Source organism: Columba livia, chromosome 9 (genome assembly GCF_036013475.1).
Source record: "Columba livia isolate bColLiv1 breed racing homer chromosome 9, bColLiv1.pat.W.v2, whole genome shotgun sequence".
NCBI classification, from domain to species: domain Eukaryota; kingdom Metazoa; phylum Chordata; class Aves; order Columbiformes; family Columbidae; genus Columba; species Columba livia.
Window position 1 is genome coordinate 26,748,731 of NC_088610.1, and position 249,425 is coordinate 26,998,155.

The following is a 249,425-nucleotide window of genomic DNA, read 5'->3' on the forward strand; positions in this document are numbered from 1 at the left end:
TCGCGCCCCCCCCCAAAACCAACCACACACACACACATAAAAACAAACACAAAAAAATCCCAAATTCCAAAATGCAGTCTCTGAGGAGCTGAGGGAAAAAGGTTGCATTTAAATATAAAAATTAATGTAAATATCATCAAATACCATCCTTATTAGATTATGTTTTCTTGCTCTGCATAATGTGACTTGTCCCCAGGTACGAGCATTTGAGGGGACACTATCAGCCAGATTCTCATACGCAGTAAAGTTTTTTCATTCTATTCTGGCAGCGTAAAGAAACTTGAAGAATATTTATTTCAACTTTAAAACATCGACAACTGAGGAAGCTTTGATGCAGATGTGAATAAAGCCCTTTGCTTTTTATATAACTGTGATAGTGTCAGTGATTGCATTTACAGGTGAGCCAGCCCACGCATGTCTGTATTATTCAACAAATGCGATTACAAAGGAAAACAAGAACTTTGCCTGGGAAAACACTGCATGCAAAAATCTCAGCACTTTGATCTTCTGCACATATCTCGCTAGCCATCAGGTACTCCACAGGACACAGATAACTCATCTCAAGGCTGCTGTCTTACCAGCAGTGGTTCACCCATTCTTTGCCCTGTCTGCTCACCTTTCATATAATAAGAGAAATAAATGGCAGACCTTTTTTTTCATAACTCTGCTCTCTTTGCTCATTTTCCTGCTCTTTTCCTTGGAAGTGCAGAGTGAACATACTGAACTGAGCACATCCTGACAAAGAGATGGGATTATGTGCTTTTCCTTTACTATGTCTGTGGATGAGACACCCTAGCACAATTCACCAGACACTTCAGATAAGAATAGGCTGAGAAGCGAGAGAAGGAGATAAATGAAATGAAGAATAGAAGCTGGAGTATTACATTTCTGCTAGCATTAACATACTCCCAGTGAAATCTGACTGGATTTCACAGGGTAAAACCCTTGAGCCACAGCAGTTTAGGATTTGACATTTCTGAAGTATGTATCTATTTTCCTTTAACTAATATAGTTTTTCTTTTTTAAACAACTAGACTCATTCTCAAACATGTAAATGGTGTTGTTTATGTTAAAAGTCAACCAGTACTTTTCTGCATTAATTTGCCAGATAAATTCTGGCTCCATTTCAAAATTAATATTTTAGCAATAGCTTGGGATAACTGGTTCATCCAGCTTTGAAGAAAAAATTAGACAAAACCACATTGTTTTGCTCATGTTGAAAAATTATTTTAATTTTCCACCACAATAATTTAGGCTTTGAAAGAACGATTCCAATTCGGTATAGGAATATAACTTTTTATAAAGAAAATGCTTCTCATTTTTCTTCCAGAAAACTACTTCTGCCTGACTAGCATGTATTTGATTTTAAAAGAAAAACTCTAAGAACTTGAACATAATAAAAAAACTGATATATAAATTCTTGGACAACTCCATTTTTATTCAGCAAGAATGGGCTTTGCCCACACACAAACTTAATTATACAGTGAAAGAAGCTATAATAAATTACTTTTTCTGTTCTCTTATCTGGTGATAGAAGAGACCTGCAGCCTGCTCCTGAGCACTGTGTCACCCTGGGAGACACAATGACATGGCAGGGAAAGGGCCAGGAGCCGGGGAAAGACATCGGGGCATATATTGGTAGTCATAAGATGAAATTCTAGTATTCTGAATATGTGACACCAGATACAGGAGAAGAACTGGGTACTCAGCGTTGCAACTGAAGCCAAGGGAAGTTGTTCCCTACAATGCTAGGGAACAGGTGTTTTCAGTTCTGTGTTCTTTTAACTGATGTTAAAAATAATATACACTTTCGATCGTAATGTTTCCACACATCAATTTCCCATTTGCATAACCAGAGTAATAGTGGAATCTCCTGTCTTTGGAAAGAAAATCCTACAGAGTTTGTATCAAATGCAGATGCTAGGGCAGGGGTGTCAAACTCATTCTCACCAGGGGCCACATCAACCTCACAGTTGCCTTCAAAGGGCCAAATGTAATTTTTGGACTGTATAAATGTAGGGGTAGTTACATTTATACAGTCCTAAAATTAACCACAAGGCTGATGTGGCCAGCGGTAAAAATGAGTTTGACACTCCTGTGCTAGGGTAAAGAGTGCCACAAAAAATGATTAGGACTTGAACATCCTATGTTGAGAACAGATATTCTGTAGAAAAAACAGATACCATATACATTCAGCTGAGTTCACCACTAGTTCTAATGGAATCCATTACTGTGTGAAGTACATTTAGTCAAAACGTGTCTGAAAGCAAAACCTAAACAGACCATGTTGGGAACTAGAGAAAGTCATTAGTCTTTGGCAGCCTTATTGTGCAAAATATTTTACACACATGGATAGTGGTTTTTATATCTAACAAGAAGATTCCATAGAAATTATGACTGGTTAATGTTTCACATCAATCTGATCTCAGAAGAGCTTCAATGACCGTTTCAGTCCTACCATGATAAGATGGAAAGTATAATACCTACACAACTTCAAAATCTAGATAAGCTTAAGGAGATTTAGCCCTAGATTTACGACACAATTTAGGACATAGGAAAAAAAAACAGTTCTTCAAAATTTCTGATGAGTTGTCCCCTGTTTAATGTAGAAAATGCCCTGGAACTCACTGAAACCTTGGCAGACGTCTTCCTAGGAAAGTCATGCTTGCTCTTGTTCACTGCCTTCTTTCTGAAATCAGTATTCCATCCCAGAAATTAACAATCTTTCATGGTCTAAGTACTAAGCCACTGAGTAAAAGAGAACAACATAGCACCACATATCTTTAAGAGAAAGGCCTAAAATTCCTTTGGTTCATGAAGAAGCGAGAGTATTCGGAGCTGCGAAAATTAAATGAAGTGCAGGCGTCTCTGTCATGCTGAACAAAGCACACAGAAATAAGAAGAAAGATAATGGTAATATGTATGTGGCATTCCCTACTGGTTAGCTTAAATATCTTCTTTCCTGTGTGTATGTGACAAGAAGAGAGACAATATAGACAAGAAGGAATTTCCACAGAATGATGCTGCAAAGCAGAAAATGCATCTAGTGATGACAGAGATGACAATCCTCAGGCACCTGAAGGCAACCCACCCTGTCTGTGAGGATGTTCATTTTAAACATTGCCTGTCCTTCATCTAGACTTCTAACAGCTCTGTTACCCCCAAAGCAGAAGGCATGCAACTGCATCAGAGCTGTTGCAGTTCTGATCCCTCTCATAGTCCGAGCATTTCTCTTCACCCACATAAACCCAGTTGCCTTCTTTGGAAACTGGGTCTTTCCTATTGTATGTACAAAAACTTGTCAGCTTGTGGCTTACAAATTCATCAGCCAGTTTCCTTGAAACCCAACCACATCATAGGAGTCTTAAAAATACTCCATGCTAGACGCCAGAGAACCCACACAAAAGAAAGCTCTTAATGTACATCTTTACTCTGGCATAGACCTCAGTCAGGGCTTTTTTAACGTGACAGGCAGTCAGCTACAATGCACAAATCCAGAAGAAATGAGGCTCCCTCAATCACAGCTCAAAAAAAGAAAAAATCCTCTTCAGCATTGATATGAATCTTCAGCTTTTGAACCTGCAGCAGAACCTTCAGTAGGACTCATAATTTTGCAGGGTTCTTGGTGGCCACAGCGATTGAAACCTGAGCTGTGCAAATCATATAGATGGGCTGCTACTCACATGCAGACTACTCCATCCTCAGAGCCAACGACTGCTCATGCCCATGACACCAGGATTGCAGTGTCAGCCCCTAATTCTAACTGTCTGGGAAGCTAGCGAGTTCCTTTAAAGGTTTTAAACTCAAGTAATAACTAATTATGAAATAATTCAATTTAAAGGAGAAGATATTTCCACTTGAGGAAGAAATTCAAAATATTAATTCCCAGATGATGTTATCTGCATAATTTCAATGCATTCAACAGAACTACAGCATTTTAAAATAAGACAAATGCTAGACTCAAAATGCAGCCCTTTACTTTGATCAACTACCTGGCAAGCACTTCATTCATGCTCAATTTATACAGGGTAAAAAATCCTTGCCGTTCTCCAGTATTAGCCGAAGCTTTACCCTCTTAATTATTTAAGGTAGTAAAATGAGGTGGTCACTGACCTGGTTGAATAATGAGAAAGGCAGTCACTGAGCTTTAGATTATACTTCAAGCAAGGTAAATTGACAGGTTTTTTGTGAAGATACAGCTCCAGTAATTTATTCAACACTGCCACCTGTATTTCTCATAAAGAAAATGCGTTTCTTCACACTAAAACATGAAACAGTAGTGAGAGATAGGTAAAGCCTAATCTTTTGCTTAAATTTGCATCAGGAAGCATAAAGCATCATATTTTACCAACAGTGCTAACTTTCCGATTGGAGATTCTTACCTTCTCCTTTGCAATACTGCAACTTCTGCACACTTCAGCCTTTTTGGAAGGATTGTCATTAGAAGCAATGACTATATTAAACAATTCACCTCAAAATCACTCTCAGAAGATAAAAGCAAAACCTCCAAGAGTAGTTGGATAGACAGAAACTATAGTTGAAGTATGAAGGAACTATAGTTGAAGTATGTAAGCCCCACGTACAAGTCCTTTGGTGCACTTTACTATAGATTTTTATTACAGAAATTATTTTTTTCTCAGAATTCTTGTTCACAAATAGGTAGAACAAATTAGGTTTCTAAAAAAGTTGTAATTTCTACTGCATCTGTAACTCAACCGCATCTTGTTAATGCAAGTGTGATTTTTCACCAAGAGGAGGAGGCTGTGTGCCATACAGACTGTCAGTGTGAAAAGTATGAGTTTACAGCTGTAGAAAATCATTACAGAGAAGGCAGCTGCTGTATAGGGCATTTTCTGTTATGCATAAGAATGATCAGCCAAAACAAAACCCAACTGCCATTTATTCAAATATCTGACTCCTAAATGATGCAAAGTTACAGGTAAACCTACTTTCAATTATCAGCCAGAGGCCACAGGCAAATTGAGAGTGACTCTAGGGTTTGATGGTTACTTCAGCTGGAAATACACCCTAAGAAATGTTTAATTTTTTACATAAACTCTTAACAAGATGATGGGGAAGGACTGAGAACTGAGATTATTTCCAGAACATTCTCTGCATCAGACATTAGAAAGGACATTGTCAGGAGAAGCTGCAGATCCACACTCAATTCCCCACTCCAAAGTAGTCAAAGGCAGGACTGTTGCCATCTGTTTTCCAGATGCGCTCCTGTATACGGGATGGGAATTGCACCACCCTTATGAAGAGCCTCTGGATACGGATATGAGGTTGCTGGTGAATCCTGCCCTGTCTCAGCTATGGACTCTGGCAGTGGCATCAAGTAATTACACATCTATCCAGCAGAAGAAAATTTATAGGGGCTTCACCATCAAAAACATCACTGCTGAGACAGCTGGTCAGTCAAGAGCTGGCTAGAGATTTTTGTGAATGCTAGTGACATCTAAATACTGGCATCTACAAGATGATTTAGTACCTCTATGTTCCTGCAAATCAACCCTAAAGAGACTTTTCCCATCCCGAATATGGGAAAATTCACATCTTATTATGAGGAAAAACTTCCTTACTTTGAGGATGCCAGCGCATTGGAACAGGCTGCCCACAGAGGTTGTGGAGTCTCCTTCTCTGGGGACATTCAAACCCTCCCGAACATGAACCCTGTGCTATCTGCTCCGGTGAATCTGCTTTAGCAGGTGAGTTGGACTAGATGATCTCCAGAGGTCCCTTCCAACCCCAAGCAGTCTGTGATTCTGTGATCCTAGGCTTTCAAAAAGAAAAGATTAATCGTTCATCCATAACATTCTTTATCTTCCTGGCAAACTCTTGCTGGGTACAAAATATACCTAATCATGTCAATCCGTTTTCTTCTATTGTTGACATTAAATATCATATACCTCCAGGTTGGAAAAGTTTCCTCATTTTTGATATTGGGATAGTTTCAGGCAACTGAAGTAACCTCCAGACAGTTGGGTGAAATTGCCAAGGGAAGGATGCGAGAGTAAAAGTGCCATTTTGCACACAATTCATCATTACTCTTTGCTCTCCAGAAACTTAGCCCTTCTACAGCCTACCCTTGAATTTTATCTTTTGTTCCTTCAGAGAGAAATGAGTCAGAAAGTTTAATAGTTTGGCAGCAAATCTTTGAAAGACACTGACCTTAGGAAAAAAAAAACAAGGCACTATCAGAATAGACAATATTCTGCTTATTGCAAAACCACTCTTGAAAAGCTGCTGTAAGATAATTCAGAATTATGTCATTTAAAATACAGCCACTCTCTAATCATCCTCTTCAGTTTAAATCTTATAAGATCAGCACTCCTGAAAATGAACTGGTAAATCTGCATTTCTGCATCATTACTTCTGGTAGGCTTTATATGTGTGTGTATATATATATATATATATATATATATATAAAATTAAAAAAAAAAAAAAAAAGAAAGAAAAAAAAAGCACAGAGACATTTATCTATAATTTTGCTGTCAAAGTTAGCAGGGTTTTGGTAATTGTGCAAAGCCATCTGGCAAGAAATTCACCCATCCTAGTTCACAGATCACTGAAAGTACAATGGCTCTAAAGAGCATTCTCTGACTCGCAAACTGTTGTCAGGACCAACCAGCAAATAGGTCAGCACTGAGCTCCTGCTGTGGAACACCCAACTAGCTTCCCATCTGCCCTTAGCAAAAGAATAGCAGGATTCTGTCAAAAAGGCATCAAGACAATTGTCACCTGAAGGTAAAAAAATTGGTATATAAAGTATCCTATGGGGAAGGGCAGTCCCCTAATATTCTTACAGAGATTTAATCTTAGGTACAGGTGTTAAATAAATTGCTACCTTGCTTTGGTACACCAAGCACCTCTATGTAACTTTCCTGAGAAGAAAGTAAAGGAATTTCCTTACACATTGCTGGGTTTGGATTCTGCTGTCCCACTCCTTCTTAGATTCTGGAAAGTGTCAAGTCTCAACCTGAGTACTTATTCGTAACATAGCAACAACTTGACTACTTTGTCAGATACAGCATGCTCATTGGCTACATTCCTAAATTTAAAAAAAAAAAATAAAAAGTAGACTGGAAGCAGGAATAATATCAACTTACACTCAGCATGCTAACTTGAACCACCTTAAACATATTTCTATTAATACTCCCTTGAAGTCAATTATTCTCATTTTTCTATGAATGCTGCTATAAAAAGTGTAATCCCATATGAAAAGCATAACTTTGTGCCCCTGTTTTATTTATAGTTCAGTACAGAATGCTTTGATTTGAAAGTTACATGAAATAACTCCTTGCAACACACTGATAAAAAAAGTGTAAGAATGCCTTGGAACAGAAATCTGGTCACAGACAGTATAAAACACCCATTGAGGTTTCCCTGCCTCCTCGGGGAAAATGCTTTTCCTGACGCGGATATCCAGGCTTGGCAGCTATAGTGCAGAAATACCCCAGTAGTTGAAGGAAAGGTTTCTGCTAACACATGTAGTCTAGGTAAGTTAAAAACTTGCCTTCTGTTCCTCCATCTATAGGATATCACACCGACGCAGAAGAAAGTGAGTGCCAGACGCAATGTCATCAAGCATTCACTCACCTGTGCCGCGTAGGCTCGGGGGGCACAGGGTGAGCCCGGGAGCTGGAGTAACAGAGCTCCCACCCTCTGTGGTGACAGCACTGGAGAACCTCCGCGTGCCTACTGGGAGAGTGACAAAGCACAGGCAGCATGGGAGGCAGGAATCCCACCCCTTGCCGGCACCGCAGTGACATGCACTAAAGTATTGGGCAAATGCACTGAAAAGGGTGTGTTGGGTTCTGGGCCAGACCAACCTTTTGAATCACGCATCAACAGATATTCTACTCTGCAAACTAAGAATATGGATTGTGTTCTTTTTTTTTTTTTGTACGTTTCAAACTTCCAGAATTTTGTCATTTAACTAATTTGATTTCAAAGAACAACTAGAACAACTAGAGAGCACGTGTTCAATAAGGGCAGTATTTCGCTGCGGTGTTGCAAACTGCTTTCCTCCAAGGTGACCAGGAAACCCTCGCAGTTCTCTTTGAACCACTGCGGCCTCTTCCTAAGCCAGGCACTGCCCAGTTGTACAGTTTGCCCTTGAAGACAGGATCAAGTAATAAAGCTAAATGTGATCCCATTTCATAAAACCTCAAATAGCTGGCATAGAATTAATCTTGCAAAAATGAGGCAGGTGATAAGTCAGATAAGAGCCAACCCTCTTTACTCTTACTTAGGACACTCAGGCCTCAGCTGGAGCCCTGGAAATCTCTGAAAGGGCTCCTTGCTGAGCTGTGATGGACTATATCTGAAAGAATAATATTAAGCCACAAGATAGGCAAACCTTGATGGATTTATTCCATTAGTCTGCAGAAAAGAGGGACATTAATGAAATGAAATGAAGAAATTCTAGCTTAAATCACTGAGCCAATTTTATTTTGGCTGTAACAAAGTTAGATGCCAATAGATCTACAAGTAGAATAAATTTGTCCTCTGAGATTGATATTTTGATTGTGTGGTTTAAATATTTTATTATCTACCTAATAAGTTAGTTTTCTATTACACTACCTTTTTGGGGTAAAGTAAGGAGACTAATCTCCATTCTTGTGGTCAAAGCCATTATCTCCAAAGCATTTATTCAGATGGTACATTTCACTTTAAATTTGATTCTAGCTTAAACTGTGTTGTTTTCTAATTACATTTCTGGTGGAGCTTTCACCCTTGTATCTGTATGAGCTGAGTTATTCACAGCTAGAATTTTATTGCACCTAAATTACCAAGTTTGGAACGTTGCTTCACATGTGATTAATTTGAGTAATTGTCAAGAGTCTGCCAAATAGCCCGTGTTCACTGAGATGAGGCTTTATAAATTAGACAGGCAGTGGGTCTACCAGGAGAGCTTGTGCAGTAGATAAAGACTCTGCAATAGCCAGTGGTGTTTTCATGTGTAATTATAAAATGCATTGTTCTCCAATTAAGGAAATTAATTAAAATCAAGCAGATGGTAATAAAGGCATATTGCAATATAATTTTCTCTACCACATGCATTACTCTCAGGTGCTATCAGTGTACAGTATTGGTTTAACACTGTAAATTTAGCTCCAGGATACATTATCCTGACTGTTTCTTAATATATTCTTCTCACTCATTTTTCAATGTGCTTTTCATCTAACTGTACAATTAGTCCTGTGCCACACATGAAAGGCAGTGGCTACAAAGCAAAGAATTTATTATGGGATATTTTTCCTCTTTTCCACAATAGTTCTGGCCAAAGAAAAAAGCTAGATTAGCAAATATCTCATCAATGAAAACTGCAAATTGATTTCGTTGTTCTGTGTGGTGTGGTGTCATTGATTGTGTAATACAATGAGAATGATCCTCATGTTATCACTTGGAAACCGAAAGTGTTGCTCAGTTTATCGGACAGTTAACATTCTCTGTAAAAATGTTTGACGCAGAAATTGCACCATTTGTTATTTCCTTTCTAAACAGCTCAGAGTTCCCAAGGGAAGGTAGATAATAGACCAGGAAGCCTCTGGAATGAAAAACACCTGACAAAAACTAAAAATCAAACACTCAAAACAACCTGTCCACATTTCCTTCATTTATCAACAAACGTTTAAGAAAACAGAGACACTTGGACAACTCGGGATCAGTTTTCCTAGTTGTAAGGGCTGAAATTTCAAAAAACACAAGTCACCATAGCTAGAGTAGCCCTTTCACCTCCAGTAATTCAAAAGGGCTTTCTTACGTTACGCTCCTTAACACAGTAAAGGCATACATGCATGCTCCATGTGTTTCTACAATGGAGGTGATTCAGAATTCTCATGAATTCTTCAGATTTTAATGCAAACAGATGCAAAAACATGGTTTCAAGCCATTTTTGATCCATTCCAGTTGTTTCCCTGTTCAAGGCTCTAAAAACACTCCATTTTTAAATGTCAGGTATCTAACACTTAGTAGCAGGAAAGCAATGTGTTTACGGCTAACACCCCCCCCCAACCAACCAACCAACCAAACAAAAAAATCAGCCCTAATAGCTGATTTTTAAAGCATCCCCTTGCCATGCTAAGGCATGAAAACAGGCTGAAAAGAGGAATACACAGCTTCACAGGGGAGATCTGCTGTGAGCTTCCCCTCTAGCCAAGAATTCCAAGTGTATCTCCCAAGTGCAGAGCTAACCTCAGGCTGCATTTCACGGTGACTCTTCAGGCATTGCTGAGGGTACATGTCAGTCATTCGCTCCTTCCACAAGAGACACTGGCCTGTGCTTATTAGGGGGAAATCCCCTGTAAAGATCTGCTCCAGGTTTTACCATTCCCACACTTGACAGGGGGCTACAAACACTCCAAGCCCCCTGAAAGAAGCCATTCTGTCTTGCTCTGGTTTTGATTTGTTATGTCTAAGAAACCATTGATACCTTTCATCACAATTCACCTTCCTCATCAACAACATCACCTTGTATTTTCTGTGTCACCTGGGGCCAATACTCCTGCATAGTATCTATATTCTTACAATACACCCTCATGGGTCAATGCTCCTGCCTTAACCCAGATCAGTGGCTTAAAGAACCTCAACAAGGTGGCAGTTTGAAGGAAATCTTATAAATAAATATTTTTTCCCAACAAAGATACTACTTTGGTGTTGTATAAATAAGCACATACGTATTTTGAGTATTACAACCCTGAATTGTTCTTAACTAACATATTCTAAGTGCAAATAGAGGAATCAGCAAGAAACATATTGAGGAAAAACTGAAGTCTTTCCAAATGTCAAAAGGTTCATCTTCCTTCACCTATTTGTCTGGTAAATTGTGCTGCTTCAGAGGCAAGCAATTAGCATTGTCACACCTTATATAAATCTGTCATTATCTACTTGGAACGCTCAACATATGTGCTGTTAATATAATACGTTTAAATTTTGGAAAACAATTTTTCATTTTAACTGGTTAAACAGTAATAATGCTCTCCTCAAGGAATAAAAAAAAATAAACAGGCTTTCCTTTTAGCTTTCTCATTCATTAATGACTAATTCAAATATATCCTATATGTTTTATATCCCTTTACAGATTTTCTATAGATATTTAAATGGACATGAGAAAATCATATTTATACACTTTTCAGTTAGAAATACTGCTGACCCTCACTCCACTTTTTGGTACCATTTTCTAATGGCTTTAAGGAAGCAAAATCCAGTGTATAAGCTGCAAGTGCCAGATGTACTTCACCTGCTAGAACAGTCTAGAAGAATTAACATCAGGAAGAAAATCACGAACAATGAACATAGATCAGTTTCCATGCAGAACAATTAAGGAACAGTTGATTTTTAAAAAGATAAGGGGCTATCCCCCTCTAGCTTGAGTATTCCTTATGCACTAAAACTGACTGTTTAACACAGTGCAAAGGAAAGGCTCTCCAGAGGTCAGAAGTTGGGTGCTTTCAGCCTCTGGGTAAACAGGATATTCAGTAGAACAGAAAGGAAAGAAAAGGATTTCACTGTCTCACAATCGCAATGCAGTTAAGTAGCAGTACAGGTAGTAAAAGAGACATTCAAGTCCCTACAGTCTGAGGTTAGTCCAGAAAAAGAGCTTTGTGAAGAGTGGAGATTGTCACACATAAAATATACGCCAAGTAGCTCACTACAGAGTTTGCCTTGTTATTTGCTGCTGAATATTATTGTTGTGGCATATTGAAAAATGTCTTCTCTATGGTACCCTAGGGAGTATATCACCTAGTCTTATTGCAATCAAATGAGCTTTCAGACCTCTACCAAGGTCTTCCAGATTATTAGAGGAAACAAAATGGGTTATAAGCATTTTAATTCAGTCTTACTCTTTTACAGCTTTCTATCTGCCATCTGTTAACCAAACCACCGATCTTAAACGCTGCCATAGATTCAAGGTAACTTTCTACTGCACCCAGATGTCTCCTTTGAAAAGATGTTACCAATTAAGTTGCTACCAGTTCTACATTAACACATTATAGGCTGAAGACTTTTTCACATTACTTACTACTGCATCGTTACTGTCCACATAGGGATGTGTATGGGTGTGTTTAATTTTACATATACAAACACACACAGCAATGTATGACCATATCTATCAAAAAATATGATTCATGGTCAAAGTTCAGCATGATTAAAACCTTTATTATGCTCTTAGCTCATGTGCCTCTGAGCTATCTTGTTATTTTTTCAATATTAAACACAGTAACAGGCTAATCTTCATCCTGACTGTGATTAAAACTTGCAGCTGCAACACATTTTGATACACAGAAAGACTTCACATTTCATGACTCTGAGTTTGAAATCCCCCACAGGTCTCTGCAGAGGAAAAATCATTTTAGCTGAGACAAAAATTAAATGAGGTTGTCAACCTCTTTTGCACTTCTTTAAGTAAAACAACAAGGAAGTATGCCTTGCAATCAAAAATGAAAAGAACAATATTGAATGAGAAAATGGTTTTCAACTGGATGGTGAGAATAATTCAGCCAGTGTCACGTTGGTGTTTTCAGACTTTCACAGGCAGAAAGGATCTTGCTGACTGAAGATGAGTCTAATTATTTCAGATGGCTGCTAGAGCCACCAGACTCCCCTAGCATAAGCACACAAAAACACCTCATGAAGGAGCCAACACAGTGGAGTTAACCTCCTTTCTACCGGGTCAGAACAAAACAACAATTGGCACTTTTTAAAAATAGATTTTCTTTCAAAAACTAACCCTGAGGATCTCCTGAGGAGAGGCTTCAACACGGCATGAAAACAGTTGCACTTGGAAGTCCACTTCCAGAACTGTATGCTCATTGCTGGAGCCACCGCCTCTCATCTTCGTGAACTTTATGCCACTTTGGATGTCATCTTCTATAAGACTCCAGGCAGTAGGCCACATTCACTCCGAATTGCAGATTTAAACCAAATCTCAGTTACAAACATGCCTTCTTACTGTGATTTTAATCTCTGTGGTCTTTAGCAAGCTCACACTTTCTACACAAGAAGCTTTTCTAGGTTACAACTGCGACTTGAGTAATGCTAGAGACGGGTATGCCCGTGCTCCTTGGTTTGCAAGATTCTTTGCACAGCAGTTTTGCACGAGCACCTCTGCAAAACATCATCAATATCTTGGGCTGATGAGGCAACTCCTTTTCCTCATCACTGGGTACACCTACAGGACAACCAGAAACACACTAGTGGTGCTCCCAGCCTGCCGTCTGCTGCCTCCACAACCCATCACGGGTCCCTCCACAGGCGGTGCCGCTTCCCTGTGCAGCCCGGGCACCGCCAGCTAAGGCAGCTCCTCGCTGTGCTCCTGTGAGCAGAGCTGATATGCTTACCCTTCTTTCATGTTGTCCTGAGATTTGGCTGACAAGAAAGGGCTGGAGGCTCCCACTGATGCTAATACAGCTACTAATGCCTTACAAAGTTTATTTTTGCATCTTCAGAATTAAACAAACCAACATCTGAGGCAATTTCTAATTGATGTCTTCTTAAAACCTACTATCCATGAAATCCTGGGCCTTCCTCAATAGAAAATCATGCTTCGTTGGGCAGAATATCTATTCCTACTAAGCAATATTTTCGGGAGAATATCTGTTCCTACTAAGCAATATTTTCAAACAGGGTGAAAGCAGTTTTATTGTATTTCATTTTCTCATTACACTGAATTAAAAGCAGAATAGCACTGAAATGTTTCCAATGTCCTTCTATTGCCATCTGGTGCTCATATCATGGAACCACATGTATTTATTATTCGTTTAAACATGCAGTTCTCAATCCAAGCTCCCACGTGTCTGTAGAGCCATGGACAATTTCTCGGAGGACTGTAAAATGTAACTACAAACTACATTCACTCTCAGCACACTTACATTTTCCTATTCAGTGGTCCACTCATCTGGGAAAACGTCACAGGTCAAAACATCAAAGAACACTGATAATCACTATATACATATCCATATGCATATATATAGTGACATACATATACAGCGTCAGTATATGTGTAGAAAGTTACTATATATCTAAGATTCACCTGCAACCTAAAGACAAAAAACAAGAATGCAACTTCTATGCAACCAGAAAACAAGGTGTAACACAGATTATTTCTTCTACTTCCCTCAGCACACATCGCAACCTCCCCCCTGTATTCCAATAACATTAATCCAGCAACAAAAATCATTAAATTATCTTAAATACAATGAGATATTTTGGCATGTATTTCAGATATCTTCCGAGTTCTAAATATATGAAATCTGTATTTTCTAAGGTCTTTCTACTACCTTGAAAACTTAACGTAAAATTAAAAAAGACATTTATGATTCTGATTCAAGCTATTGATGTACGAAGTTGAAACACTGAGCTGGTTTGGGAGAGCTATTTTAAACTCATCAATTTTGTAAACAGTCACGTTGTATTTCTCAAGTGTAATGTTTTAGGGATGGCTCCAAAATCAGAGGTGTTTAATGAATCTGTCGACTTAAAAAACCCCTATGGATTAGTGCAGACTACGTTCAATAAATTGAATGCTCTTATAATTAAGTTGCATCCCAAATTTCAACCATTTTTTTCCCTGGCATTCAATCCATGCTTCACTTGTCCTTAGGAAGCATGCTAGAATAAGGACCAGGGAGTATTTTATTGCATTATTATTTACTCTGCCATTTTTCCTTGTCGCTACATTAGCAGGAATGGAAGGGACAACAGAAGTCCTTGAATCACATCTCCGTCAGCTACCAGGTGATGAGATTCTGCCCATGCGGAAACAGCTTTGTCTGTGAACTCTCCCTTCATATTTGTTGGTTTGCAAATTCAGTCTGACTTAGGAATCCTTAACCTATGGCATCCAAGCTGTCTGTCCTTGGTAAGCAGTTCCTTTCAGTGTGCTAATACCCTCTCCACTTACTTTCAATGCCCTTATTTGGACAAATAACAAGACTTTCCTGAAAAAGAACATTTTCACATTTTCACCTCTTCCCCAGAACATAACACTTCATTTAAAAAAAAAAAACAAATATTCTGAAACATTATGTTTTAATGATATGGTTCAGTTTTGGTCCGGTCTAAAACAATACAAGTTGCTTTCACAGGTTTTTTCAACCATTTCTTTACACGCTTAATGTATCTGAAGATTTCCCCCAGATTTGCTCTAGAGTAGAAAATACATTATTCTAGATCACTAGCTATCACAGTAAAGGTAACAATAGCACCTGATCTACCACCAGTGTCTCTAGAAAATCTGAATTTCACTGCTCCCATTAAATTTCAAACTTAAGTCGCTGTACACTCTTCACTATTACTCAGACGACATTTATAGCATCTCTCCTGCATCCGGTTCTCAAAATGTTCTATTTCATTTCTTTCTAGCCCTTGTTTATTTTGTTGGAATTCTTTTAACGACCCATAGGACATCAGTCAGTTTGTTTCATCTGTTTGTCTCCAGAGCCAAACTCTTGCCACACATGAAAAAATGGTTCTCTAAAGCCTTAGAGCTTATTTCAACTTTAAAAGACATTAGTTCACTGAGGAATTCTTCTAAGGCTGCCCTAGCTATTAGCCAGTTCTTTATTTATGAGCCTTTGATTTCTTCAGAACATGCTTTACTTTATTAACAAAACAGATTACTTCTGGACAGATCCAAAATTCTCAGCGGAGTTACTAAAAATGTTTCCTAGACTCCAGTGGGTTTTACATCAAATTATTGATAATTATTGTTATGCATGTGTTTGGTCTCCAGAGACTGCAATTTAAAATTCTGCTACATATTAAATATTATAGATTCAGAAGGCATTAGGCAGGCTAAATGCTGCTCCCTCCTTCTTCCGGGTGAACCTCAAATTTAATTCTGTCGTTTTCCCAATGGAGATAACTGCATGTCGCTTACACTAGACCATATCTAGGTACGCTCCCTTAGAGCAGTCACCAGCACCTACTTGATACATAAGCAGAGAGATTTTACATCTAAAGTTTCTAGTAAGATAAGATGACTCTAAGTACCCTGCAGCTCCCAGAATCATTCACAAGACCTGCTGGTCCTATCAGCAGAACATTGCCTGCTTTCCATACCAGCTAAAACATGATAACATGATAAATAGCTTTCACCCACATCAGTGAAGCTCTTTGAAACTCTGGGATAGACGAAATACAATGTCAAGTCTTTCTTAGTAATCTCTGCTGAAACTCCTAGACTCTGTATGAAATGCTTTGTTGGAACATGTATAAAATGCTCCTTGCAGCAGCGGAAAGAGCTCAGGTATCCCTTTGTGGAGTCCTAACCACAGCACATGAGCTGGAAGGAAGGAAGCAACCCCTTTCTGTAGCTAGTCCTGCCCATTTTCATCCCACCAAAACTTAGGCTTTCTTCTGAACTGCACAAGTTAGGGGGACTAATAATCCGCAATTTGCTGTTGCCAAAAGAAGCCAGGCTAACCTAGAGTCTTGGTGTAAACGGTCACTCTGCTGAATGCTCCATGACAAGAGAATGGGTTTAGATTCAAGCCTAAACAATAAAATACACAAAGCAGAAGAAACAAAATGGCTTTAACATTGCCACAAGAAGCAGCATACTTGGGAATAAAAAATTCCAGGCATCCTGCCTGCTGAATGTGTAATTTCTCTCTTACATTCTATGTGAAATATATATGTGAAATATAGCCACTTTACAAGCACCTAGGTCACAAAGAAATTTTTCTGTCCTATATCTCTGGTTGGAATGTAAGAAGTCAAAAATACATGATGGTGAGAGATGATTCAAAGCGTTCTGGAAGGACCCTAGAGTGAACTTCTTAATCAGAGTGCCAAGGAAATCTCTTTATTATACTAGTCATCGTAGAAACATAGAACAGTTGGAGTTGGAATGGACCTTCAAAGGTCATCTAGTCCAACCCCCACCATGAACAGGGACATCTTCAACCAGATCAGGTTGCTCAGAGCCCCGTCCAGCCTGGCCTTGGATATTTCCAGGGACAGGGCATCCACCACCTCTCTGGGCAACCTATTCTTGTGCTTCACCACCCTCACTGTAAAAAAGTTCTTCCTTATATCTAATCTGAATCTCCCCTCTTTTAGTTTAAAACCACTGCCCCCTTGTCATATTGTAACCCTGCCCAGATCCCTCTGGATGGTATCCTGTCCCTCAGGTCTGTCAGCTGCACCACTCAGCTTGGTGTCATCTGCAAGCTTGATGAGGGGGCGGTCGATCCCACTGTCTCTGTCACTGATTAAGATATCGAACAATACTGGTCCCATTACGGACCCCTGAGGGACACCACTTGTCACCGATCTCCATTTGGACCTTGAGCCATAGACCACTACCCTCTGGAAGTGAACATCCAGCCAATTCCTCATTCACTGAACAGCCCATCCATCAAATCCATATCTCTCCAATTTAGAGAGAAGGATGTTGCGGGAGATTGTGTCAAAGGCTTTAGAGAAGTGCAGATTGAAGACATCCATCACCGTGACTTGGGCATCCAGCATCATTTCTCCTTTTGAGACTTTTTGCTTATTTTACTGTGAAGTCCTAAGTTCTTTGGTTGGTCAATGTTTTGTTTGTTTGGGGTTTTTTGTTTGCTTGTTAACTTCATTGTTCTTTACATTTTCAGCCAAGCTTTTAAAAATTAACACTAGATGGTGCTTTCTGATGTGAAAACCCTAGGCTCCTTTTCCTGTAAGACATTCTCCTGCTACAGCACTGGGACAAAATACAAGGGAATATTTGCAATTATGGCAGCCTTTGAAGAACCATGACATCAGATTCCCAACACTTGCTTTTTTTCTGAGAAGAACAAACTCACTGCAGAGTCATTAAAGTGCAAACTGTAGAATAAAATTTAAGTTCCCTAATGCTACTTTTTTCAATGTATGAAACTCCAGTGTTACAAAGTTAATACTTTTTTGCATATTAAGTGCATCAAAATACCAATTGTATGGTATGCGTTAAGATATTTGTTTCTACAGATATAAATATTTAAGGGTTTTATTTAACTAAGTATAGATCTTCTGTTTATATATAAAGTACTCAATATTAGTAAATAAAAATAAACTTTCTTCGTGGCAAGTGATAGTAAATTCTGATACTACATAAGAAATAAGAGGGGAAAATGCTATTATTCTAAATTAAAGGCTAAATTGTCTCCATTATCTGTCTTTAAACATATATTTAAAACAAAGCAAACCAAACAAATAAACAAACCTTAAACTAGTAGACTACAACAGAGATAGGCTGCATAAGTATTCAGTAAAGCACACATATACTGGATTTTTTGAACAAATAGCAAGCAAAGCATGACCAAACTGATTGCTGTAGCAGCCAAGACGCTTCAGCCAGTGCAGTACAACCTCAGGAGGCTGTGAGGAGTCCTTCCTGATGCAATAAATTCCAACCACAACTAGGTTGTCACTTCTGAGAACAACTTACAAGACAACACCAAACACGGAAGTGATGGAGAACGGCTAAGGGAACATTGCCGGGTGAAATGACATCTTTCCCTACCAGCTGAGATGGACTGGGGTCTTCGCAATTTAACTGCCCTGCCTTAAAATGAACAAGGTGTGCAAGAATATAAAATAATCCCTACTAAATGATATTCCCACTATTAACTAGGTCAGTTGTGGTTTTATGCTAAGAATTTGTAACTGTAAAAGCTATCACATCTGAAAACATACGCCAACCTCAGGCTGAGAATTTGGGATCTTTTACAGAAGAGATACATGGAGTTTGCTTCCTATGGCTTTGAGCCATACTTTCCCGTATTCATACTTTCCATGTTTATCAAACTTGAAAACTAATACAATATTAGCTGTTCTATACATTAAGACAGTCCACTGTGTCCATCCCAGAAAAATAAAAAATGAGGGTTTGAGTTAGTCACTCTTTTCTTCTTTACTGCTCTGCTGAGGCAACAGTTATACCACGTTCATTCCCTGTTCATTAGCACTTCCCCCTTTTCACAGACATACATTGTGCTATCAGACCGCACATTGGACGAACTGATTATTTTGTACATTCAGTTTGTCAATTAAACTATTTTCCATTTTATTGATTTCATTTCTGAGAAGGTGACCACATTTCACAACCCCTACCTTGAAGTAACTGAAAGAAAAAAATGCTATGAAATATGATATTTCAGAAAAGAACATACCATTCATTTGTATAACGGCATAATATTTACGGTTCTCCTTCTTTCCTTTTTTAATGCTGCACAGATACTACAATTTTTGTTAAAAACTTCATTTCTTTTCCCCAGTGCCACTGCAGATGAGGGTGGTGAGATGAGGTTTGTCCTGAGTTCTTTATAGGTATTCCCACAATGTCTCTGTTATGCACTTGAACACATTGCTTGTGGTTCACAAATCTTTGTTTTACTTTGAAACTAAATGATGTACTGAATAGCAGCTGCTATTTCATGCCTATTATGATTTATTACAAAATGAAGTGCTATGTTTGTTGTTTGGAAAACCACAGGTAGTCAACACGGTAGTTTTTCACTTGTTCATATTTGATAGAAAAAGTATAATGCAGGAAAGGGAAGGTACAGAAATAATGTTTTAGCTAACCTGTCACATTTATAAACACAACCTCAGTGCACCTAACATTTTTGTCATTTTCTGCAAACAGGTCAGAGATCTCAGGCACTTAAATTACAGTGCCTGACTTTTCGTTCTCATACAACCATATTACACTGACACGATTTAGCTGTATGTGTTAAGACAAGTACCTGTAGCATTGGAACCTGGAGTCCAGTCCACAACTGCTTTACTTTCATGGCAAGAGTGCAAAATGTGACTGATGCAGCGCTGATTCATTTCCAACTTCCATTTTTGAAGTTCCTCCAGAGAACATCAAATCTAATTCTGTCACAGAGAAAGAAAAATGAAGCACATTACTATGGAAATTAACATATTGCCAAAACCTCATGAGCATGACTCTCAGATAACCTCAGATAGTTTTTACCACATTAGATGAAAATAGTAATGATGGGGAAATGGAAGTAATGAAGTGAATGAAAGAGAAATTTTTTAAACTTATCAATATTTTCTACCTGCTTCAACTCTTGTTGATTTGCCCCTTGTTTTCTTACAACACTTTGGCCCTTTGGATTATAATTATCAGGCCTGTAGGAGATAGTAATTTACTTGTGTTTAGTGTGTGTTTCCATGCTCAGCCTTCTCAAGGATGGGGCTGGTAACCATTTTACTCATGACTGTTGAAAAAGGTCGTAGGTAGGCGCTGGGTAGAGACTCGAACTCTTGTGGGTTACTCTGAGCAGTATTTATTGCAGAAGATTCGCAGGAACAGCAGCGTTGGGTCACCTCCTCAGAGAGTGACAATCATACAGCAGTATAACTAGTCATTATATAGGGTTCTAACAGGTATTATGCAACTAAACAAAATTTATCACTGTCTATCACTGTCGATATCTATCACTGTCGATATCCTCAGGTTCCTTCCGTTCCAGTGGTCTGCGGGTTCCACTTCTTCTTTCTTGGCAAGTACCGAACGAAAGGTCATCAGGTCGCAGGGCTAGCTTCATTTGAAGTTCCACCTGTCTCATTTGTTATCCATAGTTCACAAGTCTAGCACAGAAATCAGCAACCCTAAGAATAGCATTTATCAATGTCTTAACTAAGGGTACAAAGCAAGCATAAGGTAACCACGCTCGTGGTTCTGGGTAAGGACTATACAGGGGACAAGCTGAGACTTTCAGCCTCAGCAGCACAGCTTATAACACTGATAAAACAGAACCCAACAACCACATTGATAACTGTAACTTTAATAGGGAAAGGTTTGCTTAATTCACTTCAGTATTCACTTCAAATTATCATTCGTTTTCTGGTACCAGAAAACATTTGCCGTAAAGAGTGCCTATTTATTGCTACTCTATTTTGTTCAGATGTATAGTGCTCTCAAAAGCTCCTGAATTTTTATACCTGGCTTAATTTACAACACTCTTTGATGCAGAAGAGGCACTTGCTTGGGGTAACATTTGAACCACCACCGAAATTCATTCATAGAATTTACTCAAGAACATGGTACAAAAATAAGCACATCCCCTTTTACTCAATAACAAATACCTGATACACTTGGCAGCTCGGGCAAAGGATACCATTGTCTTGGATGCCACCTCTGTATCACGATGTTGAAACACAGTGAGCGAGATAGTGGCTTGTGTAGGTTATGCACTAAATCCATCAGCAGGTGGGTAGATTGTTCCTAAGAGCCAATGTCCTTTTTTTGGATGTGAGGAAAATGGCATTTTGCTGTAGTCAATAAGAGCTCGCACGGCTTGTGATGCTGCTACGGCTGAAGAATGTCCCTGAATTTTAAATAATGATGTAGAGTGCTCTGCATTACAGGAGCCTCCTTAGCTACACACCGTGACACTGTGAGGTGGATTGTTGAGGACGGTGTGAAGGACTGTCTAGAAAGAAACTATAATTTCACTGTCTCAAGTACTCTTGTAATTCCCCTCACAGTAAGATACCACAAAGCCTTCATTTTGTTTATTTATCTTCAGAACCTACTTGAAATAAATGGGAAAGACAGGGAAGCGAAGTAGAACAGGACTGATCTTAATTTGCTCATGTGCCCAGTAGTCCCTTTGGACATCTCAGATGTACTTCACTCAAGGTCACATTAAAGACCTTTGGTAAAGTAAGAAATCTAAGCTGGGCATGCTGAACCCAGCTTTGCCTTCTAGGAGTCACTCATCTCTCTGAAAGTAAAAGCTACCATAAACTGAGGATTCAAATAATAGCCCAGGTACAACAAGAGGGAAAAGTGGCAACAATGGATTTATACAGAAACATGGGATCACATAGGCTTTCTACCTCAACTTCTTCCACCAAATTGTGTTCATAAAGAATTTACATGGGACAATTTACACAAACAAAAATATACAATACGCCTGTTGAAATCCGTATTAGAAACTTGCTTTGTCATATCAGATGCTTTACTGCAACAAGCAAAGTAAATATCACACAGAATCACAGAATGTCGGGGATTGGAAGGAACCTCGAAAGCTCATCCAGTCCAATCCCCCTGCTGGAGCAGGAACACCCAGATGAGGTTACACAGGAAGGTGTCCAGGTGGGTTGGAATGTCTGCAGAGAAGGAGACTCCACAACCTCCCTGGGCAGCCTGGGCCAGTGTCTGTCACCCTCACTGAGAAGAAGTTTCTTCTCAAATTTAAATAGAAACTCTTGTGTTCCAGTTTATACCCATTACCTCGTATCCTATCACTGGTTGTCACCGAGAAGAGCCTGGCACCATCCTCATGACACTCACCCTTTACATACTTATAAACATTAATGAGGTCACCCCTCAGTCTCCTCTTCTCCAAGCTAAAGAGCCCCAGCTCCTCCACCCTTGCCTCATAAGGGAGATGCTCCACTCCCTTAATCAAATGTATTTAGCTCTGAACACAAAAAATGTCAAAAAGCCTACCTTCAAGCCCATCAAATACAATGCCCCAGATTATGCTTTGTGGTCTATTAATATGGGTCAGACAATACAAAATAATCTAACATTCACGTGTTAAGATAGGTATCTAGGGTGTGTGAAGGAGGTCATCGTTTAGACTGTCTTTTTCCATTGGTTAAAGAGGAGTCTAGAGGACTGAAACTGAACAGATTACTATATTTTGGAGAGCCAAATTGAGGCTGTTGATCATACTGGTGGGGACATTCATATTTTCAGCTTTTTACAAACAGGCAGCACTCTCAAACAAGGCAGAGAGCTTCAACACATTTTCACACACACACACAAAAAAGAAATAACACAGGTTTGTGAAGGAATGGAACAACATATAAATAAATGAATAAAGGCTGCTTTATACAGATATATATTCCACCTATGAAAGGATAACACAAAAATCTGCTATGTCATACTGCCACTGCTATTTCTCTGCTTGTATCGAATATTTATTCTATGGGCATAGTATGAACACTACAACTCATAATTTATTTGGATGTAAATAGATGTCTAGTAAGACAAGACGGTTACTATATCTGCATCAAATATTGTATATATTTATATTCTGGTTTGCACAGCCATAAGCAAACACCAGTCTAAATTTTTTAAGGCAATCTCCTGAGTCATGAACATTCTAAACTTATTAGTATGTACTAAAACTTGAAATTAATTCAAAGCTTGCCTATTTGCATAGCCTTTAAAAATGTTTTCTTATGTGCTCTTTTATATGCAATTCACTTCAATTTGTTCTGAGTGCAGTGCTTCCAGCTCTCACTCATTTTAGATGCCAAAGATTTTATGCGAATAAACGATAAGTGAGAAATGGAAATTAACTTAAACCTGCCTATCAACTACATTATGTTAGAGTTCTTTGTCTCTTCTTGGTTTACTGCTATGGCTGTAAAATATTTTTTGAAAAGAACATGAATGTGCTCAGTTGTTCATGAAACATCCCTTTCAGGCACAGAGATCTGTGCCCTGTGCAGCTATAAGGACAGCACGGAAATAGGTACCTACCAAGAGATTTTTGTTCTGTGTTGGCCCTGCTGCTGTGACCCTGGGGAAGCCAATTAGCCTCAGTATCCCCAACCACATTATATAAAGGTGACGACCCTGAAAGGTACTTCCAGTTCCACAGATGAAAAATTAGTACATCATAAAAAGCACTAGTATACATCACTCCTTCACATTAATCTACCTGTCTGAAAGATCAGTACTCTCTACTGGCAGCATTTTGATGGTGGGTTGCAGAGCATATGGTAATGGGATAATACTACTCGAGTTTTAATCTACAAAGGATTTGATGCTGATTCTTCATAAAACACTGGAGTAAATTCTTTTAAAAGAACAACAATTACAGTGTATAATTTGTTATCATTGATTTAAACAACTTCTTGTCGAAGCAAATTTCATGTAACAGCTCCCACACATCTATCCCTTTTGCAGACATAAGCCATGAGCACTAAGCACAGCTTATACACAGCACTAGTAGGGCTGAAAGAATCCTGCCCAATTCCTTGCAGGCAAGTTTTAATTCATCCTATGGAGCATTTGAGCAATAGCAGGAACACATTTTAACAATGTATGTGTTTGCATGTGGCTCCATGCAAACCTGTTTTAGCTCAGCTCCTTACTCCTAAAAATATGAAGTTATCTCCAGTTTAGTATTTGACTTATCCCTGAAATGATTATGTTTATTTTTGTCCTGAAAACTTAGAGTGGGTTTTTTTGATGAATTCCTTTTAAACTTTGTTCTTTCAGAAACGTAATCTAACAAGAGAGATTTGTACATCTGTATCATGCTTATCTTTTATTTTTCCAGACTCAGTGTTTGACAAGCCGGATCATTCTTATCCAGAGAAAGACTCTGAAAACGCAGACGCTGTCTGGCGCCAGGTGCACCGCAGTTACTGAGTCCCAGAATCACTGGGATGGCACGCAGGACGTGCGGTTATTCTAATGTGATCTCTTGCTGTTCTTGGATTCCAGCTGGAGACATCTAGCAGGCTTGTTTGAGCAATGCTCACACACTGCTTTCTTACTTCAACATCTTTCATTTTCCTGGTCTTTGAAATAAGCTGGAAAAAATCTATCACGTTCAATTATCAACAATTAAGAATATAACCAGGAACTGCCGGTTTATGGCCTGTATTAGAATAAAAAAAGATGTTTCTAGTTTGAATATATTTAATGTCAATTACAGTACAGAACAATTTACCACATCACCAGCAGGTCATCAGGGTATTTTATTGTTCTTATCTCATTGGCACCTTAGCTATTTATTTACAGCAAACACCAAAATATGTTTGTCTAGCAAGAACCGACCAGTTCTTAATTGGAGCCACAGTGCTTTCAAAATCATCAGATACTTACAATCCAGCTTTCTAAAGAGAAGCTGTGAGTAAAATATGTCCCACTGAATGCTTACCCATTCTGTTCATCACCAACCTGCTAGCTCATATCTGTTGAAAATTCAGCCTACCTCAATAGATAGCCTTCCGAATACATTCCAAAAAGTATATGCTTCCATGAAATAAACATCAGAATTCACGCGGGAAGAAAGCTCAAACTTCAGAAAAGCTGGATGTACCTCTGCCATCTGTACTCATGGGTGCACCACACCCATCAGCAGTTTCTCAGGAAGAAAAAAAAACGCTGCTCATCTTTACTAATGTAAAATTCAGTAGAGTAGCCTGCCAAGTGGTGACCTCTGCATCTTCAGACACCAGCTGTCTGCAAAAGTATAAATTGTTCCAGACCAAGTTAACTTTGGTACAAGAGCACTCCAGGTTCTCAGCCTGATCTCACAGTGCTGAGTTCTGGGGTCATTCCCACAAAATGAGTGGCACTTGCAAGACCAGAATGAGGAGCTCACAAGGAATAAAAATAATGAATCTTCCGTATTTTAAATGGAAACTAAAATTGAGGTTAATACACAGGGAGAAACCACTGACCTGCTGCAAAAATGCTTCCACAAAGCAAAGGCTGCTGTTCCATTCAAGACACCTTTCACAGGGTGGCCCTTGCCACTCAGACTTGAGTGTTCTGTTGACTGACAGTGACACAGCTACAGGCAGGGGAAGAGGCAGAAGAAAAACCTCCTCCTGGAGCAAATTTGCTAAAGCCAGAGGCTAATTTGGACTACGGAATTTTTGCAAACATTATTTCCTTCTGTCACAAATAAATTCTTTATTAGCTTCCCTTTGCTTAAAGAAAACAAAAAACAAATTAAGTACAAATAAATTGCAACTTCTGTTATTTTTGGCATGCCTGTGAACTTAGAAAAGCTCAACTGGTAACCCAGGAGACAGACAGCAGACATCTGCTAAATGCATTCAGTTGATATAAGGTAAGTAGTGACAATGTATGCTTCTTACTGCTCCAGACCTCCTCGGGGACCCTTCAGTCCTCACACGCTTCAGGCCTGGAGTCACCACCACGTACAACACAAAGAACCAGTCGTGTAGGGTTTGAGATGCCAACTGCCACACAAAGACCTGGTTTCACACAGGGACTGAACAGCCATCAGAAGGCACACTGATGGGGCTGGAATTTAATGAAAGCCCCCACTCAAAAGGGTCATAGTTTCCTTGCTTGTGGCCAGGGATTTTTGTGAGTTGATTGCTTTGTCAAGAAGACAAATTTGTTACAAATAATTGTTGATTTGTTTGTTTTGGCTTTTTAATAGGAACAGGCTTTTCGTTTGAGAAAGAGAGACTGTGAAGTGTATGCAAAGGTCTGGAAAAATCAGGTTTTGACCCAAGAGTGATTAATGCTATGCAGCTGTTCTCCTGAGCTATTTTCAAATGTGTTCAATAAACCTTAAAGATTTGTTACAGAGTGGTGACAGAATTATTTTGCTTGACTAACTTCACATTTTCATGAACTGTGAAAGTCTAAAATTTGAGAGAAGATAGCTTGTACTGATTTGGATGATTAATAGGCAAGCAAGTTTTAAATGGAGAGCACCACCAGCATTGTAACACGCTAAACATCACCCCTCTGTTACTCACTCATCTCTGTTAGTTATTCCTGCCTCAGGAGGCTTATTTTCCAATGACTGCTGTACAGTGCTCCCTGTCCTCAGGACCTGGGCGTTTCCTGTCTCATAGGTGCAAAATCGGGGTGGGTGGGTTACAGCTATTTATGAAACATGAGAGAAGGTAACAAAAAAAGGTTGAATTAGCACGTTTTCTTGATATTACAATCCTTTTCAGCTTAGTTTAAACCCATCGTCCTGATTTTCAGTCATGTTTCACCCAAAACAATTTCTAGATGTTTTCAATTAATTTATCACACTTGCTTCAGCTGTCTCCTTCTGCTAAGTTAGGTTCTAATTCAAGAGACCATTTAATTGTCTTTAAATTTAAACATGTCCTTAAGCTTTGTCAAAATCTATTTGTCATGGAAGCAACATTAACAGTCCTAATTCAGAAATGGACACAAACCCTTGTTTAAGCTCTTCCCTCACTAGGGATGTCTTCCTGAATCGGTACTTCCGTCTTGTGGTGTGACATTTTCAAGAGCGCTCAAGTAATTTAGCAGACTAAGTGTTGTTCACTTGTGGGTTGGCATTTTTGAAAAATTATGCTGTTGCTGAGTAAGACTGGATTTCAAGATGGGTTTGAAAAGATTTTACTGAACTGCAGTCTTATTCAGTTCATTTATTTCAGCATATAAATACATAGTCCAAACTTTTTATTTAATTTCGGCTCTCACATTTCTATTGGTAACCACCATAAGCCATCTGCTTCCACCTGCTCCGTCCCCTCCTTCCAAAACACACAACTTCAGTTTATCCCTGAAGAATATTGCCTAGCGGGGGATAAAAGAAGCAGCATTTATTTTAAACATTGCTTTAAATCAGTGTCTTGGGACTGGTTTTCTTCCTAACTGTTGAACACCACAGCCTCTCGCTGATAACGTCCTCCGGGTTGTGAAGCAGCCAGCACTGCCCAGCAGCAGCCCCAGGCAGTTCTCAGCAGCTCACTCTGCCAAGTGCTGCCTCCTCTGCTCTGCACTCTGCATCTCTGCCAGTACAATTCAATGGCCCATCCTTTCTTCTTCCTTTCATCCCCCTGTCTGCGATGACCCTGTATATAAGGCTAACAACATCAAATTCTTCTGTATTCTCTTCCAGGTCGGAGTCAATGGCATTGTTGTTCTTCATGTCTATTGCTTTTACTATGTTTTTCCAAACATCTCTCTCTTTTCAGAAGGGAGAGAAATTTACCTTAGTTTTGTGCTGCTTTCCTTGCTTCAGATGCTTGTAGATGTCAGGACACAGGCAGAAAGTTACCTTCTGATTTCACCCCAAATATCTGTCTATTGAGTCTGACACCCCTACCCTGCAAACTCCATGAGGAAAATGCAGCTGGCAAAAGACATGTAGTGAGAGGGAAGCATCAAAACTGCCCCTTGGGCTCTGGAGAGCCCTTTTATCACAAGAAGATTAAACTTTCTCATCTCCAAGCACCTATAAACTTTCCTAATTGAAAAAATGCTGGTCCTGGCACAATTCACTGGTGGCTATGCATGCGGGATGCCTGTGCCTGTCTGATGAGTCTCCTGCACTTACAAGTGCTTATTTTCAAAAGTATCCTTAGTTGCAAGAACATTTGATAACAACATATCTTTGATCTTCAAGTTATCTACCTAATAATTTATAAGCTGGAAGATGTGCCCCCTATTACGCAGAGATCAGAAAATTATTTCATGAGATGTAGCTAACCAAAGAGCAGGAATTCAAATGACAAGATGCAGCTGTCTCAATAAGCTTAGAGCTTGAAAAACAATCATAGAAAGTACAAGAGAACACACGGGTATGTTCAACTCAAAAATTGAGCACAGAGAGGTCCTGCTAACCTCTTCACCCATCCCCAGAAAAGGATGAACAATGCCTCAGCTGGGATTTTTCCCTTAGAGCTCAATTGCTATGTCTGTTTTGCAGCATCCTGTGCAAAAGACCCCTACATACCAAATGCACACAGAAGATGAAATGGTTTGGAAAACAAAGAGAAGCAAAATCTTCCAGATGGTTACTTGATCAAAACCATTCACCATTTTGCAACGGAATTATTCAAAAAATTAAAACAATTTTTAAAGCATTACAATTGAAATAGTTAGATTATCTGTAAAAAAATACTTCTCATTTAAATGTATTCAATTCTATAAATGTAATTAAAAGACCTTTAAATTTTAAAATATCACAATCCTAAATTACATAACTATATTTTTGGACATGAGAAATGTTTTGTTGCCCTTCGCAAACACCTTCTTTCTCATTGGACTGGAATGACTTCAGGCTAGGATGAGTTGCCCTCTAGATGTTCCCATTTCTTTACTGGCCTTTGGAGCGATGAATCTTCAAAGTTAGACAAGATCTCAAGACACATGTACAACATCAATAGGAAGAGAATTAAAATAAAAAAAAAAATGAAGCAAAACTTTTCTCTTACATGATTCTCATTTCTCTAAATAGAAATGCAGTCTTCTTTGTCTATGGGCAAATAGCAAGTTCTTGGCAAAGGATCCAGTTGTATTGCTTGAAAACTTCGTGGTGAAACAACATTTCATCTGGTGATGTAGCAAGGCTCATTCTGAATGCTGAGACTTAGCTCTCATGTGATCCCACCATGAAATAAAAACTCCAAAACCAACGAGCTGAACATTTGGGATAGCAACTTTTCAGCTATCAGAAGCCAGAGTCTCCAGACAACATGACTGACCGCTGAGTGGCAGTGTAAGGAAAACAAACCCAAAATTAAACACTGAAAATCCATGTAGTCTTTCACTGAATCTGTATCATCACAGAAACCACCTGGACATTCAAACAAAATATCCCCATTAGGAGAGAGAGACATTTTGTCAGAGAACACTCACTAGTGAGCAATACTGCATCCTGTCAGCTGTTTACAGCATTTCATGTGTGAAACATTTAGTAAGGATTCTGTGTGTGTATCTCAAATACATATCATGTTTAAGAGAGGATTAGAAAATCCTTGGTCTCCTCTATGAAAATGCAGAGAAAGGTTGTGGTATTTTGTTAGATCACATAGGACTTTGCCATAAAAGCAGAAGGACTATAAATCAATGTCAGTAAGATAGATACTGTTAAAACAAAAAAACACACCAGTGCATTTAATATCAAGTGCATATTCACAAAATAATGAAAATAAACCTTCCTGAGGAAGGTTCTGGAATTGAAGAAAATGAGCAAAATGTATTGTGACCTATACAGCTCTAATAAGAATAATGCCTAACTGATAACCTTGAGTTGCTTCCCAATAACATCGTAAAAAAAACCAACCCAACAAACCAAACCAACCGACAATAAAACCCAAACAAATGAAAGCTTTCTGAAATAGAAAACTCTAGAAATACCTGAAACGCAGAGCAAACTTCAAGGAAAAAGAAAAGGTCAAAAGAAAACTTCCACCAAGCTAATAGCTAAGTAAGTACTTGCAGTAATATTGATTTATGAAAGCCCAAAAGGACGTAATTGGCTACCATTCATAACCTAGTAACAGCTGTCTACCTACCTTCTAAGATGAACTGAAGTCAGAAAGAAAACAAAACCACAGTGGGATGAAAAACTAGGATTTCATATACGACCTCCTGATTCCTCAGCTAGTGCGCTTCCCTCCGCTCAGCAAATACTCTGCTGATTTTAAGAATATGGGATAAACAGCAAAAGAAGAAGCTTCAAGAATTGCACAGGAAAAATGAGAAAGTGTTTCTTACTGGCAAATAATGAATCTGGTAAAAAAAGCAAAATGGAAGAGTGAGGAGGAGAACCTGCACTGCATGCAGAGAGGTAATAACAGATGGCTGGGTGCAAGAGTCCATAGACTAGAAAGATGAAAGCAACACAGAAATCTTTTTCAAGACACAGTACATCTGCACGAAAGATAAATGCTTCCTCCCTTATGCTGCTTTTTAAGATGTGGTTTCATCTTCAACTTAAATCCATCTGAACCCACACTCTCAGCTGTATTCTCCTGCCCTTTTTCTTGTCACCACCAGCAATCACTGGTACATGGCGAGGCAGATCAACTTGCTGATACAGCTGAAAGTTAATTTGTTTTCTTCCTTTTCTGCTGCCTGTGGGGCCAACACAACCACAAGTGCCAACACATGGAAGGCAGCGCACAGTCATCTCCGAGAGAAAAAGATCGCATTGCCCTTCCCTTGTCAGCAGCAGCTACAGGCCTTTAGGGTGATTTACACCAGTAAACCTGGGAAAGATCACAGAATAACCACATTTTTCTAATCTCTTCTGTTACTCCAAATTATAAGAAACCTGAAACACCCAGCTACAAGAGCTATAATGAAGTACCCCACAAGCTGCCCAGCATCAGGAAGCAGTCTTCCAAGACAGGCAGCTCAGTGCATTCACAAACTTTCTGTGCAAAAATGATGAATACATGCTGTATTTCACTCTTTTGAGTTAATTAAGCAACAGACATAACAGGACATGAATCATGATGTAATAATTTATTAATAGGGTGTGGTAAAACATGAACCTAAATAGAGAATATTGATGCAATTAGGGCAAAGTTAGTAACACACAATTACCGCAGCATAACCTTTTAAGTGAAATTGGAAAAGGACACCATAAGAAAAAAAGGAAAAGAAGAAAAACTCAAATATTTGTCAGTCTGCCTGAATGGGCTGTGCTAGGTTATAAGAATTGCTGACAGCTGATACTGTGCACCAACAACAGGTTACTCCTCTCTAGTAGCTGATGAGCTCTTGGACTGTTGCCGCTTTGTATGATCTCTTCAGGTCTTATACTCTAAAATGGATCAATGTGAATAAGGTTTGAACTATTTAACACCAACTCATGATTTCACTCAGGAAAATAAAGCCTGAAGATGAGGCCGCCAACCACAATCCAAGCTGGATTCTTGACTTTACATGTGTGCATAAAGACATGCCAGAATAAATACAGAAATAATATGAAGTATATCAAAACAACTGCCCCATTTCCCACCCCCCTACACTGTAGTCAGGGCCGTAAGATGCTGGACAGAGAAGTTAAATACAGCTGTGGAAAAGGACAGATGAAAATTGTGCCTGGCCTGAGCTGAGGGGTACAGAATGACTTTCGAATTTCCTCTTTGGTTTTGACTTATATCTGACAAAGGTGACCAGACAAGGGATGGATTACACCCAAAACTCTAAAGTGGCTTATGCTGCTGAAGCCATTGCTCAGCCAAATTGTTCCCCTGGTCCAGGACAGACTGTCAAACCCAAACAGTTATCCAGGGAGGCCAAACATCACCAAGAACATCAGAGGGGCATCTGCATGCCCCCAACTCAGCCTTTTGGGTTTGAGGAGCAGCCTCTCACCCCACTGGCACCACCACCCCTGAGGAGAGGCCCGGCCCATCCGACCTCAGGAATATTTGGTGTGTTACTCCTCCCTGGGAAAGCAGTCCTTTCTCCACCTTGAAAGCTACATTTCCCTTCCTGGCACATGTGTTACACTCGCACTGCCCATCTGGTGTCATTTGTGGTGCATCTCAGGGGAACTCCCCACAATTCGGGGTTTGTGTTTTGTTGTTTTTAAGCCACTATCTGGGCTGCCTCCCTCTGTCCCCACACACACCTGAATCAAATCCCACTCTTCCTTCTGCCCTGCCTTTCATATCCACCAGCTTTCCCTCCTCTGGAGAAAACAACAAAAACAAAAAGAAAAAACAAACACACACACACACACAAAACAAAACAAAACAAAACACAAACAAAAACCAACCAACCAAAAAATACCCCACACTCTTCAAGCACAGACAAAACGCATTTGACCCGGCCCATGGCCCTGCGGCCCACAAACACCCTTCCCCTCCCAGTCAGTGCTGCCCTGTGGGCTGTGAGGGGAATGGCGGGTGTTCCCACAGCAGCTGGGGCAGCGCCGGGCGGGCTGTGCCGGCAGGTGGGAGCTGCTGGGCAGACGACCCATTAACTCCCCTTCCTAAATCTGTATCTACACACTGAATCTATACTGCCTTGCTTTCACCTTGCTGCAGTGTTAAACTCTACTGCGATGTGGTCAGTACCACAGAGCCAGCCCCACACTAATACCTCTGAAGATGAGTTGCTGGGAAGTTTCCAGCATGGCTTTCCTCAGTCACGGCCACACCAGAGATGGCTCCAGCAGGCAGGAGACAACGCCGCTGCGGTTTGGCTTCTCCAGGCCATGCTGCTCTGCACCACCGTCCCGGCATCTTTGTCCCCCTGCTGCCTTCAGAAGCCCTGATCTCCTCATCATCTCAGACTTTTTGAACCAAAAGACACACAAAGACATGGCTGCTGTGCAGTTTGACCTGGGCCAGTCTGTGTCGCTCCACCTTAGAGCTACAGACTAGTCCTTGACTCTGTATTTTGTAGCCTAGAAATACACCCAAGGGAAAAGGGCATGAGGGACAGCTCGCATTTGTGATCATGAGCTGCCAACACAACAGACCTGTGAGTAAGGCAAGTACAATCTAAAAACAGGCCTAGATATGGGGTTGCATGGAGCCATCACAGGCCTTCACCCAGAGCCCTGTCAACAGCTGCGGGGGGAACAGGGCCCTCATGCAGAGAGGACGCCTGGACGACATCGCCTGGGAGCAGGAGCTCGGAGGGGCGAAGGGATGCTGGTGCTGTCTGTAAGCACACCACGGGAAAACAACAGACAACAGCAACCACTCTTCGGCCCAGAGACAAAGGGAGCACAGACTGAATATGAATGCACTTTGTAAGCTTTAAAACAGGTAGAGTTTTTAGTTTTTATAGATCAGCATTTTGCTCTATGACACGGAAGCAGAAACCAAAAATTCAGCTGAGACGGTAAATTTATGGGGTTGGTGTCAAGATAGCTGTGGGCTTTACCTAGTGACCTGCCACACTTCAATGATTTTTTGCTATTGTCAAGTGAAAGGAACAATATATAAAACACAGAACTAAGCAGAAACTCAATGGCAGAAAAGAGAGATATAAGTTTTAAGTTTATCCCCAAAGTGCCAAAGAACAGTTTTCTAAAGAGGAAGTAAGGATAATGATGACTTGTGTTTGGTTTTGCATTTCCTGATCTATTTTAGATAGTGGTTCTATCTGACTGGAAAAATATTAAATGATACCATGCGAGTGCTAATGGAGACCGGCAGGGAGCAACCAGGATCTGTCAGAGGCAAGCTTTCCTTGTAACTGCTGTGGAGAGGTGTTCCATCAGCAGCCCACCTCGATCTCCTGCCTCCCACCGCGGTACGCAGCCATACCCAGAGCACTGCTCCTGAGCCCTCCCTCTGGCCGAGCTTATTTTCAATTTGTGCTGTTAACAAAGCATTGGGTGACCCTGCCAAGGTGCTAAAACATATAACCTTCCTGCCTGAACAGATACGTGAGGCTGCCAAGCTGTAAGAACAAGGCATCTCTTGAGAACCTGTGTGCACAGAAGTCAGTCACAGCACTCTACCATTGACTCGTATACAGCGTCATGACTATAAATCCATTAACATAGATCAGCCTCCGTAGGAACAAGAAACTGATGCTTAATGGAAGCGACCCCAGCAGTGCTCTGTAATCTCAAGCACCTCATTATCATGTTCACCAGCCATCCTTGTATCTTTCAAAGTGTTTTTTGTGGCACCAAAGGTTGGTACACCTTTAAGAAAAAGTACTTTCACCTATTAATTCCTTGGAAATAGTGACTGAGCATAAACACCTCCAAATGCAGGAGTGGTCAAGGTACAGGCTTGAACAGGTACAAAAATCTGTGCCAAAACTAGAAAAAGAACTTACCTCATTATATTTTTAGCAAGGGATTATGTTTTCTATATGAAATGTATTACAGCAACCATCCAACCTGCAACACCCTCTACAGATTTGAAAATATGAGATACAAGAAAGATATGACACGAGTACTAATATTAGCTTTCTGCTGTAGTGTTTGTAAACATATTCACAAAATATAATCAAATATAAGTGAATTGACAATGCCTCAACATTTTGGGCAGAAAACACACAAGCAAATTGAAATAAATCAATGCAGTTGACAACCGAAGAGTACACAGTAACAGCAAGATCATAATTGAAATAAAAACTAAATTTGTAAAAACCAAACTGTTAGGAAAACACTGTTTTTAAATTTGCCCATTTAGCCTTAAATAGTCTGCGTGATATTTTTCAGAGATTATCATAACGACTGCACTAAATCATTGGGCCAGCAAGTGACTTTACCATATTTCTAGTTAGTAAAAAAGCTCTTGTCTTTTCTCCACCATTACCTTCTCTCTTTTGGTTCCCTTCCTCAACTATGTACTTTTGTTTCCTAGTCTTCTCCACCACTCCCTCACATACTTCTTTTGAACTTCGTTTCAAGCTGCAAAAGAGGAAGAACTGTTTTCACTTGGGTGAATAATTTGACCTAGTACCCAACGCTTTACTTCAGAAAATGATGGCACCCTCAGCAAATCACACATTGAGCGGATAGCACTGGCTGGCTGAAAGCCCTCAAAGAGGTTATCCACAGGCCAGCATTACTGAAAATATTTCCAGTTGAGTTCAGTGCTGTTTGAAGTTTACTTGGTGATCTGGTTGCAACTATCAAGTCACGGCTTATCAAATTTACAGACTACAGAAGAGCTGATGGGGTGATAGATAATGAGGGAAAACAAGGCAGTTGTACAGAAAAATTCGGATCACTTGAAGAATTAGACCCATTCAAACACAATGCTGATGGAAAGCCAAGCAAAGTTAGGTATCAAAGAACAAGGCATCAGGTTTTGATTATGAGAGGAGGGACTATGCCAGGAAGTAGTAGCTCAAAAACATAAGGGTCACAATAGACATGCAGCTAAAATATGAGTTTTCAAAGCAGTGCCATGGCAAATGAAACAGAGAAGGAACGAAAGCGAGAAGGATAATCTGTTCCTCCTCTCAGTAATTAAGTGGGGGACAAAGCCAGAGACTGAAATTTTTTACCTGGCTATAGACCATTGACTGACAAATCCAGTTTTAAGAGAAGGTAGAACCTGGCACATAGGAAGAAACATGTCCTTCATCAACAGTTAGAAATGTTTCCTTACAATTTAAGATTTAACCGTACAGTTAGATTGCCAAAAGATGATCAAGTTGTGGCTCATTTACAATGCAAATGCATCAGCCTGGGAAGACAATACTGAGTGCTACATCCTTCTATAATTTCATACAGAAAGAACCACCAGCGGCCAGCAGCTCAATATAGATAATTTTAGGTCAAGGAAAAAGACTTAATTCTCAGAAGTAATTGTTGTTGTTATACACAAATGGAACAAGCTATTTTAAATGGTGAATGAGAAACACATTTATTGTTACCTAGCTAAGCATCATAGTCCAACAGAACGGTTTTGACTTGCTAAAGTGAGATGTTGTGACCCTTTTTATGAAACTATTACATTAAATGAGGTAACAGTTTCTTCTGGACTTAAAAAGCTGTGAAAACATCTGATTTCTCTCCCTCTTCTATTCCCATGTGAGTGCTATGCAAAAAAAAACTGTTCTCCAAAAAACCTTCCTTCATCATTTTCCCTCCCTTCACCAGCAAGGGCAAGCAGCACGACTTCTAACAGCTTGCCAAAGAAACACATATTTTCTTTGCATTGCTTAATACGTATTGCAGATAATGATGTTCTGGGACCTCCTTGCTCTGCTTGTGCAGCAGAGACAGAGCAAACATCTGGCATAGGGACCTTGGGAGAGCCACAGGTGGCCAAAAGCAGCTTCACTTGCCTAGAATTTCTTGAATTAGGAACCACTGACTGCTGAAAATCTGCTTTGAGTTTGACAGAGAAACTCAGAGACGCGTGCTGGAGCTGTGTTTCCCATGCATTGCTGAGCAGTTCCTATTAAGGGTGAAATTGGACTTTTGATCCAACTTAGCCTGCCAAGACATGTAAGTTTTGTGTTTTGAAGAACCCATCTCTGCAATTTATAAATTCTGGTTTATTCGCATTCTCCTTACCAGTCCACATCTCTTCTGCTAACAGAAGGAGTAGCACTTCCAGGGAAGCCTGGAGGCAACACTTTTGTACTGATTTCCTGCAGAAGAGGATTAGAGCAAAGGAGGAACCCTAGCTTAACTCATGGAAGGGCTGCTTTCACTATTGCATGGTCTAAAGAACAACCGTAAATCTATAAGTACCTACCAGGTAAACTTCTAGAACAGGTTCTGGAAGCTCCAAGGGGTTAGGAATCACCTCTAGTCACAAGGACCTGTAGGCAGAGGGTTCCCATTCCCAGCGTAGATCAACAGAAAGAGCTTTCAGACAAGAAACACAGTCAGAAGTTGACGACATTGGCCTATGCAGACCAAGGGAAGCCAAGGCCTCAGGCTGTGACTGCTATGGAGAAAAGTGCCTTTAACTGACGGTGTTTGAACCTGTGCACAAACTGGGGAGCTGTGTGACACATAAACTGAAGTCTTTGGATAAGATGGCCGTCAGAACAGAAAATAGAACTGTTGCACTCAAATTGTATGTAAGTTCACAATTAGCCTTCTAACTGGTAAAAACAGAAGGGGAGCAATTCTGCTTTGTCTGCTTTTTCCTCATCTCTCCTGTATTCAAAAGCAAGTTTAAGAAGTCTCTTTTCTTTTTACTCCATTGTAGAAACTCATAACAAGCTCCTATCATGTTTACCCATGAGAGCAGAACATGTGTGGACCTAAGAAAACCTTCAAAAGGGAGCTCTGTGCAAACAGCAGAGAACTGAAATTCTCAGAACTCCTTTATCCTTGCTTTCTTTAAACAGGAAAATCATGAAAGGGAAAGATCTTGATTATATATATGACACCTGGTCTTTTTAGTTACCTTCCATGTAGAAGCGATAGTGTGAATATAAGCATGATTACTGTAGGATATAAACAGGAGTGAATTTACAAAGATAATATCTTTAATGAGAGTAATGCTATACTCTAAAAACCAGGCTGGCTTTCGGGATATGCAGGCTGAAGCTTTGATCCTCAAAGCAAAACACATCTTGAACTAGTGATACGAGTTTAACCTACCAAGTCAATCAATTAGATCATCAAAGAAGTCTGTACCTGCAACTATGAAGCGGGGAGAATATTAAAAAGAAGAAACTGTCTCTTAGAAAGCAGAAACAGAGGAATTGCTGGTGGTTCAGGAATACAAAAAACTATAACAGGACACAGAACTTACACATTTATTGACTCTAAAATTCCTGTGTAGCAGAATCAAGTTTAAGTAGTTCTTAATCTGAATTTAACTTTGAAAACTGCCATTTGTATTTCAGTGGAGAAGAAGAATTTATGTGCCTGACAGTGTCTCTTCCTCTGCATTTCCATCGATTGGTCTCATAAAAGACGTCATTTCTCCATCTGGATTCCTTCGTTATAGCAAGACCACAAAAACATAGGCTCGTGAGTAAGGAAACTCACGAAAGAAATAACAGTTATTTTTATATTTATAAAAGCAAATTGCAAAACCAGAAATCAAACAAAACTTTAAAACGTTAATTAAAAAATCAAAGAAATAAAAAGAGGGCATGACCTAATGTGTCCTTCCTTTTTCCAAGTCAAAAAGCTCCCTGATCCAAAAGGCTAGTATTTCAAAATGCTGGGGAGCACCTCCTCAAGTTCAATGAGGTGCACACATTTAGAAGATAAATGTTCAGGAAATCTTTCTGGAGAGACCAAGTTTTTGAAAAAAAAAAAAAGAAAAAAAATCATTTTAGCTTCAATGCAGAAGACACAATATCCTAGGACGGCTTTCTATTACTGCTGCCCATTTATCAGCCATTATTTGACAACTAAAAACCATTTATTCCCACTTCTCTGGGGGATGGGAACACCAAGTAATGCAAGAATAGAGACTCTCCAGATCTCTATTTTGTAACTCCGATTCAGCAGGAAGCTGGAGGCCGTGGATCTCAGACAGGAGGAAGTTTCTGAATGACAACTACAGATTTATTTATTCCATTTTTATGTCAGAGTGACCATTGACAGTAAAGTTCTGTATAACTTTCCTTAGTGAAGGTGGGTTAAAGATGTGAGAGAAACTGAAGTGTGGTGTTTTAAACCTTCACAAGAAGCTGCACTATTATTGAAAAATCATATTTATTCCAGTCCTTGGCAATACTTCTGTGACAGCTCGAAGAACTTAGATCTAAAACAAATTTTTACTTGCAATACTGTTGATCTTTCTGAGAAGACAAATTAAACTACGGTCACTTAAAGTACCCACAGTGGTTTTCCCATAGCGAGGTGCCAGCAGAAGGGCCAAGAGAAGCCGCATGTAAAAACAAGATGCACAAGACGAAAGGAATGTTAGTTGCAAACTGTAAACTAGCAGCGGTCTCTTGTGTATTTGGGTATATATGCAGAATGAGGCCATCTGGGGGCACTGGACTTAGTAACTGGACAGTTACTAAATTAAAAACAAATGAGATCGGTTCAACAGAAAGTCACTAACACGACGTGTGTTTCAACATGCTTTTGCTTAGGCTCTTGGGGTCATGAACAGTTACATTCAACAGTAAAGATGCTCTCCACGATGTGAATGGTGAGGAATGAAATTACAATGCAGAGAGATCTAAACAAACAAAAAGAAACACTTTCCTTCAGACATGGCATGGCACACACTTCCACTGGATAATATCAAACATTTCACAAGAAATTGTATTTTCATGAAGCTTGCCTTGGGAAACAGTCTGATTCCCAAACACCAGCGAGGTAAAAAACACAGTAACATTAAAAACAATGAATAAATGAACTAGATGTATTTATTTGCATCATGAAAATTTAGTGATGACGAAAAACTGGAAGAACTATGAAGCCATGTTTCAGGGCTTACATCAGTCTTTACTACGGACTAGGAGGCAGCTGGTGGATTAAATTGCACCTATCTACACGAGATCCAGCTCTTCTACCTAAAGGGCAATGTACTGGCTGTTATCAGAGCTCCTGCATTAGACCCACGGGAACTAAACTGGGTCATGGGCAACATTTGTTTCTTGCAGACAAAGCCACTTACACTCTGGTGCAAGTTTTCTGACGGAGCCAAGTATGATGTTGTCCATAGTTCAGTTCTGCTACCCACGACTGGCAATGAGGCTGCTTTTACACAACAACTGCCGTGGAAAGAGAGTCCTTGTTCTGCTGCGCCAGCCACAAATTAAACCAACAAGTTCACAGTTGTTTGGTACCACTGAATATGCAACGGGAGATAGTCTCCACAACATTTTCCTGCAGAAATAGAGCAGCATTGCAGAAGACTACAAAAGTAATTAGAGCGCTAGTTATAAAACAATAGTCCTACAAAGGAACCGGAACCCAGAGAGACACTGGCTATAAAGATGGAAGAAAAATGACTGCTGGTTTGGATGTACACAAGGAAATTACTAAAAAAACAAACCAAAACACACACACAACCAAACCAACAAACAAAAAACACACCGAAAAAACAAACCCAACACTAAACCAACCCACAAACAAACAAAACAAACACCCCCCCCCAAACCAACCAGAAACCAAAACCAACCAAACAGCAAATCATCAAGGTGATACAAGTTTCTGGCTGAACCTGGACTTCCACTTAGATCTTCTGGAGGCCAATTGAATGCTCAAAACATCCTTTCTTTTTTTAGAAGGCTCTTTCCAATGGAGGTTGGTTTATACAATTAGATGGTCGAATTTGGGAAACATTTTAATAGCAGCGGCACCTGATGCCAGGCTATGTTTACCCAGGTAGCTTAATTTGTGAGAGAGTTTGGTTTTGCTTTGCACCATCTCTAAACAAGCCCTGATATAATACTTTGCTCAGGAGGATCCATATCCTATTAATTGACAAGAATGTTATGCAGTTAAAATTTATCTATAAATAAGGTAAAACTCCAGTCCTCAAAATAATGCCACAGGCACCTTGACTATGTTTGAGAAGTCACTTCCAAACGTGTGTATTGAAATTCTGGCCTCGTGCCTTAAAGCTGTTCACATTTCGCTACATGAGATGCAATGCACTTGCCAAACTGATTTTCTTTGTGAAGAGAGAAAAAAAGCTGAAGTATTTTGCCATTAAAAACATTAGTTTCCCAGTTACGTGTGCCAAACTCAACTTTGTGTCTCTTAATAAAGTCTTAAGTGTAATATGAATATTTTATTTGTTAAAAGACTGCATTTTCAAGAGAAGCTTGCAATTTGAATAACCTTATTTAATACCATCTGCTTGTAAAAAATAAATAAATGCAGAGGAAACTGATCCAGGTACACTGAACAGATAGCAACCTCAACTACGCACCTCTATAGTGATGGCTTAAGACTGGTATTTGAAACTGTCAGTAGAATGTGTTGTACAGAAGGGCTGTCAGAAATACCAGCTCATTTCCGTGTTTTGTTTGCTTTTCCTTAGAAGCTTGAAGACACCTACCTTTTGTGCTGCAGCTTACAAAAGCCAGAGAAACAATCTATTAAAATCCACCCCTACTATACTGAAGTTATTACAAACACGAGCTCTACTTTTACACCTACAGTCACCTGGAGAGATTAGAGGCTATATACCTTTGAAATTTTCACAGCTGCACAATTGAAACTAGAAATACCTGATCCGGGCACCCCTTCTAAACAGGATTTGCAGAGACACCTCCAATTGAACTCTTTAAGCTCAACCATTTATTAATGGCCTCAGAGATGCTGACACTGCTGTCGCACTGATGCTTGGCACAGTAAACTACCCCATACTGAGCTCTGTTCTGCCAGTTCCCGGGCTCCTATTTGGCCGGTATTTAAGCTAGTTTGGGTACCCCTATATTACTACAGTCACAGCAGTAACGAGCAGCTGTTCTCTTTGCCTAGAAGTTAATTCATTAAGGTTCTAACAGGACAATATGTGGAACAGGGTGATACTTGATACGACAGCAGAGCGCAGAGGCTGTTGAAGCACGTGCAGCCAGCGGCAGCGCTTTGGGATGTTAAGGCTGTGCAACAAGAGCTTAGTGGGGAAAAAGATGCTGTTGCGTAAACTTTAAACATTAACACTACACACACGGTTGTGATGGAAGCAAGAACAACTTCTCTTTTTTATTTCCCTCCTTATTTGTACTCTAGGGTGGGGCTAAAAAGCCCTTAGGGAAATGCTGTTCTCTAGAACTCATGTGTCCTTTGTTCTCGGCCCCCACCACATACATTCAAATTTGCTCCAGTGTACCCTCAGTAGGGTGTTCCGTTTCAAAACACTTTTGACACTGCCCGCAGAACACACTGCAGCTCTTCTCTGAAGGAACAGTTGCCATCTCAAGAGAAAGACAAAAAAAAGGAGCGGGGGCAGGAATTCAGGCTGCTGAGTGTTGTATGTTTCCCATGGCTCTGTGTCCAGAGACAGCATTTCCCAAGGAGGAAGGAGGTTTTTTGGTGTCTTTCTGAATCAAGCAAACAAAGGATTTCCACTTCATGATCACCAGACATTCTTTTCTGAGATAAACAGGAATGAATGAAAATCCTACATTCCTTCAAGTATACAGAATAAAAAGCACTGTGAGATTTTAAAGGTTTATAAAGTAAAAAGCTTTTGAAACTCACCATCAAGGAGCCAAAAAGTCTAGCTCCCACTTGGAATATTGCTTTCAGCCTCAACTAGATGCATTTTTTCGTTCAACTTTCTCACATTTACCTAACTGCACTTGCCAGCATGTTTTGCCAAATTAGAAAAACTCCTGCAGAAACCATCTGCTTGACATTGCTTACATATAATAAAGTATCGCTCAATACAATGTATTGGAAACGTTTGGAGATCCTTACATGGGAACCAAGAGCAGCAGTGCTGACTCAGGCAGATCTCCCGCTGGTGGCAGTGGGAATTGTACCTGAGTGAGCACTGCTGGATCCCATACAAAGCTTGCTGCGCAGTGATCGCTGCTGACTGACATGAGAACATATGGTTATAGTTTAACAATACCAACTGTAATGGAGATGAGAAGAAAATTTTACAGCAGTTCTGGCTTGTTGCTCTTATAACCATCAGAAACACTCAAATGATTCGTACGTATCTGCTGCTGTAACAGTTTTTCCCAGCTTCAAGTGAACACTGAGAAACTTGCAGTTAGATCCTGCCTCAACAGGAGGAGTTTGAGTCAATCTGTTGAGACAGAAACTTGAACACCAGAAGACTACATACAAAGCCTAAAATAGGACTTCACAATTTCTCTGCAGATAGTATTACGTTACCTCTGGATAAGAATGCAGACATTTCAATACATTTCTCTTGGTCCAATCTGAAGCAGAATTAAAGCCTTCACAGTGCTGACTTTGTCAGCCTAGTGGCAGGGACACGTGTGACAGCTGCTATACCAGAGGACAAGGGCTTCTCAAATCTGACTCCAAATGTAGGTGTTATAATATTACAGCTTTAGCAAGCCTAAAAGCTAAGAGTGGCCTAAAACATCATAGAGGTTATAGCACTCGTGAATTGTGGTCCCAAAAGCAGGACTTCTAGGTGGATAAATCAAGCCCCCTCCCTCTCAAAGGCTGCAGAAGAACCGCAATACTGAGCCAACAATGAAGAAAAGGTACGATGCATGCTTCCACAAGTCTTAACCACAGTTTGAACAGAAGGGATTCTGCACCTTCAGTACTTCCTAGGAAGGGGCCATATTAGAGATCCAAATCCTGAAGAGTAGGTGAAATACTTCCTATGAGAACCCAGTAATTAGCACACACCCATCACAAAGGTTGCAATTTGGCTGCAGCTCCCATGTGCCCTTTTCCTTGAAATACAATGGAGACTTGTGTTTTACTCTCAAGAGTTTCCACTTGCCTTAGTTTACCAGCCACGGGAACACGTTCAGATCACGTCAAGAAAAGCTACACTCCTTTTGCTCAGACACACGGACGCAAAAGCTAAAAACCATCATATTTATTGTCTACGTTTCTTCGTGTGTTGAAAGCCAAAATTGGCTGGAAGATAAAAACAGAGATACAAGAGAGACCTTACTGCAAATCTCAACATAGACCAGCTTTGTAGTAAGCAATTATCCTCTCTGTTAGATATGCCCAAGAGTGGACACTTGGGTAGGTATCTTGCTGCATTTAGGCCTCCAGGATAGAGCACCTGAGAAGTTTCAACTTGATTGGTTGAAAAATGATTGTAAGTTATTGTTTGACCTCTGTTTTGGGCAAAAGCCAATGCATTGCCACCCTATAAATTATTGCTCAAGTCACTCCTGAAGCAGACAGTAAACAATGCATTCCAGTAAAGTCAGCCTTGAGAATCAATGTGAGGAACGTACCACCCAGGCTGGAGTTCAGCAACAGAGACTCTTTTTTTGGTACATTCTATGAGGAGATACTCGGACTACTTGCTTAGCCTCAATGCTTGACTCATTCCTAGCAATGCAGTTGGGCACTCTGCTTGCCCTACAAGCCCTCTTGGAAGAGAATCTCTTTGCAAAGGGATGGTTAACAGGAACACTGAAGTATTGTTAATATTCTCCACGGTACATCCTCCTTACAAGACTTTCACAGACCAAGAAAACTGTATCAAAAAACTTTGACCCCTAAAACAGGCCCCTAATCCCACATGAAGGGGTGTATCTACCATCCGCTGCATCAAAATATGTAATTAGTGAAGAGTAAAAGAATAAAACCATCCTTCCCATAACACAAGCACTCCTGGAAGACAGCTAAGTGTCAGAAAAAATGTCTGGAGGTTAAAATACTTGGTTTAGAGGCATCATCACAGAAGGGGCACTAACTGAAATTCCAATCCAACTGTAAAAGAATTAGATTAATTAACATATAGAAGCATGATTCATTTGTTTCATGATATCGGTTCCCACTTTACTGTCACATTAAAAAGCTGTCAACCTGCGTCAAGTGAAAGAACAGAGAAGACAACACTTAACAGTTGTGTCACTATGGTTATTCAAAGGAACACGAAGCCTAGTTAAACACAGGAAAACACTAATTTCAGGAAATGTTTCCCTAAAATGGACTTCAGAGGTGTAAAAGTAACGTCTACCAGGATTACTGTGCCATTCGTACAGCTGCTTACCTTGCTTATGAAAGATCACTTGACACAGCTATATTTCTCCCTTTGGGTGAGTTATTATACCTTTCTATCTCCTTCTTCCTATGTACCTATTGAGACAAAAGATTGAAATTAGACAAAGCAAGTGGGAAAAGTAAGAAATACAGATCACAGCTGTAATTTCTTCCCCTTTGCAAGACTAAGGTAAGGAATACAGTGTGTAGCTCTTGCCTTAAGGGAGAGCAAGTCCAAAAGCAGGCTGATGCTGAAGCAAGCATCAACTTACGCAGTTAAGCCCAGAGAAGCAAACACTTATTTAATTTTTGACGTCCCCGTGTCACGTTGCCCCTGTTGCTTCCACTATTACTCGTGTTGTTTTATCTTCTGTTTCTCATTTCCGACTGAAACTGTAATTCTGTTCCTTGGGGTGTCTGAGAGAAGCGCAACCATCTGCGGTTTGATGGTTTTGCCTGAATCATCAGTGCACCATGGTTAAATTCCGACTACTTCAAAAGCACGGAGTTTTAAAGTGCAACTTCGCATAAAACTGTTCAGAGGAATCTGGCCAGAACTGTGTTAAAAGCAAGAGCACAGCTACATTGAGAGCGAGCGGACTCAATCAGGAACAGGACACAACACTGTCCGCAATGTCAGTCGCATGTGAACACAAAGCAGCGATTTCAAAGGAGTGATGAACAGAAACATTTGCAAAGCTGCAAGAGGAACCAAACAACTCTGTACACACTGCTATGTTATTTAACACTTCATTGAATGAGACAGGAGTTCTATTTTGGACAGTAGACTTTATTAGAAATTTTCTCCTCATTCATCAGTAAATTCACATTAAAATATGCTGAAGGCAGCTCAGTCTAAACATTTGACAACCTGCCATAACAACAACTTCCAGTTTAAAAACTAGATAACTGATCAGGCAGATAACTTGAAACATGTAAGAAATGCAAATAGAAAGCAGCATCTTAAAAAATGGGATGAGCCTGAAAAATTAATACATTTCAGGTGGAGTTGGGGGAAAAAAACCAAAATCAGTCACCCCGAGATGGGAAACAGATGAGAACTCCACAGACTCTAAACAGATAAATAAACATTATAACCACACATACATTAAAAAGAGAACCAAGTACTTAGAGTTCATACCACATAAAAATTATAAATTTGTTCAAATAAAAAAGTGACAAGCTTTCTAAAATACAAATTTCCTAAATTCTTGGGAAGGTGAACACTTTGTTATAAACTGCAGAACTTTGGAGGGACTAGATTTGGTCTTGAAAACAATGGACTGCATCTCACTGTTACCACATCCAAAAACTGATCTTTCTGACACATATACCAGTTTTCTAACTCTTGTGTTTTTAGATCACACACTTTTCTTCTAGACAATAATCTGATTTTTTAAATACTAGAACTTCTAGATATCACAGGCCTGATTATGTTGAGTGCTGAGCACTCAAAGCTCTCAACAACTCTGGACACCAAAGGCAAGATTTAAATGTTTTGAAAAAGTTACTGTCAAGATTATTCCTTTGCTAAATTATTTTCATCTATTGGGGTGAGGTGCAGGAGAGAAAAGTAAAAACAAAAATCATCACATTATTGAAGAAAGTTCTGTCCTGCATGACAGTGGATCCTGCAGGTCAGATTTTCTACTGGTATTTACCAGAGGCAACAAAGATAAACCAATACGTGAGAGATGAGATGAGATGAGATTAACGGCCTTCAGGACTGTAAACACAACAGGCAACAGATAATACACAAATCTTGATCAAATCAATGTTTTCACATTCTTTAGTAGTCCCCCACAGTGATCTGCTTTCACTGGTTCGGAAAAAAATATATATTAAAAATTAAATAACACTTAAGTGTCCATCACAAAGATTTCTATTTTGCTGTAAACAATTTCCTGCCATTTGCATTGATCTAGTCCAATGTGAGGCCAGAGGGTTCTAGACGACTTATTGGTACTGTAAATAATTTTTCAGAGACAGAGGCAAAGGTAGAACTTCTATGTCATGCAGGCGGTCTCTGCCAAGAGCAAAACGAATTGATCTTCGGCACAAGTCCATTAAAGGCAGGGGTTCCGCTGAAAAAACACAAGAAAATAAAGAGTTAATTTTTCAGCAGCTCCATTAACAGGCAATGTTTTATTTATTAGCATAGATTCTGTATTGTATTAAACAGTCATAAAGATAGTAATGGGAAGATAATCAATAGAAGCAAGACAGAATTCTACACATTTCACCCACAAGTGGCTGCAAAGTTTCAGACTGAGCTTCCTTATCTGAAAGGCTTAAAATAATCCAAACCCCCTTGTCGGGCTTGCCAAGTTGCAGCATAAGAAGTTATTACATTTCCAGATTTCTAACAAGACAAAGAGCTTCTAGTCTGTTTGTAACACAACATTCGTCATGTCATGTTAACATGAACTATACTGGCAACTTCTGACCTTTACATACCAGTTCCTCCTGCGTCTTAGGAACTGGAAATGGTACTTAGGGTAACCAAACTTCTCACCAAATACTGCTTTTCCTGCAACACCCTCTTAGTCTTTCTTTCTAGGAAGTTCACAGGAAGCAAAAAACTAAACAAAACACCCTCAAAAATTTAGAGGAAACTTAACCTTTTCCTTCATGAATCAATTAGGGGAGGAGGATTCCGCAGACTAGAAGGCAGGGTGTGTGTTCTCATACGTATATACACAAACGTCCCCAAAATAGACAAACAATGTCTGTAGATGCTCTTAATTTAACTGTATTAATTTAAACTAAGTATCAGGCAGAAACACCTGGCTGATAGCACTTAAGACTGGAGACACAAACACAGTGATCTGCAGCACCTCAAACCATTGCAGCCCCATATCCCATCCTGGCCTGCAAGACTCACACAGAATTTCAGGAACATCATAAAAGTTCCATCTAATAGTAACATGAACGACCTCTGTGACTGCAGAGTCTGCAATGGAAATCTTTTTGCAGCAGGAACTGGAATAGCTGTAACTGGTTAAAGTCTTTACAGCTTTATCTTCAACCAGATGGATTTGGTTGCACATGTTGGTTGAAAGAGCCTAAAAGACCACAGGAAACTCTTTCTCTCTCTGTGATAAAACAGTGGTAGCCTTTCAAACCTTACTAGTGCTTCCAAATGGAGAAAAAAAAAAGAGTCATATGCCCCTGTCATAGTGATAACCTTTTATAAACCTGACAGATTACCTACAAGTGCTGAACCTTGTACAGCATTCAGTGGTTTTATCAAGAGCTCTTTTATGTGGCACATGCAGCATTAGACAAACTATGCTAATCTACCAATCCTTTAGCTGATAGTATTTTAAAACCTACCTGAAAAAAAAAATCATTACAAAGCACAAAACATTTGATTTAAGGATTGGTTTTATAGGCTATAATTGTCTGCTCTGGTGACACACCACTTACTTAATGGATTTTCCACCATTTATCCCGGCATCACATTTGATTTGTATAGACCACAGTCCACTATGCTGTTTCCCAAAAGTGCCTGGGGAAAAAGCTTAGAAAGCATTCTGTTGTATTCTGAAAGACTAAAAAGCTTATTTAACTTTATAACCACTTCAGTGACTCGGATATGGAGCCTATCTGCTTAGAAATTCCACTTCATCTAAAATTTTGGCTATTAAAAGATTAAAAAATAAGAGCCCTCACATTCCAGTAATAAAGTAACATTTTCTACACATCAGTGATCTCAGTTTTTATTTTTACACACCAGAATTATGAACATTGAATGAACATTATGAATCTTAAGGGATGAAGCTGTAAAATTCATTAACCGGGATTAATAAGTACGAGCAAAAATAGCTAAGGAGTTCCAGGACACAGAACACAGCACATCTCACAAGCCTTACACCATAAACAACAACTTTCTAAGTATCTTCCCAGAATCTCTGAAGTCCCATTAAGAAGATGCAAAATAAAAACTAATAGTGTTTAAAGCCATTGACTGACCATGTGGTCTGTTCTACTCCTAGACAAAGGAATATGTAAAATGTAGCCATCTGTGCAGCCAAGCACAGAGCTAATCCTAAACTTCAAAACACAATTTAAGGAAAGGTTAAAATATTTTTTAGGCTTGAAATGCTAAATTGATGTCTCCTGCCTCACTTCTACAGGGAATTTTCAAATGCTACAGAAAATGCCCCCAGGTGTTCGCAACAGCTGCTAAATTACACATACTGAAGTGTGGGTTTGCAACTTAAAAATGTAACTATAGCCCTTTTATTCTCCTTTCTATCCAACAGCAGTTCAAACCTACAACAAAATCAGAATAGGTTTGTCCTACAATACTAAATGAAAGTTACATTTTCTGGGGTGCTGGCTGTTAAGAACTTGAGGAAAAATTGTAACAACAGCGTTCTAAGTAAAAAATTTTTGCGGCTGGGAATAGCCCTAAATGATCTAAAATGAAATTGAGAAGAACAAATGATCTCAGTTTTCAAAATAGTTTATAGTATAAATGTAAAGCTGCTTAAAATTACAGACCAACAATTTCTGGGCAGTCTGACTCAACAGAACCATTATTAAACATTTGGTATGTATCGCAGTGCAAGCAACCTCCCATCCATCACATCTCACGTTTTTACTACGTATTTTACAAAGGAGGACCACTTGGAAAAAAGTGGTTTAACAACCACGAGTAAGTTTCTGAAAACTGTGCGAGTTCCAGCGGGAGGGAAGAGGCAGCACAAGTGCTGAGTAAGGGCTGTGCGGGGCTCTGGTCCTGCGGAGGTTTTCAGGGAAACTCAGTGAGAAATAAAAGTATCGCAAGCAACACAGTCTTTACAGAGAAAAGTTCAACCAACCTGAGAATATATCACTATTGCACCCCACCTAAAACACACACACAGACTTAATGTATCCAAAACACTCGACGGCACATTCGAATGTTCAAAACAGTATTTCCAAAATGATATTTCTATTTGAGATCATACAAATAGTGCTGAGAATATTCTAATAAAGCAAGAGATGGAAAGATGAATATTCTGAAGCCACGCGGTTAGCTGTAAGTTTGGCTACCGGCAAAGTCTTTTTTTCACAACACTAAATGTTTGCCTTTGAAAAACATTTCAATTCATGGATATTAACTGATTGTCAGAACATCTCACTACTTGATGTACCTAATATGCATTACAAGTGGTGTGTTTTTAGAATAACCCACAACGGAATGGAACTGGAATATTCAAGCCCCCCAGAAGAATATGAGCCAGCCCCTTTGCTGAAGTTCTGTGAAATCCAGTAATGCTCTTGCCATTAGAAAAAGGAGGTATGAATTGCTGAGCTGGAATGCAAAATTCTAAAGAAAACACGCCTCACAAGAATGGTTCTTTGTATTAAATTCCCAACCAGGCTAAGACATTCAAAGCGAGACGCTCCTGGGCGAGGGCACCAGCCCCGCACAGGAAACCAGCGCTTCCTCCCGGCTGCGGCAGAGCTCGGAACGCGCACCCGCGGCTGGCTGGGCAGCGCACGTACTGAGCCCCGACACCTTCCTCGACGGACTTTATGGAACCGTCTTCTCCTTTAAAGTTTAGTATGAAACCTCGTCACGTTACAGAAAACTATTTTTCAGGAAAAAAAAAAAAAGAAAAACCACCGTTAAAAAAATAATACTGCTTAATTTATGTGTCATCTCTTTCTCGGAAAGGCTCCCACGGGTCCCAACAGGGGCTGTGGCAAACTGCCTTTCCCAGCACCCAGTTCCACGCACAACACCCGAGCAGCCGGGAGCTGGGGCTGAGGCCACCAGCAGCTGCTGTTTCACCAAGCGGTACCAAATACCTTAAATAACTATTTAACATCAGAGCTAATAGCTCAACAATAGCTTAAATAGCTATCCAATTAATTAAACAAAAACAGCTATTAGCAGCTATTAATAACACAAAATAGCTGTGTTTACATATCTATACTCGTTCTAATGGTATCACTCATGGTTTAAGGACAAAGGCAAAGAAATGTTTATAACCAGAAACAACTATGTTCTTGTGAGCTTTTCTCCAATAAATATATATCTGTGATAGCAATTCGCACATCATTACCAGCGTAAAAGTTCAATTAGTTTTGGCAACCTGTAGTTATTTAACAGTCTGGCACTCCAACAAGACTGCCTCAGCTTTGTAAACAGGCTTTTATAGTTAAGATACTAAAGTCATTTAGCAGCCAATAACACTACATGTTATTAACTGCAATGTTCCATAAGTCGCATACAAAAGAGCAGCTTTTAGCACACAACAGCTATTTGCCAAATGACAATACTCATTTATTAAAGAAGTTTTTAAAGCTCTAACAGCACATAATGAGCACAGCTTTCACTAATCTATGAAGAACATATTTTTATCACATTTTATAAAATCAAGAGTTCCCTCGGGGGAAAAAAAAAAAAATCAAAGCAAGATTAAAGCTGGTTGAGAAGCAAAGGAAGTTTTTGTAAGAATCATCATCACCATTTTTTTTCTAATTATTTTATAGGCCTACCTAAGACACCAAGTTATCTTATATTTTTGGCCTTCGACTTACTAAAAAGCACTTATATTCAGTGATTCGTGTTACTGTTTCCAACTGCTGTAATGTAGCTTTAAACTGAGATTTAAAGAAAAAATAACAGTGTTCCGAGACAGAGGTGCAATTGCACATCATTAAATAAGCGGATGACATTCCCCAGCCAGAACTTTGCCGCGCTGACAGTGGTGCCAGCAGCAGCGGAACCTTCCTTGTGGCAGAGGAGCGAGGAGAAGCAGCATCGCCCCAGGAACCTCTTGCATGAGTAACACACGTCTGGCGCAGAGAGGGGTCCGGGCAGCCAGGGCAATGCACCATGCCCCTGTTCATGTCCCTGTTGGGCAGGTGGTTTTCTATACACGTTACGTACTTGGTGGCTATTGCCTGGTTCCCTGCTCTACCCACCCCTCCTTGCCCCCAGTAAGTCAGCATCACACAGGTTCCTGCCCTGCACTTCTTTTCACCACTCAATTTTCATCTCATACTTTGCCAACATCAGTGATGATGACTGCCATTAGAGGGCTGATGGCCCAAAAGGCCGTGGCAAGGGATCCAGTACAGACAAGAGATGATGTTCTCCACTGTCCCTGTTCTGGTGGGACATCCATGACTCAGGCAGGAAGGAAAAGCTCTCCCCAGACCTTGTCACCACTCTGCTCCCCAACCCTGCCTGTTCCAATGGACAATCCTCTGTGTTCCCCCTCAGTGGGGGACACTTGAGTGCCCACCACACTCCACACTGCAGCACTCTATTAATCCTTTGTCTTGAAATTTCCCTCTTCCTCCAGGTATTGAAACACCTGCTAAGGGTGGCCTAAGAGTTGCCATTAGGTTGATTTAAGGTATACAGAAATTTGTAACTACCATTTAATTATGACATACAATAAACATACAAATATTTGTAAGCCAGGAGTTTTCCTTTCAACCTTTCTGCCAAAGATTAATTATTGTTTTAACTTTACACAGTACAGGCCAAACTCTTTCTCCCACATAATAAGGTACATAAATACACCCCCTCTGACATATTTATGGCTTCCCCGATGCAACTGATGGAAAATTTGAGTCGTGTTCCTTAAATGGCACAATCTAGGGAAAGGAAATTGCAAATAATATATTAAAGAACACAGGCTATGACCAGTAATAAAAAATGCTAATAAATCTCTTAACAGCAATGAAAATTCAGTCAAAGGATAACAAGACAAAAGAAACCACTTATCTGTTTTTCCCACAGATGTCTTTAAGCTCAGCAGCCTAGCCCAGCAAACCATACAGGTGAAGCAACTTAGAACACCACATTTTAATTAAGGCTCAGGCTATCCAGAGGAATCACCACTCTCACAAGTTCTGCACTTCAAAAGGGGAACATGGTGGTTTCTCATTGCCATTTTTCCTCTGACTCCCATGTTTATTTACCCAAGAGTGCCAGGCTCCAGCAGACTAGTACCCAGCTTAGGCTGGGGCTTTGCCGGAGTCTCGTGCTACAAAGCCCCGACCTTTGTAGGGGATGCTGTTAGACCCGCTCGGCCTGCCTCAGCCCCAAGCTTCTCCACGTGCAGCTGGAAGCCATCACGCTCACTGCTTCAAAAGCGGAGCGGGTGGCAGATGGTGGGATTTTTTTGTTATCGGTCAGGGCTGATAAACAGCCGCTGTCTCCAGCAGTTGTCTACCAGCACAAATAAAGCTTTACGCAGCATCACATCAACGCCTTGGTTTTAGCAGACAGGTTGAGGAAGAAAAACACAAAAACAACAAAAGCACCCTCCTGTAGCTGAGCTAACCCACATCCCACCAAAATTTGATCCTTGAAATCAAGTATGTTAAAGGCAGAAGGAAGGCAAGGAAGCTTGGTCAGAGGGAAGAACTCAGGGGTGAACCTCCCTCCTCCTTTTCTGATTGTCTTGTGCTGGGGTAGTGTGAGGCGGGGGGATTGTTTTACCAATACCTTTGTTTTTACCTGTTAAATGCAGTTAAGCACAGTTTAAAACTTCACTCAGGTATCATTTAGCAGAATTCAGCTGAAAAAGCAGCAATGAACAAGCAGATATTCTGCAGCATCATTTGTTTTCAGTTAATGCTCTCCAGCTGTGCTTTCTTGAGAGGAAAAGAGTTGAAAAGCAAACCAGCATGAAAACAAACCAAAACCAAGCCCAAAAGCCAGTGGCCTCCTGTTAGGGCTTTGATAAAGACTCTGTCATTTGAACACAAGTACGTATCCTTGCAGTTTCCTTTTTTGCATTTCGGTATTTGCAGTCTCCAATGAAGACAACGCAGGACTTAGACAACTGGTCCTGACTCACGAGCACCAGAGCACAGGCCTAAATCCAAAGAATTCCAGGCAGGCTTAACATTCATTCCTAAAGGTTTCAATTGAGTTGAATTAAGCATATACCTAAACGCTTTTTTGAGTCATACTGGTTATAGGGCTGTTTTTCCTTGAAAAGTAATTTGTCTCTCCGTACATTTCCAGGCAGGCTGTATATATAGAGTCATATACATATATATCTGTGATAACCTTCTTTTGAGGGGCTGAAAGTGCTCTGCAGTTCAGGGCTCTAGATCAAGTCCATTTAATACGTAGAACAGAAGCAACAGAAAGTCCGACCCAGGCCAAAACTTCAAGCACACTTTACTGTAGCGACTTTCCTGAAAACCACCATTTTTTGAATTACAACAGCTATTTTAAATGCACATACGCATCATAATTTGACTTCCAGTAACAACAAAACCCCCCTCCTTGAAAGCATTTAAAACCACTGTTTTTCCCATCTACAGATTACTCAAACGTACTGCTCTAATGACTCAGAAGTCGCAAAACAGAGACAGATAATAGTGAACTTCACCAGCAAACATGTGGCTTTTTAAAACAGGCACAAAGCCATGTACTAAGGCGGGTTTGTTACAGCTTGATGTATTTGCATGCTGCCAGACAGTGAGAGGGAGAACGGCGGCCACTTCCCTTCTGAAAGGGGAAGCGCACGTAGGATTTCACTCCCTGTGTGCATCGGGAAAATGCAAACAGGAAGGATGAGCTGGAAAGATTTGCCTGCTGGTCTTGAGTTGTTTGTTCATCTCCTCCTCTCAAACACTTCCACAAAACACCTCTTATCTTTGGTCTTGAACACAGTGTGAAAGTAAATCGAGACATTTATTTCAGTGATGACCTAAATCTTCTTTAGTAGAAAAGACACATGAATACATACTGGTTTAAATTTTTTAAAGTGCTTTATGTTGGAAGATGAACCTAAACTACAACTATTGGCTCCTTAGCTCCTCCCAGCTCAAACCTCTCCAAATTTAACGTGTTGGGAATGAGCACTTGGCTTAGATTAATCTCTTATGTACACTTTATAGCTTTTACTCTTACAAACACATTTATCACCATTAAATTCAGCTTGTGTGCCAGGCCATAAAGAGGGAAGTTAAAATACATCAAGGTGAGAGAAGATTAAAGTCTGGATGAGAATTTCACTGAGTAGATGCACTGGAGTTCAAAGACAATGTTGTTCTGGGGTATGTACAGATTTATAGGCAAAGTAATAACTGAGAAAGTTGAAGGCAAGTTCAGGTTTCAAGGACAAACCAGTGCAGACAATTATTGGACCAGAAGTTCACAAGCTGTATGCAATATGCAACATGATGACTGAAATATGGTGAAACAGTTTCTTGTGTTTTATCACTTCATGTAATGTGCTTCAGAAACGGGCAAATAAACCATCCATGCACAGGTACACACCTAATAACAACCTTTATGGCTGTGAACAAGCCTTTATTGTTCTAGGGTGGGGGGAACTGGAAGGAGATTTTAGGATAGTCTTTTCCTATCCCTCAGTTCACTGGCACACTTCTGCCTTAACAGTATTACAGCAGATGATGAGATTTCTTGGTGGGAAACCTAACTGAACTGATTAAAAAATTCTAAAATTCAACATCGTTAAGTTTTCACAGCTGTTCTTAAGCACATTTTTTATTTTGGGTTAAGTTAATCAACTACACTTTTTTTTAGAGAGAGAGAATGAATGAATGAATGAATGAGAAACACATGTAAAAAGAGAAAATGTTAGAGAACCAGGGGGGTACCTGGTTGCCTGGCTGCCCCATCTGCCCTTCTCCCACTGGCCTATTTTATCTACCTGCTGTATTTTGTATGACATACTCATTGTGTGGGATGATGAACGCTCTGGCATCTTCTCTTGTACTATGCCCAGCATGCTGGAGCCTCACAAGAATTTCTAAATGCTACCATACCACAATAACACATGCTCATGCAAGATTTCCACCTCTTACAACGGATGTATTCTCAGCTGGAACCTATCACAGTAGTTTTCTGTATGAGTGTTTATTATTATACTAAAGTTATTTACTCTAGTTAGCAATTAAATTGATTCAAAGCATCTTCTGCATCACATTGTGCCACATTACGGCTTTCTCCAAAGTTTCACCATATTGACAGGGCAACAGAACCGATGACTTTCCCACTTAAATTAATACAAATTGTGCTGAGCTGTTTAAGACAATAAGTACTTGACTAGATTCCTCATATCATCGTTAGATGACATTTTCTCAACTGCTTCAATTTCAATTACCCGGAGGCTGCAACATATGCAGATTTCCTCAAACCAAGCAAAAAATGGCAGCAGCATGTAATTTAAATCTTAATGCAATTGTATACAAGCTAATGATCTCTAGGGGAGATCCACAGACAACAGACGTGACTCATCACTTTGCAACTCAAGTTTTGATATTAATAGAATTACACTAGAATAAATCTGCAGCAACGCAGTTGCAAATAGGCTCAATATAATGCATTTGATCCCATTAGATTAGTGCCGTTTATGTTTGCAATTTCTTGAAAGTGTTTTTTATTTTTCTTAAGTACTGTAATATTTATCAGCAGAAAATGGGTACTGGAGACAATCAGAATTATTTTCATACTGAATTTTGGTTTCATTCCTGGTACGCAAACACAACCGGCACTCCTGGCACGCTGTCTCACAAATGGCCTGGTCATTTTGTGAGAAATAGAGCGTGGAAGGATGATTTCCATGCTATGCATCCCTAGAGCCATTGCATGCAATGTGTGATCATACCCCGAGCCTCTGAAGCGCCAGCATAAAACCCACCCACGGGAAGGTGGGGGGGCCAGGGAGAGTGGTTTGCCACCAAAAGTGACTTTTCCTGTTCCTAAGCATGTGAGTGGGATCCAGCATGACAACAAACACTAAATCTCTCAAAGTTCTGGAATTTCACACAGGATTACTAGAATCTAATGGCTAACTCAAGTTTTGCTTGCATTGAATTTCTCCATTTCCAGGACAGCATCACTGGGTGAAACCTTTCTGTGCTTGGTCCTGCTGGACACCCGGGCTGAAGTGGGAGGTGGCAGTTGTGGTGGAACCTGGTGCCATGTGCCATCCATCATCCTACTCCTCACCACACTGCTTAAAACACTCGCAGAGCTCGGCCTGCAGCAGCATACCACTCACTGCCTGCCCTTCCTCCTCCAGCTCACCAGACCCAGCTCACACATTTTCTCCGCACCTACCAAACCTCTTCCCCTCGATGGCACTCACTTGCTGTTGCCATGAATGCAGACATGAAGGAGAGGACAGCAAAAAGGGACGGGGTGGCTTACCCCAGCCCTCTCCTCCTCACACACCTCCCAGCTTCACACTTGGTCCTTCAGTCCTCGTGCTTCACGGTGTCCACTCGCAGGTGTGTGACCATCTGCACGGGACAGTGACGTGAAACAAGATGAGAACACCAAGGACAGCTGAACCACCAAGCAGCGTGGCTGTGCCCTGGGAGGAACTATAAAGCACCACGAAGGGTCAGGGCTTATTGCTTCTTACTGATTCATTATCAAATACGTTTTGTCCATAAAAGCCTTTTCCCGCTCCCCCCCCAGCTGCCAGCTGGCTCATGCAGTTGCGCAGGTGTAAATGAAAGCAACATTTGGCCTGCAAAAAAGCTATTATGAACACAGTTTTATCTAGATTTTCAGATCCTAAAGTCAATCTGTAAGGCTGGCAATTAAAAAACTGCCTCTGGGAACAACAAAGCAAAGCTGAGCAATTCGCTCACCTCTTTAATGTACTTACACACCTTATTTCTGTAGGAAAGGGAATCCCATTAACCCACCAATACGGCTGACTTCAAATAAACTAGAATGAAAGAAACTGAATATGCACTAAAACCCCTATAACAATTTCTACGTGTTTATGTTTTCAGATTCCTGAGAAGATTCAGGTAGTAGCCTGAGGCATTCAGCACACTATATAAGCGTGTGTATATACATGTATATTGATAAAACACATACACACACAGGCACAAGAACATTAAAAGGTATGAATACGAGGGAAACATTTGAACCACCCTCTCCCTACATACATACTTCACTTATTTAGCCTAGTGGCAGTAACACACCGTAGAGTTTGGTGACACAAACCAGCTATTACTATTTTATTTTAGATTTCAACAAAGGAAAATAGACAAGAGAGATGAAGCTATGAGCTGGAATTAATATTATTCTACTTATATTAAGAAAAATACTGTGTTTCATAGCACAGAAAAAATCCTTCTAGAGTTCTACAATTTGGGCAGATGTACATTAATTTCTTAGGACAAAATATAAACTAATTTCAACATGGTTTTAGCTACAAGAGGATGCATTTTCTTATGTGGGCATTGGTAAATATGCAGGTTAAGGTTTTCAAAAATAAGTGAGTTTATGCAAGCCCATATTTAGATACCACAATAAATGACTTGATTCATTACAGTGTCAAGCAGGCAGCAGAGCTTAGTGAAGGCAATAAGGTCATTTCTAGCCCAAAAAGGGGGATGGCATTTTTTGTCAACTTTTTCTTTGATATTGTATTTACAGTTTTGGATATGACAATTTCAGAATCACATACTCACTTCTTTAATGGGAAGAACTGTGAGCCTTTTTTAAAAACAAAAAAATAGTGGAATATCGGTTCAATGCTCTATTTCCATTATGTTTTAATAGATTCCAGACAGACTACTATCAGCTTCATATTTGTAACCCTATCTTTTATCTCTTTCTTAATGTGATGACAAAAATAAAAACAAAAAAAAGTGAAAGAAAAATATCAATCCCACTTTATGCTTGTGTGGCATGTATAAAAATATTTTTATTCTTACTTACATATATATATATATATATATATATACAGAATCACAGAATGGACTGGGTTGGAAAAGCCCTCAGAGATCATCGAGTCCAACACTTGGTCCAACTGTAGTCCGTTTACTAGATCATGGCACTAAGTGCCATGTCCAGTCTCAGTTTAAAAACCTCCAGGGACGGTGAGTCCAGCACCTCCCTGGGCAGCCATTCCAATGCCTGACCACTCTCTCTGCAAAGAATTGCTTTCTAATCTCCAGCCTCAATTTCCCCTGGCAGAGTTGAAGCCCATGCCCCCTTGTCCTATTGCTGACTGCCTGGGAGAAGAGCCCAATCCCCACCTGGCTAGAACTGCCCTTCAGGTAGTTATAGAGAGTGATGAGGTCACCTCTAAGCCTCCTCTTCTCCAGACTAAACAACCCCAGCTCCCTCAGCCTCTCCCCATAGGTCTTATGTTCAAGTCCCTTCACCAGTCGTGTTGCTCTTCTCTGGACCCGCTCCAGCACTTCAATGTCTTTCCTGAACTGTGTTTTCAGCCAAATCTTCTGATTTATTAAACCATCTAAGTCTGTCTTGTTTTCTCCTCTTATCAGTCACCTCCTTCCCTTTCTTCTGTGCTCCTGCTCTCAAAGCCAACAGTGTCCCCCAGTGACCTGCCATTTACAAATGAAAAGCCCTTCTACCTGCGGGTCTGTTAACATCGGGCACAGTATATTTTGTCTTTTTTAAACTGTAAAATCGAGGTGACATTGGTGCACCAGACTAAATGCTAAATTTTCTAAACAAATTCTTTACCTCAGTACTTAAGCCAAAGTACAAAGCCCCAAAATATTAAAAGCACATTCAGAAATACACACAGCAGAAAAGAATGCTTCCCACGGAATTCCTTCTGCTCCCTGTCGACTCAGCCTTTTGCACTCCACCAGCATTGTCGGCAAAGCCAAGGGGAATTTTGCCAGGGTAAATAGTGCTACATGGGGTCGCCCATCCACAGATATTTCACTCTTCCCCTGTTGCAAAGTCATTTCTGATGTCGACCTGACCTGTAAGATGAAACTGATTACTTTTTTTCCAAGCACTCACAGTTTTGAGATAAACACTGACTCCTGGGGCAGAAGAATATGCTCACGTCATTTTGATGTCTTCGATATTTCTTAACTAATTAAGTTAATCAGGTAAACAATGACTGAGTAAAAAGCTACACACAGCTTTCCAAAATCATCCTTTGCAGGGGTGGGAAGAGCCACCCAGACCAGACTTCCCAGGGAATGTTCGATTTAACCCATCCTCTAAACCCACCACATTAGTCAGTTGTTTACTTTGGTTATGCTTTTACTCCCCTGTCCAAGAGGAAAGATCAAGACCTCCCTGTGGTTGTTTTAAATCTTATCCAGCCATTCATAGAACCAAAACCTCAACTCCACAGAAGCACTGAAAAGTCAAAGTCAGGCACTTGGGGCAAGAAAACTTAGGAGTTCAGGGTGACCTCACCCACTCATGTATCCCATTTCCCAAAGCAGTGATCCTCGGTTTATATCTCTTGTCCTTTCAAAAAGAATCAAACTTCTTCAAAAAAGCAGAGTTAATAAATGAAGGAAGTTGCTTTCCTTCAGAGTTGTGAGGCAGAAGCAGTCAAACAATACCAAAGCAGAGCCACAAACACCCAGGACATCGCAGCGAGAAGCAAAGTGGCTTTATCCTCCCAAGCATCTCCCGGCTCAGGAGACAAAGAAGAGAGAGGGGCAGGGACCATCCGCATCTCCTCCCCGGGAGCATGCAAGTGCAGCTCCAGGGTGTGCTGCTCACTCCTACATCCCCGCTGCTGGCAATGGAGCCTGTTCCAAAGCCGCCTGTTCCTATTCTGTGCTCAGTAGTTACAGCAGGGCCGAGTCCTTGCTTTCTAATACGTAACACTCAATTTTATGTGCGTTTTTCCTTATGGGCTTTTTGGCCAATGTTGATGAAAGATTCAGCTTGGTCTGTTCAAACATGGATGCCTCACAAAAACTTACTTCCTTTGAGGCTATTTAGAATATCTGAATTCAATCTCTCTTGCTTTTGGGAAGTACTTATGGACGTCCTGGTTGCAGAATTTTGTTAATGGAAAACCGTTTTCAAGGAGTCCTGAAATGAGAACGGGATCCCAAATAATAATACACAGACTAAAAAAAACCCACAAATCTAGAAAGTTCCAAAGCTTGAGTTACCTGTTAATCATAAAACAAGAATACCGAACGGACCAAAGTTGTCTTCGTGTACAACTGCCACCCTTTGGCAACTACCCTACCTCTTTTAAAGGTCTGCTCTGAAATTTTGTCTCTGCAAATTGTTCCTAAAAGCTACGCACCTAACTTTTAAAAATAATTTCTTGCTTCATAATAGCAAGGTATTTCCAATTGTTCACACTAAGATACTAATACGCATGGACTTCTTCCTCTTTCCCGTTTTCTCTGTGCTCTTGGCAGCAGTGACACTGTTCTTCCCAAGCCACTTCCCGCCAGAATTTGGACCAAGCCCGGGACTTGCAGTTGCTCTTAGGACAAGTCACCAGAAGGGGAAAGAGGGACAGTAGGGGATTTATCAGTGGTAAAAAACATTCAGAGAAAATGACTTTAGAGCAAGCCTGCATGCATTTCTATCTTTGTAAGTTCCTAATGCCCAGTGACCCCTCGGCTGCTGACGGTTCTCAACAGACTTATGTGTTTCAGTGACGTTCTTGCAAATAGCTACTCCCTGTCTTGCTCCTGAAAACCCATTTCAGAGTCAGAATTTTGGTTTTCTGCATCTGTTTTCCATTGCCTATCCTGGCCAAAGCTGAGCATCAGAGAAAATGGAGGCAAACACCATCACATAGCAAGTCCTTAGAGGGCAATGCCAAAATTGCGTTTTGGTTGAAAGATAGCCATGCTGACATCTGGATAGACTGGAAAAATGGGCTGATTCCAATGGGATGAAGTTCAACAAGGCCAAGAGCCGGGTGCTGCACTTTGGTCACAACAACCCCCTGCAGCGCTCCAGGCTGGGCGCAGAGTGGCTGGAGAGCAGTCAGACAGAAAGGGACCTGGGGGTACTAATTGACAGGAAGCTCAACATGAGCCAACAGTGTGCCCAGGTGGCCAAGAAGGCCAACGGTATCCTGTCCTGTATCAAAAACAGCGTGGTCAGCAGGACAAGGGCAGTGATCCTTCCCCTGTACTCTGCATTGGTGAGGCCACACCTGGAGTATTGTGTTCAGTTCTGGGCCCCTCAGGTCAGGAAAGACATTGAAGTGCTGGAGCGGGTCCAGAGAAGAGCAACACGACTGGTGAAGGGACTTGAACATAAGACCTATGAGGAGAGGCTGAGGGAGCTGGGCTTGTTTAGTCTGGAGAAGAGGAGGCTTAGAGCTGAGCTCATCACTCTCTATAACTACCTGAAGGGAAGTTATAGCCAGGTGGGGATTGGTCTCTTCTCCCAGGCAGTTAGCAACAGGACAAGGGGGCATGGGCTTAAACTCTACCAGGGGAAATTCAGGCTGGATATTAGAAAGAAATTCTTTACAGAGAGAGTGATCAGGCATTGGAATGGCTGCCCAGGGAGGTGCTGGACTCGCTGTCCCTGGAGGTTTTTAAACTGAGATTGGACATGGCACTTAGTGCCATGATCTAGTAAACGGACTAGAGTTGGACCAAGGGTTGGACTCGATGATCTCTGAGCTCTTTTCCAACCCAGTCCATTCTGTGATTCTGTGATTCTGTGATCTGCCATGTTTTTGGCTTACCTGTTTTTCCAAGCACACCTCTTATGCTACATGGTACATAAAGTATACAATAATTACAACAATGAGAACCACAAATACACGACTACTATACAGCTAAACCCACTGCCACACCTGTTAAACACAGTCACAATAAATTTACAATCCGTCACTGAAAACTTTAGTATTGATGTCCAATCCAATTATATTTGCATGCACAAAGTAATCTAGAGCTGACAAAGCGGGGAAGTTGAAGGAACGGCACAATACAAAAAGGAGAGCAAACCAGAAGCTCTCTGATGCCTCGACTCCTTTTGGGATTCCTGAAAGCTGCCCCTCACTCTGTGCAAGTTGCACTCTGCAGATGTAACGCAGTGTGTGACCCTAATCCTGTACAGCCTCAGTGAAGCTCTACCTGCCACAGCTTTAAAGCAGGTCTTCCTGAAACTCTGCTCGAAACAAGGCAAAACCAAGAGTGCCATGAGGATGGAGCCAGGCTCTTCTCGGTGGCAAACAATGATAGGACAAGGGGTAATGGGATCAAGCTGGAACACAAGGGGTTCCGCTTAAATTTGAGAAGAAACTTCTTCTCAGTGAGGGTGACAGACACTGGAACAGGCTGCCCAGGGAGGTTGTGGAGTCTCCTTCTCTGGAGACATTCAAAACCCGCCTGGACATGTTCCTGTGTGACCTCACCTGGGTGTTCCTGCTCCAGCAGGGGGATTGGACTGGATGATCTTTTGAGGTCCCTTCCAATCCCAAACATACTGTGATACTGTGAAGAGCTGTTATCAGAAATTCAAATAATACTAATTCCCCCAAGTGCCATAAACAATTTGTGATGCTGGAAATTCAGTATATTTTGGAAAACTTAACTATGATGCACCCTCTCCATCTATCATTTGCAAAAACTGAAAACATCTGAAGGTCATCTGATAAGAGCAAAACAGCACTGTTTGTGCCATGCCAGAACACTAAGTCTTACGGGAGTCTTTAATCTTGACTTTCAGGAAGAAGAACAGCAAGGTTCCAGTTGCACCTCTGTGATTCCATTCCCTCCAAGAGACAAGGAGCGTTGTGCAGCGTGCGCTGCCATTCGGGCAGCGGTGGCTCCGCTCCCAGGAGCAGCAGCCAAGCTCCGCAGGTTCAGAGCACAGGCTGCGTTTTTCACCAGGATGTGCGATGTAAATGAGGTTGCTCCCTAAGCTTGCCTTCAGAAAGCACTCTCAGCAACCCACATCAGCCATTTCCTCCTCCAAATCTCTCGCTCCCAGAAGGAAAGAGAAAAAAAAACGAAGCTTCCCTAGGAGCAAGCATCTGCCAAGAAATTTTAAGTATTCTCATCCAAACCCTCCTCCCTTTTCTTAAGCTTTCAATTTCTTGCTGTATTATTAATCACTCTAGGGAAATACCGTGGGCTCTGAACATTTAAGTTACATTCTGAAGTGGCAAACTACCATGTTTTACTAGCCTCTTTAAAATAAAATAGTGTGGTCTATCTGCAGAAGCAAGTTATATATTGCTTTTTTTCTACATCAATTTTATGCTACACGGATTAAGACAGCAGATACACTTTAACCACCAGAAGAGCTTGTCCTACACATACATCCTCCAGTTTTTGCCTGTGAATACTTTTATTAACAATCATCTCCTAAACAAATCTTTTGTTCCAGGAAGGTCGCTGTAGGTTAAGAATAATGCATTAAAATGCTTTCAAAGTATTTATAGAAAGATGTGGTAGAAAGGAAGGAATAGCTTAAGTACAACTGAGACTGCGCATCACTAACGGAAGGTTCTGCAGATGTTGAGCATTTTGATAGGACACGAGTTTGGGAGCAGAGTTCCAAACCAGCAGAGGCACCAAGAGAAGCACCCACCAGCAGTGAATGCTTTCACCTGGCACCAACCGATGGACTGGTTTTCTTTAACACTAAAGGATGATTTAGCTATCTAAGGAGCATTATAGTTTACCATAAGTAGTGACAGAAATTAGGAAGATAACAAGTAAGGCACAGTGCAGAGCGCACCATGTTCACTGAGGTCTAGTGACCGCTTTATTTGCCTTTAGCGCTGATAACCTGTTTGATCCAGGCCACCCAAGAGCCGCATGCCCAGGAGGCAGAAGCCAGCGCTGCCCCCGGGCTCTGTGAGGCTCCTCTGGCTGAGAAATGGCAACAGAGATGAGATGGACAGATGGCAACAGGACAGCTTGTTAGTCTTTACACACCTGATTGTTTTATTTTTCTAAACAAAATTTTTACTTCGCAAAGCCACATTTTAATGAATGAAATCTTGTACTCTTAATTTTAGAGGGGTTTTTTTTTGTGTTTTTGTGGTTTGTTTTGTTTTTCCCATAAAATTCACACTGTAGTACAGTAACATAGAATAGCAGATTCTGGCAGGAGACAAGCACAGCTTGGAGCGGACCCCTGTCCTCTTAGCAACATTTGACAACGTATCGCCATTATCTGCCTTCCTCACTCGAAAAAATAATTCCTCTGCAAAGCACGTTTGGTAATGACCAATATCCAAAGACTTTCAGGTTCTCCTACTACTGAGAAAGGAAAGTAAAAACCAAGTCATTTACAGGAGGTGACCGTTCTGCCAGACTGGTTTCCATTACAGCCATTTTCACACGGTGAGGAAAATCTCTAAAGATATTAACAGAACTAGCACTTGCAGCGGCTCCTCCATGAAATGAAGTTTGCTCAGCTAAATACAATGCCAAGGAAAGACATTCTGAAAATAAACCAGCTGAGCCACTTGGGAGAAACAAGGAGGGGGGCACTTAATGCATTAAGTTGCATGCTTGTTTCTTTCTGTTTACCAATTAAAATGAGTGATTGAGACCCAAATACTTCTTTATTTTTCAAAAATACAGAAGAGATGCTACAATATCTAAGCTGGGCAAATGAACTGCAACATCTGATTGCCTCTTGAAGAGGTACCAAGTCTTGCGTTTACTGTGGGTAACGCGCCCACAGTGAGCAGCTGCGGATCCAGCTTGTTCTGTACCACGGGAGGGAGCGAGGGCTTCGGAAATGTCGGGGATTGCGAACCCCAGAACATCCCACTGCCCATCTCCTTGGTTGGCGGCAGTGCCCTGCCAGCCATCCTGCTGGGAGCAGTCTGGGACAGCGGGAACTGCCACTGCCAACCACACGGCTTGACTCACTGCACAGCCCTCCCATCTAAAATGAAGCTTTACCTTCACTTACACTCAGCCGCTGCTCTTTAAAGGTAAAATATGAAGGCAGTGTTCAACAAAACAGTGGTAACTACAGTCTAAAATATTTACCAACAGTGCTTCATTGCTCCATCAGCATCCCTGCCTTTGAAGCATAACCACCAAATTAAAAAAAAGAGGAAAAAAAGAGCCTGCCTTTGGAGCATCCTTCTGAAGTAGTTTAAAAGAAAAGGGCTCACCTAAGTGCCAGCAGTTCCTGCGAATAAACCCAGAGGCCACGTTACTCACTTGGCAGCATCAAGAGCTAGCCTGAGTACTGCTGGCAACGTTTTTAGTGCTAACTTAGTTGCAAAAATGCCTGTCAAATTAACTTTTGGTATAATGAATACTGTCGTCTTAGTTTGGTTTATCATGACAAGCTGGAAAGAATCACAGTGGCTGTTTGCACGGGCAGGAGCAACATCGGAGCACTCCCGTTTGGATGTGCCCAGCCTAATTCCATTATTAAACAGATCAGTCCTGAGCGAAGCTCAACATCACTCATTCCACTTAGTCAGAACTAAGTGCCTGAAAAAAAATCTCTTCCTTCAGCAGCTTTCAGCGTATTTGAATAAAAGTGGCTGTGAAACATACTGAGAGCATAACAGATGGCTTGCTCTGAAAATGGACAGCAAAACTTGTCAAGGGGATGGACATGGAAAGCATCTTTCAGCAGTGAATTATGGAGCATGAGTCAAAGGCAAAGCTCAGATATACCTGTAGCTCCTTCCAGTTTGCAACAAGAAGAAAAAATAGCCTTCAATTTCTCAGATTTAGTGCAAAATGAAATCCTTAATCCAGTTTCCTAGTGCAGAATCATTAAACTGCGGCATATGGCATAGGAATGGATTACATTAGTACACTTCTAACGCGCCAACATTTGTATGCAATAATTCAACATTTATGCCTGAATTAAGGTTGACTAAATTAAGTTTGGAACAAGAGATTAAAAGAACTCACACCACAGAATTTGTTAAAATTAAAGTAGAAATGAGGAGATGATGGGACAGACTAAAATCAAAAGTCACAGCTCTCAGCATGAAGAGCAACTACTGCCTAGGAAATCGTACAACTTTGGAAACAAAAGTGGTCTAAGACGAATAACAGAAATGAGCTGCAGAATACCCTCCTGAACCAGAGAATGGGAGTTTTGTCATCTGATGCTTGTAGAATAGGACGGGTGTGTGGGGGAAGATGCTAAAGCCATTCAGCCCAGAACAACTAAGTCTTCTGGCAGATGAACAGAAGCCATTTAAAACAAAACAAAAAACAACAAACTGGGTTATTGAGTTTACTACCTTGATCCTGTAAATAATATAATATAGGCTATTTCTTTTACTGTTTGAGCCTTATCTTAGAGCAGCCTATGTTTATTTCCCTTGTAACAAGTATTAGAAAGAACAGCAAAGGGTCAACCCTAACATTGATAATCACATTGGGTAAACTGGAAAAGAGATAAGCAAAAGTGTTTATTTTCCATCCTCTTATTACTCAAACAGGCACCAGAAAATTAAACATCGAATATACAGCTATCATCTAAAGAGAAATACTGTCTGATGTACAGAAAGTTACACTGCATTTCTTAAGTAAACTTCTGATTGGCTTCTGTTCAAAGTCCATTTCAATTAAACTGCTTTTGAAAAGATTGTGGATGAACAGTGGAACCTAAGAAAACACTCGTTTTTTCTTCTTTCTTTCTGTTAAATTTAATCCCACTATGAAATGTACCCACTTGCACAGACCAATGCAAAACGTGCCTTCAAAGCAGGTTTCTCGTTTTGGTCCTCCTGCGAGGCTTTCATGCAGCAAGAAAGCAAGAGCAAAAAGCTCCTGTCCTCTATACACACACGTGGACGCATCCTTAGAGTCATCCCAAGGGCCCAAGTCACTGGTACTTACAACGTTTCCGAAATGGCTTGATTTCAAGTTGATAATATGCTTATAGCTATTAGCTTCTTCCATTACCAGATGGGCTGTATAATGTGAGGAAAAAAAACTACAAAACACTTCCCAGGGTTGCTTAAATGGCTGATTTGTAGCTGCAGGCATCCAGCAAGTTGTGAATGACTATTGATGTAAAAGAGCAACTCTAGTGGGGACGAGAGTAATTAGTCTTTAAAAAAATCAGTGCAACATCGTCAGGGAGAAGAACAAGAAACATGAGTAATTTGTGTACCACAATGAAACAATTGGTAGGACTTGCAAAAATTTAAACCAGACAGATATGGAATATAACACACGGCACCTACGGATTTATTGTCTTGTCTAACAATACCACTTTTCTTCTGTAAGAAAATACCAGTTAAGCACAGCAAATAACACAGAATTTTGTCAGCCTAGATTCTCTCTTCTACCACCATCAAATATCTTTCTCCCATGTTTCTCCTGTGCTTTGAAATAATGTAAGTGGTCCCCCTTTCTCAATTTACCTATGACAATGCTTAATAAAGGGAGCCAGAAATCCAAAGAATAAACCAAGTATGAACTATTAAATTAGCTGGTGCCATGATTTCTTGCCATTTACGTGCTTTTAGCATGATAGCGATAAATATTACTGAATTATATGCCACATTTCTAAACTTAATTTGATAGCTATAACTGACATTCTTACATATGCACGTATATAAATGCACATATAGAAGAACACACAAATGCCTCGATGATTCTCAGCTTCCGAGAGAGAAAGGGATAAGTATTTCTGAACCTCTTGGAAGAAGCATGACTGTGTCCAGTCTGAAAAACAATGAACCAAGGAATCCACCAGAGCAGCCCCATCTCAGCTGCTTATTTTTCCTGCTTTCTGCAGGGCAGTTCAGGCAGCACAGCACCCTTGATGCCAGTTCATCCAGTGCTCCTTATGAAAACCCCTGGTGTTACGTGGCCTTTCTGCACGGAGCAATGTCTAGAACTTCTCAACTTAAGTGCATGGCACAAACTCCTTAGTTTTACTGCCTAAGCTTTTGCTGTAGCAATGGGATCGGGCCAGAGCTGGGCTCCTGCCCACCAGCAGAGAATCCAGCCCTCCACCTCCAGCCTGCCAATAACAGTAATAACAATAAATTGATGCAATATAGTATACAATGAATAAAAACTAAGATCCAACATTGAGCTGTTAGCATGCTACACCAAGAAATCTCACCTATTACAGAATCACAGAATCACAGAATCGACTGGGTTGGAAGAGACCTCAGAGATCATCGAGTCCAACCCTTGGTCCAACTCTAGTCCGTTTACTAGATCATGGCACTAAGTGCCATGGCCAATCTCAGTTTAAAAACCTCCAGGGACGGCGAGTCCAGCACCTCCCTGGGCAGCCATTCCAATGCCTGACCACTCTCTCTGTAAAGAATTTCTTTCTAATATCCAGCCTAAATTTCCCCTGGTAGAGTTTAAGCCCATGCCCCCTTGTCCTGTTGCTGACTGCCTGGGAGAAGAGACCAATCCCCACCTGGCTATAACTTCCCTTCAGGTAGTTATAGAGAGTGATGAGCTCACCTCTAAGCCTCCTCTTCTTGACTGTTTCAGGACTGTATGTAAATGTCTCTAGATACTGCAGAAGAACTTTAATGTTCCAGTCCAGCTACAGCTTTTCATGAATCAAAAGTCATTTTGTTAGGGTTCAGTTACTCTTGATGGGGGTCAGCCAATCAAGTTAACTAGCTGAAAAATTGTGGAGTATAGCACCTTGAGAAAAAGCATCATGCGTCACAACCTGGATCTACCTCCAGCTATCCAGATAGGCTTAGGCTTACTCAGCTACCATCACACACCATATAGCCTCCAAACCAAAGTATTTCCTTTTAAAATAAACATTTGAATTACAGATTATAAAGAGCAGCCTGTTTTAGCAGGTGCACTGTCAATCCCTGCCATTCTCAAGTTTTTACTTACCTACTCAACATCGAGATAAAATGTTGCTAAAATTAACAAAGCATGCCAAAAATCTCTCCACAGCTGTGCTGGTTAAAACAGAGAAGAACAGATTTAAGCTTTTATTAAGACATTCAAAAGGATATTCCATCCAGATAAAGAAAGACAGGCAAGTCTCTATTCCCTGACCATCCTAGGAAGGGTGTATTAGTGTTTCAATAGTCTTCTGACCTTCAGGAAATGTATAAAACATACAAAACGCAAATACAAAAACTGCTGCAAACAGCAACCCTGCCCATACCTCCGTGCTGTGCTAACTCACAGGGTCAGGCCCAAGTGTGAGCACATGTGGAACCCCCTGCAGATGTTTCCCCAGATGCCAGCTGCCCAAAGGCCCTGCCAACCGCACCAGGCTCTCCCCTCCTTCATACAGCAATGCCCGAGGGTTTCACTGAGATCTAGTAAAGCTATCTGAATATTGATATGCCAACAATGCCCATGGCACAAGAGAGACATTTAGTAAGTCTAAAGAGACCTCTGCTGAAGACCTTGAACACTGGAGCTGCTTTATCCATATCATGTGATTGTCTCCTAAATTCACCAGCGTGTCTAGACCTGCGGTTAATTCATTCCCTTCAAACAGGATGGCAGCTAAGTAATAACAGGAGGAGAAAAACCCTTAAAGGCCAAGAGAATTAACTGTATCTTAGTGAAGCTAGCAAGGTCATGCATTATTCATGCATGGAGGACAGGAGAACACTCATCAGCTTAGAGGGCTACAGGGAGCTCTGAATCTGAAGCTCTCATAATCTGTAGCCATTAACAAGGCCAGCTGCATTATTTTATCTGAAAGCAAGCGATAGTTAACTGCTGCATTTCTCAGAGAGCCACAGGGAGCCCAGGGATTGCTTCCAGTTCACACAGGCACTGCTGGAGCTCCTGCGGCAAAGCTGGACGGTGCTCCCCTGGACGCAGCAAGGGAACAGCCAGCAGTATTTGAGCTCACTGATATTCCTAAAGGCGAGAAAGGATTCTTGTGTTACTACAAGATGTCAGAGCATGTGGCTATTATACAGCATACTTTCATGGGCCCTAATGAGACCATCAGCATTTCATGCCAGCCAATACACAATCTTTCAAATCAATAAAACCACAGAAAATAGCTACTTCGTACTAAAAGCAGCCCTTTTCACTTAAACTATTTACATCCACTGTGGAGTGCAAGTCCAAACTAATACTGCATGTTTGCAACTTTTCTAAAAATATACCTTTATAGTAGCTATTATTTCTCTACAGCATAATCATGGAAACTGCATGACTGCATTACTTCTATCCCATATGTGTTAAATAAGTGAGCTCATTTTGTAGAAAATTTCACACTCAAGTCTGAATTCTAGCTGTTATAACACAGTATTTACTTTTCACCTGGGCTGTAAACTATTAAAACCACAACGCCTAATCTTGCAGACAAAACTCACATTCACTGAAATCCTAATTGAAAACTGCAGAATTTTGAGCAATGCTGTTATGGTGAAGACAATGCTGGTATAAAAGGAGGGCTGGAGAACCTCAAAGAATTATTTCGTATGTCAACAAGATCTCTTTAAGGGAGTGCCTTCCCCTAAACTAGGCTTTGCAAGCTGACTACCCTTTATTTCTACTTCTCCTTTATTCTTTCACATATAATTATATCAACTGTTACATGATATGCACTAGTTAAAACACGGAACATGAACAATGACTCCACTAAAGCATTATTGTGTTAACCAACCCCATCTCACAAGCCGAGGCTCCAGATTTGATGAACTATTGATCCTTTTTCTCCTTCTGCTACTCTACAAATATAATGAACTATTGATTCTTTCCTCCTCCCCTCATTTTCTGCTTTGGCTATGCATGCCCCTCCTCCACTGTCTAAGTCTCCTTTCCTGTACAGCCTTAGGCAGGGCACAAGCTCACCCACAATTTACAACATATAGCTTAAAATTTCAGCAAATTTAGCTTACTGATTAACTTGAAGCAGACACTATATTAAATATCACATGGACTTATCATTCCAATTGATTTATTCTATTTAATAGGCATTTACTTAAGCGAAGCGATTGTTTTCTTCATTTCAGCCATGCCTTTCTGCAGCTGAATGGCTGCTGGCCAGTCCCACCATGGGCATCAGACAGCAAAAGCCCCAGCCAGAAATACAGAATCACACATTGAGCTGTGCTCAGCAGAAGAGCATTGGAAAGGAGCTGGTTCTCCACCCCACCGCCTGTTGTCCTCCTGTGCTCTGGAGCTGCTGCAGCATGTCCCTGTCACCTCCTGCCCTCCACAGGGCCAGATCCTACAGCCACGAAGCCACCGCACTGTCCTGGGGGAGAGCAACCTACGCTCACTCCATCCTCCTCAGCCCTTCCCCTCCGTCCAACATGAGAGCACTCTCCCAGTTTTCAGAGGTGACTGGCACAACACAAGTACCCCAGTGAAAGCCCAGCTGCCTGTCAATATTTCAGCCCAGGTCTTGATTGTTTTGTAAGTCAATGGTAGTATGTACTGCGCTCTGCAATTAAATATCTCCAATTCCTTAAAAAGCAAAATTATGAGCCCAACGCCTCTTCCCATGAGGAAAATATTTAATGCTCCTTGAGACTGTCCTAACTTCTCTGCTTGTTCATCCTTCCATCTGTAACAGCTCCCTTCACCTTGGCTACAAAGGCTTCCCAGGTGCTACGAGTTGCCCCCGCACCGTCCTGCCTGGGCAGAACTCAGCCACCCAGGCCGGGTACAGCTCTAACCACCAGAACCTCAGGACAAAGACAGGGGTATTTGTAGTTGCACTGTTTACAAGAGATTTAGTTGTACTTTCCCCCACTGTTGACAGCTCCTCCCCAGGCAGGGCAAGCCAGGAGAGCGTCCCTGCAGCCCCGTGTCACCCGGGTGGGGCTAGAGCAGGGCAATGTCCCTGGCTGCTCCAGACAGAGCCCTTGTCGTGAAAGCGGAACTAAGACTATAAAAGTAAAGAGCTATTTTTTAGGTAATTTTTTTCTATTATTCTCTAAATCTATAGAAAAGCTGCCCTTCCCATCTGTCAAACATCACTTCAACCAAGAGCTTTCCCTCCCCACCATCTCTTTGCTGGCCACCAGGCTGATGAATTAGTACCTCATTACAGCACCACCACAGCCTGTTTCATCACCCTGTGCAGCCGACTTTCTTTTCACAAATACCTGCCCTCCTCTCTGGAGGATACAGACATTAAACCCCGTGACAAAGCCCTGCTTTGAAGTCATTAGTACGTGTGACCTCAGTCAAATACCTTACTTGCAGCATCTTCTGTAATATTCACCATAAAGCAGCTGAAGACAACTGCTTCATCACATACACACACCAGCTCTGCAGATCTCAAATATTTGGAGTAAATCTTTTATCTTTGTCTTGTTATTCTATTTATGGAAATGATAGAGTTTAAAAATGAAACAAGAAGTTGCTAAGCTTGGTGATACTTACAAAAGCATTCTTTTCCCAATTGCATTCTAGTTCTTGAAAAAATACTTTTTAAGGAAGGAATATATCCCACACAAACTCTAAGGAATACCTATATGCCCAAACATCGGCAAGGAAGTATGAGAAAAACAACCTTTTCTTTTTGGAGGAATGAAAATACTAGCTGGGTCCTCACTAGAAGTTTTTCTTAAAGAAACACAAAACACCGTCAGAAGAACAGAAGTAGAAACAACAGTCATTCCTAAGTTGTGTTTGTTACTTATTGTGAAATATTTTTAAAGTGTGTGTTTGATGCTTGTGGGGCTTTTGTTGTTGTTTTGTTTGGGGTTTTTTTTAAGCTCTGCTTAAAATGATAAATACTATGTTCTACCATGGTCGCACAGGAGTGGTAATGGAGCCCAAATGTAAAACGGAGTAAAATTAACCACAGGTACATTGCTGTCATCTTTACCTGCAGATAACACTTCACAGTCATATATTCTATAGTTTGGAAGGCAGAATATCCTCGTCCTTCCTTTATCACATCCTTTATCCTTTATTCAATTTATCACAGGAAAAGGCACTTGCACTACTGAAGTACTGCATTGTGTGAGAATGCAGTAAGATATGCAGCATGTGAAAGACAAAAAAGTCTTTTAATTAAAAAAAAAAAAAAAAAAGAAAAAGAGACAGATTATAGTCCCAAAATAACTCTCACAGAGCTTAACAGTAGGAGAACTTCAGCAGGCACTTCACAGATAGAACCCAGAAGTTCCCCCTCCACTAGGAACATAAACGTCAGAACTAAATGGACGAAACTGCTGGACAGGTACACTAGAATAGGTCTGGTCATCCATAGAAAAGGATGAGCCGGTCAGCAAATATTTTGGGAAAAATCTTCTCAAAAAACAACTTGGCTTCCTAACACAGTTATGGGATACATTACTATCAATAATATAGAAATGTTAACAACAACAAGCAATAAACTTGACATGTAGAGTTTGTTTCCAAGCTACCTTCCCTTTCCCAATCCTGAGAAATCTTTAAGATCTCAAGTTATTATGAGTCATCTATTCAATATATTATTTCCCACCTGGAACAGCATTTGATTTCTTTATTATTCTTGTAAATTTGTAGAGGAGTGCTTCAGACCTATTACTACTAAATAATTTAATAGTAATATGTTTCCAAACCTGACTGCAGTAGGAGACCAAATGAAGTAAGTGAATGCAAAAACCAGTAGTTGAATCATAAGTTACGAGAGATGAGAGGCAGGAAGAGTTTCACTTCATCAGCCCGATTTCTATAGTTTGCCCAAATCCAAACTCCCACTCATTAACGAGACCACAAGCAGCTCCAGAGAATTATTTCCTCTACACAGTTTAATTTCCATTGTGAAAAAGTCTCTCACGTTTTCCTTACCAGGCAACATATCACTGCATCAGCAGCATCAACCAAAGGGTGACGGGAAACATGTTAACATTGATGAGCTAGTACCCAAAATTAACTTTCACACAGCCTCCTCCTCTCCCAGAATACTTGATGCAACAAAAGCCTCATTGTTGTGGCTCCAACCCAAAGAGCGCAGATGCTTATCACATGCTGCCAGACTGAGAAGTGAAGTAGAAAAAGGAGCTTCAGCTGTTATGAATGTGACAGGGCTTGATCTGCTGCTATTGAAGTCAGCAGAAGGACCGCACTGCATTTTGTGACAGTAGGCACTGAATCCTCTGCAGGCAAACATCCAGAATGCCCGAAAAAAAAAAGCTCTCTGAAAAGTGGCCTCCTCTTCTAATTCCTTCTCAGGTTCAGGAGACGCACCATCCACCAGTTTACCTTGCTCTGTCCAACAAGAGATGTCCTCTCTGTCAAGGCCAGGTGTTCTTGTACTGGGCAATATGAGACACAGGTCACTCCTGAAAGGCTGTGTAATGGGTACTCCCTTTTCTGAACTACATGTCTTATTTTCTGCTGATATCATCTGAGCATCACTTAAAATTATCCATCTGTGCACATTCCAAAGCCTATTGTTTCAGTCACTGGGGATGATACTGTGAAAAACGTTTTATCTTGGAAAAAATAAGAAATGCATTACATCCCGAGTTACAGAAACACCAGAATTTCTGAAAGGAGGGATAATGGAAAATTTAGACCGAAGAAGCAGTGTATTTATTTCTAACAGTATTTAGATAGCTTCTGCTTAAGCTTCAGAGTAATAACTGACCTTGGACAAAAGAAAACTCCCATGTAAAACACTTTCCTCCTCAAGACACATCAGTGGTAGAGAGAATTCCAGAGTCTACAGCACTCAGCTGTGCTAGGACACATCCCATCCTTTGGGACAGACCTGAGCAGGCAACAGCTTTCAGCTCACGTTTTACAAAAAGAGGAGCCTTCCGAGTCAACATCACTGGTGTGTTCCAGTGCGGAAGGAAACGCTGCCGGGCACTCTGCAGGAAAGCCACACGCTGCTCTGGTTATTCTGAATGCTGATCCCTGTTCTTGCAGTGGAACGGTCATAATGTTCATTAAAAGCTGAGGACTAATAAGCGATCATCCTCTGATCCACACATGCATGTCAGAGGCTCATCACATGAAACATACCAAACGAAAACTGACATTTGAAACTACAAGTGATGTGTATTTATTTCTGGAACTGCTATGTATTCCTTGGCTATCTAAATAGCACTTACACAGTTTTATTTATGGTGCCTGATGCTTACTAACCAAATCACTGAGCAGATTATTGATCACTCCATTTTCAAAGCAATATAAGGAATTCAGACGCACATCAATTTTAAATTGTGCCCTGAAAGCCCTATTTACACTGCTGTGCAACGTAGCACAATTTCTTCTGAGAGTTTGCAAACAAAACCCCAAACAAGTCAACACAACATAATAAAATAAGTACGACTGGTAGTGCATGCTTAGAAACACATGATTACATGATCTACCATAAGCGTATTTAATGCTTTGGCAAATACAGAAAGCTGACGCAGTGCCCACGGCGCCATCAAGATATATCAGGTTGTGGGGGTTGGCCCTGTGCCCGGCCTAGTGCACCACACAGCGGCCCGGGCCCAACTCTCGCGGATCCCCCACGCTCCCTTCACCTTCACAAGCGATACCTTCCCAATGACAACAGCAGCCAGAGCAAAAAGAATTAGAAAATATATGTCTTCTGTATTTTAACCAGAAAGAAGTTGAATAAACGTTTGGTCATTTTCAGAGCTAGTTGTGTGCTACAGGCTGTAACCAGCTAACAGGCAACTCGTGTTCCTCTTGTCTTGTCCTTCTCCCAGCTTTCAAGAAACACTGCAAAAACCATGACTTGTATCAGAAGCATGCTCCCTATGATTACAAAAAAATAACTCCATGCTTTTATTAGATTTTATAAAAGCTTAAAATGTTGTGGGTTTGCTTTTTCCTTATTTTACGCTATCATTCTGCAAACAAAACAGCCATTGTGTTGGCTTAAAGAGGCAGATGGGAAAAGACCGACCCCAAAACACTACAGCGTTAGTCTTTCCTCAGTATTTCTAGCCTAAAAATAGGTTTTAAAGGGTTTATCAGTGCCATCAGGCTTCCAAGCCCCTATGAAATCCGGACCTGCCGAAGTCCTCTCTTCCTGCCACTGCCAGTTCAGCCCACGGGAGAAGCAGTACAACCTGCAACATGAAGCCTTTCACAATTTGGCCATTTTCTACACCGTGACATTTTAAAAATCAGATCCAAAAAATGGAAATGTACATATTTCTTCACTTTAGAACACTGTGGGGGTTTTTGTCCTCTGAAGAGGCTGGAAGGGACAGAAAGAAGTAGGCAGCATTTAGGACAGCAGGGAGAGCTGCGGCACCCTGCAGCGCCAAGGAAAAGCCAGCACGGACCCACGGCATCTGACACTTGTGGGTGACTAATGCTGCCTCTTGAAGTGGGCAAAGAAACATAAGCCAAGCTGCAACAAGGAGCTCTCTGTAACTTTCCATTTGTCAGTCCTCGCAGTCCAAGTACCGCCTGTGTTTATCGTAAAGCAGATCAGTGAGTCCACACACGGGGTCTTAAACATGTTGTGCTAACAGCGGGGCCCGAGAGCTGATACTACCAGTCCTAACCAGCAGCTGCTCCAGGATTATCACTTCCATGAAAAGCAACAGGTGCTTGTTCATAAAAAATAGATTTATTCTCTGAGACTGTCTTCCTGAGGACCATTGTACACAGACACACATGTGGCCTGGATTGGATTCCTTCTCCTCACACTGTCATTCCCCGGATTTTAAGTAAAATATCTGATAATCTGCAACCACATGCCAATGGGCTTTCATCATCTTGGATCACAGGTACCCAGGGATGGAGCCAGTCTCACAGAACACCACTCTCCCTGGAAACCAGCACTTCCCTGCACAGGCTGTCCCTGCTTCTTCATCGGTTGCATTTTCCCGACTTTCCTCAAACTTGCTGCAAAAGTATCCTGAATCATTATTAGACCATGCTGATGCAATAATAAGAAAAAGCACAACACAAATTGTGTGTCTGCCATTCTGTATCACATTACGCATACAAAAGCATAGAATCACAGACCTGTTTTGGTTGGAAAAGGTCTTTAAGACCATCAAGTCCAAACATTAACCTGGCACTGTCAAGTCCACCACTAAACCGTGTCCCTAAGCACCGCATCTCCACACCTTTTGAACACGTCTGGGGATGGCGACTCCACCACTGCCCTGGGCAGCCTGTTCCAATGCCTGACAACCATTCCTGTGGAGGAATTTTTCCTAATATCCAATCTAAACCTCCCCTGGCACAACTTGAAGCCATTTGTCTTCTTCTATCACTTGTTACCTGGGAAAAGAGACCCACACCACTGTTGAAACAAACATTGTTTTGCGATACTAAAAATCCAAATGCGGTACTAAATATATACCACCTATATTGCATGCACACAACTGCACATTGACATCAAACTGAACACTAGATTTTTTTACTGCAAGCAGTCTAACCATAAATTTCAAAACGTACAACAACTAGATGCAACGTTATCAATAAAAATCTTATGGTGATAACTTGGTTTTTAATAAAGAAGAAATAAAGCAGAAAGAAACATGTCTCAAAAAACATCCTTTAAATCCTAATCCGATAAGTTATCTTCTTTTAAATTGCAGTGCGTTACATTTAAAGTTTCAAAACTTGTTTCCTTGGTTATGAGAAGGATGAAAGTTACCCACAGCTAAGGCAACACACCTGGAGAGCTAGAATACACAACCACTACTCCAAATACATGGAGCTATAATGCATCAGCTGAATCTTAAAGGTTGAGGGGTTGGAAACATTAGGAAAAAGGGCAACGTACGCTTGAGGAAGAGGAGATGCCAGGCCCAGAGCTGGGGAAATAACCAATGGAAGTAGCTTTCAAACAAGTCCACAGCACCTATTACAAATCCCACTGACAGAAGAGAGCAGAATTACCTCCCACATTACACCTCCAAGAATCAAAACCAGACAAGTTTTGCTGTGCTTTTGTCTGAAACTCATATCCAGGTTTTTAAAACAAGAAGTAGACCACAATACAGTTAAACAGTCATCTCAGCCCCCAAAAAGAAATAACTAAATGTTTCAAATTGCATGCAATTGTTTCCCGTAACTTCTTGCATATTCTCCATTATATTCAATAAACTTAACGCCAGTCCAGTCAAAGCTTTTTCTAAAATAAAATGAGACATCGACACAAGAATACTGACTGTACCTACAGCCCCAAGAGGCACATGCCACGACACCACTTGTTGATCTGACAGCTCAAGCTGATGTATGAATTACTGGAAAACACACACAAATACTAAGCTCTTAATCTCCACTCAGTTATGACCTTTCTTAGCATTAACACTCACCACACACCCTACTGAAATTTCCTAAGTATATTAAATATATTCCTACTTTGTTTGACTGATTTTACATGAAAAGCGAGAGCACTGCTCTCTAACGAGTATTCCGCACGGGCTTCACAGGCTCTGCTCTATAAACATGGCATTGATTCATTCAGACCAAAGACACAGCTATCCCTGCAGCAGAGTGAGAACACTATCAGCTTGTTCCGAATCAGCAGAGAAGCTGGCAGCCTTTCCAGCCATCTGAACAAAATTAGGTAGATGCACAGAGAATCAACTTCAAAGTGCTCGTCCAGAATCCCCCCTGGAAAAGAGCATGCATTTTTCACGTGCTATTTCCAGCAATTAACTGGTAGATGCTGCTTATTTATTAACTTCTAAATATATTTTTAAGAGAATAACAAAATTCACGTTAAATACTAAGCCCTTAGAAAAGGATACCATGTCTATGCGACTGTGCGCAGGAGAAGTATGTTCACTTCTTTTCAGCCACATTAAAGTTCAAAGGATCCCCAGGAGGATGATTCAGCAGTTAATGCACATCTTTCAGTATTAAGCCGGTGAATCTCTTTCCTCAGACCACACACAGTCACCACCCTCCTCTTACTTTTGAATTTTTAACGCATGAAAAATATTCAGTCACGAGTCAGAAGAGCAAAATGTTCATTATTAGTGCTTTATGTAGGAGAGAGGACTGACGCTGTGGCCAGTTCAAGTCCTGCTCTTCACTAACAGCGTCGTGTTGGCTCCTGTCACCTGTACTTCTGCCCCAGCGAGTACTGCAAGGCCCTGTCAGACCTGCTCTGCTGCAAGGAGGAATGCACACACTAAAGTATCTGAAATTATATTTTATAATATTACATTCCAGAAGCTTGGAGAAAACCACGGAAAAAAACCCTATAGTAGCACTCATTAGCTCACAGATGCTCCCATAGAGACCCTAATTATTTCCAGGACATTTAAGCATCTTAAAACCCCAGACTAGGAGCTCACTTTCCTGCTCGTGTGGAACCACACGCAGCACTTGGGGCGCAGGACTGGCAGCACTTGTACACTGACTTCAGGGGTTAGGGAAGGCACAGGAGCCTCGGGAGCCCCAAGCCAGGCAGGGTTTTCAGGCTGCCCAGTTCCAGGCCCACACGTGTGGATCCTACTGCACCTACATTCGATGTGAACGTTTTAAACATTTGTTTAACAGAACTACGGACTTTATGTTAAATTGAGAAGTTTCTGACAGAAGCAGCAACTCTTTGAACATGGACTACATACAGCTAGCTTGAAAGGAAAAAAGGATTTAATGGTTTTGTTATTTTAATGTCTTACACCTCATTCCTGCCTCCTGTAGCAGCACTAGCAAGACTATCAGAGACCCATACAAAACCAACCAATAGGTTGTTTTGCAACCTATTTCCATTTCAAAGCAGCAAATCTAGACATCACTGTTTGAATGATTTCTTAAATCTCATTTCCATATGCCAAGCAGAGAATTAACCTGCTTCTTCTGTACTGTGAAAGCTTCCAACCTACAGATCCATTTGATAAAGTGAAAATAAGTCTCTGTACGCTCCCTGAGGCTTTCTGCCACAGAGTGGATTTGCATGAGGCATTACAAATCACTCTTTTTAAAAGAATGCAAAATCCCTCATTTACTCTGTGCACATATTTAACAGATTATGGAATTCATTATATTGGATAAAAGAAAATATATCAGTTGTATCTGGCTGGTTTAGACAGGGTTATTATGGAGCGATTCTAACCATACTAGTAGCTTCAGAAATAAAAAGGGCCTTTAACACTCATATTGCTAAACTACTATTCCTGAAGGAAAGCTACAGCTGGCCACAGGTACATTGAGAGAATGCAACCTCTTCCTCACTCTCTCCTGGATATTTGTTGTCTGTATGGCTGTTGTGCAGCCAGACAGAAAAGAATGTCAAACCTTCAGGCTATTCCTCACTTTTGACCATGTTTCTAATGTGCCTTTGGAAGCAGCTATAGTGCTTTAACGCCTCAGTAGATTTAAGCACTCCAAATAAACAAACGCAAGGTATGCAGGGGAAACTGGTTCACTTCACACACTTCCACTTATTGCAAAGTTCAAATGGAGACCTGTAATTCATAAGCCTTTAACCACAGAAATACAAAAGCCATGCTCACAAAAATTAAACACACATCCTATTTCAGACACATCCTTCTCAAACATTTCTGCAAGCTAAATTCAAGATTTCAACCCAAGTTGTCTACAATTAAGAAATGTACCTATTCCCCATGCCACAAGTTTAGCCCTTGGCACAGAAACTTTTGTACCCTCATATTTAGATTTTTATTAATTTTTTAGAAGAAAGCCATATTAAGATACTGAGCCAGAGCAACAGTCTACAAGTTGTTTCCATGTAGTCTGTGAAGGCATCAACCACCACAGGAACACACACAGCCTACACGAGCAGGAGTATTACCCTTTGCTATTTCAGCATCATTAACCCCTTCCCTCTCCTCCCCCCTCCCCGCCAGCTTCTTTCCAGCAGGATGGGCTCAGAGTCACCCTGTGTGATGTCAACGGTTATTTTGTGCTGATTACTGGAATCAGATCTCCAGACAGGATATATTTACAGCTGTCTACACTGTCTTACAATAAGCTGATAGATGACTCATCCTTTTCCCCTTCAGCTGAAAGCACCAGAGGCAAGACAAGCAGAGTGACAGGCGGGGGGGTGAGGATCCATCCTGCCCGCCTGCCCCTGCTCTGGCCACAGGAGACTCCAGCATGAGGAGAGGTGAGCTGCAAAGACCTTGCTCTGTGTTTAAAATACATCAGAATGACAGTCTTTACCTGTGTATGCAAAGCAAATAATAATCCTGGAAAATATATAATTTTTAATAATTCAGTATACATAAACCCACCAATAAGCAGGCATTTATTTTGAAGTTCCAGTACCTGTGTGCTTGCAAAGGCTAATATCCCAGCGTCACAAGCATGTATCCCCTTGTCATTCACATTAAACAGAACACAAGAAATTAAAAATCAATGATCATAGATGCAAACACAAAGGATGATGAAGCATCAGTAGAAACAAAAAGCGGACTTTTGCCATCAGCTATCTAGTTGGTGCAGATTTGCCAGCAGAATAAAAATATGACCAGATGATGGGCTAATAGCAGAGAGTGAGCGACAGAGACTGTCAGCTCAGCAAATGTGCAGGCCAAAAGCACGTCTGCTCTTTGTGTCAATGGGGAAGGATGTGAGTTTTCATTATCACAGGCAAATTTAAAAGAGGGTAAGTGTACTCATAGCATGCTCACCTCTCATTTCTGTCAGCATCAGCAAAATCACACTTGATGAAAGACTGAAAAGAGTTCATGGGTTTGGTTGTTTTTGCTGTTGTTGTTTTAAACTGGATAGGTCAGTTTATAATCACAGCTGATTATCTTAAGATATGCTGTACCAACAGAAGAGTGTGTCTTTCATAAGCTTTCTGAGTACTAATAAATCAGCTGGCTCAGTAAGACATGAACATAACCCAATTCTGCCACTGGCAGGTTGGTCTCTTCCTCCAGACTTGGGCCAGGCACCAGGAAGTCTTCAAGTAGCGTTAAGCGTGCGCCTACGTGCCGCTGGCTTCGTGTGAATTTAGGCAAACAGTTGAAGAATTTGCTAAACAGAGATGACACCCTGGACTGGGGCGGGCGCTCAGCACAGAGCCAGGCGCTAGTGCTGGCATCGGGTGAACAGCTTCTGCCTAAACACACCAAGAGTTTCTGTGCAAGCTTCTTGAGCAACGCAAGGAAGCTCTTGAGTTGTTTGTAGCATAACACAGAACTACAAAACGGGGTTGATCTTGAGTCTGAGGAAAAAAAGTATTTCAATCAAAATGAATAAATTTAAGAGAACAATTGTGCAAAGGGCTTCTCTTTAGCAGCTTTAGGTGAAGATCGCATCTATAAATCCTTAACCTTTATGTCCAAATCATTATCCCATTTATGTTAGCAATATCAACATCCAGATTAATCTGTATTAGAACTACAGATTAACAGTAGTGACGATAACACTTTTGAAGTATTTGCTACATAGGAGTGCTGCTTCTCAAACAAAAAGCTTCTAATACCATAGAGATGAGCAAAAGCTTCACCTGAAATATTTTTCTCTTAAAAAAAAAATAGAAATAGAAATAGAAATTCTATGTAAAAAACTCCCGTTCTTGCACATCATCTCCCCAAATGCATGTTTGCTACAAATATTTGAATATATATTTACAGTGTGCAAAAGAAAAAAACCCCAAACTTATAGAAATAAACACATCAGTACTGGTTTTCAATGCTTAATGCTCAGGGTAAGCCAAACCAAGCAGGTATATGTTAACTCACGTATACAAAATCCAGACTTCTGAAATTACTAATTCTGGATTAAATGCTTACTGTCAGCCTTCAAGGGAAGTTTTGTCAACCAAAACTGCAGCTTATGAAGTCCACTGATTGCTTATCTACAAATGGCAAACATTCCCAGCGCTTTCAACAGCACCGTGGAATCGCCATCTCCCTTTGAATATCCTCCTGACTTGGGTCATTTCTGCTAAATCACAGCATTTCCTTGCCATCTGAAAGGGCACAGGCAAGCTAAAGTTATTCCTCCTTTCTGAAGGCAGCTTAGAGGACTCCACCGATCCTCTCAATGGACACAGCACACATGGCACCAGCAAACACAAGTGCTGATTTTCTCTGACTGAAGGAGAACAGGTGTGGAAGTAGCACACAGAAGAATTAACAATTCTTCTCACAGGCTACCGCACGGATAAATAAACAACAAACAAACACACACCACACCCCCCAACAACCTAGTTTCTAGACCCAATAAAATACTGTTATTACAACCTATTTAGCATAGCAATACGAGCAGTGTAGTCCTAAGCACTAACCTGTTTGTGCGGTACAACTTGGTTTGCTCCAGGGGATATTGATTTTATTGTGTGACTATAATTTAGGGAGTCATCTAACTAATTACAAAATTTTACTAATTAGCCTCCCTGCTTCTAGATGTGACTTCAAGGTCATAACTAGAATCTACATCAAACTGGAACTACTAAAAGAAAACTCTGCTGCCAAGCGCTAAATTATCTTTCCTTTTCCCTCCACAAACAAACAAAAAAGAAAATCAATTCTTTACGTGGCTCATATTGCATTATTGATGTAGAGATGACATAAAATATCCGTAATTCCATTAGCTGCTGTCTAAAAGAAATGTTAATAAGTGCATGATATTTAATGACAAAGGGACAAGAATGCTGTGGTGCCACCGTCAGGGACAAGCCCGCTCACAAGAGCCAACCCCTATTCCTGACAAGGGCTCTATGAAACCAGCTGTCGGGCAGCCCCCGCCATGCATTATTCAAGGGTCTCAGAGGCTTTGCAGACTAAAAATCTGTCACATCTCTTGTGCCTTACCCAGCCAACCATGTCAAACACACCATATTAAAGGTTACTCTGCAACATATGTTCATGGAAACCTTTAACGTCCAGATCTCGTGGCTGCCTCGCTGTGCCTAAGAGCCGAGGGAACAGCAGCCTGCACTGGTTTCCATTTCTCAACTGGAGAAAGCAATGGCCACGTTACGTTACGTGTCGTTGTAACGCTGCTCCAAGCAGCAACAGGCAAGTAAGCTTGGCTGCCATAGCTACACACTACACAAGTGACTACGGGTGGCATTTTCAGGGGTATTCAATAGTACTCCAGCAAAAAATCAGAAGCGGAGCTGCCCTGGCTGTGGCAGAACAAAGCCAAATCAGCACCTGCTGAGACTGAATGCATCGCAGCAGCTCTTGTTGAGACATTAAAATCACCCAACTTTAACCCAGCATAGTGACTGCCACAATCTCACCCTGTAACCTCCCCAGCAGATCCGATAAACGCAATACAGTTTTATCAAGCTACCTGAACTCAAATTAAAAAAAAACACCCAGCAACTAGGGGAATTTACTGGATATCCCTTGATAAAGTGTTCCAAAGGACAATAAATCACCCTCGCTACTAAAACATGCAACTTACTTCCAGTTCATACTCCCCTGCTAACCAGCAGGTCTTACTGGGCCCTGCACATGTTAACTGAACGAGCTCTTTTCTCATCATTTTTCTCCTTGAATATGAACTCCTAAATGACAATGCCGTTTCTGGCTGAAGGAGCATTCAGCACGAAGTGAACCATGCAGGGACTGCAGCTGACAGCTGCGGTGCAGAGGGCAACCTCAGCTCTGATGGACCAACACAGAAGATGGCTCTTTCAAGCTTTAAGAACATGTTTGGTTTGGTTTTGGGGGTTTTTGGTGTTGTTTCTTTTTTTGTTGGTGTGTGTGTGTGTTTTGTTTGGTTTTGTGTTTGTTTTGGTGAGTTTCTTTTAAATTTATTTCTATCTATATAGATGAGCAGAGGTGTAGAGAGAGAAAAATTGATACAGGAGTTGACATGGAGTTTTGTAAATAAAGAAATGCTTCTGAACTTTTCTAAACAAAAACAAACAAGGCCTGAGTGTAATTTTAGGCAAAATGAGCATTTCAATAATTGCGGAAAGTTTTAAAGAGGACTTATGGTTTGCCGGTTGGCCTACACATACTTCTAAAACCTAACACTGAAGGCACAAGTTTAAACTGTAATGGAAAAATGTGTGGATTCACCCACCCATTTTCCAACATTTCCCCTCACGGAAAACAGTAATCACTCACCTACAGGAACTGTTTCTCAAGGGAGATGCAGTAAAATTTCTCTCAAAAGAGTCAAAGAATAGAAATTTTATTTCTCCCCAGATGCACTCCATGTATTTGTTCTATACGGTAATGGGATCCATAGAGCCTGCAGGCAGAGCCTGAGCAACGAGACGAATCCCACAGAACCCCAACAGCTGAAGACAGATGCAAATCATAAGCCCAGAGAGGTCCTGGCCTTTAGTTTGGCCTCATGCCAACACAAGCATTTTAGCCAAAGATGTGCCAAGCTTTTTTCCTCACCTTACCAACTTTCTAGGAGCACATGGCCACGTTAACTCTACAGTAATCGTAGCTACCTAAAGCAAGACCGACAGAACCATTTTCTCCACAAAAAGTTCACAGTATCACAGTATCACAGTATGTTTGGGATTGGAAGGGACCTCAAAAGATCATCCAGTCCAATCCCCCTGCTGGAGCAGGAACGCCCAGGTGAGGTCGCACAGGAACATGTCCAGGCGGGTTTTGAATGTCTCCAGAGAAGGAGACTCCACAACCCCCCTGGGCAGCCTGTTCCAGTGTCTGCCACCCTCACTGAGAAGAAGTTTCTTCTCAAATTTAAGCGGAACCTCTTGTGTTCCAGCTTGATCCCATTACCCCTTGTCCTATCATTGTTTGCCACCGAGAAGAGCCTGGCTCCATCCTCATGGCACTCACCCTTTATATATTTATAAACATTAATGAGGTCCCCCCTTAGTCTCCTCTTCTCCAAACTAAAGAGCCCCAGCTCCCTCAGCCTTTCTTCATAAGGGAGGTGCTCCACTCCCTTAATCATTGTTGCCCTGCGCTGGACCCTCTCCAGCAGTTCTCTGTCCTTCTTGAACTGAGGGGCCCAGAACTGGACACAATATTCCAGATGTGGTCTCACCAGGGCGGAGTAGAGGGGAAGGAGGACCTCTCTCGATCTACTGACCACCCCCCTTGTAATACACCCCAGGATGCCATTGGCCTTCCTGGCCACAAGGGCACAGTGCTGGCTCATGGTCATCCTGTTGTCCACCAGGACCCCCAGGTCCCTTTCCCCTACACTGCTCTCTAATATGTAATTTCCCAACCTATACTGGAACCTGGGGTTGTTCCTGCCCAGGTGCAGGACTCTACACTTTCCCTTGTTAAATTTCATCAGGTTATTCCCCGCCCAACTCTCCAGCCTTTGTAATGAAGCACCAACAAGCAGGAAGTGAAAGAACAGAGGCTGTGTTTCTAGTGCAGTAGCGCTCCAGTCAAAACATTTTTGTAATAAAACTTCATAGCAAATAAAAATTTGCACTAAGAGCTTATGCAACAAACAACACTTCAAAAATTAAAAAAGTACAGGAACGCACACCAACATAAATATGCATCTGATTAAACTGATTCCTATATTAATACAAAAGCCTTGTGTCCATTTTCCCTGTTTCTTACAATATTATTTTTGAAATATGCTGATGGCCATTGGAATGGGAGTCAATCGCTCAAATAATTTTCTTAATGAAATAATTAAATAAGCTTGTCTCCAAAATCATCCTACACCCAAAGGTGACCATACTATCAAATTAGGCACCTCTCTCTTCTGCCCAGGATTCATTACAGTTTCAATAAAATATTACCTATTACACTACTGAGGTAGTTCTGAACAAGAGCTTTATAAATAAGGCAAAGAATTAGGCTGTGCAATTTTACATGCTCTTCTTCCCCCTTGAAGTTTAATTCAGTACGCTCTACACAGCAGCAGTACCTAAACTTAGCTCCTACGCCCCGTAAGCAACGTAGTCAAGTATTAAATGTCATCGGACAATACTGACCCAGCAAGTCTCTTCTCATCTTACAACTGCAGTCGAAGTTTGCTTACTTGCAATATTTTCATTTTCCCAAGAGAAAGCAAATTCTGTGCTTGTAAAGGCTGAAAAACACAAACTATGGCTAGAACACCAAAACTGAGCCCAAAGCACAAGTAGCACAGATGGGGCAAGGAGGGATGAGGAAAAAAGAGGAAGATCACACTTTTCTGCAAATGCATCCCTCCTGGGCTTAGCAACCGACACTACTGAAGGTGATTACTAAGACAACTGATAATAAACTCAAACCACAACATTAAAAGGAAAGCAGCATTTTCCATGGTCAAGTCCTTTGTGTGATATACACAATGTGTTATCAATTCCCTTCCTCGGTATTTTTGGCATTTAATGGGACCTTAATATCAGGAAAGAACATGAAGCATTTCAAAGCCCTAACATCACAGCACTGTTAAGTTATAATTTTCAAAGAGGTCAATTTTTCTCAGTAAAACAGCAGCAGGGAACATATATGGAGGACTCCACAGTCCATACTGTCAAGTGACATTCCATATTTAAAACAAACGCTCTTTTCTTCCAAGTGTTAAGAGACACAAAAATAATAGAATAGACAAGCTACAGGCTTCAAGTAACTCCTTTACAAGAACACACATTTAGATCCAAAACAGATCTTAATGCTGAAATCATGCATTTTTTTTAAATTAAGAACTTATCACTAGGTGCCAACAACAAAACAGCCTCGGTTCGCTCACTCTCTCTCTCACACAAAGCTAAAACATTAAAAATGCACACCTCTTTCATATGTCACTTAAGGCATTTCATCTTCTTCCAAAATCAATTACTGACCTCCCCAACGCTCTCCAGTGCGACTGTCCGAGAGTAAAGAGGCCCAGGAGGTTTCCTGAAAACATGAGCTTGTTGGACATCTGATGCTATTGAAGGATAAACCAGAAGAAGCAGGGCAGGGGAATCATTCTGGGCTGGGCCAAGACTTGGTTACCTAATATAAGACCTTGGCAAAGTTGGGCAGTTTGGGATCTTAAGCTCCAATTCAGGGAATAACGAGAAAGTGACCTTCTTTAATGGGCTGGATCAATGCATGTCAAACAGATTAAGCTTGCTAGTAGCTAAGTCAATCTGCAAATGAACTACTCTAAGGGTGTTCAATGATTCAAGGTCCCCGTAATTTATTTTTCTTAAAACTCAGTATATTTTTAAATAAACTTCTCAGGGTTAAAAAAACAAACAAAAGTTTAAAACGAATGCTTTTTTCTTCTTACATCCCAATGTTTCTAATAGACAGCATTTCAGTGACGTATTTGTTAGTGATGCTTTAGGGAGGTGAAGATTTGCGATAGAGAGTCACATCAGCTTCACTGACTGCCAAAAAGGTATCCTGGCCCTTTACACCCTGCCTTCACATTCAGTAGCAATTATGTTCCATGACCAGCCCACGGAGGCCAAACTTGCACCAACGCTCATAGTAACAGCATGAAACAAGGCGAGGCAAGAGGCGGCTTTTGTCACATGCTGCGTAACACCTTAAGGATATATTATAGGGCATCAGCTTCCAAATGTAAGCAGAAACAAGATGGGAGATAAAATGAGTCAGGAGGTAGCATTTACTTCCTTTGCTATCCTGAAGCACTGGTGATGGGTTTGAACAACAGCCGGATTTTTTAGATCGAACATAGTAAGGTACATCATTCTAAATAGAACATTTTCCTTCTTCACAGGTTGGGCGGCATCTACTTTCTATAGCGAGAGAGAAGGCAAAATAATTGCTGGTTTTCCTCGCAGGGAAGGTTTTACATTTACAATGTGCTAGTGATGACCAGTCCTCAATGAACCATGAGTGAGTGGCTCTGATGATACCTGCAAACAACACGTACAGCTTCCTTTAGGTTTAAAGGTTACCTCAATATGAACAGATGCACATATTCAGCTCGAGAAAAAACGTGGAATTAACTCCACTATCAAGCAACAGCAGGAATTCTGCCACAGTCTAATCTTCATTGCGAGCAGTTTTTAGGCTTACCTGTAATAATCCATTTTAAAATGTTTCCATTTTAAGTTGTTGAAACTATTTTATAAATTGTGTCTGACAAAAACTTGTTTTAGTCTCCTGGAACGATTTTAAGCATTTAGTTGGTAATGGAAAACACATGCGAGAAACTGAATATCAAATAATTCTAACAGTAGTATTTCCATAACTTATTTTAATCTTATTCATAGAAGCGAAGTGGAAATGAAATTCACCTTACATGACCAGACAAACCAGTCTGCAACTCATAGAACAGCTTCAGTGCTCTTCAAAATTACTTGACATTTTACTAAAAATCAAGTTATGCTCTCTCTGCTATCATAGATCATTATATGTAGAGCCACAAATTCACTTCTCTTACCTTTCGGCATTTTAGTTTTAATAAACGTATAGCTAAATCTTGAATATACAAGGGAAGCATCATATGAAATTTCAACCTTTTCTATGAGCAGATAATTTTATTATAGTTTAGCAACACTATTTTCTTTTCCATTTTCCGAAATGTCCTATGTTGAAGGATGTAACTGAACTGCCACATTCAACCAATATCAGTGGATCCTTTGTGAAGATATTTAGTCCGTTTCCAAACCCATTCATACTTTTGATTTCCACATAATTTCACTGCAATGATTCATAGGACTGATTTTTTCAATGCATGATTTTTTTTTTAAACAAGGCACCTGATATTTCACTTGAACACCTCAGTCATCGGATTTGGACACAAGCCCTTCCACAGTCACTGTTTCTATGCCATTTATTAATGCACAGACATTTTTTTCATATTCTCTGCAGTTAATTCTTTTTCAGGCTGAAGAGTTACGCCAAAGCAAACCCAAGGAGGTGGTTTTCACATAACATATATATATGTAAGGTGCCACAATGTGCTCTGGATGCAAAAAGCTTACACAGCTCCACAAAAGGAGACGAGAGTTTAAGAAACTAACTATGAAGGATTACTTAACAAAAGCACATCTGGCTAAGCAAGTCACTGAAATGCAGATGATGAGAGGCTAAGGAATCACCCAGACAAAATAAGCTTCATAGGAATCAGGGAAAGAATGGGGATGACCCTGTACGCTTTCCTAGTTCCCAAACGCCTCCTTGGCCAGCTATTAATCCTCACTGAGGACTGGATCCCGAGTTAGGGGGACCATCGGTCAGATCCAGGTTTACGTATTTGTTCCTTGTACAGAACCCACGCTTTCCTGCTTCTCCAGCCCATGAAGTTTAGCATTTATTTACTTATTTTTACAGCTGGGGAGAAGGGGCAGAAGAGGACAGGTACGGACAACTATAGCACAGAGTACTAAAGATACAAGCTGGCCACAATAACATAACCAGGTTCCTGTTCTGTTCCAAATGACAACATCATATTCACCCTTTGGATCAGTCATCTTTAGTGATATTTTTGTAACATTACGCACATTGCCTCCAGGTTCTCTTTGCAGGTGGCAGCAGTTCGTTGTGCACAGAACTCCTCGCTCACTATGCACAGCAGATCTGCTCCCTTCACCCTGTCCTTCACTGCGCATTACTGGGCCCATAACACCGCTGAATTTCACCTACCGCTTTGTTATCCAGTTGTTATTGTAAGTACTGCAGGACTCTTCTACGACTCTCCTTGGAGTCTAATTAAGATTTACCCACCTTGGAAAACTTTGCGTAAATTACTTCACCTTATTTTCCAGTTCATTGTTAACAAACTGAGCGGAGCAGAACCCAGCAGAGATCCTAATCCTAATCTCCTTCCAACTTAAAATCTGACCATTTGTTTCTAACTTTTGTTGCCTGTCTTTGATAAAAGTCCCCTAAAGAACTGTCCAACTTTAACAACGTACAAGTTTCTTAGAAGGGATGCTTTTGTCAGGTTCTCTGAAGTATCTGAAATTTCAAAACCTAGTGGACCGCCCTTACTCCCACCTTCAGGTTGCTCGTTACCACCTTTAGAGAACTCTGAATAGCATTAGACTAACTTCCTTCCACAAAACGATCACAATTATCTTCATATATATATATATATATATATATATATATATATATATATATTTTCACCTGCCTAATCATTCTATTCTTTATTACAGTCTGTAACAGCAAAAGCCAAATCTCTTCTTAATTTTTTGATTTCATCCTTATCTGAACACTAGATCTCCAGCCTGGATCAATGAGAAGCAAAAACTCTATGACCTTCCCTCTGTAATAGAATCTATTGTACATAACGTTGACCAGATGATTCAAAATAGATTTCTTTTCTCAAATGGAACATCTAGAGAAATTGAAAAGCTCTGCAGAAGTGGGTCTGAGGCCTCAATGGGAGCTACATGAAAATTCTGGGAGTCTGAGCATAAAAATGGCTGTTAAAATGCTGCAGTCACCATTCCAGTGGTGGAAGCTCTAGTTTCATACAGTCATTATTAAAAAGGGACCGACCGCCAGAGACAGCAGTTCCGTGCAAGCTTGGGAAACAAGTCAAAAGAGACGCACACATACCCTCAGAGCCTGCTCAATGGCAAATCCCTGGACACGCAAGTGTAAGGGACATCCAGGAAATGTCCACAGGGAAACTACACTTAATGACCACACCTTCTAATTTACTTAGGACATGCATCTTTCTCAGCCTAATTAAAACCAGAAATCATTTACTGTTCACCGTTTTTCCTACGAGGCAGGAAACAACCAGAGACTGATGGCAGGAGAAGTGCCCCAGAGGGCATTGAATTCCCTGCTACAATTACCCAGCAAAAAGGGCAGTAACATCTTCGGAGACTCCTGTCTGCACCAGACAATTATGTGCTTAATAAAGCAGTTGGTTTCATTTCTCCAATAATAGCTGAATGTATTTTATGGATATTTCAAGACAGGCCCTAAAATGGATAAGAATAAATATATGCATTCATTCATCTTGGATGGCCAATATGGCGCACAGATACTTTGTCTCTGTCTGCGGAAGCTTATTTGTCAAGTTATAGTGCAGCCAAATGTGCAAGTCATTACCTAAAAAACAGATAAAGATCTGGAGAAATTACAGGTCTAACCCTGCTTAATCCAGAACACTTCATTCTTTGAAAGTGTCATGTAATACCGGACATCAGCCCTTAGGTGAAAGAGGCTCCCTTTGCTTACCAGTTTATCGCACTCTGGGTGAAATGGGAAAGCAAGCTCCACAGGTCCTGCCAAACCAGGTCAAAGAGCCTTTCAGAAACCCCGAGACCGAGACCAGCTTCATCACAGAAACAGAAGCAAAAGGCCCTTTTCAGCATCAGCAGTAAGATCCAGAAGGGCCTTTAGCCAATACCTCCTCACCAACCATCTGAAAATCCATCTTTTAGATGGCTTCTCATTCTACAAGGTTGAAGAAGATCTACAACTGCATCAGTTCTATTGGGATTTTCGATATTAAACAAAACTAACTTCTTGACAATCAAAGAAATTTTCTTCTAAAAAAAACAACCAAACAACCAGCCAAAAGCCAACCAGCCAACCAAAAGCCAACCAACCAGCCAACCAAAAGCCAACCAACCAGCCAACCAAAAGCCAACCAACCAGCCAACCAAAAGCCAACCAACCAGCCAACCAAAAGCCAACCAACCAGCCAACCAAAAGCCAACCAACCAGCCAACCAAAAGCCAACCAACCAGCCAACCAAAAGCCAACCAACCAGCCAACCAAAAGCCAACCAACCAGCCAACCAAAAGCCAACCAACCAGCCAACCAAAAGCCAGCCAACCAACCAACCAACCAAAAGCCAGCCAACCAACCAACCAACCAAAAGCCAACCAACCAACCAACCAACCAAAAGCCAACCAACCAACCAACCAACCAAAAGCCAACCAACCAACCAACCAACCAAAAGCCAACCAACCAACAACTTTCCAGTTCATTCAGGGAATGAATTCCGATTTAGATGTGCTCAAGACACATATAGACAGCTTTGCACAACTACATTTTTATGTCTTGCTCACTTGGCTTACCTCAATTTCTTCTAAAGGCATGCCTCACTTTTCACCTCAAAACACTATTTTAAAATGATATTCTCTGCAGATAAACTTGAGGCCCAGCATTACCCATACCTGCCTGCTGGCAGGAGGAATTCCTCCATCCCCAGATAAACTAACAGAGACGACTTCTTGCATGAGGAAATACCATTTACCAGCAGCCTGTGGATTTCAGGCAAGCGCACAGCGTTACTGAGCTCCGCAGAGGATCAGGACATTATTGCCAGATCAGCATTGGGAAATGGATTTACCATCTGCCTTCTTGGCTCAAAATCTTAATCCTAAAAGCTTGAAAAACAAGCTTTTTTACACTTAGTGTGTGTTCTCATATTGGTTACATAAATGTGGTTTTCTTCATCAGCAGCTGCATAATTTAGTACCCAGCAACCTCCCAAGTAGAAAGAACATTTGATTACCATTTTCACCTGCTCTAAGAGCAGATTAGTTCCTATAAAACACCTACTTTCAGGTATTACTTCAAATACAGACCATGTAAAGTCAGTCAAAAGCTGTCCAACCTCTTTTGTAAAAATTAACACTGCAAAAGCAGTTGTGCACTGAGGAGAGAACATACCTAGAAGACATTAACATTAATGGGGTTTGCATCTACAGCTTATCCTTTGTATAAGGCTGACTAAACATACAACAGGAAAAGTAGCAAATAATGACATTTGTTAGTGCGAGGAATTGTAAACAACGGAAAAACAAACAGTTGTACATAATGTTAATTAAGCTTCCTCCTGCCTAATTATTATTAGCATGCTTTTTTTATTTTCATATAGCAGTCTTCCTCAACCTTGCAGGACTTAATCTTCATGACACTGGCAAAAATTCTTAAAGCCAAAACACTATCTGCGGCTTAGTTAGGACCTGTGGCTATAAAATGCACATATGGAAATATCACTTAATGGGAGAACTCATGCTGACTTATGAACATTTGCATTTGCAGGCAAGTTTGTTGTCTTCAGAGTGTACGAGGGAAAACTGACATTTTCACCAGCTACAGTATTTTGCTTTTTCCTATTTAATGTATCATGCTTCCTATAACTGTTTATTAAGATGTCTCAATAAACTGATCAGGTACACTTAAAGTGAATTTCTGCTAAGCCAAAGTGACAATCATTCAGGATAAAGGGGAATGAGTGATTCAGTAGACTATGTTAAAAGTGATGTTTAGATGTTATGCTCACTCATGTTTCATACACAAAATGTTTCTTGACACTTGCATTTTAAGGAAGTTTCTATCAACACAGTCATCTGGGGAACAGAAAGCAGATGGTGGTTCCAGCCGACTAGTCAGATGAGAAGTCACTTGGAGCTCTGGGATTTGATGACCAGCGTGTTCAAGTGGGTTGCTGAGAAACCCTCCACCACAACAGCATAATGGGTTTTCTTGCTCTGAAAGTAGCGCTATACACAGAAAGAAGGGCCACTTCCATGGTACTGTATTCCCCGACACATTTCAGGGGAGGCGCTTCTAAGCATACAGACACCCCAAAAGGTGTTTTTTAGACATTTTTTGGAAATAGTCAATCTCCAGCCAATTCGTGCTGCAACTCTTTCTCAGCAGTGAGTTTTCACCCACTAAACACGTATGCAGCATACAGACCCCCCCAACCAGGTAGGTTCTCACACCTTGTACCTCAACACCTCACCAGATCCTGTGTGTCTAGAGAACCAGAGAAACAGGACGTGGATAAAAAGCAGAAATACAGAACTGCTGCTGCTCCACAGCCAGAGATGCTGCTGTACCAAAGGGGGTTCTGCCTTCAAACTCCTCACCATCATTCCATTTTGTTCCACCTCCATTCCGCTCTGAAGACAAACTTATTTTCATTAATAATTTACCATTATAGCATATATATGCATTATGTATTAAAGGTGTTTGGAAAAAATTGGCCAGAGAAAGCCTGGAAGTTCCTCTGTGCAAATGATTTAAGAAAAAAAATATTGCAATATTGCATTCTCAGGAAGCTGTTGTTTGCATACAAATGCTAGCATTGTTCATGCTGCCAATTTATCAGGGTTGCATTGTGGAAATGTTGCCCAGGATGATTATAGAACGCTATAACTCCAGTATTTTAAGTACATAAAGTTATATGCTCAATTTTGAAAATGTTTGCATCGTCGTTGTTTTAGCTTTTGCTTTATTCTCAGTCAATGAAATTATAAAATGCCTTAAACTTTAACTGGTGATACATGGAAGTTAATCTGCCATGTAGAAATAACACACAATTTTTTACTAAGTCTTCAGAAAATTAGGAACATGAATTTTAGAAACAGAGAAGTCCATAAGAAATTAATAATATTTCAGTCTGCAGGGTTAATTCAGCCTCCTGGATCCCGAAATATTAATAGCTGACTCATCTTTAATCAAATTGACAAGTTGAGTTGTAAAGTCATTCAGGACAAAAGACTCACCTGTGAGATACCAATGGCATCACAGCGATTCCTGAAATACTGAAAATACACACCAGATTTCTAAAGTTCTTTGACTTCCAGAGGCTCTTAGTTTGACTTACAAGATCAAGCAGATACTGGCGGTCAAGAAAGTCCAGCAAGGCTGAGCTTAACCAGGAGGAACCAGGTGAATTTTCACTCCCTACCATACAATTGGGGGCTGCAATCTGAGCTCCTCTGCTCCTGCCAGGAAAACTGCTGATGAAAGAAAGTGAAGTAGGGAGGTTTGGTCATTCAGGAGCTTGGATAGTCCTGACCTTTCCTTTCCCTGTGTGCTACTTCATGTACTACATCAAGGTTTACTGGCTTCCATCAAAATCTCAGCATCTTTCCTTTTTAACCCTCTTACCATACTTCCCTGCCTTCTCTTTTCCTTTTAAGCACTAGTGCTCTTTCAAATATCTCTTCCTAGATCTCACTGGTACTTCTCACTTTACCTCGTAGTTTTCCTCCTCCTGTGACACACATTAAATTCTGTTGCACGTGGGTCATCTGCCTCTCATGATATCATCCAGTCTTTGTACACTATAGCCTTTTTTTCAATGGCTTGTCCGACCAACTTTAACATTTAAATCTCAATCTAAATGAAAAAGAAAGCATATGTTAGCACTACTTCCCTTCTTGATGGTAGACAATACCACTGAAGCTGGTTTCTCAACATAACACCAATGCAATTCTGTTCCGTGAAGCCTGAACCTACCAGGTAAAGCTTCTTATCCTCCTTTCCAAAGGCATCATGAACAAATTATTTGGAAGTACAAAAGGATTGGCTGTAACCAAATACTAGCGTGCACTTGATGGACTGCAGATTTTGCAGGATGTTTAAAGTTTACCCTCTGATCTCTCTGAACTTTGGCCTTCATTTGTTTATACAGGCAGAGGCCAGTAGGTCATACCACTAAAATAAGCAAATTGTTTACACATATGGCAAGCACGGATGGAGCAGAAGTGTAGTCATGGCTACAACCATCCACAGCATATTAAAGCAATTACTTTACTTAAAATAACAAAGATACAGTGAGTCCACATACGTGGTGAGGAGACCTTCCAGTGCAATGAAACTCAGTACGAACCAAGAAATTCATTGGCATTTCTTCAGAAGCCAATACGTATGTTCCAGTCCAGTCTAACCCGAGTCACTCACCGTAACAGTCCTTGTTTCATAAAAAGTGGCAGTCTTTGATACCACCAGAGCCAAACTTAGGCGCAACCTCAGCCCTGTGGCACTTAACGCTGCAAAGACTAGAGAAGTTTAGGGAGCGAGGCTGGAGCGGCAGCTGTCGCTGCAGTTGCGGACCCAGCGAGCGCCCCTGGGCTGCCTCTGTTTGACCCCCAAACTCCAGCACCGTGCCTGTGTCTGGATGATGCATTTCACCAGAGGCCAGAGAGGAGTTCTTTGTTCAGTGAAAATACATTATTTTCATCATATTTATGCTAGCTTTAAAACTAAAATTTGCTATTTAGAAAAATCATTACATGCTTAAAAAAACGTAATTCCTAAGCCTTTAAAAATTATTTTAACCTTTATAAAGACCTTTTAAAAAGCCTCTCCAAACAGCACATTTTACATAACATGAATGACCTGGAAACAAGGCTTTTTCAGAAGCAAAAAGCAATTCAATTTTGAAAGTGAGAATGGGGTACTAATATAACCCCACACTCCGTTTTCTTTTGACTGACAGAGGAACGTATTTTTGAGAACAGTTACAGGCTCTCTGCTTAAGAGAATCCCCCCCCCAAAAAAAAAGAGGTAAATACTACAAGAAATGAGAAAAAGAAAAAAATCACCAAAATGTAAAAGAAACTAATTGCTTTTTCTTGGTTAAATATACTGCAGCTGTCAAGCTTGCTGAAACCATTGTTTTAGCTCCAAGATGCTGTATCAAGGCTCTGCGGCCAATTCAGTGCCATACTGAGTAGGCATACAGGTACGTGCCATACATGAGAAGAGCATAAAACATTTAGAGTTACTTTTTATTGAAAAGGAGAAGCACATCTTTAAGGTTCATGTCCAAACAATCCACGCAGACATGAGTTCCCATTTGCACTGCAGATGCAGCATGCTGCGGAAATCAAACCGTCTGTTGGGACAAAATGAATCTCAAATAAAAATTATCCTTTTTTCATGTTACCTACTTGCTTGCTCAAAATCCATTTTGGTTTCATACAAATCACTTTTCTGGAATGAGATGACTTGTTTGGCCAACCAGTTCTAAGAAACTGCTAGAGACAGAACCAATAAATAACCTCTTAATAAAGATAAACAGACAACAAAAAACCCCACAGCCCAAAGATATGCTAAGTCTGGAAGTTCATTACTTTCAGAAAAAAACATTCACATAACAATGTAAGAGTATCTTCCTGCCTTATTGATCATCTGAGTTGGACATACCCAGGAAATGTGTGTTTCCTTAGGCACATGCAGAGAACGCAGAGGTACAGCTGTGACCGGACCCTGCCTCACGCAGTGGCCGCCTGCTCAGTCCACTCTGAACAAGCATTACCAACAATATGTTTATCCAGTGCTCCTAGTGAATCACCTTCCCATTGCAGACACTCTGGGCACCAATGCTGAAGATGCGCAGCTCCAACCCAGCCATGCAGAATCCCAGCCAATGTGCTATACAAAATGCTCAGTTTGTTTCAAATTACGAACAGGAATCCTCTTAGAAGTGTCATCATTTTATCTTCTGTATTTCAGCACCAACTAGCATTTAAAAATAATGTTTAAACAACTGAAATAATCCTCATAGTTCTTGTCCATAGTTCTCATTCAGCTGCATCAATAACTTCTAACATCTCTGCCTCCACCCTGAGTTTCAGTGCTGAACACTGAAATGCCCCATCTTGCACTTCCAGTGTCGGAGGTTTTTCAGCAAAAATCAGCTTTGATAACAGGCCTGAAGACAGATGTGATCATCAGTCTCACCTCAAAACAGTTTAAAGTTGAAGACTAAAGTTATTTAAATTCTCTGTATATTCACAAAGCCAACAAGACGAGGGGGAGCTCTGATCCAGTCCTGTGCTTGCTAGCAGGACTTGTCATTTGTTACCTTCAAAGGGCAACACAAAGCTGAACCTGAGGACACAGGGACTGTCATGCTCCATCAGGTTTCCCCAGCGGCTGTCCCAGGGAAAGTACAAAATACGCCAGCTCTCAGCCACCCAGGACTGGAGAGAAAAGATTCAAGGAAGAAACGCAGCCACAAAAGGAACACAAAAGGATGACTTGCAGCAGAACTTCCCACCTTTTACCAGAGTGAAACGTTATCTGGGAGAAAGTGGGGCACAGTGCAGTTAAAGGCTGCTGAGCTCCCAATTACAGCTGCAGAAAGCAAAGCCCGTTCTGCCACTTGCCAGCTCCGCAGCGTTTGGCCTCACAGCCTCAGCACTGCTATACCAGGCGCTACTGCTGGGCAGCTTTCCCATGGGGCACACAGGGACACAGACAGCACTGTCACTGCTTTCAGTGGAACCGTCTGCTGAGCACGGCAGCATTTCTAGATATGCTCATTTTGTGGCACATCACCTGGAGATTTACCATAAAAATACGGGTTTTGCTATAATCTGAAGACTGGTATAAAAATCAATATACTCCAGGAAGATCACAGTCTTCTCATGTTCATCTTTTTAAAATGGAATTTGCTCTGAGCCCAAACTAGAAATTACGTTGCTATCTGGTCTTCCTAATAGAGGAGCTACTGTCTTTTAAAGGAAGAAAAAGAGGCCATCTCCAAAGAGCTTGTGGTTAGAGAAGAAACTGCAATGGCTAGACAGACAAAGTAATTATCTTAAGGAGAAATATAACTTATGAGGAAACTTTTATGAAAACGTAGTCAAGATGGACAGAGCACACACATTTTTTGGCAAGAAGTTAGGTATATCACCGGATAATCTATTGCTGAAGCATCATTATTTGCACTGAAGCTTGGATTTATGCTATACAATGCCCAACAGCAATATGGATAGAACAGACCTAAAAATAAATACCCTTTACAAATTTCTACTTCTAATACAAACCTGTAAGAATTTGTTCATATTGCTCAGCAATTCCAGCATTCTCAACCAAATTCATAAAAGGGTTAAGCAAGGCTATCAGTTTTCTGATTGCTATTTTAGAGTAATACATACAATAAAGTATAACTTCAGATTACCACTTTTACTTCCATTTTGAGAACAGAGGTGTAGTCATTGCTCTTCAAGGTTTCTACTTCTTAAACACAAGATACATGAGAAATTAGTGGAAACGTAATCAGAACACACTAATATGAGTTAGTGTTAGCAGTTGCCATGGCACCGTTATGAACCAGAGAAGGAAGAAAAAGCACAGGTATGTCGGGATGCAAATAAACCACACCACAGCTGCGGACTACTGATGCTGCTTCTCAGCCTCGGGAGCTACTGACCTTAAAGTATGCCAGTACCTTCTTATATTTTAGGTCAATGATAACTGGATTCCCTGCTAAATAAACCAGACTAGGTTGTAAGAGAAAAAAATGTTCTCTGTAAAGCTAATTAGTGTCTTAGATTGCCTGAGGAGTCTATTGCTGGAGGTCTTAATAGGTCAAAGTTGTATAAAAAAAGACAAGGCTAATCTTAAAAGTGTAGGAGTTTGAGAAGCTCTTTCTAGCTCCGTACCTTCGTAAGCAATCACTTGCAACCAGCGTGAGGTAATCAGATGATTCTCTGCATGATTGCAATTAATTTACACAAATGAAAAACTCTGAATATGCAACATTCACCCCAAAAGACCGTTACAAAGACCATTATGTAGTGATGGAAAGGAGGAAAGGTTGAAAATTAATTAGAAAGCGTCAACAAATTAAGATTAAAGGACACAAAACGCACTTAACCCAGGGAAGGGGAGGTGCACATGGAAGACAACCACAAAACCCCTAAGTATCAGATTCCTGAAGCAGGAACTGAAAATGCTGCTTCCTGTTATCTCAAAGGCTAAAGATTGCTTCTCTATGGCATTAGCTGCTTCATTACTACCACTTCATCCTCTGATTGCATGTCTGTAGATAAAAATTCTTCATAAGGTTTAGCAATATTGGATTTTCAGAGTACATTACTTCCATTGTAACATCCAGAATAATGTATTCTAGAAATATCATATAAAGCAGACTGGTTTAGATAAATAACACACATATCCATTTAAAAATTTTGATTTAAAACCATTTGGAGGAAAATCCACAGTCTGATGAGAGATTACATGCTTGTCCTGGCAGTTAACCATTCTGCAATTTTATTTGTTATTCTCTTTGGAACTTAAAAAGGTAAAAGAAACTCTAAGAGTAAAACATGGCTGTGCTGGATAACAAACATTATTACCAAGAAGTTGGTTGGGCAGCATTACCCCAAAACCTTGCCAAACTTACTCATATCTAAGAAATAACTTCAGGATTTATAACCAGAAACATAAAAAAATCGGTGGTAGTGGGGTGCGATTTCTTCATCTTCAGTTATTGTAGTCTACTCGACATGTCATAATACAGAATTCAAAGTTCTTTCCTCTCACATGCAATTTCAAGACTTTTAAAGCTCATTTAAACATTTAGTCATCCTTCCTTCAAGCAACGGCCCAAGAGTCAAGAGTTTAGGCAACTGTTTGGCAAGTTGTCGCCTTCTTTAAAATTGTGATGACCACATGGAGACAGTGTCTTCAATTGGGATGCATCCCACAACGTATCCCAGCCAGATGTTCCACTCCAAGGCAGCAGCTGTAGCAGCCACTGCTGCACTTCCAGCGAGAGTGCACGTTACAGGACAAAGAAATGTGAAAGCCCTACAGCAGGCATTTTTAGAGATGGCCAGAAAGCCTGTGCTGATGCAAACCTCCAGATGTTTCTTCAAGACCCTCATGAGAACCTGACGTGCTGACATACATACATACATGGGTGGGTTTCCAAGACCAGCAGAGCCCCTCCAGCCCTCCTGTGAGCTCTCAGTATTTCATTTCAACAAATCTCTGCACTGTCACACAAGGATGGCTGGGAAAAAAAAGTCTTTCCGCAGCCTCACTCTGCCTTCTCCCTGCCTAGGAAGATATTAAAGGCTAAGTTTTGTACCTTTGAGTTGCATTATGCAATTCTATGTCTATGGATCACCTATTATATACAGAATAGAGACCATCTGCTTTGCTCTTCCATACCAATTCAGAACAGGACAGAGCTGGACCTGTAATGCGCACTTATAAAAGCATTTTGACTTCTGGAAGTCAAAATACTGCCTGTTCTGTCAGGTATTTTCAAGGATCAAAATAAATCACTCTTGTTCAACTCACCTACTCAATGACAAAGTTCTCCACCATGGCACTGTTATATTGTCCTCCCACCACGTTGTTTAAACACACAAGTACTAATGCATCAGTCATGATCCACAACGTACATTTACACAAAAGTGTTTTCCTACTTCTCTGTTCCAGCCTATAACTAGTCTTCAGGATTCCTCATCAGAAAAACAGATAATAAATAGCCCAGCTTTTTTAAAACATGCACATACCCTGATGGAAGAAAGCATCTGAAAAATAACATACACTGCATTTATGTTATTTGGGTTTTCTAATTCTTGTGATACGCAATGAGTAAGATGCAAAATTCCGTACAACTTAGGCACTGCGCAAACATCGCTGTGGTAAATACTGATAGTGCTTGATCAAAGTTTGTCCTGGGAAGAACTCAACATGCTTATGATGAGCACTCTCCACCCTGTGCCCCTGCCTTCCCTCCCAAACCCTGACAAATATGTGCAACTCTGAGTCTCTCAAATGTGAGTGAAAAACTGTTTTGTGAAAATCCCAACACATCATCATGTGATGCTCAAAGCAGCTTCTGAAAGCAGAATACTCTCTGGGTATCAGATGCAGCTGGCATCTCTTTTAACTACAGCATTATTCTAGGAGCAATACCCAGAGACCAGAGGGCACGCAGGTTCTCGATCTTTGACCTGCAGGCTTATCCTTCTATGACTCTGCCATCTACGCAGTAATTAACATACTTCAAAGTCTGCATCGGCTCTATACCACTACAACATATGTTTAAGCTCATTGCAGCTGCACAAGCCCATCATTTGATCCTTTCACTCTTCCATTCCTGCAAGCCTTTCACTCTTTGCCAGGCAACTGAAATGCATGGGCCTTTAAAGTATTCAGAGGTCTTCTATTTAAACAGCATGTATTGAAAATGCTAGAAATCCCCACAGTCGAGCTCTCCATTTGCTCTGCAAGACAGCACATAAACAACCACTGCAAGCTGTGGAATGCATTCTGAGAGTTAACAATCAATCACGAAATAGCAAGTTACAAGTCTCTGTTTGACAGCAGTTTCAAGAACAGCTAAGCTGCTATTGCCAGATCTACTAAAAGCTGCAATCAGCAGTATGAGATCCTTCCAGGGAAGAAAAAAAAAAATTAAGATGAATTTGTAAGGTTAAAAAGCAAGCAAACAACAATCCCCCACACCCACGGACATACCTAGGTTCACATGTATCGAAATTTGTGAATGCACTCTGATTTTCAAAGAACAACTATAAAAACTGTACTATTAAGTGCTATGAGAGCGAACATGAAGCTTGCACGGGTTCACAAGGGCTGCCTGGATAGAAATGCTTTTAGCAGAGAAGAGAGGTGTTTGCTTTAAAGCACCAGCTAAACAAGCTACTTTGGTTTCTTGAATGCTGTTTTTGTTACAGGACAGTAATGGATCAGTGAACATGTGATAACAAATGATGTGATTCCAGGATGTCAAACTGCCCCATGGCAAAGTGGCTTTCAACTTCCTCTTCACATGATCAGATTAACGCTCAGGCCTAGTTTAGTTTACAAGTTTAATTTTAGCCATGGGTTCATGCTCAAAACAAAGAACCAAGACTACTTGGACTTTCTCAGGGATAGTTTAGGAAGCTATCCTGCCTCTTCCAGCAAAACTATCCCATGAGAAACCGGATGGGAATTTTTCTCTCTGTCATCTCACAGACCACAGCTATCCTTCTCTACTTGGTGCCTTTTATTTTATGATTTCTACCAAACCCATTCACATCCTCCTCCTGGTGTTTTCGTCTTTCTAGAGCTCCCTTGAGCAGCCCTGCGAAGGCTACAAAAGGAATGCAGAACGATTCCTTGTGTAGACGTGGTGGACCAAGCTGAGCTGTACTTTGCTTAGTTTGGCAGATATTCCCGGTATTAGAAAAACTGCTCTTGCACAGAAATTACCCAGTTTGCAAAAGTACCTCTCCCCCACCACCCTCCAAAAAAAACCCACCAGACCTGTCTGCACACCACTCTTTGCTATGACTAGGTAATCGCAAAATACTTAAGCTCCTCCGATATTGCCCTGAAAAGAGGGATATGAAAGCACTCAGGAAGCTGCCATTTAGCATCTGGCTGTAATAACCCACAGAACTTCTGCGGATAAAGATTCTTTCCCCCGGTGATTGTTACAGATGTTTATGAAGAGGTAATTTTAAGGTCAGATTATTTAATTATGTTTCTACTTTGTATGTCAGATGTAAGGCTAATGAGCAGAGAATTACTTTTTGACAGAAAAAAAATTACACCACCCCAACCTAATTGAAAAGAACAGAAAATTCCTCTAGAAATTACTAATTGAAAGGCAGGTGTTGTACACTTGCTATTACCCTCCTTTTACAAGACTAAGTTCCATTCATAGAGACCAAACACCATGAACGCTTTTGTTCAGTCATCTATTTTTGTTAAACCCATGTATTTATATTCATGTTTCCTCCTATGGCTCAGATAATACGGTGCTAAACAAGAACAATGTTCCACTTGCTGCCTTGTTCAGCCTCCCTTTCCCCAATTCACAGCAGCTGACAGGAGATACCTGGGCATGGCAGAACGTCTGCGGTGCCGGGTATGGACCTGGCAGAGCTGGCCGAGCAGCGAGAGGAACTGGACAAGACCCTGTTCTGCAACTCATCTTTTGGTGGGCTACCGCTTCAAGCTGTATTTCTGGAGAAAAAAATACCCTGAGAGAGCACCTTCTGAAACAAACTAAGAACAGAGCTCTCTTTCATTCCTGAAAGCAATATTTGACCTGAGCTCGCCGATTTTCAGTGATCCACAGCTGCTTCCGAGGGTCCTGGAAAGGCAACTATATGGAAAGAAGACTACTGGCCTGAATTCAAGTATGTTTATGCACACCATGTAAGAGTTCCCACTACTACAGGAAATTTTTACAGGATCCACAAATCCTATTTGAAAACCACAGATTTAAAACATATCCTCCAGTAAACAAAAGTTTTAGTGTTAAATATACCCAGAAGTTTCTCAAGATCTTTTTTCTCAGCCTGTTCACTTTCTTTGGACAGAGATTCCTTACTACTCTGCTTGTCAGAAGGGACGGCACTTTGATGCAATCCATACTGTCATTACATGCCACAACTGACAGGTATTAGTTGTGGGCAGTAATTATGGAATGCAATTTACTCACAGTGGGCAGTCCCCACCCTGGCACTCTCTGCTTACAATGAAAGGATCAATAACTAAAAATAAATAAATAAAAAATCCTACATGAGAAAAGTCAAAAGATAGTGAAATGAAGAAACATGGTAACACTTACGGTCAAGTCCATTGACGTATCTCATTGTAATTTCACAGTGCCCCCAAACTGCACTGACGATGGGGTAAAGTTTTTTCCCTTTTAGTCCTCTGAAGGCCACTCCAAGATACTGTCCATCTACCATGAAGCTAAGCGTCCCTTCATCCATATCCAAAACCACCAGCAAGGAGTCTGGGAGTACAAAAGACTCATCCGGTTCCAAAAAGACAGGATACGTGACTCCAGGCTGGTTTTTGCAATTGTGGTAGAGTTTGTTGCGTCCCAGATCCCAGCCCCATGACTCACTATTGCTACCAACCAACGACGTGTATCCCACCGAGTGCAGCGGAGCTTCGGCCGTGGAGACGCCCACCACAGCGTGAGTTCCCCGTTGCCTCGTGGGCCAGTGGATTTGCCAGACGTGCAGGCCTCTCGTGTAGCCGACTTTGCCCCGGATGCAATCTGTGCTTTGGGCAACTGGGTGTCTATGAAAAGTCAGTTTGTCATCTTCCTTTACAAATATATTTAAGGAGCGATCTTCATTATTCCAAGCGTGTTTATACTGGACCTCCAGCTTGGCAGGGGGCATATCCAACAGCATGTCCAGTCGTGCTGGCTTGCAAAAATCCGGGCCTCTCAGCTCTCGTTTAACAGGTCTATAAGGGGGCTCCCTCACATCCACAGACTTTATGCTCCCTGAGATTTTCTGGCCCATTGCTTGGCTGCAGATTTACAAAGGAGAAAGAAAAGTTGACTTTGGCCCAATGTTACCTCATGAAAGCACTTTTACACTGAGCCAGTGACCTGACAAGCTGACTGGATTTACTTCTCCTGTTTGGAGCTTTTTAGCAGCAGTGTTTTCAGAGAAAAAATGCTCCTGAAAGAAAGCAGAAAGTTTCCAGTTAGTTTAAGAAAGTCAACAAAAAACCCACAGCATATTTTTAAAGAACTTCTTCTCATCCCTAGTAGTTATTTAAAACACCAGAGCTGACAATTCCCCACTTTTTGTTCAGTATCCCACAGTGCTAAGCAGCCTGCCAGCAGGATGCTCCGAGCCCACCAGCGCACAGAGCGCAGACAGTCATTTCCTCCAATTCATAATAGGATGCAGACATTCCCCACCTTCTGCCCTTCCACCCATTCTGTCTGGCCAAGTTCACAGCAGCCCTGAGAAAGGCGTACGCTACTCCCCAGCAACAGCGATAAACTTTATGTTCAACGGTAGCTTCACTTTCACTTGTGCCTTTGTTTCACAGTCTTAGAAATATGCGGGATGCAGAATCTCCTTTTATTTCTAGCTGTTCTTTGCCCTGGGCCTGGCAAAACAGGGCTTCAAGTTTTGAACTGTTATTAAAACAAATGCAGAAAACAGCAAACGGCTGCAAATTTTAAGTGTTTAAATGTCCTTCAGTAAAACAAAAGAATCCAGCAAGCTTTAGTCTTCTTATAAAGAGGCTAAAAAAAAAAACCCAGGAGACATAACAAGGAAAGAGGAGGCATGGAGGACAAATGACAAATGGTAATTCCAGTTCTTCAGCAGACTTTTCTGTATGGGCAGCTACTACAACTTCATATTTCTTCACACTGCTGGACAGCAGGCTAATTCACATTTTCCATATTGCAATATTAGGCTGATGTGAGGGCATGGAGCACAGTAGGACACATTACAGGGAAAACATGATTTTGAAATGTATTCTTTCTGTGCTTCCATGGACAAACACAGTAATGTAGCTGGAAGTGGTCAAAACCACTCAGGAAAGATTCTTTGCAGCCCAGCTAAGTTGGGTTCATTCACCTTCTAGAGGTCAGGTAGGGTGCAAAGGGAAACCAAGAACTTCCAAAAGTAGTAAAGGGATAAAATGAAGACAAAGTCCTATAAACTCAAGCAGATGATTGACGGAGGATCAAATATAGTATCTCCACCAGCAGACATAGTTCTGTCTTCTACCAAATAAGTGCCAAGTCCGGGAATGCTCAAATATATGACAGGTGAGGAGACCCACTCTGATTATTTACTGACAGAGCCACAGAAAGTTTCAAGAAGCAACAAAAATCACCAGATTCTCAAAAGCCTGAAGAGCCCAACTGACAGCAGGTTTTCATAAAACACCAAACAGGCATAGATTTGTTGCAAAAAAACATCTTGCAAGATGTCACCGTCCTTCCTTTTAAAGAACTTCTACCCCAAATACACTGCCCCATTGCAAAGATCATTTCTGAAAGAAGAGTAAGAAATGTGCACTCCCGATGAAAGGAAGTAAAAAGAGAAGTCTACAAATCAACACCTATAAAATGTACAATCCAGCCATGTTTTAAAAGTTAATGAATTCCTTGTATTATTTGTAGTGGCCGATATTATGTAAAGTGTTTTCTGCATGTATCAAATACAGAAATGAAACAACAGCTGTGTTAAGTCAATGCTTAAAAAAAAACCAAGAAACCACACTAAAAAGCGTATTTTCAAATGCATGTGACAGTTAAGTGACTGTATATAAACATTATTTTCTGGTGGCTGATCCCACATGGTATATGTGCACACTTGAGCTTAAAATAACCACTTCTTTGCACATAATTTTAATCTTTAATATCAAAATTAAACATAAACCCCCAAGCCCCTCATATTATGCTACTAGGAGGATCCAGAACGATTCACAGGAGCTTCTTCCCACTCATACAGTAGCCACAACTTGAAAATTAACGCACATGAAACCAACTGGAACAAGCCCCCACTTACATCTTTTCAAACCTCGTGAAAATAATCTGAAATTTTAAACAGTAATTACTCATAACTTGACGGTTGCCATTTCCACTATTGCAAAAGCACTAATAGGTTGTTTCAAAGGTATAATGGGAAATTTTGCCCATCGAAGAAAGTTCAATACCTGATTCTACACTAATAATCCTGGGAGATAGGAAACACTGACCCTAATAGACACACAGGGAAGCAAGAGAGAGTAAATGTCATCAGGAGAGCGAGCTTTCCTAGGAGGACACATGCTCACGGACTGGGCAACTCCTTTAGAAAAGGTGTTTGATTATTTGAGCTGGAGAGGAGGATAGGAAAAGAGAAAGCATGCAGCTATTGAAGGGGAATCCCAGTGATTTCTGTATGAGCCTTAGCTCTACGTGCCTTTGAAAACTTCCTCTTTAAAACACAAGACAATTGCCACGTTCCTGTCAGGGTGCAGAGGGGACACGGCCGGGGAAGTCCTCAGTGCATCCTCCTGTATCACTTCCTGATCACATGAGAAACTAAATTTGGCACAGAGGGCTGAGCTGGCAAATCACCAAGAGATTATAAACACCAGAGTGACTCACTTGGCACGCCACAGACAAACATTCTTCCTAATGTGCCCCAAACTGTAAAATAAATAGACTGCTAATAGATAGATCAGTAATTCAGAGGAGCAAAATGCATCGTTTTAAGTAGCTTGATAGGCGCACAACTCTGCCTTTATTCTGGGATGCACTTAGCAAGTACTTTGGTTTGAAAGTGTATTCTTACAATATTAGGCCATTCTTCATAGATGAACACTACCACATAATTTAATTATATAATGTAACATTTTGCCAAGTAGCTTTGTAGGGACATAGGACTGAACAGTAATGTAAAAGTCTTACAGTTGCTGATGCATCCAAGATGCAGCAGTTCCTAAGCAGTGGCACAGCTCAAAAGCTACCTTCCTCCCACCCATTGTAACATATTATACTCTCTTGCATCCTAGTTCTGTGGAGCTGGTAGTTGTTCTCAGCTTCTGTTAGAAGGCCAACTATAGCCGTACTTAAGCTCGTTCAAGTATCCATGGACTTGATCAAGTAAACGCAAAAAAAGTCAACATTTAATCGTGTGTACCAGTACAGTAATAACGGTGTAGCCCCATGCTGGCTGTGATCTCACGGCTCTGATTGCTGGTGTTTAGTAGCAGCTGACACTGAAACTTCATACGAGGTGGCATTGAGGGGCAGTACCGCGTGCCTCCTGCTCACAACCCATGCAGCATTAGCGTCGGCTCTACAGGGAGCGACTCATGCAGAAAGTCCTCCCAGCTGCTCACAATGGTCCTGCTGGCTGCTGGCAGGAGCAACCTGTCTGAAAGCCAAGTCCATCTATCCCTTGTGTTGTCTGCATCCTGTCCATTTACACCAAGCAGATGGCAGAGACCCACACGGAGGCATCACCTTGTCCTTCACCTCACCAGAAGCTGTGTTTAGAGTAGCACAGCTTACCAGGGCCCAGCCCATCTCTGCCGGCAACCATCCCTATTTCCAATGCAGAAGAATTGGAAGCATCAGACTCGCACCGTTACTCTCGGGACCTCCCCACAGCTTCTCCCAGAGCTGCGATATTATCACACGCCTGTTACTTTTTTGTAATCTGATACTACTCAGAGAACCGTAGATTTCCTTGCCTGTATCTTCTCACTAGAAACATAAATATTCTGAAATTTAAAAAAAAAAAGTGCATTTTCACTGTATAGTTTTGCTTTAAATATTTTCCCAAATTTTGCTCTTGCAGTAATTTCAAAACACTACAGGAGATAGGAAATAAGAAAACATTTCAGTCTGTCTTAACATACATATCACCTCTCTCTATCATACCTGTTTAGTAACTACAGCTGAAACACTAAATTTCCTCACTCACCCCTGTGATAAAAGGTATTTTGTGGAAAAGACAGTAGTGTTTTCATGGGAAGAGAAGAACCACACATTACTCCACTCCTGTAGCAACTGGAAATGTCTGGTTGAGAAGACTGTTAGTTTTTGTAACCTAAATTACTTCTGTCTCACAGTTTCACATTCATGCCACGCTCTGTCAGGATATGATGATTAGATTAAACGTACTGTACAAGAACAAACCAACTCCAAACAGGAAAAGCGTGTCAACATTGCTTAGCAGTGTCCTCATGCAGATTGCCAAAATATTTAGGGAAATTATTCACAATAAAACCACAAATTATACTTACTCCTTACCAGAGAAAAGCTTGCTGGGACATCGCTTTACTGTAATTAAATAGGGTGCATTTTTAACAATCCGATTTGTTGGCATCAGTAGAACATAACCGTTGTTAAAAGAAACATGCTTTCTGCAAAGTCAGCTTTCAGCATTCATAGTTATATTTCCCTCTGGATTATGATGTACGAGATGTGCAGACAGCTTGAAAAACATGCGTAAGAAATGACACTACATAAACGTAATTCAAAACTACAGTAAGAACGTGCTACGACTTGGGTTAATTCTGCTAAATGGATTCTTACCAAAAAAAGTGAAAAGTGAGGCGAGTCCCAGCAAATGGTACTGATCAGCAAAATTGTCTATCAGAAAAAGCAGGGCAGGTGATCCCTCTGTCTATCAGCATCTCCAGCTGTTACACAGCAGTTGCCACTCTTTTAGATATTGACCCTTGTTGGGTTTTCTCCTACGTGCAGCCAGACTTAACTGCCACCTCCCCTGCCAACGTGGGCTTGGTCACCAGCAAGCCAGGGGACTCCTGAACGCTGGGCGTTCAACAGGAGCCTCTGAACCAAGGCCCCTTCTCCACGGGCACCCAAATTGCCCAGATACCTGAACAGAACCGATACCTTAAATGTTGGAGCACTCTGAACCTAACCCTGGTCCTAAGGGCCCTACAGGAAGACAGAAAAAACCAGCTCTGCTGTGCTGAGCAAGCTGATGAAGAAGGGTTTGTAAGTTCAAGATCAAGGACTTTTACCTCCACCCAGACAACAGAGAGGCACGAGGCTCACTGTCTATCAACTATGTTCCCAGTGTGCAAACAGCTACATAACCATGACAACACTGGTTTGAGGGTAACAATGAATTAAGCACATTTTTGGCACCCTAAGAAGTTTGGCCAGCTTGGATTCAACTATAGATCCTGGTATCCAACTTTGTTGATTTATTGCCCATTTTGAACAATGTTGGCTTTCTCTGTCAAACTGGGAATATACAGTAACAATGAAATCAGCCAGAAATGCTTGGATACTCTAAACTATCCTCTGCTACAGATAAAATTTTATGCTGCATGAACACTTAGCAAATGACATTTAACATGTGGGATGAACAATGCAGCAGTAAGTCATGACTCCTTCGATTCCTGAAAGGAATGCAAATCCTGAAAATCCAAGGACATTCCTCCCTAAAGGGTAACTTGTTTCATACTGTTACAAATATGTAATTGTTTCAAAATTCAAGATAAGCTTGTTATTAAAATACACTGTGCTTTTAGCCAATTGGAATTAGAATAATCTGAAATACCACACCATCTGTACCACCAGAGTTACAAGCAGTGTAGTCATATGATGAAGAATTCAGAAAGAATCTTGAGTAGCTATGAATACAGCTGAATGTATATTTTTAAATACTTCCATCAACTGTACTTTGGAAGCGAGCTGGTTTGAGGTTTTGGGTTGGTTTTATGCCTTCTACCTCTGCATATGTTTCTGGAATTCACCTCTCTGCTGCTGAAAGTTGGTTTTAAATGCAAACATATTCTGAAGAAACATGAAAAGTGACAAAAAAACTTCTGTAAACAGGTTTTTTTTGCGTGCCGACTTCTCAGAATAGAGCAATGTGATTTGAAAAACAAATATAGTAACATAATATAATTACTTTTTTTTTTTTTTACTATGCAAGTACTTCTTAGAACAGCAACATTCCAGTTCTGAAGTTACTGAAAGGAAACCTTTACTTTCTTTTCCGGGTATTTAACAGGAATACCCTTGTGATTGCACAATTAACACAAGCTTACAGATGTTCAAGCTGCTACATCCCTCCTACCACGCCTTCCTATTCATTCTTCCCTTTAGTCTTCACAGAATCACAGAATGGACTGGGTTGGAAAAGACCTCAGAGATCATCCAGTCCAACCCTTGGTCCAACTCCAGTCCGTTTACTAGATCATGGCACTAAGTGCCATGTCCAATCTCAGTTTAAAAACCTCCAGGGACGGTGAGTCCAGCACCTCCCTGGGCAGCCATTCCAATGCCTGACCACTCTCTCTGTAAAGAATTTCTTTCTAATATCCAGCCTAAATTTCCCCTGGCAGAGTTTAAGCCCATGCCCCCTTGTCCTATTGCTGACTGCCTGGGAGAAGAGACCAATCCCCACCTGGCTAGAACTTCCCTTCAGGTAGTTATAGAGAGTGATGAGGTCACCCCTAAGCCTCCTCTTCTCTAGACTAAACAACCCCAGCTCCCTCAGCCTCTCCTCATAGGTCTTGTGTTCAAGTCCCTTCACCAGTCGTGTTGCTCTTCTCTGGACCCGCTCCAGCACTTCAATCTCTTTCCTGAACTGAGGGGCCCAGAACTGAACACAATACTCCAGGTGTGGCCTCCCCAATGCAGAGTACAGGGGAAGGGTCACTGCCCTTGTCCTGCTGACCACGCTGTTTTTGATACAGGACAGGATACCATTGGCCTTCTTGGCCACCTGGGCACACTGTTGGCTCATGTTGAGCTTCCTGTCAATTAGTACCCCCAGGTCCCTTTCTGTCTGACTGCTCTCCAGCCACTCTGCGCCCAGCCTGGAGCGCTGCAGGGGGTTGTTGTGACCAAAGTGCAGCACCCGGCTCTTGGCCTTATTGAACTTCATCCCATTGGAATCAGCCCATTTTTCCAGTCTATCCAGATCCCTCTGCAGAGCCCTCCTGCCTTCCAGCAGGTCGACACTCCCTCCCAACTTGGTGTCATCGGCAAATTTGCTGATGATGGTCTTGCAGCCCCCTACATTCTAACGGCCTGGAGATGGGTCTGCCTCAGAAAACTAAAGTGGGTAAACACCAGTATTTTATTTTGCCAGGTTATTTTCAGGTGGATAAACCCTCTGATCTGGCACATCAGACAATAATGTAAACACTTGCTCCAGCATAAGGAAAGGGAGAATTAACAAGCTGAAAGGCAGAACCATCTATTTAAAAAGCAGCCCGAGAATTGTGGAGCAAATTTCCAATCACTTTAAGCTGCCTTAAGGGGCAAAGCTGAACTTCATGTCTAAATTCAGTAAAGTCATGAGCTCTGCTTGCATCTTTCTCACCCTTCTGGCACGAAAAGATGCATCTTTCATCCTCCAGCCACCCCTCTGTTACAGTAAATACTCTCCTGTCTTTCCTGGATGCATGGTGTAGCCATTTTGAAGATTCAAGTGTCAGGGTTATATTAAAAGAGCAAATTAGCAGATGAGAAAGGCTTAACACTAAATTGAGAGTTATGTTTTCAGCTCTGCTTTGCTTTATGTAGAATCATTTGCTATTTTACATTTCTAGTCAGCCATGCTTCACCAAATAAGTAGTATCAATAGGTGTCAGACCACATGAGATTTAAAGCCCAAAGAATAATTAAGTTTTAATATTGCAGTTTCTCTCCAGTCACTACGACTTGTCACCAGCTTAACACTTTTTAGACTATTTATTTTACTCTTACCTCTACAGCTTTGTAGAGGATCAATACCCCTACAGTCTCAATTTCAAAACCAGATCAGTCATTAAACAACGCCCACAATGGCTGAGTATCTTCCAACCATCTTTCTTTTGCTATAATGTACAATGGAGCCAGTTGTATTTCAAAAGGAAAGTTAGGAAGTCATAGATGAGAAAGAGACTCCTGGAAAGCATCATTCCTTATTCTAGCCAGCAGCAAATCCCAGGGGATGCGCCAGAACAAACTGATGGGAGGTCCAAAGATGTAAAAAAGTGACAATCAGACAGATGAGAGCTCCTCTAGCTTAACATCATTTTTCACCAGCACTTCATTGCAACTGCAGTAACTGTAATAACATGCTCTGGTGAAAAATCGTCCCATTAGCTCAAGTATTACATGTGTCAACATACTCCAAACCTGGTGAGTCTTCATAATTCAAGATGGAACCTAGATCTGCAAGTGGTTTTCTAGCGGCAGGATCACAATGAGGATGGGGGTAAGGAGGAACAACCACTAATAGCAGCTCTTCTTTAATCACAAGGTTGCTGTAGACTTATTAGACTCTACAAGAGATGGCTCCACTCTCACAATGCTTGTCTATACTTTTTGCAGTTAATGGATGAGACGAGTTCTCAGCCTGTCTACCCTTTTATCTACAAAAAACATTCGCTAACAGCTTAAAATTTGCAGTGCTCTTGGAATGGCTGAGGTAGTTTTGTCGTCTTCTTTTGTTTTTAAGCCTTTATTTAATTCTCAGTTGAACAGGAGCAGCAGCATACAAACAATACCTGTCAGATGCTCTCACCATTGGTGGGCCAGAATCAAACCCACCCGATGCTCCAGCTGAAGCAGCCCATTAGAGGCAGTTCCCAGTCTGACCTGGATGGCTTTAATACTTCCAACAGCGCTGCCAAACTCCAGTGACAAAACAGTATTGCGCCTTTGGCCAAATAAAACAGACGAGAGATGAAGATAGATATTCTCCTTCCTGCAGCAAGTTGAACAGACTCAGAAGAAGATGATGCTCAAAAAGGCTGTTTCAGGCAAACCACGGGTGATCGGTTACAGGGGAGCCACAAACACAGGCAGGGCTGGGGCCCATTCCCGCTGCTCAGGGTTGTGTGGGGCGAGGGGAGGGCAGGGTTGGAGGGAACCCAGCCATTGTACTTGCACAAACATGTAGAAGATGAATACACCAGAACAAGTTTGATCCTGAACAAAAGCGTATTCTTTTGTTTAATAGGAAAATAAGCTTACACAATCACACCATCTGCATCCCTCCTAACCCTTCCCCCCTAACCATTTCAGTCAATAGCCTCCATGAGCCAAATTTGACACTACAGCAGCAGGCTCAAAGATAACCCTGTTCCTACAGCAGGGACAGCTGGAGAGAGGACAGGCATCTTGGAAGTGACCTGATGGGAGGTCAGGCTGGGCTGCGAGTTTACATCTTGCCAAGGAACCCAAAAGAGAATGAGCTCACTTCAAAGCTGTAACCTAAAGAGTTCAAGTGAAGTCAGCCACAAGACACAAATCCAGGAAGCAACGCTTCATCTGTCCCGCAGTTTCTAAAGTGGCTTCTTTTAAAGAACAGAAATTAAGTAAACAGACTTCATATATCTTAAGGAAGCAGCATCACAAATTGCAACTACATGGCTGGCTTTGTATTTCCCAGGTGAGGTGACAAATGAAGTCACACGCAGTTTTTGAGAGCTAACAAGAACACAAGCCAACTTCATGTTAAATAAGTGTTTTCTCAAAAAGAACTCAACACATTTTTAAGCAACAGCAATGAATTTAATCTGTCTTAAACACACACTTCTGCTAAAACCAACTGTCAGTAGAGAACTATTGCACAGACAAATGGGGATGATGGAGAAAGCAATATCATAGAAACAAACTGCCTGAGCTCCAAGCAACAAAATCCATTTTCCTTGTGCACATAAAAACTTTCCCAATTTATAAAGCAGTATTTTCCTTTGTGTTTGCTAGTAATTTAGGAAATAGGGCACGCGGTAATGCAGGAGAGGCTGGGAAAGGCTACAGGGATTTCAGGAGTTAAAGATTTACAGACAGGTATGTCCCATGTCAAGAGTCTGTTCCTCACCCTGAAGACACAGAGGACACCTTGGTGAGGAGCCAGGCTGGGTCTCACAGTGGTGAAGGCTATGTGGAATGCTATTTTCCTTCTGGACCTTTCATTGTCCTAGAGGGCCTCCAACTAGGGAGAGCCATGGTGAAAGAAGTTGCTACTCCGAGTAGCATTTACATATCTCTACTACTGACCTAACAGTGCACATCCTAGAACAATTTCATGCTCCAAGTGCCAACAATTCCAGGTATTTTTGACCACAGAAAAGAACTTAAAAAATCCACACTAGACTTCCTAACAGACGTACAACAGCTTTGTGCCTGCCTACAGGAGTCTCAACACACATTATGATCTGCAAGCTCAAACACAAGGTCTGTATTTCTCAAAATAACTTCATGCTTAAGTTCCCACTGCTAAGCAGTCTTCCACGAAGAATTCTCTTTCAAGAGATGTTTTATTGGTAACAATTAATTACTAGCCATATTTCATTCTTTAATGCATTAGGAGGAAAAGGAAAAAAAATACTGAAAATTATTTGGAAGAAAATTGTATCAGGATGCAAGTTTTGATGGGAATAAAAATGAATTAGTACTCAATCTCTAGTTGCGCTGTCACCTAAAATGACTACCTGGAAGTCTTGCAAAAGCTATATAAAAATGAGCATGCTCCAATTAACCTTTGCACAACAACAACAACAAAATGTATTTGATATTATGGCAAAGAATCTTCAAGACACCCTCTCAATCTGCCAGACACCAATTCGCCAGTAACTCAGGCAGGCCCTGCTTTGCCCTGAAGAAAAATGTGCACAGTCTATATTTGCATCAGCAGCACTATACACAAAGAGAAAGCACATCAGTAAATACAAGCTGAGCTACATCAACATGTATAATATATAATAATATATAGACTTGTTTTTGTTTACCACATCCTCAAGAACAGCACAAGCAGGAGGGAAGTGAGTTGATTAATACAAACATTCTTCCAGAATCATTTGACGTTAAACCAAGATATTCACATCAGCATAAATGCAAATTTGCATTTATCAAGCAAACTATGATTTACTATTGCAAAAGACTTGGAAGTCACATATAATCCGCCCCACTCTTTTGAATGTAAAACCACGCTGGATACTGCACAATCACTATAAATTGCTTCAGCAGAGGAAAGCAAGGCCTTTGGCCGATGGGTTGTGACAAAAAAAGAGTATCTAAAGACACTAGAAATCTGAGGGTTTTAAGTTTCAACCAGTCTTTCAAAAGATGCACTGACATATACTTTTCCCAGCATTGTGCAAACACGGAAATTGCTACTAGAATCATTGGATCCAGAGCAGTTGTGCGTTTTTAGATTTACCATTAACTCTGTTACAGTTTACAGTAAAAACAAATCAAAACCAGAGCCAAGTTCAAAGACAGTAATTTACGCAGTACAGAAGTTAAACGGAGTGTTAAAGTCCAGAAGTTTATGAATGCTTTGAACTACCTGAAGAATCTCTGTCACGAGCAGCGGTCTTTCCCCATAGCAAGGGAAGGAATGAAAAACAGGTATTTTGAATTCCCCTGCACATCATCTTCATCACAGATTTACGGCAAAGGGCTTTCTCTTACAATCCTGGCCTTTTCAGTCTCACCCGTATTTCCACCCCTTCCCCTGCACACCCCATCATCAGCTTCTTTAATACCAGGAAGACACATGTGGCTTGCTTTATCATGCAGCCTTCCTGATGGACTCAGTTCTGCTCATATTAGGACTCAATTATGGGACCAATTCAGGGCTCAATTATTCACACAAATCTGAAATATCCCCAAAATAATTACATTTAGGCAAGGCTGGTTTGTAAAAGCTAATTGGCTTGCATTAGTCATCAAGATACAAGATTCTACACCAAACTCATCACATAAGAGAAGAAAGACTTTATTTGTGTGTCCCTGTTCTGTTTTCTCTTCTTAAGAATTAAGGCTTTGACCCTCCCTAAACTTCAGAGCTCTCTTCCATATGAGTCTCCCTGACCTCACGCCAGAGACTTCATCATCACAACTCATCACTAGTGGATGCTGATCCTTCTCCACAGCCACCGGCTCACTCCAATTCCTGAAAGATCACTGGTTTCCAAATCCTAAAAATCAGCTGCTAATATTAACCAGATCCCACAGGTGGGATTCACCTAACAAAATTTAAATTCTATGATGCGGATAAGCTCACCACTAGGATAAAATTACAGCTTGTAAATGCCCATTCTGCAAGAGAGATAAAAGTAAATCTTCTCCAAAATGAGAGGAGAAAGAAGAGGAAGAAATTTATCTCATACACCTCCAGAACCAACATAATAACTCATTTAATGTCCCCTTCATAATCAGCATTGAGAAAGGGGGAGAAACCAGTACACATGTAAGGCCACCAAAAACACTTGGGTGCTCTTTTCATATTTTAGTACCCTTTTAAGACATTTACCTCCAAATCCACAGCAAAGGTTCTTAAAGCTAGTAAAGCCCAGCAGGCCACACAAACATACCATTCAACCAACACCTTTCATTAGGTAGCAGTTACCTGTTCAAGCCCAATTTACAGACTTAATAGTAATTATCAAGATGTTTATGTCATGATTTTTATCAGCACAGTGTAATCGAGGGGAGGAGAAAAGGTAAAAGTGTCAGAGTCTTCTCTGAAACTCTTGCAAGGAAAAAAAACAGTTACAAACACAGATCCCCATTTCCAAAGCTGCCGCATGGATTTAAAGACAATCTGTGAGACACATCTCTACTTCTAATACCCAAAAAAATACTTGTATTTGTTCAGAAAACTGGTCAAAATAGCCTGTAGCCATGTAACAGTGGAGCTCAGGACACATTTCCTGCTGGAGGACAAGACAGAGCCAGATGGAGACTCCTATAATCTGGAAATCAAGAACTCGTTGGACCAGCAACTGAAAACATAGAAGATGAGCCACACAGAGCTCCAGGCTACCACAATACCCAAAAGTCAACCCTAAGTTTGTGCTGCAGTAGTTCCTAATGGGTACGTTCTCTAGTACCACCAGACTTCATCTTTGGCCACTTTCCTGTGTTCTGGAAAAGAGAAGACACTATAACATAACCACCATTCTTACCGGAAACAAAGAGAGACGGACAGGAACCCTGTGCTACAGCTGCAGCCAACACAGACACCCAAGAGCAATGAGAAAACACACATTCGAATGCTGTAATTGGAACATCTTCCCAGTCGCTGCTTTGGCCAGGCTCTGCCACGGACGTACCCGGTACCCAGCTCAGGTATGGGGGATGGCATTCAGAGCCAACCTTGCACCCCAGAACAGCTCTGGAGTAGAGCAAAACGCAAAGGGAAAAACAGGGACATTCTTCCCTGTGCAGGAAGGATTCACAGTGATCTACGCGGGGGGGAGCTTTCAATACTAATAAAATATAAGGTAGCCAGTCTCCATTCAATTGCACCGTGCAGAAATCACTATGATCTATGATTTCTGCCTAGATCCAATTGCAGAGGAGAAACAAACCCACCCTGTGTGTGCCTCTCGTACTAAGCATACACCATCTCATGTCTGTGCAAGATGCAGGAGCAACCAAGGCTGCCTGCTTTACACAGGCAAAATATCAAAGGAATTAATTCCTAAGGCAACAGGAAAATACTACACGGGACAACTTCCAAGTCACATATTCTGCTTATTTAAGCTAAGCTGCTTAATCAAGGTAATTGAAGGAATTAAGAAAGCATCTGGAGAACACATTCACCAAACAGTCTCCATCCACTCCTGCTCTGTGTTAGTGTTTCTGGGTGCAAGCTCCCCTGCTGGCACAGCACAATCTATCATCAGCCATTATGCTGATTACCATCCATTAGTTTTGCTAAGTACAGGCATGAAATTTAAACCTATTTTTGTTATTTATTTACAAGCTCTTCACATACTGGATATGAAGCAACTATATAATGCTTCATGTTAACAAGAGAAGCATAGCTGAGTATTACAGTTACACATTAAAAACGACCAATAGAAGTAATAATTCTCTTCACAGAGAATTGTTTACTGAGTTTTTGTTTGGTAAGACAAGCAAGACAGAAGCTTATGCTCTTTAAAAATACAACTGATTAATATACAATGAGGGAACATATATGAACCCAAGAGAACGGCAAGTTTTAAGTATCAGTCCCATAAATATAAAATTCAATTAAAATGTCATTCTAGAAAACACTGAGAATGGAGTTGGGACTCTTACAAAACAATGATTTTTCTTCGCTGCTATTAAGACAGAGTGATTAAAATGAAAGATAATCCCCTTTATTTCAAAAGCTAATTCTTGCATATAATAAAAATTTCTTCTTGCACCATAAGAGGCCTAAATGCAACAACTGAATTCTACCAAGACCACCAACCCACACATCTTTGCTGCAACAGAGTAACTGCTTGAATTTTCCCTTACAATTATACAATAGTCTATCACAGTCCGCTTTGATTTCAGCATACCCCATTTCTTACCGCTTAGGAAACCAAACACAAAACAGTTGTGGAAGCAGAAACCACTGTATGCAAATATTCCGATTAAAAATAAAGTACAAGCAGAAAATCCATTGTGAAGACCACTTCAGTAGGAACTCTGATGAATGTTGTGTTAAAATGCCTGTGATGTCTTGGTGTAAGGATATCCAGAGGAAGCATCCCACACCCATTTTTCAGAAGGGGTACAGAGATGCCTGCTTGGCACAGTGGAGGTGCCCAAATGAGTTATGTGCCCAAGCCGTCTATACCGCCAGCATAGCTCCAGAGGAAATGAGCTGCTCTCTACACTCACGTTTCCTGCACCGCTAATTCCGGCATCTAGATTTATATGCCAGATTAAGGCAGTGATTTTCCCACTCTTTCCAACACCCAAAATTAAAAGAAAAGCACTTCTGCATTAATTCACTATCTTCATTCATTTGCAGAAGCACACAGGATGTCAGGCCTTCACACACTGGAACTGCATTACACCAACAATCAATCAATCTCAGCAACCCGCAGCTACAGGGAAAGAGAAACAGTTTCCCCTCATCTCCCAAATAGTTGCACAGCAGGCAGCATTCACTACTTAGTCACACTTCTGCCCAACCTTGGGCATAGGTTCCCCAAGTTCCAATCTATTTTAACACAGGGAAAACAAGTCTAAAAATAAAGGGAGTGAAGAGAGAGAGTTTGCTTCTGTATTCATTAAGACGTTCTGCTCCAATATCCTCTATTAGCAGGCTGTGGATGGGGTACAGCAGCAAGAGCGAGCTCATCAGTCAGCCTCACGTCCCTGGAGCGCTGAAACACTTCAGCTTGAATTTCCCCTTGGTGTCTTCTTCCAGCAGTCAAACCGAGATGGCCTGGCACCGTATGGATTTTTTCTACTCTCGCATTATCATTCAACATTGCTTGAAAGAGGTGCATATGAGTAAAAATAAGCTGTTGATTCATGTTACAGGGTCTAAGAGTAGGAAACACAAAGCAATTATCAAAGGTGAGGTACGTTTCCACATCAGTGCTGAGTGCTTACAGGGGTCTGAGCATTACAGAAGCATCCTGCAACAACTCCGACAGGTTCATCTGTGCATCTTGCCTATGAAATCTATTTTCGCTCCCCATTTAATTTTAAAATCCTGAGGAATACTTAAACTTAGCCCCTTTGACAAATTAAACACCTTTTCTCCAGGTGCACCTCCAAAAACCTGTGCTGTTGAATGCTCCTCTCCTCCCGCTGTGTCTGTGCTTCAGTACACGGCTGCTGGGAAGGTTATTGTACAGGCGAGCCTCTCTTCCCTTCCTCCTCTCCACCCACACATTTTGCTCCACATACCATTGATATGAACGTTAAGAAACTTAAGAACAACCAGTACATATTCCACATCTCATGCTCATGCTTGTTTAATATATCTTGTTATATTTAAACCTCAAAGGATCAGATACCATACGTGTTGTAACAAATCCTTCCTGAGCACATTCTCACATCTTTGGTAAATTATCGTTGCACTTAAAACACTGCATCTTAGTCTAAACAAGCCATCAATGAACTACATGGAAGATTTTCTAGACTACTGGAAACTCTTACATCAGCACTGACCAAAGTACAAAGGAACGTCTTTATTTTATGTTTTAATAATTTTAAATAATCAGCAGCCTCAACACATTATGTGCCTTTGAATACCAAAGATGATGGAAAAAACATCCTTTTTATCTTGCAACATCAAAATGAAGGACTGTATAAATATTTAGTGAATGATCTGTACACGCTAAATTAGAAAGGGGAATATCACAGTAAGTATTACCCAGATGTTAACAGCATCAGACACTGACAATACCGAAAAGCAGGGATGCAGTCAACATCTGGCACAAACCAGGTTTAACACTAATATGCAGCAACGCAGTTAAAATGAGGTTGGGGTGGCAGCATTTGTTGTCTTTTATACACTCCAATGTGTCACCATCTTTAGTTCAAGCAACTCCTGACATCTCTGATGTGCTCAACAACAGTTTTCAACAACAACAGGGAAGACAGTATTTTGGCTTCTTTATGCTGCATTTTAATTTATTACAGCAAGTTGACACAATGCACCTAAACCTCCTTGGTGGGGTCACACCGCCAAAATAACCACCGAGCTGCTGTGTTCCACAGACAGGGACCTTGTTAAATCACGGGAAGAAACCACCAAAGCTCAGAATTTCATTTATCAACAGTCTCAGGTTTAACAAGTGTAGAGTCCTGCATCTGGGCAGGAACAACCCCGGGTTCCAGTATAGGTTGGGAAATTACATATTAGAGAGCAGTGTAGGGGAAAGGGACCTGGGGGTCCTGGTGGACAACAGGATGACCATGAGCCAGCACTGTGCCCTTGTGGCCAGGAAGGCCAATGGCATCCTGGGGTGGATTAGAAGGGGGGTGGTTAGTAGATCGAGAGAGGTCCTCCTTCCCCTCTACTCCGCCCTGGTGAGACCACATCTGGAATATTGTGTCCAGTTCTGGGCCCCTCAGTTCCAGAAGGACAGGGAACTGCTGGAGAGGGTCCAGCGCAGGGCAACCAAGATGATTAAGGGAGTGGAGCACCTCCCTTATGAAGAAAGGCTGAGGGAGCTGGGGCTCTTTAGTTTGGAGAAGAGGAGACTAAGGGGGGACCTCATTAATGTTTATAAATATATAAAGGGTGAGTGCCATGAGGATGGAGCCAGGCTCTTCTCGGTGGCCAACAATGATAGGACAAGGGGTAATGGGATCAAGCTGGAACACAGGAGGTTCCGCTTAAATTTGAGAAGAAACTTCTCAGTGAGGGTGACAGACACTGGAACAGGCTGCCCAGGGGGGTTGTGGAGTCTCCTTCTCTGGAGACATTCAAAACCCGCCTGGACATGTTCCTGTGCGACCTCACCTGGGCGTTCCTGCTCCAGCAGGGGGATTGGACTGGATGATCTTTTGAGGTCCCTTCCAATCCCAAACATACTGTGATACTGTGATACTGTGATGAACACATGCCCAAGGGCATCTGCTGCTTCTTTCCTATATAAAGGATAAAATAACGATGCTGCTCAAGTGAACTAGCTGGAGCCCAAAATATTCATAGGTCTTTGAAAAGTTCAGCACGTGCCAGTATTGCACACCCAGGTCCTCAATTTAAGGCCAAGGAGACCAGTGATAAACCATGTGGAACAGATACTCAGTTCTCCATGCAAATATGTCACACAAATCTGAAAAAATATCTACAAGTCAATCTTCTTACAGGTTAAATAAGGATAAACTTTGAAGATAACAAAACAAAAGGAATAGTTAAATTTTAATTTTAATGAGCTTTTCTTAAGCTCAACTAAGTGTCTCTTTCAGCCAGAAAAGCAAATAATACAACACAAACAATGCCATAAAGACCAGATTTCAATTTTAACTCTTAAATCCCCAGATTCACTACACTGAATTATGGGATCACTTTTAAATGGAGCCAATAATCCATGTAAATTAACTCAAACACAGGATACACTACAAAATTATATGTTATGACATCACTAAGCAAGGAATACTAGTATCAACAAATTAACATTTTAACTTGATTTTAAAGCAGCTATTCGCTTCAAAATACTACAACAATTCTGCTGCCAAAAGCACATGACAACCTTTGGCAAATAACACAGTAGAGCTTATTCTGGAAATTGAGTCCAAAATATTTAGCTTGGAAAACAAAGTTTCAAAAGTACCCGTGATTGGTCTATATGTCCGAGCTACCCTTAAAGTAATTCTCAAAACAAGAGACCTTTTACAATTTAGCTAGTAACGTACAAAATAATTTAAGCTCTGAATCAAAAATTCCCTTTATCCCACACTTAATCCAACTATTTCCTTGGCTACACATAGGTTTGACTGTCACAGCGTTTTCTCACCTGTGAAGTAAGACAGTCAGCATTGACAAATCTGTGCACTGCATAGCTCCTATCAAAAATAGTTTAATTATGAAATAAGCTTGAGATTTTGGGGAATAAGTCAGTGTTCAAAGATAACAACAGCCAACTTTCTTGCAAGCCACTCCTGGCTCTCTCTAGTAAAACTGTTTTTCACAATATTCTTGAAGAAAAAACAAAACAATAAACTCAAAGATCATGACCATGCCTATAATCAGCACGTCGGGAGTTTTGTGGACAGCACATGCTCAGTATGAAATGTAGCACTGACGTAAATACTTTGTGCAACAAAGCTTTCTTTTGAAATTATGGCCTCCAATATATAACGAAAAATGTAGGGTATTTATTTTTGCATTCATTGAAGAAGAGGTGGATGAGAAACAGTAAAAATTAAATGATGACTAAGTACCTAAACCTTTTGGCAATTTTGAAAGATCTTGCCTTTATCCATGCCTAAAACTATGCAAATGCTCTCATATGATTAATGCCCCCTTGAGAGAGCAATTCTAAATAAGGTAATTTTTTTAATATTCAAGAAACACCACTGTCACGGTTGAGACGGACAAACGACATGGACCAAGTTCTTTCAAGATGAAAGTAATAGACGTCATTTATTGCTACAAGTGCATTTTTATACAGTTCTACCAGTTCATGTGTCTTTTCACCATTGGTTACAAGTTACAGCACTAACATCTCATTGGTTAATTTTCCTATCATCCACGTTATTCTTCTATCCCCTTCTCTCTCATGGGTACATCTCTCCTCTCTCCGGATACTCCTTTACTCCCATCCTTCTCAAGGGTAAATCTTAATATCTCAAGGCTGATCTCTACTCTCATATTTTCTGTCAAGGATTCCACAGACCCGCTGCGGTTTCCCACACGCCACTTTTAACAAAGGCTACTGAGTTTAAAAAGAAATGGACAAAGCACTGCTCAGACTACCTAATAGTGCAGTCTTATCATGAGAAGAACTCCAGGTCAGGCGAGGCAGCTGCTGCTGCCAGGTGTAGAAGGAGCCTGAATGGTGTCTAGGTACTGACCTCCCACTCCCCCCTCACATCGAGCCTTGCTCCCTTCAGGTACAGAGCACGAAAAGTACTCGAGATACACAACAGCAAAGCGCAGGGCAGCGCAGTCCTCAGCACAGCCCTCACTGGCAGCCGTGGGCAGGAGCTGCTGCAGAAGCCCAGCAGCCGCCCCACCAAGGGCAGGCGTGGGGAGAGGGAGCGCCCACAAGTCAGACCCTGCTGAGGTGCCAGGGCATGGACCTGTTTGTGCAGGAAGCAAATAAATCCTCCTTCTTCTGACAAGACAGCATCAATCCCCTCTACTCCGCCCTGGTGAGACCACATCTGGAATATTGTGTCCAGTTCTGGGCCCCTCAGTTCCAGCAGGACAGGGAACTGCTGGAGAGGGTCCAGCGTAGGGCAACCAAGATGATTAAGGGAGTGGAGCACCTCCCTTATGAAGAAAGGCTGAGGGAGCTGGGGCTCTTTAGTTTGGAGAAGAGGAGACTAAGGGGGGACCTCATTAATGTTTATAAATATATAAAGGGTGAGTGCCATGAGGATGGAGCCAGGCTCTTCTCGGTGGCCAACAATGATAGGACAAGGGGTAATGGGATCAAGCTGGAACACAAGGGGTTCCGCTTAAATTTGAGAAGAAACTTCTTCTCAGTGAGGGTGACAGACACTGGAACAGGCTGCCCAGGGGGGTTGTGGAGTCTCCTTCTCTGGAGACATTCAAAACCCGCCTGGACATGTTCCTGTGCGACCTCACCTGGGCGTTCCTGCTCCAGCAGGGGGATTGGACTAGATGATCTTTTGAGGTCCCTTCCAATCCCAAACATACTGTGATACTGTGATACTGTGAACACAGGCAATCTTTTCTCTCTCTCATAAGGCCTTTGCGAGATCTTCGGGAGTTGTCAACATAGAAAGGAACAGCTCAGTCTAACAGAAGACAAGTGCATGCCAGACCTTGGTGATAAGGTGAAACAAGAAAGGCACTATTACAAAGAGCTTTGGGATACGCACATATTTAAATCGAGAAAGCAAACTCAACTACAGCGTCTGCGGTATGGCTCTGAAAGAATTAGTTTGCAATCAGCTCAAAGATGGATTTCACGCATTGCCACGCTTCGTGCCGCACACCAAAGTGTATCTGCCCCTTCAGCCTTTGACAAACCCTCAAAGATAAAGCTGCTAAGTCACCCGCACTCTGCAGTGCAACACAACAAAACCTGTCACCTGACAGCAGTCAGGAGCAGCATTACTCTATCACGTTCAGCCCAAAGACACACAGATTAAGCAGCGAGAAGCAAAAGTTATATCAAACACTGCTCAGCATCCATCTAAGTTCAGGTGACTTCAGTATGAACAGATTTAGGTCAGAGCTAAGCACCCACGTTTAACCTGAGCACTTCACCTCTCACTAAGAAAGCAAACAGATGCAAACTCTCCCTCATACGTTTCTTCGCTATAACCAAAACACAGCAAATTATATTAAAATTCTGCATTTCAATTGACACACAGTTTAGGAGATGCACAGCATTAGCCTCTGAGGCAAAGACAACATCCATTTTAAAAAGATACCCTCAAAAAAAAAATATATATATATATAAATATATACACAGGTAAACTTAAATAAGCTAGTACTTTTCACTACTCCTTTACTGGTCAAAAAGGAGCCAAAGGAAGGAAAGTAGTGAACTCTACCCAGCACTCCTGATAGGCAGGTCCAGTCTTTAATAAAGCAGAGGTAGCCAAAATATAGCCATGGGGTTTTAACCAAATATTGCCAGTCGAATTGCAACTGCAGTTCTTAGCTCAGAGCCACGGCACCCTGCGAGCACTGCTCCCAAAACAGAAACCCTGTTTTCTTGCTCTCCTCTTTGATACGTTTTTCCATGCTGCCACCAAGGCTATTAGGGCACACCGCTTTCTTTAAGCCTTGCTTCAGAACGGAATCTCTTCAGGGCAAGGATTCTTCTTTGATCAGTCATGGATGCTATTGATTATACTGCCAGCTTTCCAAACACACACACACACACACAAATATCATAATACAATGTAAAGGGCTGTGGGCTGTAAAGCACTGCAAACAGCCAAGGCAAGACAAAGGCATTTCCTGACATCACACCGGACATCATCTTACAGCGGGATTCAGACAGCACCCACCACTTCAAATACCTTTCCTCTGGAAAGAGCCCACAGCAACAGTCAAGCAACAGTAGCTTAGACAGTGTAACAAAATAACTTTCTCGGAGGACAACAGTTGATTTTTTCATGATTCAGCCCTTTTGGAGTGGCACACTATAACATTTATAGAATATGGTCTATTGACCATGTGAGCAAGTCACAGCCACCGTTTCAAAGTAAAAAGCAAATAAGCAAGATGTTCCAAACAACCTCCCCCCCAAACAACCTGAGCCAAATTTGAGCAAAGTTAAAAGTCTGAAGACATAAACTACTCTTCCCAGAAGCACACAATGCATTAACATCTTATCCTACAGCACAACCATACATCAGCTACAGAGTTCTCAGCTGCCCAAATTGCATGTTACAGAGACAGCTTAAAGCCGTCCCTAAAGGATGCGTGTGCTGCAGGGAGTGACGCGGATTCACTAGCATGTACACAACCCCACCAAAAAATACGTGTGGGCGAGGTAGCTATCTGGTCTGGCAAGTTGCAATCCACAGCACATGTTTGTTCTCATACAGTAGGTCCAACAACTCTAACTTCCAGAATTATTAGCAAATATTTGGATACACATAGCAACCTTACACTGCATTTTGCCTTCAAAAAATTGGTGAACTGCTCAAGGGGCAGCCTTAAGCATTGCCTTCATCACAGAAAATTCATCTATAATGAGTTAATAAATACTGTAACGAAAATACATCTACAATTCCTTTACGTGGATATTCTAAGAAGAGTGCATTTATCCTCACTAACTGAGGAAGGAAATGGGAGTGAGTATCAAGGACACTCTGCGTTATCATTACTCAAGCTGGCATTTACTGTGCACAGAAGCACTCTGAAAGCCTCACCACCAAAGTGGTGTTGCCCCAGCACAAAAAGATGCGAGTCAAGGATGTCAGCACAGTAGCAGTGAGCAGTCAAGCAGGTTAAAGAGAGAAGACAGCTAAAATGCTGCGTGACTTACAGAACTTGAATTTGGTAAAGGCAGCCCTCCCTCCACTCCCCTCTTCTTGGCCGAGACCAATCATGGGGATAGGCCAGCTGGGTCTCTAACATGATGTTGCTAAACACTTTAACCAAGCATTTTTAACAGCTAACATCTCAGAAAACCATGCTTTGCTTTGCTTTCTTCCCCAATTGCTGTCACTGTGCCTCAAGTGTATAAGCAAAACAGCTCCTCAAAGGCAAAGTCTCCAGCTGTCCGAATTACAAAAGCCAACTCAAAGAAACCACCGCGGACTTCTAGGACACAGCATCCAGTTCCACTGTGAAAGTTATTTTCCTTCCCCACAAAAGAGGACTGTGACCTACAGGCAGAAGAGGAGCAAACAGCCATTGCAAAGGAAAACAAGACAAAAATAGCTTGCTTGATTTTTCTTGGTACATGGAAAATCCATTACAGAAGTTTACACAGCAACAACGAGGACTGACAAGTTAATGAGCTGCTACTTGAGGAGTGACAGGAAAGAAGGCTCAATCCTGTGCTGCACAAAATTCGAGTAAAAACTGACTGCAATGTGGTTAAATCAGAAATCAGAAGTTCTAGTTATTTCAGAAAACAAGATATTCAATTAGTACTTCAGTAGGGGAGGGTTGTGCCTCTATGGAAAAAAAAAAAGCCAAAAAACTCCCAACTCCTAATTACCCCCAAGCCCCAAAGCCTGTTGAGCAGGAAGCCTGGTGTTTCAAAGCTGCCTGAAGTGACATTGGCAAAGACAAACACAAGTGCAGAGAGCACACTGGTAGGAGGGGATCAGTGAGCACAGGGCTTTCCAAGCCCAACAGCACCAGCGTGTACTTCCAGAGCAACACCCACATGAGGGCCCCAGCAAGGCACGGAGCTGTGAAGTTTTATCATCCCTATGACGCAGGGAAGTACCGGGTCTCCCTGCAGCCCTGGCATGGACACTGAGGCACACGGAACGGTCATCCAAGGACATCCACGGTCAGCAGCAAGACACTGAGGCATATTAGCTACCAAGAAAACCAGACTTCCATTACCAAGGCCAGTTATAAAACTTCCGCTTGTTGTTAAGAGAACTCAATGGATCTGGCATCACTCTGTCAGCAGCGCCAAACAGCCTAACGGCTATTTGATATTCACGTCCCTTACAAGCTGCTTTAGTTACAGAAACAACATTAAAAATGTAGCATCCTTTGAGATATGCTGCACGAGCCAGGCCAGTTTCAGCCGCAAGCATCAGGAGTAACTCTTTGGGGCTGTTTCCTCCCCAGAGGACAAGCTCTTTAGCAACGTGGAGATATCAGGGATCGCTTCTGTCACCAAAGGCAAGCACAGCACTGTGAAAATATCAGTTATGACTTCAGCACCAAAGGGCTGGAGCAAACATCAAACCAGCGACTGAAATAGCAGCTGGCCACCTCTCCGCATAGGATGCTTGCCCCCCTAGAGCAATCTATGCTCCACGTCCTAGACACAAAGAAATAAAAATGAATTGCAGCCAGCACAGACGCTGCCACATCAGCTCCTTGGCTGCCCTCACGCCGAAGCCTCTTCAGGAGCGACCCCGGCAGGAGGGCAGCGATCGGTCCCCAGCCCCGGGCCCTGCTGCGGGGGCAGCACCTATCCCGGCTGGCAGCTCTGGGAGTAACGCGGGGGGAAATTCAGCCAGTATCTGTCTTTGTTGAAACCCAAGTCTTGCATACAAATTCGGACTTGACTTGACAAAGCTTCAGCTTGCCTTGCTGCGAGGATAGTTTAGGATTTCAGATCCGTCTAAACAGTTGAACTGAGGTCTGGCTTTTACCGCCGGAAAAAGCACCAAGTAACCACGGTAAAATATTGGCTTGTGGCAATCATCAGGCAAGAGGTTTTGCTTTCTTCAGCGCAAAGTCAAACAAACTCAGTTTATAAGAAACGTAAATCTTTAGCTGCCTAACATGCAGAAATAATTCTCTTTTATAGCTCAAGAAACTATTTTCTATTATAAAATACTTCAGTGTAAATCAGAAAGCGTTTCAGTAGAGTATTTCTTTAAACACCAGCCTGAAAAACAGCACTGTTTAAAGAAAAAAAATCTCGTCTCTACACACTGCAACAAAACACAGAATTCCCACGAACGAAAGAGCCCACCCATGGCAAACTTACCATAAACCCCCTCCGAGCACCTCTATCGATCCGTTATGCGAGCAGAGAAAGAATCCGCGGGAAGAGACGCCCGTCGCAAGTAAACAAACTCAAGCCCCAGCCGCTGTGACTCGCAGGAGTGCCCCCTCCACGGCGCTCTCTCCGGGAGAAGACCGATCCCAACTGCCCGCCAGCAACCGCCGCCGCGCCAGGGCGAGTCGCGGCCCCGGGGAGGCGGGGGCAGCCGGGAGGCGCCGCGCCCGGGGCTCTGCGGAGGGCTCCGGGGCTCGGGGCGGCGCAGCCCCGCTCTGCTCCGCTCGGCTGGGCCGGGCCGCCCGGGAGCCCCGCCCGGTGCCCGGTGCCGGGGGCGGCGGCGAGGCGGGAGGCGGCCTGTGGCGGCTCCCGGGCTTTGTGCGCGCTGCCTCCCCGGGGCCGCCCGCCGCCGCCTCATGCGAGAGCCGGCGCAGCTGGGGAGCGCGGCGAGCGCCGAGCCCCCTGCGAAAGCCGATCCCGCTGATCTCATCCCCGGGGGCACTAATCCAATGACCGGCAATTCGCAGCAGATGGCGACGCCCCTTCCCCCCGCCCCGCGCGCGCGCAGCGCCGCGCACGAGCCGCCGCCCGCCGAGCCGGGCAGCGCGCGCCCGGGGGTCCCCGCTGCCCACGCGCCCCCGCAAACTTTTCCAGCTGCCGCCCCAACCCCAACCCGCACCCCAACCCCAACCCCAATCCGCACCCCAACCCCAACCCGCACCCCAACCCCAACCCGCACCCCAACCCCGCCCCAACCCGCACCCCAACCCCAACCCCAATCCGCACCCCAATCCAACCCCAACCCGCACCCCAACCCCAACCCAGCCCCAACCCCAACCCAACCCAGCCCCAATCCCCCTTCGGGCCGGAGAGAGCGAGCGGCGCCGGGAAGCCCCGCGGCTCAGCACCGCGCCGGGCTGCGAGCAACCCGACAAGGGCAAACCCTGCCCGTGATTCCTGCCCGCACCTCGTGGGCTGCCAGGGGAAGCCGGAGCTGGGGACGGGGCAGAGTTCGCACGTGGGATTACTATAAACACTATTTAAACAAATTACCATCTTGGGGCGTGTGTTGTTCTTGTCTTTCTCCATTATTCGGACTCTCTAAGCCATATACCTGCAAGTGAAGCTCTCATTAAACTACTGGACGCCAAAACCAAACACACACTTCTAGGTAAACTCCAAGACTTCTACAAAGCTACAGACATGGCAAGTTACAGGCACAGGTTACAAAACAAAAGGCAAGCCCTTCCATTGCTACTCGTTAATATCAGTAAACAACCTGAAAATCAGTGTTTTCTAATCTTAATCTCTGGCTTGAAGCCCCCCAGCACCAGGAACACCAGCATAGTTTTGCACAGATGTTGCATTTTCTCTCTCACATCCACAGCTCGAGCCAAGAAACATCAGATGCTGTCTATGCACTTCCCACCCCAAAACTAGATTAACCTCTCAGAGAGTTTAGAGCAGTCCATAAACGTGACTTATCTCTTGCAGGACAAAACAGTAAGAACTTGCAAAGGTGAAGAACTTACATTAGGAAGTACATTTCCTCAAATTTCCTACAAATCCTTTGTACTTCTGGAGATGGAGAGGGCAACATTTTTTCCCCTTACTCTTTCATGGTGATATTTACTTCTGCATTATTTTTACATCTTTTACTAAAATCCTCAGACAGGCTTTTAGCAAAGAACTGAGCCAGACAAGAGAAATACCCGTGCTTAGACCTTTAAAAAAATAGAGAGGAAATTCTGCAAATTCTTTTGAGAGTCTTCAGTCAAGAAATCCTTAGTACAAGCTGCAGTAAAACCAGCCGTGTGTTTCACACATGCCATGTGGGCAGAAGAAGTGCCAGATACGGGCAGCACCTCTGCTGTGGGGACCCAGAGGTGTCTCCAGAGCTCAGGCACTCCAGAACCCTACCAAAATATTTCAGAAAAGCACACTAAACTCAGGCTCCTCTCCAGGCCCTGCACACACACGTCTCCCCAGCCTTTCAGATAACTGCTAGAAGCACAGCAAATAGGAAACAGAGGATGAATGGGAGTTTTCTATATGTTCCACAGTTCTTTGAGCTTAGAAAAGGCTTTCTACTGCTTCCCATTCCCTCAGGCGCTCTTTATCTGGTTTGTATATACACACGTGGAAGTCTTGAAACGAGTAGTTGGCTGTGTTTTTTACTAGCAGACACGTTACTGAATCTAAATCCTCCTCTTGGATGTGAGCACCAGCTAATACCTGTTCCATGGCATTCCTTTGGGAGAGGAGCCCTAGAACACACAATGTTTAAACAGAGTAAGCAGGGCAAGCCTGTGCCTTGAAGGATGTTTTCCTTTCTTTTCCTCAGTTTTTAACTGACACACTTTCCAAAAGCAGCAGTGTCGCCTAACGCTTTTTTTGGCAGTAAGCACTGTGTTTTCCAGTGTAAGATGGGATGTGGTCCTTCCTGCGTGTGCCAAGCTTGATGCAAAAAGAGCGCCTGGAAAGTCTTTCTACATGGTTTGTAATACTAATTCTACAAATGAAGATTAAAGAAATCGCATTAGAAGCCAACTTTTGTATCTCTTCAGCCAGCTTTAGACGCATAGGTCTGAAAACTGAACAATGCAGAGATCAGTCAGTCAGCACAGAGTTTCGGGAACACACTTCATGTGCAAATGTGAAAACACTTGGGGGTGTAGAAAGTGTCATTTTGATTAATGAGGTCTAGAACATGCTCTTTGTACAGAGCTGAGGATGTATATACACCTCTCCACAGGACTCACTAAAACAATAGGAAACAATCACATTTTAAAATATTAACATGATTTTGAAATAGACTTTGAGCATGGTATAGATACAGCTGGCTCTCCTGAGCTGATCTCATACAATAGCTGGGGAGGTGAGGAAGAGGTAGACGTCTGCATAACATTAGGAGCCTTTCAGGATAAACTCTGTGGCACAAAAGCAACAAAACCAACCATTTGGTACAGTTCCTGGAGCTGCCCACCACAAAGGGCAGAACCCAGGCTGTACAGTAAAGCATTGTGCATTACTCAGATTCCCCAAGTCTTCCACTGGTTTGATTTACCTCATGAAAGAAAACTCACAGTCAGGAAGGAACTCTTAACATGCATTTCTCTATGCGGTTGTGAAATGCCACTGCTAGGTGGTGAGGAGCAGGTGAGGAATCTTTTGCCTCTCCTATCTGCTTGGAATTGCTGGTCTGACAGTTGAGGGTAAAAGCTGCTCACTGCTGCCCATGAAAGAGTAAGCAAAGTTAAGAAAAAAAGATGAGGAAAGGGAAGTTGAATTAGATGAAAAGAGAGAAGGCAATGATCTGCTCTCTACTTGTATCACACATGAGAATCACAGTTTGAAGTTGTATCTTGTCATCTGAGCTTGACAAACAGACAGAGAAGAATTAAAGGCCCAAATTTCTTCTGCCCTCACACATTCATTTTCAAAGTAACTTGCACATTTACCTCAAGGTGAACCTTCATCCACCCTCAACTCTGCTTGAAAGTAATTAGGAAATATTTCCTACACACATGCAATAAGTACTGAGCCTTGACCCTACAATTCATCTAAATAACAAATAAATAACTATTATTTTATCCTCTTGGTTTCCAGGTACTGCTATATTCATCTGATTTGGAGTACCAGGCTGAGCTGCTCTGTGACAGTCCAGGCCACCTGCCCTGCGGCCACCCAGCTTTCCCGGCACAGCCACCTCACAGCACAGGCCAAAGGAGCTCGCAATGTGACACTGTTGAGGTACCGCTTCCACGTACTGTGGTTCTACATCCCTGGAACTCTTCCTGTTTGGATGCAAGTCTGAGTGCAGGTCTGAGTTTTTGGCAAGATCCGGGTAAGAGCAGAGGAGAGAGCTGATAGAGGCTGAAAGCAAAAGGTTATCAGCAGAATGGACAGTGAGGACAAAGCCCACCTTGAAGTCCGCCAGACAGCACAAATACACAATTGAGATTTATAGACTGTAAAGAACTATGTTTCATTGCATCGTATTTTCTATTTAAGGTGCTTAAGCAACCCATATTATTTCTAACAGCCCTCTTAGGTACAGCAATACTACTACGATCATCAGTCTTACAGAGGAACCAAAGTTGAGAATTATGACAAAAACTTGTTTTCACGCATTTTAGATATTCACACAAAAGGACATGATGTTAGCTGTAGCTGTCTAAAATTCACAAAACACTACAAAAGATGTTTAAATCTTAAGAGTTGTCCACTCTCAAAGCTGAGAGTGCTGGATGAGTGCTGGACGTCCATATCAAAGGATCCAGAGAAACACAGAAGCATACACCTCCCTCTGACCACGCAAAGCTCTGTCCCATGGTAGAACTACTTGACATGGGGGTTTTCATTCTGACCTGGCCATGGACTTGTAACAGTGAATTCAGACTCCCCCACTGCTACTTGGAGTCTACCAAAACTATTAAGCAGGAAGCTACGATATGTGTATCTCTTAATGAATTGACAAATTGCTGCTGAGACTGAGATCTGCTCCCATAGGCCATTGGGCAGAAGTTAGAATTTACCTTCTTAGAGTACATCCCCCTACAAGCACAACGAGGAAAAGTCCACAGAGATTAAGAAATAGTTACTTGCATAAACGTTTAATTAGTTCAAAGATTCTAAACAGAGGATAAAATTCTGCATGCCCCATTTGAGAAATAAGGATGGCATTCAGAAAGACTTAACATTGCAAGAATAGCTTATTTAAAATGTCAAAAGTCTGTCCAAAAAGCGGAGCTACCCACACTCTCAGATGTATTTCCAAAGCTTACTATATACTTCCTATCCTACATCATAGCCAAGTCTCTTCTCCAAACACATCCGATAAGGAAAAAAAGATACTCAGACTATGCACACACAAAACTCTCAGGTTAGAAAAATCCAGCTCAAGTCCCCTTTTGTTTTGCTCCGGTATTATCTTCATCAGACCTCACCGTTTCAAGGACTGTCTGAAGTAACTGACTGCTCTGTGGTAGTCAAGTCTTTCACTCATGCAAAATTTAGTTGGACATAGACAGACATAAGTTTCCATCAACACAGAAACAAGACAGCCCATGGTTTCTAGGGAAGGGATTTTTTTCTTGAACACTGTAATGACTACTTGGCCTGTGCCAGCAGCAAACAAGGTAGGGACATGTCAGAGGATGCAACAGAATCAATTGATAAACAAAGGCAATAGTTATTACAGTACTGAAACCAATCTGAAATTCATTCTCCTCACTTATTTTGGGTTCAGCACAACCTGAAGGGCAAATTCCAGTGGTTAAATTCCAACACAGAAACCTCTGTCTGAGAATGATCTCTGAGGATGTAGTTAATGTTTAGGAAGCCCAGCAAGCCCGTACCTCCCCTGGCTGCTGCAGCCCAGCACAAAGAGGGGTTTTCTTAGAACTTGCTTTAAGACATCATTAGACCCTTTTAAGTCATTACAATGCACAAACCTCATCAGAACCCGACTGGCAGCTAGTTCACATCACAAGACTCTGGCATTGTGGTCTCCTCTTGAAAATCGCATAATGCACATGATCATATTTTGCATTAACTTTAACTTTCAAGTGACATTACTATATAGCACTTCCCAGAGTATATTATAGCTATCAAATGCAGCTACAGGAAGGTCCATTTTGGGAAGGAAATTGAACACAAAATTTTCGGTAGGAAGGGACAGATCTAGAGTCTGGGAGGACAGCGGTAAGAGGAACACCCCAAACTCAGTCAGTGTACCAGCCTGCTGATGCTGCAGTGCATCATGTGCTTGTTTTGCAAAAGGACAGTGACACTGATGAGTTTGGGGTGCAAGTGGGTCCTCGTTAGCTCACATGAGTCTCCTCATTGCATCAGCATCATCCTAGCTTGACTTAGACTGAATCATGAGCGATCCAACCCCCAGGATCATTAGGTCACCGTGTATTCATTCTGTTACATCAGCCACTACACAAGTGAAGGAAGCTCAGATTAGATATTCTTGATGCTTTTGATAATATTGATACTTGTCCATTGAGCCAGTCAAAGTGAGGTAAAAGGTCTGCACAACCTGCCATGTTAAAAGCTTTTACTTTATTGTTAGCAAGAAGTGACTACGACGACTTTTCTCTCCTATCTTTTTCTTTTAATATTAATACAACATCCCAAAATAATTACTTGAGGAAAGCCACAAGACGCATACTTTGGATCACAGGCAACTTGAGCAAGCAAAACCAGAGCACATTAGCTGTTCTTTCAAAACCCGTTGAGGAGCTAATGTGGGTAGACCTGTCACACACATTTCCCCACAATGTATTTCTAGAAATATAAGCAATAAAGTATCTCTCACACACAGTGCCCAGAAATTTTTTAAGTGAAACAGACTGGTTTTTGTTTCCAAATTGTTTTCCTAAACTACTTAGTGGATAATTTCCATGAGTTTTCAAAATATAACTATCAGAAAAATGAAGGAGTAGGTCCAAAAAAGATCCTTCTCTTCAAAAAGGCAGAATTTACCCTGTATTCTGCCTTGCTTCTGGAAGAAAAATCCTGCATTTTCCAAAACTTGAGGAAACTGTATCAAAGATAGATTTATTCACATCCTCCCTACAAAAATACACTACTGCTGTTACCCAGCATATTCCAGACATTCACCTTATTTTATAGATATATATATAGATATAGATATAGATATAGATATAGATATAGATATAGATATAGATATAGATATAGATATAGATATAGATATCTATAGATAGATATGATATATATACATATATATACACACACAGATATAGATATATACACACATATATATATATGCATATAATATTCCAGGAATATTAGATATATCTAAGAGTTTTACTGTTTCATTATCTTACCTCCTATGTTTGGAAGAAAAAAAAATCCAGTGCTAATTACTACTTTTTAAAAGACTGAAAAAAACCCTGATTTTTAGAAAAACACATTTTAGCAACGTGCCTCCAAGAGCTAAAAACCAATTTACATTAATACATTTTTCATCATGTTAAAAAAAACAATCAATCAAGAAAAGAAACCCACAACTTTGTTTTCCCAGCCCTGGAATACTTACTCAAAGATCCCACTTAAGCCTGATTAATACCTGTGTGGACTCTTCTTTTGCTCAGACTGATTATCAACATCTCAAACTCCAGGAAACTCCATCTGAAACTCTCAGGATGCGTCACATTTTTCTGTTCCCAGATTTGAAGGTCAGAGAGGAGGGGACAGAGCCTCAAAGGTTTTCTGTTACTGTCATTGCAAATTTCTGGGAACATTCTAGCAACTGTAAAGTCCTCTTGAAAACATTTGGTTTGGGTAAAATTAGACTGCTAAATATGCCAGGTATCAAATATGGCCTGTGTGAATTCAGAACATACATACCAAAAAATAAATAATCTGTGTTAGTTGCTCAGCTGCAATAATCCAGGCAATGGGATTGAAGACATATTCTACTAATTCTACCATATTTTCTGGATTTTAATGTTCAACTTCTGCAGCGCTTGTTTCCTCAGCAAACCCAACAAGTAGCTGTAATTTATTCAGCTTGCCCCAACTCTTCAGGATTTACAATGATACATATCTCCGGCAATTTTCCCCGAGAGATCTTTTGTTTCTTCAACTTGAAAACATCCATTCAAATCAAAAGCCAAGTCAGTACAGTTTATTATCCATTAGACAATTTGAATATGATTCTTCTACTAAAGGCTGTGACTGCAGGCAACCATCTGGGGTCTGGACACACAAAGGGCTGTTCCTAAGGGTGCGCGCACAAAAGCGCCGTGGGGCTATGGAAGTGTGTGCCGTACAAAGACACGCGATTGTCTTTGGTTTTCTGGGGCTTTTTTTGAGGGTGCCATAAGCACCTAATCAGAGAATTAAGCATCAGGGAGGCAGCCCTCGGACGGCAGCCGCCAGCTCCAGCACAGACAGATGGCGAACAAAGGTGAAAAGCACACAATACGCATGGGCCAGCTTCTAAAAGAAAACAGTTCCAGCCCTCAATTAAGATGTGTTACAACTCTTGTGACAATCTATGTTGTGAAGTGAACATGTATCATTTTCTTCATGGGACTCTGACACCCACAGGGCCACTTTCCAGCAACTTAGAGCATATGCAGGATCTCTGTTAATATTTTCTCTGCAGGATGACCTGCCCTACCTGGGACAATGAACAGGGCTCACAAGGAAGATACAACCTCGAGGAAGGAAAACAATAGAGATACTGGTCTCGCATAATTATTTGTCAGGCAGAACGTGTCCCACTGACTGTCTTTTAGAATAGAAACTCAAGGTCTGAGGAGGCAAAGAAAACAAATCTCGTTATTTAACTCGTCCCCCAAAAATACACCTGAAAATAATTTTTCACTTATTTTTCAATCTGTTATGATTGACTTTAAAATAAGATTCATAAAGTAGCAAGTTTCCCCCCAACAGAGCTTTTTTCTAATGGTAATGTATCCACAGTTTGTGTGCTGTCACATATCCTATGGCACACATCCCCCTGCTAACTAAACTCTGGAAGACTAAGCGTACTTCTAGCCCATCTTGTACTTTCTCAAAATTTCCAAAACCAGAGGATAAATAGTTTGACATCACATTTAAACAGCAAGGATAAAGTGACTCTCCAGGCAACAAAGCCCAAATATTTAAATAAAGAGCAAGACGCCAGTAGGAAAACTAAAAACGTTTAAGAGATCATAGGTCAAAGCAGCATTAGTCTTTTGATATAACACAATCCTTGCTGAATTTGTAAAATACTTTAACTATTGCGGTTGCTGTTATCTGGGAGAAGAGAATGAGTCCTTCCCTTTTCCTTTTGTAATATCTTCTCTCTTAAAAAAATAGAAAGAATTTTAAAAAAATGCAGAGGCACTTGCATAAGGGGGTGCTCAAAATAACCTTCTAATTTAAAAACAATTACCATGGTCTGACTGCCTTCCTATTCGTATACACAGAGGAACACATAGAGTCTTGAAAGACTCTTGTTTTGTGGAACATTGCCCAGGCGTGGACACGTTCAGCATCTTTGGGAAGATTGTCATTTGTTCACTTTAGACTCTCTGAAAAGTGATCCATGAACAAATAGTGGCTCTTTGTGGATTAGCCCATCTGCCTTCCAGATGGGGAAAAGGTAGGATCATAGTAGCAGCTGCTCTGACAAGTATAGCAGATCACAGAAGAATAAGGATGAGGAGTAAAGCAAGGAGAGCTAATATTCAGGAAGCATGTGAATTTTGAATGAGATCGAGATGAGAAAATATAGAAACATTTCACTGCCATATCAGCACAGAGAAAACACAATGCAAGGTGTAAAAGGTGTAAAAATTAAGTCAAACAAGACTATGCTAATTTACTTAGGGAAAGAAGGAAAAGATATTCAGGAGTAACACACAGCCTTTGTTACATGCAATTTTGATCTAAAAGCCTCAAAACCTTGAGAACCAGGATTTCTTTGTTATCTTTATCAGAGGTCCAGCCATCAAAAGTGAAAATGAAAGTGTGTGTGCAGCTGGAGATGTGCTTTTTTGGGTTTCCCACCTTTGGAGTTCTACATGAAGTCATAAGCCAAATGGTACTGGTCAAACCCGTGTAGCCGAGAGCTCAGCAGGATTTCCATCCTATCAACCTATTGTTCTTGGGAGTTAACGCTACTGTGGATTTCGTCTCTAAGGTAGAGTCTGCTGCTCAAATTCTAGCCTGCGTTTAGCTTGAGACAAACACCAACATGGGACCAGATGAGATCCATCCTAGGGTGATGAGGGAGCTAGCAGAAGAACTTGCCAAGCTGCTCTCCATCATCTTCCAAGTCCTGGCTCACTGGGGAGGTCCCATGTGATTGGAAATTGGCCAATGTTACCCCAGTCCACAAAAAGGGCTGCAGAGCTGACCCTGGCAACTCCAGGCCTGTCAGCCTGACCTCGGTGCCTGGCAGGGTTATGGAGCAGATCATCCTGAATGCAATCACACAGCACCTTCAGGATGGACAAGCGATCAGACCCAGCCAGCATGGGTTTAGGAGGGGCAGGTCCTGTCTGACCAACCTGATCTCCTTTTATGATCAGGTGACTCACCTGGTGGATGAGGGGAAAGCCGTGGATGTGGTCTATCTGGACTTCAGCAAGGCCTTTGACACTGTCTCCCATAATATACTCTCACAAAAGCTGGTAGCCCATGGCTTGGACAAGTGTACTCTACGCTGGGTTAAGAACTGGCTGGAGGGCCAGGCCCAGAGAGTGCTGGTGAATGGGGCTGCATCCAGCTGGCGGCCAGTCACTAGTGGTGTTCCCCAAGGGTCAATGTTGGGTCCAGTCCTGTTTAACATCTTTATTGATGATTTAGATGAGGGGATTGAGACCATCATCAGCAAATTTGCTGATGACACCAAGTTGGGAGGGAGTGTCGACCTGCTGGAAGGCAGGAGGGCTCTGCAGAGGGATCTGGATAGACTGGAAAAATGGGCTGATTCCAATGGGATGAAGTTCAATCAGGCCAAGTGCCGGGTGCTGCACTTTGGTCACAACAACCCCCTGCAGCGCTACAGGCTGGGCGCAGAGTGGCTGGAGAGCAGTCAGACAGAAAGGGACCTGGGGGGAGTAATGGACATGAAGCTCAACATGAGCCAACAGTGTGCCCAGGTGGCCAAGAAGGCCAACGGTATCCTGTCCTGTATCAAAAACAGCGTGGTCAGCAGGACAAGGGCAGTGATCCTTCCCCTGTGCTCTGCATTGGGGAGGCCACACCTGGAGTATTGTGTTCAGTTCTGGGCCCCTCAGTTCAGGAAACAGATTGAAGTGCTGGAGCGGGTCCAGAGAAGAGCAACACGACTGGTGAAGGGACTTGAACACAAGCCCTATGGGGAGAGGCTGAGGGAGCTGGGGTTGTTTAGTCTGGAGAAGAGGAGGCTTAGAGGTGACCTCATCACTCTCTAGAACTACCTGAAGGGCAGTTCTAGCCAGGTGGGGATTGGTCTCTTCTCCCAGGCAGTCAGCAACAGGACAAGGGGCCATGGGCTTAAACTCTGCCAGGGGAAATTTAGGCTGGATATTAGAAAGCAATTCTTTACAGAGAGAGTGGTCAGGCATTGGAATGCCTGCCCAGGGAGGTGCTGGACTCGCCGTCCCTGGAGGTTTTTAAACTGAGATTGGACATGGCACTTAGTGCCATGATCTAGTAAACGGACTAGAGTTGGACCAAGGGTTGGACTCGATGATCTCTGAGGTCTTTTCCAACCCAGTCCATTCTGTGATTCTGTGAACATGCTACAAACACCATCCTACAAGCCAGCTACCAGCCCAGGTTCCCCTGAATTCACTGCGAGGTAAGGACATTTAATAGAAACTGGCAAGCGAGAGGGGGAAAAAACATTTTTCTCTGCTGGAAGTTAAACAAGGACTTCATAAACTCTAATTTTTTTCTTTTATTTTTTTTCTTTCCCCAGTTAATTGGATCAACACATGGTCTGCAACACAGCATTCCTACCTCCAGCCCATTCACCTCTAATTGATTTCTTCTCGGATGCTCTGACTCAAACACTTTAACAGGAGACCTGCTTGTTTGGAAAAAGTGTTGTCACCCACCTCGCTCGGTGACAGCAGGATGCGCAGCCAGTATGTCAAATTACATAGGCCCAGAACTCCCTTCCTTTGAAGGAGGTATTGTTATATGTAAAATTATAATTGCATGGTATTATGTATTTCAGAGTGCTGAATTGCATGCATTTCAGCTGGTTTTCACTTTTTCAGAAAAAGCCACTTTTTTTTTTTTAATCAGAAATCAATCAAAAGACATCTTTAGTGGAAATAAATTAGCCATTGTTTAACTCTTTTAATAAACTATATCCTCAGGATATACTCCGAAACATAAAATATCTTATGTATTCTATAGATGTCATAAGATCCAACGTTTAATATCTACATTTGCAGATAGTTCGGTCAAGAAAAATGGATATGTATGAACAGAAGCTTCCTTCCAATTCTGTCATATGGCAGAAGAACAATTTGGCCAAGAAAGAAAAAGAAATTGGAACAGCAATTTCGTGTTGTTCATTGCCCAAGTTCAGAAAGTTAACTGACAATAATAGCATATTCAAGCTATCAGACACACCAATAGTTTGCGAGAACAATAAAACCGGTCTTGAAGACATGCAGAATGCTAAAACTCATCACAATCACCGTCCAAAAAAAGGAAATTCACTCCCTCTGCAACACTGGGGGATAATTGATACTACTTACAGCTCCCTTTCTGTTTTATTAGAAGCCTAAGAAGTACCGCGTAGAAAAAAAACCTCGTCACCAACACTACTACTATGTTCCCGTTCATTTGCTGTGTTTCAATCTAAACAGAGCAAGTTACAGTTCGGTGCCACCGATGGTGCTGACATTCCTGGCTCTGCCCTGTCCCGCCAGCAACCCACACCCCCCTTCAGCTCCCACATTGCTACCCACCATGTCCTACACTTGCAGAACAAAACAGCAGACCTTTCACAGCATGTATATACATCACTGGTGATGCCTAAACATATATATCTATATACAGGCATTTAAAACTGCACTGTCCTGTTTTAAGCCCAATTTGTAGGACAATTTTGCCAGAAGAACATTTTCTTACCTCTTCCACAGAGTCAGTTGCATTCCTTATAAAACAAAAGACACGATCTATTTCAGATGTACAAAAAAAGCAGGACTGAACATTTGATGAGAGGAGATGTGGGACCTAAAACATTTAGGATGAAACACATATGGAAAAATTATCTTCTCTGTTCAGAAATAGGGAAGGAAAGATTGTCATCTTGTCACCTCTCCTTGTTTTCACACAGAAGATAGACAGAGAACCATCAGCATGAGCCAAATACCGTATGTTACTGGATATCATATGCGTAACTACTTTTGCCATATATTTTTCATGAGGAGAAAGCGTTAAAGATGACTATTTCAATCGTGAGTTAGGAAACTAAAGTTTAGTATTAGACCCTCTGCAACAAGGGTTCAAATGTATTTTTTACCCCTCTCCTACCCTGTAGCAACCAGTCCGATCCCAAACACAAGATTATAGAATTTCTGTGACGTCTGAATTCCAGGTGATGCTCAGAGGACTACTATTTAGGAACTTTATCACAAAATCAGCTCATGTTCAGCAGCGTAACATCAGACAACAGAGACAGTTTGAGAGATAGTCCTAGCAGCACATCTTCAAAAATTTTGGTACTGGCTGAGCACAAGCTCCATGGAACATCTGGGGATGCAGGAGCAGCCACAACTGGACACTTGTTTCTGATGAGACATGAACCTCCAGTGGGCTTGGGCGAGTCAGTGCAGCTTCTCCAATCCACTAGCCCAGAGAAAGCAAACCAGGGAGGAAACCAATCTCCTCATCCTCACTGCAAGTACCTTGTGGGGTGGCTGGTTTTAAACTTGGGTGTTCCCTGTTAACCCCTGATATAAAAGAGTAGGGGTGAGATATCTAATCCTTCCCTCCAGAAATAATTCAGGAACACAGGCCTCTATCCCCCAAATATTTTGCCATGGGATGCTGAAGTGACCCATGAGCACAGTGTGAGTCAGGTGTGGGGCAGGTACTGGTAGCAGAGCTGGGGCATCGCCTGCTGCTTCCATTGGAAAGTCAGCAGCTCTGTCATTCAACTTATAATATTAGCACAATGCAGAAAGCTCAATTCAGAGATGAAGTTAGATAGGATGTTGCCAAACTATGTTCACGTTGGCAAATAAATGAATTCTAGATCAAATTAATCCATTAATCATACCGCAATATTATCACATGGTTAATTAGAGGCTTTTTTAATTAAAAAAAAGTTACTTAACAGACAAGATAGTAGGCTTTTATAAGTTATATACATGCAGCTAGCTATTTAGTATATGGCTCTGATCTCCCATCCATATAAATTGCTGCTGCAGCCACTACACACTTCAAAAAGCTTTTAACTCGAGTTCTTTAGATCAACACAAAGAAATCAACTTTGACAAGTTCCTTTACAATTTTCTTAGGTTAAGAAAAAAGTCCCACATACAAGATGCATAAAGCTTTTTTCTTTGCCTTTTTTTACTTTTTTCAAAATAAATCACACTTTGTCAAAAATGTATTCGAAGTCTAGAAGATGAAAGGAAGAGGATGCTACAGAACAACTAAAACCAACAAGAAGCATGTTCAGTAAAGGAGGCCCTCACCAGAGAACGTTTATTTAAAGCGAGCGCTAAAAACATGACTATTGTTCAGCTGGTGAGCTTAGAATCATCTTTCACTTCAGCAAACTCCTAAGGCACTAAGTCTTTTTCTTCCAAAGAGTACGCTTGTGCCTTTGGGTTTTTGCAGGGGGGTGGATTTTCTTTGCTTTTGGCTTTTAAGGAGCAGGTGTTTGTTTTATTATTTAAATAATTGCTTTTGAAACATTTGCAATCTTGCTATTGAGACACGGTTCCGTGTGAATGGATTGCTGTCTCTGGACTGCTAGGTAGTCACACTTGACTTTGAATAAGGAACTTTTGAGAATGTTCTCAGTTTTTTTCCTGAAAGTGGATCCAGACAGTTGATAAAATTAAATACAGTTCAACCAGCGTTCCAAAATGTTAGTTCAACTGTGTATATTTATGGATTTTCAGTACAGAAAAAAGTTTGTTCACTACACAAAAGTGCTGATATTTTTCCTCATTAAAAAAATATCCTAAGAATAAAAAAAAAGACAACCTCCAAAATTCCAGCTAAGAAAAAGCCCAATTCAAATCTACAGACTTTTACCAACAAAATAACAACCATTTTTGATTCCTCAGTAAAATATTGTGTCTTTGTGAGACTACCAAAATCAGGTTGCTAAACATAAGATTATTTATTTTTTAACATACAAGATCCCATTTATTATTAAGATTTTATTTAATTACATAACTTTGACACCATGATACATGTAGTTTAAAATGTTGATGGAAAAAAAAAATATATATATATTAGGTATAGGACCCATTATAACCAATTTGAACCACAAGAAATAAAAAGATAGTGAAACCATAAACACAACAAAATCTCAACCATCATTTAGCCAAATAAGACATCACCTTCATTTTCATTGCAACATAGCAAAATGCAGGCCCTAGAAAATTAATATCTGGAGGAAGAAAGATCGATTGATAACAATAATTCATGTTGCCGATAACTGAACTTGTAATTTCAAGTAGTGTTGCTTTGAGAATGTGGAAATTTAAAAAGCAAAATTGAAAAAAAAAAAATCAATATTTGGTACAGATACCTGAAATACGTTACGAAGCTGACTATAACACAAATGTATTTTTAAGGCCCCTTAAGCCATTTCAAATTAAATTATGGACTTTTTGAACCTAGTAGAAGTGCACATGTAGTGCCATCTTGCCATTAAGGTATAGTATAGCTCAGGAAAGATGCTTGTGAAAAGCAAGCTGATTTGGAAATTATATTATTGTTCATTTCTTAAAAAGCACAGACATTAATACCTGTTAATTGCATTAGTAAGCAGCACTAACGCAATGACAGGATTAACTCATCTCCAAGACAATGTACTGAAGCCCTAATTAACATGAAGCTCCAGTGCAGTGACACTTGGTCAGTACTGAAGAGCAGCTGGGACAGTTGTGTGGTTCAGGTGGGGACCTGCCCTCTCCTATCCGTGTCAGCCCCAGCCAGCACCCCTGCAGCTCTTGCCACACACCCCCCAGCGAGGGACCTGCATGGATCACAAGTAAGAGAGGTGGTGTCCATCCTACACACCATGGATTGAACAGAAAGTAACTTAGCTAAGGCTGAGTGTTGCTCCTCCAGACTTCTAAGGACAAAACCGTTTTTAAGGACTAGTTCCAAGGGCAACAGACAACAAGGACATTTCCAGAAGTGTGTTCTCATCATTGCTGTGCTTCCAGCCAGCCAGGAAAGTCACTGCTGACCCCCAGCCAACAGAAAGAAGAAAGACTTGTAAGGGAAAAACCATCGTAACAAAACAACCTGGAGGAAGCTCTCCCCATCTCCTTTGTAGTCTGTCCCACCAGACTTCTTCTGCAAAAGTAAAGTTCTGCTCTAAAGAAGGAAATTGTCCTGAAATTGGTTAAATGCACATTTAGGTTCTCTGTAGAAGAAAGTAACACACAATGTATTAGTTACCTACAATTCTCTAAGCAACTCATAATGTAGATTTTCTTACAGCAGAGCAAAAAGGATCAATCTATAAAACCTATTCAGTGTTCTAGTGAACCTACTCTGAAATAGATTAATTTAGTAACATGCAAGAAAACCTTCTTAGATTAGGATCTGTTAAGTTTTATTTCCTTCTTTTTTTTTTTTATAATGAGATTAACATGCACTTTTGCACATCTAACACACAACTATACATCCAGATTAAATGCTCTACCGATGCCTTAATAGCTTACAAAACTATTAAGAATTGTCAGGATAGGTATTTTTAAAACTATTTCCTTAACTACAGCTAGACTTGTTTTATAAGTAGGCACACTTTGAAATGAGTGGCACATTTGCCATGAATATGAGGAACATTTGTTTGCACAAGTATTGTTCTTCAAATATTATTTAATGAAAATTCTGCTATGCAGAAGACAGATGTTAACAATAACTCACGACACAGGAGGCAACCAACAGCCACTGAATAAACAAAATCTACATTAAAGCGTGTAATTGAGATTAAAATCTTGTATGGAGCAACCTTTCCCCATCAACAGGCTCTCAGATCTTTGCGATTCAGAAGTGTGAACATGTTCGTTTGTAAAATGAGATCATCCAAAGCACTGAAAGCCTGAAGAAGTGTAACTGCCCAGGTGTGGCTGAAAGGGCAGAGCCCCCAATGTTGAAGTGTGCCCAAAAGCAGGACAGTCAGCACTCCCCTCCTTTTCCAGAGCACCAGCCTGTGCAACAGAGCACCTAACAGGCCTGGACAGTCACCCCACTGCCACACGGGGGGACAGTCACAGTATTTGCCTCAGACATTTAACTTTATGGACAGCAGTCAGGAGCCTCCTCTCACGTTCCCACAGCGAGACACAATCACAGACCGGCTGGGGTTGGAAGGGACCTCTGGAGATCATCCAGCCCAACCCACCTGCTAAAGCAGGTTCACCCAGAGCAGGTTGCACAGGAATGTGCCCAGGTGGGTCTTGAATGTCTCTAGAGAAGGAGACTCCACAACCTCTCTGGACAGCCTGTTCCATAGCACGTTGCCTATATGGATACGAGCAGAGTCCTCCAGAGAACAATTAGAGTTACAAATCACCTGTTGTGAGTACCTATGTTTTACTTTTAGCTATATATGAATCTTCTACCTCAATGAGGAGTCTAAAGGCAGCGGCTCTGTACAACAGCATGAATGCACTGTAATACCACCCTCAACCTACAAGACACTCATTTCCCCAGATAAGCCAGAAAGCGTCCCAAATTGCACTACCAACTTTGCAGATACTAAGGAACCAAAACACATAATCCAGAGAGCTTTTTGCTTTAGTAATTCTTACTGCTTTTCACAGACACTGAGTAAACTGGAATACTCAAAAATAGAACTAAATCCTGAGAGGCTGAAAAGACTGAAGTCACTACACGAAAGCCTTCAAATACTTACATAGTTTCCCAAAATATGGTAAAATCATCCAGCTACTGTATTACATGACACTGCACAACTGAGAGAAAGATGCCAAATGGCTGTACTCCATGCTTAACAATTTGGGAAGTTCTTGTCCGAATTGCTGCCAGTTTTAGATTATTTACACATGATCAGGAATGTGGTTTGATTTGTGCTCTCTCCTGGTTAAAAAAAAGGCTGTATTTCTCATTTTTAAAGTATCGCTAGAGCAGCTGCAAAGCTGTCACCTTATATTTTTCAACTAGCAACTAACAAGAACAGAAATTTCTTAATCAAAAGATCATTATGATAACGGTTCATGAAAAACGTTGATATTTAAAAAAAGAAAGCAAAGATAAAACGAGCTACATAAGTATAATGCTCTAAAGCTAAGCATTTTTAATCTTATTCTTGTAAAAATATCCAAATATAAAGACAGAAACCAGCCAAGAAAGATATATTGATCTCTAGCATAACTTGGTGGTAAACGGACATCTATGGTAAATACTTTTGTTTATGAACATGCTTTTCCAGAGTTTCTGCATTAGTTTCACCTCATTTGAACTAGCAGAGCAATACTTACATGTATTTGCAGCCAAGAAAATGACACAATGCTGTCCTGGTCCTTGTTACTTCATATAGATTATGATCTTTATCACCTCTTATCACTTCACCATTAGTTCTTAGAACTGCAAATTAGACTGAAACACTCCACTCATCCTCCTGTCAAGATAACAAATTGCAACATCTGCCCTTGGCTTCATGCACAGGAGCAGCGGAAGGACCAGCCATCTGCACAGGTCTTCAAACAACCAAGTATACGGAGACATATTCTTTACCACAACAAGTTCAACATTAAAACAATCCGGTCTTGTTTTTGAAAAGTTCAGAACTGCATTTTACTACGTCAAGGATTATTTCAACAGCAAAAAAGTGTTTCAGTGATGCAGTAACGCGTAACCCGCAAATTCAGTTTGAGGATTCATCTTGTTATAAATAAGAGCCAATAAATCGATTTTGAGCCAATCAATCGATTTTATTGAGCAAGCGGTAATTAGGCAAAACAGCGCTGGGTGACCTAGGGAAGCTCAGTTCTGCCAACCGGCACACCACTCAACTTTTCGTGTGTGCTTATATATGTTATAAGCTGTTATATGTTATATATGTTATATATGTTATAAGCTGTTCACACGCTGGGAATTTCCGTCTCTGGAACTTTGTTATCTGTGGCACCATCCAGGCAATCCAGGCATTGGCTTAACTACTACTACAAGGTTCTACAAAACATAATCAAACTTGCACAAGCGCAGTTACTGCTTACAACAATATGCATAATACAATTGAATCCTACTCGATTTGTTCAACATTAACAATTTTGACCATCACTTATTGCAATCTGAACGTTTTATTGATAAAAAGTTCTTACTGATCAAAGAAATGTTCTCTGACGTGGTGGTGAAATCCTCAAGATCCAGCAGGCTGGATTGTCTGCAGGTATCCCAGTCTACGCCAAATATTTCACTGGTGTGAGGCAGTACCAGAGCGAGAAGCAGCAGGTTCATCACTTGGAGAAGCTCAGACCTGTCCTGCCGCTCAGCACAGACCACACTCTGCTTCTCCATGTGCTCCACCACACATTTCTCAGAGCAAGAAAAACAAAACTGTTTGGTTTTCCTGGCTGCACACAGTATTCAACCTCTCTGTGATGAAAACATAAGCCGTTTATCTACACCTTCTTGTTAGACTGAATTCTACAGGTGGGTGAAATCAAAATCATCCCATCACTATGAAAACAAAACAAAACAAGGAAAAACCCCAAAGTCTCTGCTGTCTGCCTGCTACCAATGCCTTCTCTCTCCATCACTGATGCCTTTGGTACCTGGAGAAAAGCAAAACTTATAGAAAATAGGTTTTAAAGGATTTGCCCCCTGCTTTGTTTTCTTAGAAAAAGGTATATTACCGCCAAAAATATGACAAAAAGGTTTTGTTTGTCCATTACCACTCATAGAGGGGGAGGGAACAAAAAAAAAGTGCCTGACCTACAGTTTAACGGAGTTTCCAAATATTATGCCCTAGGAGGTTTCCAATTCTTCTGAGATCTTTCAGAAAATCAGATTAATATAATCTTGGAGCATATTTGAATGCCTTACTCATAAACATGTCTGCAGAAGAGCTGGAGATTGGTTGGGCAACTCGTTCATGTTTTACCACAACACTCATGGCAGTGCAACATCCTTTAACTCCATGTTCACGATACTGAGAAAAGCAGATAGCTAATGTCAATGGTAATACCCTACCCTATAAACTAGTTAAATACATGCTCTGCTATGGTTTCGTTGGGGAGACCGGGTGGAGGGCATAAAAAAATCTGAAACAAGCATAGGAATTTGCATCCAAAATCTGTTTGATTTAACACAGCATCTCAAATCTGTGTTTCTTTATTACTTCAAAAGTAGTCTTCATATTTATTTATTTTAGGAGGAGCACTCAATTTACTTAGAACAAAGACATCTGTGTTACTGTGCTTCTAAAACAAAGCTTGACTTATAAAATGTGATTAAAATGACTGTAGCGCTAAGAACTACCCTTTGACTTTTAACTTTCTCATGCTTTTTTTTTAAGATAGTCTGACACAAAGACTAGATTGTTATAACATTGCCTTTGGAAACCCGTTTATGTGTAAAGCACCATGGAGATTTTTTTTTCAGAGCGACGACAAGAATTGAAATTGTAAAAGAAATAATTTTAAGATAAAAAAAGGCAAAAAAACCACCAAACCAAACCAAAACACAAAATTATTTGGTTCGGAGGTTCTGGGCTTTTTTTGTGGATTTTGTTTTGGGGTTGTATCGACTAAGTGAAAATGGAAGTCAGTTTCAGCAAGTCTATAGTTTTATCTGACATCCGCTTCAACTGTACTAATCACACAGATCTCCGGATCTAGACCAATTTAAGACCATGCATTGTTATTTGGGGGGAAACCATTATCATGCTCCACAAGCATGAGGAAGGCCAAAACCAACCACCCCGAGCAGCAGCATGTGCCAACATGCACACAAACAGGATTATCACCTCAGAAAAAAAAGTATAAAAACCCCACGATTCTGAAGTGACCTCCAAATATTTCCAGTTGGAATTGCCTGGCAATGATACTGTTCTGCCACAGTATTTGCAGGGCAACACTGAAGAAATTCAGTTATCAGGTTTGGGTTTGGCTTTTCCCCCCACTCCTGTCCTTTCTGACTTTGCATGTGAAAGACTTTCTGTGCTTGAGAATGCTTCAATGCCTGAGTATGATAGTTATGGTACAGGTCAAAAGAAGACCACGTTCCTAGTTACCCTTTTGACTAACAAGATGACAGAAGCAATTATTAATTCTTACTTTTGGGCTTCCACTTTCACTGGAAGACACGACTGAGGACAATCAATATAATTTTAAAACTGAAATTAAATTTGCTATGAATTACTCAGGCAAGTCCTGTTCTGCAGTGGTCTTTTCTACTTTTATACTTTAATATTCCATGTATACAGATTTTCCACCTCACATCCATACAGTGCCAGGTAATCTCTCCTACTTCTCCACTTGTTGGAAATCAGTTTTTGTATCAGTAAACTGCTGTAATCAAGAATCCCCCCTGATAGATCCCAGGAATGGCATGTAACTGGAGAAAAACAAACCCACCGAACTTTTAGCACCCTGTTGTTCCTTCTGCATTCTTTCTCACTCCAGTTCTGCCCTCTTGATGGCTTTGTAAATCGACCAGTTTCCAAACGTGTCTTCTCAGATGTGTGAAGCTGTGAAGTGTTTGCCCATCCCATACAGTATGAAATCAGTGAAAAGCTATAGCAGTGCAAGTTTTAACTCATATGCTCTAGACAGAATTCACCTTGGGAAAATATACGGTCAGCTGTGCTCAACATTCGCTGTCCCCGCTCTTCCCATGGTAAAACCAAAAAAAGCCCATACTAACATATTCCTACCAAAGCCATCTGACACGTTAAGAGTAGCCCAATATTGAGTACCTTACTGCTGTTCTTTTGAAGCCTGGTTTTTCATCTGCAAAAATAATTTAAGAATGGAACATTTCTCCCATGAACTTATCACGGACCAGCAAGACCCATCTCTCCCCTTCCCCTTCCGAGAGAGGTGGCTCAATACAAGCCCCACCCTGGCAGCCAGACAATAAGGCTGCAAATAACTTATTCTGATCAAAGCCCCATCTGCTTGGCAGCAGCAATTCAACTGCACTTGTGGTTTTTGTATGGCTGCAGCTTCTGAATTGAATGATCCTTTCATTTAGATGGAAGTTTAAACAAAATATGGTAATTAGCATCAACCACTGTGGCTTTCATGGCTACTGCCTACAAAGACATCTCTAATAAAAGGACTTCCCTGCTTTCCCATCTAATTACACAACATTGTTGAACAATACAATTTAAATTTAAATCAGGCAGCTCTTTTTCTTTAAGTCAGTTAACAGACTTCCTGCCTTACACTACCTCTCGGATGGCAGAGACTACGATTAAAAAGAATTGCACCTCAAAACCATGTCACTGAATCTTGTTTTATCATCCCCTGAGGAACATGGCTGCGGTCGGTAACATTTAGCACTAACTTTGCTAGTACAAAACTACCTGTCTACTTTTTGAAAGGAAAGTGGGATTTAGCTCTATAGGGTGAAAAAATCAGACATTGTGCAGCATTGCAGTTTTATGACATAATAAAAGATGCCAGAGTGCAATGATGAATGTTTTTAATGAGGCATCCACAATGCTGTAGTCAATAAAAATCTTTATAGGCACAATCATCAGCGATATAAACAAGAGGAAAATTAGTTTGTTTTAACCACTGCCGGTTTTTGTTTAGGTACCATAATCCCTCATTGCAATAAAAATCAATAGCGGAAAATTCAATCTTAGCAAAAATATTTTTGGCAAATGAAACACACAATCGGACGGGGGCTGGACGTACCTGATCTCCCAGCCAAGCCAACGTGGGCCTGAGCAGGGCTGGGCTTGAAAGGGAAACCCCTGGGGTGGAACAGCAGGTGCTGGACAAAATAGCCAGTGCTCAGTGTGAACCACTTAGTAAACATCAGCCCACAAAAACTGATTGAATGGAAAGACTTAATCTGCCCCCATCGCTGCTGATGAGCTGATAGGCAGGAATAAAACACTGTTTTAAAGCCTCTGGCTGGGGCAGGGATTTGGACATCTGAATTCCCTTAGGCTGCTCTGACAACTCCAATCTAAAGATTTATCCCAGAGACTTTTCTTACCACCTTCTATCTGCCAAGTGAAACAAAAAGGGCAGGCAGACGAAATATATCTGAGGGAGCCACTTATTTTAGTAGCATGAGTTATAATTTGAGGGAACAGCTTTACAGTGTGTATAGTAAGTCTGACATGTTTGTGAGACTCATTTTTAGAAATATAATTGGAAGGGAAAGCTCCAGACGGGTAAGCGGCATCCTCCATTAATTCCAAAACAGCGAGAGTAACACAAGGCACCAAAAGAGGAAACCTCTCTATTTAAATAACATCATCTACTGTACATTCCCCAAACAGCTAAATCCTGAACAGACTGGGGACTGGAATACAGACAGCCAGCATTCCTCACTGACATCCTGCGAGAGAGCTGAGCAGTAAAACAGAGAAAGCTGAAATAGAAACTCTGTGTTACATCCAGCTCAGCAGTCCCAGCTTTTAATAACCATTCCAAGGAAGCAGTCTCCCACCCAAACACCTTGGGCAGACCAACTTGGAAGCCTCGTGTCCCACCCTGCACTACAGCTGCTCTCACCAGGCAATTATTCCTTCAGTTCTCACCTCAGCTACTGGTACCCCCAGCTCCCCAGAGCAGGAGGCTCCTCACCCATTTGTCACCCAGCAACACAGCATGTGGACTTCTCATCTGCCACAGAATATGCAACTCATCTACCAGCCCACCTAACCTAGCACTGAAACGCAAGCATGCTCCTGCTTTCCACTGAAGGAAAAAACAAACAAACATCACAAAAAGACACACCAAACCCACACCATATTGATAAAAAGTGGCCAAAAGATCGGAAACTGAAAATGCTGGTCATCGGGAAACTGCCTGAGAGGCATCCAGCTGTCCCCTCAGCAAGGGGAGCTTCCAGCAGCCTTAAAACCTGCAGCAGGCAAAAATAGGAATTCTCTCCATAAATTACTGTCTTCTTCAGAATTATTTTGCCTGTGTCTTCTTGGTAATAAATTAAGGTACGTTTAGAAATAGTCAATACAAGATTCATGAATGCTTAATAAGCTTGCATACTATGTGATACAGATGGTTATCTCCATGTTAGGGGAAAACATTTTAAATAACGTACAACACCCTTTACTCATAAGGCTCTAAAACAGCAGAGACCTCTCAATTTCCCTTTAAACATGTGAGAATTCTGTAACTTCTTTGTATCTACTTTCCTCACATACCAGAACCTCTTGCATGGCACCTTTGTGTTTTGAAGGAAGAAAGTAGAAGTCTGTGTCTGGATAGAGTTTCCAAAGGTATGTTATAAAGATAGCATTCTGTCTAACTTGTGACTCAAACACATCTTTGAATTAAAAGAAAAATTAAAAGCATTCTTTTTGTGTTGCATCTCTTAGCAGGAATGCTGCCAAATATTGTGCCTTTAATTGTTACACGTAGAAAACTACATTAACTTGAAAATTGTGTGTCATGTGCACATTGCTGAAGAATGACCTTCTGCAGAGGAAAGTATTTGCCGGTTGCGCAGTTAGTGTTATGCCAGGATAAAGCACAGGGGATTTCATTATGATACAGCAATTTTGTTTAGAATTTAACTTGAACCTTTCAGCAAAGAGTATCTGCTAAACTGAAAACATTACTTCTTTGCAAACTGAAATGTCACCAAAAACGGAAAAACGCTTCCAAGGCTACAGCCATACGGGCTCCAGCACTCCCAGAAATGCACACACGTGCTATATAACTGCTGCCGCACATACAGAGCCCAATGCATCCCCAGGGAGAGATGCTGGGGAGGGGCTGGTACCACAGGTACCACGCATCCCAGCTGCTGCTCCAGGTCACCAGCACCAATGCTCTGGCTGGACTGTGACGTCTGGGACACTAAGAACCAGTTTTTCCCAGAGAGCTCTGGCATTATCAGAGACAGAGATTAAATTTAGTCTTAATTTGCTAGTCATGTTCCTGTATAACCTCTTATTTAGTTTTTCTTTATATCAGAACAAAATGCCAAGCAAGGAAAATATTCACCTACTCAGAACTTAGTAGGCTGCTTCAACAAGCGCTGACAATAACTCCACAGGTATCTGTAGAAAATGGCAATGATGCAGCGTGGAAGGGGGCAGCCAGTCTTCATCATACTAAAACCACTATGATTAGATGCCTCCAGTTCCAGCAAGGGGCAACTTAATCATAGAGTGGTTTGGGTTGGAAGGGACCTTGAAGATCACCGAGTTCCAACCCTCTGCCACAGGCAGGGACACCTTCCACTAGACCAGGTTGCTAAAAGCCCCATCCAACCTGGCTTTGAACGATTCCAGGGACAGGGCATCCACAACCTGTTCCTGTGCCTCACCTCATTGATAAATGTTGTTCGGTGTTCCTATCATTTACAATGCAGAGAAATGATCTCTAGTTCTAATGGTAAAATTTTAAACACTAAAACGGCATCAGATGAGGATTGAATGGCATCACGTTAAAAATAAATATTTTTCTTCCATTAAAAAAAAATCCTTTTTGTACTTTAAAAGGCACTAAAAAAAATGAGATAGTAAAACAAAGGCATGGAATGCTCTTTTTCTAATGGAAAGTGATCCACAAGACCAAGATACATATTGAGCCCAAAAGCTCACATTAACAGGCCTGGGACTACACGATGAGTCTTGAAAACCTGCAGGTAATGATTTTGTACTATTGATCCTCTTGAAATAGACTTCTGAAACCTATCATCTGGAAAAAAGCTTCTGATCCTTAGGAGATTCTCATGAAATCAAGTTTCTGCTGACAAGCAGCCAGGCGTATGTACCTATTCAAGGTTCCTTCAGACAGAGAAAGCTTTACTTAACCATTACTATTTCTGAAATGTTTCCCCCCTCCCCAGATTAAGGTAACACCCTATCTAATGCTATACTCCTACTGACAGAGCAACTACTACCGGCTATTAATACACTCCCATCTACAACAGTCTCTGAGAAGACTCAACAGAAATGATAAGCAACAGTTCTCAAGGGGAAGTATGAATACAGACACTGTAATAAGACTGCACAGAAGATATTTGTCTAGGGCACCATGTTTCCATGAAATGTACTTGTAATTATGCAAAGCCACTATTATGATTATTTTGTTCCCAATAAATGACATTACTTGACAGAACTGTATATCTTATTGCAGTATATACAGGGAGTATCTGGCTTTTAAAGCACAGAAACCCTTCAACAGAATGTGAATTTAATTTTAGAAAAGGGCAGTTAACTTTTGTTTGGTTGGTTTGTTTTTTACAGTGGAGAGTAGGAAAAAGCCTACATTTCCCTCCTCTTCTCCAACAGTGCCATTCATTTATCAGTGCACCTACCGATCAAGCTGTCCCTCAAAGGACTTGATGACACCAAGTTGGGAGGGAGTGTCGACCTGCTGGAAGGCAGGAGGGCTCTGCAGAGGGATCTGGATAGACTGGAAAAATGGGCTGATTCCAATGGGATGAAGTTCAACAAGGCCAAGTGCCGGGTGCTGCACTTTGGTCACAACAACCCCCTGCAGCGCTCCAGGCTGGGCGCAGAGTGGCTGGAGAGCAGTCAGACAGAAAGGGACCTGGGGGACTAATGGACAGGAAGCTCAACATGAGCCAACAGTGTGCCCAGGTGGCCAAGAAGGCCAACGGTATCCTGTCCTGTATCAAAAATAGCGTGGTCAGCAGGACAAGGGCAGTGATCCTTCCCCTGTGCTCTGCATTGGTGAGGCCACACCTGGAGTGTTGTGTTCAGTTCTGGGCCCCTCAGGTCAGGAAAGAGATTGAAGTGCTGGAGCGGGTCCAGAGAAGAGCAACACGACTGGTGAAGGGACTTGAACACAAGACCTATGAGGAGAGGCTGAGGGAGCTGGGCTTGTTTAGTCTGGAGAAGAGGAGGCTTAGAGGTGAGCTCAGCACTCTCTATAACTACCTGAAGGGCAGTTCTAGCCAGGTGGGGATTGGTCTCTTCTCCCAGGCAGTTAGCAACAGGACAAGGGGGCATGGGCTTAAGCTCTGCCAGGGGAAATTTAGGCTGGATATTAGAAAGCAATGGCTGCCCAGGGAGGTGCTGGACTCGCCGTCCCTGGAGGTTTTTAAACTGAGATTGGACATGGCACTTAGTGCCATGATCTAGTAAACGGACTAGAGTTGGACCAAGGGTTGGACTCGATGATCTCTGAGGTCTCTTCCAACCCAGTCCATTCTGTGATTCTGTGAAAACTCACCATTACTTGTCAATGCATAGACAACTGCTTCCACCTGCTCATATGCAGTGACTAGATCTATTTGGACCTACATGAGAATTGTACACTTTTTGTATTTATATTGATTATTCCGTCCTTGCCTCCTGTTTGTCTCTTGTTACATTTCATCTTGGGAAGCTACAGCAGATGACCTGCAGAAGTTCCTTCTAACAGAAATTAGTCTATGATTCCATGAACTTTTGTACTGCAGGTTCTCTGGGGAAAAAGCACTTTGTACAGAGACCAAACCAAAACCTGTATTTATTTCACACTATAAAAATAATAATTCTGGGTATGGTTATGAAAATGTAGAATTATTAGTGGAAATATTAACAGTTTTCTGAATACGTAGATACACACACAAAAAGCCAGCTGTCACTTTCTATGTAGAAAGGCACTCTCAGACTCAGTTTGCCTTCATTTGCATTAGTGTGTTAACTGGTTACAGTCCACAAGGTCCCCTGTGTTTGTTCTAATGTTTGTATTAAGCTCAGTAGGCCAAGATGGATCAGCACAGGTAGCAGGAATAGGCAGCACTTCCATTTGATCAATGGATAATAAATTTGTGTCTTGAAACTATCATTAAAACATCTTACAGGAAGTTCTATAATCTATCCTAAAACATAAACATCACATTCACAGCCATGTCTAACTCTAGACAATGTCACATCATCATATATACAACTCATCTGAAAGTGCATTATTGTGTGGTCTTCTCACCTTTGAAATGTCTGCTTGATGCTGGCAGAAAGATATTCCAGCAGTGAATTTAAAGGATTACTACAGTTTTTCTGCAAGTGAAGTCACTTGCCTTTGGCCTGATGCCTTATGACACAGCATAGGCACACCATAATCCTGCAGAAAAGCACTGCCTGTCTTGTCTTATTATTTAAATATTGAAAGGCTGACGAGTATCCCACTTAAAAGAGACAGGGCATAATCTGTAAACACTTCAAAGGGATCTCTAATGACTTGGCTTTAACTCATCTTTCTTCATTTTAACTGCAGCTTTGATGTTCTCCCTAATCTTCATCTAACCCTCCGCTCAAGAACACGTCATCACACAAGAGTTTTTGAGAATATAACATGAATAAAAGTCACAAGTAGGTTAGATCTGGCAATCTAGTTTACTTGAGAAGTGAATGAGGCCTCTGTGTGCCACACTAACTGCCGACAGATACCCCTCAGACAGGGGAGGGATACCGATCAACGCCACAAGAGGAGTAAACAAAGAAGTGCCACACTTTTTGGCCACACCTGGTGATGGCAACACAACCTGCAGGCGGGGAAGCATTTGCAGATACTATTGACAAAGGTTCCACCTTCACCTTTGTGACCTTGTGAAATTGTCCCTACTGTTATTTGTGTTTCAAGAATCCATCCATGTTGCTCCACTGAGATATTTTAAATCAATAATGCATGTAAATAACAGCCATTTCTAGTGGAGAAAAGTTGGGTTTGTTGTTTTTTTTTTTTTTTTTAAATGCAAAGCAAACCCCAAGTAAGCTAATTTTTGTAATATTGAGACAGACATAGAAAGAGAATTAATTTTACTCAAAAGACATTCAATATAAACTGATACTACTGCAGTTCTATGTGGAATGGAAAATTAGTGACTGGTTTTGCCCTCTACAGAAGCTAAACACTAGTGTAAATACATTTAATAAATGTTATTTCTGGATCATATATTAAATATCCACACTAAAAAAAAAGCACGAATACACTAAGACTACATACTAAGTAGTAGTACTATTAACTGCCAAAAACTAAGACTCCACATAACAGGATAATATTCTAAAACATTACCATGAAGTTTCTTCTTAAGGAAATAACCCTCAGATTTATAAGCAAGTGTGAGTTTCAGAGGTGAGGGATTCCATGGCTGCCCTGTCCAAAGAGATGAGTCTCAAGGGCAGAAGAGCAGCAGAATAACAGAGATCCGGCTTTGCCGGCAACAGTGATCCGTCGGTGAATCATACGTGTAATTTAACATCTGTGCCAGTGCTGACAATCCTCATTTCTCTGGCGTTTAGAAAGCGCAGGACTCTTTGCAGAGGCATTACCCAGTTTATTTTTATGTGGCTTTATTAAGCATTTTTTTCAGTCCTCAGAAATGTAAACATTTTCATATTTTGCATGCAAACTCTGCTACCAGTTACAGCCCAGATAAGAGTGTGAAACCTGGAGTGGCTACGCAGGAGAAGGTACCAAGCAAGATATCGCTGCTTAGTTCAGGAAGGCAAACATGGAATCTACCTCTGTGACAGCTCAGGCAGTCAAACAAATAGCACGCCAGCTCTGCACAGCATACGCACAGTACAATTAAAATCAAGTTCTGCAACCACCTACACACTGAAAACATGCTGTCAGCAAAATGCTCTATATTGGCATCTCCGAGTATAGCACAGAAAAGTCTAAAATAGTTTCAAAGCAGTGAGACATCCAAGTCATTGCAAGACTCCTGTAATCCTTGTTTTCATTCGATGTCTCCTGTATAACCAAGCAGCCCTATGTCGAGTCCCCCAGCAGCGTAACGCTGGTGTTTTCCTACCGTCTCCAGTGGGTGGGTTATAACGCCTGTTCTGACTTAAGAGACTTCGTCTAAGCACTAAAGTGAGCTCACTGTCCTGTTCTCGGGAAATTCAGATGGCTTTTGAAAGTGGTGGCAATAAGTTGGCAAAAATCTTCAACAAAAAAACCCAACCCAGTATTTAAGTAAAATTTTCTGTCTGGAAAGTGAAGGAAAGAAACTCCTCTGCTTCAGGCAAGCAGAATGCAAATCAAACCATAAAATACAGATTCCTGAAAGAGGTAAAGACCATTGATCACGTGCCCCATCTGCTATAGAAAAAAATAAATCTATTTATTATAATTAGGGTACCAAACATAGACTTGTAATGCTTATTAAGGCTCTATCCTGTTGTGCAAAGTCTTTCCTTCTCCCTCCAAATCCCTGAGTGCGCAGCAGGAGCTATACATTGTGTGCATTATGTTACAGCACCTGTGGTACCAACTGCCCCATGCTCTGCTGACACGCTAGGAAAAATCTGTGCCACAGCAACGCTATTTCTAAATAGAAGATCATCAGAAAAGAGACGGGTGACAAGACTTCTACATTTTCTCTTGTATAGTTTATCTCTGCAGTTCAAAAATAACCTATGATTCCACAGCAGTTCAGACTGTAAGTGAATAAAAATAAGACATAGAAAAATTTATTGCATCCTTTCTGTTTCTCTAACAATTGCTGTCTCTGATTTTGTACAGGTGACATGAACTACAGTTCTTTCAAAGAGATGCAGGTTATATGAGATCCCCATAACATGTTAAAATAGACTTTGATTCTGACAGTTTGAGATGTTAATTTCTGATTCTACTCTCACTTGACCACATGAGTCTTCCTAAATTTTCACGTAAGAGCATCATACTAAAGAAGACCCTATATGTGTGAAACATGTTGTGCAACAGAATTCCAAGCAGTCATAAAATTAATAGCAAATTTTCACAGCAACGGACTCAAATGATTTGCCTGCCAGAAATGATTTGGTGAAATAACTTGTGAATATCAAACAAACAACACCCAAACCAAACCAAGTTCTCCACAATCTGCTTGAGAACAATGGGTAAAAAAGATGAAAAGCCACAACTCATTCACTAATTCACAACTACTAATTTATTCACTAAGTTAAAATGGCATTTTACGCTGAAAAGCAGATACTGGTATTCCCATCACGGAAATTTCAAGTGTAGTATTCCAAGCTGTATGAGTTTCAATCATTTTCTTGTTTACTTATTCTACCTCCTTGTTTTTAAATTTAGACCAATTCCTGCCCAAGCACAAAAGTGCAACTAGATAAGGAGTTTTAGTTGTGTGTTCGCAGTCTATGCTGATAACAGTGCATATATTGGTGCCAGCTAGTAATTGCCATAAGCTTCAAAAAAAACATTAGAGGTTCAAAAAAAAACCATTTGAGGTTATGAAGCTGTTGTTCTACCATACCTGGCATTTCTTTGAACTACAAGTTTCTGTAAAATCAAAAAAACTGGGGGAAAAAACCTCAATCAATCAATCTTGGAAATGAGTTAGTGCCTTGAAGTACAGTTAAGAAGATGGTCTAAGCACAGAGCTAAACCGGTGGCGAAACCTTAGAATTAACATAAAATTAGGAACCAGCTTAAGGTAGTTATTTTGGATAAAAGAAGCAGAGAGAGCCGAGGGAGAATTGGGTTCAACTGAGACTAAGCAAAATGTGCTTGGCTTTGTTTATATTCATTTTGTGTCTTAATAAAAGAAGAGACCCTATTTTATGGACGCCGAACCATGGCACAGCCAGAGCTTTAGATTGCAAACCTGAGAGAACTTAATTTCTACATGTTTGACTACCTATGAATATCTACAAACTGTGAGTGAAAAAAGCATTTCTTTTAAATTATAACTTAAGACTCCGCTTGGAGATTTTTAATTCATGCATTTTTTATATGACCGAATGTGGCTGCGGATATCAGAGTCACCTTGTGGAAATTCTGAAGGTGGAAAAACCACAAAGGGAAGAAAAACAGTTTTGTCAGCATCAGGGTACAATCAATAGCATCCCAGATTAGACAATCAGTGCCACAGTATATCATGCACATATTTAAAAAAATAAATAAATAAATTGAATTCTTAAATAATTTAAAGATATCTGCTTCATAAAAAAAAAAAAGGAGGCCATTAAGAAAGTGATTTACAAGAGACCCACAACTTTCATCACCTTCAGCTGAACTGAGTTGAACCGAGCCTAAACTTTCAACGTTTGTGTAAACAAATTAAAATGTCCATAGCATAAAAACAAAGATTTACAAGATTCCTTTAAAAATACATGTAAATAAATAAATGATGTCATGTAACTGTATACCCACAATTATTATGTTTACCATGCACTGTTAAAAAAAGAGCTGTTGGCACAATTGCTGACTGGAGTTAATTTGTTCTCCCCTCCCACTGAATTTTTCATACAGCAACATTACCTAAGTAATTCTACACAAATGAATTTCCAGTGCATCGATATTTACAGAATCCTTCCTTTCTGTTAATATTAAAATTAAGGCTAAAGCAACATGTTCTTGTACTGCTCCTTTCACTCAAAGGTAGGAAAATCATCAGGTATTAAATTGTATTCAGAAGACAAGCAGACCATCTATCACACACATGGCTAATTCTGAGTTTTCTTAATTTTTCAGTGGAAAACCTGAGAGGGTTGTATGTTATCAAATCTTAATTAAAACAGTATAATAAAAATAGAGGAGTGTCTATGCATTACTTCAAAACTATCCTATAGAATGGAATAGGATTCCGTTGCATGAATGCATTTGTTTCAGAAAAGTTTACAACTGCTAGGACAGAACAACACTTCGAAATGCATAACACATTCCTACTAATTGTCAACCCCATTATGATGACTTAATTCAAAATAACCCTCAATATCTGTAGGACTTTTCTGAAAGAAACCTGTGTTAAGAATTAGTTTCCTATGACATAACTCATAATCTGACACACAATCAATCAACCTGTGAAGATAAAGGAATTTAGAGAGAAACTGAGAACGCTCATAACACCTAAGTACAAACAGTATGAGTAGAAAAATTTGTATTGAAGGACACACACTTTAGTAGTTTTAATATTTCAAACATTACTTGTGGTATTTCCTGTTAACAATTACTAGAAAAATTCATAGTAGCATCATATGTTTAACATAAAATATATTCTCAAGTCCTCTCGGAAAGCAAACCCAGTGTTTGCACTAACTGTTGATAATTATACACCTCTTTTACATGCATAAAGTAGTGCAAGTGGCCATTACCAGTTTTAGAGTCCCTGTAAGTGCTCTGTCAATCAGCTGCAGATTGCACAGCCAGTTGCGATTGTGCATTCACAGCAATTTGATTTCTCAAGTAGTTTAACATGAAGAGTTAAAACTCTTTCAGGAAGAACGGGTATTCATTGTTGATTTCTTCAAAAGTGCTATTGAAAACAACCTTAAAGGTAGATTCGTCCCTAGCATTTATTTCCAACTTAATGTGTGGTTCCTAAGCATAGAAGGCTATTAAGAGAGGTGTTAGGGGAAAAAAAGGAAGAAAAAACTCCACAAAAGTGTTGCTTCCTTTGAGTTCCTTCTGCGTGGAAAATTCTGCCAGCAGTCCAATGCTGAGCAAACCGGGGGTGCAGCTGGAACCAGCCCGCGCTCTGCTTTAGTAACAGATCAACATCTGGACAAACTGGCCAGTGAGATTACTTTGGAAGTCTTTCTTCAGCGCTACAAACACTACTTTGATGGAGAAAAAGCGTTAGACCCAGCTATGTGGCATATCCAGCCTGATCACAAGGCTGGTGTCAACAGCCACCAAACATCCACCCGTCCAGCCCAGGAGAAGCGTCTGAACAGCGACTCACAGCTCCGTTTTTACCTGGCCAGCGAGGTCCCAGCCGCAGGGCTGCGCTCTGCTTTGTTTCTCACTAACACTGATTCCTACAGCACAACTTGTCTCTGGGGAGCTTTTCATAAAACTGCTTGTCACATCATCTCCTAGCCATAAAACAGAATAGTTTGTACACAAAAAGGAACATTTTTTCTTTTGCTTTATGAATTCCTACCTTCCCGTCATCTATTTCTGTATTTTCTTTCCTTGGTTTGTTTATGTCACGATTTGAACTGCAACTAAAACTTTCCAGGAAGAAACAGTCACAAACCCTGTGAGAGATTCAAAATCTCCTTACATATCATTAAGGCAAAATTCTACAGCTCTGAAAGCTTTCCATTTAACATCTATATTTTCCTATGGCACATCAGCAGTGCATTGCACGTGGTAGGATCCATTCAGTGACCAGCACACAGCCAATTTGCGCACTAATTACACAGCAGCTATCACTTGCAGGAACGTGCAGGTGTGTCATGCTGAAACAGGCATGAGTAATTAACATGATTGGCTTTAACTCAGATGGTTACATTTTTGCTACTTTACTTTATCACCTTGCAATATTAGAACCATTCAAAGACAGCATAAAGAAATACCAACAAGCTCTGCCTCAGTATATCCAAACAAATCATCTTATTCCGCTTCACAGGTCTGAATCTAAGCCTAGTCTCAGCTGCTGCTTGAACTCCCTCCAGCTTGCCCAGCCTAGGTCTGTAGGTTGTCCCTCCTCTGTCTTCTGGCTGGGGTGTCCCGGGCACCTCTGAAGCCTGTCGCCAGGAGCTGGGAGGATTTGGTCTCACGGGGCGGGAGGCTGACACCTTGCCCTGGCTCTCCACTATCTGGCCCAGCCTGACAGGGAGGTGTGAATGCTACAGCTTGTGTGTGGCCTGCTTAAAACTCATTCCTTAACCTCTTCCTCCCCTGCTGCACTTGCCAGTTCAGAGAGCAGACCCTTCACTCTGCTAAATACATAGATTAAATATATATATAGAGAGAGAGAAAACAAAGGTCAGAGGTGCTGCTGCTGCAGCTGCTGAGGAGCATTGTGATTGTTTCCAGCCACAGGATAAAATGACTTCTCACGGAAGGTGAAGATGTACGTGGACCTAACTGTCTGTAGGATGAGGCTGCTTGTAATTCCTTGGGGGTTCTCAATCCAGAGCAATCAGTAAGAACTAATCTGTTGTTTACAGGAATTTGTTCCTCTTGATTGTATCTCAGTCCACTGAAAGTTCACACAAAGTGTCGCTAACGTGGTTTAACCCATCGTAAACTGCACATCAAGATGTTTAGGGTAGAAATCTGTGGGAAGTCTCTATATTTGTTCTCCTTTCAAAAAAAAAAAAAATTAAGTGAAAGAATGTCAGAAGTTGTACAGGAAAAACCACACATGAAAAAGAACAGCACATGAATAAAAAAACAACATTTTTTGTACCTGCTCCATGTTTTTTTAAAAGTATTTTAAAGTATTTGCTATCAGTAAAAATTCCAACCACTAACACATTTCCTTCTAGAAAAGGAAGCTCGTCCCTTATTAAACTCTTTTCTAATCTGAATATTGCTGGAGGATTTCCAGGGAGAAGCAATACACACTCCCATAACAAGGGAAGTGAGAACAGGGCTCATAGGCTGAAACTGCTGCCACTGGTTTTAGCCTTTTTTGGAATCAATGCACATTACAAAAAGAGAGTAGTTCTTTTTTTTACCACTACTCACTATGCTCTCAAGAGTTTCCTGATCGCTTTCTTTGCCTCTACAAAAGTGAATTTTAAAATTTAAAACATAGAGTGCAAAATAAATGACCGGTTTATGGGGGTTTGTTTCCTTGTCCTTTGATTTGCTGACAAGTTCTGGATGAGGCAGCACTACTAAAATCCAAGTACTCAAAGATCATGAATCAGGCCACAAATTCCATGAGACCTTATAGAGAAACAGCAAAGTTGGACTTTTTATTTTACTTCTATTTTCCATATCTGTTTTTAAATTAATGTTAAGGTCCAGAAACTCTTATTAGCCTAGAGGAGTTTTTTTGTTTGTTTTTTTTTTTCAGAAAACTATGTCAATTCTTGAGACTTGCAAGCAAATGAGATATTAATTGCCAAGACTGAGTTAAGAGGATATTTAAGAAATAAAGATATTGTAAGCATAGAAAAAAGTAAACCTTTGTCTATTATAAACTACTCTTGAAGGCTCACTCATCAATTAAAAACAAAACAAAACCAGGTTTAATATTGCACATCTCATTCAGACACATGGCGAGCTAGGATTTGCACAGTGCTCTCTACAGGTTTCCCTACTTTATTCTGGTTAGTTTAACTCTCAAAAGGTAATGAAAACCAGTAGGAATTCTTTCTTTGATGTCAAGTTTCAAGATTGGCTTTTGGTGTATAGCTAAAAAATGAAAGTGCTACTACCATCCCAGTTTTTAGACAGATTGAAAAAACCCACACAACAACAAACACACACGAAGGGAGTCATTTACTAATGGACTTTTAAGGGCTGTTTAAAAAGGGTGAAAGGAGAAAAGACACAAGAACCTAGCTAAATTGAACTGGAGAGAAAAGATTCAGCACTTGTGAGTAACACAGAAAGTTTCCGTAGTGACTAGGCTGGCAAGCTCCGATATCATTAGAATGAGGAATAACTGCAGAGAACTGTTGGCATATGCTGAGTTTGCTGGTATCCATATTGCTAAATGGGCCATCACCAACACTGGTGAAGTTTTTCTGTTTGCTTTAAGACTGTCAACAAGACTGGAAAATGAAAAACCTCTAAAGGACGAACATTACCTAAGCATGAAACAGAAGAGGAGCTCTTGCATGAGGGTACCCTGACTTAAGAAGAGAGGATGAAGAACAACACAGGCAGATTTCTAGACGAATGGTGACACTAAGCTGACCATCTGCCAGAACCCATGACAGCTGATTAAGAAGAAAAGGGAAAAACGTGATTAAGCCATAATATAGGTAACAGTTTCATACTGTACCATCAGCTTTGAAACACTCTCAAAGGAGCTTTTTATAGAGCCTGACCTAGCAGATATATGAACACGATTTAACAGCAAGAAACTAAAACTAGTGAATACAGGACAAATAAAATGTACTCATTAAAAGTAACTTGAATTAGTGCAGAAGAGCCTCAGATTCAGGTCAAACTGAGCAGACTTCAATAAAAGGAGTCAAAGGTACTGAGTAGTTTAAGCACCCTGGTCGATAGTTCAATACCGTTTTAGTTTATTTGCTGAAAAAGCAACATAAAGCAGCTAAACCAGGCTAGTATGTGAAGAGAATTCAAACCAATTCAAACCAAACCAAACCACCCAAATCTCAAACACAGCTCTTCACATTTATCCTTAGAAATGCAAATGAGCATTGTCCTTGTTAACAGGTGCTAACTAGCAAGGCACCATGCTGCCTTCAGATGCGTTATGGATGAGCAGATGCCTTTATGTATTTCTGGTGACAGCCTTAGGAAAAGTGTCACACATTGAAAAAACAAAGACCAAACGTTCCTCAAAGCTGACTGTGAGATTTCAAAAGGTAGAACCAGTGATGGGGTTGAGAAGTTAACACCACCATCAGTGAAGCAGGACACTGCCATTGTGCATAATTTGTATTGTTACGCCTGTGATTTAACTGTGTGAGAGTTTGTGTACATATGCTAATTTTCAAGACTCTCCTCTCAGCAACGCTAAATTCACCTGTTATTTTCAGTCAAAACTTGCTTATTCTACCATGTTGATATAAATTGGGAATAACTTCATAGAAGCAAAGGGGAAAGTGACCCAAGAGACTTCTTATACTGGCATCGTTTTTTCCAACTTTCATCTGCTGTGGGTGTTTCACACTCCTGTCACCACGTGTCTCACAATCACCATGGTGAGACAAGACAAAGCTACTTTTTTGCTTCACAGATGGGACACCTATTGGCATAAAATACAAAACCCCAGCAGATCAGGTCCGAACGCTCTGGTAAATGTGTACGTTCAGGCAGACAGGGACACACCTAACACATATAGGCATGTGTGGGCTTTAGGTATCCACAAGATGAGCAAGTAGTTGTGCATGTAGGTGCCTACATGTATAAGTTGACTTAAGATCGTTTATACACCATGTCCTACTGAGTTTCCCAATAGCACATTGAACTAAAGTGTCCTAAAGAAGAGCGAAAAGACAGTTAAGGTACAAGTAAATGTAAAACAAAGTAACACAGTCACAGCAGAGCCGAATAAGTCACCTATCTTGCCATTGAGGCGATGGTGTCTTTCGAAGAACGAAAGCCAGGATCTTAGTATGGCCCCGTTGATCTGTGTGGGCCTAAGGGCTCCTCAAAGCTAGCTCAGTCCTTTGTGTCATCCTGCATGCAGTACAATAGAGAAAGAATGACCAAAAGTATTTGATGGATCACAGAATTAAGTTTGCTCAATTCCAGACTAGAACTCTGAGCAGAGGTTCCTCCATTCCTTCAGGCTATATTCACCAGCTCGTTTGGCAATCAAAGGGAGATGTAAATGAAGGTTTTGTACACCATTTTGTTTGAAAATCCACAAATTAATCCTGCCTGGGGCAGGGAAGTAGATTAGATGACCTGGCAAATCCTGTACAGCCCTGTTTCCCATTATTCTACTCTTGCTTGGGATTGCTGTCTACTCTGTTCCCAATTTACCCCAGTGCCCTGATCTTTGTGCAAAAACCACTTTTAAACATTTTAAGTGGTCCAATTTTATATTTATTTTTTCCTAAAGCAGTCAGTTACCAATATGGAATACACCAATTATTGACATCGTGATAAAATACCCATGTTCACGTAAAAAAAAGTTTTAACTTAATTTTATCCACACTGTCACTTGCAAAATCTTCTGGAGAGGAAATACACTTCAGTGGAACTCCTGTCCCAGGTTCATCTGCAATCTTTCCCCATCTCAGCTTAGTTAAGAGGGCCCAGCTCACAAAATCTGCTTGCATTACTGTAAACAGCCTCAACTGGATGGTGCTTGGTGGAGAAACAGATGTTTTTAAACGATATTAAAATAGAAGCCCAAGCCAGACATCTCTGACTCAGATTTGAGAGACTGGGCCTTACAGCAGATCGTTCTCATTTGTTTTGCTCTCTCCTATATCAGCCATTGGAAAGTATAGAGTCATTCTCTGCTCTGGAAATTCATTATCTGCAACTTGGTTCTAGCAGGGCTCATAGATAATTCATCTCTTGACAGTGAAATAGATATTGCAAGAGGAGGAAAGATACCCCAAGGTCAAATATTGCTTGGTGTTCATCATTCACACAGCTCCACGCCATGCTGCTGCTTTCTGCTTTCCTTGATTAGATTCAAGAGAGATGACTAAGTCAAGGGAAAACTTTTCGAATTAATGGGACAACAATATAGCTGCTAAATGATCTAAGAACTGTGCAGCTGGGGAATTGACATTTTAAAAGGTTATTGATTGTGTAATTAACATAGATAATCAATAAAATGTAGTTAACATTTATGTAGACGTTAAATAGAGTATGGAAGCTGACTGTGAACATGTGACAAATATTTCCACTAGGAATCTAATGACACATTTGAAGAGAGATGCTTGGCTACAATCTGAAAATGTGTAATAAAACTGAAGAAAAACCTCTGCTAGACCCATTTAGTAAACTGATCTTTCTGCAAACTGTTTTTACCCACTAATAAATTCCTTAGACACTACCCAAAGCAAGTACCAAGTTGGCATCACAGCATGGATTTGTCATTAATCAAGTTCGTAAGTCGCTGCCTTTTCTCTAGAAAGGCCAGGTCCCACCTTGCTCAGAGCATGTTACTTCACTTCTCATCAGTGTAGCAAAACCAGCATAAAAAGCACTCGGCAGGCATTAGTTACAGGTGTCAGAGACGTTTAAAAAACGTCTTTTAGTCAGAATATGTTCATTTGAGGGGTGAGGGGAAGAGAAAGGGGAAAAATAACCTTTTCCTTGGAACGTACCCATCCCAAAGAGGTTTTGTGGGAGAGATTTGTCACGACTGGGCTCTATTTTCCCATCATAGTAGCCAACAGGCAAGTGGTTGCAGATTGCAGATGTGAATCGAGCAGAAAATCCAACCAGTGGTTATGGGCTATTTTTTGGACTCTGTCATTTCTTTGCTGGTAAGTTTGTTTTTAAGTGCTTGAAAGGTCTGTTTCACTTCCATGGCAGAAAAGGAAACTTAACATGTGGCAGAAGAGAATCTGGATTTCTAATTAGGCGGTAATTGCATTCTTTCCTTTCCTAGCTCACCCCGGCTCTAGGTGGGCTGTTTCGCAGACCACCCAACTGTGGAACCTTGCAGGCTCCAGCCCTTCCAACACCTCTCCAGAGGCTTTCTGTGAAATAGCTGAGTTAATGCTCAAAGCATCAAAGTGCTCATACCCTCAGCTTCCTCTCCTTTTCAAGAGAGGTAAACGTGTTCAGCTCTTCCCTGTAATGAACGAGCTGATGCACAAAGTGAAAGGCAGAAAATGAGTTTCAGTAAAACAGCAACAGGCAACCCAAACATTCTGTGAGCACTAAAGAACCACAAGCTAATAAAAGAGATTCATTTTTGTATAGGTTATCTGTAGATCGAATTCAACTTAAGCAACAGTGGAAACACCACATGAACGCTAGCAGGGAAGTTACAAAGTAATTTTTCTTTCACTATAACCCCCAAATTTTTCCCAAAACAAATCAAAAACTGCAAACTTGTTCTGTGTAATTTATAAATCATCCATTCAAATAAGGCAATCTCAGCAGAACCAAAATAGCCACACTGAGGAGCAGGGATGATTTTCAGTGAGTAGAAGATGGATAGAGAACGTGCCCTGCCAAAGTATCAGGAAAAGTGGGCATATTTATAGGGTTTTTTCAGTGACACATTGTTCCTTTGATAAAACCAAAACTTTAAAGATGCAAAACCTATTTCAGCCATAACAAACATACAGGTAAATGTACACATACACAGAAGTAAAACATAAAGAAATCACTAACCTTCAGGTAGTTACTTTGCCACAACGTGTCTAGACTGCCCAAAATTACTTTAAACAGCTGTCATAAAAACTAGAGATTTAAAAAACAACCAACCTATATGAATTCTCCATATAAATGTTACATTCTTGCTTTGAGCAAAGCAGTTTGTGCAGGGTTTACTGCTATCGCAGTAATGAACTATCCAAGCACGATGATTCTGAAGAAGTTTAAAAAGATCTCATGTGCACCGTAAAAAATGAGTTATGACGCTGAGATAAATGGAGGCAGGAAGATGAAAAAGAACTTGTCAGCAGTGAAGTGATTCTTCTTTAGCTGACTGCTAAAGGGGAAAAGGGACACCCAGGACTTCAGAGCAGCATTTACCCAAATCATTACAACAAGAGTTTGAAAAGAGTTTCCCCAAACCTACCAATACTAATAATAAATAAAATTTTGTTAACAGGTACTAACAACATGGATCGTGCCAAAGAGGTAAATGCCTTCTTAAGCTAACGCTCCGACCAAATCACTCTTAATAATTTGCCCACTTTCAGTGACGGCGTCTGTGATGAAAATCGTAATTTTATCACAGAAAGCAAAAATGTGTAAAGATCTGCAATAGAGACATTAAGATCGATTGGAATGAAGCATGGAAGCATCTGTGTGTAAAAGCACCACAAGAAACAAAAGGACTTGGAACATGTGCTGACGGCCTGACTGGCAGCAACCAAACTGGTAAGCACCAGAGCATGCTGTTTCCATCAAGATCAGGCAGATTATGTAATTTCTCTTCCTTTTAGCTCAACAGAAGGTCATATTGCAGCCACGAAGTTACCACAAACCAGAGAAACAAAGCAAATGGGCAGCATAAGATGCATGCAGGATAAATAAGCAAGATCGAGGCTGTCGAGGGTTAAGATTGCGGGGTGACAATAAAACCCTGGCAGATGTATTGTTAACCCCCTCTCCCCCTCCCACACTTCCCCCTCCCTCTCCCCCCTTTTCACTAAGGAGAGGCGATTGGGAGGAAAAGAAGCACAGAGTGAAGAGAGTTGGAAAAAATTAAAGATGTTTTACTAATGCTACTAATAAGAATAGAGAAAATAATACAAAATATACAAAACCAATCTTGAAAGTCTCAGCAACTGCAGAGCCGGCAACCAAAGTCCTGGACTGGACTCTACAGCCAACCGGAGCTGGATTCAGTCTGTCACTAGGCCTCAGTTCGCAGGGACGACTAGCAAGGTCCTCTCCTAATGTCGGCCATAAGCAGAAGGGAAAAGGCAAAAAGGGAAAAGCCAAAAAAGATCCTCGTGATCTCCCACTTTTATATGAAGTATTCACGTGAATGGAATGTTATACACAGTTGGTCAGTTTCTTGCTCACTTGCTTCTCGTCGCCCCTCTCGCGAGATGTCCATCCGTGCTTATCAATAAGTTTGCATTCCATTGCTAGGTTTACCAAAACATGTGTCTGATTCTCCAGGAAAATGCAGTTAATATGAAGGCTTTAGCTGACAGGCAAATTCACTAAAAGAGAAACTTGTTTTTAGCAAAACCAGGACAGAGGCAAATCTCATGCCATAACATGAAAGACCTGTCTAAAACTCAGCTCCTCACCACAATCCAAGTGAAACCCAAAAGATACAGTGAGGATTCAACACCCAGCAACCTTGTCCTGTGGGCTTCATACAAGGATCCTGGCCAGACCCTCAGGCACACGTGGTTTGGTGCTGGTGTTCTCTCGATACTCTAAGAGGCTGAAAACAGACCTGTTTTCCCACGCATCGTGAGATATATTGTGTGGTTATTTCCAGAGCTCATGAGCTCGCTTTTCTCTGGGCATATGTCATCACATGAGCTGAATTTCCTTTGCTTCCACCCTCCTTACAAAGTCCTCGTAAAAGTATCAGCAGATCATCACAAAGAAGTATTTGGTTCCTGAGGTGTGTCACCTTCTCTTGGTTCAAGCCCTGTGGCTGATGACCAGCACACACCAGTCGGTTGTATGAAGGAAGTTTATCTGTAGTTGCACTTCTGCTTGCTTTCCAATAGATAGGAACTAGGAGCTTTTTATGTCCTAGGAATTCAGATCACAAATGCAAACTAATGTGAGTCATACATATAATTTTGATATTTCCTTGTCAGCAGTTAAAAACCAGATAAAACAAACAAAAATCCCTTCCCTATAGAGGAAGAAAACAGGAAAATACGAGAAATAACAGTAATGCCATAAAATAAAAATGCAGCTTAATAGTTCTGTAGTCTTCTGACTCATACAGTCCTAGTTACTGGGTCACCATTCTCACTAAAGAGAATCAATAATATAAGCTACAATCTGATGCAAAAGATGACACAGCCTTCACTCATCTGGAGCCAGTGCAAAACCATTTTTCTCCTCTCTGTTAATACCAGGCTTTATGCTATACCAGTTAAAGATTGGGGACATTTTCTCTAATTATTCACCCAAAGTGGTCCTTTATATTTCAGCCAGGATTATCCAGAGAATAATACACTTTTATCCCTTTCCTCAAAACACACTGGTGGCCCAGGAAATTTAACTGCCTCTGTATAATCCCATGAAAGTCCTTTCTGAATCACTTGGGGATTGACCTCATGAATTTTTCATTGTTATTTCTTGGTGGGACTGTCAATCAGAGATGAAAAAGAGGAAAACAAAACACAGAGTGAGGTGGTTTGCTAGAAACATCACCTCAGCCAGCGCCAAAATGACATCAGATGGCATAAAGAAGAATCACTTTGAAGAAGAGGCATGGAAAAAAAGTGTGTATTTTGTGTCCTTTGCTCACTGTTTTCTAGGATTAATAGCTTATTTCCTTTTTGTGGTGGTTCTACCACCGCCCCCAGCACACTCAATGTTGTATTCTGTTTCCCAAAAAACATCGTGGGCACTTCACAGAAGTTCACAACAAAAGCCTAACATCAGTTGTGTTTTAATCGGTTTTCATCAAGTCAGCCTTAAATCAAACATCCCGAGGTTTTTTTTTCTTCACACTTCTATTCACAGTAGTGACAGGAATATGGAAGTGTGGCTCAGATCCCACAAGATGTCTGATCGCGACTGACAAGTCAAACGTGGGCACAAAGAACGTTCTCCCACAAGCAGTCAAAGCACAAACACTGTACATCCATCCCCACCCCACTAGGCACAAAAGCGTGGTCTAAGCAGCCCAGACCTGGCAGTATTTAGGAGTGGAAGCCACACATTAAGACCCCACAGGTGCCTTGCAAATGCAGACTGGCTGATCTTCACTGAAGGCCAACTAGTAACCATGTTTAAAGAAACACAGAGGTGATGCAGTAGTCGTGTGACTTTTGTAGACATTTTCACCTGGCCTTAAGATTCCGTCCTCTCTATGAAGTATGTTCTTTCAAGCTAAAGGCTTTTAAAAAAACCTTTTACCATAAGAAAGCCAAAAAAGAAGGGTCGTGGAAGAAAAAAAAATCAAGAGGAACACTCACAACTGAGAAATAAGAAGAAGTCAGAGTGCAATGCTCACCCCTGAAAACTACAACTAAGCACAAGGCACAGCATCTGACATGCTCAGGCAAATACAGGTAACAACTTTAGTTTGAAAAACTGGATCTATTCTCCCCAGACACAGGAAGACAATTGAGATACAGCTGCTTTCCGTATTTCTATTAATACAATTCTATACCAGTAAGACCTACACATCTTTGCAACCTAAGAATCAATCCCATCTAAGCTCAAAGATGTCAAATATGGCTATGTATGAGTAACAGCTTGTGTATTTTTAGAAATACGGGAATCTGAACTCTGTCTCATTTGATGCATACATTCCCTTTCCATACTATTGATCTTGCCTTATTTTAAATTCATTTCTAGTTTGTTATGGTTACTGTTTTCAATAGAGCTCCAAGACCTTTGAACACCCGCTTTCTTCAAAGCTGGTCCTTCACCCCACAGGTTGGAGCTCTTCATGTACAGCATTATCAGTCTCCTGCAGCTGCATGGACTCGGGCTGCTATAGAACCAGCCTATACAAAGGACCTATATATGCTGGAGATTGTCTGTTCCAACACGGTTCTGAAATCAGGAGTGACAGTTGTCCACGTGAGCGCCTTGTTCCGGGAAAAGGTACTTTCTTCTGGGAAAACAGAAGTAAATTTTCACTTGGGAATAATTACTCTGCTGTGAGTCCAGAATAAAGGCTCAGCATGGGAATGAGCCAAAACAATTCATGTCACAACAGTTGTGCCAGTCAGTCTCTGTGAGATAATGAAAAAACCCCAACCAAACAATAAAACCCACCTCTAAATCAAAAAACTGCCGTGCAACCGAATGTACAGGCTTCAGATTTCTTTTTCCTGGCTAAAGATTATTTTCTATACTGGATTTGAACAACACGACCGACCCTGAGCCATGTGGGTCTGAGCCTGCTCAGCCATTACAGAGAATTCAGAATATCCTTAACGCACGTGCACGAGAAGAGGGGCAGGATTTTCTTAAATCAATATAAATCAAAGGCTTACTTCACGGAAGAATAAATAACTCAAAGCACACATAGCTCACACAAGGGGCTCTACCTGGGAATCCCAACACTGTGGGGGTATTAATGGAGCAACACGAGACTAGATTCTTTGGGAGGGGGGATGAACTTTAAGATGATACCTATCTAAATAAGTACCTCTAATGTATTTTAAGATGGAAAGAAGGGCAGGTTTCCTCCACTGTTACTCCCTGTGCAGCATAACATTCGTGCAAGGCAGAGGCCAAGCCTCACGGAGCCTTCGCATTACCACTGCGGCTGCCCAGGGTCAAACAAGCGCTAAGAAAAGTGGATTTGTTTTCAATTGGCCGCTTTTTGTCTGAATCCTTGGTTTTGCGTTAGCTGCTTGAGAATTTGTTCTTTGAAGGGTTTTTTGTTTGTTTTTAGTGGACTAGTAAGTTGTCAAGCATGCACTAAAAACAACCAAACTCAGGAGCTGTGCTCTATTTCGTCACAAACACCTCCCCCACTTTTCTATGCACTGGTTCTCCCTATAGGAAAGTTTAAAACGGGATTTATCAGCTCTCCTTAGCTTAACTCTCCCAGCAGCCGCAGAATCAGGACAACTAAACAAAGATCTAGTAGGAACTTGATCTTAAATAATGATCAGAGCCATGCAATGCCTAAAATAACATCAGCCACCTGAAGTCCATTAAACAAATGTTTCTGATAAGTAAACTGCAATTTGTTTTAAGTTTCTGCTTTGGTAAATAAAAGCAGTAACAATAAGCTAGGTAAGGAAAAATCTGTTTACAACATGAATTTCATTTTTTAAAAAGAGTATATATGTAAAAAATATATATATAGAGAGAGGTATGTTTTCATTAACTAAAGACTCCATATCCCTGTACCCAAGAGTGACAGCTGAGAAAACTGCAGATTACATTTAGTCAGTTTTAATATTATCACACTTTTCCAAAAGGTTCTAGGGCAAAATGGGGAATAGGTGGGTTTGGGGGTTTTTCTAATGAAATTTTAAAAAGAAGGTAAGAATCAATTTATTTAAAACTCTGTATCACTTGATTACATCATGAGGGAAGAATCTTTCTCTTGCCAGTTAAAATTTAAAGCTTAGTGAAATCTCCCTGAACTTTCTTTGTGCAACTTAAATCACAAGCCAGACTTCAGAAAGAAATAATACAGCAATTACACTGAAAAGCCAAATAATTTGGGAAAGAGAAAGTCATCAGACCAAGAGACAAAGGATTGAACAGAGCTGTAGTTAAGAGGGGAAAAAAGTCTGTATGAATAGAGCAGGATTCTTTTCCAAGCAAGCCAAGAAGTGCTAAGCTTTGAGAGTTAGAAAGAAACCTTTTTACAGTAATAAGACCACATCCTTCCTAGTAAAGAGGTACTCTTTCTTCATTTGCACTTTGCTTCCTTTCCTGTTCTGTAATCAACCTATCAGGTAATTATATCTTTCTTTTAGAGTTTGGTAATTCTTTCCTTTCTGGTTGCACAGTTCACTAATGGAGGCAAACAGGGTACTGGTTTGCTATCAGCTGGCCTGTGTAGAAAGTAAAATACGTCTGAAGTATAAAAATTTGAAATACTGTCTCCGTCTGCATTTATAATGCTGAGGGATTATGTGCAGCTATGAAAGCAATATGACATTTTACCAGGAACAGTTCTCCTTTCCTCTTCCTCTTTTAAGATTTTGGTGTCTGCTCAAAGCCCCAATAATACATGCAATTTGTTAGCTTTCACACATTGAGACTCACTCTTTTGGTTCCCATTTCACACTCCCACGTGTTGGCGTCCACACCACATGTATCCGCAGCATGACACTGCTGCCTGTCTCCTTGTAGACCTCCTCATGCCAGAAGCAGCAGCTCAGCAGATCTGTGCCAGAGACCTGGGGAAGGACAGAAGAAATGAGAATGCAAAGGGAGAAACACGCTGCTCGAAGACAGCAGCAGTTCTGCCCTGCAGGATGCCATTCAACTCTTGGCTGTACTTCTGCTATCTCCTTCCACCAATTCACACTAACAGAAACCCCAAAGCGTTTAATGGTTATATGTATGATACAGTCATTGTATGGCAAGATAAGTGGTCTGTACGGACTTAAATCCATCCCTCATTCAGCATGTTTAACCCTAAATGAGACTAAAGGGCATTCTTTAAGACGCACATAAACACATGCCTCAGTAGGTCCTATATCAATAAATGTTGCAGTGTGTTCTACAAACAATTGTCAAATCTCCCTTATGTTAAACTTCTGCATTCTTTTGCCTCAAACAAGCCTTTACAGACATTCACAGCAAAAGACAGAAAAAAAAAAGCAATAGCTTCAATGCATAAGTGTAGTTTCTCAAGCATGTCACAGCATATATACTTTAACATATTCACACAACAAAAAAGGAGCTTTAAGTTGTAATGATTGGTCAAGTAGCAATCAATTCTGAGACAGGTGCTTCCACATCTGATCAAAGCAAGCAAGAAAGGATGAAGACAACTGGTCTTCAGGGCAGGAAAAAACAGAAAAGCTCCCCAGAACGGACAGCAGCAGAGAAAAAAGTGCGTGCTAGATGTATTTTTAAGATACGTACCGTTTTAACTGCTCGTTCCACAGAAGTGTCTCAGGCACAGATCCCAGTGGCTGCCCCAGGGCCCTGGCGTTTAGCCCTGCACTTGCTGCAGGAGCAGCCGCCCTGGTTATGCGGGTGCCAGTGGCTCAGGCCCCACGCTGGCCCTTCACACCCACGCTGTGAGGTGGCGGCCACCACAGAGGGGTGGCAGGGGTGTCCCAGCCCACACCTGGGGCCCACGCCGGCCAGTGGTGCTGTTGCCATGGTGACAACTGCAACGTGTTGCCAAGCCCACCGGACGGAACACTGGGCACAGCCGTGTCAGCGCGAGCTGCTGGGTGAGGAGAGGGCAGGGGAGGGACAGGGCTTGTGTGGGGGTGCCGAGAGGGGACAGGACCCCACACCTCCGGGTCTGGGCCTGTGCTGTGAGCTCACCTGCACCTCGCCTCTCCCTCAGAGTCAGTAGAGGAGGATTCAGAGGAGACAGGGACTCCAAACGCTTGCTGTCGACGTGTACAACGTCCACAAGGAAGGAGAAAGCCCCTGATGCAATGGAGAAGGGTGAGAGCAAAGCCTCCCTTCCCACATCCTGGCAGAGCAGCTGTCAGGGCAGTCAGCGTGGCGCTGGGGGCGGTGGCAGGGGCAGGCAGGAGCTCTTCAGCCACCTTAGCAAGTGGGGCCCGGGCTGGGACCCCTGTGCCTGCATGGGGACCGCTTCGTCCCCATGGCCTCCAGCCCTGCCCACCAGCCAGCCAGGCAGGGACGGAGCAGGGCCCTGGGGGTAACCCCTCAGGGACGCTTCCCTGGCCCTGCAGCGGCGCTCACTCCCATGGCATTTGCTCTCTCCCCTCCAGCCTGCATGCTGTGTCACCGGGCTGCGGCCGACCCAGACGTCTGTGGGCACAAACTGGAGGCAGGCGGGCTCTGTGCCCATGAGTTCTGCCTGGTGAGTTCCCCCAGGGCTCCCTCCAGCTTTCTGCCAGGCAGTCCCTGACACATGCTCCTCATCGGCTCCTTGTTTTTCTCTTTCACAGTTTTTTGCCAACAAGCTTTCTCAGCAAGGTGTAGAGGAAGTCGGACTCAGGGGATTTCTCCCTGAGGATATTCGACATACAATCAACCGGGCAGCACAACAGGTGAGGACCTGACAAGAACAGGGAGATTTATTCCAGGAGAGGTTTGTGGGAGCTTAGCCCAGACCTCGAGAAAGAAATCCCAGCCCTTCCAACCAGCTCTGGGACTGAAGTCTTGCTTCCAGCAGCTCCACAGAGGGTCTAACACAGGAGCCTCATCCACCAGCAGATGTGCAGGGTGTGACCCAGCAGCAGCCACATCCAGCGCCCTGCCCAGCACTGTGGGGATGCTCTGGAGGCCCTGGGGCTGCTGCTGATGGGGGCTGCTGTGCTCTTTCCAGCACTGCTTCATCTGTGGGGACAGCGGGGCCACCATCACCTGCTGGGAAACAGGCTGTGACCGCAGTTTTCATCTGCCCTGTGCCACGCAGGGTGAATGTGTCACTCAGTTCCTTTTTCAGTACAGGTACCTACTCCCCTCTCCTTGCCACCACCGGGGAAAAACCTAGCACTTCTCATGTCACCCATCCCTCTCCTCTTCCCCCCAGGTCCTTCTGCTGGGAACACAGCACCAAGCAGACCGTGGAGGCAGCTCCAGAGGATGATACCACCTGCCTCATTTGTCTGGACCTTGTGGGGGACAGAAGGTCCTACAGCGTCATGGTGTGTCCAGCATGCAAACACGCCTGGTTTCACAGGGGCTGTATCCAGGTAGGAGCCATTCCCTTGCCTCAGGACACAGCAGGCGCTCAGCAGCAGCAGGGTCTCACTCCCACTCCTTGTGCTTCTCCTGCAGGGACAGGCTGTGCGTGATGGCATCTCTCGTTTCCAGTGCCCACTTTGCAGAGACAGGGATGCATTTCTCTCAGAAATGCTCACCATGGGGATCCGAATCCCCTTCAGGTTGGTGTCCTCCTGCCCAGCTCCCAAGACAGGAGGGTGCAAGTGCTGTGCCACACCAGGGACTGTCCCTGCAGTCCTGGCCCTCCACTGTCCCACAAGTCTGGGCTTCAGCTTCCTGGAGGAGGTGGAAACAAGGCAGGGGGCAAGAGCAGGGATGAGCTGCATCTACCTTATTGCTGGGGCAGCAGGGACTCATCCATTTCCCTTTCTCCATCAGATTGCCATCGTGGGACAGCCTGGAATATGGAGCACTAAGCGAGAGGCACAGCCGGTGTGATGCGACTGAATGCCTTTGTCCTGGAGGCAGGGGGCAGGGAGATGAAGAGGGGTAGGTCACCAAAGTTGCACCCTGGAGCTCTGCACAGCATCTCTGTCTTGCCAAGTGCTCGAAGCAGAAGGACTGAGAACAAGAGCTCTTCCAGATGCTGTGGTTACTTTGTCCTCAAGGTCATGAACCTGTTTGCTTCCCCAGGCCTTGGCAACTTCTCCTGTGCTGCTCTTGTGCTTCTGAAGGTATCCACAGAGGCTGCTCCTATTTGTGGAACAGCACGTCCAGCTGGGAGTGTGACATCTGTGCTGGCCTGGGCACTGGTGAGAGGCAAAGCATCCAGGGCCCCTGGCCTGGGGCCAGGCAAGGCCTGGCAGCAGGTGCTGTGGGTGGGCTTGGAAGAGCCTCTGTGCTCCAGGAGGGCTGGGGGCACTGCCCTGGCCTCTCCTGCCCCAGGCCTGGGGGCAGTGCCCTTGACCTTCCTGCTTCCCCTTACAGCCTCCAGTGCCAGCCCGGAGCTCGCTGGCCCCACCACTCCCAGGCAGGCAGAACCGGGGTCCCCCTGCAGCTCTCCATCACATCACGCCAGCAGCCACTCAAGCCTCCCTGGGCCCATGCGGGCGCGAGACTGCTCCCGCCGACCACGTCGGGCCGGCAATCCATACAGCCATCCCAGAAGACACCGCAAGAGCAGCCGCATTCCAGCACGAAAAGCTAAGAGCAGCACCCGCAGCCCGGGTGTGCCAGGGCCTTCCCACGGCTCACAGGCACCAGAGACCAGCAGCCACAGCCAGCTGCCATCACCAGCCTCCGGCAGCTCTCCACCACTTGACAGCAACAGCTGCTCCAGCCCCCCTGGGCCCATGCGAGCCCGCTACCACCTGCGACATCAGGCGCCAAACCCTTACAGCCAGACTGGACGACGATGCAGGACCATCCATGCACCATCCCCAAGTGCTGGCCCTGAGCCCCCCCGACCAGCACAATAAAGTTGGTGGTTAATCTCTGCACTATCCCCTCCTCGCCACCACTGGAGAAGGACCCAGCACTTCTCATCTCACTCATCCCTCTCCTCTTCCCCCCAGGTCCTTCTGCTGGGCGTAGAGGCAGCTTCAGAGGTCGACACCACCTACCTCATCTGCCTCATTTGCCTGGACCTTGTGGGGGACAGAAGGTCCTACAGCAACTAAACGAGAGACACAGCCGGTGTGATGCCGGTGACTGCATTTGTCCTGGAGGCAGGGGGCAGGCAGAAGGAACGGGTGAGTTGCTAAAGCTGCACCCTGGGGCTCTACATGGGATCATTGTCTCACCAGGATCTCTTACAGCCTCTGGTGCCCACTCAGAGCTCACTGGGGCCCCAGCCACACCAGACAGGCGGAATCTGGGTATTTCACAGCTCCCTAGCATCCAGCACCAGCAGCCCGTGCACCGATGGCCAGCTGGCATCAAGGCCCTTCCACAGTTCCCCATCACTTCAGGGTGGCAGCCTCTCCAGCCCCCCTGGACCCATACAGATGCAAGGCTGCTCCCACTTGCAAGGCTGAGATCAAAATTAAGCAGCTTAGCTGCTTGGTTGTGACATAAACCACAATTTTCCAATCACTGCCTAAGGCAAAAATGTCAGAGCTGAACTAAATTGCCTAGATTAGGTTGTTTAACTTGACATGTTTATTCCAGCTGAAAGCCAAACAAATTTTCCAACTTTCTAGAGTTTTCTTCATCCATCTTCCTCTTAAAAAAAACAGCTAATCAACTATTTTTCTAGCAATTCTACAATAAGGAAGCAAAATTACAAATGTACACATGCAAATATATATATACAAACATCCACAAAATACAATTATTATATATTACCTGTTTTATATATATATAAACAATCATATTTCTCACTATTTGCAACAGTGGCTTTAGGTGGCAAAAGATCTAATATTTGCAGATAATTTATCATGATCACCTTTAATAGTCATAGGTAAATGTACTTTGGATAATCAGAGGTGATTTTAAACTCTTCACATGGCTTAGCAAAAGTCAGTCCATTGATGGAAATATCAATTAACTTCATTTCTGAGGATGAGCAGCCCTCTGTGCTGCTGGCACCGCTAGGAAAGGATCACACAAGAGGGGGAAGAAACAAGGGAGAAACGGGCTTCCAGAAAGCTGGAGCCGGCACAGTGAAACAAATGCTAAGTATGTCATCCTTTCAACACCAGGATATGCAGCTGCAGTACGGTTTACAAGCACCATTGGTATCCTACCTTGCACTCAGGGCAGAAGAAACTGCTTTTTGGCTTGAAAAATTGTCTGATCTCCACATCAGAATAGAGTCAGCAGGTACCTGGAAGGAAACTGAAAAAAAGAAGCCATTATAAAATATCCCATATGCATTAGTAGTTGTGCTTACACAGCACATGATGCATTCTAATACATCTACACTGGTGGAATGAAGGTGAGGTGGCTTCTGAGAGAAAAGATATTCAAGTATTTTCAGGTGTAGCAGCTCAGGCACTACTGAAAACTGCAGTTTGGTCATGGAGGGTGTGCAGCTCACATGAGGCTCAATCTTGGTGGCTGTCTAGCAGTAAAAAGCCACATCCAGGACATGAGAAGGCACCTCTGTGAGGAGGACAGAAGAGGGATAGAATGAAAAGAGCTGTCCTCATGTGTGAATGAGCAAAATGACAAGCATTCTCCATCTCTTCTCACATGTTTGATTGAGAGAGAGCAACCAGAGCCAGGCACTATGTTCTCTACTGTTTTCTCTACAAAGATATCCCTTAAGTATAGGCAGGCAGCCACTGCGGCGAAAACAGCTCAGAATGGAGCAGAGCGGCCAGAATCTGACAAAGGCCTGGAGGAGTCACACACAGATGCTTTACTTTAGAAGAACATGACCCACCATGCCACTAGGATTTACAATGTGGGGATTAGAAAATGTTTTGGGGAAAACTGCAATCGGAAATCAGGATTCTGCTTCCCTGACCTTGTCCTTAGGACATTTTTACTGAAAGGGACGATCTATTCCCACCTATATATATATATATATATATATATATATATATATATATATATATATATATATATATATTTATATTCTTTTTTTATGTTTAGCAAATAGAGCTTCACATTATTTAGCCTCTATATCAAACTGTATCCTTTATATTAAATAAGTAATTCTGTTACTAAACATCTCTTTCCAGTTTAAAATACTATCCACTGAAAGTCCATTGCAAAATGTCCTAGATCTGCTGGAGTAAGACAGACTAAGTGCATCAAATTGGACTGTAAATTATGCGAGTTCTATTTTGAGCTTGCCATCATTCATTCTGTTGTTTCAATTTAATTATATTTAGCCTTCAATCCATCCCCAGCAGCCCTAATATTTCACATTTTGTTAGTTTGTCTGCTTTACTCTGACTAGCGACTTACAAAAATAACTACACTTCAAAACATCACTTCAGAAAATTAACCCTAAAGCAGTGTTCACAACCCATCAGCACTTCTGTGCAAAAGGAAAAATATCATGAGCACCCAGCTGACAACAGTAGTTGCTGAAAGCAATAGGAAAAAATAAGTGTAAACTCAGAAAAACACACATACAGATTTCAGTTCTTAACTGGTTTATAGCCTAGAATACTAATTTGACAGCAAATATTTCAGTTGTTTTATTATAACCCAGATTCATATGGATAAAGCTTTCTATAAAACAAAATATACAATGCTTCAACATTCCTTTCTGGAATGCAGCATTTATCTAGCAAATAGGGATCCTACAGCTTAGGAAAAAGTCTAAATATGCAGTTCTTTCCTGAATTCAAATGGTCAGCTCAAACACAAAAGTACAACACCCCAACTAGCAAAAATTACGGCTGCTTTTTTGTTGTTGGTTTTAAACAAACCAGAAGTTTCTTTTTCTTTCCAAAGAGTACCAACAAATACAAAAGGACACCGCTAATAACTGCGAAGGACTCAACACTACACTAGTGGAAGTGACACTTCTGTTTCGCTTGTTCAGTCTAACACGGAAACCCTTCTCATCCACTCCTGGTAAGACAACGCTTAGCACCGATAAGGCTCACAGGACACTGAAATTTCACTTCAAGTCCTAATGTCTTATGTTACAAATTTTTCTTTTGTTCATTGTTTCTTTAAACTCTTTACTTGAAAGTGACAAAGTTGTCTTGGATGTAGCGCAGGAAGATGACTTACCAGAATCATCTTTCACACCAAAGCTAGTCCAGCTCAAAGCACCAGCAGAAATGACCGTGTGTAAATAAACATATTTAGAAGGCAACCAGTGGGAAATAGCATCTGATGATTGTGTTTTGGATGTGTAACAACTGGAGATTAACAAATGGAGAGTGCAGCTGAGATCTAACCTGCTATATCATATTTCCCTCAAATCCAGATTTATCATTGCCTCCTGTTGCTGAGTTCAGCTCAGCATCTTGCCTCAGGGTGTTGAATGACACCCTCAAGGTCCTGCTGGAAAAGAGTAAAAGCTTTTTCTCTCAGCTAACCAATAAAGAGCGAGTCAACAGCACTCCAGGAACACCTATTAAAGCCTAACAGAGTCTAATAAAAACAGTTACTTAAATATTAAAGCCATTTCATTGCTAGTGCCTGGAACATGAGAAAGCAGGCATTTCAACTGGTTCAACCCTTTATCAAAGTTTAAAAAGAAAATGTATACTATTTATAGGCATAAGCATAGAATAACTGAGCTCACCAGCCTGTTTTATTGCTAACTTCAAAGAAAATTCGTCTTTAAACCAATTATTTCTTAAATCCTGCAACTGAAAGTGATGTCTCAGCCCCCTACATCAGCGCTACTGTAACCAGGCAGTCCAAGGACAGCCAGCCCAAACCAAACCCTGGGCAGTCAGTACCATTAGTATCAACTACGGGGTCAGAGTTTATAAATTCTTTCAGGGTGCTAAAAACATCAGAAACACCATTTGTGTTTAGACAGATGTAAAGGCAGAACAGATTATGGGCTTACAAAACTTAACAGTAACAAAGGGTGCAAAGGGAAACAAGGAAATCACTACAAATAAGGACCGTAAACTTCTCACCACTGAATTCAAGATAAAAATAAAACCATTCCTAAAATAAGCTTGTCCTAAATTCATAATAACACTTAAAGTTGAAGATGTTTACTTTCCTTTAAATTGAATTCTAACATCGATCACTAAAGTCAAGGTTCGTTTCATCCTTTCCTCCTCTCCTGTTGCACAGCATTTCCATCCTGAAAACAAGCTGCCTATATTGCTTCGGTTCAGAGAGAGTTTTTGTTGTGAAAGGTTCAGCTTTGCTGCAACAGCTGTGGGTTGAAGAGGAAAAAAGGGAATTTTGGCAGCCCCCAGGGAGAAACCTGCTGTGTAGAACTTCATTTGGGATGGCCTGTGGGTGCCCTCACTGCCTGCTCCCTTCCCTTTCTCCACTCACCTACCTCAGAAACATTCTGCACTCCAACAAGGTTTGCAAGTTGATCTTCACGTTTCGATTATTCATAGAAGTGTGTAGTCAAAAGCACTCAAATCGAAGTTCTACTTTATTTCATTCCAATCTGGGAGATTTTTGATGTTTATTTCAAAGACGATTACACCTTTTTATATTTATACTTGCTCATCTAGTTCTTTAAGCCATTTATGGATGTGCTTAAGTATATCCTTGTTCAGCAAGTCACTTTAACTTGGTCTGTTGACTGGGGAAGCAGTGCTAATTAACAGCCTAGTATCTCCTTTGATCAAATCACATTAACACCATGAACATACATCTGGGTTATTTTTCATAAGTAACTTAACAGGTCTAAAATATGTGTATGTATGATCTAAGTATCATAAACCAATTGTGCAGTAATCCCCGTTTTTCCTCTACTTACATTCTCCTACAGCCACATCAGCAATTTTTACCTCGTCTAACATTTAGGTTCAATACATTTCCATAGCAGATTCATCTTTTTCTGTTTAATACTCTGTGGATGTTTACAGTAATGTTGGCTGTAAACAACATGCTTTTTACATGAAAAGATTGGAGGCAGATAAGTGCATGTTTTAATAGCATGCAGGATAGCACTGGACCGGCATTACAATTATCCACAGCAGCCTAAGAGAGCACATGCCCCTGACAGCATTAACTCTGTGAGAGTCTACAGGACAAGTTCATGGGTAGCATGGGAGTTACACACAATGTAAAGGGGCAGATGCTGGTCTCGACATCACTCAGAGACATTCACGCCATCCAGCATAAATAGGCATGAGGAGTTTGTTCACACAGATGGGAACGCTCCATCCTCTTTCCAATAACCAGGTTATGGCACCCACCACTGAGAAACAAGGGTGACTGGAATGCTGTGCCTGGTAAATGAGAGGGTCTAAGAACAATCCCAGTACGCAGCACAGTGGCTAACCTCACCAAAAAAACAGCTAGGTGTTGACCACATGGTAAAAATTTTAAGTGTGTCTTTAAAATGGTTTGCTATGTAACAAATCATTGAAACTTTCACGTAATTTAAGAATCTTCCTCTGAAAATACAGAGATGGAAGATACATGCAAAGGGAAGGCCAAGTGTATGACAGCAATGCCCATCTGCCAAAGGCACGGCACCCATCAGGGATCACCCGGTTCCCTTCTGCAGGCAAGCCGTAATTAGGTGGCCAAAGAAAGAGAACAGAACAAAACGAGCTATGACACAGCACCCAGAAACGACAGCTTTGCCCTTTGAGCATCCTGAGCAGCAACTTGCTGCAGCTCAACTAAGGAATCCTAGAATAGAGACATCCATCTCATTTAGTCTCTTACACCAAACTAAGATCAACTATATCATGCAATTCTTCATACATTTTCCTCTTAATTATTTTTATAGATACTACTGAAATACTGCTGTAAACTAAGACACTGTAGAGTTTTACTATTAAACAAAAGATGATAGATAATTTCTTCTAAACAGCCTAAAGGTCACCTGGGAGCATAACTGGATTCCATTAAGAGTTTAAGTCTCATCATTAGTTTGTCTTTCTCCTTAAAGTCTCCTCTCTGGTAAATTTCTTTTAAATAATTAATTTTAAAGTGTATGGCAATCCAAAACTCAATAAATGTAGCCTTACTGCTACTTACAAACTGGTTTAGCCTCTCTGGTTTCCTAATTGGTACCAGACAGAAGTAATTATAACTAAAATAAACACTCTTGTTTGACTTTGCCACCCCTGAAGTGGTCCCTAAAGCTGTAAGATAAAGTAGTGTATTTCACTGAGGAACAAAAAGAAAACCAAGAATTGAAATTTGGCCCATCATTTCATGATATTACACAAGTATAGTGATTTGAGGAATAAAACTAGCAAGCTCATCATCTTGCACTAGTCCTTCTGCTGGAGGAAGAAGGAGGCAGCTTATTTCTAGAGTAGGAAGAATTTTTTCTGAGACCGCTTCACATTGCATCACCGTGGATGTAGAGCACATCTCCTGTCAGCACCATGTGCCAACACACACCCAGCACAGTGCCTTGACCACCTTGCCTCCCCACCATGCCTGGCTTTGGTTGTACAGTAGACACAGGTGCTTCTTTCCTGACCATGAAAGAGTTAGCTCCCGGCATTGTGCAGATAAGGAAATTATTCTTCAGCTTGTGGGGTACAGTCTTTAAAACTAGGAGTTCAGAGAAGCCATTAGTTTCTTCTCTTTCTGAACAGGTACCAACCTGTTTGCACAATCAGAAAGTTTAGCCCAGTGTTCCTCCCCACCTGGGTGGAAACCAAAGTCTTGCCAGCTCCCAGTAACTGCAGGGGTCTCACGGGATTAAGCACCTTTCTTGAAGGGAGTGCTGCAGAGCAAAGCATTCCCATGACAATCCCAGCCGTTAAAGCAGGGCCTCTAGCCTTAAAAGCTGCAATGGTTCACAAAATAGAGGGCAACCAAAAATAACAGTTTCTCGTCTAATGATTTTTAAGTGTGCCTCGTGTTCTTTGTGTACCTGGTGATTTCAGTAGTGACAGTCGCAAGTTTAACAGGTTGCAAGTCTGTGAGTCTCCTTCCTCTGCATATCTAGAAATGTTTTAAGATACTTCCGATATTTTTTTTACCAGTAGGATACAGATAGCATGAAGAATTACTTCAGTACTACTTCTAAAATCAGTACTTAAAACTTTTTCTCCACTTTGCAGCAGAGCTGGAAGAAAAATCTGAGCATGCTGTCCACTCAAAATATGCCCTTCCAGCTCAGCCTGCCAGCTGCTTCCTCCTGAGTCAGCAGGGAACTGAAGGAGACAAGACAGCTTCCCCCTAATAGCTTCACAAGGTTAACTTGCCTAATTTGATATCCTATCAGTTCACAAGAATTGAGCAAAGAAAGTAGGGGGTTGGCAGGAGACCAGCACTTTCTAATTTAAATGCTAACATTTCCAGGCTTTTTAACCCTCATTTTAGCAAGCTGATGGATTTGTTTGTTCCTTTTCACTCTGTCAGTGGATCTTTTTAGAATAACCCCATTTGACATTGGGATAAAGGTGAGCGTGTGCATTGGGCAGTTTGAACGTGTTGCCAAAGGAACAGAAAGACAAATGCAAAACAACTCAAGAAAGACCCAGAATTTGGAAGAAAGCATGGGATATATATAAAGATCATGTAGAAAGTTACATGTAAACAAGGCTACTCATTCGCATAATCTTAGAAGTGATCTAAATGTGATAAACAATTAGATTTGTTCACTAATTATAAGGTGACGTCACCTAATGATTGCACACAAAGTATTCACAGGAACATTTCATTCTGTTCTTAAGATATCAGTGGCAAAGGACAATCAAATACAAACCAAAGTAGCCTCACATTTTCAAAATTTTTTTTAAAAATTGCACCATATCACAGCTTTCCCCCCCCACGTTGGAACGGTGTTGAAGATCTAGAAACAGAGAGCACGCAAAACCAGTTAACTACTGCATTTAGACATTTCATATACTTTTTATTACATTACCAATTATTTTGCCATTTATTTCCTAATAGCCTTTCTTTAAATCCACCCAAAGTGACTGGAAGTTTCAATCAGCAAAGAAACAGGAATGGGGACTCAAGAGTTTGGATCACAGCCAGAAAAAGCAAAGCTGGTGCCATATGTTAAATGTATAGGTATGTGTCATTGCAGAACTGAATTCAAACTTCCCCAGGATCTGCAATTTCACTTTAAAAAGTGTGGGATGACACAAGATGACATTTTAATACCAATTTCAGTAATTCTGTAATATTATCTGAACAATTACTTCACTGCAAACAAATGACTCCACTCATAAGTGATGTGTATTAATTTATTTATGCTTATATAACAAAAGTAAGATCAATAGAAGCTCATCAATAGAAGCTCAAAAATAAAACCACGTTCTCCTACAGGGTAAAAAAGGAGGGCAGGAAAAGTTAGGAGAACAAACACGGGAAAAGAAAAACAGCAATTAAAAACCATTGTAGAAGGTGGCAAAATACACTAAGTCTCCACAAGTGGGAAAAAAAGCAGAAGTGTCAGAGGCTTCATATAATATTCTAAAAGTCTTTGATACTCATTTACTTAAGGAACTTTGAAGGTAGTGACAAAACCATAGGTTATCAATGGGAACCAGGGGTGTGGGAGTGTGCTGCACTGAAAACTGATCAAAAAAGATCCCTGGCTCTGCCAAGGCTGTTTGGACAGTATTTAGTCGAGCAACTTTCCATTGATTTGGAAGAGGAAAAAAAAGCCACTTCAGGGAAAATTAAGAAACAAACAAACAAGAAAAACCCACCCGAACAAACTTGCTAGCTATATTTCCCAATACACCAAACTTGCTTGCTAGCTACGGTGGTCAACTCCAAATAATGCCACTGTGTAACCCTTTGTTACTTAAGAAGGACAATTCTGATTTTGGTAACTGTTGAATAAGGACTTAGTTCTTTCCACTCAAAGAAAAATCCAATTAAAAAGAAATACTGAAGATTTAATGAGGACAGACATTATTGTTCATCTCCTGTTCCACTGCCATACAAATCCTCTACAAAATCTCAAATCGTTAACGAATAGGAAAAGCAAATTACAAGAAGTTCAGCCCAGGTCAGTTGCACCCAGACAAAGATGCAGAGCCAGGAAGAAAGTCTTTGATGGAACCATATTCTGTGAAAGGATGCTGACTCAGCACAGCCACAGCACTTTGGGAATAAAACGCCAGTTTTGCCAAAAAAAAAATTGTCAGGTACAAAACCCAAAGGACCAAACTCCTTGAGAACATCAAAATGTTGCAGCATTCCATGAAGGAAATGTGGCAACATTTCATTTTAAGTAACATAGTATAATTTTGTATTTCATTACGATAGCACAGTTATCAAAATACTTTAATCAAGAACATTTTTGCCCCTTCGTTCATGAAGAATTTGAAAATGAATCAACAGGGATCTTAGCTTAAAAGGAGGCAAATATCGAATGCTTCAACTCTTTACAAAATACATCAGAACACGTGAACTGCAAGTAGCATGTCTGATCATCCCACAGAAGTAAAACTGCTGCTATTACTGTTTCGTTGTAGATTAGTTTTTTGTTAAGGGCAAGTGAACTTCACAAATATTCTAAGTCCACAATATATTTCCAACTATTTAGGATAAAATTGGCCCACACTAACCCACATTACTTCTCCCATGAAAACATGATATTGATCAGGTAAGCCCTCGCTACAGCTACATAGATATCATTACAAAGTATCCAATATACTTTAGATTTTGCCTGCTAAGTGATTCCTAGTGACCTAATTAATTAAAAATAAAGATATTCATACAGAATGAACAGGGAGTAAGAATTTCAGTTGCTATTTCAGTATATCACCTATGTTGACTCAGCTGTAATGGCAGGAGATCAGGAGATAGCAGGAAGAAATGCAAAAACTAGTTCACTTGAGGTGCATTTCTTCACCCGTGATTTGAAAAGAATTAGTAATCATTTTCAATAAAATGGGTGTCACTTATGTTGTGTGATATGTTTCTCATGTAATATAAATTTAATAGTCTTATACAGACATACCTGAATAATTTGATACATGTTGTTCATATTTTGAAGGACCAGACAATGGAGACGTGGTGGTTTCTCTTAGAACAGATTAACTGTTGGAATTTGTTTGCAGTGAAAGGGTGAACACATCTTGGCTGGTTTTCAGGTTGTGACAGGCAGCAATCTAACCTTGACAGAAGAGAGTTCAGCATGGATTTACGTTGTCAGGCCTACAAGGACTCACATGCCTTGTGGATGACCGTATTTTAAAATGTGGATGTGCTTTATGATGAAATAACTCTTTGACATGACCTCACTTCTCCCCAGCAAGGCACTCAGATCTGAATGTTTCTTACTTCAGCCATGCTTCTCCAGCCCCTTTTCCTCTCCATTCAACTTCCTTGTCCTAGCAGCCTTCTCCAACCCTTACTCATCTCCCCCTTTCACATGCTGTTTTTAAATACCCAACTTATTTCACACAGGCCCACAGAGGAAAATGTTCCGTATGAAGCGCAGACTTCAGACAACTAGTGGAGAAAGCAGATGGGAAATGAACTGAATCAATGTCCTCTTCAGAGAACCTCAAGAGGAGCAGCATTTCTAGGAAGAACGGTGTGTCCATGCTGTCCGAGTGACTTCCCAATACACCAAAATCCCCCATCCTGGAGGAAGGAGAAGGATCCCACCTCTGTTTGACATCATTTCCCATAACAGAGTATCACAGCCCTTCTCTTGATCAGCAAATACCACATAGTGCTTTGCAACTATGTGCATCAGCCCTTCCTTGGCACAGACTTTCCACTGCAAAAGTAAAGCAGAAACCCCTACACAGATACTTAAGGTAATGATCGTGTCAACCTGACAAAAAAACAGGTTTCAAATTCTCTTTTCTTTTACTATAGCCTCTTACCATATCTCTACCCAACGGCTAAACCAAGATCATATTTAGTCAGTAATGGTATAACCAGGTGTTTACATCACAGTGTGAAAACATGAAACAACCTGGAATGTCACATTTTGTAATAATAATAATAATAATAATAATAATAATAATAATAATAATAATAATAATAATAATAATAATAATAATTTTACTTTAAAGACTACCTTCTACTGTCTGAGCCATTTTCTGCATTCTAACACTCCCAGAGTGGTACCTCACCATTATGCATAATGAATTCAACAGCAAAGATTACTAAGGCAGAAGTTGCACAACAGATAACATGCCAGCCCTTGCAGCCATCACTGTAATTTTTCATCTTGTTACCTAGCAGAACATACTTGGCATGAATAAGAGCAACGTATTACCATTGCAAATATTTCTGTATCAGCTCCTACTAGTGACAAAACACTGGCTTTCTGTGCAGTTTGCAAATGGAAGAAACATTTATGTTCTCTGGGATTTTCTGGTATGTGGAAGTATAAGGATTCTTTTGTAAGGAAAAATAAGACAAAGGAAACCATAAAGGATGCATCAAATGCACAACTACAAGTTCTGTTAGTGGTGATCAGCAGTTAGAATTACAAAACATAATTTCACATAGCATTGGAGCACCTTGCATCAAGAAAAACAACATGAAACTCAATTGACTGGGACGTGGCTTTTTTGTTCCACACCAAGCCCAGAAGGATGACAGGGCATTGGTGTCTGAACCATCTTTTTTTACGCATGAAGACTAGAACTGAAAGTTACTTTCAGTTAATTTTGTACAGCTGTTTGTAGACAAGTGCAGGAATTCTGGAAAAAAACCCTCTGAGTAGCTGCTTTGTGCCTCTGGCGAGAGAGCTACGACGTGACTCAAGACTGAAAACAGGAGGAAATGGTATTTTGTTTCCCTAGAATCAATCACTATGGATTGCCTGACAAAATTCTCTGGCACTGGAACTGAAGACAATAAAGCAGAACTATTAAGAAGCCTGGAAAGCACAGCTGGGGAATACCGTTTTCCTCACGAAGGGAAAAGTTCTCCGAATCCTTTTCGTATAAGGTGTGAGAGGTTCACAGCACAAAGTGAAAAAAAGGGAAGGAGGAAAAAGCAAACAGGAAAGACAGCAAAAACGGTTAACAGAAAGAAAGACAACTTCACACTCCTAACATTGGTAGGACGTGAAAAATGGAGATCTCACATACATGCTAAGCTGCCACCAGAAACAGACAAAACACAATACATTTCAAAGCGACATTGTCTCTTTTTTGGGAACTTATAAAGATTTTATTTCATCTAGATAGCATGTCAGTAATATAGAGTTAAAATTGTAACAATAAGAACTGCTGAGAAGATGCATGTGGACCTGCCAGAGGGCAGCAGCATGTCCAGTTGTGTTGGCGGGGCTGGTGGAGCTTTCCAAGTGTGGCCTCTACCCCACGCCTGCCAGGGATGAGCAGGCTTTGCAAGGCCAACTACACGAGACAGGAATTAAAAGGAGACGGAAATTAAAGCTACCTTTCCCAGAGAAAATTTAGGTGGAAATTAAAGTGCCATTAGCCAAACTAAATGTTCAGCAAGTAGCAAAATTCAGCTACATAAATTCCCACCGAAAATGTTGCCTCATGGTGATTTAGCTGCAAGACAGAGTCTGGCACTGATGAGATAGAAAGGGAGTCTCCTGGGCATAATTAAGATCATTTTCGCAAAAGAAGATGGGTGAAACACCGTCGAGAAACAGATAAATCTGGGCATAAATGAAAGTTTTCTGTTACTTCCATGCCAAGAGGACTGGAAAAGTCTCAGAAAATGATTTGCTAGGTCCACAGCTGAGATAGATATAAGAAATCGTATTAAACCCAGCCAAAATTGTAAGCAGGTGATCCATTTACTGTTCCTTAACAAGTTATCAAACAATCAGATCCGAGGAATTGACTGCGCAAACATTCTTAGCTCACGGGAAACATAAAATAAAAAGACATTGGCTTTGATATCACGGGAAAAGCGCTGCTTCATGTTTTCCTCTTTCAGCTCTGGTTCTTCCCAGATGACTACAGCCTTCCATCAACAAACTCTTAACCAAAAGGCCTTCTGGCCAATTTGCCCTTGCAGACCATTTGCCGTGGCCATGCAGGTACTAGCAGGCTGCAGACCAGAGTTTCATGGCTCTGGGTCTCGAAGCAGAATGGAATCACTGATGAAATGAGCTAAAGTACTTCTAAAAAGCCACACTGTGAAAAAACAGCATCGAAACATTAAATCCTTTCTAGCTGAAGCCTAAGAGCAATTTCTTTCAAAAAAAAAAAAGTGAAAAGTAGAAACACAGCATCATCTAGTAACATTTAATATTTCTTAGGATCTACTGCTTTGGGACACTTCCTTGAAAAACACAAAACTAGACCAAGGAGAAATACCTAAGTAAGCAAAAGAGAAAAAGGAGTTACTGATAAAAGAATCCTTACTAACACAAATTGACAACACCCAAAGATGGCAGCAGGCATGGGCTGTTAAGCCAGTTTCTTTTCCTAGGGTGTTTTGAAGACTTATGAATGAGAGGTATGTGCAATGGTACAGACATGTAAAGTATCACATAAAGGCATAAAATTGTTGTTAAGCAGCTAAGAATGTGTGCATTACATTAAACTTTCATCATCCTGTATGTATCCACTATGTTTCCATTATCCTGTATGCACTGAAATGTACAAATACATTAATCTTGATGGTGTAATTACTCCTAGTTGTAATTAGTAACAGCTGTGACATTCAGACTGGAGTTGTACAAGCAATAAACTTTTCCCAGAGTTCAATAAGTGGAGTCTTTTTGTAGTTTTATGTTGTGTTCATGAAACTCTCTTCAGGAAACCTCACGTGTTGGAACACAATCTCTCCTCCATCTTTCTTCTACAAAGTTAAAGCTCCAGTACCTTTATATACAGAATGTTTTACGACTGTTTTCTGCGCGGCCCTAGTGTTCTCCCCAAATCAAGTTAAATTAAACAGTATTCCCTGAAAATAAAACAAACAGTTTCAGAACAAACGTCAGGCCTTGGTACTAATTTTTAAAGTGTTCTTTAAGCTCCCAGGTGTGTGTGTGGGTGCAGTGAGCAGCCGGCGAGCTGCAGCCCGCAGAACCCAGGCTGCTCTCATCACCCTCCTGACTGCGCCCAACAGCTGGCAACGCAGCTTCCACTGAACCTGCGCACGGCCTGAAACTAAAATACTCCTGAAGAAACCATCTCCCTGAGTCCAAGTGTTGATTTAGAAGCTCCGATGACAACTGCTTGAATGTAACATGGGTAATTTCATAACTACGTAGCCTAAGCGAAAGCATTCAATTAACAAGACTGTTGCAGAGTTCCAGCTATTCCGCATGACAATACATCTACTGAATTTTATCCTACTACAAAACCACCTTTTCTTTCCTCTTACAATTTCTGGAAGAAGCCTGCACACTTTCAGTGTACTTAAAAAAACCTACAGCACGCACTTGTTTGTTTTCTGATTCAAAATAATTATTTTGATTATATTTATTTCATTTTCCATTCGAGGGTGAAAACACATAGCAACTTAAAAAAATAATTACCTGAAGCTGCTGGGAAAAACTGAAATAAATTACAAAGTACATCAAAATGCTGCGTTTGATTGTCACAATCTACATCTATAGCTACAGAATGTAGTTGAACTTTATGGTTGAATATACAGGCCTATATAAATATTACATCTATATTTAAAAAAATAGGTCAAAAAGTGTTTGTCAAGAATAGCCTGACAACAGAATAATGGAAATTCACATCAGCTGTAATAACTGTCACAAAAACACACTAAATAACGTAGAAGACTGTAAAATACACAACATAATTCTGTATATTTCCTACCAGTTAACTAACTTAATTCAAAATATAATTAACATATTGGGGTGGGAGATGGGGGGATGGGGAAGACAGTGAAATTCAGACATATCAGTGCCTTTGTTGACTTCTTTTTTAACTAGGAAGTCTTGAGATTTTTGTTTTTTAAAAATAGAAAGTTTAAGTTTCTTTTGTTTAGAAAGCAGGAAGAATTAATTCAATAAACCCCTAATCTCGAAAAAAGAAAAAAACCCACTAAGCCAATCAAAGCCAAATTCCCAGATTTTACGCTCATTGAGAGAATTTTAAAAAGTCTTTAGGAGGCCTTATAAGAAGTTCACAGATGCTATTCTGATGAGGATTATGAAATAATTCGGATTCGTCATCGTAGATTATATCCCATGGAAACATGGATGAAGATGTAAAAGGCCAGAACCTCTCCCCTGATCTTGCCAGGATTTTCCCGGGTCGCCCTGTCTTCTCCCCACAACCCGTCTTACCCTGGGATTGTGCCCAAGCCCAGACACAAACACTGAGGACATCACTGCCCAGTTATCATCTTGGAAAAACTACTCATTCATTAAATCAATTTTCTAGTTAGCCTGCTTCTATACCCAATACCTTAAATAATCTCTGCAAATACTGTGACACCACTACCAAAATTCTGAGAGCTGTACTTGAACGTCTTCTGATCCATGTGGTGCTCAGAGTCACGGCCAAGCCACCACGTGGAGACAAAACTCCTTCTGCAACATTGGGTCTATTCAGCCACTTTCTATTCCCAAAGATCCTTTCCACAGGGGAGGGAACAGTAGGGAAGGCAGCTGGAGAGCCACCAGCCCAACGCCTACACCCACCACGGCCAGGCTGCTGGCCAGGCCTCCAAACTGTGTCCAGCAGTGGGGCTGCGGATGCTCTGTGCCTGCTCACCGCTGATGGCGAAAGAGCAGGGGCAGCTGTGTGGATCAACTGTCTTAGCAGGACACTGGTGATGAGGAGATGCTGTTGGGATACCAGAGGTCGCAGTAATGCACTACAGCTCACTCTGCGCAGTCCAGTGACAGCATTTCCCTTCCTTTTCAGTATCTGGATGCAGTCAATTTTTGAACTGAAGTACCAGTAATAAGCAGCTAATGCTACTTCACGGTATGTTCACCTGCCAATCAGCATCTGTTGATAAAAAAACCCAGACGTACTGAGTTCTAATGGTGGTTAAGGAAGCGGGGGGAGGGAAGCAAAGCATGAGTTTAAGGCATGTAAGTATTAAAAAAAAGAGGAATGTCAAAACCCATTATTTAAGACCTTGTGATTTTCACACTCATATTGTGATAGTTAAAACACTTGGTTTTGAAGCTACTGATGCTGAAAAACCATTGACTTTACATACAATAAGCAGCAAAACAGAAATTATGTATTAGAGATGAGATGGCTTCACATGACATAACAGAACACCATGTTCCCATGGTTCAGAGTTTTCTTTTTATTTAATGTATTTTCCATGCTTGCACAGCCAAATAGCTTGTTGAAAACTGCTTTAATAAAATTACCCAAATACAGACTCATCCTCTATTGCAAACCCCTGAAAACAGGAACTAATAATGGAAACTCTGGCAGACACTGAACTATCTGTCATAAACAGTGTAATTCCTCTGTGTAGATACCAGAAATGCATTTACTGACTCACATGCTGCAAATCCATGAAATAGCTATTAACACCTCAGGATACACATTTCACATCCCAGTGCCACTTCTTTAGCCATTTGCCCTCCACGGCTTTCCCCACTGTCGCGGTTGAGACGGACAAACGACATGGACCAAGTTCTTTCAAGATGAAAGTAATAGACGCTATTTATTGCTACAAGTGCATTTTTATACAGTTCTACCAGTTCATGTGTCTTTTCACCATTGGTTACAAGTTTCAGCACTGACATCTCATTGGTTAATTTTTCTATCATCCACGTTATTCTTCTATCCCCTTCTCTCTCACGGGTACATCTCTCCTCTCTCCGGATACTCCTTTACTCCCATCCTTCTCAAGGGTAAATCTTAATATCTCAAGGCTGATCTCTACTCTCATATTTTCTGTCAAGGATCCCACAGACTCGCTGCAGTTTCCCACACCCCATCTATTTTCTTTACCCCCCAAAAAAACCAAAACCCGTAACAAAAACAATCAACACCAACCAGCAGATAAACTCAGCACAGCACTCAGGCCATGGATCTGTCCTTCATTTGCAAGGATGTATTTATCCATCAAAAAGCAGATCCAAACCAGAGACACCCAATTTACATGACCGACTCAGAGCTCAGATAAACTAAATATCCAGATGTCAGACAAAGGAGACATGTTCTTTGAAAAACAGCCCAGCTTGGATTTACAAGACTAAACAGAGAGATTTAATTATTGAAATATGGGCATGGATCTAATTGGCTGCAGATAGAGAAGAGTGCAAATGCTACTAAAAATTGTCCACAAAAGTCTCATTTCCCCGGTGCTGAGTCCTGCTGTTGTGAGACACCTTCAGTTTCGTTCACCTTGCTCTAGTTAAGCAAACATTAACTTCTCAGAGAAAGAAACCACTAGAAACACAAAATGTGGGCCTGAACTGAAACCTGAATACTATTGCAACTCGGCTACATGCTGAAACTCAGCAAGAAAGAGCTTGGAGTGCAGAGCTTACTCTAATCACCTTGGGTAGACCTATGCTAAGCATCTCTTTTGATACTCCGTAGACACGTTTTTCCCAACATCCACTTAAAAACAAAACAAAACACAAAAATTCAGAGATGACACTGAGAATTGCCTCTATATCATATCAAGGTAAATCAACTGCTGATGCATCAAACCTAATTAAAAACAAACAAGCAAAAAATCCACAATACACTTTGAGCTTCTCTTCCATGTTAAACTGTCGTCTTCTCTCTAAAGAGGACTGAGGAATAGTCATTATCAAATTCCAATTTCCATAAAATCTGCAACACAAATTATAGAATTAATCCATTGACTACCTAAGGTTCATTTTAAACTTTGTTTTTACAAAATGTGCCTTCCAGATTTACAGAAATAGAGCAGAGGAAAAAAAATGTTTCTCCTGTAAATTTGCTCCTCAATAACTTACCTTGCTTTAAATATCTTCATTCTTCCATGCTGGAATCTTGTCTTTTCATATTTAAACTGATATTTTGCCTGAAAAGGCACTACAGAATTTGACATAATCCAATTAATATAATACTTGTAAAAAAGCAAGATAATAATTTTGTCCTGCGTGACAATGAACTCTTGAAGGTCTGCAGATAGGTCCACCTCTCTTGACATTACCAGCACACAGCTGTAGTATATGACGTACATTTATGGCACATGCTTGATTGCAAATTGGGAGATGCAGAGGCAAAAAAACCTTTCTGAACAGCCAGACAGGAGGACACCAGCGGTCTTCTGGTAATAATAAGCCGAATGAAGATGATCTGCAAAAGACTGCCCAGTTGAATCCATCCACAGTAATCGTGCTGTCTGATCCTCGGTCCATTTCTTGAAGGAAACATGTTCATTCAACTGGGAGTCTTTGAACTCTAATCCTCCTTAAGTCACAGGATCTACATGAAGTCTACAAGGGCAAGGATTTTACCACTGATCCTCTCAAATACAGTACCTCAAATACAGAACCTCTAAATAGAAGTATAATTACTAAACAGATAAAATACAGTAGCAGATATATTTTTTTTTCAGATAAAACACAACTAATACAAGCTATGCCGGCTGCATAGATTTTTTTAATACTACCCAGTTGAGTTAAAGCGGAGCTTAATGCTCTGGTCACCCTTGGTCTTCCCCAAGCCACTCAACACAGGCACAGAATTCAGAGTGGGGCCAGGGGTGTAGAGAGAATTAAAACCTCATGTCAATCGCATACACACAGAAAGGTCAAAATCAGCTTTGATCTCCTAGAGCCAATGATAAAGGGGAAAGATGCTCCTCAATAACTTACCTTGCTTTAAATATCTTCATTCTTCCATGCTGGAATCTTGTCTTTTCATATTTAAACTGATATTTTGCCTGAAAAGGCACTACAGAATTTGACATAATCCAATTAATATAATACTTTTCCTAAGACTAATACTAAAAACTAATACTAACAAGTTTGGGCTAACTTGGTGGTATTCCCAGCAGCTGAAGCACATGGAAAAGAATGGTTAATTGCAAACAGGATTTTGAGAATTCATCAAAATCCATACAGATCAAAAATCTAAATGACAAGCCACTGAGTATAGTCAAGATTAAGATTTTAATGACAGATTATGATAGGAAAAACCATCTTTACCCTAAACTTAACTCTTCTTCTTGCTCTTATACCTACCCTCTATAAACAAAAATCACCATAAACAGGTCTTCCTAAAGCAGAAGTTTAAGCTTTGATCCTAAATAAAGAGGAATATGCCTCAGTGTACATAATGTAATTTGCTCCATTAACAGTGACTAATACAATACATGGCAGAAAAAATAAGCGTGCACATACATCTTTTGTATTGTTACAGCATAAACACTTCAAAACTCTACAAAAAAGACTAAAGCATATACGGTAGGCAGGCAAAAATCCAGCTTGTCATAGCAGAAGCTTTTTAGATCTGATGTCTAACGAAAGAGAGCACAAGTTAAAGAGAAAAGAAACACGAAACGTGAAAAAATTGTTAATGTGCCCATTTGAAGTACGAAATGAGAAATGTTGAAGATAAAGTAGTAAAAATCATTAGCGACACTTAAAGTTATGCAATTATTTTAGAAATATTTACTTCATTAACATTAACAAGTAATAAGTATGGCTATATGATTGAATTACTGTGAAATTAAGCTCCTTTGAAGAACGACCGATAAGTAAAACTATTGTTTTCTAAAATTGGTTTTCTTGTTGGAAAATGAATTCATTATAAGACACAACCATATCCAGGCATCAAAGCAATGTAGTTATTTATACGGCTGCAATTTTGTTATTCATGGGAGGAAGTATTTAAGGCATTAGCTGTTAACACTAATAAACTCAAAATCGATTGTTCTATTAGGAACAGCTGAATCAAAGCAGATGAAAAAGCAAACCTGTATATATGCATTATTCAAAATTGTCTTGCTATTAAAGCACAGCTTTTAAATAAGCTACTACTACTCCAGAAAATGAGCCAGCCTATCATGGATTGAGAACCTTGTCCTGGTACGTGATGACTGTGACACATTAACAAACAAGTTTCTAAACAGCCCAGTCGTTCAATACCAGCAAGATCCAGTCATTGAATTTTGACATCAAGTGACACATTTGAACTCTGCATTGGGGGCACCACAGGGGTAACACCACCCAGCGCTAACCCCTGGGTTTCAGAAGACAATAGCTGCTGGAATTATACTTAAATTAGTGTATAAAGAAAAATTACACCAAGTAGTACACAGTTTAATATACACCACTAAAAAATAAGAATGCCAGGCAGAGAGTTATGCTGTTTAATTTAACACCTGACAGTTTACTAGTTTTGCACATTAAACTTATTATTGCCTTATTTTATGCTGCCATTGAAACTGAACAGTTGAACTCCTTACCTAATCATTATCACCAAATTATACTTGGTATAGGGAGTCACACAGCACCATTAATTATCTGATAATGCAGAACACAAAGATTTTGATGGAAACCACTACATCTGAACTGCTTTAGCCTCCTCCTTTGTCTCTTGCCCAGGAATAAATGCAGCATTTTCTGGACCACACACCCAGATAATCTTCATTCTCTTTCAAACAAACGTCAGCCTAAAGTTATTGCTTTTCTGAAATTATTTTTGTAGAACACGTGGTACCTCTCAGTGAGGCAAAACCTGCATTTGCACATCTACTTGTCATGAAAGCAACAGCAGAGGTACAGCCCGGAATGTACTAACAAAGAGCGGCAAAAATGCAGAGTACCAGGTTCACTGGGGTGGCTGCTGCTCCAGGTTCGCTTGCTTGAAGGTGCTGCAAATACTCGCCACAGCTGGGTGGCTTTTAGTTCTCAAAATAATGTGTTTGGCCTCATGAAAAGAGGGCCCTAAGCATATTGTGAGCACAACAGAGCGGATACTGCCAAGAAATCGGACTCTTTACAGTTATATTTGTGTCTCAGAGAGGCAAGTAAAAACATCTTGGATACTCTACAACATAACTGTGCCTTGAGTGAGGTCCTTAATATTTTTATCTTTATATAAAATCTATGTTTAAACAAAGAAACGCTTTGGACGAGTCAGCATTTCCATCTTAAATACCTTAAAGGTTTTTGCTTTTGAAGAAATTAAATTAAGGTACTGATTAAGGAGCGATTTATTCTATTTCCTTTTATTGGAGTCAGCTATGGAGATCTTAAGTATCCTTTAAAATGGATACATATGGCCACGAAAATTACCACTATGGCAACTGTGGCTTTTAGAGAATTTTCTGCAAGCATTATTTACAATTTGTTTGAATCAGCAGAGGCAGCGTTAGCATCTGCACCATAGCAATCTTCAGCAGAAAATACAACACTTAATTCTGCTGGTAATCAGAATTCTCTCTCCAAAACGCTCTTCAGTGTTTAGGTATCTTGGTACTGTGATTAATCACGTTGTGATGTAAGAAAAATAGACGCATGTTTCCTTTCAAAGTGTTCAAACAGTAAGTATATACTTATCAAAGGAATCAAAATCTGCCTAGAAATGTTTACAGACCCCACTTAACTTACTGACATCTTAAAATGCCACATGTCCTGCAAACTGACATTGGTGCGGGCTATGAACTTTCTTGTGCACAAAAGACCACCAAGCCGTGCTGCTCCGGCAGCCCAGTACCTGTCGCAACAACAGCAACCCCACTGAACTGTACTTGCTCGTCTAGAAAACGTATCTGCCAAGATTCCAGATGGTTAAAAGCGTTAGAAATACGGGCACTAGGTTTGAAAATAAGAATAAACTCAACAAGGTACTAGTTTATCATCCCACACTTTTATGGTTTCAGCCAGTCCTGCCTCACTGGCCGCAGCGGCAGCTGCCAGACACACACACACACTGACAGTGCAGCAGCATGTTCGCTACTGAGAGAACACCTGCCAACCAAAATGAACCTCTTTCACATCTTGGGCTTAAAAATAAGGGATATTTACTGTCACAGTACCTAACTTTAAGCTCCTAACTAAAGTGCCTGAACATAATTAGAAAGACATATGCCTGCTGAGCAACCCAGAAACATCAAAATGCTGAACCAGCTTCTGAAAGCATCTCTCGCTTCAGAGCCCCACGCAACTAAGATTTTAATCTAGGGACCACGGTTCATTATGTAAAATTAGTTACAAATAGTAGTGATTCAAACCACCTAAAATTCATTTTCTAAACGAACCAAGGCCAGCTCTGTGCAGAATCATTTTGCCGATAGGACGATACTAGTGCTTTTTGTTTGTTCGTTTAATTCTGCCTACATAATCACAGCCATGAAATATTTTTACCACAACACCATAGCCAGCCGAGTACATATCCTTCCTCTCTCCAGTAAAATAAGCTGTATTGGCAAAAGGCAGAGTTTGGCTAATGTAGTTACCACTATATCCATTGCTTTTGCATGCAGAGATTGTCAGGGTTGAAAACTCTGCCTCCCTTGACCACCACAGCTGTGCAAGAAAAAGTCCCGCAGCAAAGAATTCACATTCAGTATCTAAAAGATCAAATCCTTCTTTCTGTTGCTGGCAGTTTGTTTCTGCCAGAGAAGCTGACAGATCTTGGTCTATTACATATAAAAGTTTTACTGGCATGCCATTTCCTCCCTTCTAGGTAAGTCACAAGACAGTTTATCAGTCTGGACCAACAGTGATCCCCGGGGCATCATTCCTGCCTCCCTACAGGTCAGTACTTTTCTTGCTATTATTACTCTTTCTTTTTTTCCCGGTCAAACTACTGGTACAGCCAATTAGCAGCAACACGGCCCCGTTACCCTGAAGGGTAGGAGCCAACAGCCCTCAGAGGACACAGACTTCAAGGAAAGTATCACACGCATCTCCAAGTATTTCTTCAATGTCTCTAGCCCTGATATCTCACTTTCCTGGCCCAGTTCTGACCGGACTTTTACACAAATTCTGGGTAAAACCAAGGTAAAGAAATGATGAGTTAAGTCCTTGGTGAAGTAAGAACTTAATAGTAATACAACTAAAAAGCATTTTCATTAGGATATACAAACCAAATTCTTCTTGGTGATCAAAACCCAGTAGTGCCGCTGTTCCAGTTGTGCCAAACACGTTCATGTAAGTCAGTAAATGCCATTGTAAAGGTAAAGCAACCAGCGATCATTTTCTGCTGGAAGTACGAGCAAACGCACCACCACACTTTTCCTAAAACAGGCTAAGTCTGATGTAAGGTGACACTGCACACATCTAGAAGGGAAAAAGAAAAAAGGTAATTAAACTGTTGGCCATCAGCCCAGTTAGCATTTACTCCAGGGAAGAAGAAAAAGAAAAATGGTGCACGAGATTACACCTGGCCTGAAAAGCAGAAACATCTGCTGAGCTCATAAATTATTGGATTAGTTCTGCCCCAGGAAACCAGCCTTGCATACGTACCCTCTACAGACCAGTTTAACTGTGCACAGTAAGAAGCAGAAAAAGTTGTGCTGAATTAATTTCCCATTAAAAGAAAAAAACAACAAACCACACATGCATAATTGCTGAACATGGGGTCCTTTCACGAACTACAGCATAGCTTGCATTTGACACCACACTTCTCTCAAACAGGGAAAAGGACAAGCTCTAAGGACAGCTTGCAGAGAAAGTTCATTTTATCAGTTCAAATGGTTCATCCATTCTGTGTTTGTTTTAACCAAACTGGCTGATATACTACTAATTATTTTTCCAAATGTGTGTGGGGAAAAAAAAACACCCACAAACAACAACAACCAAAACCAGCACAAACAAAACAAACAAAGTCAGAACACCCACATAACACACCAGCACCATCAACAACTTACCCCAAGTCACTGAATTCTTGCTCTGAACTGTACTGTAATTGGGACTGCTTAACTGGGCCATTTATATTTTTGCAGCCAAATTTGAGAAAATACACTTGGGAACTGAAGAGTTAAAAGGGCCCAGAGTAATCACCTGAACTTACACCTCTGGTTCCTTGTATATGGAAAAGTTTACACCAGAACTTGGTAACACAGCTCCTCACTGTGCCCTTTCCTAGCCTGCCCTGTGTGAACACATGCCAAGCTGGGAGGGGAAAAACCAAACCAAACCAAACCAAACCCACCCACACAACACACCAAAGAGGCGGCTATGCAGCCCCGCTCCCTGTGCCCCCAGACAAGGGGAGTCCAGACAGCATTGAATTACGTGATGTGACGGATCACGCCTCTACATCTGCACAACACTGCAGGTTCCCTTCACTCCCCTTCATCGGGCTCACGGGATTTGGGAGTCGGAATCTGGAAATTGCAGATGTCCGAGGTCACGAAGGACACAAGGCTGAGCTAACAGACAGTTTGCTACTGCAGCGCAGTGCTGCCACTGCTCCTGATCCACCGCAGCACGGGAATCGGTTGGGAGCACTGCGCACACGGGGCTTGTCCCCGAGAACCTCTGGACGAGCACAGATCTGAGTGCGCGTCTACACAGGCGTCAAGTGCAACTACCTTCGCTTGAACAGATTTTGATTCCTTCTGACCAGAGTACAGTGCTCACTCACCATTTACACGCACCTTCAAGGATTTATTCTCCCTCATCACACTGAGCTCCCCTACTCTGTCACACTCTGTCTCTTCCTTAAACCCTTTTTGCTCCATCCCAAAGGCAGCCAAAGGTCATCTGCCCCATCACTGTAAAGTACTGATGTACTACTTAAATTTCTCAGGAATGTGAATACATGCTGGTTTCATCCATGAATGGAACCCCAAAATTATTCCTAGCGGTGGCATGTAGAAGAGACAGTCTAAAATGTCTCTGTTCAGTTTTCTTGAACTATTAAGTAATCTCACAGGATTTTCCTCTTTCAGGTGACCATGTTTTTCCAAATGTTGTGGGAGATAACAGCGGTGACCACACTGAAAGCATTTCAGGCAAATATGGTGTCAGTATTTTGCCATGCTGTATTTGAAGGTGAAACCACCACAGCACTTTGGTTTGAAATGTTGCATGCTTAATCGCATTTCACTCTGAAAAGTGCATTATTTAAATACTTTTTCTGGCAAACTCTGTCAAATTCCCTGACGGAGTTAGAGCTGGATATCACAGGGCAGGCTTCTCAATCCAACAGGGCTGTCCTGGCTTCCTTCTTTTGCAAGTTAGTTAGAGAATAAGCCATCATTAACTGATTTCTCCCCAATTAATCAAGTTTAAATGGATGTGGTCTATCTGGACTTCAGCAAGGCCTTTGACACTGTCTCCCATAATATACTCTCACAAAAGCTGGTAGCCCATGGCTTGGACAAGTGTACTCTACGCTGGGTTAAGAACTGGCTGGAGGGCCGGGCCCAGAGAGTGCTGGTGAATGGGGCTGCATCCAGCTGGCGGCCAGTCACTAGTGGTGTTCCCCAGGGGTCAGTGTTGGGTCCAGTCCTGTTTAACATCTTTATTGATGATTTAGATGAGGGGATTGAGACCATCATCAGCAAATTTGCTGATGACACCAAGTTTGGAGCGAGTGTCGACCTGCTGGAAGGCAGGAGGGCTCTGCAGAGGGATCTGGATAGACTGGAAAAATGGGCTGATTCCAATGGGATGAAATTCAATAAGACCAAATGCCGGGTGCTGCACTTTGGTCACAACAACCCCCTGCAGCGCTCCAGGCTGGGCGCAGAGTGGCTGGAGAGCAGTCAGACAGAAAGGGACCTGGGGGTGCTAATGGACAGGAAGCTCAACATGAGCCACCAGTGTGCCCAGGTGGCCAAGAAGGCCAACGGTATCCTGTCCTGTATCAAAAACAGCGTGGTCAGCAGGACAAGGGCAGTGATCCTTCCCCTGTGCTCTGCATTGGTGAGGCCACACCTGGAGTATTGTGTTCAGTTCTGGGCCCCTCAGTTCAGGAAAGAGATTGAAGTGCTGGAGCGGGTCCAGAGAAGAGCAACACGACTGGTGAAGGGACTTGAACATAAGACCTATGAGGAGAGGCTGAGGGAGCTGGGGTTGTTTAGTCTGGAGAAGAGGAGGCTTAGAGGTGACCTCATCACTCTCTATAACTACCTGAAGGGAAGTTATAGCCAGGTGGGGATTGGTCTCTTCTCCCAGGCAGTCAGCAACAGGACAAGGGGCATGGGCTTAAACTCTGCCAGGGGAAATTTAGGCTGGATATTAGAAAGAAATTCTTTGCAGAGAGAGTGGTCAGGCATTGGAATGGCTGCCCAGGGAGGTGCTGGACTCGCCGTCCCTGGAGGTTTTTAAACTGAGATTGGACATGGCACTTAGTGCCATGATCTAGTAAACGGACTAGAGTTGGACCAAGGGTTGGACTCGATGATCTCTGAGGTCTTTTCCAACCCAGCCGATTCTGTGATTCTGTGAAACAGATTGGCATTGCTATCTAGCTTATTTTGAAGAGTGATGTTTCCAGACAAATAGTAATAATTAAAAGTTACACATTCATCCCACTAATTACCACAGCTAAAGGCAGCTCAAATTTTAATTGATTCTTTGAAAACTGAGACAGGAGAAGTCATAGACCAAATGCTCTATAGGTATTAACTTCTTCACCTACATGTTCTGGGTGAGAAGCACACCATGTGATTATGTAAACAACCGCTGGACCACTTCCAAGATGATATCCTTCCCAGCTGTGAGCAGGCAAAGAGCAATGCGGGGAAAAAAGAGAAAAAGAAAACCCACATGGCAAAGCAGAATTGGATTTGCATCAACCAAGCTACATAAGGACCCTATCTTGACGCTTGACAGTAATAATTACAAATCAGCTTATAGACACCAAGTATGATGAAAGTCATTCCTGTTAAATGCTCATGGACACTGAGCACTTGCAAAGAAAAGAAATCTTCGGAACGTCATAACACTGACAGACTTATTTATTCTCTGTATAGGAAGGTGGTCCTGCTTTTCTTACGTGGTTGGAATTAATGCAGATAAGCAACAGTTCAAAGAAAACTTCAGATATTTATGCTTTTTAGAACATTTTAAGTTCTTTCCCCTAACTTGCAATATTATTATTTTTTTTTTTAAATAAGCTATTCATAGCCCATCCTAGAGAATCAACATTTCACTATTAATTCCGCCTGAACTATAAAGGTCATAAAGGTGGATTCTGTACCTCAAAAGCATCAGTCCTAATGCTACAGTCATAACGCTGCCTTCCAGCTGCAGGCCCGCTGGTATCATAAGGAAAAGGTAGATATGTCTAAAGATACTTCTTTCCACTCCAGCATATAGGAGAAATCAAATCATTTATCTCTCGCACTGATACCGCATTCTTTGTTTAAAGGTCACCTATAAATCTCAGTGTTTCAAAACCGGTAGATATTTCTAAATAAGGTCTTTCTAAATAAAGTTCTACTGGAGAATAAAGAGATACTTCAAATATTTTCTAGAGTATGACTTCAAGTTGCCAGTCAGTTTCCAGTTCAGCTGAGGTAAACAATCTATTGGAAATACACTGGATTTTTCTCTTGCAAACATTCAAATCAGCACATTGAGGCTTTGCTTTCATTTTTGCAAACATTTGGTGTCTGCCAGCCAACCCTACCACCAACATCGGGACAGTTCCGTGACTGAATTAGTGGGGAGAGGGTTGAAAGAACAAAGCCTCCCTTGTTTCTCTTACAAGCAGGTGGCATTTCTGCCTTACACCTTTGGTCACACCTGACCAGTTACACTGCTATTTGCTACAGAGAATCAAATGCTTTGTGGCCTGAGAAGTGTGTGAACAAAAAAGCCAAGCAAGCCCTGGACCACACTCTCATCTGTCCTAAACCAGCAGTTCCTCTCTGGTGAAGGTCTTTGTGGCTCATCACAGTGGGAACAAAGGAGTAGAACTCCTCCCAAGTCTAGAGGGAGCTTTCTTTTCAAGGAGGCAGCTATACATCATGTCATTGCCATCTGATAGTGTCTGAAAATCACTGTGGCTCTCATAGACCCAGAGGACAAGGCAGAAAACACAGCCAGTTAAAGAATTTCCTTTCAAAAAAACTCGCAAGGAGAAGTTAGCTTAGTTTTGAGATATTGCCTCCATTTCTGCAGATGTGATTTTTTGCCACAGTTATTTGCAAGTGTAAATTATGGGCCCAATCCAATACTTACTGAAGTCAACAGAAAAAGGTCTTGTTGATTTCAGCAGGGTCAAGGATATCACCTGTCAAGGTGCAGCTACCAAAAAAAAATAATCCTGAATAAGTGCAATTTGGACCTGCAAATAATTGCAGATTCTAAAGTCCTCAAATTCCAAGTCCTCAAAATAAGAGGTAAAATTGAATTATATTTAAGAATCAGGATCAATAACTGTCAGCCCAATGGGCTGACAGAACTTCATTACTGTTGTGTAAGTAACTGATTTTGAATTACTCACATAATTATTTATAATCATTTTGCAATCCATCCTGTGTCTTTATGATCACATGTAAGTAACTCCAACAAAAGGAGAAAAGAGAAGAGAAGATGGGTATTTCATGCCTTAATGATGTGTGGACGCCTTGGTAAGTTTTCACAGGACATAGAAAGAAAACCAGGAAATCTGATGGACAAGTCTACAAAACAAAACATTTAAAATGTTTGCTAACACATACATAATTTTATAAAGCCTGTAATATTTGAGCCCAGATGGTCCCATGGGGTAAGTAGTCCTTTCACACCCAACCGAGTATCCACCTCCTCAAGTGCCTCCAAGTACTTGGGACAACCTCAAACTCCCAATGAAGTTTTTAAAACTGACAAAAAGAGGCCCACGAAAACAAAACAAGAAAGCGTCACTTGTGCCCTAAAAAAGGAAAGACCAAAAATCAGCATTTATTTTCTAAAACTCTGAGCAAGGCCCCCTCACCTCCTATTCTTCAAAGTCAGTGGTCAACAGATGAACAGGAAGGACAGAACACAGAGTAGCAAGGAGCATACAGAATACAACTTGCAGAAAAAGTGGTCGAACCAAGGAGTATTTAAAAGTAACAGTAATCTGAGGCAGGTAACCAAGGAGGAGGAACTAATACAACATACTCTGAACATATTTTCTGCCCCAACAGACAGATACAGCAATTCACCACGACTGTTGCTGTCTTACTACCACCACATTCACAGCAAAGCATTAACAGCACATCTGTTTCATTAAAAACAAACGATCAGATATAGGAATTATAAAACTTTATACTTCCATGAAAATAGCCATTATTTTAAAAATGCACCTCAAGGTAATGGGAACTCACCATATGTACTGCTTTCCTTTCTACCACAGGGAGACAAAATTTGCTAGATTAACAACTCTAAACAGAGCTAGCTGTGGTTTCACATACAGACTAATTTCCAATAAACACACACTCATTTTGCTAAGAACATTTTTTCTTTATCTGAAAAAATACAAGTTTGATATTTATTTTAAAAAACAAATAATGCAGTATTTTTTCAGCGCTGGGCCACAGACCGCTCATAATTATTTTGTATTTGACTCCCTAATGTCTGTTGAATGAACTTAACTGAATGAACAGCCTGAACTCAGCATGAACTTCCACAGCAGTACCAGAATCAACAGAGCAGATTACTTCTGTCTTTCAGACTACTTAAAGGAACCAGGCTCACCAGCAGCCCTAGGAACGTCTAGCACCCCAGGCTCACTCAGTTCATTAGGAATGTTGGGTTTAAGATGCTTATCAGAAGACATGAAGAAAAGGAAGCTTAGTAAGGAACAAAAGAACATGACAAAATAACCCCACAGACTCCCTTTTCTTTCTCTTCTGCCACAAAAACCCACAGTTCACTGAACTTTGGTATTTCTGCATGCATCCACGATCCAATCCTAGACAGCTCTGAAACAAAGGCAGGCATAAAGATGAGACAGCGTACATTCTATGCATTTTTCTAAGTATGTCCTAATGACTTTAGCGTCCACAGTTGGAGAAATTAATTCTGGTTTTACAACTGTGCCAAAACCTTTTTGAAGGTTATACAAGCACACTCAGAATTCTGTGTTCCAGATGTTGCAGGTTCCTAAACAGCATTTTCACAAGTAACTTGGGTACTTTATTCTCCAAGTCCCCGTCATTTTCAGAAGCCCACTAAGGTGTTTTTTGTGTTTAAAATTAACCACAGACAGTCATTGTCGCAATGACTGCCTCTTCACTTTCTTCCTTGCTCAAAAGAATACCTTGAATAAGGACTTGGCTCTTAGACGGGTTTGTGAGATCGACACTACAAGATTTAAAGGGAAGAACTTCAAAACATATTCATTTGCAAAGTAGCTGCACTGCAGTTTCCTTTAGAGTAGCAAAATAAAGGCATTCTTAGAACATTCATATCAGTATTGTTTGTTGCCAGTCCAGAAGAAAATGCCATCTTCATTCAACCACACAATATACAGAAGGTGTGATTAAACATCTTATTTCCCCACTTGAAGTGACAAAATATTCTATTCTAACACACAGTGAACACGATTTTAAAGAAGTGAGTACAAGACATTGCTGATACAGATCAACCTCTTCTCTAAAACCAAGTGGGTTTGCGCGGTGGTAAGCAGAGGTCAGGAACTCTGCTGAGAGCAGGTGCTAACACGTCCCTCGATTCCGCTCCACTGACAAGAGCTTATTCTTTGGCACTGACAACCTGTAATTGAGCTGACAAGCAGAGAAAAGAAGTCAGGTAAGACTAATGGCTCTATTTAACAGTAGTCTAAAGCAGCAGTTGCATCTGAAGTTGGGCACCCTTTCCCCCCCCCAAAAAAAATAATAATAAAAAAATTACTTATTCTTTAAACATGATCATTCATTAATCCTACTGAAAATCATTTTAATGAGTGGCAGTAAGAAACAGAGCCAAAACCAGGGTGGGATAGTGAGTATATTGAGAGTATTTAAATAATGATGAAAATATCTGTAAAAGAAATGAAATGGCAACGCATTTTGCCAGCTCTCATCCTCAGCCACCAGCAGAGACCCCACTGAATACTGGCAGGACATCCTCATCTTTATGAAATAACCTTCTCAGCCAGAACCATACTACCCGCTATCCCAAAGTATTTTGCTATCTGATTACATCAAATAATTACATTCCAGTGTTAATCAGCAGACGTCAAACTGCAAAGTCTGCAACAGAATGTTTTATTCCTCTCAACAAACTATATCCTATCTGTAGAAGAGCTACGAATGCTTCATGATGTACATTTTCCAGAAGTGAATGTTTTATTTTCATTAACTTTTTCTATATTCTGGTTTCCAAAGCTCTTTTAAATCTGAATGCTCAGATATTTCTGGAGTAAATAAATGCGTTGTAATCATCTAAATGCACCAGGAGGTAATCTGTTTGAACCCCAAAACCTTTACATCTTTTTATCTGTATATATTAACTCATAATTCTTACATCTCTTGCACTTAACAGGCAATATTTTAGTAGCTTTATTCATGCAAACTAATAACTTGGTGCACAAATAACTTACGGTGCAGGAAATCCCCCTGACATAAATGAATGCATTATATCGCTACTGCCTTCATTACTGCAAAATTTATACCTGCTTAAATCCACATCCTCATGCTCTAAGCAATCACTTGTGGATAAAGACATGAGAGCATGTAAAGCCATCTCAGAGCACACAATTGCAAGCACACACAGTTTTTGAAGAACCGAACTTTTAATAGCAGTAAAGGTATTGGAATGGCTCAAGAAATGGAACTGTTTCACTGAAGCACATGCTTTGCAGACGTATCCTAGAAGAGATACGTTTTGAAAGCTTCCCTATTAAACATGACATACATGCTCTGTGTGTATACACAGCGAACACATTCGTATCTAAATAAAGGATACATGGATCCATACTTCCACGTCTAATTAAAATGTCCATTCAAAGAACACTTCGGTAAGAAAATACAAAATAAAAAACTTAAGAAATCACAGGTTCATAGTTGCATGTGTCCACTGACAGCACAGCTAGATGTGGGGGAGACTGCGTTTTCTCACGTAGTCATAAACAGCCAGCACTGTGTTGAAGAAAAGTGTGGGAACAGCAGTTCCAGCTAAAGGACCTTAGACAGATTATACAGAAGTATGGTTTTTAGGAGTGTAAGAAGTGATAGCCCAGGCCAGTGAGAATGATATCTCGGGTCAGAAAACTGCCCCCATATGTATGATATGTGAATGTCCTTGGGCCTGGTCTGTGAATGAGCGGGAATGTGACTGAAACAGAGATAACGTCAGTGTGGTGTGTTTTTAATAACAATTATTGGAAAAACACCTCACGTAACATCCTCGTCCAGGTCCGTATCTGTAAATCCTATAAATTGTCACTGACTAATAAAGAAAGCCTCAGCCTGGCTCAGCTCTCTGCTCTGCCCAGCTCTGCGCTCCTTCCTGATCTCTGTCTGTGCGTGAATCCTTGTTTGCATCCCGGTATCCGCCCTTTCTAATCGCCACAGAAAAGCACCTGAAACTTGACAATCCAAAGGCAGTTTGTTTTCTTCCCGTTATTATCAGAGAAATGTGGACTAAGCAATTTCTTATTTAAAAAACGAAACAAAACCAACAACCCCACACCACACATACTTGCATAAAAAGTCAGAGGAAGGAAAAAAATACCATGGTATTTCTCTGCAATGACAGTGGACACAGCTAATTTTCTTCTGCAAATATAACTTCATCTGGTCATATGTTCTGTGAAAGCAGAAGTGTCAAACCTGTTTTAGCTGCCCAGGTGAGATACAGGAAAGGAAAAAGAAACTATGAAGTTACCCAGGTAGAGTCAATAACCTGTTATTTGACTTTACAGGCAGACATAAACAGCATCCAAGCTGCAACTGAATTAATGAAGCATTTTGGATAAACCCAATTTGCATAGGATTTGCTGTCACAGGAACCTCAACCCTGCAATGTTAAATCCAGTCTCCCTTGACGTATTTTTGCACTGCTGATCAGGCTCCCTGGATGAACAGACACCAGTCCCACTCCTCATCCCACCAGCTTTCACTCAGTCGCTGTGTTCTCATCAAACACACAGTATACATATACCAAAAATATCATAATAGTTCTTAAAGGAAGGACAAACTTACCTATATTATTTATGCAAAGGGGAGAAGAAATAAGCACTGATTAAACTAGGCTACTTAACTAGCAGAAAGACTCATTACCGGGATTGACATAGGATTGTTTTACTTGTTAATTAAAAAAAATTTAAAAAGGAACAGCAAGAAAAATCTGAAAAGAAAGCTAACGCTCTCAAGCACACGTAATGAACTGGGAAATGAATGACAAGTAGATGAAAACATATTAAAAATCATAGCTACTTCCTGTCTGTTGCTTCTTGCATTAGTCATCACTTATGTAAAAATGTGACTAGATGAAAAGGGCAGCATTTCACTTGGAGTACATTTGTCCACTAAATGCCCTGCAACAGACCTGAGAGGCGTCCTGCAGACATCCCCATTGCTCCTTTCTGCCTGCTGCTCTCCCACAGCCAACGTGGAAGATGCGCTGACACCTGGAAGCACAGAAACAGCCTCCTGCGAGTGGCCAGGGCACCCACCAGCTCACCCTGCTCCAGTCTCCTTCAAAGCAGCCTGACTGCAAACCGGAGCTGAGAGAGGTGGCTGACTCCAGAACAACAGACCTGCACAGTAAAGAACAGGTGCCTGCCAGGCAGAACCCTACTGGGAAACAGGGGAATAAACAGCGCTTCATTCCACCTGCATCCCACACTAACTTTTACTCTGCTCTCATATACATCAACTTTATGATAACAGCTTCACAGAACTACTATCAATTAGCCTTGTCCCGAAAAATTGCATTCAGATAGGCTTAGTATCATCTACCATGAAATTTGGTAGTTGTTAGTGCAACGGAATTACTGATATGGTTTTCATTAAAGAAAAAACAAAACAAAATCTTCCAACTCAGGGTTGACAACAAAGACTAGCTAGTAAAACAGTTATGGTAAGTTACAAATAAAAAAGTCACCTTAATTCCATCTGAGTACTGCTTTTTATTCAGCAGGGACTTTGCTTGGTAAGAGCAGTTTATACAGATTTCAGATAATCAGGACTTAAGAAGCCTCTCTGGAAATCTTCCATCTTTTCCCAGCCTTCATTCTTCCAAGAGAAGCAATTACGTACAAAGAAACAACCTATGATGAATTAACCACCTTTTAAAAATGCATTTTCTACTTACCAGGAAGCACTCAGCTCTTTCTAAAGTGGATATTATCCTCAGCCAACCAAATGAAAATGAAGGGTGTTGGTTAAGCAGTGCTGTACCCCACCTTCAGACTGCAGGTTATCACCTTTCCTTCTGCAGGGACTTGATCCCTTTACAATGCAGCACAGCCCCTGGCTATCCAGAGATCATCACTTCAACATCTACTTATCATTGTGAGCAGCCACTGTAAACACCAGCAAACTTCAACAGAGCTTCCAAAGCAACACAGCACTGTCAGTTTATGTTAAGGTTGATTGGGCTTTTAGGAACTCAGAGTATTTGCTAAAATAAAATGCAACTGTAGTCCACTAAAGTGATTTTGTTTCTTTGTCTAAGAGCTGATAGACTAAAAAAAGCCGGCTTCCTTCAACTATCTGGGGCATATTTGGCCATAACTGGTAAGTTCCACACTTATTTTGTTCAACAGATGTTTAAAATGCCTTTGCAGAATATGAAGTTGATTATTTGCAACCAGATCATTTCTCAGAAGAGTTTTAAAGAGCAGTTTTATAAAATGACAATAGAAGATTCTTTCCAAGAAATTGCACTTTCAGGTTTAAGAGGTATATAAACAGAATCTGTCAAAAAAGTCAAAAGACATTCAACTAACACTACGAGATTACTGGAATGCACTGGAACATGTGTCTAGAATAATTTATGAAATGTCTTCTGTAATCTTTGTTTTGTGCTGTAGCTTAACAACACAGCTACACCCCAGCTTTGAACGTGAAAGGTCAAAAAATGAATTGAAGGCTTACCAACTCAAGAGCGTTACATTGGAAAAGGTCCCATCTTTCCTATAAACCCACATAACCAAAAGGGCCCTTCACATATATCATTGCAGTGGCTCTGAAGTCACCTCTCCTTCGCTGCAGTGACGAAGATGTCAAGCCCAAAGACGAACAACATACTTAACTTCCTTGTCCAGCACTCAAAATAAGCTAAGGAGACGACAGATTGAAGAAAATTATTAATTGAATTGTACATCTCTTCAGTACATGAAAGGAAGCACCGAGCTGTGCCGCGTGACAGCAGCAGTACGTATAACGCTATGTGAAAAATGGGGTGGCAAAAATACCATTTTGCCACAAGCATGAATGAACATTAAAACACCGTCCCAGAGAGACACTATCGCTGACAGCCATTTGAAAGGAGGTCACCCGTGATACGATGAGTCAATGCTACGCAGCCTCCTCATTAGCGTTATTCAAATAATTCCCTTCAGCGCTCATTACCTCCCCGGGCAGCGCTGCGCTGCCTCACGGATTCTGCCAAGCTGCTCCAGCACATAGAACTGCTGACCCTCCTCGGCCACTTTGGATATTGTAGACATTGTTATTTAATACGTGAAAGATAACGAATGTCACCAATAAAAGCAAAAGAGGAAGAAAATAAATCAGACAATGTTGATAAAGTGCAGTTTTAAAAAGGGAGTTAAATAGACAATATCAAATGTCTTCGTCCCGGGTTATTGAAGGCACTTAGCACACAACTGTCGACACTTCGGAACAGAAAAAACTGATTTTCTCTTTTATTTTTTTTCCCCTAGTGACAGAAAGGGAGAAGCTGCAGCCCCAGCCTGAGGAACGACTATCACCGGGGCAGCACCTGCGGCAGCCGCCGATACCCGGGCACGACCTGACACGGCCAGCGGTGCTGCAGGAGCCCCAGCGGTGCTGCAGGAGCCCCAGCGGTGCTGCAGGAGCCCGTTCTGCCGCGGGTCGCCCCGCTGCCCGGCCGGCCCCGCGGGCACAGCGGCGCCGGGCCCAAAGCTCCGAGTGTGGGGGCGCCGCCCGTCCCGCCGGGGAAGCTCCGGGCGTGGGGGCACCGCCCAGGCCGCCGCTGGCCCGCGGCGCCGCGGGGATCCCGCCCCCGCTCTCGACGCGCTGAGGGGCCGCGACAGAGGAAGCGGCGAATCGCCCGGTGAGTAAGAGCCGCTGGCTGCCGGCCGGACCGCCCCTGAGGGGCGGCGATGCCTGAGAGGCAACGGGAAACACCCTGGGGGGCGGCGGGAAGCCTTCCCCTCCAGCGAGGCGCCGCCAGGCAGGCGGGCTGGGCTGCCTCCCCCTCTCGCCCGGGGCAGGGCCGGGCTGCCCTCGCGGCCTCCGTGAAGCCGCCTGGAGCGAGCGGACGCGGAGCCCCCCCAGCCCCCGCCGCCCGAGTCGCGGGAAGGGTCCCTGGTGGCCGCCGCGGCTTCGCGCCTCCTCCAGTCAGGCGGCGGTTACTCACCCGCCGCCGCGGTCACCTCACACCGACGGCCACCGGGCACGGCCGGGCCCGGCTGCCTCCCTTCGGCGGGCTCAGGGCCGCTGTGGAGCGCGCTCCAGCGGGTCGTCGCAGCTCCGCAGCCCAGGCGGTGCCCGCGGGAGAAGAGGCGCCTTTTGCCGCCGGCAGTGCCCCCCGCCCGGCCGCAGGTGCTTTGCGTTACCCGGCGTGCGGCGCTTCCCGCGGCCCGGGCCCTGCAGCGCCGGCGGCGGGGACGCGGGGACACGGCCCGTCAGAAACACACGGTACCGAATTCATTGAACGCTGTTCGGTGACCGGGATGGGGAGCGGAGATTACAGCCCGAGGGTGAAGCAATGTTAATGCTACTGCTCCCCGTCTTCCTTCAGAGCTGTCACGGCTCAACACGTCGAGACACGCACTATTTAATCCCAAATAAGCATTTTCCTCTCAGATCACGCACAAAGTTTTCAGCTTCTCTAAATTTTCCTTTCTTACTAAAGAGTCCCTTCTTATGAAACAGGGAGTACCATAAGGCAGCACTTAAAAGTTTAAAAAACTTTAAAAAAAAGTTTATAAAGGTTTAAAGCATGAACCATAGAGAGTTTTACTGAATAATTTGTTGTAGACCAAGGTGAAAAGGCATTTCTCCCATACACAGAAGCAGAAGGGGCACAGGCATTGAAATAGATATCTAGGAGCATGGAATAGCGTGGCATGCTGTAGGAAACTTTTAATCTTGTAAATCTGAGTTATCAACACCTGTTCACCTCAGTTTATCCCCTCAGGTGTAAGAAAAAAATCAAGTACTATATGAATCAAAGAAAAATGTACCCAACTATTGTTAAAGAAATGCGATGCACACTGAAGGGGAGTTAATGTGGATTATGTCCTTCAAAACGGCTTCACCCCAGCTGTGTAGCGATAGTGGATGCTTGAAGTTTGGGGTTTGAGTTCAGTTCTGGATAATGAGTAGCGTGAGGATGGAAGTGGGGTGTTTGTATTCCAAATTAGGTACAATGAAACTGCTGCATATTACCAGGGAAATTATAACTTTTACATATAAACTGTTGATTTACAATTTTTGACACAAATGTTGCCACATTTGCTCCAACTTTTAGAGTTACTCAATGTGTTTAGCAGAGCAAATTCACATTCTTTGTTCTCCAGCAGAGATTCACAGATCAGGCTCATCTGCAGGAAAGTTGTGTTGCTGATGGGGCTTGTTGCCTGTTAATCTAATGCTAATTATGACACTGATCATCAACAAAAATAAAAGTTTATAAAAAGTAACCATGTATATCTGCATTAGGAAACAGAAGCCTTCAAATATCATGAATTAATAAATGCATGCATAATTTTGCCTGCTATTCAAAGAATAGTTAGGCATACCAGCATAAGAGTAATCATAAAAATATTATAGTTATCACATCACAAAGTTATAAAGGCTCTGTATGATTAAAAGCATAACTTATATACTTTGTAAGGAAATTTATTTTGAGAATAAGAAGAGATCTAGATATTTTCTACATAGGCAGAATGCATTTGGCCTGTCATTAACCAAAGGAGACAAGACAGATTTGTGGCTGGGGAAGGAAGAGTAACAAAATCGTGCAAAAACGATTTGTTGCACTGAAAATTAATAGAGATAACAGCCTTGCAATCACAATAATAATTTTATTCAAAAAGGGAGTAATAACCTGTTTAATTTCCCACTTCTAGAAAATACTTGTCACTGTAGTTTCTGCACATAACAATTGTAAATTTAGCACAATATTCCATTGCCGCATTAAAAATACAACAGGCTTTCTTGAACCTGAACAAAGTTTCCTTAGCGACAATCTTTAGTTTTTAAACTACTGATAAGCCTTCTTGCAAATCGTATCACTGTTTCTTTCTGATTTTGCATGATAAATCTATTACAACTTCTGTTACTCACTTAGTAAATAGAAAAGGTATTAGGAGACCAGATTATCCTCAGGAGCACACACATTTGGTCCAAGTTATTAAGAGCTAAAGAGAGCCTTCGGAAGGCAACTTTGTTACTGATCCATTTGTCTTGATTTATATTTCATGATCAACACTAAAAATCGACTTTATGCATATGACTAATGGAAGAGATAAGAACCTGAAATCTGTAACATTGAGGATGACTTTCCAATATTTTAATGTATGATTCTCAGAAAAGTTAAATATTTGTTGTCCAACACTAGAAACTACTTCCTGCAATGTTTCTTTAAAGTGTTTTAACAAAATTAGATATATGCCAGAGAAGCAGGAAATAAGCCTCTTATAAAATGTTTTTTTAAAAATCTCCTTAAGTTTTTGCACATTTTAACTGAGGTAGGAAATAATTCACATTCCTACCATTTTTGTCAGTGCTTTCCAGCATAGCCATATATACTCACAGTCAGTAAATCCCACTGAAAAAAGCTTTGTGCAACTTCTCACAATAACCTTGTCTTATGCATATGACTTATAAACCTACATTAACATATTTCTTCTAGTGCCATCTATTTTATTACTATTATTAAAAGCAGAGCAGGTAGAGCTGTCTTTCATTTAAGGTTTTCAAATACTTCTACTATAATGTACTATTTTCTCACTTGAGGATAACTTACCACAATTCTGAGAGGAGGCAAGAGTTGTAAATTTTTAAGGGACTTGGAAACCTAGATAATAATCAAACCCCCAGTGAATTTAAGGGAATAGCTTTTTAATTTTCCACTGCATGACTCCAACCTCATTCACCATGTCACATCTAAACCTGAAGAGAGTTTTGTTTGGTGCCAAGTTTCCAGTTTAGTGCTAAACAAATTTGAATTTACTGATAATCACAGAATCACAGAATCGACTGGGTTGGAAAAGAGCTCAGAGATCATCGAGTCCAACCCTTGGTCCAACTGTAGTCCGTTTACTAGATCATGGCACTAAGTGCCATGTCCAATCTCAGTTTAAAAACCTCCAGGGCCGGTGAGTCCAGCACCTCCCTGGGCAGCCATTCCAATGCCTGACCACTCTCTCTGTAAAGAATTTCTTTCTAATATCCAGCCTAAATTTCCCCTGGTAGAGTTTAAGCCCATGCCCCCTTGTCCTATTGCTGACTGCCTGGGAGAAGAGACCAATCCCCACCTGGCTAGAACTGCCCTTCAGGTAGTTATAGAGAGTGATGAGGTCACCTCTAAGCCTCCTCTTCTCTAGACTAAACAACCCCAGCTCCCTCAGCCTCTCCCCATAGGTCTTATGTTCAAGTCCCTTCACCAGTCGTGTTGCTCTTCTCTGGACCCGCTCCAGCACTTCAATCTCTTTCCTGAACTGAGGGGCCCAGAACTGAACACAATACTCCAGGTGTGGCCTCCCCAATGCAGAGCACAGGGGAAGGATCACTGCCCTTGTCCTGCTGACCACGCTGTTTTTGATACAGACTATCTTGTCACGAGCAGTTAGCTTTCCACAAAAATGCGTATTGAGCTGAAATGAGAAAATAAACATTAGTCAATGAGCATCTGAGTGAACTAATGAAGTTTTATTCCTATGCTATTTTTTATTTGATTTAGCAACTACCTTGTGATTACAGGCATCTTACCTTGCAGTTCTTGACTTACACAAAATCAGTGTGTATTTCTACACAGCATCCAAGAAGAGCCAGTCTTTCACATAGTTTACCAAAACAAATACATGACTAGTGTTAGTTCCATAGTGGGGAGACTTCACACTTAGTTGTTTGAATGGATTAATTTTCCAGCTACCACAGATAACCTTAAAAATCCACGATTGTATAATATAATTCAGTGTATTCAACAGGGATATCTTCTAAAATACGTTGACTTCAGCAGAAGGGCTCAGTTCTGATTTTAAAATGACAGTTAATCCACAAGTTTACGTTCTTCCTATTATATGACTTTATTTTATGCTAATTTCCTATTAATGCTGACTTTGAATATAAATATGAAATAAACCTTCATGTCAAAACTATGAATACAAATCAGGATATGAAATGTCAGGACATCTAAGCATTCCTATTATGCCTGCATGCTAGCGTAGATAATTTTGGTTCTTCTGAACAGGCAAATATTTTAAAGGAATTTGGAAAAGAGGGGACCACGGCTTGCAATGATAAAAAACGGCCTATTAAAAGTTTGGCCTCTCTCTGACACTGCTGCATTTCACTGATGGGTGAGGGTGATCGCACCCTTTGAAGTCACCTGCCGTACCGCTCTGCCAATTTAGATTGCCAGGAGATACCATCATCCCGAGCTGTCAGTGAGCAATCACTAAAAACGTTGTGAAATCATTTAATGAAACATTTAATGAATATGCAAATGTCAGGCAGGAGGAAGATAACTCATATTTTCATTTGCTAGTTTAAGTAAGATAATAAATTACTGAAAATAGAGGTAGGAGACAGCCACCTGTAAATTCATTTAAAAAGGAGACAGCAGGAACTGGAAGTGTTCTGTTCACGACCTCGTTAGAGGACATAATGCCCAGGGCACCTTCCCTGCAACCAGGTCTATTCCTTTGTCTGCAAGTTAAGACAAGCTGTGTGTCCTGGCTGTGTATGGGGGACGGTTCAGCTCCTCCCGTGTTCTTCCACAGAGACGATGTTATGGGTTCGGAGATCTCTCCGCAATGAAGCTGCAAGACGCGTAGGCTGGGGAGGGGGCTGCTGAGGGCTCGGCAGAGACGTGTCGTACCAACGCGGTGATTCTGGGGGACAATTTCAGGCTTGGCTGCATTTCTATCAGAAGAGGCTTAAAAAAAAAATAAATCAAAGTATCACACTGATCTAGCATAAACTACAAACCTATGCACACCCTGTAATGCATCTACAGACGCCAGTACACTGAAACCTGGGCAGCTGTTGGCCAAGTTAATTAAACCCTTCATTGTTATTTTTTTTTTTTCCAAATGGATTTTCTCTTTATCCGTATGGGGCCTGAGCCGACCTTGGGGCTGTTTATGGAGACATGACCAACAAGTTAATCTACTCCAATCCTCTGACAAATTAACAGAATGCAAGATAAGTAGTTTGCTCCTTCTGTATTACATGGTCTCCATTAGTTTCCAGGTTAAGAATATGATGAAGTGGCTTAGCAGCCAAAATGACAATTGTTTCGGTGAGGAAATGCTGAAGGCAAAGTTGGACTCTGCCTGCATGGTGTAACACACCAGGCAGAGGGCTCACGTTGAGATGTTTCACCAGGAAATCTGAAGCAGATCCTGTCACGATGAGTAATTTAATTATCTTGATGCCGTTATATAACACAATCGTATGTGAAGCCCAATCTAAAAATAGCAAAGTAATATTGTTCAAATATGGAACGATCAGGTATAAACTGAAGATGAGTTTCCAAACAGCTTGTCAACTAGGCTATCTGAATGGAAAGTCAAGTCTGTGTGGTAACAATCACGGGATTATAACAAAATGGCCTAAACCCTGAGAATTTTGTTAATTGCTTTTGTTGGTTCCTGTCTAGTTGGAATAAACTGGACATTAATATTGATGGATCGCAATTAGGTGACTATGTAACACCGCAGTTTTTCAATTCATATCAGAAACAACTGAGCCTTCTAATTCAACAGATATATTTTCTTCTTTCTCACCCTTCTTGACCTATACTTTTTTTCCCTTCCCAAATCCCAGTGCTTACCATATAAAGACTCCAGAGCAAATGTGACAACATGAATTTTAGAGCAGTCTGAATTGGATAATAGCTATAATTGGCATTAGATATGCTTCGGTTGCTGAGGAAAAGATGGATTACAGCCATGAATAAAGAGCAACCAAACTCCAGCACAACATCCCAGTGTTAACGTAATAGGCAGAAATTTAGCTTGTCACACTAATATTTGCTATAGTATTGGTTTCCATGTACCATAGTAGTAAGCCCAGCTTTCAAAGCAAAAGCAAGCCCAGCTGAATGTATATATTAGCTGTCTTTTGTACAACTAAGAAAAGCACAACTACTAATTAAAGTTGAAACATGTAACCTTGAAATGACTTTGTCATGAAATAATAATAGCAATCAGAATTTACAAATAAGATATTGAAATAATGTTCTGTCAAATGATGAAAGTATATTGTTTACATGGGATGGAGGTTATGGGAAGAGAAATATATAGTGTAATTAGAAAAAACAGTGGAGCAGAACAGAATAATCTACTGACAAACCTGTAAGATGGGAAATATACACCAGAGAAACCTTTGGATAACGGAGCAGTAATACAACAGGATCTCTGCAGCACAATTGCCTGTCCTCAAGAAATGAGATTGAGAAAATTAATTTGCCCAAAGGCATAGCTAATAAAGTACCTGATGCCTCCAGTAAAATCTTCCTGGTAGATTCTTCACAGAGTAACAGAATCAGCTAACTTCTATTTTTCTCTGGCAAGGAGAATCATTCATATAATAAAACTTAAAATAAGATAACAGTGTACATTTTGAGTGGTTTGTAAATGACTCAGTATTTAACATTAGCATTTAAAATAGAATGCTTAACAATTAATTATGCTTTCTCTACTGTACTACAATACTTTATCCACGTGGTTTCAGCAGCTTGGACCAGTATAGGCAGCTCTGTGCAACAGAATATCTACATTCAGTGCTTCATGCTGAGGTGTCATGCTCAAATTATGCTAATTCTTAGAAAAATCAGCTCCAAGTATAACATTTCAGCTGAAGCTTGACTAGTAAAACCTTGTAACATAGGTGCAATATTTTAATAGATCTAAAAAATGCCTCTGGTGAAAAGTGATGAACATTCAACAGGATGGAGGGAACTTACTGGACTCCAATGACTTCTGAAACTTTTCACTTCAGGTATTTCAAAACAGTTTAAATATCTACATTTACTTTTCAAGTGAAATCCACTCCTGGATCATTCCCAATATAGCAAGATTTGCCCACAAAAAAAAAAAAGAGATAACAAGAAGAAATATTTTAACTTTTAACTAAGCTCATATGTTACAACTCTACCAGTTTGTGGCAAACACAATTGCTGTTCATAGCAGAGGGACAGGCAGTCCAAGCATATTGATGAATAAGTGTACATCTCACCCTCTCTTCAGACCTGAAAAGAATTGTTCCACTATTTTCTTCCTCTTGCAAGTCAATGGAGAGAATTGAAAAGCTCAAAATCAATTCTTTCCTCCTGTGTAAGTGCTAAGTTAAGAAGTACACGTCATCCCGAGAAGCAGAGTAATGTAATTTAATGATGGTTCTTTGAAGAGAAGTTTCTTAATGAGGAAGTGAGCTCAGAAACTGAGCTGCTGCTCAAACTGTCAGTGCAATACTGGATTTCGTTTTGTTGGATATCATCTTTATTGATAGCTATCCACAAGCAGGTGCTGACTTAAAACTTTTTCTAATCTCATCCCAGCAGGAGAAAATAATCATAACCTAGCCATAACTTCCTTTTTTACTCAGCAGTCAGTCATGGAAAAATGCCTGTCACTCATTTTTTTTCAGTGAAGCTAATAAAATAGAGATTTTTCCTTTCTCAGGCAGTACAGATGATCAGAAAGAGACCAACAACAGAGAAAATACTCCCAGCAAAATGGAGCTGGAGAAATTCCATTCCAAAGTGCTGACAAGCTACACATTAAATTTGTCATTTAACTCCAAACCCCTCCAGTTGTACTTTTCACTACTTTATTTGGAAGATGTTAACTAAAGTTCAACGAACAAGGCATATGGAATGATATAGAACTCATGCTGATTTTTAAATAAGGTTCCATTAATTTGATAGTTTTCAGTGAATTACTGGGTTCTGTCCTGGTCTGGGTTTTGTTTGTTTTTTTGCCCCCAAGGCGATCTTTTCTTTGCAAACAAGCAGATGTGAGAAGTTGCTCTGACGTGACAGCGATGGGTGCGGTGCCGATTCCCTGCTGGATGTTCCAACAGTTCTCCTCCTGCACATCTCGCTCTTTGCATGCTGGGGCAATCCAGGATGAACAGCCCAACAAGCACAGGCCACAGAGCAACTGACTCAACTCATCAAATCACACAGTATCGTAACACTGAATTACGTCTGTCTGGAAAAGTAGGAGAAGCTAGCTGTGAAAGCAGATTGCTGCATTTACATACCATTTTTATAGTTCTGCAGCCTAATAAGCACCTGTTGGGACCAGATCCTTCAGGAGCAATTTTAAAATGTATTACATTGGATGTTAACAAGCACTCAATACACATAATTATTTCTGCTCCTCTTTCAGAACTTAACTATCGGTTCTGTAGCAGTGCTTTCCCAGGTTATCAATATAAGCAAGATAAAGATGAATACACAGACATCTCTCCTTTCATGCTGAACTCCCCGTTTCCTCTCTGTTTTGTTAAATACAGCCTTTGATTACATAGAAAAGTAATTATCAAAAGTGTCACAGGCATGCTAAAAATAATTTCTCAGCACACAATAGCTGGGTAGATAGGTTAATTTGCCTAGTCAAGATCTCACCTGCTTTCTCAGGGCTTTTTCATCTTGAATGCAGAGCTACTTAGTTTGAAATGCATGTTTCCTTCCCTTCCATTGTAGGTTTTGCCCGAAATATTGCGTCATGGTTGCATTTCTAATAAAGACAGACACAAAGCTTTGTACGTCTTTAATTAGCTCTCCTATATTCAGTTGAAAAGCATGAGGAAAATCTGAATGTGCCCTGGCTGGACAGTATCAGCGCCTTCAGAGCCACAGAAGTTTGAGCTCCTGTTCACGCTTCACACACCAATAGCTATTCCTGTTGATACTCTGCAAAGCAGCCACATCAAGCACAACATTCATGTTACTCTTTTCCAGTACAAACACTCCCTGCTAACTTCATGGTCCACGCCAGACATACACCAACCAGGGAAATTACATACGCTTATTAAATTCCTACATTAACGTGACTGCGTGATGCGTTTGCTTGGACTCCCAATAAACCAACTTAAAGCATGTCCAACTACAATTGCTGGCAAAAGGGTCTGGGATAAAGGGATATAATGCTGTTAATTCAGTTGGGAGACAAGGACATGACATGATTGTGCTGGGCTGGAAAATTGGAATCAAAGACTTTTCTTTCTGGTTTTGTTTCAGAGAGGTTAAAAAGATGTATTTGCTCTACTAGATTGCCTAGGTAATTGCCCTTGTCCAATCCCATGTTAAAAATCTATGCAGAAATGTAACAGTTACTAATTATAAACCCAGGAATAATTAGCTTCAAGAAAATGAACCAACCAATGCTTACATACGTTTAACAGGTAGAGTGGACATTCCAAATCATTTGGCTGATTAAGAATGCATCTGAATGAAAATAAACCTCAGTTAAAAACATTCAATCACCTTCAAACTATTGCCTGGCAGAGATCCAGCAACACTACGCATGGGATGGCTAATGAGTACATTTTTTAACGTGTGTATGAACAAAGAACATCTAATTCTCAGTTGTTGATGGAATATTTATTCACTCTCTAAAACCCGACATAGCAATGGGAGTTGTGCAGCAGACTCTGTCAAATTCGGTTATTTCCCTATTCCTTTCTTCCCTTCACTACGTACCTCCAAAAGATTTAGGAAATAAATTAAGGTGTTAAGTATTTTAGGTTATATATGTACTAAATAAGTGTAATTTAAAAAGAAAGTGTGATCATGAAAAGAAGTGACTTCAACTAGTCTTACGCACGCTTCCTCTGAGGCAACACGCAAGGGTTACTCAGTAAATCTCACTTCTCCAGAGATGGGGGATGCATTAAATGCGTTTGATTATCAAATACCATTTCAAATAATTGGACAGTGCTTTGAGGGTACCATAAAGAAAGCTCCTAGACTGTAGTAGCTGTTGCTGAACAGCTTTCAGAACAAGAAAAATTTGCTGCTTCTGTTTTTTGGCTTCTCAGAGCACAGTGTGCTGCTTTAGTTCTTGAATGTCAACAAAAGAAAAACCAAAATTATTATATAAAAGCCTGGAAGAGTGGATACACATGATCATTTAAGTGTTTAGTTTTTCAAAGTGGTCTTTTTAAAGATGCCAATTTAAGAAACTGAATTCTGCAACCTGTTATTGCACAGAGCGCTGAAATGGAACAGGGAGAAACAAAGCGTGCCCAAGGAAGCAGCTGAAGGTGACCTTCAGGAAAACTGGGAAAGACAGAAGTGGAATCTCTAGGCTGGGAACCTCACGATTGGTGCAAGTCCTTACGCTGGACCACGAACATTTTCAACAGACTGAACAAGACCACCACAGGAAAATGATGGCAGAGAAACACACAATTACCTGGTAAACAACCACTTTCTAAGTATTCACATGCTGGTGGCAAGAGCATGAACACAGCTGGCTCTTCTCAGCCTTTTGCATGGAACCAACCTGTTTATCTCTTAAAAGGGAACAGGAGATACAGCACTTCAGTTTGCTGCAAAGTCACTTTCCAAGACAAGGGAAAAAACAACAGGCACATTATATAACAACATTCTTTTCGATGTTTATTTCCTGCTTTTCTGTAGTATCGTCTGACAGCACAAGTTGTCTGACAGCATTTGAGCAAAGCAGAATTCTAGAAAGAGAAATGCAGAAATTCTGCAGTGCATCAGACTAGTCAGTCTACGGTTGTTACACTCGGTGACAAAGCATCTCTCAGATACCTGCAGTGGTGCCCAGATTTCATCTCCTAATTTATTCCATCACCAACACTGGAACTTTCAAAGGAACAAGCGCACTTTCAGTTTTTGTCCACTTAGGGTTTTCACATGCAATAGGGATGCTTTACAGAGCCATTAAGTTGTCTTTGAGTTGAAAATTACATATTACACCATTTAAAATTTCTCTTTATATCATTAGAAAGGAATAATGTTAGCCAGCATTAATATTTCCCCCATTAAAAACATGTTTCATCTATTAGACAAATACTCTCATCATTCGACAAATGTTAAAAGCCATTTAAGGAGGAGAGGGGAAGACAGTCATAATTTGCAGAACTGAGCTCTTCAGGAGACAGGCTTGCTGCTTATTTTTTCAGTGACCAACTGAATGGGACCTCAGTCATTGCCACAGTACGAATTATAACACCAATTTCAGAAAGATAAAGTAGTACTTATTCCCTGGTTTGAGTCCTATCTTACTATATATTGTTAGAAATGCCTCTTCCAACAGGGAAGTTTTAATGCTTACTTTTTTTCCCCTATTATCTCTATATAAAAGTAGAGAACTGAGCCCACACCTCACATTGCTAGTCTATATAAACTTACTGACTACGATTTGTAGCTGGATGGAATACATTCTTACCTTCATTTTAACATAAATCCAGTGAGGTTATGAGAACATACACAAACCGCATGGAGAATCAGAAGAGAGAAATCAGGACCCCTCTGATGACAACAGCCATGATGAACTTGTCCTTGCAACACTATTTGCATGTTCATGATGTGCTACTGATCTCTATTCACATGCACCTTTCTCTGGTGTGAAAGGACTAACAGGAGATGTACATTGACAGTTTGCCTAATGCTTTGAAACCAACTGGAAACCTTGATGGCTTTCAAGGCATCCCCAATGTGCTACCCTTGAGGAGATCAGGGAACAAACTTGTGTCTCCCTCATGCAATTGACAGGAGGATTCTTGGAGATAAGCTAGTCGGACTAGTAAAACGGACCCGAAAGAACTACACGTATGTATTGCTGTAAGGAGGACTGCTGTGGTACTGTTTCTATTCAGTCTGATTTTCTTAACAGCAAACTTGATTCTGGAATATTCTTCAAATGCATAAAAACGTGCAAACTAATGTGTTTTAACTCATCCTCTCAAATGATACAGAATAGCTGCCTTTCGGACAGTAGGGCAGACTATTTGTGATGGAACATAAGCTCATCTGTGAGCCTTAGGGAAAGAGGTGTGAAAGCGCTAAATTTCCAGTTCAAGACTGATACGTGACAGACTCAGCCATTCACAGGCATCAGGTTTCTTCTTTTCTCCTTGAAAACATATGCAGGGCTGCTGTTTTCAGATTAGCACAGCTATTTTGTTTCCATGACTTTGCAAAAGCTTTTTCATTTTCAACTGTGGGAACCGAAGCAAAGAGCTGCACTTGTCATTTGTTTGCAGTTTTTTGCATAACAAGCGCTTTCTGCATTATTTCAGCTGTTACTCAAGATTAATCATTGTTAAAACAGATGAACACTTAAGGCAATTTCCCTTAGCCTAATGCAATGAAGATGGGCAGAAATTTGGGGGGAAGGGAAGAGATGAAAAAAAAAGTGCAGCAGCTCCTGGATAATCTCAGAGATTGCTTTTCTGCCTAAATGCTCAAAAAGCAGTTAAGGAATCAAGTCACCATTGAAGCAAATAAACTACAAACTTGGAAGACAAAGTCTTTTTCTGGTGAAAGACATTTGCAGTTATCATGCCAACGGCAGCATCTTATGCATTTAATTGCTGTAACATTCAAGTCCATGAATGGAATACTTCTGGAGCCTTACAGCCCTAAGTGACCTAGAGAGACATCTAAAACATCCAGTGTTAGCCAGTCACAGTTCACAGCAATGCAAGTTTTCTTTGTGAGCAGTAGAGCTAATGAGCTTTCCTGTACATTCATCTCCCACAATTGACCGAGAGCTGTAACTGAAGCTCTGGCTGAGATCTCCCTCCCTGGTGGCATCTCTGATGCCACCTAATGTGCAAACTCAAGCTCTAGTGTTCCCCTCTATTAAGGCACTTCATTGAGATTCTTTCCCCAAGCACCATCTATTTTGAAGAAACGTGTTTGCCCATAATTGTTGCTGTTGCCTCAGACAAATTTGACTGAAATTAGCCAACAGGGAGAGAAACAGATTGGTAGAGGTAATTTGAGAGACACAGGACAGACACCGTCAAGGATAATGGGAATTCATTAGTCTCTTTTTGATTCAGAAGCCAGGCTAAAAACAGCAGAAAGCAGAACAATTCCTCTAGCATAATGGGCAACAACATCCAACGTGCACTAGTTCATTTTCTCTTGATTTGCTCTCAGTAAAATACTTGATTGCATCAGGCAGTTCTACAACAAAATGAGCACCAGCATCCGGACTTCAGTCAGTGGCTCTATACAACAAAGTCCCATGCTTTCCAACATACCACTTGTAACATTAATTACTATTAACACACACTCTTTTCCAGTTTTTGTCAGATTAAGATTGTCCGCTTCTGTTTAGACACATATTGGTGGTTTTATCATCACTTCCTTGACATAACTGTTACTCAGGCACATGAAATGTATATTTATGCAGTTTACTATTTGCATTGCTGAAACCAGTGCCTCTGTACATACCTAAAACTAAGGATACTGCTTGAAGATAAATGCCTTTTTTTAGTCCAGCTGTTCGAGTGAGCCTTCTGCTTTGATTGCACAGACATTTCCCTCTCTACCAATGAATGAGGAAGACTTACGGAGGGGCACCTGGAACTGGAGTGTCCCAGGAGGGATGTTGCTGGCTGTCTAACATATCAGCTGTCAAGTCCTGAAGGCAAGAAAATGAAACCCTTTAATGGTTGGATTTTTCTCCTTTCTAAGGTCATGACATGCTTGCCGTTAGTCAGCTGAAATGAATGGGAAAAAAAAAAGAGAAGTAAAAACATCGTATGGAGAGAGCGAACAGTTCATGGGCTCCAGTTCATTGCTCTATTACTCCCTACTTACTTTGTAAACTGGGCCTACTGACAAAGTGGCTGCTTTCCACAGTTCCTTAGTATGCAGTTTAATGCTTAAACTCAGTGCTAGTCATCAACCAACAGAGAGCAGAGATCTCATCCTAGCTTGCAAAGATCATATGAAATAAAGCAGTATCTTAATCCTTAAATTCCTAACCCTTCTGCAGACCTGACATCAGCCACTGATCAAGCCGTGTCACCAGCACTGAAAACAAGGACCGGGACCTCAATGACTCCAGCTGTTGCTCTTCATCTCTGAACCAAATAAAACTGAGCAAAAAGTTTTCAGTCCTTTTCTGAAACTAACTTTTAATCAACCTTAGCTGGAAATAAAAGCACATAGCCACTCCTTCCAAAGCGCTGACACCAGCCTTCGTGCTGGGTCTCCAAGCTCATCTAAGCCTGGGCTAATTATTCCTTCACTTTTAAAAGCCAAACTCTGACCCAAATCCTACTATCCACATTCTCAAGTGATCAATATCTACAGTGAAACTATGACATAAGGCATAGGCTTAATACCCTGGGCTTATTCTACACTAGAGGAAGAGATTCAACTGCAACCTAGGAGATTCTACCCTTTTTTCCCTAAATCCTAAGCCTTACAGTAGTCCTAGAAACTACCCAGACAACCAATATGTCCCCGAATAGTGTAGACTTGGCACCATCCCCTAACTTTAGGTAAAAGTATAATCCAGTAAAACTGAAGTTCTTAAAAACGCTTTTGCAGAAGAAAAACCCATCCCTGACCAAACTCCAGACCTAAATCCGCATGTAAGGTAGGACCTATCATGATGCTATCTACTCATCTCAGTACAGAACTCTACATGATCCTGTGCTGTCTGTTTCTGTGCTCTGAAACTGCAATCACCGCTACAAAAAGCCAGCTAACACCAGAAGTCTAAGTTATGGGTGCGTGCTGGTACAGACAAGGTAAAAATCTGAGACACAGAGAATGCAACACAGACCGCAGATTTTAATTTTATGAAAGATGATTCTAAGTTCCAGCTTTAGACTCAAGCAAAGACATTTTCCAGGATACATTTTCAAGAAAGAATGCACACAGAAATGAAACATTCTGACATCTTCCCCGCAAAATGCTCCATGTGTGATGCACAGTCATTTTTCTTGGCTAAGACAATGCACAAGCTTTGTAAGTAAAAATGAATGTGGATCATTCTAAGGAGTTAAATAGCTACAGTTAATTTAACACAGAAAGAAAATGGTGTCAAGCTTCTCAATCACTGGAAATACTGGAATAAAAAAAAATATATGTTAATTAGATAATATATGCCCTTAGTTTTAGCATGATCCTCTTTCATCACTATCCATCAGTATTGACAAACAGAATAGTTTTGAAGTAGCACCATCTGTGTTATCAGCAGGGAAAATGCCATTTGCAAATTTTCACAGCCCTTTAATGGACCCGCTCTGCTCTTGACCATGACACTTCAGTTGATAACACGATTCTGAACTTGGCTCATGTCAGTTTTGTATTATGCTTCAAATTGCATTCAGTTCACTAAAACCTAAAGTGTGTTATCTTTTCATTTTAAAGTGATTGTGCTTCAGCGCATCAAGACATACCAGATCTACTGTAAAAATCTCCGCTTGGCACAAAGAACCCCCAGAAAGCCAGGCTGCCTAAAGACAGGCCTGATGAAGAAACCAGAGAACAAGCTGTCCACACAGCTCTCTTCCAAAGGAGCACTGCTTCCTTAAACATCTTTACATAGGAGACTAAGCTATGCTGGATACCTTCACAAGACTGAACGCCTATACGCACACATTAAACAGGCTACAACAGAAAGATCTGTACCTGCACCAACTTGTTATGCTGCCGTAACAACTTGAGCAGAGGTTCCCATTTTGAGATCACGTGCCTGCAGAGAACAGATGGTCCATGACACTGATTATGTGGTATCTACCCGTTAGTGTACGCCAAGGGAGAGCTGAAAACCAGGGTCAGCGCTCCTCCGTGTAAGAACTGCAGAGGAGCAGATTCACTGGGACAATTTCTTACAACACAAGCTGCACTATTAAACAGTTGGAAACTGCCTGCACTGGCACCATCAGAGGTTTTCTTGCCAACTTGCCATCAATGACACAGACAGCAGGTAAAGTTACCTTTAAGTACAGCATGCATTGTTATGTTACCCGGAGGGTAACATACTACAGCACAGATTTTCAACAAAAGGTGTCAAGGGTACAGCAGGGTTTGGTGCAAAGCCTGCAGCTATTTCTGCCTTACATTGTCTTCCAAGGCTGCATGAGGGAGACACTTGGCAAAACAGAGCCAAGAGAACAGAACAGACAAGTCTAATGTATTGCTTATGGGGCATTTTGTGAACCAACGGGAAAATGCCCTCCCCCTCCTAAAAACATTAGTTGTTAAATTTATCTGATAACATACCTATTAATATCCCGTTCTGGGATATCAGTTCTACTGTCCTCTGGATTTTTTTAAGACCATAATCAATACTTGGCTGCATTTTACAACAGAACGTGCAGTTTACAAAATACAATTCTTGTATTTATCACTGCAATGATTTCTGAACTTCTTTTTAAACCGTATTTTATTTTCTGCATTTTCAAACTGGCTTCTTCGAAACAGATGGCATTTGCAGACAAAAAGACTAGCAATAAGCAATAACCTCCATAAGCCTATTACTGAGCTACAGCAAACAAATGCAAGACTTGAATTGATAGATTAACCAAATGTTTTCACCCACTTATTTTATTTGGTTCTCCACTGAAACAGAAGATTTCCAAGTGCCACAACTGTCTGAGCCTGACCTGGAAAATTGCTTTGTGCTGTGCACATCCAAATTTTATGTTAGCTGTCTTTAATGGTGTGAATTTCTGCCCTTAAGAATTAGCATGCATGGAAACAGCCTAAGGATTGTGCTGATTTTGCAGCCGGGAGGCAAGCAGACAGATGGGACACAGTTACATAGTAAAATGAATGGAAGATAGATTGTCATTCTTCATTACAAATTTAGATGCTTTTGTCAGTTTAAATCACAACTCAGTATGGGGAATGTGTTCACAGCAGCTTATCAGGGATACAGCTACTACTCACACTAATAGGAAATGCCTTGTTACACTCGTAGCTACTTTTGAACAGTTGGTTACTGCACCAGATGACGGGTTCTAGCACAAAGACAGCATTGCCGAGCCAGATGGTGGTGCTGCTCACAGTGTTATTTCACCAGTCACCAACCAGCAAGGAGCACCAGCTCACGGAAACAGATGCTGCAAGATGGAATACTGGTGAGAAAACAATGCCAGGCACTGTGTAGGTCACCAGAAGTGACACTATCTCATAGGCACATTTCTGTAACTTTATCTTGGCTTCTTGACTGCCCTCTTATTTCTTCCTAGAGCAAGCAGACTATCTGAGCTGCAGGAGGAGAAGCTTGGGACAGCAACTATGACAACTCTGACTTGAGAATGATTTTACTGCAGCTCCTCTCAAAGTTATTTTTAGTCTTAATTCTTCAGAAGTGTGGTTAAACGGGCACCTACTGCACAGTGCAGGCTGCATAATGTCCCCTGTACAGAGACTTTTTGATTCATTCACCAGCTTGTTAGATATTGCCATGACCACTGCAATGGAAAGGTTGTCTTGACGTGAAGAGGAAGAAGATGGCAGTTAAGCTCTGACAAGTGACCTGAAAGGACCCAAAGGGAATTTACCTCATCTTTTGCATATACTGTCCTCACATGCTGTCCTCTCTTCTCAGCTTACACTTTCAGTGTTTTTAGTGAGTATACCTACACATCCATGGCAATACAAGTGTAGGTGAGGATGCAGCTGTTTTACTGAGCCAAATTTCCCATTTGCCTAGCACTACAAGTCACTTCAACTTGCACAAGCTTAATTAAGATCAGAACTTGTACAGAACCTCATAACACCAGGAACCCAAGTAGAAGCAGGTCTATATGCAGGCACTGATCATTCCCTCCCAACCAGATACCTGCAGGACCGTGGTTAAAGATGGCAACTACGTACATGGAAGCTCAGCTGTCTCTGAAAGCAGCTAAATATTTTTACCACCTCCAGTATTTTCTATTGCTTTTCTCTGTTAAATAACCTGTGCAGTTCCAGCTGAGATGGCAGCTCAGAATGTTGGATATGGAAACTTGAGAACAAGAGATCAAGACCCCAAGTCTGTGCCACACTGCCAGGAGGCTTTTATGATGATTTAGGACTGTAGTCAGGCTACTCAGTGCATGTTCCTCTCCCAAGTGCTGTGATTGCTTTTGTAATGCCCCTAAAGAGCCAGAATTCAACAGGCGTGGGCAAAGGCCATCTGAGTCACCATAGCTTTGAGGCCTGAGTAGGGCACAAAGCAGGTGATGTGGATGCGGCCTTCTAGGTTGCCCAAGATATACAGTGAAAGTTATATAAACTTAGCTTACCATTTAAACATCCGTAACTGTTTCCTTCCTTTTGTACAACAATGAACCCCAACAGAGCATCCACATTGGAAGACAAGGAATCTTAGGAACATGATTTACAAATTCTACATAGTGTGAGGTCAAACAGATTGTGCACATGAATTGTTCAGAAGCCATAAAAACAGGGGTAAACCCAATATCAAGTGTAACCACCACCACCAAAAAAAATAACACAACCCAAAAAAACAACTTACTCTTGCCTTCTTTAGGACTGGAATTTAGTAGCTCAGAATCTGATATTCCCTGCCACACTTTAGACTGCTATTGGATCACTACAATGTGTGAAGTCAACTGAGACCTAGAGGCATCTCCCTGTCTACAGAAATACACTGGTCTCTTTTCTTCCCTATCCCTAATGAAATTCTAGCATTTAGAGGACTGTTCACACATCCACTTGCTGAAATATATCTGCTAAAACCAAGCCTCTAATGCAGCCATGCCAGCTTCTGTTTTCAAATTCTTTAACCACCACAAAACCCCCTAACTCTCCCTTAGTTCCTTTTTCCAGTAAGGCTTTAAGAACATTTATTTCCCTAGCCTGTTTTCTGCTTCATTCAGTTTAGCCAATAAGGATGCAGCGATGAGAGATCTGAGATATCTTGGGGTACAATAGTTTAATGCCTCAATTACTTCTCTGACTGACCTGTTCCGTGCACTAAAATTGTCAGGATCTCTATGGAGATACAGCAAAACCTCTGCCAAAAATCTGGCAGACTGATTATTTACACATTTTCAGAAATGCACTGTCATGAGGCCTCAGTCTGAAGATCTCAAGCCTTGACTGTAAGCCCAAAGGAACCTTCTGCTGGCTTTACTTCTCCACAAAACAAATAGAAATGCTTCATAATTTGATGAACACTGGAATTTCTCCTACCTTCCCCCTGGGTCATGTGCCCCGTTGCCACCGAAATGCCACACAAGAAGCCTGTAAACACACATGCCTTACAGCTGTCTTCTCATCTGTGATCTCCAGAAAGGCCAGAAGCTCAACACAGGGGTTGGTCCCTGTCTGGATGCAAGACTTGGAGGACAAATCCAGCATGTGGTGCTAATTAAAGCTGGGCACCTGGTCAGCAAGGGCTTCTTGAACCCTCTCACAGAATGCCTGGACTGGCAAGCTGCAGCACGGTGCCTTGGGGGGACCTGTTGGTCACAGATCCCATCACAACAAGTGACTGTGTGGGAGTGCATACCGTCAGGAAACAGTCTCTAATGGTATTTCATCCAACAAATATTCTGTCCATTTGGAAGGAAGCAAAATTTAGCACTGAAACAGCTGAAACAGAAGGATGGCGCTGTTTACTATATCAGAACCCGAACATCCCGAGTTTTCCTTCTCAGGCTCTGAACAAGACTGTTTGCAAGAGCTGATAAGATCATCGCTCCAATGAGATAGCTGTGAGCTGCTCACAGAAACTTGTACTTAAAAAAATGCTTATTTTCAGATGTTGCAACAAGGAGACGTAGGTATTTTGTCTGAATTTACGTTATAATCAAACTGCAGAGTTGCCCAGGGGATCCTGCCTGCTCTGGCATCAACAGCAAGTTTCCCACTGATGTAGACAGGGTGCCAGTCTTCATTTAGTGATGGTACACAGGAAAACCACACTGGGCTGGTTGGAATAGCATGGTGATAAGTTTCTAAACTGCCTGCTTTACCCTGATACCCAAACACCTCTGAGCTGCACCTGAATTCTAGTGTGTTTGTTCTCTTGACACTTGTTTATGAAAAGCCCTTTTACAGTTGTCCAAAGATAAAACTACTTGCCAGCAATCTTACAGGACCTGCTTACAACAGGTTTACAACAGCAACGAACTGAAGGCAAATTTCTCAACTCTTTAGCAAGCAACTTAACAACCACGTTATTTTGTATCACTATATCTAAAACCTTGCAGAGACGTTACACACTCATTTTGGCTTCTAGTTTCTCATATATGAATTAAATTTTTGTCCTTTGTTTGCAAAGCGTGATAAAACACAGTTAAAATGTACTTCTAGATTAAGCAGTAAAGTGATGATATGCCAGTTATTCCAAATTTGCTGATGAAGAGAAGGAACAGGCAGTTAGTTTCACTAAAGAAAATTTAGTGCAAATCAAACACAACTCAAGCAGAAAAACAATTTATCGGCTTATCCTCCTAATGAGAAAAGAAATAGAGATGGAAGCACACGTTTTTGGCACCATAACAAGATTAGCTGGAAAACATTAAATAATTAGTTGGCAGCGGTGAGCCTTTGATTCAACTTCTTCGCTATGAATGAGTTTTGCATTGCAAAGTAGGTTTGTAGAATTTAACAGTGTTTCCACACCATAATTTTTCTTCTTACGTTAACTGTCTCAAAATCAGCTGGGATCGCTGGATTTCAATGCTGTTGCACAGCGGCAAAAGAAAAGGAGATACTTCCAACGACACAAATGGAAGCTAAATGTCCCAGCTCCTGACTTTCGGGATGAATTTCAACAGAAACCGAGTGTTTAACTACTATTTATGTAGGAGAAAGCAAATGTAACATGTAAAGCACAGCTCAAAGAGCCTGTGCTGCAGGTGTGGTAGCTCTGGCCATACGCCTCAGGAGATGCTCAGACTTACTGTTCTGTCTGGACCACTGAAACACATCATTACTCCAAATCCCTTCTCAGCTGCTCGCCCCATCCCTTCCTTTCCTGCAGCATGACACCACATCTAATCACACTCTAGTGTTTTCCTGACAAAATGATCCATTGAAAAAATCCACTATACTAAAAACACAACGTAGATTATTCTCAGTGATTTGTGTTTGAAAGCAGCTTCACTCAGATGCACGGGCCAGCACATCTAAGAGGGAAATCGCCTCCACTAGGTGATGGCAAGCAGCAGATGGGCCACGCTGGACAATGGTCTCTTCAGGTTGGCCCAGGCAGAAGCACAGCCAAAGGCAGCTTTGTTTCTGCAGAGCTGCTTCCAGGGCAGGGACAGCTCCGGGAACGCAGCCTTCAAGAATGAAAACAAGAGCACTGAAGAACTCGAGATGCTCCTGCAAGAAAAAGAAATCCCTATTCTCTTCAGGGTGCAGTCTAAGCCCCTTCATGGTTGTGAAGAGCAAAACAAATCCTACAGCAAGACAATCAAAGCTGAAATCACAACTCTCCTTCAGAACAGATGCTTCATGCAGCTCACTCTGCTTTTTTTTTGTACTTGTCGAGGGTTAAGATTGCGGGGTGACAATAAAACCCTGGCAGATGTATTGTTAACACCCTCTCCCCTTACTCCACGTCCCCCTCCCTCTCCCCCCTTTTCACTAAGGAGAGGCGACTGGGAGGAAAAGAAGCACAGAGTGAAGAGAGTTGGAAAAAATTAAAGATGTTTTACTAGTGCTACTAATAAGAATAGAGAAAATAATACAAAATATACAAAACCAATCTTGAAAGTCTCAGCAACTGCAGAGCCGGCAACCAAAGTCCTGGACTGGACTCTGCAGCCAACCGGAGCTGGATTCAGTCTCTCACTGGCCTCAGTTCGCAGGGACGACTCGCAAGGTCCTCTCCTAATGTCGGCCATAAGCAGAAGGGAAAAGGCAAAAGGGACAAGATCCTCGTGATCTCCCACTTTTATATGAAGTATTCACGTGAATGGAATGTTATACACAGTTGGTCAGTTTCTTGCTCACTTGCTTCTCGTCGCCCCTCTCGCGAGATGTCCATCCGTGCTTATCAATAAGTTTGCATTCCATTGCTAGGTTTACCAAAACATGTGTCTGGTTCTCCAGGAAAATGCAGTTAATATGAAGGCTTTAGCTGACAGGCAAAATTCACTGAAAGAGAAACTTGTTTTTAACAAAACCAGGACAGTACTGTTATCTGGGTCTACTCATATTTTCATTTCAGGACCATTTGATTTTTTTATGAGGTGATTTTTAAAAAAGTTTGCTTTTCATTTTCCATTGTGGTGACAGCTCTTAACATTATAACAGAAGAAACCAAAAATCTTTCCAAAAGTTCCATTAATAAAAATTCTTACAGGTAAAACAGCTGATCAGATAGCTTCACTAAGATTTCTCTAAGAAAGCCAGCCTTCCAACTAAAATTTGGAATTAAATCATAAGTGGCCTAAATACCAATAGATTCAGCTGTTCCCCCGTCCCTGGAAGTCCATCCCATGAGGCTGTCAAACTGTACTATCTCAAGACCAGGCACGATGTCTTTCAAAGATTAGATTGCTTCTCATTCTCAGATACCTCAAGCACATACCAGTTCATCCTCCTGCACAGCACGTGTCCTTAAAATAGCATCTGACCTAGAGAATCGTAACGGGGAAGTGTGCTCAGAGCTGCTGACATGTATTGCTTGAGACAACAGCCAGCCCTATTCGGAAACACACTACTCCAAAAAGACAAAGATTATGATACATTTCCATTGTACTCACTTAAAACAGACCCTGGAGCAATTCTTGGTTGTATCCAAAATAGCCCTCTGTCTAAGAATAGGGGTAAAAATGAAAAAGGTTTTCATCTGCAAAACCTCAATTTAATTACAAAATAGGAAAACCCTTCCTGATAGCAGCCCAGCACTAGAATCACAGAACCTGTCATTTATGTGGTTTTGTACTCTTTTAATAAGCCGACTTCATATCACGAACACAAATATAAACTCGAGGCATTGAGTGTGGCAATTAGATTTCACAGTGAAAATGTTCATAAACCGTTAAACATCAAATCATTCACCTCAGTTTTACAGGATTCCCCCAATCCCAAAGATAATTCAAACAAATCTATAATAAAAGGAAAATTAACTACGAATTGGCTCATTTAAGTCTGTCATTTGACTGCAATGCATCTGTTATATTTTTCCCATTGAGTCATACTAGTTTAGTGATTTAACTTACGCAAGATAGAAGAGATGCAAGTTATTTTGAGTGCATCACTTGGAGATTTTGGAGATAACAACTGGATTTTTTCATCCTTTAAGCCTATTCTACCACTACTTTATCAAAGTGAGCAAGTTCTCCCTAATAAAACGTTAAAAACTAGCAAGAAAAGTAAGAATAAGCAGCTAACATTGAGTGGGCTGAGTGCCTAAAACCACTCTAGAAAGTCAGTTGTGTGATGAAAGGAGAGCGAGGTTCTGGCCAAGCTCGATCCTCCCAGCTCCAGCGAATTGCGGTTGGGCAAAAGCATCCTACGTCAGGTCACAAGAAAATTGCCTCAGAGGAAACTGGCATAAATTAATTTATATTTAGGCAGCTCTAATTTGAAGGTGTTTTTAGCCCAAGATGTATAATCCTTTTTGAATACAACAAATTCTCATCTAGGTGAGTCCAGAAAACCAGTCTAAAGTTTAGAAACCAAAGTAGAGCGCCTACAGAAGACCCTTCTGAAATTAGCAGAAAGCTATTCCTGTCAAAGGGAAAAGGAGACGGCTTTTTACAGTTTACTAAAATATCTGTAAATCTATTTCTCTTCAGCATCAAGAATAGTACAAATAAAGACAGATTGTCTGTCTCAAAAAAAAAATAATCATAATTTCACTCCCTACAGGAAGGGTTTTCTTCCACCCCAAAAAGATTCTTTTTCTATTGGTATTAACCTCAATCAACACAGTGCAGTCACCCGTTTTATGAATGACATAGTTCCCAGCGGCAACTAATGGAAAAGGGAAAACTTTATTAGAAAAAATGGACAGCTGAGAGCTAGCTTTTCCAGTAACAGTGATGAAATTTGTAATAAAGATTGGCTGCCACTGAATTATTTTATTAGCAGACATACGAGTTGAATCCACCTTAGGTTATACATATATTGTTATTTATATCTGCTGCCTGTCAGTATATGGCTGATTCCTACAGAGATGGCAACATGATTTACTAGGGATGCTGATATATGTGGCACAGCTGCACAGCCAGGAATGGAAGTGCTGACTCTCTTGTGACTTATAAACAACAAACCCACTCAAGTGTTTTATAGTCTTGAAGGTCAGACAGACATTCTGCAATAACGTTAGCACAACAGTTTTCCCAGCGTCACAGGAGCAGCTGTAAGCACACAGCAAGGAGGAAGAGCAGCTAGAAACCGCGGGCATGTGTGGCGCTCACTTCAGGACAGCTCTGTGCTCTGTCACTGGACACACGTTTACTTGTGCAAGTTAGCACAGCAGAATCAGGCCTCCAGGATGCAAGTAAAATTATTACAAGTTCATATTTCAATGGTATTATAATTCCATGTATAACCAAAAGGAAATCTAGTGTCTATACAGTAATAGAAAAGCTTCTACGAAATTTCTGCGTCACTGTTGCAAACCAGCAATTGAGACAGAAGATACAGTAAAAGCAATCCAAGAGATTCAGTCTGAACTGAGTGCTATGGATGCATACAAGCTGAGCCAGCTGTGCTGTTCATTAACTACAAGATGCAATAGCTCACTGATGATTCAGTAGAAATATGATAAACTATTTTAATATAATAACAAAAGAGACAGCATTATTACTATGCAAATCAAAGAACAACGCAACCTAAGTCACATCTCCATACATAAGATACTTCCCTATGCTACTGAAAAGCAAAAGAAACTGGTAAAAAAAAAAGAAAGGGAAATCAAGGAAACTGCTTGTCTCAAATCTAAAAAGCATATGACAAAAGGGACTCTTTAGAGGGCTGCCTGCACTTACTCGTTATATCAGTTTATATGAACTGTTGCTAGAACAGTAAATTAGAGCACAGTTTCAACATAAAGTCAGGTTTTGAGAAAGCCTCCCCGTAGAACAAGTAACCTAATTAGTTTAAAGATGAAGCCTGGTGGACATATGAATGGTATAGGCCACAAGTTCCCCTAACAAGGACCTGGATTTAATCACACAACAATCCCCCTTTCAGTCCTGCACTGCAAAGCAAGTGGGGACTAGAATCTACTAGGTTTACCAACTACAAAAATTCTCCTTAATATCTATCAACCTATAGCAAAATAACAACAACGGTACTTCACTGAAGCGTTACCAAATAAAAAAGGAAATTCTTCTCTTCTGCACCTGTATCGAAGTTCCCACAAGGGATTTTCTCTTTCAGCTCATGCATCTACTTCCAAATGTTTATCTGTCACATTAAAAAGCACTAACACCCTTATACACTGACATACCCAAGCTCTATCCAGGCTGTTCAAGCCAATGTATAATTCCATGCTATTTTGATATCCCAGCTTCACTTAGACCTGGGTCTTGGCTTTGTTGCCTTCTGTTAGAATTCCCAGTCTGAACCACGCTTGTATATCGAATAGTTACAATAGACAACGCCATCTCTTTCTAGAGTCTGAAGCCCTCATCTCTGGAGAGCAGGGACATTTCAGGCAGACAGCTCCACAAACTGATTCACAGCAAAGTAGATGGTTCACCTGATTTGTTCATTCTAAAACTTGCTGTTTAGTGCCAAATACCTAAATGCCTTTATTTCTTAAGTAGCGTGGGCCAAGCTTTTTCGATTATGTCAGCCTCATCAGCACTCAGAAATTACAAATACAGAAAAAACCCCCTCCATCACAAAAACTCAGTAAAAAGTTAAAATTCAACCCTAAGAATTTGAATTTATCGATTTATATGTACATCTCTTTATACTCAGTCATCCTGAAAAAGAAATAATTCCTTTAACATTTCAGATACTGAGGGAAAAGCTGAGAAAGCTCAAACATACTTCATCCAGTTCTGCAGGACAGAGAAGACGTTACAAATGTGAAGTTGTGGGACTTTGGTTCTGGGAGTGTTACGACACATTCATGATTTACTGTTTGGACACCCTACCTGTGCTGCATATGACTGTAACTGCAAGATGATATTACCATCGTGTTTCACCTTCAAGGTACTATTTTAGACAATCTTGGGCTTTTCATGCTGTTATATACATTATACTAATGTTAGGAGATACTTGATTGCCTATAAACAAGGGAATAATCAGAGTAAATTAATCTTTTAGGTGCTCATGTAATTTTCCTCTATAAATTCCATATTACTAGCTTCCTACTAACGTGCAGGAGTTTAAGTGGGGGTGCGTGAAGGGGTGGAAATACCGCTTAGAGAACAATGACTGGAATTGCTTCAGCTGGTATGCAATTCCCACCAGACCATATCACTGTTTCTGCACAGAAATTCTTATGACTAGAAAAACAGTGGGAAAGCCATGTTTCTGTATAAAAAGCTGCTTTTGATAGAAAGGGGATAAAATTTCATCATGAAAAGACATATTTGTGCCTGAACAAATTCACCATTTTGCCCTGAGGGAGAAGTTCAGTCATTTACACCACAAATAGGGGCGTTGGCTGGCACAAAGAGCAAACTGGACACTGGATCAGGTTTTCACATACTTGCAAAGCTATCTGTTTTCATACCAAGTGAAAATTGGTAGTTTTCTATAGCTCTGTTTTCAATATTCTTGATCACCATGAGTGCAAGGACCAGAAATCCCAAGGTCAAGAACAAGCCTCCCCACTTTCAGAGTCAAAAGTTCAGAATGACCTTGTACAAAAACAAGCATCTTTCCACCAGTCCCTCCAGGTCTCCTGGAGTTAATACTGCTTTTCTACAATTAACCACTTTGTAACACTTCCAATTAACAGGCTAAATAACAGCTCTGTTAAATAACATCAGATATTACAGGTGGAAATGCTTTTCTTCCCACTAAGACTCCTGAATCTTTGAAAACAAAACCAAGAGGAAGCTAAAATAAGAATTAGCTTGACTATGCCATTTACCTGAGTTTGCAGAAAATTTGCATCTATCTGTAGTAACCTAAATTATTCTGTGTTAATTGGGCTTGCTTATAAGGCAACTGACATTTCTCTCAAAAGGTGCGTGTCTGCAGTTTACACAAAGAATCCCAATCTATGACTAACACTCCTCAGTGTTACGGTAATAATATTCATCATAATCCAAATTCCCCCAGCACAAATCAGTAATGGACTTAAGCTGACTTAGGGAGTTTTTAAATCATTTTGTATCACAGTCACCTCGTCAGTCCTTTTCGTAGAAACTGAATAGATAATAATAAGCTGAACCACCAGCGTTCACTCTCGTGAGGCTGTCAGGGTTGCAAAACACCTCAGTGTGTTGGATTTCTTTTTAAATTTGATTTGTGCTCATCTGAAATCATTAGCTATTAGCTTGACAGTTCTGTTCTTGAACAACAGCAATATCTTAATTTTTTTTGACCAGCGGCAGTTGGGGGCTTTTCAATTTGGGGACAGCAAGTAAAGATTTTTCTTCATGGAGGCTCATAGAGATGCAGCTGCACCTCTGCATGCTGCAACAACTCCTGCCTACCAAAAAAAATAAAATAAATCAATCAATAATGCCAGGAAGAGGGTAAATGAAGGCCTGCATAATGTAAAAACACATGTAGCATTCTTACCATATCCCCCTGCCTGTTTCCTCCTGTGGTGTACCAGCAGCTCTGAGCACTTCAGCACAGGTTTGACATTGGCTGGCAGAGCTGAGCTGCAGCAGGTGCTGCTGTTTCCCCTGCAATACAGTTATTTTCTCTATGTAGAGTTCCCTGGAGTTTCTGTTTTCACATACGCTAGTTGAACTTTACCACATCCTATACCTGTGAAAGTAGTTGAGACCACAGTATCACAGTATGTTTGGGATTGGAAGGGACCTCAAAAGATCATCTAGTCCAATCCCCCTGCTGGAGCAGGAACGCCCAGGTGAGGTCGCACAGGAACATGTCCAGGCGGGTTTGAATGTCTTCAGAGAAGGAGACTCCACAACCTCCCTGGGCAGCCTGTTCCAGTGTCTGTCACCCTCACTGAGAAGAAGTTTCTTCTCAAATTTAAGTGGAACCTCTTGTGTTCCAGCTTGATCCCATTACCCCTTGTCCTATCATTGTTTGCCACCGAGAAGAGCCTGGCTCCATCCTCATGGCACTCACCCTTTATATATTTATAAACATTGATAAGGTCCCCCCTTAGTCTCCTCTTCTCCAAACTAAAGAGCCCCAGCTCCCTCAGCCTTTCTTCATAAGGGAGGTGCTCCACTCCCTTAATCATCTTGGTTGCCCTACGCTGGACCCTCTCCAGCAGTTCCCTGTCCTTCTGGAACTGAGGGGCCCAGAACTGGACACAATATTCCAGATGTGGTCTCACCAGGGCAGACTAGAGGGGAAGGAGAACCTCTCTCGATCTACTGACCACCCCCCTTCTAATACACCCCAGGATGCCATTGGCCTTCCTGGCCACAAGGGCACAGTGCTGGCTCATGGTCATCCTGTTGTCCACCAGGACCCCCAGGTCCCTTTCCCCTACACTGCTCTCTAATATGTAATTTCCCAAGCTATACTGGAACCTGGGGTTGTTCCTGCCCAGATGCAGGACTCTACACTTTCCCTTGTTAAATTTCATCAGGTTATTCCCCGCCCAACTCTCCAGCCTGTCCAGGTCCCGCTGGATGGCAGCACAGCCTCTGGTGTGTCAGCCACCCCTCCCAGCTTAGTGTCATCAGCAAACTTGCTGATAGTACACTCTATTCCCTCGTCCAAATCGTTAATGAATATATTGAATAATATTGGCCCCAGTACTGACCCCTGAGACACTGCGCTAGATACTGGCCTCCAACTAGACTCCACACCATTGACTACCACTCTCTGGCTTCTCTCCTTAAGCCAGTTTGCAACCCACCTCACTATTCTATTGTCTAGACCACACTTCCTCAACTTAGCTGTGAGGACGCTGTGGGAGACTGTCAAAGGCTTTAGGAAATAAGGAAAAAGACAAAATGTAGCAGTATCAAGATCTTAAACCCTGCTTGGCAGAACATTACCATTGACCAAACCTATTGGGACAGACTCTATCAGACACAGTAAAGGGCTTCAGTGCTCCTAAGATCATTTGGTGCTTTGCTGGTTTCCTGTCCTGAGAAAGGACTGGGAATGAAAAGTGAAGCTCCTGAGAGCCCATGTTGTCAGCATACAGGTATGGACAGTACAAGATTTCACAATCCTAACGTAGCCTAAAACCATCAAAATCCTAAATATTCACAGGTATCTGTATAGAGCAAAGGAAGAGGAAATACTGAGGCAAGGCCTTAATCTCCAAACCCGAGGTGACCATTGATACAGTGGGCACTTCCCATCCAGTCAAGATAACAACCAAGAACTCACTGAGGACATCGGATGCACTTTCTTCACTTTCTTTCAAAGAACCCCAAGCAAGGCATACTGCCTTCTGCCATGGGAAGAGGCACAGCAAATCAAAGTCTTTCCTTCACTAGAGGAAATTCAAATGGATATAAACTCATTTATCTTGGAAGAGACAGTCTCAACTTCCAGTGCTAGAGCACAGTTGCTGTGCAGAAAACACAAAGTCATTGGAGAAGGGAAGTAAAAAAGCGTGCATAAGAAGGTAAATAAACTTCATGGCAAAAGACAAATTGCTCTTGGGGACCAAAGCCATGATTTTGTTCTTTTTTTCTTCCTTTTTTCCAGTGACTTGAGAAAAGAGGCCAGAACCAGCCAGCACAATACCTGTCTCTCCCTCCTTTCTTTTCTCCAGGTTTCCTGAATTCTTTACAGCTGGGATGCCTGCTGGAAAGAGAAGCAGGAAAGGTTCCTCTGAGCCAGGAACAGCCTCTCACACGCTTTTGAAAGGCAACAATCTCCTAGGCAGAGAAGGAATCTGAATCCGAGTCTCTTGTGTTTTTTCTCTAAACACTCTTACCTTCGTTTTATTTTTGTAAAGAGAAAACAAACAAAAAAACACTCAAAAAAAAAACCAACCCCAACACAACAAAAAAACCACTCGAGTAGAATGACACCACCCATATCAGTAAGAAAAGCAGCAGTCATTCTTTGCATTTATTTCATACCTATTTCCAGGCCAAGATCATTAAGGAACCTGAAAAAAGGAATGCTAAGTTTCAGGATCTCAGCTGAGCTTAGGGCTGAGCTGCGTGTTCCTGTCCCACTGAGGCACTTGTGGATATGAGCAGAGAATAATTTCCAGATGTTTGGCAAAATAAAATACTTGGGGATTTCTGCAGATCATCTACCATCAAGACAAAGCAGCAAGGGGTCTTTGGCAAAACATAAGTGCCTAAGTCTCACTTTATACACCCAAGTCCTTTTTAGTCTATAGCATCAAGTGTCCAGATAGGTCCTCTTCAATCCCTAAATTTTAAGTAGAAGGGTTAACTGCAGATTTTACCTGTGCTGTGTCAGAAGGCAATATCTCTGGTTTTGCACAACTACGCTGTTGGGGTACTGTCTATTCATGTTGAAGGATGTGCTGATAGCAACAACTTGTAGAGCACATAAATAAGGCTTTTTACAAGTTGTTTGTCAGTAAAGTTTCAGCTTTGGTTACAGCACTTGGTATTTAGCCATCTCCAATCTATCAACTACAAAGGCTTTTGCATGACTATCTTCTCTCTAGTTTATAATGCCTGGAAATACCTCACCTTCCATGCTTATTGCACAGAGGAAGCTCCCCAGTTCCTAATTTACATAGGGCTGACATACTCCTTGGAAAAACCAGCTCTTTCCAAGGGGATCGGAACAGCAAGGTGAGGCTCTTCGTCTTCTGCATCTTGTTCCACCACGGTTCCCAAGGGAACCTGGGCATGGAAATTACATAAAGCTAAGTTAAGCAAACTCTTCATTTTGATCTAAAATATAAAAATAAGGGATTTTTCTTAAATCAACCATTAGAAGCTGCATTTTAACATATCATTTTGATGTAGTACAGGCAACTTCAGACATGGGGAGAAGAGTGAGAGTAAAGTAGGGCCTGTTACGATAGGACAAGAGGTATTGGCTTTAAACTAAAAAAGGGTAGATTTAGATTAGATATAAGTAAGAATATTTTTACAATTAGGATGGTGAAACACCAGCCCAGGTTGCCCAGAGAGGTGGTGGATGCCCCATCCCTGCAAACATTCAAGGCCAGGCTAGATGAGGCTTTGAGCAACATGATCAAATTGAAGACACCCCTGCCCATCGCAGGGGGTTGGACTAGATGAGCTTTGAAGGTCCCTTCCAACCCAAACTATTGTAAGATTCTCAAGTTTCTCCTTTGCAGTCTTCCAGGAAAGAAACACTACACCATGAGGACTCCATGCTGTATTATCATGTAATCATGCAGTAGCAGATCAGTAACAAAATGCTGCAAGTTTGGTACATGCTGAGGCCTGACTGCAATCATCCATTACACCTCAAGAAAACCTGCAACGTTAATCCCACTATTCAGTGATGCCTTCATCCAAATACTCCAGTAGACAGCTAATATTGACATAGTGCAGATGAAAAAGCTCATGTCTACATGCTAGAGTCTACTGCATACAGCAATATTCTCATTTCGGTGCAAATTTGCTCTTTGACTTCCCAATAAACAGCACACAACTTCATCCCTAAACCCACTCAGGCATAATAAGCCATTTGAGAACGCTAGTGTTAGACTGTTGCCTGCTCTGGAGGAAGCTGATAGCTTATTTTTCCTTATGCAAAGCTTCACTAACTAGTACCTCTTTTTCCCTCCACCTCTTTTGCCTTAGCCTTAATTTTACGTAAGAGAGTGAATTAGCCAGGTTCAGTATGAAAATCATTCAGCCTTCTCTCACAGCTCACCTCTATTTTTCCAGGGTGACTCTGCTGCCATTCCATTCTTACCCGGCCTTGAGCAGAGACTACCAGGCTTCTTGCTCAGTCACAAGAATGCTGTTTAGTCTGCCAGCTCAGGATGTTTGTAGATGTCACTCTTATAGAAGCTTTGCTTGCAAAGATGACTTGTAGAAAAACTGATATACTTAGATTATCTCGCTTTCTCCATCCATTACCCTTTTCACACCAGAAGCCTGCAACAAACAGAACAAAAAAAAACCCAGTCAAAACCACACGCGAGGAAATAAATATTGAGTAAATAGATACAAAGTCAAATCAAAAAGAGAGCTAGGCAGCTTGTTTGTTTCTTGTTAACAGTTTAAACCCACACCCTTCTCCAACTTACTTTTGTATCTGGCTTTAGCAAAGAGGGGCAACACCAAGTCCACAAACAGCCCTAGGAATTGCTGCAGCTTTA

The 249,425-nt window shown here is 41.3% G+C and overlaps 2 protein-coding genes across 3 annotated transcripts; one reads left to right on the forward strand and one right to left on the reverse strand.

Moving 5' to 3' along the window:
- Positions 1-45,264: 45,264 nt before the first annotated feature.
- On the reverse strand, positions 45,265-217,452 carry SPSB4 (splA/ryanodine receptor domain and SOCS box containing 4). Of its 2 annotated transcripts, XM_065074413.1 has the most exons (5): positions 217,298-217,452; positions 182,223-182,313; positions 176,914-177,047; positions 104,949-105,804; positions 45,265-46,579 (listed from the first exon to the last, which is right to left on the reverse strand). In XM_065074413.1, the coding sequence occupies exons 4-5, from the start codon at positions 105,640-105,642 to the stop codon at positions 46,452-46,454; spliced, it is 822 nt and encodes a 273-aa protein (XP_064930485.1). In that variant the 5' UTR covers positions 105,643-105,804; positions 176,914-177,047; positions 182,223-182,313; positions 217,298-217,452; the 3' UTR covers positions 45,265-46,451. The 2 variants fall into 2 exon arrangements, with proteins under 2 accessions (XP_064930485.1, XP_005512529.1); XM_005512472.3 differs by lacking the exons at positions 176,914-177,047; positions 182,223-182,313; positions 217,298-217,452 and adding an exon at positions 130,154-130,659.
- On the forward strand, positions 178,453-180,412 carry LOC102097431 (PHD finger protein 7; the record flags this gene model as incomplete). The annotated part of the gene is given in 7 exon segments (XM_065073235.1): positions 178,453-178,703; positions 178,783-178,856; positions 179,135-179,259; positions 179,342-179,554; positions 179,556-179,696; positions 179,914-180,024; positions 180,169-180,412. Coding segments are annotated over 7 exon segments (1,062 nt in total), but the record flags the coding sequence as incomplete, so codon positions are not given.
- Positions 217,453-249,425: the final 31,973 nt, after the last annotated feature.

Excerpts from the sequence above, each read along its gene's own strand:
- SPSB4 (XM_065074413.1), bottom strand. The coding sequence starts at position 105,642 with ATGGGCCAGAAAATCTCAGGGAGCATAAAGTCTGTGGATGTGAGGGAG. Across the intron at positions 46,580-104,948 it reads ATACGTCAATGGACTTGACC|CGGAACCCCTGCCTTTAATG; the intron begins GTAAGTGTTACC and ends GTGTTTTTTCAG.